This window comes from Larimichthys crocea, chromosome XXII (genome assembly GCF_000972845.2).
Source record: "Larimichthys crocea isolate SSNF chromosome XXII, L_crocea_2.0, whole genome shotgun sequence".
In the NCBI taxonomy this organism is placed as follows: domain Eukaryota; kingdom Metazoa; phylum Chordata; class Actinopteri; family Sciaenidae; genus Larimichthys; species Larimichthys crocea.
Genome location: NC_040032.1, coordinates 7,341,604 through 7,547,632, shown reverse-complemented (window position 1 = coordinate 7,547,632; position 206,029 = coordinate 7,341,604). Strand labels below are relative to the sequence as shown.

Here is a 206,029-nt window from a genome sequence, read left to right as displayed (position 1 = left end):
AGCTAAATCATAACACTCTATTTCACATGTTGGGATAGTATCCGCTTTATGAAAACCTTTATGTCCTATTAGAACCCTACGTATGTTATAAAAAGTGAACTTTTTCATGAGTTCTGTTTTGTTTCCCTTTGTAGGATTTGGGAGGTTGCAGATGTGATTCAGCAGAACGAAGAGGATGCTGCATTAAAGATGAGTTTTCTGTGAACAGCAAGAAGATAAAGTATTATCCTGACAATAATATTTACATGGTATATGCATATAAGAGTAACATGGCAGGGAGCAAAGCACTGAGCACTGGTGGGGCAGACATTCAGATGTCTACACCTAGACATCAATTTTTCAAATCTCCAAATCCAAATCAATTTTATTTGCATAGCCAAAGTCACAAAGTACATTTGCCTCAGAGGGCTTTACAATCTGTACCAGGGAGTGACACCCTCTGTCCTTAGACCCTCGGGTTCGACGTGAGGAAAAACTGCCCCACAAAAAACCTTTAACAGGGAAAAAATGTGGAAGAAAAAGAAACCTCAGGAAGAGCCACAGAGGAGGGATCCCTCTCCCAGTACGGACGACGTGCAATGATTGTCACATTGTACAGGACAATTATACATAACATATAACATATTGTACAAATTACAATGACTGACCAATGGACGATGAATCCCGATTGAATCACAAGTGCAATGATACAAAATGATTACAGTAAACAAACAGATATGGTAGTAATAATGATAAGTAAAAAAATGTAGTGCGGGTGTCGTGCAGGATCACAGCAGCAGCCACGATCCACAGACCCTGCTGGGACGACAGAGCATAGGAAACTCCGGGGAAGTTTGGTTAGTTAACATGCATTAAGCGACATGTCCATAGATGGAGAGATGCGAGAGCGTGGACTGAGAGGTTAGAGAGAGAGAGAGAGTAGAGAGACAGACGGAGAGAGAGAGAGAGAGAGAGAGGAGAGAGAGAGGAGGGTTTTCGGTAAGGGGATGTGTGCATCTTCAACCAATACCGTGCCTGGCTAGGCATAACCCTGGGTGGGGGGTGGGAGTCCCCCGGCAGTCTAATCCTATGGCAGCATAACTAAGGGATGACCTGAGCCAGCCCTAACTATAGGCTTTATCAAAAAGGAAAGTCTTAAGTCTATTCTTAAAGGTGTTGACCGTGTCTGCCTCCCGAACCAGAAAGGTAGTTTGTTCCACAGAAGAGGAGCTGATAGCTGAAAGCTCTGGCTCCCAATCTATTTTTGGAAACTATAGGAACCACAAGGAACCCAGCGCCTGAGAGCGCAGTGTTCTAGAGGGGTAGTAAGGTATTATGAGCTCTTTTAGATATGATGGTGCCTGACCATGAAGAGCTTTGTAAGTAAGGAGAAGAATTTTAAATTCTATTCTAGATTTAATAGGTAGCCAATGCAAGGAAGCCAAAATGGGGAGATGTGATCTCTGATCTTGGTTCCTGTCAGAACACGTGCAGCAGCATTCTGATAACTGCAAAGTCCTAAGAGACTTATTAGAGCAGCCTGATAACAAAGAGTTACAATAGTCCAGCCTTGAAGTAACAAATGCGTGGACTAGTTTTTTCTGCACCCCTGAGAGCAATGCGTCTGATTTTAGCGATGTTACGTAAGTGGAAGAATGCAGTCCTCGAAATTTGTTTTATGTGGACGTAAAGGACAAATCCTGATCAAAAAACTCCAAGATTCTTTACAGTGGAGCTGGAGGCCATGTGATCCCATCTAAGTAACTAAGTCTCTAGAAAGAGAGTTTCTGAGGTGTTTGGGTCCAATTACAAGAACTTCAGTTTTGTCTGAATTTAACATAAAAAAATTGTAGTCATCCAACTTTTTTATATCCTTAAGGCATGCTTGGAGTTTAGTTAACTGATTGGTTGCATCAGGCTTGATCGATAATATAATTGGGTGTCGTCAGCATAACAATGAAAATTGATAGAGTGATCCTAAAAGGTTCCCTAAAGGAAGCATATATAAACTGAATAGAAGGGGTCCCAGTACAGAACTTGTGGGACTCCATGACAAACTTTTGGTCGGCATGGAGGATTCATCTTGACGGAAACAAACTGAGATCGATCTAAAAAATACGATTTAACCGCTTAGGGGGTTCCTTTGATGCCAATTTGATGTTCCAGTCTCTGTAAAAGAATTTGATGGTCAATGGTGTCAAATGCAGCACTAGATCTAACGGACAAGTTACAGAGAGGAGTCCTTTGTCTGATGGCCATTAGGAGGTCATTTAACTTTGACTATGCAGTCCTCTGTCTATATGCACTCAAATCCTGACTGGAAATCTCAAATAGACTATTGTTATGGAGAAAGTCACACAGCTGAATTAGCTACAGCTTTCTCAGTATCTTAGACAGAAAGGGAGTTTGATATCGGTTCTGTAGTTGGCTAAGACCTCGGGTCTAGAGTGGGCTTTTTAAGAAGAGGTTTGTAATTACAGCTACCTTAAAGGACTGTGGTACATCCTGATAATAAAGACAGATTAATCATATCCAATAACGATTACTAACTACAGGTAAAACATCCTTGAGCAGCCTGGGTTGGGATGGAGTCTAAGAGGACAGGTTGCCGCTTAGCTGCAGAAATGATTAAAGTTATTTGATGAAGGTCGATGGGAGAAAAACAGTCTAAATACATAACGGGTTTTACAGCTGTTTCAAAACTTGCTGTATCAGAATGCAGATCAATGCCTGTTGAGGGTGATGGATTTTGTCTCTAATAGTTAAATCTTATCATTAAAGAAGCTCATGAAGTCATTGCTAACTTGACCTAAAGGAATAGAGGCTCAGTAGAGCTTGTGATCTTCTGTTAGCCTGCTACAGTGCTGAAGAGAAACCTGGGGTTGTTCTATTCTCCTCAATTAAAAGAAGAGTAATAGGCCTGCTCTGGCATTACGGAGAGCCTTCCTGTATGTTTTGAGATTATCTTGCCAGACTAGATGAATTCTTCCAGTTTATGGCACGCCATTTGCGTTCAGATTTACGTGCCTCTTGCTTTAATTTACGAGTCTGCTGGCTATACCATGGTGCTAGCCTTCTTTGTTTAATTATCTTCTTTTTCAGAGGTGCAATAGACATATATACATAGACACCGCATGTGACGGGTGGTCGCTATGGTCGCGATAACGTCAACGGTCCGCCATATTGGATCGGCAGATCTGCCCGTAACTAATACAGGAAATGACTGAACTTCATAAAGTGCCGTCTACAATGTTCTTAAGTTAATGGTCTCGTAACACCCTTCAGCAACTACACTAATATATCGGGAAACAAACAGGCACCAAAACAACGTATGTAATTTTAAGTGGAGATTATAAATGTTTACGTCTTATGTAAGCACCAAACCAACGTATGTATTGTTCTAATGCGGATGTGTTTACAGCTACTAATGTGTGTACACTGTTACTGTGATGATAAATATGGAAATATTTATATGTTAACATTTAATGCTGTGTCTATAACGCAGTCCTAAAATGTAGATGTGACATAGGGTTGTTCTGAAAAAGAGCCTTACGTGGACATACACGTGAAATATATACAACATAAGTACACACACACACCAGAAAAACACTATATATACACTATATGTATTTTTGTTTTACATCTTTACATAACATTTAAAAATTCTTTAGAAGTAAAAATGTATACAGCATTTTGAAACAGGAGCAGTAATTATTGATTAATCACAGCGACGAGCTCAAATGGTAATCCAACCTGCTGAGAGAAGACCATGTGTACAGCTGAAAGTTCAGTTGTGGAAGTCGTTAAAGGTTCAAAAAAAGTGTATTAGCAACAATATTAGATGAAGCTGGGATAAAGAGCAGATAAACAGATTGATACGTTTTTTAAGCTTGTGGCAGAGCTTGGTCCTGGTGTCTACTAAGTCCTGTCATTGATTGTGGGCCTGAAAGCGACACTAATATGTGTATCCCCACGCTTTTCCGCTATTATCTACGCCGTTTGTTTTGGCTGCTGCTCCTCCAGAGTTTTTTGTCACACACACAACAAAACAGTATCAAAAACGTGTGGCTAGCACTGGGATCGGCGTGGCTAATGATTTTTCTAAGAGGTGTCGCAAAACGGTTGCCAAAAATCGCCAAAAACCACGCCGAAAAAAATGTAGTGTGTTATGGCGAGAATTGTTTTCGAGAGGATGTGAAACGAACATGAAAAGAAGAAGGGAGAACATATATATCATACACAAAGAAATGAGAGGAACATAAAATGTAAAATAATAAGGTCTGCGATTGTAGCCGCAATGTCAAGCTACAGAAATCTTTATGCTTAATCATTTATCCCCCCTTTGTTTTTTCTTTCAAGTCTTCTGAGCAGGAGTGTTCTGAGTGAAGCCCCATCAGCGAGGACGAGGTCAGAGGTACAGAGGGAGGCTGCAACTTATCTAAGTCCTCGGTGTAAAATGACCGAACTGAGTGAAACAAAATAGAGTGAATTGCCTCGTGTTAATGTTACAGTGACGGAGTTGTCGCGCCTGTGCCTGCTCACAGTGTCGACAAGATCAGTAATCGGGACTGCCCTGCCTTAGTTGTCCCAAGTTTTCAGGGGGATCTGTACCCGGCATACTTGACACTTCGATATTTAGAGGCAATCACTGTTTTTTGTTTTTTGTCAGTTTAACATCTATTGGTTTCTCTGTCTGTGTACTCCCGTCACAACATTGCTGTGTACTGCACGGTACGAGTGTCGCACACTGTGCCTGCTCACAGTGTCGACAAGGTTCGAAGTAAATCGGGCTGTGCCCTGCCTTAGTGTGTCCCAAAGTTTTCAGGGGATCTTACCTGTCATTGGTGAATCAGCCTTCCAACTTGACCCTTTAATAATCAAGAGTAAGTTGTGGGAGCTTGGAGAGTTTAGAACAATGTTCCGTTTGCTGGTAGTCGTGTAACTTAATGTTTTGGATGGCAGTAATACATGTTTGGATTGAATTAATGTATGTACAAGATTACCTGGTAAAAACAGAAACAGTTTAAAATGTGAAATACATTCAGCTGAAACTCCTATCAGAACCTCACCCTTCTGGGTACTAAGAAACAACCAATGAAGCTGCCTTAATGGCAATAACTGGATATCAGCATACTGGTAGATTGTTTGACTGCATAAAAAGATATGCCATATGGTTACTTATTAACTAATTAATGGAAAAAAGCACTATATAGCTTCTTATAGAGTTTCCATCAGTTCTGCAGGGAAAGAATATGTCAACAGTAAGCGTGCTACAGTGCTTGCAGTATGTAACAATATTGCTTGAAATCGTAAAAGTCAGCCTAGCAATTGTAAATGTGTTGTTTTTCCTGTTCATTGTTGCTTATAAGAACATCGCTTGATCGTCTTCTTTGGTTTGAAGTTTTCCCACTCAAAAATTCCTGATGAGGAAACTCAGAACACTACAGTCACAAAGTTTGTAGATAATCACAGGCATAGAAGATGAAGATATAACAGGCACAGAAGGGACATTGACATCTTGATAAAAAGACTGCAAATCCAATTGGGGCCAAGCTATTTTAATTGGGATTTTGATAGTGTCCATCTCTCCATCTCTCCATCTATGGACATGTCTCATTAATGCATGTTACTAACCAAACTTCCCCGGAGTTTCTATGCTCTGTCGTCCAGCAGGTTCTCGTGGATCGTGGCTGCTGCTGTGATCCTGCACGACACCCACTACATATTTTATTACTATCATTATTACTACCATATCTGTTACTGTAATCATTTTTATCATTCATTGTGATTCATCGTCCATTTGTCAGTCATTGTAATTGTACAATATGTTTGTGTTAATTTGTCCTGTACATGTGACATCCATTGCACGTCTGTCCGTCCTGGGAGAGGGATCCCTCCTCTGTGGCTCTTCCTGAGGTTTCTTCCACATTTTTTCCCTGTTAAAGGTTTTTTGTGGGCAAGTTTTTCCTCACTCGAACCGAGGGTCTAAGGACAGAGGGTGTCACTCCCTGTACAGATTGTAAAGCCCTCTGAGGCAAATGTACTTTGTGACTTTGGGCTATACAAATAAAATTGATTTGATTTGATTTGAAAATTGATGTCTATGTGTAAGACAGCTGAATGTCTGCCCACCAGTGACATCAGTGCTTTGCTCCTGCCATGTTACTCTTATATTGCATATACCATGTAAATATTATTGTCAGGATAATAAGCTTTATCTTCTGCTGTTCACAGAAAAACTCATCTTTATGCAGCATCCTCTTCTTCTGCTGAATCACATCTGCACCTCCCAAATCCTACAAAGGGAAACAAAACAGAACTCATGAAAATTTCACTTTTTATACATACGTGGTTCTAATAGGACATAAAGGTTTCATAGAAGATGATACTATCCAACAGTGAATAGAGTAGTTAAGATTAGCTTAACAACTACAACTGTAAAATGCAACATGCACATCAGTGCAGCAATAATATTAATCTAAAAACATCAGATCACAGACAGAGATGATTTTTCTTTGCATAAGTGATGCATATACAGTATTTTGATAATTATACTTACTGACTTTTCCTTAAAGGTCCAGTGTGTAGGATTTAGGGGGCTCAATTGGAATATGGCAGAAATGGAATATAATATTGATAAGTATGTTTTTATTAATGTATAATCACCAGAAAATAAGAATCACTATGTTTTTGTTACTTAGAATAATGTTTCTACGGTAGCCCATAATAGACAAACCAAAGGCTGGCTCTGCATAGGGCTTTCACATGTTCCACACATTTTACAGCGTACTTTCTCCTTCATTCTAGAATAGACAGAGTGAGGCGATAGTGAAGTTTGCAACCACCTGAATACCGCCCTTTCTTTAAAACGTGAAGGAGAACCGTGGAAGTTGCGAAAAACACAAAAGGCTCTATCTCGAGCTATTGCTTGGTTTGTCCATTCCAATGACAGAATAAACTGGAAAGTGCATGAGTGACGTCATCGAAGCTCAAAATATACAGCTGGCCACCGCCATGCTGTTCTGCCTCCTGGCTAAAATTGGCAAAAGACGTGGATCACTGGCGTACCTAACGACGCCTGGGAGCTTAAATAAGCCATCTGTAATGGCACTCACTTGTCAAGCAAAGCAGCCACACTGTTAATTCTGCATAACTTTAAGCCAGGAGTGTCCAAAGTACGCCCCAGGGGCCAATCAGATTTCATGCGGCCCTAAGCTTTATTTTTAGAATTTAATATTTATGGCCTGCTAGGATTGTCAGATACTGTATGGCTGGAAGATTTGGCTTTTTTGGTTGACATTTAAGGACATAACTGCTGCTGTTATATATCTGTAGATGTGACACAAAATATTACTTTGTAAATGATTTAAAAGACAATAGCAAGAGTGATACTTTTTTAACTTAGATGTTAACAGACTTTGCATTACTCATAATAAGTCATGTTTAAAATGAACATGAGGATCAGATTTGTATCAACTTCATGCAAGTTTAACATGTTCCATACAATTTATTCTTTGTTATCTGACTCCAGAGGTGAAAGAAAGGAAGAACTGGTTCTTAGATTTGTTCACATCTGATTGGCTTAGATTTGGTGACATTGGCATTAAAAAAAGATAATTGTGACAATGAAAACATTACTTACATTAGTGCATTTGTATGTTAGTATTGGCCCTCAGGCTGTAAACATGTTTATTTCTGCTGTGAAGTTGGACATTTTAATATGCACTTTAGGTGCTTTGTGTGATTTTGTATGTGTGTCTTACAAGAACTTATTAACTTTATATGTCAGACACGATGAATGTACAGTGAATTGCCTTGGCTGCATTGATGCAGAAAATTGCATCACAGCACATACTGAAATAGAGGGCAACAGGAAATAATAAAAAGCAATTAAAATATATAATAAGATGCATGCATTACAGTACAATACATTCTGCATTCAATGTGCATTCAAGCAACAATTGTAATAAGGCCACATCAGTTCAACAGCCAGGAGTACGTGGTGGTCAACTGAACAGAACTGACATCTCTAAAATTAATTATGAGCATGACCGCAATGTGGAAATAATTTCTAAAGCTAATGAGTGGCAGAAAAACAGGTGCCTATATGGTTCTGAGTGTGTGTGAATGTGAGTCTATTGGTGTGTGTCAGACAGGACACTGGCCATCTGCTGGCTAGAGACTGGCTGGTGTTTATATGGCAGTGAATGGAGACATTAGTGCCAGACAGATTAGGGCTAAACCAGAGCTTTCAGCTATCAGGCTCCTCTTCTGTGGAACAAACTACCATTCTGGGTTCGGGAGGCAGACACGGTCAACACCTTTAAGAATAGACTTAAGACTTTCCTTTTTGATAAAGCCTATAGTTAGGGCTGGCTCAGGTCATCCCTTAGTTATGCTGCCATAGGATTAGACTGCCGGGGGACTCCACCCCCCACCCAGGGTTATGCCTAGCCAGGCACGGTATTGGGTTTGAAAGAATCACACATCTCCGTACCCGAAAACCCTCTCTCTCTCTCTCTCTCTCCTCTCTCCTCATCTCCTCTCTCTCCCTCGCTCTCTCTCTGTCTCTCTCTCTCTCTCTCCATCTCTCCATCTGAGGACATGTCTCATTAATGCATGTTACTAACCAAACTTCCCCGGAGTTTCTGTGCTCTGTCGTCCAGCAGGTTCTCGTGGATCGTGGCTGCTGCTGTGATCCTGCACGACATCCACTACATATATTATTACTGTCATTATTACTACCATATCTGTTACTGTAATCATTTTTATCATTCATTGTGATTCATTGTCATTTTGTCAGTCATTGTAATTGTACAATATGTTTGTGTTAATTTGTCCTGTACACGTGACACCCATTGCACGTCTGCAAATGTACTTTGTGACTTTGGGCTATATAAATAAAATTGATTTGATTTGATACATGTTGAATACATGTTTTGGAAACACTTTATTGCTATGTATAATTCTAATTTATGACTATGACACAGTTTTGAATGCATTTTGCATTCATTTTTACATCCGACATGGTGTACTAAATGCACATTTACCTGCTTGCATACATTTCTGTATATATTTTCTTCAAAGTTTCAAAGTTAAGTTCTTTATAGGTGAGGATAAATGATTTTGCATGTTTGCTTTGTAAATGCAAAGTAGACACGAATGCGCCACTGACAGAATGGACACCGTATGTGTCCATAGGTTTCTGCCGCCTTCTTATTCTTATTCCGGCTTTTTCCAACACCCAGCTAATCTAAATATTGGCAGAGACGTGAATCATACGTGGACCTGAGGCAGGCTGAATAATACTTGGGTGCTCAAACAAGCCAATCCTGTAATGGCATCCACCTGTCAATCAAAGCGACCACATTGTTAGTTATACATAACTTTAAGCCTTAATATGATTTGAACAGGTGAGTTGTATATAAATTCACTCTCAGTACAGTTGTCATGAACGGGGAAATTAGCTACAGAGACCAAAACTGTTTTTGTACCAGACTGTAAACATGTTTATTTCTGCTGTGAAGTTGGACATTTGAACCTGGGGACTTATGGAGAGATCAACTTGTTCTGTAACCAGCCTCAAGTGGCAACTCAAGGTATTACAGTTTTCAGTTTTTGGCACTTCTGCATTGGCTTCATTTCCCAGACAAAGAGTTCACTGCTTGGAATGCACACACATTCTGAATTCGTACTTCTCTTTACAGTCAGTATGAGTTACTAACTGCAAGATATGTGTGAAACCAACAGGATTTTGTCACTACTGTATACAACACTGTATACCTGTCCACTTCTTGTGTTGTAGACCATTCTTCAAGTTTTTCATCCAAGCTAAAGTAATGGTCAGGCATGACATTTGATCTTACATTGGAGCTCACATAATAATATGCATTAAATGTGCATGCTGCAGGTTCATTAAGTCAATCTGTTTTCTTGTAGTATCCAAACTAAGAATACACAACACCAAAGATTTTAAATGGGCACAATGTGTCAGGAATTAAAAACTAGATTTCTTTTCTGTTTTCTGGTTCATTTTGGTGCTGTTTTGTTTTGCTAATTGGAGGCCCTACCCAAACCCTCTAGCTCAGTTCATCAGCAAGATGAAGTATGGATGACTGAAGTGCCCAGGCAAGTTGAAAAAGGGAGATTTATTATAAAAGCGAAGCTGTTAATCATTAAATTTTAACTTTAAAATGCCACTGACATCCTGCAGAGGAGACTGCCCTTTGCTTCTACTTCTAAAGTTAGTCGCAGAATTAAAGGTTACATTTTGTAGAGCATGCTTGGCAGGTTTTGTCACATTTATATCTGTGGCTGTTTAAACCATGCAGAACAAAACACAAAACTTAAAAAGTTCCTTGCAGCATGATAAATAATATCCACTAAGCAGGTTAGTATTGATTCAAGACGAGCCCTCTCAAATTAATCTGCTTCAGTGAGTCAGATAAGGACAAAAACGTTAGTGGTGCACGCATTGCGACACCTCATTTAACATGAACAGAATGATCTTCTGTGTAGGCGACATTTTGGGCTTATAGACACCTTTCAACCGCGCCCCCCCCCAAAAAAAAAATACCTTGTTAGAGATGCAAGTCATGCGCATCCCAGACTGATTGTGGTACAGTGTTTTCTGGCAGAAACACTGTTTTTCCTCCTCTAAATATAGTTGACTGTGAATGTGTGTATGTGTGTGCGCACATGTGATAGCAGAAGAAAGGGATTGAGCGGTAATCATAGTCACTCTAATTAGTGCTTTAGGCCTCATCTTCTGTAGTGTAGGCAGCTGAAGTGCAAATAGATGCACTGCTCGTGGTTACACACGCACATAGACACAGATGTATCTAAGCACTTTTTTTTTTTTGAGGATTAACTGTGAGGGGTGGGCAGCTGCAGAAAAGACTACTACTGGAGGGGTTTCTAGCTTAAAAGGTTGGTAATGATAATGATCAATTTGTGGGTTTCCACTGCTTCTCCAACCCTCTGAGAGCTGTCTGCCACATATAATAGTCTTATTTGTATCAATTCTATGATTGTCAGTGCTTTTGATTGCCCTTTGGAGAATTCAAGGAGGAGCAGGAAGCCACCAGTAAAGCCACGTTAATGCCATAGTGCTTGACTGCTATGGGAGGCTGCTTTAGCCTGCAGGAGCGCATTCGATACCAATATTTGAGGAAGGACAAGGGTGACAGAGAAGACGGCGAATGACAAATGGGACGCAGGATTGTGAAGATGAGTGGAGACAGGAGAGGAGAGTGCAGCTGCATACATCAGTGAGGAAACTTTCAAATAAGACACATGACAAATAGGAAGGAGAAGGAAAGGGAAAGGGAAGATGGTGTGGAATAAAGCAAGTCAAAACACTTCCAACATAAGATTCATATTTGTTCAACATTGTTTGTAACTTGTCTTATATGATTATGGACATTTTTGCACAATTAAATGAACAAGTACCACATGTACAGAATACTGTATGTATGGTACATTGTGCTACTAAACTGCTGTACTGTCTTCTCATGATAGTGTCTTTTTGGTATTATGATGTCTCATGATGATATAATATTTACTGTGTTATGGGAATTTTTAAAGAAGAACCCTTGAATAAAGAAGACTGGATTTAAAGTATCAAATTTTAAGTTGGATTTATTATTCTTGTACAAAAAGGAGCGTTTAACAGTGCAGTGCAACACACAGAAAAAGGCTCCCTGAGGAGCTCTAACAGTTGGTTCTTATACATTTTTAAAAGAATGGACTGTTTTAGACACCTCCCCACTGATACAGGTAATATCATATCATCCTCGTCCTTTTTTTGGTTTTCTGCTCAGTAATGAGCACTATGTTTCATATCCAAATGGTACTCCCCTAGCCTGTCTCTCCTGTCCTTGTCCTATTGATTTATAATTATCTCTCCCTGCCAGCCTCAGTAAATCACAGGCCAAATATGGGAAGTGCATGAGACATGCAAAAGACAGGATACACACACAGTACATGAATTAAAACAGCTGAACCCCAGTATAATCCTAATTTTTATAACATACTGTAATTATCCTGCCACAGGAGAAATGCTGTTACCGTCCAAACACACACAACACACATGCACAGTCTGACGGGCTATTTCCTTGCAAACTAGAAACTTGAATAGCAATGCATATTTATCTGAATATAATATAAATGTCCATAAAACGTACTGCAATCAAGCTGAAATCCAGGCTGATGGTAAGTATCTGTCTGACCTTTCCGCACATTCACCACCTTTCACGATGCCTGACTGCTGCCTCCTTCTTTCCTCTCACCTAACACTTATCTTCAGTTTACGCTGCACATGCTTCACGTTGTTCTCCATCAATCTTCTCATTACTTTTATGTATCCACGCGTTCCTTCCTCACCGACCAGGAGCTTCCTAGCAACATCCAATCCATCCTGAATGAAGCATGTAATTAAAACGGATGCTTGTCTGCCCTTGGCTGTAGCCTTTAAATGTGCTTCTGGCTTGACATCTCATTGACAGACCCTTTAGTTGCCTGCTACCTGCGCACCAGTCTGGCAGTAGGAATGATATGCCTTGACTGCAGATTTTAAATATGCACTGTGCATGAGAAGTATGCTGAAGATATATATTTTATACAGAAAGGAAATTGCCTGCCATCAAGAGAAATGCTGTATGTAATCACTGATGTAAAATGGCATTTCAACAGAAACATATAAAGTTATTTTCTCCATTTGATTTTCATCCTCCGTCCATACACCTAACTAAATGATTCTGTCATGCATCATTAGATTTTGGTAACTGTGTCTGTGTTTTAATATATATATAGTAAGTATAATGTATCTGTGGGCTCTCACTTGCATGTGTGATTCATTCTGTTTGGCTCACTGGAGCACCATGATAATGACTTGTCTCCTGAAGCATCAAGGGAACGTATTAACAACAGGAAGGTTAAATAGATCTATCAGTAATATTAATAGTGGTAAGAGACTGTGGAGCAGCGTGGTATATTCACTGTTGACAAATATCCTGCCTTGTAAGCGCGTCACTGCACAATGTTCCCCTGAATAATATGTGAAACATATTTCAGAAAAGCTGCTTTGCTTATCATGCCCTCTGCATGTTAACACAGCCCGGGCAAACGTAGTCCTGCACTGAAATTTAATTACACTTCAGTACACCGTGGATAATGCAGAGTAAACAAACAGATGAGTGACACAGAGAGGTTGTCTCATAGGGTCTGTTTGCAATAGTTTTTACAGATTCATATTTTCTGATAAATTTATCAAACACAGTTGCCTTTCCTGTATGGATGAGCATGGACTGAAAGTCTACCCCTGATCATCAGTGCTGACATCAGAGCCATACATACATAGTGTTTTTGTGTTCAGTTTGTAACTTTTAGGTTGATCTATTGCCAGAAATGGAATATAACATACATCACCATGTTTCCAGTATCATATAATCACCTTAACCTCAACTAAAATCGCCTTTTATATCTACATATAGATATATGTCTGAACTTTATCCTTAATCCTGTAAATGTTCTGCTTTATACCTGTGTAACCACAATGAGTGGTCCAATACTTCATCTTTACAGTAGTTACTGAAATATTTAATCACATGTAAAGGTCTAAGGTCTAAGGTCTAAAGCTTTTGTTTAGAAAATCTGCAATTGCACAGAAGTCAAATAAATAGTATTTACAATAATATTATTTAAAACATGGTTGTTTGTTTTCTAAATTATAATTATGACAATTACACATTTTTGTTTCTTATATTAACATTTGTCTGAACACTCCTTTTACACCATCCACATTTTAATGAAATGTCATCACCTGCAGACCAACAAGGAGGCCAAACATGAGATTTCAGTCTTAAAGTGGCTGTAATGTCTGGACCCTGACGCCTGTAACATCGTCATGTGGAGAACAGGTGCTTTTGAGACCGAGACAGGATATGTCTTAATTTTGACCTTCTGGACTTCTTTTGCATATTTGACAAAGGCCTTAACATGACAGAGCTGAGCAGCTGGCCATCCCTGTCCCACCTGAGGTCAACAGACCTTGTGCATGCAGACCTCAAACCCGATAATGTAGTGATTGTATGTATGATTGTTGAAATCAACAAACCCTTAAAATAAAACCTCTGGAGATGCTGCAGCACCTGTTCGTCCACTACGTCACAAATTCCTCTGCAGACCCCTCTGTCAATACAACAGACAATAAACCAGCTGATGTGGAGGACAATGGGAACATGTTGGAGGGCCTGCCTGTGGAAAACAGTGGCTATGGACAGACAGAATGGAGCTTCTTTAGGAGGATGAAGAACACCCTGCAAGGCTGCTTCAGATGGATGAGAAGGCCAGCCTCTCCAACGCCCCCATCTCTCTCTTTGTCTCTGTCTGAACCCAACCAGTCGCAGCAGATGGTTGTGCACCATGAGCCTGCCAGAGGTTTCTGCCTCCTAAAGTTTTTCTTCGCCACTGTCGCCAAGTGCTTGCTCATGGTGGGAATTAAATATCATTTTATAAGGAGTGCAATTTACAACTGCTCCATGTCCTGGGAACACGAGTGTCCTGAGATTACGTCCCTATTATGATTTGGCAGTATATATAAGTCACAAGGTTTCCTCCGGGTGGCTCCGGTTTGTCAACTATCTAAATGAATGTTATTTAGAAATAAATATAGCTGTGTGTCTTCAGCTTTTCTCACAGACTAACAGCTGATATGTTACGCAGTTGTATCACTGCAGTTGATGTTCATACCTGTATGTCAGAAGATAATCTCTTACAGCGCTTATTCATAACCTCTCATATGGACTCAAACATATTATAAAAAATATGTTCTCCACTCATTTTAAACCCTTCACACTTTTAGTCAGATTTTGTTCATATAAAAGCAACAACACAAACAGATTAGATTCATTTTCCTTCTGTTTATATTCAGTTTGCAGATAAACTGAGGGCCTATTATTTTTGTTAATCCACAAAGACATCACAAATCTCTATGTGTTATACATAGAGATCAGAAGGTGAGATTCCTCTTCAGTGTTATTTAGATCATTGGTTCTCAATATGTTGTCATATATATATATATATATATATTGTTTGTTTGTTTGTTTTGATTTTTCATCGCGAGTATGGATACATTAAGTCTCAATTCTGACGTGTTTTTTTAAAACAATCTACATGGCTCGTAGAGATTTAAAACACGCAGGAATATAAAAGCCCTGAATCAAAAACAGCATGCATAAATAAATAAAAAACTTGGAACTCAGAGGGATTGGTGAGGGGGTGTTGCAGCAACAAAATGTCCTCCATATAAATAGAGAACACTATGTGTTTGTAAGTCAAGAGTTTGCCAACAGTGGTTGTAGACACTGAATTTCATTCACTCATCCATAATACTGATGTTTTTTTTTACAGGATCACCATGGTGTCTATGCCTTTTTCCAGAGGGTGACAGTGCATGATTAAGTCAGTAATTCTGTTGATCCAGTGAACAGTAACACAAATGGATCATCAGTGACCTTTTCCAACAGTGAAAAGCTGACACACACAAGCGCATGCATCATGCATGTGCCATACACCTAAATGTGCATGTGTGTGTGTGTGGGCACATGCTTGCATAAGCATTAGTATTAGCATTGATTACTGTTCTTCTGCAGGTAATTGGCATTTCCTACCTCTACACATGGGACCTGCTTTTGGTATGTTAATAAGCGCTCTCAGTGGAGGCTGCTCGCTGAATGTAGTCGCATTTTGCATTCTGAATACACTCTCAGGTCTCCTCCAAGAGGATGACGGACAATCGTCAGATTTTTGGCGTATTCTTTCTACTTCAAAAGCAAATATTTCTGTTTTATCACAATGACGCATTCAGACATTTTTTGAAAAGTCTGTTTATGTATAGAATCCCTTCCTGGTTGTGTCGTTCTTTACGATCACGGAGAATATTATGAGATCGTTGCTGGACTAAGTCACACATTCCTTTTTTTTTTCATACGCCACCACCTCATATTCCTCTGCATTTGTACATCTTTCTGGGGAAGACCCACAACTGAAGTCACACAAATGTGTGCCTGAGTGTGTGCACTGTAACTCTGAGTCATCATAATAAGTCTTCTCCAAACTCTTTGCTGGTTGTCATTCCCCTGCCTACACTGCATTCTCTCTTTCTTGCTCTCAGTTTATGGCACAGCCCAAAGAGCTGCACTCACATGCACAGTATCACTTATATATTGAAATCTGCAAGTGTGATTTATCATATTGTTTTGTTAATTGAATTTGCAAATTTTCTGAATGTAACAAAACAATGTACACTTTAAGGTTTACTTACAAGTTTTCAGAGAATTTAACTGCATCTCATGGTCTTCTTCAGGCTCAGGTGTCACATAGATCATCACGTGATCTATGTGTCAATCACAATATCTTCCTTGAGCATTCTCTGGCTGGCCTCCAATAACTTTAATGTCTTCCAGTCAGTGCTGTGACTCTTGCTAGATGTTCTAACAGCGCAGCCACACAAAGGAGGCCCACTGAGATGCTCTTGATGGTGCCTATGGATTTAGCTGTGTCTGTCCAGATCTTGGGATTTTACATCTTCTCCTTAAAACAATAAATGAAATATATCCTGACTGTCTGTGTTTCCATCATTCCTTATACTGTGAATAGTAAAAAAAAAACTCAAAAAAACCCTCCTATGTCCTTCCTTGACCTCGATGGAAAACATGAGGTCATGAGGATAGCAGCCAATGCTATCAGTGTATGAATGTGTGTGACTAGGTGAATGAGATAAGTAGTGTAAAAGCGCTTTCAGTGTTTGGAAGGCTCGAAAGATGCTATATAAGTACAGTCCATTAGTATTTACTATTTACCATGCAAGAAATATGAACGTGGACAACCTGGTGAGAAATATGACTTGCTCCTCCTACAGTCACCTCCATGATGATCTCCAGGACACTGTCACAGTTGGAGAAGGTTTGACCATCAAACCAATATATTAATTTAAATGGACAGGGCATCTTAAGCTTTTCTAGTTATTAGCATTTGTTTTCTATGTCTGGTTGTGAAGGAGAAAAAAAGGTGTGTTGTTGCTGCCGCATGGAATTGTGGGATGGCATCATCTCCTTCCTTTTGTAAAGGATGGTGCAGTGTATCCTATGCTAAAGGAGAAAAGAAAGGAAGCATTGGAGCTCCTTTCCTTAACATTTAGTGAATTCTAACAGCTATCACAGCTGCTACATTAATACTTCCAGTTAATTTCTCTCAGTCAGCTCTTTCCATAAAGTTCACACATGCCCATCCATCACCACTATTGAATGTGCAATCATTCAAAGGCAGAATAGAAAGTCAGTGGCCTGGTTCATGCGCTCTGTTTGGATTGATGAACAGTGAACGGCACGACGTGGCTGACCTTGATATTCAGGATTTTCACACTTTGAAGAAACAGAAACTTCTGATGAAACTGCTACTGTGGCCGGACAATTCAACCATAATTACACAATTTGACACATTCACTGATTACTAGTTCATATATACACATATTTAAGTCATGTTTGCCTTGTTGCACACAATTTCTGTGAACATAAACATGGTAAGTTTTTCAGCTGCAATGTCATTTTGCATTCTGCTGTGTACAGTTCAAATCATAGAAGACCACGTTTTAGTGCCTTAACTCATTTGCTGCAAATCATATATAGACCAAACAACATGCCTGTCAGCTCAAAAGGCTAACTTTCTGTTATGGAAAAATAAAACGGTTATTCAAGCTGTACAGTATGTGTGAGGGGAGTGTCATTTTTATGGCTCTGCTACATGCTGTGACTGTGACTTTAATTCATCTGTTTACAGCCTAATTTAATTGTACACAGTCCTTTATCCCCATTTGTAGTTCTTTCTCATATTTTTATAAAAGATTTTTATCTCTACGGTCACTTTATATTTTTTATATAGTTTTCTATAAAACATTTTTATTTCTACGGTCACTTCCTATGTTTTATATATGTTTTGTATAGATGTTTAGCGCAGGTTAACTTCTTAACAGTTGTATATTTGTCTTCTATGCAAATGTTTAATCCCTCTGCACATTTTGAATCCCTCTGTACATATTTAAATCCTATGCAAATGTTTCATTTCTCTGCCAGTCACCCCAAGAAATTCTAGTGCGCCTCATGGACATGTGCGCCTTTTGTTGTCATTTACGGCAAACGATAGTCGTTTCGTGTGAATGCCTGACAGTTATTAGCACAAATTATGCCTTTATTTTTTATACGATAATACACTATCTTCATCACTAATTAACTATTTCGTAATAATGCTGGTATACTCGTGAAAAACATAATCTGGCATGTATGGAAAATAGAGCAGGAGAGATGACGTGTACGTAAGGGTCCTTCGGTCTTCCGGGTGTGCGTAAACAGACGGCTAACGGAGTTACCGCTGTAAAAATGTGAGTTTCTGTCATTGTTTGTGTCATTTCTCCATCAATTCATTATTTATTAATTAGCCAGAATCCAGCTGCTAATAACGTCCATGTCATGCTCTTCATTAGGTCTAAAGTAACGTTTAAAATCACCCTGACGTCGGACCCCCGGCTGCCGTACAAAGTGTGAGTACACTGACAGCTCAGCGTTCACAGCTGTGACGTTTTTTAAACATTTCTTTGACGTTTTATCCTGGTTTGTCGGTGTTTTCTTACGGTTTAAGTAACACGTGCTGACGTTTTTAACGTGAACTACGTGAAAACGTGTCCGTGAGAGAACATATGTCAGTGCACAGCTGGATTCACATGCTCAGACTCAACAGAGATGACAGACAGTAATGTTCACCGTAAAGTTACACTCACAGAAATACTTTTCCCGGTGACAGTAACTAAATGATGGCTGTGACGTCAGACGCAGACAGTAGATCAGTGCAGATTTCTCCTCTGTGTGAAGGAGCTGTGATTTCTGTGTCACGGTGTGATCCACGTCTGCTCTGTTCTGTCACACTCAAGCACAGACACGTTTTAAGACAAAAAATAAAATATAAAAACATTTTTAAGTTTACATCTACTCCTGTTTTTCTTCACTGAAAAATCCTAAATCTATGAACATGCAGCTATGAAATGACTCTCAGTGCATGTGCTCTTTGATTTCTACATCATGTTTGTGGAAGTTACACTCAGCTTCCAGACTAGTTATGACATCACAGAGTCATGTTTGTACCAATCACAGTAAAAGGACAAAGAGTGACATATGCATGACATCACCCATATGTTTCTGAAGCGCTGTTTTAAAGCCCTAGATACAAATGACGCCTGGGAGCTTAAATAAGCCATCAGTAATGGCACAAAGTGGCCATGGTGTTAATTCTGCATAACCTTAAGCCTTAATATAATTTAGTGCGAGCTGATAGTATATTATATTAATAATTATATTATATTATTATATTTATATATATTATTTTTATATTATACACACATACATACATGTTCATAGTGTTCCTAGTTAGGATTATATAATATATATATATATATATATTATATATATATATAATAATATATATATATTATATATTGTTTGTTTGTTTGTTTGTTTGTTTGTTTGTTTGTTTGTTTCGATTTTTCAGTCGCGAGTATGGATACATTAAGTCCCATTCAAATCTCCCATGCCTTAAACTCAGAACGCAGAACACTTTTTTTCGTTGAATATGAGTTTGAAAACTGCACATTGTTGCAGAAGACAACATGTCTTCCTAACATGTCCTTTATGTTGAGAGGGTGAGGTGATGGGCTTGCAATCAGCAGTTACACAGCTAAATTATACTACACACACTCTTTCTTTAGAAAGACACCACAGATTAATATAGTAAAAATATAACTAATATATATAAAGATTGGGCTGTTTCCTTTCAAACAAAATCAAAATATATTTTATTTTTTAGATTTTTTGCTTTGATGACAGCTTTGTACACTCTTGGCATTCTCTCAGTCAGCTTCATCAGGTCAACACCTAGATTGATTTTCCTTGTTCCCATATATGCTGAGCACTTGTTGGCTGCTTTCCCTTCACTCTGTGGTCCAGCTCATCCTCAAACATCTCAGTTGGGTTTAGGTTGGGTGATTGTGGAGACCGGGTTATGTAATGTAGCACGTATCACTCTCTTCTTGGTCAAATAGCCTTTACATTGCCTGGAGGTATGTTTTAGTCCTTAGTCTAATGTCCATTCTTAGTTTTTCTTCGCTCAAACAATTCTTTTCTTCTTCTTGGTTCTCCTCAGTTGTGGTTTCTTTGCAGCAATTCGACCATGAAGGTCTGATTTACACAGTCTCCCTGAACAGATGATGCTGAGATGTGTCTGCTTGTTGCACTCTAATCTGAGGTGCTGTCAGTCGTTGATTTCTGAGTCTGGTAACTGTGATGAACTTCTCTGCAGCAGAGCTAACTTTTTGTAGGGATTCTTGGATTTCTTTTTATTACTTTATAAATCAGAGAAAATAAACAAATAAATCAGTTTTGTAGAAATACAAAATGTTTGACAGATATATGAACACACCCCTCTGTAAATCCATCAGAATATATAGACCGGGATAAAGCTGGAGAGTGTGGTGTATGTCATTTCCTGTACAGAGCAGTTTAATTATTGTTAATTAAAAAAGGGACGTTTTTCAAATTGTATTTTCGAAAGGACATTATGTTAAGATTTGGTATTGGTTGCAGTTTGACAGCCCCAGTGTCAGAGTGCAGTACCACTTTCAGAAATATGGACACCTATGCACAAACATTTTTTTATGATTACTTTACTCATGATCAAAAACTATTGAGTTGACATCTTTGCTAACAGCCAAACATCAACAAGGTCAACAGCACAAGACATAGCAGCGGCTAATATTACTGACTAGTCCAACAGTCCTCCGTCATCCTCTTACACCTCTTTGTCTCTCTCTGCCTCTAGTCAGTTATCGTAGTTAGTTAGCTCTGCCTTTAGATGTCTTTAAAAGCTGCTAAGCCCAGGTACATTGCCCCATTACCCAGGTCTGGTTCTGGCATGTCACCAGTGCTGATCTCTGTCAGCATTCCCCTCTATCCCAGGCCTGAAAAAGTTCCTCTGCACGGCAGTCTGATACTCTGCTACAAGACAGCAGCATTCCCCAGTTTACTAGCTAACGGCAGCTACAGTTCACAGCATTTTACTTTGCTGTCCATCAGGAAGCTCAAACATTTTTTCCTACAAACTATGATCCAATTTCACCAAAATCAGGAAAATAGTTCACTGTACTTTTCCTAACCCGGAACCCAAAGTTGCATACGGTGGCTGCAAAGCAGGAATGACAGAGGCATGATCGAGTGACACTGTTATTTTAGATTTTAGATTTTAATTAATGTGATTCAATTATGTAATTCATTTCTATATTGTTGCTTTAAATATGCAAATTATGCATTGTCTAATGTTTGTTTGTTTTATGAATTTGGAGGACTTTACAGACACAAATAGACAACAGAAGCGTAGTTAAAAAAAAAAAACATAACTAAAACTCACTAAATATGTATTTTGGGCGTTTTCTTTGGACTGCTCACAAAGACTCAAAATCTCAAAAAGGACTGGAGGATGATAAAAGCTGTTTTGACACATAGTGTCTGACTTTAAGCCAAAGCAAATGAACTGAGGGCTTGCAGACTTTCCTAGCCGTGAGTGTTGACAGGCAGTGGATCCTCTAATGAAGTCAGACATGTCCTCACTGCAGCTGTTAATGTCTTAACATGGAATGAGACTGTAATAACAGTAAATTCTGAACTTAAGCACAACATCAGTGTATGCGGCTTATTTTTTTATATCCAGCCACGTTCAAACAAGTTGTCCCTCTCTGTCAGTTAGGACAGTAAATTGGTCTTTAGATTCTGACAGGCTTTCACTCACACTCATATTGCTGAAGGCTTCTCTCTCTGACTCGCTGCTCTCCACCACCTCAGCTCCTTCTGTATTACCTTACTTGGCGATTGCACCTCTAACTTCCATGATTTATAATTATTCTTTCTTTAATGCCACATCTCAGCAAAATATGTGTGTTGGTTTCTGTTTTGTATAGCCGGTCATCACTTCCCACTGAATACTGCACTTTGGGATTCATTAGAGAAGAATCCAAACGTGTCACTATTCATGCCATGAATAGTCTTACATCCTCTGATAAAAATGATCTTAACTGAAGTAATGTTTCTGGCAAACCCGTATGCAGCCTTTTGTTCTCTTCTTCATGGAAGTCTAAATGAACGTTCAGCAACAGATTTTGCTTTTCTGGAGCTGTCAAGCAGTGAAGGACTTGCTCTGTAACAGTAAAAGGTCATTCAGTCCAGGTACTTGTCGTTCCAAGCTCAGGTCGATAGGTTGAGAGATGATATTTAATCATTTATGGTGTGTTTCTAAAATCCTGTAATGAATTGTTTTATTACAGACTAAGTGTCCCAGACAGCACGCCGTTCACAGCAGTTTTAAAGTTTGCAGCTGAGGAGGTAAGCTTTCTGTTTGTGTTATACTATAATTATGTAGTTTCCAACAGTAAGTGAGGCTCAGGGGAACTAACCAGAGTCAGTGTTTGATTATGTCCTCATGTGGGACTACTCTGGCACATGTGAAAATATGTTGTGAGATCTCACCCTCTGTTTCCTAAGCCAGGGCCCTATGGACTGAGCTACTACTGTCCCAATTTTTATATGTTTTTATATGTGTGTGTGTATGTATGTATGTGTTTACTTCCGGTGGCGGCCGCCATTTTGGATGTGGCAAAGTAGAGCTTTGTTTTCCAGATATATTAGTGTGTGTGTGTGAATGGGTGTATAAGAGGCATTAACTTAAAGCCCTCACGGAGACTGCGCCCTGGGCGGTCACCCACATTGCCCACAGCTAAAACCGGCCCTGCTTGTATTAGTTTACGGGCAGATCTGCCACATCCAATATGGCGGACACGGTAACGTATCGCAGCAACGGACCAACCTGCTCAGTGAGGCGTCTGTGTATATATGTCTATGATCTATCCTAACTAAAGGAGAGTCTGTGTATATATGTCTATGATCTATCCTAACTAAAGGAGAGTCTGTTGCATATTATGTCTATATTACTCTCTAACTAAGAGAGGTCTGTGCATAATGTCTATGATCTATCCTAACTAAAGGAGAGTCTATGTATATGTCTATGATCTTCCTAACTAAAGGAGAGTCTATGTATATAGTCTATGCTCTATCCTAACTAAAGGAGAGTCTGTTTATGTCTATGATCTATCCTAACTAAAGGAACGTCGTTGTATATATGTCTATGATCTATCCTAACTAAAGGAAGAGTCTGTGTATATATGTCTATGTATACTATCCTAACTAAAGGAGAGTCTATGTATATGTCTATGATCTTCCTAACTAAAGGAGAGTCTGTGCCTATATGCTCTGATCCATCCTAACTAAAGGAAAGTCTATGGCGGAAAGATGGATAAGGACTTTTAGGGGGAACATTCATTTTAAAAAGTTGCCCGACGGCTTGTTGGACAAAAACAAGGTAATTTGCACAGTTTGCAAAGCCGAATTTAAATTCCACAGAAGTAACACGACTTTAACATATCACCTCAAACAAAACACCCAGTCTCCACACAGGAGTGTGGCACTCGTCAGTATATTTCCTCATTCTGGCTTTTTTCTGTTTGCACTGTGCATATGTGCACCTTAAGCCCATAACATATGAATTTAAATATGCTTTCTCTGTGTTTATTCTACATTAATTTGATTATTTTACCTACATAATATTCATTATAAGCTTCAGTCTCAGAAAATGCATTTAATTTATTGAACATTTATGTAGATTATCGATTAATCGCGATTAATTACGAATTTTTTGCGATTAATTAGTTAATTTTTTTTAATCGATTGACAGCTCTATTTATAATATATATATATATTATATATATATATTCTATATATATATATATATATATATATATATATATATATATATATATATATATATAATATATTATCTATATATCTATATCATGTATATGTATTGTGCTGTGCTGTAATGTTTACGGACACTGTATGGCTAGACAGGCCACACATGACCCTGTGATCCAAAGCTTCTTTATTTTTTATCAGGCTTTGGGTCTATTTACCCGCTGAGTTGGGTAGTGTTTATCATTTATTAAAAAAGGAAAACAGTTTGAAAAGAGGCTGTGTTACACAAAACCAATGTGGGAATACTGTTTATCTAAGACTCACATGCCAAAGTGGTTTGAGAAATAAGTGTGATTAGATGGAGCCAAGTTTTACCTCGAATTAGCAGGGGTGTATTTTACGCCTCATCATAATGTGACTGATGTGTTGGACTGAGAGAAATCACGTGATGAATATATAACGAACAGATTCAGACTCCACAGGGTGGATTCACCATAATTCTTCATAAACTACATTTTATCCACCAATTTTCTACTACATAAAACAAAGATCTTTCATTTCTGTTTAACTGTATTTCATGCTCACTTTCTTGTGCTACCCGCCAGTAGTTTGGTGAGTAGCACTTTGCTAACCTTATCTCGCTGGCGACAGACTGCTCCCTCCATCCTTTCAGCGCAAATCTCAGCAGCCCACATCGTCTCCTGTCCAACCCTGAAGTAGGACTTGTATTGTGACCATACTGAGTGATTTTCTTCCAGAAATTCAAGCGTGGCTATCTTTACCTCAGGCTCTCACCTAAGTGTGTGTGTGTGTGTGTCTGTGTGTGTCTTTGTGTATGTGGTTGTCTGAATTTGAGTGAAAACACAAACCCATGTGTGTCTGTCGAGCGTGAAAGTGAGAAGACAAAAGACCGGGAACAAAACACAAGACGTAGCTTTTCTGTTGCCTTGTTTCTGAAGTCATCATAACTGCAGCTCCTGTTTTGAAGTTGTCACCTGACAGAGTCAGTGAATCTCAGCGCGCTGGCTCAGTGGATGAAGATTTATTTTCTTGATGATTTATTCATGGCATGACTTCAGGCCAAGTGGAATTGGGTTGCAGCATGTCGCTGATTATTTAACCATAATATTGTAGTGCTGTTGAAAATTTTTGAAATGTCAAACGGTAGCTTCAGTTTCTTCAACTTCACTAATGGGAGTTTGAGTGTGATCATTTTTCTCTGCTTCATTTTCTTTTACAGTTCAAAGTGCCATCAGCAACCAGTGCAATTATAACAAATGGTGAGTTTGGGGGGCGTCTTTCATCAGATGATAGCTTGACAGCTATTCTCTCATTCTCACTCCCTTAGAATCCATGAGTTCTTACAGAGAAGATTTGAGGGCGCCCTGATAGATGATGTATTATAACTGATGAATGAAATACTGTCCGGTCAGATGGATCATTCTGAGTAATGAAAGCTCAACCAGCAAACCTACAAATTTCTAAATATTATCATGTTCCTTTTTGTCCAGTTGTGCTGTATTAAAACTGAAAATAATTTTCCGTGAAACACATGGCAACTGCCAGATCCAATTAAATCATTTGGTTGATTTTTAAGATATATTCAACCAGGAGGCAAATTATTGTTGCCTCACTATTTTGCCTGTTCTCACATATCCTGCCAGGCTTTAAAAGATTTGCTTATGAAGATATTATCACCAATAAAAGTTTTGATTTTCTTTTGTTCTGAAGGAAATTACATAGACTTTTCTGCTATACATTTATCATATGTGAGGTTCCTTTAATATAATCCCAAAGCTGGGACAGGAAGTATTATCTGTAACATTATACAACCACCGTGTGGAATACATGTCAGATCTTTTTTGTCCACTTCTTGCTTCTTGAGGTTTCAAAGGAGAAGACTGCTGTGTTCCTTCACATGAAACTTTCAGAGGGTACAAACAGTACTCTGCTTCAAGTAATCTGTGGACTTTTATTGATCTGATGGAATAGCACACACACTTCCAAAATATAACTAACACACACTGTTCTATAATCCTCACAAAAGTTTTATTATCACATTAGAAATGACAAAGATGGTTAATTCGAGCCTTCATACTGCAGTAATTGTTATTACACCGTGATTCAGTTGAAAGGTTATTATCTGACTTCCAACGTGAAGTATTAATAATTAAAACAATGGCCTATCAGGTGTATGAGCAGAATGTGTAAAATTAGCTGAGCCTTGTAATATATATATATATATATATATATTCAGCTGGATTCATCCAGAATGTTTGTACCCCCAGTTACAGTAATCACCATCTTTGTGGCTGTTAGTAGGACAATTGTCAGCTCATTTGTTGTTTCCCAACAATTAAATCGTGCAGAGCCACATGATAACTGATGATTTTGTTTACCCTCTGCTCTGCACTGACAGGGTTGGGAGAAACGTTTAGAGAATGTTCACAAAGATGACATTTTTAGGGTGCTGCAGAAAAGTGTTTCCAAATAACACTGCAATGAAATCTGTTCTAAAATGGCTGAGATATGACAGCCATGTCAAACATGAGTTTTAGTTTTATAAGCAGAATTAATGGCTTATCTGTTATTATTCCAGATGGAATTGCCTGCTGCAGAGGCACACTTTCTTTTTTGTTGCCTAGTGCAACATCATTATGGATAAATTGGTGATATTGTAAATGATCTTTTTCCATTTCTGTGCTATCCATTTGCATGACAATCTGTTCTGTTTACATTGTATTGTTTTCTTCTTCCATGTTTGCCTCGCAGACGGAATAGGAATCAACCCTGCGCAGACAGCAGGTATGTTGTTTTGAAAATCGACCTTCTTCCACAGAAGGAAAGAAGACGTTTTAGTTCTTCTTCTACAGAAAGCCATGCGTCTTGTTTTGCTCAAAAGCTTAATCAACCTCTGGGCTTTATTGTAAGCACTTTCCCACTTGTCAATGCGCATTCATCAAAGCATTAATAATGAAGGCATTAATACAGAAGTTGAATAAATCATGTTTCATAATGCACTTTGGTAATGCGGGTGGTATTGTGTTAAAAGTCATTCATTTGTCAAAGCACCCAGGAGCAGAAACTCTGTGGGTGGTTCCGCAAGTCAAGCAAAAAAATATGAAACTTAATATGCAAAATATTTGAGGTAATGTGACAAATGGATCTGGGATCAAGCAGTTCCAGCTAATCAACATTATTTAAGTTAGGTTTGAACTAAATTAGCATCCTAAAGTCAAGCAGGGACCAATGATGAACTGTAAAGGTGAGAAATGCATGATAAATACATAAGACCAGTTTGACAACATATTGCAGATCATTCATTTGCACAGACTCTGAGGGCAGTAGAGTTTTCACTTGTGTGCTGAGGCCACATTGTCACCTTGCCTCTCATCTTTTCTCTCTCCACCATGCATCCACACTTATGATGCTGCCTTTGGATGGAAGTTTTGAAAATCCTGATTTGGGGCGTAACTGCACCCACATGTGATGTAATGTTACCATACCACAATGCAAGCTTGCGTCAGCATTGGGCATGCTCATAAAGCCACGTTCTTTTTTTGTCAAAAGTGGAACTAATTTAAATTTCATCCCACAGAGGTCACTACATCAGTCCTTGAAAACATAAAAGTGAATCATTAAATAACAATTAAAAACAGCAGTGGTTAAAGTAAAGTTAATAACCTAACTGACATGTCTTTATTGGAGCAGGCCTCGCACTTGTTTGCATGGAAATGGCGTTCACTGATTCGTGAATATAAAGCTCCCAGAGGCAGGAGTTTAATGTCAAGTGAAATGAAATTAAAAAGTGACCTCTGACTGGAGGCGAACCAGATGAACCGAGCTGTTAAGTCAGAATTCACTTAACTTCCCACATTATTGCCTTTCTCTCTGTGTCAGCCTCTTCAGTGTTTCCCTGAGCTTAACGTGTAGCCCACCTCTCAGTATATAAGTCATCATCTTTAACAAAGACGGTATCGAATCACTGGGTTTTCTGCATAGAGCACATTATGGTAATGTCATATTTGACCGAAGGCAAGATTGGCTCTTTTCTGCTAAGAAAGGAAAGTGTGGTGGGCATTCACACCAGCTTTTTATCTGCGTAACATTCATGCTGTGTGCTGCCAAGAATAGCCTCAGTTCAGACACCTCTGTCAGACTGCCTTTTTTCATCCACTGCAGCCACTCTGCTACCTCGTGTTCACAGCTTTGAGCATACCACGGTGAAAATTGATCCGATGTCAGTCAGATGACAATCTTTCTCTTCACACGTCTTTGAGCACGTCTTTCCTGTGGCAAATGGACAGTGCGCTTACACTGATGATAGCGGGAGTGGGTTCTACGCGATCTCAAATTAATGAATGGAATTGATATCTGTGGTTCAATGATGTACTATTATGAATTATTCAAATGAACCTTCTGTGTGTGTGTGCTCACTAAAATGTACCTGATGAATGAGAGGCTGTAGATGGATCCTAATTGGCTGAAAATGAGGCGTCAGGAAATGATTCTATCAGTCATCTCTCTCATTTTGAACCCCTTACAATTAAGCCAAACATCTTTGTAACCTCCCAACTTGTGCAGAACTTTGTAAACCACTCTATGAATTTTAATTAGTGAATTTCTTTTATCTTTATATATTCAAGCTAATCAACTAAAGTTATGCTAACAAAATCAAATGTATTCAAATGTTCTTATTCTGGGAGTAGAAATTGTATCCTTTGAGAAGAAAGCTCAAACTTCTCTCTCAGCTGATTAGTTGTTTGCAGTATATCTGTTTTATTGACAGTGAAACTCTTATTAAAGAGCACAGATTATAAACTGTGATCTTTTATACGCCACTCTGTCCTGTCTGTTGCAGGGAACGTGTTTCTAAAACACGGCTCCGAGCTTCGTATCATTCCCAGAGACAGAGTGGGAGGACAAGGAGACTGATGCGGCTTTTCCTCGTTGACGGCATAATGACTCACCCAGCAGAAGCACCGAACACTTGAGACCCAGGAAACACCTCGCTGCGTGTCATATTTATTTTCTGGCCCACATCTGACAGTGACTCACATGAGAATATATATATTTAAACTGGATGATGACTTGTGCATGCTCAGTGCTTCTTCATTCTCAGTCAGAGTGTTGTTTTCTTCTGTAAATGTAGTCGCATCACACGATTGGAGTGACATGAAGATTACCCAGAGGTAGTGAGTAATTAATATACACAAACACAGCAGTTGCATCATGGGAAATGATTCATTTAAGATAACAAACACCTGAGTCAACAAGTATAGCTTTTGTATCTTTTTAATGACAATAAACTATCAGTATGACTAACAACAACATGCCTATTTTGCAATGTTTGCTTTTGTCTTTATTAGCATTGTGGATATGTCAAAGTGAGAGGTGAGCCTTTTTTTTTTATAAAAAGTAAATGTCCAACAAGCTGTCAAGGATCATTGTTGTTTGATTAAGTGGCTGTGGATATGCAGGCAAACATATCCTCACCTGAACTTGCATAATGGATATGTACTGAAGTTGCGTGGACCAGCTCTTTCCATAACTATAAAAACATGTTTATAGATTATAATATTTCAGCTAATGTAAGGGAATGTGATTGTTCATCTGTTCACATGGATCTTTGCTGCCCTCTGTCAGGTCCCATTTTAACATCAGTTTGTACTCGCCTCGCGTCTGTACATCGACCCATGCATTACAGTATGCCCCATCTCCACACAATAAATGTAGAAGAATCACATTGAGTCATCAACTTTTTAATATTCACCACTATCTTAATAAGCAGCAGAGGAGCAGGTGGTGAGAAAACATGGCAGCCATTCAAAAAGCTTAGGCTGAGATGCAGATGTCCCAGAATGTGTCACAATCGAGGCAACCAAAAAATAAATAAATATGGTTTTGAACTGGGAAATAAATGTTTGATTGCAGCAGTTTGTCTTTTGTTTTCTGTGGAACATGCCAGTAACTTGAAATATCCATGGATAGAGAATATACCTTCATTTTAGGTCTCTAGATTATTCTCATCCAAAGCAAAACTGAATCATGACAAATAGGTCGAGCACTAGTTTCTTGAGTAATGTGCTTTATTGTTTCTCTGACTGATTAATGAGGGGAAGCAGTTTACAATCCCTGCCACATTAATCATTATAATCCGAGAAGGTCTGAATCATTTGTTTGTGAATTGGTTCTCTTTCACCTCCCTGGAAAAACAAGAATGCCAAAAAACAAAATATGATGGAGAGAATAATGGAGCGTGCATGCTGTAATATACAAGAGAAAGCACATGGTTGTGTCTCACCATCCATTAGGATGCAGACTCGGTGCAGAGTGAGGGGTTTTGGGATGGGTTAACTCTAAAATAGTGCAGAGCAGATGAGTTACATTCTTGGCCTTAAACCATATGTGTACCTGGTTAAAATGGACGTTCTTCATCTTAAAAATCTTTGTACTGTTCATTTTTCCTGAAGGCCAGCATAAATATTTGACATTTTAAACGCTGACTAAGTAGAAACGACTAGATACCATGAATTCATTAAGAACCAGGAAATCAGCTCACATCATGTCCTCCGATTTTGAGCTCTTTTAGGCGTGAAATTAAAATTTCACACTTAAACACGAACGGGTGCTGCAGTTTAATGTCTGTGATTGTTGAGGTAGAAAGATGTTTTATGATCACAGTTCAGGTTGAGCTCCCAGTCCTGGGCCCCGCTGAGGATGAACAGGCTGAGCAGTTAGACCTGTCTGTGGCTCACAGTGTCGTCTGGATGAAGTCCAGACTGAGACTCATGCACAAGCAGAATTTCTTCTGATTCACCATCATATCGGCAGCAGCATCATTCCAAGCTTCAGCACGTCCATCACAGGAAAACATCTTTGCAGTCAGTCTGCTGTCTGTTGGCTCCTCTGCGATCCTTATGGTTTGGCCGAGGGGGAGAGATTGACGAGGGAATATTTGTGTAGCTGTGAGTTGATTGAACATTTGTGAGGAGAAAAATAGGAAAAAATATGTTTTAGTCGATGGTCAGTAGGGTTGCATTAGTCTACATAATCAGACGCCAGTTTTTCCTCAAAGTGCAGCAGTGTGGGGGCCTCTTGCCCATGCACTTGTGTGAATTTAGGCAGACACATGAAAAAGTATGAACTACAGAATCAACATACCAGAGTTGTGAAGTTACTGGAGTGTCATCCATTGGGCCACACGTTCCAAAGATGAGGGGTCTTATCAGCAAAAGCATGGTCACCTTTAAATTTAAGCCTACCTGAGGACCTATCGATTCAAACTGGTGTCAACATGTCTGTTATGTAGCATGGAGACAGACCCTGGCCTGCCTTAAAGGTGATCATTTATTAATTCTAAAACAAACAGGAAGCCAGTGAGAGAAGCTGAAGTTCGTTTGATGCAATGTCGTCTTCAGTAAGAAGCCTAGCTGCTGCATTTTGGACCAGTTGGAGGCGAGAAAGTGACTTCTGTCTTATATCACAGAGAATTAAGTTACAGTACTTGAAACATGGATGACCTTTTCCAAATCAGGGTGTAAGAGGAAAGGTTTAATTCTGGAGATGGTTCTAAAAGGAAAGATGACTGAACAACTTTTGTGTTATTATGTGTGTTTCAAAGCTGAGGCAGTGAACAATTTGAATGGACCTGGTGTGGTTAGGGGCATTGAACAGCATGGCTTTGGATTTTGAGTTGTTGAGTTGCAGGAAATTCTGCACCACCCAACAGTTCACGTCATTAAGACAGTTTAGGGCAAGGCTTCTTAGGTCACCAGGTCTCTGTGAGGTATATCTGTGTTTCATCTGCAGAGCTATGAAACGAGATATTGTGGCGTTGAATAATATGGCCAAGTTGGAGCATGTAAATAGAAAGCAAAATAGGACCTAAAATTGAACCTTGAGGTACACCACAGGTAATGTGAGCTATAGAGGATAAGTAATTACTTATGGTGACTGAGAAGGTTCTTCCTAAATGGTAAGAATAGTGCAGTGTCCTCGATGTCCACCCAGGTTTATCGATTTGTGGCTCTATTGAAATGGATTGTTTCAAGTTTGATTTAGTTTCAAGGAAATTTTGCACTGATATAAAACAAATAAAAGAAGTTTGTGGTTTATTAATATTACATTTGCTAATCCACAGTTACTGTAGTTAATGAAGACTATACATAATACACAAAGTTGTCACACTGATTGATTTGTTTTGGAAACAACTAACAAACAGCCCATGATCTGAGTTAGAGAATGGTTTCCAGTTATGTTAAAGATCATCTGAGAGACAGACATGCAGAGAAACAGGATTCTGATATGAAAATGACAGAGTGGTATTGCCTGATCACAGCGGGTATGTATGAAGCTGTGTGTGTGTGTGCGGAAAAGATAGAGGAATCAAGGCTCACTTGCTATAAAATGGATTTTCGCATTGGACTCCTCCATCTTCCTTGTGCCCCCACTGCTTTATAAATGACAGGTTGAGCGTGCTCTTTGGCCTCCCATTAAAGCGAGGCAATCTAAAATGAGATCTGGTGGTCCTTCACAGACACAGCCTGGATAAGAACAGCGCCACAGGTCAGTGAGCCAGATAAAGAAATAGGGAACCAGGGAATGGAAACATCCCCCCTCTGACAGAACATCCAACTAATTTTCACTTCATTTTGTCACATCTGTCACTCAAAACATTTGCAGGTGTGTGTGTGTGCGTGCATGTGTAGGTGTGTGTAGGTCACAAATGAGCTGAACCTAAATCACCACGTGCACACAGCCAGGTGGTATCACACCTTCAAGAAATTGATAAACGTGCAGAAGCCATCTGAGGCTCCACATTAGGATTATTCAATTATATGAATGACCTAATCCTGCCCCCTTCTGTCTTGAAATTGGAATGGCAGCTGGAGGAAAACCCCCATGGAAGAGGCACATGCATCGTTGGACTTCTCTGATTCATGTTTTTGCATCTCTTCCTCTGCAGAGCATCAACTCATTAATCACGGTAGAGTACAGAGCTCTAGGCACGCAGCAGATTTGGACAGGAAACACTCCATACATCTCTGCTAAGAGGAAGATTCTTCTTTCTCATAGATCTGAACAACTGCTATTCTTCAGGCTAAAGTGACGTAGATGATGTGGCTTTAAAGCACTGTTGCTCTTTCGAATGTTAGAATACACCCAACACATGTCACAGGGTGTCATTTGGCTCGGTTGGTGGAGCGTCCGCCCCGTCTGCGGGGGCTCAGTCCTTGCCGTGGTGGCCTAGGGTTCGAATCAGACCTGTGGCTCAGGTCTCACCCACATATTTTATCTTGGTCAGAACATATTTTTATTCAAACATTATTCATTGTTCCCCATGTCCTGTCTTTTGAAGTTAAAGTTGCTTAACCATTGATACTTAGACATACCTAGACATTTTTCTACTATTCACCCTTTATATCCAAAAGGTGACTCATCAACCTACTATATGATGAGTTCAAGGAACATATCTTCCCATTGCTGTTCGTCTGATATCCTATGTAAGTTCCATGTAAGCTGAACATTAACTTTATGTGGAATGAATCAATTATTTATGCATCTGAAGAGGCTCCTGTGTCTAGACTTCCTTTCTGCAAATCACCTCGTTCACCTTGATTCAGCTCATGCTCTTCTCGGTAAGCCTGGATTCAAAAGTGCAAACCTTTTCACATTTATATCTCATCACACTTCTGCAGTTCTGTAGTGTGCTGCTCCAGCTGTGTGCTTTGATATAGGGTTATGTAACATTATGAACTTCAGTAAACAGCATTGACGTATTATGTGACAATAACTTTAACCAGTATGCAGCCTAAGCTTACTGCATTCTTCATGTTAAAGTTAGAGGCATTAGAATTCACTACAATCAACTGAAATGATTGTGCTACTGTGATGAATGTTACAGCATCTGTATGTTTTTTAGCTGCAAAAAGAAGAAGAAACTTTTCAAGCATTAGAAAGTCGCCTCACAAACAGTTTTTCTTCTTTGAGTTAAGTGGTCTCCTAAATCTGTTGAGACAGTCCTAAAGCTAATCTTTTATAATCCTCTCATTCTTTGTATCTCTTCTCTCCCTGCTCCAACTTTCTCTACCAATGTGTTTAAAGGGCTTGTGGGAGCATTAATAAACCGCTTGGAGAGTGTATTTTAAGGACACAACAGCCGTGGGCTGAGTTTAGCTTGTTTGGCTATATCCATGCAGCCTGGTCAACACAGAAAGAGAAAAGTCTCAGTCTGCTTTTCCAGCAGCAGCTCATTTTGTCTCAGTGTTAGCGTACTGAGTGTGTGCACAGAGAAACAGCTTGACAACTGCTGGAGTGATTGGACATTCATGATCCCCAGACAATGAATCTTACTGATCCCCTGACTGTTCTCCTAGAACAACCACGAGGCTGTCATTTGTGTTGACAACAGTGGTTATATTGAAGTCGAAGCAACTATTGGATGGATTGTCATAAATTGGATACACATTCATGTTTCCCTCAGGACGACTTATAAAAACGTTGGCTTGACTTTTCATGTAGTGCCACAATCAGTGGCAAATATCTGCAAACCTATAGTGACATTCCCAGCTCTTGACCAACTTTGTATTTTGTGCTAATTATTCAATGTTGCAAAACTTGAAACATTACACACATTACAGTGTGGTAGAATTGTCATTGTTCGGTCACTCTCTCCTTTTCTCTTTCTAGCTTCTTCCATCCACATCACCTTTGGTCTCTGTCATTATATCCATAGAAGCTGCACTTATATTCCCCAGATTGCCCAGCTCCGGTTCTGGCATAACACTAGTCTGCTTACCATCGCCATTCCACCGCACCCCAACCCTGCTGAAAACCTCCTCTTCCCAGTGGTCCAAAAGGCCTGGCTAACAAACTGCTCTACATTAGCTAACAGCTGCTTTGCAAAGGTTTACTTTACTGTTCATCGTGGAACTCTGTAAATTAGAGAGTTGAGGACATCAGAAGGAAAACCAGAAACTTTTTCTGCGGAAAATGCGATCTAGTTTGATGAAACTCAGTGAAATAGTTGTTGGTGTGTGATCTAGCACCATAAAAAGAAACTTTTTAGTGGGTGATCATGCAAGAACAGGCGCAAGAGTCGTACAGGGCTCAGAGTAAGAATGACAGACCATCATGACTAGTCAACTAATTACAAGTCAGTGTGGCATCAACATGATTAAAAAATCAAAGTGAGTTATTTTATGCTAGAAATGTTGCACAATGTTGCTTGTCATATGGGGCACAGAATGGGAATGACAGACACCAAACAAATCTGTTTTTTTATGGAAAAGTTGCATTGTGTTGCTTTAGCATCAAAATAAGTTGGTTGGAATTTATCCAAAGCAATACTAGAAAATGTACTTTCGCAAATGTTTCAGCTAAATCATTTTCCTCAAACTTTGATCATCGCTAGCATTCATCAATAAACCTGACAGGGTCAGTTAAAGTAGCACTGCACTGATTTTACACATGAAGTTCAATTTGTTTATGGGCACAGAGGAGATGCAACAGGTAGTAAATGTGCGGAAGAGAATTATTTAATCTGTGAAAACAGAACAATGTATTCTGCTGTTCCCACGGGAGTTCACTTAAGTCAGAACACAACCTGATGGTGTCATCAGGGTTCTGTCGGCCTGGGTTTGAGAGTTCTTAACAGAACGTCTGTATTACAAAATGACAAACAGAAATGGGTACTTAGGAGGCAAGGAGGCTCTAATTAAAGACATTAATCAGCTCTTATAGACACAATGCGATTTACCCTGCACTCTGTGAAAGTGCACTGGCAGCGGGTTAAGAGTGCAGTGCTGCTGCTGTTGTGTATGAAAGGGCCATTCTGGGAATTGAAGGATTTAGCTTTTCTGCAGCTTGACCCGTACAGTATAAAAGTCAGGATGTCTCAGCTTCTGCTGCTCTGTCTGTCTCTCATGAGTTCCCCCAACTTGTGTCTTGTTCTTTGTATTCTTTAAATGTAGACAGGTTTGAGCTGTCAACATCAAATTATAACACATTTTTAGAGCAGCTTTTTAAGCAGGATTGCACTGTGTACACGTTTCATTCTAGAAGTCCTTGACCATCTTTCACAGTCCATCCTCAAGTGGTACAACCTTCGCACAGGTGAGTCCATTTGTCGCACAGTGAACTCTAATGTAGCTGCTGATAAGATAAAAGCACTGAGGTTACTGCCCTAAGCAATCTCCCTTCAATACCAGAGATTCCACTGGTGATATTAAAGGTGAGTGTGTGTGTTGTGTATGGGGGTGAGGTGGGTGGGTGAGGGGGTGGAAAGAACAGAGCAGGACTAAAGGGAAAGGGTATCTTACACACGGTTGTTAACCTTCAAACCAGCTGTACTTTTTGTTCTGTCTGCGCCTGTCTTTAACTAGTGACCCTTTCACACAGGTTTTGTGTATGATTTATCCCCGCAGGGTGGACAAAATACAGAGAATAGAAAGAAGGATGCCCGTGATGTCAAAAGTCAGTGTGAAAATCCTCACGAACCCACAGGTTGAACATGGATTTTGAGGAGAAAAGCTAGTTACTGTCTAATTTTGTTTTCCACCATTAGTCTTGAGCAAAAACTTGCCGTGTCATGGTCAGTGGAAGTAAATCACTGCACTGGCACACCTGGCAGGCCCAGAAATGAGTGAAGCAGATGTTTGGTTCTGATGCTGAAGCCTCTCATTGAGCTGCTGTGCATTTTGACATTACTACACCTTTATAACCTTTAGCACTTGACTCTTGAGCTCACTCCTGGAATGCTGCTGCTGCTCTTCACCACCAGAGAGCAGTAGCCTATTAAAAAATAATAACACCTTTTCTTTGCCCTGAACATTTAGATGGAAATCATGGCTGCATTTATGTGATTGATCTGCCTTATTCAAATTCAGATTTGTTGCTGTTTTCTTTTTCTCACATTACTGAAACCCTTTGGTTACACTGTAAAACAACAAATAATCTGTAAAATACTCTGATGAGGCTTATACAGCCTTAATCGCAAGTAATTGTGTAGTAAGCCTCTTCTTTTTTCCTCAGGAATATTTAATCTTAGAAACATAAACAGCTTAATTTGTTCTTCTCTGTGGGCCTTCTATTCTTATCTGTATTACGCACCAAAAGGTGTTTGTAAAAAATAGAAAACAATTAAAGTGGAAAGCCTTGAAAATAAATCAAGAAGCATAGAATGTGTCATTGTCTCCTCTCCTCTCCTCTTCTCTTCTCTTCTCTTCTCTTCTCTTCCCTTCTCTTCTCTTCCCTTCTCTTCTCCTTCAAGCTCACAGTAACAAAAAAAGAATGCTGTAAAAGTACTGTAACAAAATGTTCGTCTCCAACAAGCCACAAAAGCTGACAACAACCATTGCAAATTGACACTGCCTGCAGGGCTGAGTGCTCTGTCTGATGTGTGATGGAGTGTGGCAGGCTTGTCCCTTATTAGACTCATCACCTCTGTGAAATCACATGAAATAGAGAGAATAGGCTCTGTAAGGGGCATATCACAAAGCCAACCAGCTGGAAGACGTTTCACACACAAGCTGTAAACAAGTCATTAATTCTCAGCCCTCTTCTGAATTTAAGGTAAAAGTTCCACCTCGACCTGGAAAACACAGGATTTATCAAAAAGTACAGTTGCAGTTACAGTTTTATTCCTGGAAGAAATGTTTCAAAAACCAGAAAGGAAAAACGTCTCCTTCCTCGCAATTAATCAGGAAACAGATCCAACAGATATTTACTTAATTCCTCTCTAATTCATAATGATAACCTTGTTCCTCGAAACTGAAAGGTAAAAGCCACCAGGAGCATTGTCATCTGTAATGTAAATTAGTGTGTGAGACACAGGAACAAACTAGCAGTTTCACCAGACAGTAAACGTTTACCAGAACAGCACTTTGTGTAAACTCACATGGTCATTGTATTGATGATTACAGAGCAGCGTCTGCACTGAGATGTCTGTTTGGAGAAAAGGGTTCCTAGTGTGTCCTCTGAATGCCTGCTTTTTCAAGACTGTAATATGGGAACAAAGACGGACCAGATGTGAATCTGTACGGTTCGTATGTCCTTGTGGGATGTGTGTGTGTGTGTGTGTGTGTGTGTGTGTGTGTGTGCAGTGAGGGGGGTTTCCCATTACACCGCTGACCCAGACAAAAAGTAATTGCAGGTTGGTTCAGCAGTGAGGTAAAATCAGTGGTTTTGCATGTCGAGCTGTTGCTTTTTATGCGTCGGTTTCCTCAAGAAGCAACAGGTTCTGAGCGGTTGTGGAGACAGTGAGGACAGAGTGGAGAGTGACAGGAGGAAGGCTCCTTTTATAGATGTTGAGTGTTGAAAGCTTGGCAGCAACAGCTGTGTGATGGATATTCAGGAGGAAGAGGTGGAAGAATTATTCAGATCCTTCACTTAAGTAAAAGTTCTGATATTAAATGTTCAAATTCAAATAAAGCCCCTGCATTCAAATTTGAACTTCAGATTTATCAGCAAACTGCTGAAAAAATATTAAAAGTAAATACATACACACTGCAGAATTTCAGAGTCATTACTATGCTGATTATTCATCTTACATTAATATGTAAACTGTATTTTAATGTTGTAGCTGGTCAAGTAGAAAATAATTATTACTACTTTATATGCTGAGGAGTTTAAATGCATCTTATTTTAGAATGATCAAATGTTTTCTGTGTGAAATATTAATGTGCAAAGTAATTTTTGAAAATGATTAAAGGTACAGTGTGTAAGATTTAATGACATCTGCTGATGCAGATTGCAATTAATTCAACCACTACCATTCCAAGTGTGTAGGAGAAGCTACGGAGCAGTTATATATGACCTAAAATATAGTTATGCTTGTCTGTCAGTAGATTATTTCTGTCTGAAATATACGGTGAAGCAGAATTATAAAGTAACATAAAATGATAATACTCATAGTACAAGTAACCCCAAATTTCTCTGTGCCTCAAATGTATTTGTTGTATGAATAAATTAACTAAATGTGCAATATTCATTGAGGTTATGGGTCATTCATTTTAAAAAAAAAGTGTCCAGGAGAGATGTTCCCCCAAAGCAATACAAGCAGCCTGATCAAGATGCAAAACATGGAGCTCCTCCTCAGACGCTGAACTGTGCTGGACTCAAACCCTGCTGGACATCCGCCAAAGCATAAAGAGACAAATCAGAAGCATAAAATGCCCCCAGAATAAAATAACAAGTATACTTCCATGCTCACACTCGGGCTCAGCTGTGTCACAGCGTCACAGATTAAAAACTCCTACCTCTTGAATCTGGTGGGAGTCACAAAGGTGTGTGGGTGGTGAGAAACACATTTTTCAGTCACAGACTTTCACTGAAAATCTCTATTGTTAACAGTTATTTTGGGAATATTTGATAGTTACACCTCCTGATCACAAGACAAAACCATTTGACCAAACACTGCACAACCTGTTTCATACATTCACAGGACGAACAACATTAACACTGGGGAACAATTTGATAAAAAAAATTCAGTTGAGTTAGATTGAATTGGCATGCTGGTTCCAAAATTGCAGTCAGTTTTTTTTTCTAGCACGTCAAGTTCTTTCTCCACAGCTTATTCTCCAGATCAGCAAAACTCCACTGATTAGCTGTAGTAAGACTTGCCAGCTGATTACGATTGGACTCATCTACAGATACGTGGCAACTTGTTTGTGCAGTCACAATTGAGACAGGGTGGTGAGGTGTGTGCAGCTCCCAATAGGTCAGTACTATCAGTATCTGCAAACAGAAAGCCAGCATAGTAGAATGAAGAGGATTTGTGCTGGCTTTTCTCTTCACCTTGTAACCATGGGCATACCGTTGTAAGTTCTATTTGCAAAAAGATCATTGGACTGTTACTTTTGTTTAGTGAAAACATCAGGATTTAACAAGAGAAATAAAAGTAAATTAGTATATCCTAATCTACCATCAGCTAAAAGACCAATGCCTCATTCAGCTGAAATTCCAGTACCAGTTTTCGAATAACTACCTCCTCTAGAAGATCTGAGTGATGTTGAAGAACGCAGTGACAGCAATGATGCAGATTTTGAAATTCACGAGGATTCAACAAACAAGCACATATCTGTTAAGTACAGTATTTTTCATAAAAACTGAAATCAGTTTTGGATTCCGCACCCAAAAATTAGTTAAAAACAGCTGTCAGACCTAACTCAACAAAAATCGTGTTCCCCAGTGTAATCTTAATCCATTTTTATATTGACAATAAGACTGACAAAAACATGTGAAATTGATTTGGACTAATCTGCTCTGGTGTGCACCTGCAGCTGAATAACAATGTGTACAGCATTGGTCAATATTCATTTGGCTTTTAATGGTAAATGTGAGTCCAGCTCATCACAGACGGTCTATTCACATAAATTAGCTTTCATGACAATCAGGGAATGCTTCTATGGCACGCTCGCCAAGATGTTATGCAAATGCAACAATCTGATGGGTGCCTAACCCTCATAGTGTCTCATTACCTGACGCTTTTCAATCTTTCATCATCCCATATAGGCTCAAACCCCAGAATCTCCATGTGTGGCCTTATCACTGCCGAGCAGCTGCTGTTCAAAAGAAGCCCCATATCCCGCACTGTATGAATATGTCATAAATCCGAGGCTGGACTTTCCAAAAGTTTCGGTGTGCTTGGTGGGTGATAGAGACGGGCTGCAGGGATGAGCCAGAGTTTCAGTGCTAATTAGTCAGATGGGAACAGAAGAAAAGTTTGTGAAAGAGACATCCAGAGAGTGAAAATAATGGGAATCACGTGCAAACAGCTCATCATCATTTATGTTTTCCTAGGGAAAATCATTTTGTGGGAAACAAACAGAGTTCCAGGTGAAAATGTTCACTAGTCTCTAATTTTGGAGACATAATAATGATCTTTACATCCCTCCTTTGTTCTTCATCACTCCCTCTGTCTCCCATCACTTTAAGCTTTCAATAGAATCTGTCTGAATGTACTCGCCTCTCACAGCGCAGACATACTGTGACACACATGTATCTGAATGCTTTCTCTCATGTAAAGTCACAAGAGGAATGTTACAGCACATATAAAGAGTATGACGGCTGGGAAAGACGGGGTGCCATGTAATTTGAAATAACAAGGCACAAGAAGCCTCTAATCACCTGGTATTTTAAAGGTGGGTGGTAGTGAGTCAAGAACGAAAAGTCTTCACCAGCAGTGCTTCGTCTCGCCATGCTTTGTAAAAGTAGAGTGTTTCAAACATTTATGTTTGGTCGGTTTCCTGAAAAGTGCACCATGTTGTTCAGTAATTGCACAAAATGTTTGTGACTAATGGCAGCCATGCTTTTTTCTAACCGCAACAGTTGCCGAAGCCGCTGCAGAGATCTTTCCACAAATTCTAAAACTCAAATAAATAAAAAAAAAAAAAATCAGCAAAAATGTTTGAATGGCAGAGAACTGATCACATCAAAAAGCCTGTTTGCAGAGCAGGGAGAGCAAAGCGGGTTTATTCTCTCATGACTTAGCTTTGACAGATGTTCCAACATGCTGCACAGATTTTTAGTCTCAAGAAACAATTTGCAGCATTTTTTGCTCTCAGACAGCTGAATGACTGTTTCACATCCCAGTCTTCCTGCATATGGCAACATTTGGATTTGATTTTGCTTTGTGGGTTGTAGTTTATTGATCTAAGACCAACAAGGACAGGTTTAACTAGTCCTCCAGCCTGCTGGAAAATGGCAGGCATTTTTTCTTGCTTGAAGGAAGGTCATCACATTCAACTGCATATTCTCCACACAATAAACTGAAAAATGAATAAATGGATGACTGCATATATGAATAACTGACCCAGTCTTTTACCTCTATGAAGGTATTCAAACTTAAGCCTTCTGCAGGAAGTGTGCAATTAAAGCAAATGAAAAGGGACATTATGGAGCCAGCCTCTTTATATATCTCTGATAAATATTGAAGGTAACTGTTTCCAGTTTTACTTACGTATAGATTCCCCAACAAGAGCTTTATTTTCTAAAGGTCTAAATGAATAATCATAATAATGATAAATGAATGTTGGACTGACGTGCCAGTGCATAAATCACCTGTATTAGAGTGAAAGAAACAAATTGTTTCATTTGTTAAAAATGATTAACACAAGATTTATTGTCTTTTGAAAGGTTGATTACAATTAGCAGAATGAATTTTCAGATATTGCATGGAAAATATTGACAATCTCTGCAGCCCTCTGGGTTAAAATCTTAACATTTCTCACAGTTTCATCAGAGCCCGTGTCCATAGATGACATGATTATGATCTGTGTAATACAGAGTGCTCATGAGCAACACTTCAATAGGCTGTTTTTCTTCGGGCCAATAATATCTGTAAAAATCCTTTGTTCTGTCTCACAAAGAAAGAAGTCCTGACACAAGAAACTCACTAATTGCACCAAATGTAACGAATCACATTTGTGTAACTCAGCTCATCTTCCATTGCCCGCCTCCCCCTGTGACTGTCAGCTGATGTGCCCACTCGCTGTAAGGCTGAGGTAACAAACCCTCAAAATCCTCCAATATGTGGGGAGATGGGCGGCGGCGCCTTTACGCAGGCTCTCAAGTGTCTCAAGTTAAAACTCCTGCGCGCTATTCTCGCTGAGTATGTCGAGGCTCTGGACGGATAGATGCGCGGGAGCCACGGTGTAGCCATCCAGCGGACTCCCAACACTTTGGGGATTTTTACCTCTTCGTTTCTCCAACCTCACCTCGGCACAGTGACTGTTTTCGGATGTTTTTTTTAATCACGTCCGTTTCCAAGATGTTCCACAGACTTCTCCTGTGCTTTTCACTAACAGGTCTTGTTTTCGCGCAGCCTGACAGCACTGGATTATTTTACGCACTCAGATCCGAACTGTCAGAAGATGCAATCTTGGTGGCCAACAACGGAATACGCGTGCCTTTCGGGAGATCGGTCTTCATCGATCCCATCAATGATTTGGTGATTCAGACGCAGCCGGGAGACCGATGCAGCATCACAGTCCTGGATAATGACCCGCTCTCACAGAGACCGGGGCACCTCTCTCCCAAAAAGTTTCCGTGTGATTTCGGTCCCAACGATGTGACATACTCCCACTACGGGTCCAGAAGCCCGGCTAAAGATAGAGTGAGGCTGCAGCTCAGGTATGACGCGCAAACCGAAACCGTTATCATCCCGTTTATGATGGAGGTTGAAGTAGTTTTTACGCAGCTAGAGTTACTCACCAAAAACATGCCACTCACTGTCGATAATCTGAAAGGGACCAGTAACCCTATCGATAAGAAGATTTTAGAGTTTACTTATGACAGAGACTCTCATAAATGTGAGGTGACAGCCCTGTCCAGCGGCAGCGCGCTGCCTAGATACGGAAGACTCCTTGATGGGGGGAAACTTTCCAAAATGATGGACTGTGATGAATTCACGCAGGCTGACATCCGCTATGAGCACACGTTTGAGCGCAAGTCTCCCAACAGGGACTATGTTCCCATGGTGGTGGAGCTGCATGATAAGGAAGGCAACCTGGTGAAACAGGAGTATTTCCATCTTATGATTCGCATTAAAGAGGGGGAAGAAAACACTCCCCCCAAACCAAGCTTTGTGTCCATGATGATGATGGAGATCAGCCAGTTTGTCATGACTGCTCTCACCCCTGATATGCTCGCTGCTGAAGATGCAGAGTCAGACCCAGATGAGCTTATTTTCAACATCACATCTCCCTTATCATACGAGGAGGGCTACATAGTCAGCACTGATGACAGAAACCTTCCCATCACGTCTTTCTACCAGAGAGACCTGCGTGATCTGAAAATAGCTTACAAGCCCCCCTCCCTGGATTCTGACACTGAGAGGATTTTCCAGCTTGAGTTTGAGGTGGTAGACACAGACGGGGCCGTCTCAGACCCCTTCGCTTTTATGATAGTGGTGAAGCCGATGAACTCTTTGGCCCCTGTTGTGACACGTAACACTGGTCAGCTACTGTATGAGGGCCAGTCTCGGCCCCTCTTCAGCGCCCACAACTTGGAGATCAGCGATGAAGACAACCTGGACAGTGTCACCATCACAGTGGTGGATGGGTTGCGCCACGGTGACCTCATGGTTCTGGGCTCTCATAGGAAATTCTTCACACCTGCTGACCTTACAACAGGGGTTGTTGTGTACATGCATGACGGCAGCGACACATACAGTGACAACATTGTCTTCAAGATGTCCGATGGAAAAAATGAAGTAGAATTTCTTTTTCCTATCACTATCGTTCCCACTGATGACGAGCCGCCGATTATAAATGCCAACACTGGCCTGGTGCTGTTCAAAAACCAGATGATGCCGATATCTCCCCTCATGCTCAGCGCTGCCGACATTGACTCTGAGGACTCAACTATTAAATTCACCATTGTACCTCCCTTTTCTAATATTGGCACAGTGTTCCTGAGGCAGTCTGATGCCCCAGAGGACCCCTCCTCCTGGAAGTTTAACGCCGAGGATGAAGTGTATGAAAAGGAAGTGACAGAGTGGCTTCAAAAAGATATCACTGATGGGAAGCTGTTTTACAAGCACACAGGGCCTCACAACACAGAGACCATCATGGATCAGTTTGTGTTCACGGCTCAGGATGACAATGATCCTCCTAATGAGTCAGGAGAGAACGTATTTATAATCCGGGTTTTACCCATAGATGACGTACCTCCCGAGCTGTTCCCTGGCACCACCCTGCAGCTGACTGTTCAGGAGTACAAGCTCACTCAATTTAGCAAAGAAGTTCTGCGCTACACTGATTTGGACTCTGAGGACCGTGACCTCAAATACACAGTCATCCAGCCTCCGACAGATACAGATGAAAATAACCCAGTTGTGTTCGGTTCTTTGGTTCTGACAGACAGCCCAGACACCGAAGTCACTGAGTTCACACAGGCTCAGATTAACCATCATAAGATCTCCTACGGCCCCCCGGATGTTGAACTCGGCATTACAGCCCACGTTGTGCAGTTTCGGTACACTGTTGAAGACACAGCTGGGAACAGTGTTGAAGGGGCTTTCACTATCTACCTCCAGCCTGTCAACAACAAACCCCCACAGATTACAAACACTGGCTTCACTGTGTTAGAACGTGGCATGCACATCATCAGTATCGCCGAGCTAGACACCACAGACGTGGACACAGCCAGTGAACAGATTACCTTTACTCTAAGCCAGCTCCCTAAACACGGCCAGCTTCAGGTTGCATTAACTGACCTAGAGAAAAAAGGGGTTTTCAGACTTGAGGAGATCTCAGAGGGGAAGATATCATACATTCACGACGGGGAGGAGACGGTGAGTGATGAGTTTCAGTTGGATGTCAGTGATGGGATTCATGTTGTAAGCGTGACGGTCAAAGTTAATGTAAAGCCCGTCGATGATGAAACTCCGACTGTCAGCCTGCCTGCGGGAACAATCGGCTCTCATATGGATGTGCTGGAAAACGGAGCCACAGAAATCACAACTAATGTCATTCAAGGCCATGATGATGACACAGATGACCTCCAGCTAACCTTTATCGTGGAAGATCCTCCTGCTATGGGTGAAATATTGGTTAAAGGAGTGCCTGCAACTAGGTTTACCCAGGCTGATATCATTAATGGTGTGGTTGTGTATGCACACACGGGTGGGGAGATAGGTCTCCCCTCTCAGCAGGACGGTTTCAATTTGACTCTCACAGACATGTCCGATGATTGGACAGTAGGTGGCAATAAGGTCAACGGAGTGCATGTTCGAGTTACCATCCTTCCTGTTGACAGCCAGGCCCCTGAGGTCGGAGTCGGGATTCAATTCAGTGTCATTGAAGGGGAGAAATACGCCATCGGTCCACAGCACTTGAACGCTGATGATAATGACACCCCAACGGATGATATCCTTTGCACTATCATCGTCCAGCCCACTGCTGGCTATGTGGAAAATATATCACCCGCCCCAGGCTCAGAAAAGTCCAGATCAGGAACAGCTATCAGTGCTTTTACCATCAGAGACATCAGGGAGGGGAATATCTACTATGTGCAGAGCATTCACAAAGGAGTAGAGCCAGTGGAGGACAGGTTCACATTTAGGTGTTCTGATGGCATCAATTTCTCTGAGAACCATTTCTTCCCAATTGTTATCATTCCAGCAAATGACGAAAAGCCAGAGATTTATTTGAGGGAGATAGTCGTGATGGAGGGGATGAACATTGTCATCGACACTCCGATTCTGAACGGAGACGATGCCGATATCCCACCTGAGGAGCTGATGTTCATCATTTCCAAACCTCCCAAACACGGTGCCATTTTAAACCAGCTATCCACAGGCTCAGTTTTGGTGACTAATTTCACTTTAGAGCAGATTAGAGAAGCATCAAGTATTATTTATGAGCACGATGACTCAGAGACAACAGAGGACAGCTTTGATGTCACTCTGACTGATGGAAAGTACTCTGTGCAGAAAACAGCCATGGTTTTGATCATTTCTGTTGACGACGAGACCCCCAGAATGCTAATCAATGATGGGTTGGAGGTGGAAATTGGAGAGACCAAAGAGATAAACAACAAAGTGCTTAAAGCAACAGATTTAGATTCAGACGACAGCATGCTCACATTTATCATCCGGTACGGGCCTGGTCAAGGTCTTCTGCAGAGAAAAACCTCATCCGGGTCTCTGGAGAATATCACGACAGGCATGAATTTCACACAAGCTGAAATCGATGCCGGTGTTATACTTTACACGCACAACGGTCAGGAGGGCATCCGAGATTTGATCAAATTTGACATCACAGATGGAATGAACCCGCTAATTGATCGTTACTTCTACATCACCGTGGGCAGTATTGACATGGTGTTCCCTGATGTGGTCAGTAAAGGCGTGTCTCTGAGGGAAGGTGGCAGAGTGACTTTGACCACAGATCTTCTCAGCACCACTGACCTCAACAGCCCTGATGAGAACTTAGCCTTCACCATAACAAGGGCCCCTGTCAGAGGCCACTTAGAGTGCACAGATACTCCCGGGATGCCCATTGTGTCTTTCACTCAGCTTCAGCTGGCTGGCAGCAAGATTTACTACATCCACACCTCAGATGATGAAGTCAAAATGGACAGTTTTGAGTTTGAAGTCACTGACGGCTACAATCCTATATTCAGAACATTCAGAGTCTCCATCGTAGATGTTGATAATAAGAAACCTGTTGTTACTGTAAATAGTTTAGTTGTCACAGAAGGGCAGATGAAACTGATTACACCATTTGAGCTTACCGCCGAGGACCAGGATACCACTGAGAAGCAGCTGAAATTCACCATTACCCAGCTGCCTGTTCATGGCAAAGTCCTCTACAACCAGTCAACGCCCGTCACCAGCTTCACCAAACAAGACCTCAATGAAAACCTCATCAGCTACAAACACGACGGAACCGAATCCTCAGAGGACTCCTTCTCCTTTACTGTCACTGACGGCACACACACTGACTTTTACGTTTTTCCCGACACCGTGTTCGAGACCCGTCACCCTCAAACCATGAAGATCACCATCGTGGGGATCGACAACGGCGTCCCCCAGATTGTGGTGAATAAAGGCGCCCCAACTTTGAAGATTTTGACCACAGGTCACCTGGGGTTCCCCATCACCACCAAAGTGCTGAGGGTGGAGGACAGAGACAGCATCCCGGCCTCCCTGGTGTACCACATCACCACCGAGCCCAGACATGGTTACATCGTCAACCTGGGGAAAGGAAATGACTCCATCAGCATGTTTAGTCAAGGTAAGCCCTGAAAAAGAAAAACACACACCTGTATTATGGCGCATAAGCTTTGCATGAAATATAAATGGTGTAATCAAATGATAATGATCCAGAGTCCAGAAAAAAAAGGATTTTAAAATGTGATCTGTCATATCTGGTAAACAGAATTACCTGAAAGGTTATTCCTCTCTCTAATATGATCAGAATTATTACAAATTCTTATTAGTAAACAAAATTGCATTATTGTCAGTCTGACATGAAAAAATGCCTTCCCCACTCAAACATCTTTAATTATAGAACCAAATGGAAGTACTTTTAATTATCATTTAATTCAATAATTACAGTCCCCTACTGTGTGATGTGATACCCTGTGACCTGAGAGAAGAATGTTAAAATGTTTTAAAAATCTCTGCTTTTGATTAATTTTTCACACTGCCTACTAAAGATTTTAATTTATGGAGTAGTAATTATTCACATGTGTGACAAGTGCAGGCTTGGGAATTTCAATAGTTAATTTGTGGGCCTGATTTAGATGTGCCTTCCTCATCAAATCATAATTAGCAAAGCAAAGTTAGAGGCTGATGTTTTGCACAAATGTCTTGTAGACAGTTAGAAATGAATAATTTATTATTTCCCTGCATCTCCGGGGAAATGTTCACATCTGATGTTCTCTACAGCGGTTTGTTAAATGAAGCAGGACAGAAGTAGAGGATCATGTGAAAAGGTCAGCGCAGACCTTTTTAGTGACAGGATGGCATTTGAGTTGCAGCACATTAAAATGCTTTGACCAGGTCGGTTCAATTGGAAAAAAGTTTATCGCTATTTGTGCCACTTTAAAATTCATATAGACAGCCAAAACTTCTCAGTAATACACATTTTAATAAATCCCCAGCACACGCGGTGATACGCCGGCTGAACTACGATTTTTTTTTGCATGTTTGCATGTCTGCTTAATGATAATGCAGAATCAAGAGAACAATGCCGCTGATTGAGGTTTAAAGTGACGCAATCAATGCAGCATTTCATATCACGCTGGGGCAATTATGTGAACAAGTAAGAAAATTCACCTGCTCATGCCACAATTTGGCACAAGCACAAAGAATACGTGAGCGTAAACAGGGCTCTTCAGTCTGCAGGAGACGGACACTTCCAAGAAATGCTGTGCCGCTGTTGTCTCCCGGAAAAAAAAAGAAGAAGTGTGTGGAGGCACAGATGAGACAATAGTGTGGCGTGAAAGGGGCAGAAGAGGGGGCAGAGAGAGCAAGTAAAGTGGAAGAGACTGCAAATGAAGCACGCGGTGGGGGGTGATGGGGGTTGAGGGGTGCAGTTTGGCATGAGAGAAATAAAGAATGAGGGAAGGGGCGTGAGAGAGAGAGAGAGCAAACAGGCTCGTCAGAAGAATCAGTCAGGTGAAAGAGACAATCCTGCGCTCTTTATTTACTCATCCTATTTCCAGGGCACATCCCACGAGGCATTCTCTTTTAATATTTGATGAACATTGTGGCCCCGGTTCACAGTGTTGACTTTATATTTGCAAGGTCCTCGGGTTCAAGGCTGCGTCAAACCACTCCAGAGAACACCCTTTTCTTGTTGCCTCTCCTGTACCATCAGATTGATACTCACTAATGTAAAAAGATGAACACTAATCTGAATCTCACTAAAATCATTGTGTAATGTATACATGTAAAATGAATATACTGGTACATTTTTGTGTGTGTCCATGTTAAAAGGGGAGGAGGATAGGCAGCTTTCCTCTCTTCTTTGACAGGAAGCCACCTAAGAGGTTTAAGATGCGTCCCTGCCAGGAGTCAAGGGTTTATACTTTTATGAACCTTCTTCCTCTGCCATCTATTATTGAAGGATGTGGTTTGCAGGGGCCAAGCCCTTTCACAGTCTCGATGATTTTTCTGCACTGCAATAGATGTTTCTGGAGAATGGTGGAAAAAATGCAGGCAGAGCCCTGTAATTCACACAGGTTAGGAAAACAGCTGTGGAAGTGTAGGTACGCACGCCGCTATCCTGTTTTTAACATTCTTACCTTCGCCTGTCATTAAAAGATCCACTGTCACCTGGTTTTCTGTTGACACAGAAAGCTGGCCGGTCCGGGATTTAAACGCTTTCTGTTGGTTTAGCTCAAGATCTCTTGGATTTGAGGTTATGGCCTTATCATGCCGGATTACGGATTCATGATTTTCAGAATGCTCTCTCTGGTAGAAAATTGTTCATGCTGAGTGCTGATAAGGAACTGAATCAGTGTGATACTAGAGACCTGCTGTTACTGCAGCTGATATGGTGCTGAAGCAGGACAGCTTCCATCTTTGAACAATTATTTGACAGAAAGAGAGTGTTTGAACAAGCCATAAAACCATAATACAGCTTCAAAGTGCGTCTCAGGCTATTTCTGTCATCAGCATGAATATTATTTTCTCTATCTTAAAATGCAAATAGATTCATAAATATATATCTTTAATCTCGACAAGGGCACATTTCTTTGATAAACACTTTAGCCACCAGTTGGGGCAAGGAGATTGTTTTATTTTAATCATGCATCATTTCACATTGGCATGACAGCGTGACCTTTGTGTTTAAAATGCAGAGTGGCCCTCATTTGCATTCTGTCATTAATTACATCAAAACCTTTGCTGTTGTTTACTTGTTTTCCTTTGTTGGATTGGAGGTGACAGGGTTTTGCCATATTTGACATTCCCCAGCCGTGATTTTCAGACCTGTTCTCCAAAACACTGAAGTTACTTTCCTCCTTACAGCTGATATTGATGACCTGAATGTCTGCTACGTGCTACGGAATGATGAAAACGCTACTTCTGATGTCTTCCACTTCTCCGTTGAGGATAGAGGTAAGATTTCACCACTTTACCTTCACATTTGTGAGATTTCAGACACTTTTTCTTTTAGACTTTACAAGAAAAGATCCTGAATAAGTTGCCAAATGATATTTCAACAAAATGTGGGTACAAAAGGTAAAGATCAAACCTGTCACCATTTGGATATAGTATGATCTCTTTAACATTTCTGTAGCTGTCCTCTGCGGTAGATGTCAGGGTTCAGAGAAACACTTATCACTCGTGCCTGTGATGAACCTGCGACCAGCTGTCGAGCATCATATTCCTGATAGATTTTCAGAGTAAAGAATGTTTTTGATGTTTCTGTTGTTTCATTCATAATCACTGGGCTAAATTGACGCCGTCCCTCTGTCAGCTTCAGGCGGTTGATATTTGCTCTGACTTCACTGAATCCGCCACTTGTGTATAAACTGATCTGCCATTCATAGCAGCGGTGCTGCTGTGGGCCAGAATATGACTTTCTGACAGAAATGTGCGTAGGCTGACAGACACTTTTTTTTTTCATATATGTTTATATAACAAATGATGCCACACTATATTTGCTTACTGGTGAAGTGATGAGCCTTCCAGGTTCAGCAAAGATAGAAAACTTATTTTTGTAGTGCTGAGATGAATGCGCATCATTTTCACAGTTCACTGATTTAATGAGAATGCCTGTATAATTTGTGAATATGACTCCAGGTTGTGTCAAATAGTATTACTGTGTATTCTGTCTTGATTTCCATGGGCTTTTTCTTGGCAGCATAGAGAAGAAGATCTAAATAAATAAACACTGAGGCGTTCAGGCTAAACTCTAGGACAACATTCGCTTATAGGGCAAAGAGCACTTTGAGTTTGAAGTTTAAAAAAATACACTTTCGTTTCATGTTTTATGACCAGCTTTAGATTCATTATAACTGTCACTCACTTGCTGATTTATGCACATGAAACGGCCTCTTTAAATTCTGTACATTTAGCTCTATGTGAGTGAAATCAGCATCTATTTACCGACGCAGAAGCCAATTAAACAATCAGCGACCGGGAGTCTGCTATAGGATGTTTCAGCGAGTGAAGAAGAGAACTTGAGAGGCAGTCGCCGCAAGCTTTAAAAAGAAATCTAAATGCCGGATCACCTTAACAGGGGACGATCATTAATGTAGTAAGAATCTGAAACTGAGAAAATTCTTTATGCCCCGAGAACAAAACACATACACGATTTGAAGCACAAACAAGTGGGACATGCTGCGAATAACAAGTCATACACTCTTAGTCTTTCTAGAAGCACATTTTGTTTCCTTATAGTTTATGACCCTGCGGCTCTTTGTCACCAATAAAATGAATGAATATATGTTAATAGAAAGGTTTATAAAAGACTGCAGTGTAAGTTTTGCACATGGAGTGATTAGATGTCTTAGATTTCTTATTACAGAAATAAAGCATCCAGAATGAATGCTTTCATAAAACCTTCACTTTGTGGCTTAAGTGTCACGACCACGGAGCCACAGCTCCCAGTCCACATCCGATGATGATGTTTTAATGTTAACAGTGGGATAAGAATTTAGTTCTGCCTGTTATGGGAATTTTTTATAGAAAAACCCTTGAATAAGGAAGACTGGATTCAAAGTATCAAAGTTTAAGTTGAATTTATTATTCTTGTACAAGAAGGAACCTTTAACAGTGCAACACACAAAAGGGGTTACAGAGAAAAGGCTCCTCGTGGAGCTCTAACAGTTGGTTCTTATAGATTTTTTCAAATGACACCTCCCACCTGATACAGATAATATCATAAGGTCCTTTTTTGGTTTTCTGCTCAGTAATGAGCACTATGTTTCATATACAAACACATCCAAACACTCCCCTAGCCCGTCTCTCCTGACCTTGTACTACTGATTTATAATTATCTCTCCCTGCCAGCCTCAGTAAATCACAGGCCAAATAACGGAAGTGCACGAGACATGAAAAAGACAGGATACACACACACTATATGAATTCAAACACCTGAACCCCAGTATAATTCTGATTTTTATAACACTGCCCTCCTCTCCCTTCTTCTTCTTGATCTAATCGAGTGGCACTGTGTGCTGTCACTGAGACACCCCATACAGGTTGACTCAATTCCATCAACTCCAACCAAATTCTCGGTGTACGTTTGCAAATGTGTACTTATTTTTTATGAAAATGATTGCATCCAGCCGTTTGCGCAGTCACACTTATTGCACATACATCATCCTCAAATGACAGTAAAAGGCAGAGGTGCGCTTCTTTTATGATATCCATCAAGTTGGAAAAGGCTCTCTTTCTGGTCATTTTCCTCCTGTATGATCAGATACAATGAGACTGTATAAAAGACTAAGCACTTACAGAACAATTGATGTAGAGCCTCGTAAGCCTCCCGTCATTGAGGTTTTGAAATTTAATGGACTTTGCAGAGAAATTCTTAGACTCATTTTCAGAAACTAAATGACACATCCACAGGACTAGACGACCATGTATCATAAAGTGTGAAGATCATGGGTCACTTTTCAAGGTTATTTTACACATCTCTAGGGCTGCATGTATTCTTTAGTCACAATGGGTTATAAGTGTCCTCCAGTTTTAAAGCTGCTTTGTGCCTTAACCACTGACATCCAAAAACGAATCATGCCCCCCACATAACATAAGAAGAAAGCCCGGTATTGCATATTTCCTGTCTGAAAAATGAACTAATGGTGTTGTGAATTATCCCTAGACCCATTTTTCATACTGTGGGGCTAATGCACTTAGAAGAAAGTGCTAATGCGTAGAAGAATAACAGTTCCTTTATGCACCTGAAAGGAGAAACATTGACTAATTGATTGCCCGTGCTCCTGTTAAGTTTTTTCCTTTCTTTTTCTCTGCTCTTGGCAACAATCTGGCTCAAAGCTTTTAAAAGGAGTTTACGTATATTACCAGTCAAGTTTATTGGATCCACTTGGGCTTCCTCTCCTCTCAGGAGGATTGGTGTTGCTGCAAACTGATTCCGGATATAGAACTTACAAAAGAAGGACAAAATTATTTAAAAAAGACATTCATACACTCTGTTTAAAGGAGGCACTACAGTGAATCACAGCAGCAGGTACAACAAAGTGTGAAGCGTCCTTCTCAGTGTCTTCCTGCACAAAAATCCCCCAAATGAATTCCTCCTGCCTGCAAGACTATATTTTACAGGAGGTGAGCATTATGATCTTGTAAAATAATAATGTGGGATAGGTAGACACATGTATTTGCCCACATATATATGAGAAAGATGTGTTAAAACACTTATCCAGATGTGCACTGATGCACACCCACACGAACAATCCCACACATGCACGCACAGCAGAACACAGAGGGCTAGCCGTGGGCTAAGGAGCAGTCAGGCCTCCAGCACAAAGAGCTGTTTGATATTTAAGAGCCCAGGCAGCATTGTGGGTAATGAGAGCCCTGGGCGTTTGAGCTGGGCAGAGCTCCGAGGCAGCCACTGGTAATTATGTGGCCCTATTACAGGCTCATCTACACGGGGAGAGTGTCAGGAAGCACCCATTGTCTCACACTGAGAGCACCTGGGATCACTATAGTTAACTGTAATGGGCTGGAACTCAGTTTGTTTCCCAGGCTGTGGGATGTTCAGGTAGTTATAATCAAACTGCAGGAAACAAGACTAAGATAGCAGTAAAGCAGATTTGAGGATCATGGAAACATGATGGACTGAAGATCAAATGTGAAATGCTGGAACAAGAGAATGTTTGGCACTTTAACTTGGAACTACTTAAACTTGGAAAACTACTTAAACGATCTATTCCACTTATAGATTAATGAACTAATTGTTCAGCTCTACTTGAAATTGTTTGTTCATTGAGGTGAGGTTCATTGGTGCAGGTAGCTTGGTTTTGCTTATCCAGGTTTTGAGATATCCACCTCTAAGATCTCTACCTCTGATATAATATGTTATAGTTGAACTGTGGTGGTCTATCAATAAGACAGGTCGCAGTTACTATTTCTGAAAGTTTCTCCTCCCACTGCCAACGATATTGATTGCCACAATAGAATCATTTGATCCCATCATCACCTCTCAGTACCCATGAGCAGCTCCAACACGCCTCTGCTCCAACATAGCGCCGCTTGTCAGATGCAATGACGGTACATACCTTCAAAGAAAGTGCAGCTTCTGCAGTGCCATCTTTCACCGCTTCACAAATGTCTCTTGAATACAATGAAACACTTTGCACTGTAACTTTTTTAGTCCAGTCAACACCGCAGACTATTCTGCAAGGGCACCACTTCTTCATCCTCAGTGTGTGCATGATGCGTGATTGGTTGTCGGTCTGCCGTGGACTTCTGATGAAATGACCTCTTCTCTTTTATTTAATGATACGTGGAGCAAATTACTATGCACATGCAGCCTTCTAATGGATGAAAGAAATCAGTCCCTGAAAAAGAAATGGATGAAATCCATTTTACACTGCTTCTATAATCACTTTCAAACTTTTAAACTCGACAGTAAAACTAACAGAGGCTGAGAAATTTGAAGACAGCCATGAACACACTGAATGTAAATGGAATAATCCAGTCTGTATTTGATCGAATTTGTGGAATTGAAAAAGCTTTAATTTGTTTCTAAAAGTTGAAACACTTTTCAAACTTTTCCAGATCCTCTTTTAATATATCTCACTGGCTTTGGAAGCAGAGTTTAGATCTAAACCTTGAAAAAAAAAAAAACTATTACTGAAGCTTAAACTGGCTTTCAGCATGGCCATGAATGGAGCAGGTTAATCCCTTGACCCCCTTTTGTTGTTGGTAACCTGTCCAGCAGGTTTACTGATCAGTGCAGAATTGCATCAGCATTCAGCATTGCACAGACTGACACACACACTAACACGTCCCCTGGCTTTAGGAGAGGATTCTCTTTATCTGTCAGCGTTCAGGAATTTACTGTCACTCACTTCTTCCAGGGCCCAACTCTCCTATCTTTATCCTCTTCATCTCTCCCTTCTCACACTGTCACTCTCAGATCTTATTGGACGTGTTTTATTCATTTTCCATTCTTGTACTCCGCTCAGCATCCATGTTCTTTATATATTTTGTTCTTTCGGGTTATTTTTACTCTGTCTCGCCACCTATCAATGTCCCCTTTTCCTCTCGAGGTACAGTCTTAATATCTTGTCCTCCTGTCTTGCTGAGTTTTAATCTTAAAGCATGCTGTGATTTATTGTGTCGACTGTGTCTTAGGCATCAGTATTTGGGTTTTACTGTCACACCCTCGCTGTCTTTTCCTGCTGTCTGTCCCTGCCTGCCTGCTGTGTTTGTCTGTCAGCGTCAGTGCTGATGGATCTCTGTGTTACAGGATTACAGCTCATTCCACAGCCGCGAATGTCACTCGAGATGATCTGCATCTCATTAGAGCGTCGAGATGAGAGTGCGAGACTTGTTCAGAGATGTGAAGGGATTTTTTTTTCATCATGTTAATCATCTTTGATTCTGTATCTCTCTGTGCTTGACAGCCGACGCTTCGCATGTAAACACATAAGCATGACCAAACAGCCTCTAATCTCAAGAACAAACAACAAACTGAATCTTTTCAACATTTATTTTGCCACTAAAGTCTTCTGATTTACATACAATGCTCTCAATTATCGATACTGGATTTTTTCCTTTTTTTCCCTCACATACTTTACTCTTTTTTTCTGGAGTTTGTTTTTTCATCTAATTTTCACCCTTTCTCCTTCTTACATTTTCTAATCAAAATGAAGCTGTAGCAAAGTGACAATTCCATCTCGCATAAAATCTCTTTGCACACCATCCCCACCAGCTCTGTCTGCGGCTATTTCATTTTGAATGGATCTTAATGTGCCTTTAATTTATATTTAAATCATTTAAGCATTACATACAGCGATGCTTTATTTGCATTCCTCTGCTCATGTTGCAATATAGAAGTACGCAGCACTGGGGAACTGTTGTGGCTCTGCTTTATTATTTGTATTTAGGAACCCTCTAATAAAAACCATACATCTAAAAGTAAACATTAAAGCCACTGAAGCAAAAACCAACATTTTCCGGCGAAAATAAAATTTTGTTTTGAGGAGATAATGGAGGGAAATGAGAGCGGTGGGACAAAAGTGGGAAGGAGAAAAGATTTCAGTAGCTAGTTTATCATCTCCGCGCTCAGACACAGTTTGCTCTCATGAGTGCCCGTATCCACCCTGAGACACATTTAACTCCAGCCCTTTTAAATATTATAGTGGTGACATGGGGAGACTAATGCTGCAGTGATCAGCGTGCTGCCTCTTTGATGAGCATACTGTTACTTTGAGATGTTATCATTCACACACGCACACACACACACACACACACACCAACGCTTAGGCCTGATTTAGACCAACTTCGGCAGAATGCATGTTTTCCAATTAGTGTGTTTTGGCTGCGGCAGTGCAGGTTGCATGGGGTGCCGAAAAGAAAAGCAGCATCCTGCGGTGAAGTTGAGCCAGATTGAACTTTTGGAGAAACGCCAACCTGACATCACGCTGCGGCGGCCATTCGGACGATCACATCAGGCAAGCAGCTTCACAGTCAGCCTCAATTGTCACTGAACTCCACCTGAACTGCCATCCAGGCGGAGTTCATCTACTGAACCTGTTCTGTTTATGGCTTGGTTTATTTCCGGTACCCAGTTTCTCTGTCTGTGTCTAGGTTTCAGTCTGGCTCGAGAAAACCGATGAATCAGAAAAAAAGTTACTTTCTGATTGTTTCATAGTGGTTACGTTCATCACAAATCTGCAGCAATTCGCTGCAACAACTGATTTTGGTCTGAATCTGCCTTACACATAGATACACTCATACAACTGCAGACACACACATGCACCTCAGGGAAGGTTTTTTGTCCTCAAGCCTTCTCCCTTTGAGCTATGCTCAGGGTCATGTATGGCAGTCTTTGTAGACATCAGTGAAGAACCTCACAGTTATTAGGTGTACCACAGGAACTTCAAAGGAGTTGAGGATTCTCTGTCCCAGATGTCAGTTTTCTTGTGGTTTTTTCATGTGCAAGGTCGCTTAAGGTGTTTCTCCAGCACAGTCATGCCTGATGGCGGTTGAATTTCGAGAGGAAACAATGCATTATTCTGTCGCACGCAACTTTTATCTCCTTAGGCTGGGTGGGGAGGGGTAATGTATGTGTTCTTCACTTCCTTTGTTGCCCACAGGCACGCACAGACACAAACGCACATCACAAATAGAGCAGAATAGAACATAAACAGCAGCACCTGATCCGTCCTGGCATTTTGGTTTGGTTTGACCTCCTGTGAAGTGGCTGATCAAACGCAGCGAGTCAATAAATAATCCCTACGTGCACGTAAAGCAGCAGCAGTCCTGGCAGTCAAAATGTACTTGATCCAGGTATATTAACAACAAAGAAAGCTAACCCACGTTGGCTTCAACTTGCCCTCGAATTGAGCAGCATTTTAAATGCTTGAGTTTGCCCAGGGCCATGAATTCCTGGTCAGCCTACTGATATCTAACAACACCTCAGGAGATACTGTATCCGATATCATGCCGATTGCCTTGGGCGAAGTGTAAATGTAGTGACACACACACACACACACACACACACACACACTCACACACATAAACACACATATAATACACACAGAGAGACACAGGACATTCTGGTGCTGCTACCTGTTAAATAACCAGCTTTCAGTCTGATATATGCGCGGCCACACACACGCGCACACTCCTCGGAGAAGAAAGAAACAGCTGAGTGCTGAACCCATTATAATCTTTGTGATCCGCTTTGCCACTATTTGCACACATGCCAAGCCTCACAATGTTAGTGAAGTGACTGCCACACATCTGTCGGGATAAACTACAAAAGGCACTGAAACATCCTGAGGGGGTGTGAGATATTTGTATTTTGTCAACCATCAAAATTTCTGTAGACAGGCACTCCTGTCAGGACGATGGCGCGTGGGCTGCTATTACTACTGAAATATTACTGGTGATCTATTTTAGCAGCCTGTCTCAGAGCATCACACACATGCTTTGTAAAAAGGAACACACTGCCAGCTGAATGAACAGCAGATTTAGCGATTACTTCCTAATTCAGTGTTTCTCCAGTTTTCCACGGTGAGACAGATCACTGGGTTTGTTGGTCGCATAGAGCTGTCGGTTGCCAGTTGCACTGGGGAGTTTGGGACTCGTATACAAAAGAGTACAGAAGGCAGATGGAGACGTAAGAGTGAGGGAAGGGCCACGCCGCAAGCAGCAGAGAAGATGTACTGAGCAGCAGACGGCATCGTCTTGCTGTGAAAAATTTCCTTTGATTTTGGTGTGTGAAGCCACAGACGTGCACTGCACACACATAAACACACACAGTTGAAAGTGAAGATAGCCGTGATTTATTTATTTTTTTAAGACTGGAACTAAGAGCTTAATCTCACGTTTGATTTGATTGAAAAAATAACGTCAGTAAAAAACATTTATTTATCTGCGTGATGTTTCAGGTCTAATGTTGGCAGGACATGCTCCATCTGTCTCTGCTATCAAAAACACAGCAGGGCAGCGTATAGGTGACTTTATATAAGATAGACACCCACACACACACACACACACACACACACACACACACACACACTTCAAACAACCCAAAACCTGTGAATGATAGTTTCACCTTTATGTGTGTGTGTGTGTGTGTGCCCATGCGTGCTCCACATAAATGTGAGTTATGTTTATTGGACGAGCAGGAGTCTGTTTTGGAAAAGCATTTTCAGGGAATCTGATCTGAAGATTTAATGTAGCAACTTTAAAATCAGGTTTTGGGATGAGAGCTCTCCTATATTAGCTGTGTATGGTGGCCATTGCCAGATCCGGAGCATGTATTTATCGCCTGACCATTTAAGTCAGATTTTGTTATTTTTCCACGAAGGAGTTTCATCGTGTGGCTCTGTGACATGTAACACGAAGCATTAAAGAAGCAGTGTTGGAAGAAATATTCAGATAAAGTAATATTACCATGCTGTGAAAATGTTTTTAAAACCTTACTCAAATATGTAAGAACTATCAGCAACATGTAGTTTAAGTATCAAATGTATCAGTGCTGCATTATATGTTATTATAGGTGTATACTGTATGTTGCATTTTACTGCTGTAGATTTTAACGGTTCAGCTAATCTACTTTATCTACTATCTAACTACTTTATATACTCTTTGGTAGTTTTATCTACCGCAATGCATCAGGTCTATAAGATATATATATATATATATATATTGTATATCTAACAGCCATTTTCAACTTTGTGACATTTTACAGCTCATCCAAGAGTTTCAAATAATTTATGTATCTTATTGTTATAGGTTTATTTAGTATAACACTTTTTACAGAACAAGGTTATAAGTTGCTCCATGAGAGCAGTATAAATAAAATAAAATAAAAACAATAAAACATGAGCAATAACGAATAGTTATATATATTGATCGGTGGGGAAATTCTCCATGCTTTGGTCCATGCTGGACGTGAAAAGGCCACCCTCCAGTTCCCAAGCAGATACCACCCACAATAACAGAATATGAAGACAACATACAGCATTATACAGTAGGCGAGAACAAGGACAGTTTGAATAAACAGGTTAAGTCTACAGGAAGAGCATTCCAAAGTGTTGGTGCCACAGCTTCAAAGTCACAGTCACCTTTTTGCTCATGTACGAGGGACAACCAGTAAGCCCTGGTCAGAAGAAGTGACCTGTTTGTGATGTAAGGGTGGAGCATATTGGAGATGTATTCTGGAGCCTGACCGTGCAGAGCTTTATATGTGAAAAGAGGCAATTTAAAATAAATCCTGAACTTGTCAGCAGTCTTACTGCAGTAATTTATAAAGAAACAATTAGCTGTATTTAGAAAGTACAATAGTTGATGTAACTTGTGAGTAAAGGTTACTTTGACAATATCAAATAAAAATGTGGATACTCTTCTTAGTGACCAAACAGTAAGCAACAATCATAGCAGAGCTAGAAACACCAGTAAAGTGGTCGTAATGGTGCTTTGGTTGATGTAATAGCAGCAATTATTGCTACGTGCTAAGAAAAGCCTGAAGTGGTGCTGGCTGAGCTTTTCTACAGTGGACTATCATTATATATAAAAACAAACAATGTCTGGCTATGTACAGTTTATTTTAAGTTCAATCAAAGAAACGTTGTAGCCACGGATGTTGCCGGTGTGCATGGATGATCTCTTGCTGTTTGTTATCTAATAGCTCATTTTCATTAAACTCAACACAGTTTGCTCTGTGAGCTGAGTATCTGATAGCAGATCCTGCTCCACAGAATAAAAAAAAAACATTCTCAACTCCACTTTGACTTTAACACTAATATCTCTTGACTTTACATAGCCATAGGTTTCGTGACTTGAAAGACTCGATCCTCTCCCTGAGCCCAAAGTGTGAAAATCTGAGCAGCATATTCAGAAACCGAGCAGATACCCGTGTGAAGGTCAGAAGCACTTGTTTTGATGTACTTCTGAACGAATCATTGTACCTTCATGGAAGGTTTCTTTTATGGGTCGAAGATCTACTGTATATATAGCCACAGAAAGAGAAGCTCAGAGGGCAAAGAGAGGTGTCGGTTACTGTCTGATGAGAGCTTGCGCTGATACGAATGTATGAAAAGACATTTTATTAACAAGAAATACAAATGGCAGGATTTCATTATGGGAGCTAAGAGTCTGTATTGTATCAGACCATTGGATTTGATTTGAAAAAGGGAAACAAGTGTGACAAGGACGTGTTAGTGCAGCAAAAAGAGCTACTCACAGAGAATAAAGTGATTTGCATGATGACATGCAGCAAACTGTACACTTACAGTACTGAACCAAACATCAGGGTAAAATCAGCAGCTGTAACAAAGCTACAGACCAACTACAAAAACATGCCTTTTGATTTTTTGATTGTAAAAAAAGACATCTCTTCTGACGGGACAGCTGTCAAATTACTCTCCTACAAAACCAGCCAGCATCAAAACTGAGGATCAGAGTTTTCTCTGCAGTTCATAGTGTCCTGATCCTTGAAAGCTAATTGTTTTTTAAAAAAAAAACCCATGTGGTGAGTTTTTGTCAGGAAAGCCTTTGAAAGAGCGCATAAAGTAAGTTTTGCTGTATTGAGGATGATTTCAAAGCTGCTTTTTTGTATGGTCAGCACATGTATGAGGCCTTTTATCCTCTTGAAAGGCTTGAGGAATGAGGCAGTGTGAAGCCCACTTACTCAGATGCCTATTGTTTGTGCACAGATCCCCAACTTCAGTGAGAGGTCACACAGCAGGACCGGTGCACACATACACACACACACACACACACAAACACAGATACGATAAGATTTCCGGCAGCTTGTGCTGTATTCACTATCAGGGAGCTGGGATAAAAGTCAAGGTTGCTGTGGAGCTGGGATTGAAGACTGGGGGTGGGTGTATGTGTGCGATTCTGTATCTTCATCCTCAAATTGGCCTACAGGCTTCTTGGAGGATACATGAGCTCTGATTATATTAGCTGTCTCTTCACCTCGGCATGTTGTAGCTATGTCTGCCGAGCCAGGATGTGCTGAACTTTTCACCTCTGCTGCGTTTTAACACCATGTTAAAGTTTGATTTTAACAGAGAGCTGAAGCTGTACATGTACTTAGTTTTGGAGAGTGAGGGTAGCATCTCCGCTCTTCTAGAATATAGTGATATTTTATTGATCGGCATTAGGACATGCTCTTATTTTGTCAGAATACAGCATTTTTTTCCAAAAGGCTTTAACAGCGCACCACCCTGCCATTTATGACCTCTGCGATGATGGAGGTGAAGTGCGATACTGTGTGCTTTTAACAGCTTTACTGCTCCACCATTTAAGAGGCATAAATGACTTGGTTGAACAAACAGCTTTGAAATTGTTCTCAATAGGGCTAAATGAGATATCCTTTCTGACAGCCTACACATAACGTTTGCACAAACAGCCCACCACCTCTGCACTTCCCTCTTGCCAGCAAATCACACACAGACATTTTGTTTAACGATCACAGGAATGCCAGACATAGTTAGGCATTGTTCATCACTACACAGAGGCAGGAAAAAAGAAAAGAAAATCCCCCCTTTGCTTCTTTTATTTCAGTTTTACAACGTTTCATTATTGACGAACTCCATCTTTTACCCCCACAGGTGGGTAAATTAGCCGCACAAAGCATCATCCTTCCTGTCCGCTTGTTGAAGTGGCAGCTGTTGAGTAGTTCTATTAGCCTAGCACTAACAAGACCCATTTACACTGCAAACCTTTCCTTAATAACAGTGATTGGCTGGTGTTCTTGGGATTATGTGCTATTCTGGAGGAAAAGAAAACACAGTTCAACAAAGAAAGATTTGATTATAGAGTACATGACACAAGCACAAGACTGACTGTTATATAGGAAGGTTATATGTATGTGGGCGTCTTGAGAATAATTAAAACACTTTTTCTTCATATATTTTATTCTTTGCACTCTTCTGTCGCAGAATTCATCCTCATGCTTTCCTTTTCAGTTTTTATAGAATATTGAACCTGCACTGCATTTGATTAAATCAGAGAAAAAGTGCCCTTCTGTGCGGAGTTTACATGTTCTATTCATGTCTGTGTGGGTTCTTTCCTGAGTACTCCAGCTTCCTCCCACAGAAGGCGTGCAGATGAATTGCCCATTGGTCTGAATATGAGCATGGATATGAATATGAATATGAGCGTGTCAGCCCTGTGATGAACTGGATGAACTTGTCCAGGGTGTACCCCGCCTCTCGCCCAGTGTCAGCTGGGATAGGCTCAATGTTTCTTTTTTTTTTTTTTTTTTTTGCCTTTTTATGCCTTTTTTTTTTATTGATAGTACAGCTGAAGATAGACAGGAAGCAGGGGGCAGAGAGAGGGGGAATGACACGCAGTAAATGGCCGTCCGATGCGGGATTCGAACCGGGGCCAGCTGCAGCGAGGACTGTAGCCTCTACACACGAGGCGGCCGCTTAACCCACTACGCCACCGACCGCCCCGGGATAGGCTCAATGTTAACTTGTCCATAGAGTTTATTTAAAAAGCAACAAATTCAGTCAAATTAGGTCAACAATATTATGCATCCATCCATCCATCCATCCATCCATCCATCCATCCATTCAGAATGGAAATACACCCTGAACAAGTCACCAGTTCATCACAGGGCACATAGAGACAAACAACCATTCACACACATTCACACCTATGGACAATTTAGAGTCACCACTTCACCTGTTAAGATTCATGTCTTTGGACTGTGGGAGGAAGCCAAAGTACCTGGAGAGAATCAACGCAGACACAGGGAGAACACACCTATAAACAAGCAAAAGAAAAACACACCAGAAAAACAGTAAAGAGTAACAATGTATTATGTATTTTGTCTAGGTGGGAACAAACTCAAGGATCAGCAGTTCCGTCTAGACTGGGCCTGGATCTCTCTGGAGAAAGAATACTACGTGGTGGACGAGGAGGACAAGTTCCTGGAGGTGGTACTGAGGCGGAGAGGCTACCTGGGGGAGACGTCTTTCATTGGTTAGTCTGTTTGTCTTACTGCATCTTTTCCTTTCTCATCCAATGACATGCTTTGTGGTTTTAGTCACACATAGTAGAGGGGCTCTATGGAGGGTAATATTGGTCTGCCAGAGGGTTCTTTTCAGTTCACATCCTCTTCAGTCCAGACTGAAATATCACAACTGCTGGATGGATTGCTGCAATTAGGTACAAACATTCATGGTTTGAATTTTAACTTGACAATCCATATAAGCTTAGCGTATTAACCTTTTGTTTATGAGCATGCTGACATGATTGACATGGATGATCATTCTGTGTAACAAGCAGAAAAAACAGAAAACAACCTTAAATGCTCAGGAATTCATGTAATAACTTGCTTTACTGCAGAGCTTTACGTGCCTCCCATTCATTTGGAATATACAGCCTAGACATTATCTCCAAACAGTGAAGCCAGAAAGAAATTGAAATTTCCTTTCATCACACACTGTAAGCATATTTATCCTCTGAGCCAATAATTGTGTTTGGCCTTGAGCCATTTCAGAGTTTGCAAAAAAAAAAAGAAGAAGTTGTTACTAGTTTGAGGAGGCTAGATGGGATGTCAGCGTGATGCCCTGTGCACTGTGACTCTGCTCACAGTGCAGCAAGCACATGCAGCAAAACAATGTCAAGAAAAGTGTCTACTTGTGAAGCAGCACAACATTTTCCTTGATGTGAGTTCAGCTTTATCTTTTCCCAGATGGACAAGTGATTTGTCACAGTGAGGGAATGAAACAGGCATCCACAAGTGTGTGTCAAAAAGCAATAAAAATGCATTGCACTGACCAGGCGGATACAACAAAATCCCCAAAGAGAACACTGAGAGTGCAAATATTGGTGGGATTACTGAGGTTAGATCACTGATAAAATAACATTATTGACATCGTTATCTGCACAATTAATATACTTGTCACTGTGTCATCTACTTGTCTGCAAGTAAAGTAAACCTGTAGATATGAATGAATATTGATCTGTTTATATCTGTTTGACTCTCGGTCCCTCAGGGCTCTGACACAAAGCTGACACTCAGTTTGCCATTTATCTTTCTTCACTTTCTCTCTTGCATGCCAACTAGGTGTTGGTGGTTTTCAGTAAGCAGTATAGGCGAAGCAAGCTGATACGTCAGTTGATCTTTGTCAAGTGGTTTACTGTAGGTGGGTTTGATGCGTCAGGACTCTAAACTGCAGTGCAAAAGAAAGAAAGAAAGAAAAAAGCTATATGTTCAATTGTACTGCAGACTTCAAAATCTTGTTCTTGGGAAAAATAGTGCTTTTTTTCCCTTCTTTTTTTTTCACACCCGGGGTTGTGTCGTGGTAGTAGTAAGTTTAGCAGGGCAATCCAGACGTTCCTCTCCCCAGCAAGACATTCCTGACTCCTTTGTACGTCAAGGAGCAGCAGCTCTGCTCTGAGCTCCCTCTGGATGTCTGAGCTCCTTACTCTATCTCTAAAGCTGAGCCCAGCCACCCAGCAGAGGAAGCTAATTTTTGCTGCTTGTGTACACGATCTCATTCTTTCAGTCACTACTCAAGTACCGCAGTGCTGGAGATGCCGCACCAACCTGCCGGTCCATTTCACGTTCCTTTTTTCCAACATTCCACTATTTTCCGGCAGAGAACCATGGCTTCAGACTTGGAGGTGTTGACTCTTATCCTGGTCACTCTCGCTCGCCTACAAATTTCTCCAGTGTGTGCTGAAGGTCAAGGTCAGATAAAGCCAACAGAACCGCATCATCTGCAAAAAGCAGAGATGCAATCCTGAGGTCACCAAATCCGACACCCTCCTCGCCCTGGCTGCACCTTGAGATCCGGTCCATGAGTGTCATGAACAGAATCAGGGACTGGGGGCAACGTTGGTCTAACACCGACTGAGGACATATTTAACTTTATGCCGAGAATACAAACTACAAATTGTATTTGAAGGACCATATGGCTTGTAGTTATGGTCCTGGTACCCCATACTCCCCAGTGCTCCCCACAGGAGCCCCCGGGGGACACAGTCGTAGGCCTTTTCCGAATCCACAAAGCATCCACAAATGTATGTCAAACTCTCATAACCCCACCCAGCACCCCTGCAAGGGTAAAGAGCTGGTCTGTTGTTGCAAGGCTAGGATGGAATCTGCATTGCTCCTGCTAAATCTGAGGTTCCGCTTTTCTAGCACCCTGCAATAATCTTCAGTCAATTAGTCGAGAAGCAAAAAGCTGCTGTCACATTTATAGATGTTGAAATTCTGCTTATTGACGATCTGAAGTAGTTGTTCACATTTTCCATATTAGGCTGTAAAATGTCTCTTCATAGCAGTTGACAATGGCACACAAACATGTCTGACAATAAGTGAATCATCAGCAAACTTAAAAATAGCAGCACTCACCAGTGTACAAAACACAGAGTGGGCAGAGAACACACTGCTGTCTCAGTTCTGCTCAAATCTCAAATCCAGCCAGCTACACTATCTTTTAATCAGGTGATTTTGTGTTGGAAACAATGGCCACAGCATGTTTTTGTGCTTATGTCTGAGTATTTGTGCAAGATCAAAGATTTAAAGGGATATAGATGATGTTGTCCCTGAACGATCCTCAGCCTTCTATTTGTCATGCTTCAGCTCGTTCGCTCAATGAGAAGCAGCAGCTGTAAGCAGCTTTTACCCAATCCAACCTCTCATCATCATTCTGATCCTTGTTACTTTCGGGTCAGGTGTTAGCATCACAGTGAGCAGTTGATGTAAGCTTTAGGACTTATCTACCTGTGTACACGTGTGTGTGTGTGTGTGTGTGTGTGTGTGTGTGTGTGTGTGTGTGTGTGTTTTGAGTGCATCGTTCATGAAAGCTTGCGTTTTGACTCTCATCTCTTTGCACAGTTGCCGTGCAAGCGCCTGGTTATCTCCCACCGCACATACAGCACACACACGAACATTCACTTTCAAGCTCTCTTTTTTTGAATGAACGTCTAACAAGATATGTGGACGTGGTGCTTTAATGCATCAGTGTGAAAGTGCTTTCCATCTCTGAGGCTGAGGTGGCAACAACATGTTGAGCCCAGGCGTTTTCATGCAAAAGTGCACTGTTTGAAGTAAGATTAAAGAGAAGGAACATTTTCTTGTAACCTCTCCAGTGAGCCAAACCTAAGTCACTCTGACAACAGTATTTTGTCTCAGAACCCAAATAAAACGTGCGTATATGCTTGTATGTACACAGTTCTATGTATTTGTGCCTGTGTATGCCCGGTGTGTTTCTGCTCAGGCAATGATGATGAAATATGGACTAGTTCAGGGCAACACAGAGTGAAAAATTGAAACTGATAAAAGTTGTCTAATAAGTTTCATAGATTTCAATTTGCTGGACTGGTGAACAGAAGAATGGAGCGAATGAACCAATAACAGAGCTGCGGCGTACTTGAGGTGGACAAAATAGAAGGAACACCACACAATACGATGTAATACAATCCAGTCCAATCCTGCCACAGTAATGGTACCTTTGACTGATGGCTCTATTTGTGCTCCTCTCGGCTCATTTAGCTCAAGTCTGGATGATATTTGGGATTTTTTCCTCTTTGCCATCGTGCATTGCATTGTGCTTGAAGGATGCCGCCTTCGTAGGTGTGCAATTAGCTTTGACATCAGGGATTGTTAGCTGTACCTGCTAAGTGTTGGAACTGCTGATGGGACTCTAGTTGTAAGTTGACTCACTCTTTTTTGATTTATAGTGGATGGACAGAATAACAGAAACACAGGATCTTCAAAACTCCCAAAAATCATACACCATACAGATACCTGCTTTTTTATTTCAACATGACTCTTTAATGTTTAAAACTATTTAAAATGGGTTTTAATACATGCACATGATGATGTTAATACAAGTGCAGTCAGTAATTATTATGACAGACATATTTTTCCAGCACTTTGGGGGTAAAGGTGTCAACACTTAAATAAAGCTTATTTAAAGCTTTTATAGAACAGTGTAAGAACATCAGATGAACAGTGTAAGAACTGCAACCCTGTTTACACATACAAGACAAAAATAGTTTAACAATCATAATGTTTTAATATTAACAAGGGATGGCTACAAATCATTTGCAGTGACAGTCTAAAGTCTAAAACACAGATATCAGCAGATGCGTTTTGTGATGAGGTTTCTGTCTTCAGTTTGGTCTGAAACATCATCATTCATTCATCAGTCGTTAATCATTTGAATCATTCATTTTCTTTAAATTTGTCCTACTGGTCTAAATTCCAAAGACATTTAACACTACTATACATTCAAATCCTCACATATGAGACTCAGGAACCAACAAATGTTTGTCATTTTTGCTTAAAAATTAAATTAATGATTTATTCATTATCATAATTGCCATTTAATTTTCTGTCAGTTGACTAATTGATTAATCAACTAATTATTTCAGCTTTAAAAAGGGCTGCGGATTTGTTCAGATCCTCTAATCACTTCTTAAAGCTTCAACGTTATTGAAAATTCAACATCCAACCAAAAATATTGATAACAATAATAATAACTAATGCTTTCTCACTATTGCAAGTGTGTGTGTGTATGTATGTGTGAGGTGTGCTAATGGAGGAGTGAAAGGGTACTACAATAATGACAGCAGAACCAGAGCTGTAAATAAAAAGATAACTGACGACACCTGGCGATGTTGCTGGAAACTGGCTGCCATGTAAGGGCCAGCTGATGAAAGCCGCCGTGGCTCGTGTCATCGGAGGAGAGCCGTTCCACATGCTCCATCACAACAGGACGTGCAGGTGGAGAGGATCAGTGGAAGGGGGGGGGGCGCAGAGATAAGATCAAGGTTCAAAGATGCTCCTGCAAAGCAGAGCTTAGGCAGGCGGAGCTGGAGAACGCAATGATCACACCGGATTCTTCTACCACTGTTCTCAACATTATATGTAAAAAACATGACTAACATATAAATATTCAGCTTAATTATTCATGGCTGTGTGGCCTCTTCTTCACCTTCTTTTTCATGCTCGAATTGAGTTCTGTCACTTCATGCCGTGTCCTGTGACACTGTCCCACGGACTTAGCAGCCCACTTAACCCGTCTCACCTTCTCCCTTCTTCTTTTCATCTGTAATCTGTCCTCCCCTCACCTCATCTCACTGTGCACAGCGTTTAGGCCTTTTGCTCCTAACCTGCTTTTCCTCATCAAAGACTCCATCTCTCTTCCTCCTGCTCCCTGACTTACCTTATAGCCCACAGTCTGTGCCATAGGCTGTGTCTTATATCCTTCCCCCACCCACTCTCCATTTGTCATCCGTCTTAAATCTCCCTGCTCCTCTCTGTTTCACGTCAGTGCAGTAGGTTTGGCTGTTTGTACTTGCTCTGTCTTCTATTTTCTCACTGTGCATCCTCGATTTGGTTGTCACCTATTGTGATGTCTCTGCTGGTTCTTCTCCATCTTTGTCTACGTCTTGTCACATTGCTTTGCTCTGTTTTCTGCCATGAAACCATCCACTACAAGTCCTCATCCTCTCCACATCATTTCCTTTCCTTTCCTTTCCTTTCCTTTCCTTTCCTTTCATTTCCTTTCCTCTCTTCTTTCTATATTCGTAGGTGTATGAAGAATATCAGGACTTCCTGTATATGTCAAAGTTTCCCCTTTCCTTGAAGACTTTTTCCACACATGTCCTTTACTGTTCTGTCCTTTCTCTGAGAGATAAATTAAGCGTTGCTAACAAGATGTACATTTGCCAGGTTAATCATCTCCTGTGGGAAATATCCCAGCATCATTATTGTTGCCATGCAGGGCAGGTGGAGAGATCATTTCATTTCACAAGGAGAGAAAAGAAACTTTTGCCCCCCTGGAACGTCTCCTCTACAGCTCTCCACCTCAGCTGCCTTGATGTAAAATGACCTTTATGGTATAATGAGCACGGATGTACCTGTGATCATTATGAATTATATATTTCACATTCAGTCAAACTCAGTTCATGTGAAAAAAATGACGGTAAGGAAAGGAAAGTTTGCAACTATAACAGAATTGGTGTGTGATTGTGAGCAGTTTTTGTGTGTGTGTGTGTGTGTGTGTGTGTGTGTGTGTGTGTGTGTGTGTGTACATGTGTGTTATGGATAAACACAAGGGACTGTAGCTCTGAGGAACAGTACCATACAGATCAAAAGCCTTCTGGGTGGATATATCTCCACCTGCTGTGAAGGAACCCCAGTGTGACCCCAGGCGAGGCGTGTCTCTCCCTCCAGGGAGTCCAGCAGAGGTGGCGAAATGAGGCGTCGCCCTTTTAAGATCAACACTTTTGAGTGTGTCTTTGTGTGTGTGTGTGTGTGTGTGTGTGTGTGTGTGCATGTGCGTGTGTGTTTTGTTTGTTGTCAATCAACTGATCTTCAGGATAGAAGGATAAGAAAGAAAAGATCGATATCCGTCTGCTAGGAGGACACTTTTCTAGTTCAAGTTTAAATCTTTCATTACATTAAATCCTATTTTTTAAGTCAGTGTACGTCAATGTGCATTTTGATTTTATTTTCTGGGATCTGTGTATGCGTTTGTCATTGTCAGATGTCTCTGAATCAACCACAACTGAAATCATAAAGATGATATCTGGCTTACAAAGTTTAACTTGCGGCTCATAGGTTAAAGAAATAGGAATTTGGACTATTGGACTATGAGAATCGTCAGCATACCTGTGTTTATATAAGCCATCTAACAAGTCCTGCACAAATTGCCTTGAAATGTGCTGTCGATAGTCTTGGCCTTGATGTATTTATTTTATAGGTGACTGTGCTGACCTTTTCTCCAGCACCACAGTAAAGCTGAAATTTAAACGTCTACAAGAGAAACATAAAACCTCAGTGGCAGACTGCCATGGAGGTTACTCAGCACATTTATGTTTCCCAGAGGATGAATCCTTTGAATCAGACCTGGAAGTGTGACAAAACTTCTTCAACTTTATTTCAGTTTAAGGTCAAGGTGCCAAACAGGACTCAGGGTTTAAGCTTGCTCATGCATAATATTGGTGGCGTTTTACTGTGCTGTCCTGTGCTCTATACTGTATATTACAATCAAGGATATGGCTATTGCCTGATGCTGCTGTTAACTACCAATCATAAGTTTGAAATCAGCTGTCACAAAAGCTTGATTCAGTACAGTTAGAGGACTGATTAATGATCTCGATTGGTTACAGAAAGTCCTTTTTACAAATAGATGTTATTTTGTACTTGGAGAACAAATCGCTGTGCACCGATTCAACCAGACTGATAATTGAAAGGGCAGAAAGAGACAAAGATGCCTCTGAGCAGCAGTTAAATAAGAATGTGAGAAATCATCAATCATTAGTAAAAGTAATTGGAAACCTAGTTTTACTAAATGCGAACAGGTTCTTGTTTCAGTGTCAAGTGCACGGTAATGTCTATAAAAAGCTGCAATGAACAGCTTCAGCTTCTAACCTTGAAACTGCAGAATAGAAAAAGAAAATTTGTCAAGGGGTAGCATTATTGGAATTGACCGCAACCCTAGCTAACACTGTGGAGACATAGACGTTTTAATCAATTAAATTTTTTGTACCCCAAACTAGTTCAAACTCGAAAAATTGACATATCCACCTTGATGCCAACCAGCTTTGTACAACCCTCATCCAAGTGCACTTGACTCAGGTTAATCTCAACAAGTGGACCATGACTAAACTGTCATCTTGTCATAGATTTCTCAGAAAGACCTTCAAGATGTTTTTGTGTTGTGTTATCGCAGCTGCGGTGAGTAATAGCAGCATCATTAACTTTTTTCCTAAGAGAACGCCGACAAGCTGAAAAGTTGAGTTAACAATGCCTCGGTGTACCATGTGTGCTTGTTGATAGGAATGAACTGAATGAGGGTTATATGTTATTTACTGCAGGTCAAATGTGAGATAGTGTAGCATTGCATTATGGTCAGCAGTGGACTAAAACAGTGTGTCCAGAAAGAAGTATTTGCTAGATGTTTTGGGTTATGGCTGAAAGTTTGCCACTGTACAACCCCCATGTCTATATACTCATTTTACTCTGCAGTATATATGGTCACTCAGAAAATCCAAGATTTAACACCAAACAACATCTTGAGGCCTCATTTGTCTGCACTCGAGTTGGGCTTTGTGAATAAACAGTCTCTGAGGGCTCTCACGGGCACAGTTTGTATCCATGCCTGTATTATTCTCAGCTTAAATTTCGCAAACAATACTCACCTCGCAGATCTCTCAGATGGTGTATCATCTAATGTATCCAGTCTCATCTGCATGTGTTTGCCACCTTCTTGTTTGAGCAGGCTTCTGAATGAAGAAAACAAATCATCCTTTATTTACAGGCACATGCGTCAGATTGGCATTGACTCTGCCCAGCTTGTTCTCATGCTGCGTTTATGAATGTATACAAAGGAATATGAGCAGCGTATTTCCAAATGTAATACATCATTGTATGGCTTATGTCACCTGGGACTCTTGATGTGTGTTTGATGTGAATCCCAGTGGCAACAGTGATATGTCCTACTTTGAAGGAGGTGTATCGATGAGCATGAACGTTAGATGGATTGTCGTAAAGTGGATTCACATGAAAGACCTACTATTAATGAAAGAGACAGCTGAAGAGAAAAGAGGGTGGCACACACACACACACACACACACACACACAAACACACATGCATACCTAACCCTCGGGAAATAATCATGGTAGCTAATCCGTCTCAGTAACATGGAATGTGCGTACTTAAATGCTTCAGTCATAAATTCATTTCACACATTCCTGAGGCTCCGCGAGTGAAAAAAATAGAAGTGACGCTCTTTTTTCTCACAACTCTCTGAACAGCATTAAAGGGTGTGAATATCTAATCTGTTTTTCATCTGTTTTTCACTCCTGCCTGTCACTCTTTCATGGTCGAATTCTTTGCTTTGTACGCACTTCTATTTCTCTGTCGTATTTTTTCTAATCATCAGGCCTCTTCTCTCCCTTCCTTTTCCTTTTTTTTTGTCTCACTGTCCTATATCTCTCAGGTATTGGCACAGAGGATGGTACTGCAAAGAAGGAGGAGGATTTCAAGGGTAGGTCCCAGAGGCAGGTTCAGTTCAACCCCGGGCAGACCACAGCCACGTGGCGGGTTCGGATACTGACTGATGGGAAGTATGAGCAGGCGGAGACCTTCCAGATTTTGCTGTCGGAGCCAGTGATGGGCGTAATGGAGTTCCCTGCCACAGCAACAGTTGAGATCCTGGATCCGAGTGACGGTCAGTACTGCTCACACACACTATCCTGTACACAGCACATAAGATTAGATAAGTCATGCTGGTGTTAAAGAGTGTGACAGCTGTTGGAATGAAGGACCTGTGGTAGATCTCCTTCTTGCAGTCTGTTGCTGAAGGAGCTGTTTAAGGCCTCCACAGTCTCATCCATCCATGGATACTTTTAAGGTTGGATCATCAAATAGTCTTTGGTCTCAGAAAATAACAAAATATATTTTCTTCAGTACAATTTTAAGGTTCTTGTTCTTGAGTATTTCCATTTCACTACTTGGTATTTCTACTCCACTTCAGTTTTGTTCATTCATCTATCAATAGTGAAGCTGTCCTCCATGTTTCCACAGAGTACATTGGCTATATTAGTATTTTAGATTGAAATCAACATAATCCATCTGATGTGCAAAACGTCCTTGAATCAAATGTAATTTATATAAAGATGTTTTCCTTCAATGTTTAATACAAACATGATGGAACAAAACATTTTTTCATCTGTCAATAGGATTTCTAAATGCTCCATATATGGAGAGAATATGCACATTGAAAATAAGAGATTTAAGTACTTCTTGTTCTGGTGAAAATATGTTGGAGGTATTTTTGCCCATAATTACTTCAGTGTCCAAAAGCTGAAATATATTTGTTCCTTTGTGCGCATTTACTATGAATTCTCTCCGAGGACTTTCTCTCCTGAATACAGATGCGGAATATTAGGTATTGGCCTGTGTATTGGCTTTCTGTGCAAGCTTCATATATGAAACTTGATTGGTGCCTGTGTGCCCACTCAAACAAACAGGTTATAAAGAATTATATTGCATAAAGAAATAATTTTTTATCCCGTATTTCTATCAGAAATATGTTTTTATGCAGTTGGCTGTCTCCATTCGATTTAATATCCATTCTTAGAAATGAAATTCAAACACAGCGTCTATGGGTAGGCAGGATGTGGAGGACTGAAAACACAAGTTTATAGAATACATCCAAAAGAGAGGTGTTTGCTCTGCCCACATGACAGGTAAACATGACTGCAGCTCCGGCAGCTGAAGTTTTATAATGCACAGCGCACAAAAATCCCAAGTGCCACTCTGTTACAAAGCAATGAAAATACTCAAGCCTTTACTGCATATCATATTTGTTATGTGAAGCATCACTCAACCTGGCACACAAAGAATAAAGAATTGTCAATATAAACATTGCCTACTGTAGATCCAGAGTCATGTCGGATCTGCCCTCAGGCACGGAGAAGGAATACAGTTTTGACATGACAGCCAATAGAGATGATGGCTGTGTTGTGGTTTTACTGAGCAGGATCCTTATGACCGTAATCTAAAAATAAAACAGCACAATTAGAGATAGACGTTTATTTATTTGTCCATTCATCAAGCTAAATTGAAGCTTCTCAGAGGGCCGATTAAGGTGATTAGTGATGGTGGACACTGGTCACTGGACTTTAATGATTAGAAGTAGTGAAAGTATGTCCAGTACACACACACACACACACACACACACACACACACACAAATCTTTTGCCTTTTCTCTTAAATAGTTTGCAATCTGCCATTTTCACTCCCCCTGTTCTTTGTGTCTTCGCCTACAAATTGAAATGTTAATGGAATATTGAGTGAGCTGCTCTGATGCAGCTTTTACATTCACTTTTTTCGTATGCATTATTCCTCTCCTCCGTGCAACTTTTATGTAATTATAGGCGTGCGGCAAAGATGGAAACACTGAAGCCTCTATCACAGTAACACACAACAGCTGCTCCCATCACTCTCTCGCCTGCTTATGTGTCTTTTATTCCTTCTCTCTCCTTCTGGGTCTTGATCTCTCTCTCTCTCACATTCTCACTCCTCAGTCTATCCTCCCCCGTGGGTTAATTATGGAGTGTGTGCGGAGGGCAGGGGCTGTTTTGCTTTCTGGGATTGTCTAATGTGACAGAGATGTGCCACTCTGTTCTCTAATGGGCTCTGGCCATGATTGTGGCGTTAGCTGTACTCCAGCTTCTTTCTTTTAATGATGAAAACTGGCTTTGTCTGGTCTTCTGGTTACCCTGGAGATCCCCTCCCCAGAGGACATGTCAGATAGGCTAATAGCTTTAGAGGTGAGAGGACCTCTAAGCCACAAGTGTTCTGAAATTAAGGACAGCATAATGAGCTGATATTGTTTTAACGGCACAGGCAGTCTCTGTTTGCCTGCAGCTCTTCTCTATTGTTCTCTATTTCTTTAGTTTGTTTGTTTTGTGAGAATGTGTACCCAAATACCATCATTCTGTGTTAGCATGGTGCCACTTTGATTAATAACGAGGAGTGGGCTTTCTCCTGTGGTGCGTTTGCCCGTAGTCCACCCACTGTCAGTGCTTTAGCAGACAAACTTTGTTTAATTGCAGGGCGTAGCTTTCCTCCTGCAAAACTTTGCGCCTTTCTTTCATATATAATACATGCACACTGCTGACTAAAGATGAAGGTGGCAGCCCGCTGTTTGACTGTTCGCTGCAAGCAATACCAGCATCTTGCTACGCTCAGTGATATCTCTCTCGCTTCCTCTACAGCGGGGACGCTTTGTGTCAGTGGAGCTAAGAGGACTCCGCTGCACTTTCGCACCAAGGTCGTTCCGCTAAATGATGAAGAGCTGTTTTCGGTCTCGTCATTTTCTTTTTTTTTTTGTTTTGAAGTCGCAAGGCCGGCTTCTGTCAAGCACGTCCACGCTTAATTATGAGAGCTTTGTCTCAGTTAGGATGTGCAGTCTCTTGACTGATGTAGGCCACCGTAAAGCCGTGGTTCGTTTTACATTTTAGGCATTCAGCTGATGACCACATAACTGCTGATAGTAAAAATGTGCAACTATCAGAACAACAAGCAGAAAGTAGAAGCCACATCGATAGAATATTCATGAAATGATCAATAATGGAGAAGTTCTAGGCAAGAACATAAAAGTCAACCGGCTTGTTTTTTTCTGTTTGTTTGTTTGTTTGTTTTATTGTTCATGGCAAGACAATAACGAGATCACACCTTCAGCACCTTCTATAAAAGTGTGTGGGTTTTTCTCCCGACCCTATGAATGTTTTAAAATGAACGCAGGGTTTCCTCCAGGAGGATGAGCTTGACCCACTTGGATTTAGAGGGGCTAGAAGAGCGGAGAAGTGTGAGGTGAAATGTAAAGGTACTGTGAGGAGAGGAGGTGTATGTGTGGAGAGAGAGAGAGAGAGGAGAAAATCAGGGTATAGCAGTGTGCATGTGTGTGTGTGCGTGTGTGTAATAGGTAAGCATTGGACCCTAATCCTCTGCTATGAGTCCCTGTAGCCCCCTGGGGAGTGACAGATTGTGGGCAGTGACAGAAAGGAGAAATGGAAGAGAGGGAAGAAGATTGAGAGGAGAGAGCACAATTTAGGAAAGAGTTACGTGAGGGAAGAGAAATGTTTGACCCCCCGTGGTGCGTGAGATTGTCTCACGTCGATGACTTCATCCCGGAGAATCATCTCAGGTGGTGATGCCTTTTTTTTTTTTACGTTCGGTGTTGAATCAGACGCCCAGATCTGTTTGTTTTTTCATGCTCCGGCAATCAGAAAGTTCTTGTGGCACAAGCACAGCTACACGTGTCTTGAAGTTCACATCATTCATTCACTCAAAAAGAGAGTGGGAGAGTGGTAAGGGGTGGGGGTGATGGGGGACATAGTCATAAGAAGATCTGGGACGAGCCTCAGCTCAGTCCACTCTGTTAGTATTTTTATTGGTCCCCGTGCGTCTGTGGAAAATAGCTCCAACGTTTATTGTTTCTGTAATGCCAGTAAGTTCTGCGCTTTGATAGATGATGCTCTCACTGGCTCTCAGGCTCTCTCTCAATCACAAACTCCTCTCAGAGTCGTGGAGAGGAGCGAGGAGAAGAAAGAAAGAATAATAAGAGGGATGGTCTGGCTGACCCCTCTGTGTATGGAGGAGTCGATGTGTGAAACTCCCAGCTGATTCACTCTGAGAGGCTTGCATGTGTAATTGTCTGCGACACACCAGGCAGTAAGAAAAACTTCCAGAGGGGTCCCTTTGAAGAGTACCTCTGGTTGCATCCAACCAAAAACTGTGATGGAGAGTTATTTTTGAATATGAATAGGCACACCACAGGACCACCACTTCAATAGAAGCGAGTGGAAAAATGTCAAGCTGCAGCTTGCTAATGCAGAGCCAGAACAAAAGCGTGTATCACTCCTTGATGGCATAATGTTCAGTGGATTTTTGCAGATTGTTATACATATCATGACCCTTTTCTTTTTTTTCCCTCTGACTCCCTCCAACTCTCTCTCTCTTTCTCTCAAAACAGAGTCAACGGTGTTCTTCCCCGAACAGATCCACTCGGTAGAGGAAGACGTGGGAGAGCTTTTCATCCCGGTGCACCGCAGTGGAGACATCAGCCAGGAGCTCATGGTGGTCTGCTACACACAGCATGGTACGGACTTGCCTTTTTTCACCCCATCTAACCTGTTTACATCCAGTGTACCCTGCATGCTGATCAGGGGGAACGTTATTATTTAAGGCTTAATGAATAATTTCTGACTGTATATTCTTGTAATGGGGAGAAGAATATTGATGGTGTGATGGTGTCTCCCAAAGTGCAGTTAGAATATTTCCAAACCAAAAATATACCGTATATAACAAAATAATACATACAAGTCCACAAACTTATTTACACTCATGTTAACTTATTTGTAACCACCTGCAGTAAGGCCCAGGGAGCCCCTCTTAAACCTGCTTTCCACTCTGACTTATTTTTCTATTAAAAAAATGATGAACACCTTTTTTTCTTTTTTTCCCCTCTAACCAAAACATGTTAGTTACAGGACAAATTAACAGTACAAACATAAATATTGTTTAGTTTCTTCATGTGACTATGAAAGCGAGCAAGATTTAACAGCGGAAAGCAGTTACACGCCTGTTTTATTGCCTGAACCCCTGATGGGAGATGGCAGGACGAATTTGGAACACACGAACAGTAAGTTACAGTAACCTTTATTAATGCATGCATACATAAAAATAGCACTGCCAGGTGTGCACCCTTGGTCGCATTACTGAAACAGTGAAGGAAAGAGGGATGAGAGTGAGAGTTATTAAGTACTTAGCGAGAACAGAAGGGAGCGGGAAGTGGTATGTGTGTGTGTTTGTGTAGGTGTGTGTGTTTGTGTATGTGTGTGTGTGTCTGCTTTGGCTGCAGTCAATGACAGAACTGTTCTGTCACTTTTCTGTGTTCATATGGATAATTCAGTGTTTGAGGTATAGATGAAAAAATATTTACATTCTTTTATGTTTATCAGATTAGACAAGCAAAGCAGAACAGCAACATCGCTTATAAGTCATAATTACAATTGTGTTGTTTAAATGTAATATTAATGTATCCATATGCATGATGGATGTGTTAGATGCACCTGTCACACCTTTCCTGTTTGACAGTTCCGCTGTAGTCTATTTAAATCGTTGCCAACATACTGATCCGCAGAGAGCGATCCACACCACGTTTTCACATGTAAGAAGTGGCAGCATAAGCTCAGCGGCATCACAATTAGCTGTCAGACGGTGCCTTTTTTACAGCAGTGATGGGCATATAGTTCCTTTGAAAAAAATCTATTCCTTCGAGATTTAATACATGTGAATGTATCAAATCTTTCAAACCTTTCGAGTTTTGATATTTTTTTGCAAAAACGACCCTCACGACGTTATAGCAGCTAGTGCTGTCTGCCTCATAAAACCTCTCTTCAAATGCATTACCATTCATCATGTATACGTTTACACCAGAAAAAGATGAAATATTCACTAATGTATTAATTCAACATCCTATTTGTATGTAGGTAGGCTATGTAGGTAACAGTGTTACAGAAATGTGATTTGACTGCGTTGATTTGTCATTCTTTCTGGGCAAGTAGCAGACATCCCACTTCCAGCTCAAGTGAACCATTCATTCATCGTGAGTGTGAGTGTCGCCCATTGAGGTTCTCATTCGAGACAATGACTCCCGCTTGTCCCGAATGCACAACTGTAGCAGGCAGTGTGAGCAGAACCCATAGACTGTATACAATAAAAAGTATCCATGACATCACCCAAACATGTGAGATTACATGACTCGATGCCATCTTGACAGTCTTGACTCTGGTGGCTGCTGGATAATCCCGAAAAATGGGCAAAGATGTAGGTTATGGGCAGAGCTGAGGCAGACTGAATGTAGTCCAAGCTGCAAGCCATGCAGAAGTGCAAAAAACTGTAATTCTTTACTAGGCCACTTGAGGCTGGCTACAGAACATTTCAACCTCGATAAGCGCCTGTATTACAATTTTTATAGAACTCACCTGTTACGCATAACTTTAAGCCTTAATATCATTTGAAGCGGTTAATGACATAAAAATGAATTGTTAGAATGGGGAAGCTGTCATGAACAGGGAAATTCACTTTAGAGACCAAAACAGTACCAGGCTGTAAACATGTTTATATCTGCCGTGTAGTTGGGACATTTTAACATGGGGACTTATGGAGACTCATTTTGTAGCCAAGTGGCCCTTTTGATGAATTGCAGTTTTTGGCAGTGGTGAGTCAGCTTCATTTTACAGCCACAGTACAATTACAGGAGTGGTCACAGGAAAAGAGTCTTTCAAAAAGATGTATTTGTTTATTTTCATCGTTTTATGACAATCAATAACATGCTTTTATACACCCTACACAACAGCTCCAGTCTGTCCTATTCAAATGACTTTTAATGACTTTTTTCCAGCTGCTCAGAGTCACATTGTGTATACTATCATCACAAAGTTAAATGCCATGAAACAGATTTAGACAAACATGAACAGACTGATTAGCCTAATGAAGGCGCTATTGTTAAATGTCAAAGGCTGCGGTGGCTAGCAGACCTGTGGGGGTGGTCTGTTCTTATTGTGTTCTGACATTAACGCTAATTCCCTGACTCACGTGATGGTCTCGCTGTAAATAAAGGTCAAATTTTAACACATCATAATTGCTGAATTTTATCCATGATAGTAAAAAATGGTGCCTTGAGCTCATCACTTCAAATATAAGAAATGCTGTCTGGAAATCTGCTCAAGCACACTGATGCCTTCTACAGATACAGTTTAAACTTTAAATGTGTACTTTCAGTGATTTAGGTGTTTTAAATGTGCGATATCTTCTATTTTTTATCTCTCCTGAAGGTTCGGCCTCAGGGACGATTCCCACTACCGTCCTGTCTTACTCAGACTACATCTCCCGCCCGGAGGAGCACAGCAGCATCCTTCGCTTCGACACAGGTGAAAGGGAAAAGCAGTGCCGCGTAATGATCATCGATGACTCTCTGTACGAGGGAGAAGAGAGCTTCAACGTCACTCTGTCACTGCCTGTTGGAGGACGTCTGGGAATGCACTACCCCACCACCAAAGTCAACATCTTGGAAGATATAGACGACGGTAAGACTTGAGTTGATGCTGTGCTGCTTATATGTATGTAGACAGTTTGTGTGTTTGTCTCTCAGTCAACAGGTAATTAGTCTCTGTGCTTGCTGAGTTTCTATTTTTAAGTGATTGTTTTGCAGAAGTTGGAGTATGTTTCATCATGCAGATGAGAGAACTTTTGTCTCCAAAGAGAGGCTGAGAAAATTTCATTTCATTCTGCTTGGTGGAGGGCTTCCAGGTTAATCAACACGTGCATAATGGACACATATAGGTGCATGTGAACACTGTGTGAATTATCCAAGCCTTTATATCGCAGAAGATTCCATAATTAAGCTTGTTTACAAACTAGGTGTTGACTCCTGTGGTATAAAAGTGTTGCAAACACGCTGATTTAGACACCTGCAGCAGACAGATGGAATCAAACCCCCATTTCACTGTCATTCTGACAGCCTTTAATTACAATTCAGACTCAGACAAGAGTCCAGTGGGACTACATTATCATACATGTCCCTGGTCTGCTTTCATCTAGTTAGAGCATCGTATGGGCAAAGTAGATTACATCTTCAGAAAGGCAGAGAAATGCATAAAGGGTTTGTCTGGGGAGGGGACAAACCTGCTGGGAAATACCCATTCCAATCCACAGGCTCACTCTCACATCTCACTATCCTGCATTGATTTACTTTATAGACTTGGAGAGATTGAATGTCTCCACTCAAGCTTTTTTTTTTTTTGTTAAATGCCATGCTGTAGATCGTTACAGTAAAAGTCACACTTTTTTTCCTACGAGAAGAAGCAGCACTTGTATAATTTCTGTGAATTTCCCCGGTGTGGGATCATTAAAGTCTGTCTTATCTTATAATATATTTGAGTCAAATACAATATAACTTTACATCATTGAGGCCATAAAGAAAGAGGCTTATTCCTGTCCTTATTTGCCCTGTGGCTCTCACTGTACAGGCTTACAAGCTCACACTGGCATCTAACTAGAGGAATGCAAACTGTAAAATATGTCCTGTTTTTCTGTTAGTAAAGTCACAATAAGACTTTAAGCACCACCACAGGGCTTGCCAATATTTCAAGATAAGTTTTGAGGAAAAATATCAACAAATAAATATGATTAAATTGATGGTCCAACCAAGTTTTCACTGGCTACAATGCTACAGATGGATTTTTCATTCTTTCTGTTTCTGCTTACCAAGTAGAATTTTACTTCTTTATCCATCAGATTCTGTGGCTGGAAATGAGCCTCTACATTTGGCTTTATTCAGTCAGACAAAACCTTCAATGGTTTTAATCAATGTTAACCAAAGTAAAATAGAAATAGGTCAAATTCTGAGTTGCACCATTTTCTGTTACATTATACCTCTACTTCACTTTTCATTCCACTTAATTAAATTGAATAATCAACAGTCCAGTGTGTAACATTTTAGAGGACCTATTGGCAGGAATTTAATGTAATTTTCATTAGTATGTTTCCATTAGTGAATATAAGAATAATTATGTTTTTGTTGCCTTAAAATGAGCCCTCTATATCTTCAGAGAGAGTGGGTCCCCTTCCATGAAGTCCGTCAGTTTAAGTTACCGAGCAACTAGCTCCACCTATGAACAATATATATATATATATTGTTCTAAAATAGGCCATTTGCATGATCACTACCTACTTGTAACAGAGTATTTCCACAGCTGGCATTTTTTGACTTGAGTTAAACATATGAGTACTTATTTCTGCTCTGGTTTTACCCCACAGTGTCAGTGCCATCAGTGCGCAAAGAGTAAAAGACGTTTGACTGCACTTGGCACTGTTTATTCAGCCTTAAAACACTTTTTTGTGGGATGTGGATCGGAGTATATCTCAATATATTTCAAAATGTCTCTCTCAGAGGACTCTTAGTCTTCATTTTTAGTAGCTCTTTTATTTAACCATAAATTGTTTGTATCAGAAAGAAACAGCCTGAGAGAGGACATGTAATGCTATTGTCAAACTGCAAGCTGGGATAAATAAAACAATGAGGACTTACAACTGAGAGCTCATTTAGGCATACAAACTATTGTGCCAAATCGAATGTGTGTGTATGGAGGCATCTGGGGGCTAGTTAACAAGAAACATGACACACGATGTTTGATTGTTAGGAAATTGTCAGTTGTGGTGCTCGGTTCAAAGCAATGGAAATGTGTTTGTGAAAGCTGAATTCCAGGGAGAGTCCATGTGTCATATTTAGCCTCCCGGAGGATAATACACCATCTGTCATTGCTCTAATACCTGCACCCTCCTTCACTTTACTACAAACTCAACTCGCCAAGGAGAATAGTGAAACAAGAGTTACAACACCCTTTGTGTACTCGTGCACGCTGACTTACGCTAAAGTTAGACTGCAAACTCTGCATCAAAAGTAAATGGTGTAAAAAGCACTGCTCACTCTGGCCACATTTTTTTTTATTCCACCGAGGTCAAAGTCAAGTTCAGTCCACCGTTCACCTTCCATCTATTTCTACACTATCACCACTCTCTCTCTCTCCCTCTCTCTCATGCACACACACAGCAAACACTTTCTCTCACTTTAGCTGAAAAAAGACCCAGGGGTGTCTGCTAGATTTAGTGCTTTATCAGATTAAACTCTACAGTACCTGTCTCCCAGAGTGTCGCGCTCCGCATGGCTGCACAGTCTGACTCAAAGTGAATGTTGTCATCTCCTTGTACTCTTCCAAGGATAGAGGACACTCAGGCTCTCTCAGCCGGTTGCATATGGCCACGGCTGAGTTTGTAGAATTGTAGAGTAGCTCAGAGTATTTCTTGGAAACCCGCTGCCTTATTTCAATATCAGGGCAGCAAATTGCTTGCTTATTGCTCATTCGCACATTATGCCCTGGCTGTAGATAAAAGGTGGAGTTTTCGCCCTCTCTGCAAGATTGGAGTGGACTCAGAACTGGAGGGACTTTGTTTCACTGGTTGTCATTATGTGGCAACACATTCCGTTCTCAAACCAAATGATTTTAATTAGAAATGTTTCTATTATATATCCCCGCCATCTTCCACCACACATCCTCAGTTAGCATGCAAGCAGCAAACTGTGTTCCTTCTCTTGTAATTTCTTTATTGTTTTCTTGTTTATTGCACACTGCACCAACCGAATTTAAAAAATCATAAGAAAAATGAAAATAGTGAATCATTTTTCATCACATCATTAGGATCGCTAATATCACAGCATCTGTGCTTCCAAATCTTATGGGTATCTGAGAAAAGGTGGACTAGTGTCTATGGGTAAACTGTGGTTCACATGCCAGTGATAACTATTATGTTTTCTAGTCTTCTGTGGGGGTCACTGAGGGAGTATGGAGTACCGGGGCCGTTGCTACCAACAGGTCCTTGTATTACCCAAGTGAGAGTTGTGTTCGTATTCTTAGCATAAAGTCAAATATGTTCTCACTCAGTGTTGGACTCCACCAAGGCTGCCCCTTGTCCTGATTCTGTTCGTGACATTCATGGATGGGATCTCAAGGTGCAGGGTGAGGAGGGTGTCTGGTTGGGGAACCTCAGGATTGCATCTCTGCTTTTTGCAGATGATGTGGTTCTGTTGGCTTTATCAGACCATGTCCTTGAGACTGCACTGGGCAGTGGCACCCCTAAGTCTGAGGCCATGGTTGTCTGCTGGAAAACTGTGGAATGCTTCCTTCGGTTTGGGAGAGAGCCTGACCTATGGTCATAAGCTTTGGGTAGTGACCAAAAGAATAAAATTGTGGATACATGCGGCTGAAATGAGCCTTCTCTACTGGGTGGCCGGTCTCAGCCTTAGAGATAGGGTAAGACATCCAGAGGAAGCTCAGAGAAGAGCCACTGCTCCTTTGTGTGGAAAGGAGCCAGCTAAGGTGGTTTGAGCACCTGATTAGGATGCCTCCCTCACCTTCCTTTGGAGGTGTTCCCGGCACATCCATCTGGAAGAAGCCCCCGGGGCAGACCCAGCCTGGGATCCCCCAGGAGGACCTGGAATGTGTTGCTGGTGAGACGGACGTCTGGAAAATGGTGCTAAACCTGCTGCTACTGGGAACCAACCCCTTAAATTTAAATAAAAGGGCCTCACTAGGTAAAATCATCCGGTATTTCCTATTAAAAGCAAGGATTAGAGAAAAGTCTGAAAAAATAACCATGACTTTTTTTAAATGAATCCTTTATATGTGTGAATTTGAACCCAAAGCACCAATAGGAAGTTTTTAACATAGACAAACACACCTCCAGGGTAATACTTACTGACAAGATCACCTCCTTCCAAAAGCAGGGGCCCTTCTTCAGAGGACAGCTGAGAATGCTCTATAAACTGTATTTAAAGGTGCAGTGACACACACATGGCTACAGACACCCACACATAGTCATTACTGCAATTTGGTTTTACACCTTCCCCAGACCTCACACACACTTCAGAGTAAGCCACAGGCGTGGCCACAGTGGGGAGAGACAAAGGCGTTCTCACTCATCAGTCATCACTCAACTGCCTCTCGTGGTGTCAAGAATTTGTCGTCCCTGGGCGCAGTCGGGACATGCGTGAATGCAGACATGCATATTTGTTTCCTCTCTGTGCATAAAAGGAATGCCAGATGTTTACAGATGTGCTACATGGTTATGTTACTATTGTTGAGGCCATTAATTCAAAAACGCACTTAACAGCTCCCGCTATGTGTGTATTTTACTACACAATCTGTAATTTTCCTTTTACTGTTTTACTATTCTGCAAATATACAAAAATCTGTTTGCATTTACAAACCGGTGCCACATCTGTTGAGGGAAGATGAGTGTGTAGGAGGAAAATATATGCGAGGAAAACAGATAAATGCATTGAGAAAACAAGTGCACTTGATCTGTGATCCTCTGATATCGTTGCTCTTGGCAGTCACTTACTCTGTCAAGTCGAGAGTCAAAATGTAATGGCAGTAATTGTTGGTTATGTATATATACTATTCTTAGCTAATGTTATCTGGCCTGGTTAAAGTCTATAAATAAAATATGAAAGTATATATATCAGCAAAGTCATATTAAAGAAGAAAAGATATCTCTGGACTGCATAAGTGTTTGATCATGACACAAAAAAATTATAATGTGTTATTTTTGGATTATATGCCAGAATTTAAGACAGGAGCTGTGTGAGAGAGTGCGGGATCTTAAAACAGAGTGAGAACTTTTATTCTGTCAGGTTTTTTTTGGACTTGACAGGAGAGTTTGTGAGAGATGAAGCTGTCAAATACACATTGGACTCCCTCCACTTTGCTGCCTCAGGAAACAATGCCAGTTCAAACAAGCCTTTGAGCAGTCTAGGGGGCCTCTTTCTCTCTATGTCACATTCAGAGAAAGACACACACTCACACACACACATACAGGCCTTGTTTTTCAGAGCTAACTGCTTCCTTTTCTGTTGAAAGTACTTAGTGGTTCCTGCCAGAAGAATGGTAACAATGAGGTGGGATGAAAGGCCAGGAAAGGTTGAGGGGTCACCCTTCCCCGCGGTTTAACTTCAGACTAATGGGCTGTCGCTGTTTGACCTCGGTGTCCGGCTGCTGGCTTTACAAATGAATCATGTCAGCAGCGGGTGGCTGCTGACAGGTCTAATGTTACCGCAGGTGCACACATAATCAGAGAAGACAAGTCACATTAACACTAAATAAAAAGTAGAGCAACAAAGTTGCAAACATGAACTCTGCTACAAAGGCGGGTCATATGAGGCTGAAGGACACTAAACAGGATTTGTCACTCACAGAAATGTCAAGTTTGAAAAGCCACTGATCAATAAAAAAATATTTACTGGCACGTTAAACAGTCTGGAAGTTTATGGCAGGATGTCAAACACAGAAAAAAACAAGCACAGGGACCACAAGTTGAAAACACAGATGATTGAATTCTTTACTTTTTCTCTCTTTGCTCTCCAGCACCAGTGTTTTACTTTGGAGAGGCAGAGTATCGCGTGGATGAGAGTGATGGATATGTGGAGGTTAAAGTGTGGAGGACAGGAACCGATCTGTCCAAGACTGGCACCATCACCGTCCGCTCCCGCAAGGCTGAGCCTGTCTCTGCGGAAGGTGAGCTCACAGTCGTACAGTCCTGTGATTGATACAAAACTATTTAATCTGCCTACATTCTGTTCCCTTATCATACTACCTCGCTCTCTGTTCTCTCTCCTTCCTCCAGCTGGTATTGACTATGTGGGCATCAGTCGGAACCTGGACTTCGCCCCGGGCGTCAGCATGCAGACATTCAGGGTCACCATTCTTGATGACCTGGGACAGCCAGAGCTGGAGGGGACAGAGAGCTTTGAGCTTGTCCTGCGTATGCCAGTGGACGGCGTTCTGGGAGAACCTGGGAAGGCTACAGTCTTCATTAATGACTCGATATCTGACTGTAAGTGACTGCCTTTTACTCAAATTATATTTTCTCTCAACTTCAGTAATACTTCATAATCCATCATTTTCTCTACGGATGTCAGTCTGTCTCAGTCCTTTCCTCTAGCTACAGCAGCAGGTTCACATTTTATACATTTAGCTAAATGTCTTGACCATTATTAGATCATTATTAGTAATATTTTATATAATATATATTATAATTGCCATGTAATTTGGTATATATATCCACAGTCCCCAGGAGATGACTCCTAATGAGTTTAATAATCCTCCGTTTCTTTTTTACATTTTTTCACTTATCCTGTGAATTTTATCTATTTAATGGATTGGTACAAAATTCTGTTCACATATTAATGTCCTCCTCAGGATGAATTCTAATAACTTTGCTCCTCTTTGACTTTATATCTAGCACCATCATCAGGTCAAAATTTCAATTTGTGCAACACTCGAGTGTTTTATAGTTTATGATTTCCCAACTGAGGCAGTTGTTCATTCTGTCCGGTGCTTGTAGCAAATGTTTGAAACTCAGCTCTTTAAACTAAAGAGCTGAACAATGGGCCAATATACAGCCTCTTATTGAAAGTTTATTTTCATTAATAAATAAAAGTGAACAAAATACGAAGAAAAGAAAGACTGGATAAAAGCATTGAGGACTTGAAGGACATAGAAACATGTTTTTCTAGCTTGTCCACAAAAAATCTTTTCACATGAAATAAAGCTGAACAATTCATTTTATATTTTTCTTTTACTGTGTGTTCTTATTCTTATTCTTGTTGTGACATTTTCTTTTTAAAATCAGCCCAGGCAGCTTGAGAAACATTATTAACTCTCTTTGTCGCACTGTGTGTGATAAATTGAACTGTCCTGTTGACTGACAGTGCCAAAGGTTCAATTCCGCGAGCCGGTGTACACTGGAGAGGAGAGTGACGGTCAGATCACAGCAACAGTGTACCGCAGCGGCGACATCAGGCACAAATCCACCATCCGCTGTTACACCCGTCAGGGCTCCGCAGAGGTCGCCTCTGACTTTGATGAGCGACCCAACACGGATTCATCTATCATCACTTTCCTGCCAGGTGCTTCAGTAATCACACATCACACGTTTTTGCTTATTGTCTTAAAAATTCATCTTTCTCTAGAAAGTTGACACCTTTTTAATTAAAGAAGCGGCTCTAAGCAATAAACAGTTTTGTTGTCACACGTTTTTTGCTAAATCAACAGTGCCTTGCAGACATGGCGGGGTTTGCAACTTTAACTATATTCCACTGTCATTTTTAGTATTTTTTTTTTTTTTGACACTAAATGTGCAAACACCTCTGCTCCAATACCTCTGGAAGAACTGAACAAAGAGAGAGTGGGTTACATACCCTGAATGAGATGTTATATGCTGTGAGAAGTAAAATTGTAAAATGTATTCTATCATCTCTTTTTTGGGTATTTTTGACACGTCCCGTCATCACCATATCGCTGTGTGCTCTAGGTGAGGCGGAGAAGCCGTGTATTCTGTCACTTGTTGATGACACGCTGTACGAGGAAGGAGAAGAGCTTCGGTTGGTTTTAGGCTACCCGAAGAGCGACTCACAGTTTGGAGCATCAGTTGGAGCTCTGAATGAGACCCTGGTGAAAATCAAGGACACGGCTGACAGTAAGTGAGACGAAGATGGAGGAGTAAGTCTTAGTTGTTTTGTTTTTTTTCTGGTTCGTTTAGCAGATTTGGTTTGAATTTATAATATCATCAGCTGTGATAATTAAGAGAGTGATATTTAAAGGTTGTGTTAATTAGTCTCTCTTTCTGTGCACCTTTAGAACCCATCATCCGTTTTCTTGGAACCAAGTTCAGTGTTAGTGAACCGAAGGAATCTGGTGCCGTGGCAATTGTGAGCATCCCTGTGGTACGAGTGGGCGACACGTCCAAGGTGTCAGTGGTCCGTGTTCACACCAAGGATGGGTCGGCTATCTCAGGAGAGGACTACAACCCCGTCTCTCAAGGTACACAATCCATTCTCGTGTGGCTCTCTGAGCAAAAAAAGACTAAAATATGCAAAACCACTGTTGCAATTCTTTAACACGTTAAGTATGTCCTTCTACATATCAAATCAAATCAAATCAAATCAAATTTTATTTGTATAGCCCAAAGTCACAAAGTACATTTGCCTCAGAGGGCTTTACAATCTGTACAGGGAGTGACACCCTCTGTCCTTAGACCCTCGGTTCCAGTGAGGAAAAACTTGCCCACAAAAAACCTTTAACAGGGAAAAAATGTGGAAGAAACCTCAGGAAGAGCCACAGAGGAGGGATCCCTCTCCCAGGACGGACAGACGTGCAATGGATGTCACGTGTACAGGACAAATCAACACAAACATATTGTACAATTACAATGAATGACAAAATGACAATGAATCACAATGAATGATAAAATGACAATGAATCACAATGAATGATAAAATGATTACAGTTGCAGTGGAACCTGTGATAGAGATAGAGAGACACAGATGCACAGCAGCAGAAAATCATAAACTAACTATAAACTGTAATGGAGATATGGTAGCAATAATGACAGTAGTAATATGTCTAGTGGACGTTGTGCACAGCAGCAGCCACGATCCATGAGAACCTCCGGGGAAGAAGTTTAGTTAGAAATTAGTATATTAGCAGGTCAAATGCTCCACATGATTGCCTTTATTCACACTGGCCTTGAGATGTCCTTCTGATAGATTTCTGTTAAACAGTAGAAGTTAATAAGAAAAGCTTTGAAACAAGGCTTCCCATGGGAGTGTTGGATTAATCAAAGTGGGCATAGGGATTTATTTGGGTGATTTCTAATTTCATCCCAAATGGTTGAAAGGTAATTTCTGCAATAGTCCAATGGAGGGTCATGTAATTTCAGTATTTTTCATGCTTTGTCAGCAGGGTGAAATCTCTCTCTTTATCCACTCAGCTTTTAGCACAGTGAACCTTTCTCTGCCTAATCAAGGCCTGAAATATTTATATGAATACTTTGAGTCTACTCAAATCATACCTACATACTACACCATTCAAATAGCAGCGATTTCCCCACAGTTTTGAATCATGCAGCGTTAAATTTCTCATTTTGCTCAATATTTTCTCAGTGAAACACATTTCCAATGCAAAGCTACTTGTCTCACAAGGAGATTGGCTACCTTTAACACTATGCGAATAGAAAGCTGCAATGCTTTTTAGCAAAGTGATATATTCCACTGAAGCAATAAGACATGATTTGGGTTAACCTGTGAGGCTTTTCATCTTTTTTGGGAAACTAAATTCAGCAAAAACAAAAACGGGTGATGTCATGGCAACACAATTCACTGTTGCCAGAATCATCTATGTGTTACACACTTTCCAGTTCTAGTGTTCATGATGATCTGTTCTTGCTGCACTGTGTATACACTTAATCAGCTCTTTCTGTTGTGTGTATGTCTTTGTGTGTGTGTGTCCAGACATCGAGTTCAAACAGGGCGATAAGGAACATGTGGTGGAGGTGGAGGTGCTGTTTGATGGAGTCAGAGAGATGAGGGAAGCCTTCACTCTCCACCTGAAGCCCGATGAGAACATGGTGGCTGAAACTCAGGTCAGAAATGTGTTCATTTCCATCCATCACACAACACACATCACACCAAATCCAGGTTGATGAAAAAGTATAGAGATGGAAAACTTTCTGATTTGACCCATATTTATCCAGGTCAGTCCCACTGAGACCAGGGATCTCTTTTACATGGGGTGTTCTGGTCCCAGACAACAGTAGCACTTTACTTGTAGCACCAGCCAAAAGCGCGATGAAAACATTTCACAATAAATAATAGATCATCTACAATAGCAGGCAGAAGAAAAGGAGGCAGCGTGAGAGAAATGAGAGAGGGGAGTAAAAGCCAAGAATCAGCCATGACTGTGAGACTGCAAACACATCCAGCTCTGATGACTTTAATCATTTCCCTGATAGTGGCTATGAGCGTGGTGTCTGGATTCACAAACAGTGCTGTGTCAGTACTTCTCATTAGTCTCTTTTTCCTGGAACAGGTAACAAAAGTGATAGTTTACATCGAGGAGACCAACAGCATGGCCGATGTCACTTTCCCCTCCTTGCCTCACGTGGTGTCACTGCTCCACTACGACGACGTCGCAAGGACACCGGAAAACCTCCAACCACCGGCTGGCTACCCCGTCGTCTGTGTCACAGTGAGGCAAACCTAAATCGATATTCAGATATCTTGGAACTGATTTGCTGTATGAAAACAGTACGCTTGACAGACTGTGGTTAAATTTGTGGGTTTTTCTGTAATGAGGTTGTAGAACCTAATCAGGGCCCCTGCATCCTGTGGGAGCCGAGGGCATATTGTTATCCCTCAGAGGTCATACTTTTCTTCAGACAAAGTTAAACTGTCCTTCTGGAGTTGGCCAGTCTGTCCTTAAAAGACACATTACACAGTTTAGTAGGCCACAGTCCTCGTGCTTTCATACACAGGAGATTCACCTCCCCTCTTGAACACAGGCTCAGTGAGACACTTAAATGGATTTCTGTGATGTGTTGGAACATTTGTTCCTCGGGTGATTGCTGTTTTTCTCCGTGTGTGTGCGTGTGTTTGTTTCTCTTGTTTTCCCATGGTCAGGGAAACAAAATGAAGTAGTCTTGTCAAAATTGAAATGTTGAGTGGAGGCACAGTGTCAACAAGTTTAAAAGGACACTTCAAAAATGTATCCTTCCATCTCATATCTCTATTTTTCTGTGTGTAAAAAAAGATTTTCTCAGAGCTTAAATATGGAACAAACATCTGGATTTCCTTTGCAACAGCAGCTAACTCATTTGTATTCTGCACTTCTCCTTCCTTTTGTCCTCTGGCATCTGCTGTATCTTTCCCACCTCTCTGCTGTCCCTGCCCACCCACCCACTCTTGCTATATCCCTTATCCATCCTCCAGGCTTGCAACACAAAATACCCAGACTATGACAAGACAGGCTCTATCTGTGTCAGCGAGCACATCAACAACACCTTGACCCGCTACCGCTGGCTCATCAGTGCTCCAGCTGGCCCCGATGGCGTCACCAGTCCCATGAGGGAGGTGGACTTTGACACCTTCTTTACATCCTCCAAGATGATCACATTGGACTCAGTCTACTTCCAGGCAGGCTCCAGGGTCCAGTGTGCTGCAAGGGCCGTGAATTCTAACGGGGATGAGGGTTTAGAGCTCAGCAGCCCCATTGTCACTATCAACAAGGAGGAAGGTGAGGACAGAACAATAAGCAGCCATTTCTATGTCTGATGTTGCCAATATTCTAGAGGAGGAATTAAACAGAGCTTTGGTCCCTTACTGCAATGAGAAACAAAGGAGCTTTGTTCTCTGAGCATCATGAATGTTCAGGAATAGTTCTTTTGAAAGAACAGTACGGTCTACAGAACAGACGCATCGAAAGAAAAGCACACCTAAACCACCAGAGGACGAGTATTGACAATGCAGCTTTTTAATTACTTTGTTTTTCTCAGACCTCTGAATGAAATGATCAAAAATGATACTCTGTTACAACTAAAAGTACCCGTACCTGTACTCCTGATGTTACCGGACTAAAGTACAAAAGCAAAATGTACTTCAAGTACATTCATTGATGTGTATTGATATATATGCATTAATATACACAACGTGTGTATGTTAATAATTAAGTTAAGACAAGATAAGATAGACAGCTGCTATCAAACGTAGCCAACAAAACTGTACAGTGGTACACCAAAGAAAGAAGATAGATATGTGTAATATAGCACATGCCTTAAAGAACATATAAATAAAAAACATGTAAATAAATAGAAACATATAAAAAATAGATACATTATAAATTAGGAATAACATCATAAGAACCATGAAACTATAATGAATAATGCACAGAGATGCTATACAGGTAAGGCCTGAGCTGGTTGTTTGTTGAGTTTTGCTGGCTCTGTTATGTATACGTACCTGGTTATAGTTCATATTCAGAGAATAGAATGTTTGACGGGTCCTTCAGGATTTAGTTTTTCTCAGATAGTATGAAGGGATGATGATGATTTTACTAATTGTAATTAGTGTAATTTTACTGTTGTAGTTGGTCAGGATGATGTCTGATGATGACTTTAATGAGATTGTATATCATTAGTTTATTCTGTAACTTTGTATCCTATCTTATATATTTTATGTTCTTTATATTTCATATTTAGAACATTATTCATGTAAAGAAATCATTTCTAGGCCATTTAGCATATTATAAGATTGGAAAAACATTATAGAAGAGCAGATTTTCGTTGCTTACAACAGCCATAATAAACCACGATCAAAGGCCGCTGCTGCTTAGAAAAAGGGTCAGAGAACTCACTCTTTTCTGAAATGAAAAATTAAAAGCTCATTCTTTTGCTGTTTCTATGTTATTACTTATTCTGCACTCACTCCACCTACACATCATGAACCCAGGCACTCAGGGTGGTCACACGATATTCTTAGAAATGTGGAATTCATTGCCTGACTCAGTAATAGTTCAGGCAGGTTATTGTATTCAACAGAATATTACTGTATATATAGCTGTAAAAATAACATGAGGTGGATTTATCTCATATCGATAATCATCTGTAGACACTATCGTAGCCGTAGATTTTGTCTTCTTTCCTCCAAAGTGTTGTGGTCTGTCCCTGTATTCAGCATCTGTCTGTCTTATAAAGGTATGTGTCAACCACGGAAGATGGGGACTGTTGGCGCCGAGCCTTTCTCTGCCAAGCTACGCTACACTGGAGCAGACGACCCGAAACACCCCAACCTCATCAAAGTGACTGTCACCATGCCTCACATAGATGGTAGGTTGGAGGCTCGTACCACAGATGAAGTGAAGTGTAATGTAGTGTGTGTAATATTCACGTCTGGGGATCCTCGGGAGCATGACAGTCAGAATATAGATCTTGCCAGGTTATGTCGAACCCCACTGTAGAAAACCTCCAGCACATCCACTGCTTAACATCACCTTCTTGATTTTTAATCAGTTTCCTTCTGCTTCGTCTCCTCCAGGTTTCCATCTTGCTTTCTTCTCTTGCTCCCATGCTTTTCTTTTCATCACTTCTCCCCTCTTCGCTCAAATATTTCTTTCCTCTAAGTTTTTGAAATAATCATTTCTCTCAGTATCAAAGGTATCTGCACGCAGTCAGACTCACATCTTCTTCTTTTTTTCTCGCAGGTATGCTTCCAGTAATCTCCACCCGCCCTCTCATGAACTTTGAGCTGACTCTCAGCCCAGACGGAACCCGGGTCGGAAACCACCGCTGCTCCAACCTACTCGACTACCAGGAGGTCACCACCGGTCACGGCTTCATCACCGCCTCCACACGCAACCCCGAAAGCATGGGAGACATGGCGCCCTATCAATTCAGCAGCCCTCTGCGGGGGAACAGCACATTGCGCTTCTACAGGAACCTGAACCTGGAGGCATGTCTTTGGGAGTTCACCAGCTATTACCACATGTCTGAGCTGCTCACCGACTGCGGAGGCACCATAGGGACTGATGGACAGGTGTGTGTGTGTTTATGTATTTCTGTGTACATTTGTCCAAAACATAAATTCCAATCTAGGCTTTGTATGTACATCTGTCTGACTGTTGGCCATCCTGTGTGTGTTCACCTGTGTGCTTCTCTGTCTGTATGTTCAGTCTATTTGCTGCCTTCTGAATTAGAGGCTCGCTCAGACAGAACGGCACCGTATCTGTTTGCCTGCGATTTACGTCTCATTCACTGCATGTTTGTGTGTGTGTGTGTGTGTGTGTTTGCTGACTCCATGCCCCACCATGTGATTGACAGGTTTTAGTGCGCAAGCACACATATGCACACAGAAATATACACACCCAAACAAAGTATTGCCAACTTGTCAGTCATTCCACTAATGCTCGCAACTGCTATCAACATGGCACATTAATCATTAATCCTGAAAGGAAAGTCACTTCATTCTTTGATATCTTGACTACATGTCAATCCTGTCAAAGTTTAAAGCAGCAATTTTAGTTTCCTATCAGGCAGCTTTGCTCAGTTTGTCTTATACTGGCATGGTTTGACAGTTGAGTTCAGCAGAAAAGTCAGACACTGCTGTAGGATTTTGGCATAGATGCTAACAAACTTCCTGTAGCTGTTTGCTGTTGTTGCATCATTGCAGCTGATGTTGCGATTGTTATTTGTGTTGTACACTGTACAGAGTTGCACTATTCTCATGGTTCTTGTTGTTATTGTGGATTAGGAGACAGACCCTTGCTCCTCCGCTCATGTCCTGCTGCTCTTTTGTGTTCCCCCTGCCTTTGATCTGTGAGCTTCTTGTTGCTGATCCGACCGCTGAGTGTGTGCGACAGGTCTGTGTGTGTGTGTGTGTGTGTGTGTGTGTGTGTGTGTGTGTAAGAGAGAGAGAGAAGGAGATGGAAAAGAAGTAAAAAAAATTAATTTACTTGTCCCCGGTCACAGCAAGTGCCGCTTGCACACATGACGCCCGTCATCCACAAGACTTCAAGTCCACTTCGTTAAGGGAGATCACTGTCATACTGCCAATTGGTTTATGTTTTTTTTTATTCACACAAGGAGTGCCAAAGAAAAAAGAAAGAAACAGCTGGAATCTTGCAGCCGCATTCAGAGTGCTCGAACCACAGTGCACAGGAAGAATTAAATAATTCAGCTACCTCCGAAGAAGAACAAAAGGCCAACTTATGTTGAAAACATTAATTTGATTTAGGCTGTAATGTCATGATCAGTGTTTTGTTCTTGTTTTTTATCTACATAACTGCTATTCTTTCCATGAGGAGTGGATGCCATGTTGAACACACAAGAAACGGAAAAGGATGATATTTCAAAATGCTAATTATCAGTTTGAATCTGTGGATATCTGCTATCTTTATTCAGTTCCGGTCCTTCATTTTAGGGTGATAAAATTATGGTTTTGTAAAACACTCTGGCTGAATTTGTCCCTCAGCTAGCAGTCTTTTAATTTCTCATTTGGATCCTGATTCAGCAATTTCAAATGTTACTCTACTGAGACCTCATAGGAGGATTGGATAGATTTCAGCTGCGTGTGCAGTGAATATCTCTTTGGTGGAGATTCTCTCTGATTGCAAAGATATTATATCGGACTATTAATGTAGTGTCACATCCTTATTTTAGAACTAGGAGTAAATGTTATATTATATTTATTCGAGTGATGAAAATTGATCATCAGGGAAATACAAAAACATCTTCTGTCAGATTGATTTTCTTCCCAGTTAATCTCCTGTCCAGTATTCAGTCTAGTCATGCACTCTGCATGTCAGCAGACACAAACAAAGATAACACGGTGCATTTCATTTCTCTATTTTAAGACAATCTCTGGCATTATCAGGCTTGTGTGGGCGCACAGTTCAAATCTTTCAAGTCACACTAAATGTTTCATGTAATGTTGGTGAGGAGAGACACCTAGTGTCTACTTAATGGAACTACATCCAAGAATACAGTACATGTTCCAGTATTCCACTTTACCGACTCTTCATCTCACATCCAAAATGCACTTAATACAACCAAAACACACACAACGAATCAGCTCTTGTACCACGACACTAACAACAGTCACTCATATATAGTGACCATAAAAATCACTAATACTTCACTATTATTACAATTACTGTAGTATCATTCATGTATTTATTCATTTATTATCACAAATGATGATCAATGATTCACAATGGAACAGATGGATAGATGGATGGATGGATGGATGCATGGTGCTACTTTACAGTATGTCTCAAAAATGAATCAGAAATGCTACAATTAGCTTCAGTGTATTTTTCTAGTAATATAATATAAAACTATACATATTCATTATACATACCTGTATAACATAGGTACATAAATATATATCCAAATATATAAAAGTAGTGCTAGTCAGCCTTTTCTTTTGTTGTTTTCCCAAGGTGTGTGATTCCGATTATATTTTGATATACTTTATTTATGGTCAAGTAATCAAGTTTTTAAATAGCATGAAAGAAAACAACAATACAAGCCCACATGATTGTTCATCGTGTGCTACACGAGAAGATTTCTCTGCATCTTTGACAACGCTGAGTAGGAGTGAAAGAGTTCAAGCACCTTGTGGAGGAGAACAATGTGTTCATGTGTTATATCTTTTCAGTACTTATTATAGCTGTCGACCTACAATCACCACTTAATCTAAAAGGATGGTACAGTTGTTGCATTACATACTGAGGATTTCTTGCTCACAGATTCAACTATCAAGTAATAAAACAGTGTGCCTTCTCAATGATACATCATACTCTTTGAGAACATTATGAGTTATAAATTGGAATTGTTTCCTTCCTTACAGGTGCTGAACCTGGTCCAGTCCTATGTGACCCTGCGTGTGCCTCTTTATGTGTCGTATGTGTTCCACTCCCCCGTGGGAACTGGTGGCTGGCAGCACTTCGACCTGCAGTCAGAGTTGCGCCTCACTTTCGTGTACGACACGGCCATTCTCTGGAAGGATGGCATCGGCAGCCCCCCACAGGCTGAGCTACAGGGTAAGTTACCAAGTTACCGGGACAATATTACAGTTTGTGATGATGGAAGAACAGTTCTTGTAGAATCTGGTGTGTTTTTATGTGTTTTTGTCAGGTGCGTTGTATCCAACTAGCATGCGCATCAATGAGCAGGGACGTTTGGTGGTTAACTTCCGTACCAAGGCTCGTTTCAGGGGGCTGTTTGTGGAGTCTCATTCTGGAGGCAGAATAAAAAGAGCTGGTGAGATTATCATTCATGTGTTTTACTATTCCTTAGCATCACCATCAATGAAGATACAGATACATGGCTGAAGTAATTGATTCAATTCAATTTTGTCAACTTCTCCCCTTCTCAACATCTATTACCAAGCAACCTCCATGTCATCCATGGTGATGAGCGTGGACCACCCTGGCCTGACCTTCAACCTCACCTTAGTGAGGAGTGAGCCCACCTACAACCAGCCAGTCCAGCAGTGGACCTTCACCTCTGATTTTGCTGTACGTATGACCTCAATAAGTTTGTTTGTGCACAGCATGAAACATCTGCTGTGTAAATTAGTGTGGTCAAGTAGCTGGAAGCACAGATACAGACTGACCCTTGAGTATGTGTCCTCTTTGATACGTACAGGTGAGAGACTACTCTGGGACTTACACAGTGAAGCTGATCCCCTGTACAACAGCCCAGAATATGGAATACACTCTTCCACCTGTCTGCAGTCCCAGAGAACCAATCACCTTCGATCTAGACATCAGATTCCAGCAAGTAAGTAACAATTCAAAAGTGTTTTTCTGTCATGGAATGTTGTGGAGAAAACCTTCCAGAACGCAATGAAATAACAACACGGAGACAGCTGCTTGCGAATCCGAACGAACCTTTACTTTTACTTTTCACAACCTTTTATACCCATCTTTACATCATTCTTACATCACTGTTACATAGTACAATCACCAGATCTGGACCCAAATGTCCTGTACTTTCTTATAATCATATGTCTGTGTTCACATGAGTGTCACATGAACATAATATTGTCTGTGTTTCCCATGAGCCTGCATGGTGTGTGTGTGTGTGCTCGACTCCTTAATCTTGGTCAAGGCCAATCTGAAAACAGACTGGCTGAATGTTATCTGGTGGCAGAGAAACATTCAATACTGTCCTAGCTGTGTAATCTGTGTGTTTGTGTATTTTGTATGTCTATGTGTGCCTTTATGTGTCTATGTGTTTGTGCATAATGTGTGTGTATGTGTGTGCCTTTATCATGTTCTATTCAAAAGTCCATATGTGTCACGCAAAACACCACAGGAACAACTTTCTTTCTCTGTCTTCTCCCTTCTTCATTATGCTGTCCTTCATTATGCATATTTCTGTAGGTCAGTGACCCAGTTGCAGTGGAGTTCAGTCTGAACACTCAGATGTTCTTGCTGTCCAAGAGGAGCTTATGGCTCTCTGATGGCTCCATGGGCTTCGGTCAGGAGAGTGATGTAGCCTTTTCAGAGGGTAAGTGGCCCTTCAATAGACAGCGAAGACTATATTACTACTACTGGAAATTGCTTTACATTCCTTCTGTTAATAACTCAAAAAGTTCCAAGTGTTTAAATGAATTGAGTTTTAATGGCAGCAAAATAAGTGAAATCAACTTGTGAAAAGTTCAGTTTGACTTACTGAAGCTAATCCACGGTCAACATTACATACAAGTCTCAACAAGTTTTATTGTTACATGGTATAGAAACTGACATCTGAGATGTGATCCTGAAAGCATCAATTCCCAGTGTGAAATCAAACATTTCTGTTTCAACTTGGAAGATGGAAAATACATTTAAAATCAATGGTGTGTGTTATGGGAATTTTTAAAGAAAAACCCTTGAATAAGGAAGACTGGATTCAAAGTATGAAAGTTTAAGTTGAATTTATTATTCTTGTACAAGAAGGAGCATTTAACAGTTCAACACACAAAAGGGGTACAGAGAAAAGGCTCCCTGAGGAGCTCTAACAGTAAGTTCTTATAGAAGAGAAAAGGCTCCCTGAGGAGCTCTAACAGTAAGTTCTTATAGATTTTTTTTAAATGTGCTGTCTCGGACACCTCCCCACTGATACAGATAATATCATAACGTATTTTTTTGGTTTTCTGCTCAGTAATGAGCACTATGTTTTATATCCAAATGACACTCCCCTAGCCTGTCTCTCCTGTCCTTGTATTACTGATTTATAATTATCTCTCCCTGCCAGCCTCAGTAAATCACAGGCCAACTAAGGGAAGTGCATGAGACATGCAAAAGACAGGATACACACACACTATCTATATGAGTTAAAACATCTGCACCCCAGTATAATCCTATTTTTTATAACAGTGTGCATTTGTTGACAGTGAAGTACATGGATTTGTAGTCCTAAAACACATAAAACCATGTTAAATTAATTTCCATTTTTCTTATTAAATATTCTGTTCAACTTGGGTTAATATTAATAACTGCAGGCTTTACAGTTCATGTTTTATTTCTTCTTTATTTATTCCAGGTGATACAGTTTATGGCCGTGTGATGGTGGATCCTGTGCAGAACTTGGGAGACTCTTTCTATTGTAGCATTGAAAAGGTGTTCCTCTGCACTGGTGCCGATGGCTATGTACCAAAGTATAACCCCACCAAGTTTGAATTTGGCTGCCTGGCCGACTCCCCGTCGTTGCTGTATAGATTCAAGATTATTGTGAGTGTATTCAAATTTATAATGCCGCAATTTCAGTATGCAGAGTGATGCAATTGTAGTCAACGCCAACAATAATTTCCTTTCTTCCTTTTCCCTCGCCAGGACAAGGCACAGCCAGAAACTCAGGCACACGCGTTTGGTGATGTCGGTTTTAAAGCATTGCTGGCTGTGGATGATCCATCAGCCCTGTCCCTCGTCAGACAGCCGGGGTCTGACGGCTTTAGTTTGGACTCTAGAGCCATGTTCCAGGTATTCTATGCTTCAACTGGTGTTCAGTGTTGTATTGTGATGTTTGTTGTATGTTTGAGGACCACATCAGACGTGAATGTTACTACTGCTGTGCAGAGTCAGTGTGTTTCTAATCATCAAATAAATTCAATCAGTTCAAGGTTGGTAAACTGAGCTCTTGTCTTTTGGAATCCAAAGTCTAATAATAAGTCAGTTTAGCGCCTGCAGGTTCTGTCTTATCAAAACTTAATATGGATAATTATATTTGCAACAGGGCTCATTTTAGACTCCAAACCAATTCTGTTTGCTTTCCTATGTGCTAAATTTCAGTCATTTGTAAAGTGAACATAATTCTAAGATATAAATAATTTTGTGTTTGACTCAGGTTGCTGCAGGCCGTGAGTGGTACATTCACACCATTTACACAGTCCGCTCCAAAGAGAATGCAAACAGAGGCATTGGAAAGCGCAGCCTAGAGTACCACTCCTTGGTTACCACAAGCAACGACCTCGCCCTGAGCCCATCGGGTGGCAAAGCTCATCGCTCTAGGAGGTCTGCACCCGATGAAATCCCAGAGGTTGCTGAGGATATCGGAGCAGACAACAACCGTGGCACCAATATAATGCACATTGCTCTGGACCGTGGCAAGCGTCGGGCAGGGGGGTCGAATGAGTTGTTAACCGACGGGCTGGAACCTAGTGAGCTGAACGCAGTGGAGGAAGAGGAGGGTCTGGTGACTGTTGTGGGGGCACTGGTGGGGCTGCTGCTGACTGTTCTCATTATCGTCACCATCATTCTGGTGCTGAGATCTAGACAGAAGGATGGGAAGGTGGGATGGAGGGAGGGGGTGCAGGAGGTGGTGAAAGGGTCTGTCAGCACAGAGCCCATGTTGGTGGTGAGGATGCAAGACTGCCACAACAGCTCAGAGGTCTGAGCAATGGATGCATGGATGTGGAGATGGACAAAGGGATGAAGATGTGGGGGCTTTTGTAAAATTTTTGATTTTCCTTTTTTTTCTAAACTGGTATTAAATTACTTTCATAACACCAAAAATTTGTCACATGCGTAACTGAATGTGTGCGTGCTTGTTAGTGGGGGGATTTCTACAGGATGGAATCCATTATGTACCTTGATCACTGCAACAGAAAACAACACGACAGTCCTACACACTGTCTTCACTTAACATTCCAACCTGTGCTGCTCGTAGCATGGTGTTTCCTTTCTCTCTTACTTTATGGTGTTAAAGTGCCTGAAGCAGCTATACCCCTTCAGGACAGTCCCAGTCACAGAGAGCACTTTTCTCATATAGCTAGTGTCATGCGGGCCAAGTCAGAGATTGAGTGCTGATAGGTGTATCTTGGGTAAAGGGGGGTTAGATTATGTCAATGTTCATATTGAAAGGTGTAGTTCACTTAAGAAAAAAAGAACAATCAGATGTTAGTGACCTGCCTGTCAGTTAAAACCTTTTCTGTATCACAAAACATTAATGTAACAAGACAACAAGTCTTTCCTGCAGCTTGCAAAGGATGAAATAGATTCCCATAGTTAGTATCATTAGTATCTTAATGAATTCATTGATTCAAATGGATACAAAAGTTCACCTCAAACACCTACTGTCCATCCACTGTCAGGATAATATCATCTAGGAAAATTTGGGGGATTGAAAGGTAAACATTGGACCCATACATTTAGGTTTGAGATTTAAGACTACGCTGCATTAGGTAGATTATTACTGATTCTGGGGTGAACTGTGCCTTTAGGCGTACAATTTTGTCCTGAAATATTTGCTCATTCTCAATGATACACTGTATGAGAGAAAAACCTAAAACACAGGATGCCACCACTTGTTCCTTATCTGTGAATTAAGCCTGCTGAGCTGAGTACTGAATACTGCTGTCAGAATTTGTTTATTAACCAGCTAATCATTGTATTCTTTCATGGTGTCTCCTTTTATTTTATTTTTATGAACATATGATGAGGAATGTTTCCCTTGATGTATTAAGCATGTCTGTGCTGCTGATTGGTTTTTTCTTTGTATTTTTGTACACATAGTTTTTCTTTTAAATTGACTTTGTCACATGTCACCACAATGTTTACTGCTATCCATCCTCAGTGTTGTCCCACTGTGTTTTTGTGAAATCAAAAGTCATATTTATACATTTTATTAATACTTAATGCATAATGTTGCATACTTTTTTAAAATAACACTGGATAAGGTACGTATGTATAAAGACACTCATCTCAGGAGTTTTTTCTTTTACAGAGAATGGGCCGTGCGTCTTTTCACTTATGTGTTACACTGCTGTGTGTAGTGCTGTGAACATGCAAATATCCATATCTAATGATTTGACCCCTGCTCCTCTGAAATCATGTTCCTGTAAGCTTTACTTGTCACTAGTGCTGTGTGGGATGTCAGTGTTCTGAGTCATGTTTTCGAACAAAGGATGCAAACAAAACAGCTGCTTACGGATCAGTATGTCCCTGAGAAAAATGTTACGTTTGAAACCTTTGATATAATCTGCTGTCTCATTACTTTGTTGATATCACTGGTGAAATTTCTCATGTGTTGTCAAACCTGTGTCTTACTCTGTTATGGATATACAACACGCTGAGTGTTCCTAAGTATTTGTCTTATTATGGTGTTGTCAGTCATCATTGTATAATTATTTCCATTTATTTATCAGGGCTAGCTAATGTGATGAACATGAGCCGGAATTCAGCTGAAGTGTGATTCAGCGAGGGATGTGATGTTTTTTTTTCTTCTAATTCTTCTTTTCTTTTTTTTTTTTTGGCCCTGATAAATTTGGAAATAACACCATATCAGACATCAAATGCACTTTTTGAGTCACATCCCTCACATGCCAATCCAAGCTATGCAATGTAATGTATAACCCACAACCAGTTATCCCCATGTGTATGACAATTCTAGCACAAACAATCAAACTTGATATTCAGTTTGTGTCTTTTTATGAATGGGTTTTTATGTATATGTATTTAAGAATAAATGTTGTTGCTTACTGCTTGTTGTTGATTTACTCAAAATTTATGGACTCAGAAATGAGGAAATAAGACTCCAACGTTTTGAGACAGGGGCACGCTCGAAACTTAACGCCCTAAAAACTTGACTTGATTTCAGACCGGAGAGCAAAAACATTCACGTCTCATATTTTGAGCAGGTATTCTTGGACAAATTAAAAATAAATAATGCAGGAAAAAGGCTTTGTAAATCAAACACCTTGCATATTGGATTATTTTGGCTGTTGACAGCACTTGTCTCAGCTACAGAGAAAAGAGTTTGTGCCCTAGGTGTGTTTCACACTATCAGTGTTGTAGTGTTGGCATACAGTAAATAGCTCTATTCAACTACTGTAGTAATTCATATTATGGCAAAAACTCCTCGACTAAATAAAGAGAAACAGCAGTCCATCATTACTTCAAAACGGACGATCTTTGAATGTGTCTTCAAGTGCCGTCACAAAGACATGACTGTCAAGCAGTGAGGGAATTTTCTATTCTAGCATGCGACATTACAGGGTCAAGCTCATGTCTCAAGGTCACTGTAGTCACAGAGTTAATTCTTAGATTGTTATGAGGACACTGACTTCTCTCCTTGAGATACAGAGATGATGTGTTTAGGACAGCAGGCGCCATCGGTGATCATTGCTATGGTAACCGAGGTCAAATGATAGGGCTGTCTCACTCATTAGACACAGCAGATAGATACATAACATAGAAGCCTCTACAGAGTCAGATAACAATGTCAGACCTCTAAGAGTAAACACATAGTGTGATTATCCTGAGGGCATATAGACTGTCCAGAGAGGATAGCATAAGCCAGCATAAGACATCTTGGACATCCTGTGTAATTTCTCTCCACTGACTGACTTGACCTTGATGAATAAGATTCTCCACAACAATGATGAAACTGGCTCTCATGAGGACCACCCCAAGAAAGGAAGACCAAGAGTTACCTCTGCTGCATAGGAGAAGTTATTACAGTTATTAACCTCAAAAAACACCAATTAATGGGACCTTAGTTGAGAGCACACATAAATGTTTCAGAAAGTACAGGTAGGAAACTGTGTGAATCATGCATTTATGGTCATTAAGATTAGTGATTAAGATCATTGATTCTAACCTGCATGTTTTTGTGGAGAAGTGAATAGTAAGTGGGTAGTATCTACATGTGTGGTTCCCACCGTGAAGCACAGAGAAGGTGTGATTGTACGGGGTGGACGTGCTTTCACTGTTTGCAATTTATTCAAAACTGAAGGCCAGCATGGCTACCATAACATTCTGCAGCAACATGCCATCCAATCTGGTTTAAGCTTAATGGGGTGAGCATTTGTTTTTCAACAGGGCAATGACCCAAAACACACCTCCTGGCTACAGTATGTAAAGGCTATTTGACCAAGGCCGCAGAGTGCTCTCAGCATATATGGGAACTGCTTCAAGACAGTTGGAAAATCATTCCAGGTGTCGACCTCATGAAGCTGATTGAGAGAATGTCAAGAGTGTGTTTGATGGAATTTTCCAATGTATGACTTTTTAATGCTTTGACCTAAAGACTGTCTAGACAGCAGTAAGAAACATATACCACACAATCACATGTTCCGTAGGTGTTTGCAGAAGTGTTTGTTCGAAAGTGTCCTTATTACGGTAGAGAATAACTTTCTGACAGGGGAATTTTGCCTAATGTGACCTTGCAGTGCACTTTTGAGCAAGAGTATTAGTACCCTCGTTGTTTGGTGTAGTCTAACTGCAGAGACTTCCTCTTTCATAGCCTGCTTCTCTTCCTATGCCTGTATAAGTATCACCTGCGCACACTGACAGGCTGCATGTACACTGCGTTCCTGATTGCTTCTTTGCAACTGAAATCTAAATACATCACATAAACACACATAAATTACATTCACAGGTAAATCAAAGGTGAAAGAAGGTGAAATAAAGAGGGCTGTAAATAATAAAATAACGATGGGATTATTTCACTGCCCTTACCAAACGTTGGCCTTGTGTTGTTTTTGTTTTTTTACCTGATTAGTCAGGTACAGCAGAGAGCGGGTGAGAGAGAGAGACGGAGGGATGTGATTGGTTAGGACGGGACGTGACGCACCACAAATGAGCCCCCCTCCCTCCCCTCCCCTCTCCCCTTCACTTCCTGCAGCGGCAGTGTTGTGCTGCCGTCGGCTTGTAAACATGGCGACCGCTGGAGCAGCTGGAGACAACCTGAGGAAGGACCTGACATGTGCCATCTGTCTGGACATCTTCAAGGACCCCGTCATCCTCAAGTGCGGACATAATTTCTGCCGCTTCTGCATCTGCATGCACTGGGATGAAAATGGCGGAGACTATGGCTATCAGTGCCCTCAGTGCCGAACGGTAAGTTTCTGTTGTCTCTGTTTTCTGTCGTGTTTGTTTGTTATAAAATATATTTGGCGAGCTTACTTATCAGCCAAACATAGTTTCTTACTTTATCAGTGTATTTAAAGCAGTTACATTACATTGCATTTAGCAGACGCTTTTATCCAAAGCGACTTACAGAGGAGGAGCAACCGTCAGTTAGCTGACGGTTGCTCTCTGAGAAATAAGCTACGCAGTGTTATTTTGTGGCTGCCGTTGCGTTGACTACAGCTAGCTTTAGCTCGTTAAATTCTCAGCAGCCAGCTGACATTAATGTACAAACTTCGTGTTTTTATCTTTTAACTAATGCAATACTATTTTGCAGAGTAATTCATAACACTTGTCAGCAACGTATTGCAGACTCTGGGCTCGGTTCCGGGCCACATTTCTGCGTCTGTCTCAGTGTCTTTTTTTTCTTTGTTCTCTCAGGTGTTCACCAAGAGGAGCTTCACTAAAAACTACCTGGTGCAGAACCTGGTGGAGAAACTGGACGATCTGGAGTGTCTGGGCTCTTGTCCTGCACAGTCTAAGCCCGTCAAAGTGGACGGGAAGTGTGAACAACATGGAGAAGAGCTGAAGTTGTACTGTCAGACTGATAAGAGGCTCATCTGTGTAGTCTGCAGGGAATCTAGAGCGCACAGGTTGGTCACCGAGGACAATTATAGTCTTGTTCTTTTAGGTTAGCTGTTTGTCTGCTCTGAAGGGAAAAAAAAAAAAAAGGCATTCTGTTCTGCAAGTTCATCGCTGTCCGCTTCTTATGAGTCAGGACAGTTTGAAACACGTATTGCTCATGTCCGGTTTTTAATTTAGACTGTGCCTGTTTTTAATTCATCACTACAAGTATGAGACTTAACGTCCATGCAGGAGAGCCCAGCCCCATAACAAACCACATCTTAGCTGCTTGTCCATGCATTATGAAGTGCAGATATACCCAGCGTCAGACAGTGTGAAACCTTACCATTGTCAGATTGTTGTGAGAATTCTGTCGAGACGATGTATTTTTGTTACATTAATGAGATAACCGAGTCAAATCACCCTGTCGCAGTATTTTGTCCTCAAACAAGTCATCACCACTTTGGTAAGTTACCAGAGTTTAGCAGCTCTATACCATTCCATCATTTTGTCTTGCAAACCTAACGTGTCTCATCCCATTTAAAGATCAGCAACCCATGACGAGCCGCTGTTGCACATATTGGATTTTGTGAAGGTTGAATGTGCTTCTTTACACCTCCCCATAAAATCAAGTGTGTGCAGTGTGTTCATTCAGACAACTATGATATACTCAACAGCCGTGGGTACAGAAGTCATAGTAATGGTACAATCCACCGGAACAGTCACTGTTGTCTCCAAAGGAAAAAATATCCACATGGGTTGTTATGTCCCAGCTCGAAAAGAGAAAGGAAGGAATATAAAGGCAGCTGTTAGTTTTGTTTTTTTTTTGTTTTGTTTTTGTTTTTTTTAATACGGATCAGTGGTCAACAACAAAAGGAGGCGATATCTACAAGGACAAAACAAAGGGCAAGTGGCTGCTGTCTAACCATAATTAAGACAAAAACAAGAAACCCCATTATCTAAACTATTTCCTAAGAACTAAAAAACATAGCTAAACTAGTGCTTCTAACAAAAATATCAAATGAATTGATTTAATTTAAAATTAAATTAATTTAATCAAAAGTTTGAGTTCAAAGACGGGCTCCACACACAACCACAGGCTGCCCTGACTGTCAGGCAGTTCTAATCATCAGTTTAGAGACTGGGATTGGGGCATTGGGTCGTGGCAGGTGCATGTCTCCAAGAAACGGGGTCTAAGGTTGCCCACCTCGTCAGCTGGGGCAGGGCAACACACCTACATTTACCACTACAAGGCTAGTCATACAGTGGTGCATCAGCAGCAACAAGGGAAAAGTAATGTACCAGTTGTAGTGCAGGGGAGTTGGCTGTTACCGCTACAGTGAACTCACAAGTAGACAGAGTAATGTCTTATTAGGCCATAGCTTTAAATCCACAACCGCTTTTACACTAATATAATTTAGCATCTCGTGTACATAAAAAGTATTGGAAACTATCAGGAATTGGTTTCAGTCAGAATTCAAAATACTTCCATTTACATTTTGGTAAACTTTCCTGATTGGCTGGCAGAATTAATTCAAACCTATCATAGAAAAAAAATCCAGTGCCCGTCCCCACCTGTCACAAAACACTCAATCTGCCCCAACCGGAGAAAGAACTCTGACGCTGTTACAGCTAGTATACTATAAACTGTGGAGAGAAATATTCTTACACTTCTTGTTCTTAAGAAAAAGAAAACCAAACATCTTCCAAACTAAGATTAGCTTAAGCTGTGTATTGCTCAGCTTTGTATTAATGTGCTATCAAACTGTTTGTGTGCATGTTTAAAGTGGGTTAAAGTCCAAACTGAAATGAGCTGCATTTTTACTTAAATTGCATGGTTTGTCTGCTGCAGCATACATATCTATATCTGCTCTGCATATATTTTCACACCTTTTCAACATGAATGAAAGTAAAAGACTAAAAAATATCCACCCACATTTCTCACACAGTTAGACCTCATGGACGCACACAGTTGTTTTAAAAAGTGTAATGTTGGTTTACAGCAAAACTCCACAGGGCACCTTCAGTGTTGTTCCTGTGAAAACCGCTAAGTGCCTGGTCGTTTGTTTTCTTGTCGTTTCAGACACCATGAGGTAGCACCAGTGCCAGAAGTTGTGAACGACATGAAGGTAAGTAACATATGGCTTTACTAAAATGTATTATATGATGTGTTTTAGTTAGTCTGTGAACCCATGATCCATTATTTCCGGTTTCCTGTGTGCATGTGTCCTGATGTACATGATTGTTCCAGATGGAGTTGAAGCTGAGGCTAATGGAGCTCAACTGGCAGAAGTCTCAGTGTGTAAAAGTTATGACATCTGATGAGCGCACCAAAAGTGAAGTCAGGGTATGGAATGAAGTTTTTATTTGATTCTATTTCTTTTCTTGGTGCTGTCATCTACATGTTTGCAGGCAAAGCTTCAAATCTGTTTGTTTTAAGTGGTCTTTGAAGACCAGGCTGTGGGCTTAATTTAAGCGATATTACATGAGAGTGTGTGTTAAAGCTCCCTCTCAAAGGAATATCGCAGTTATATAACAGTAACCAACTTTAATAAAATATATGATTGAAAGAGATTCATATTTTAGGGCAAATTGCTCTCATTTTTTTTCCTGTTTTGAGCTCAGTTTCCATAGAGACAGAGTCTAACTAATACCTGGGAAAACAATCAGTCATAGCAGTAGACTCTAGTATGTAATGGATCCCAGTTTACTGCTCCAGCAAATAGTCCAAGCCTTAGTAACAACCTAGCAACAGACACGATGACCAAACTGAGTAAATACCACACATGTAAACACTGAACAGTCTTGTAGTGACTAAGGTATCGGCTGAAAAAGATCACACTTTCATGGACAGATTTAGCTCATAACTTGAACGTCATAATTGTTTTTAAGCTCATCGCACAGTGTTTGCGACTCACCGCACAGCTGATGGAGACTGTGATCCAAACATTTCCAATAAGTCCACAGCGTTGTTCACAATGTTTTATCGAATGAAATATTCAGCTTTAGTCTAACATTTTCTCTGTGCTCATTAAACTGCTCTCTGATGTGCTGCACACAAACAAGGTACACGCCTGAATTAACAAGGTGGTCTAACAGCTCCATAAAATACAGAATATTTATTAAAGGAAGATGAAATTCAGATTTATGGAAGTCAACTTTTAATATTTATGTATGTGTAGATGGTTAGATATAAAAAACAATCAGATTGCTTGGTCAGAACTATTTGTTTTAGAATAGTATTCATTAAGCACCGCACTGAAATGTTATCATCTATCATCAAATCCTTCATCCTGATCCTCTGAACCTCTTGGTCTCTGTCAGTTGAAGAAACAGAGACTCAAGGAGAAGATCGAGGCCGATGTCGGGGCCTTGGTCCAGTTCTTGCTAGATGAGAGGGACTCCTTGCTTGAGAGCCTGGATGCAGAAGAAGTGGCCACCATGGCTGTCATCGACGACAACTTGAAGATTGTGCAGACGGCGGCGGAAGCTGTGGACAAAGCTATAACTAATATCCACAGCCACATCAGTGGGAAAACCAGCTTTGAGGTCAGTCGCACACATCAGCTGATCAACATGACTTTGCAAGTCTCACAGGAGAGACGGATAATCCCTATGATTGTGTAAAAATACTATTGATTTATTCTATTCCTTTATTTGAAACCACAATTTACAGCACTACCTTTTAATCACACCTTAAAACAACCACCAGGGTGTGTTCAGTAATATGAAATATGTTTTTGTCCAACAGAGCCTTGCTGAGACATGCAATGAGTAAGTAACTTACACTTCCTTGTCTGATATGGATCTATATATTGGATAAGATGGACTTATTACTACTATACTAATTATCTTTTTTTTCTTTCTCCAGAGTCCTTCACTGCAAGCTGCTCACACCTCTTGAGACGGTGAATTGTCAGTCTGAAATGACAGACTTCTCAGGACCCTACCAGCTCATCATGTGGAAGAAGATGATGCATGTGCTGCATACCAGTGAGTTGACTCTGCACTGAGCAGTCAAAATGATTGCTGCTTTAAGTCTAAAGGAACATTCATGCCATCCTTGTTTATTCCAGTTAAACCGATTCCTGAATATCTACCCCACATGAATGAAGTTGGTTTGGTGTGACCTGGACAGCTCGAACTCTGGCAACTAAAATGGTTTACTGTAGATCTTAATGAGTGCTTATCATATGAAAATGATGTGGGAGAGCTGGGAACAGAGGCCGCTATTTGAGCTGTCCAGACAGCGATGTGTGTGTGTGTATGTAGCACCAATTATGGGAGACTTTGCAGAGATGGTTCAGACAGCTGTGCACATTAAAATAAGCTTTACAGATGTGTTGAACTTTCATTAAAGGACCTAAAGTGTAAAGAATTTCTCTACAACATGTGATTTAACTTTACTTATCTTTATTAAATGTATTGTGGGCAGCATGGTGGTGCAGTGCTCCTGGAAAGACATGCAGTTTAAATAGGCATGGATAATAGATATCTTATCATACACTCAGAACTACTGTTGATTAAGCTCTTATGAGCAAAGGCATATGTACTCTCTGTTGTTTTGTGAGCAGACAAAATGTGAAAGTTTCTCTTGGAAAAACTTAAATTGGCTGCAACTTAATTTTTCTAATTTTATTTTGATTCATGAAATAAACAAAGCCAGAAGACAACAAGTATTAGAGTTTAGATAGTAACGTTTACATTACTCGTCCTGCACTAGTGAAGGTTCAGCAGCGTCAACCTGGCACCCTGCGTGAGCGTCGTTAGGGGAAGGGGGCGACTTGCTCCACTGTTTGGAATTCGAGCTAGGAATTCAAACCTTGCATATTGTACTAGAAAATGAAATGAAATTCTAATGCGTTTTATCTGCCAGATAATTCAACACAAGTTGGAAGCGTTGTACTTGGAGACAGTGTAAAATGTTAGCTGCAGCGCAAAGTGAACAAGTTGAACTTATCTCTTGTTGTTTCTGTGCAGTGCCTCAGAACCTCACCTTAGACCCAGACACTGCTCATCCAAACCTGCTCATCTCGGACTTTGACACAAAAGTGGAGGAGGGCCGTGTTCGTAACCAGGAGCCAGACCTGCCAGCCCGCTTCAACCGGTTCTGCGGGGTCCTCGCCACGGCCCAGTACGCCAGTGGGCAGCACTACTGGGAGGTGGATGTGAAGGACAAAGGTGTGTGGTACCTGGGCGTCACCACTGAGTGTAGCAACAGGAAGGGCTTTGTCAGCCTCACTCCCTCTGCGGGGTACTGGAGCCTGTGTCTGCAGGACCGGCTGTATGCCAATGGAGAGGACGGGCGCATCCCTGTCGCTGACTACTGGAACTCTCCTCGAGTCGGCGTGTACCTGGACTACGACAACGGGCGTCTCTGTTTCTATGACGCCGTCACAATGAAGAGACTGTACATGTTTGACACCTGCTTTGAAGAGCCCGTCTACCCTTTCTTCAGCCCAGGGAAGAATGATCCAGGCAGCAGGTTGCAGATATGCCACTATTACTGAAAGAGCTGTATTGAGTCTAAACTCAGCCAGGCTGGAGAACCAGGGTGACCCTTGGAGTCATGTACTGTATGCATTTGAGCTGTTACTTGTTGGTCTTACTGGTGTGTTTATCTAAAAAAGAGGGGAAAAAAAAGGTTACACTGAAGAGTTGCAGCTCTGTGTCTCGTCACACTGCAGCTGCAGTGCAGAGCTTCATTTTCTCGTTCGAATGTTTTCAAAATCCTTCATCTTAGACACACACTGTAGGCTTATACCCCTGACTACTGTGGCTGGGGCTTAGGAGAGGTGCTTCGCTGTCTGTGTCACTGTCTGCTGGGATGCAGATGCCTCAAATGCTCCCATTGATCAGAGAATCTACAGTCCCATTAGTAACTGTCATGCCATACCGCTGTACATTACTCACGTTGTTGCCATGCGGGGTCTGTGTTTCCTTTTGTTAGGTGGAACATGAAGGACATAAGACATAGTTATCACATTGATAGCTGTTGACAGTATACAAAAAAAAAACCTTCATTAATGTAAGCAGTGCTGAGAGTCTGACTGAAATTGAAATATTGACTCATTGGCCAGCTTGTGCTGAGATTTCAGGTTCGACTTCCAGGTTGTACAGTCACATTTTGCAGCTTATTTTAGTAAAGACACTGAAGGTGTGAATTCAGGTCATTGTTTTTTTGTGTTTCTTTTTTATTTTTATTTTTAAAATTTGGAATATTTTATCAGTGTGCTTGATAAAGTCAAAGTAAACATTCTAACAGCAAATTGTGACGCTTTCCAGCCAGGTCCATACATGTTTACAATTTGATTCACTCAGCATGTTTTAATGTAAGACATTCCATCAGAGCAGCTGCATTTCCTTTAGTTTGTAATAATTCTGCTGTTTAAATGCTAGCTGTGAAGTTCAGCTGCAAGTTGGTCCTGACACTTTTAGGTTTATTCTCCAGCTCGTCCAATGTGATTTATTTATTTTTTTAATTCGATTTTTGAGGATAAAAAAAGCGTCTCTATGGGAAATTTTATATAAATTTTTTCCCTTTTTATAAACCTGAGACCTCAACATTTTATTTGAGATGATCTTCAAGGGGTTTTATTTTTGCTCATGCAGTTTCCAACAGTGTGGTTATGGACTACAAGTGGGATGTTGTCACTTTACAGGGACATGCAGTGTTTTTCTTTCTTTCTTGATTGAGGAGCATAGTAGATCCACAACAGTCCTGATCATATTTGAGATTTGGCTGTAGTTATCTATCTATGTCCGGTTGCTTCTTTTCACGTGTTTAGACGGGAAACGCTGTGCTCTTTAAAGGTGGAGTCAGTCATTCAGGAGAACGATTCCCCACCTTTTTAACTTTTCAGTGTTTGCTGATACATGTTTTGTGTGAGAACATTTCATTGAACACCTACATAATGTTCACTGCTGTGTTTCGTTCAGATCTTCCGTCTAGCAGTTTTTGCGCTGTGTCTTGATAAATGTGACATAAAAATCTTCTTGTAGTCCCTGTTTGTGGCCCTTTGACCTACTCTGAATGTGCTCAGTGTTCTCAGACTTTACAATGAGATTAAAAAGGGAACAAGATTTGTGTTTGTATTTCCCTAAAGGACTCTACTCTCTGTTTCTTCTTTCCTGCTGCTTTTTTTTTTGGGGGGGGGGGGTCAACAATTAACACTGAAATGCCATCAGGGAATTTGTCTTTCACAGTGTTAAAAAGAACATCAGTCACACATGACAGCACATAATATCACCATAAAACCTGAGTATGTATGCTACAACTTGACTGTGAAAGCTAGTATAGTTTCCTCTAAAAGTGAAGACGATGCTGAGCAGCTTGTTCACACACTTACACCTGAATGACCACATTTTTGACTGACGTGAGTTCCTGGTAAGGGCGCCTTCATCCAAACCTGTCAAACAGCACAGGACCAAATGACCACGTTCCTACCTGGAGTAATTTGTTCTCATGAGGGCAGTTGCTCCCTGTTTGCTATTCTGGTCCAGCATCCTTATTTTAACCATCTGAGACAGTTTGGTGTTGCTGATTCAGTTTTCATACAGGCCAGAACATTTAAGGAGGAGGTGAGAAAACCGAGCTCCTCTCCATCTCCTGTTTTGGTTATGACTCAGTGTCATGGAAATTCTCAGTAACAGAGATGGATTTCACAGAGAGAGAATCATCTTCAGTATTTGAAATATTCAGTCAGTCATTTGCAAATATACGTCTGAGCTTCCTGTGCTGAGAGATGCTGTATGAAGTTATACAGTCTTTTCATTAATACATTGCTTCTGTCCATTCATAGCTCTGTCTGGCTTTCTCTCTTTGCCTCTATCTGCTTAGACAGTTGAAGGCTGAATCCCACAGCTGCACTTCTGGTAACTTTTCACACCTGTTGGGGAAACAACACACTCACTGTGGGCTCAGCCATAAGGCAGAGGATGCATCAGTTCCACTGTTTTAATGTGGTTGTAACGAAGGGCCATACGAATACATGAACAATGTGTTCTCATTCCACCAATTAAAATTTCTAAGTAGTACCACTGGGGGCTTGGCACTACATACTGCAGAGGACATCTTGGTATCCATGGCAACACCTAGAATCTTCCTCAACACACGGACACAAAAACAGTTCAGCACAACTTGTAACGGCTTCTCATGTGACCTTATGCAACACATAAAGATAGATACTGAGTTTACTAAGTCAAGATGCTTATACCTGATTTTTTCAGTAATATTCAGGATCTTTGAAATAAGTGTCACTGTTAATTAGGGCATTAATTATGGAGTTTGCATGTTCTCCCCATGTCTGTGTGGGTTCTTCAGGGTACTCTGGCTTCCTCCCACAGTCCAAAGACACTTACAGATACACTAATTGGTGACTTGTGAGTGTGAATGCTTGTTTGTCTCTATGTGCCCTGTGATGAGCTGGCAGCTTGTCCACGGTGTACCCCACCTCTTGCCATAAGTCAGCTGGGATAGGCTCCAGCCCCACCGTGACTCTGATGAGGATGAGTTAAGATACTATAATAAGTTATAGATGGATGGATGTTAAGTTCTAGGAAGAATTCCTGGTTTTAATAAAATATTGTTTTCATCAAGAAAATGACCAAAGTAATTTGTTAAAAATCCTTTTATTATTAATAAAGATAAAGGTGAAATGGCTGCTCATCCTTGAGTTTTTAGGAGTTAGATATATTTTAAATGACAGCAATAACAAGCTGGTCAAATTCTCATTACTTTTCCCATTTCCACATGCGACCATGTTTGCAGCTGATTTGACAGTTTTTCAAATAGCCACGAGAGAGCAGGGGCATTTAACAAAAGCAGCGTGTTGGGATGGGACTCAGAAAAGCTAATCCCCTTCATGAGGCAGCGGAATAATTCCTTCTTATCTCAGCAGAAAGGACTCGGACACGCTGATTTCTAATATGCCGGAAAAGAAAATATGCATACAAATGCTCATCTCATTTCATAAAAGCTGTATCACTGGACAAGGTATTGAAGAAACCATGTTATACAAAACAGACCATTTGCACAGCAGTTCATAGTTTCATTCTTTAATATTTACAATCATACCTTTGCCATGATTACATAAATGTGATTACTTCTTGTAAGACTGGCCTCTGTTGTTTACAGCAGGCTTCACAAGATGGTTGATGTAGTGTTTCATTTAAATGTGCTTCCTTTATTTCACACAGACATGAGTAGGTCAGTTACAGGTGAGAGACGGACATAAAGAAAAATCACACAGGGTCTGATTAATGGAGGTGGAAAGTCAATTAAACCTGTTGTTGGTACAGAGTTTTCTAATAAACAGGAAATGCAGATGGAAGAGAGGGTTTATTCATAAAACACAGGGGAAAAACTTCACTGCATGTTAGCTGGTGTTGTGTTCCTCAACGCAGAAAACCCTCGAAACACTGATCTACCGAGCGAATGATACAAAAGTCCATGATAAAGGTGCTTGTCAGCTACAACAAGAATATGATTGTAATATACAGTACACTTTCTGATTATGTTAAATGATAACTATACACAGAGGCATATATTACTCTTGCAAACTATATAACTCTTATAATATTTGTATTTGTGCAATGTTCAACGACAACTTACAACAATACGTTTTGGCAGAAGGAAAAGTTTGAACTGTTTCGTGGGAGCTCTGGGAGGAGGCGAACGAGAGAGAGAGAGAGAGAGAGAGAGAGCGGCTTTCAGTGCTACGAGATACAAGGCCTATGTACAACGATGTTTGGCAAAGAGGAGACAGGTCAAATGCACCAATTAGAAAAATAATTTGTAGAACAAATTATGTAGAAAATAAAATAAAAAATAAATTAAGTCCTTTGAAAAAATAAAACACAGCAAATAAATGTGTATACAACTTTGTTCCACTGATGCCTGTGAGTCATTTGGCTACTACCTTGGCATGACCTTCTACTGTCTACGTGTTCCAGTGTTAAGATTCTTGATTCATGAAGTGCTGGAGTAAATAGGCTATATAGTGAAATACCATGGACACAAAATCCATATATACACCTAAATATGCATATGTACAACTATGTTAGGTTGTAGATATGAATAGACAAAAGTGCAAGAACTAGTGGGGTTAGATATAAGAAGTCTGTTTTGGTTAATAGAAGAGAAAGACTAGCTGGAAGGGACTGAACCTATTATTGAAGAGCTGGTTATGAACACATGTTCAAAAACATTGTTTTATTAACTGTTGTGCTTCTTGATGCTTGTCTTTGGGAACCAAAACAAAAAAACGTTCATACCACTTGATATGACAGAAATAAAAAGAATCTATATATGTGCAGGGATCTTGATAAGAAAGAGGATAATAACAGCCTGCCTGCATGTGTTCTGCTGCGTTTAGTCATGAGAAATTAAAGGCAGTGACGACGGGGATGTTTTTTTTTGTTTTGTTTTTTGGAGCACACTGACATGCGACAGTGTTCAAGGAAAGGCCTGAGCATTGTTCAATCACAAAGCATCATCTTCTCACTGGGAAACAGCTTCTGTTTCTTGCTTTTTTTTCTGCTGGTGTTGCCCAAAAGAAGAAAACACAGTCTATCACCAACTTCAGACTTGCATGATATCTACTAGCGAGAAATAGAGCACTTCCAGATTTGGTTAAAAACACAGAGTTTAGAGAGTTTAAGGTAGACAGATCAGGGAAAAATCAAATTACAGTTTTTATTCACTTGTAGCTTGTGTTTAATTTCTTTTTTAAGCTGTATTTCAGCAGGATAGTCTCTTTATAGATTTATTTTCTCTCTAGAAATTGTTTTTGTAATCATTTTTTGGGATAACTAGCTTATTTTGTCTAGTAATTACACTTTGGGGGGCATTTTGGGGAGGTTGGATTGTTTTTCATGTAAACATTTTTTTCTCAGATTTCTTCTGTCTTAAGCTCTGAATATTCCAAAGTACAGACAGACTCTACAGACTGTAAAGTGTGCATTGCAGCTCTTTGTCCACAAGTAGTAGGCGAAGTCTAAGCAGGAGCTGTGTCTGCGATGTCTCCCATCGCCTACTGCAGATATCTGTAAACCTTAAAGCAGTGGTTGCCGGAGTCGGCAACGGCCACATGTCCATCTGAGGTGAGGGCAAGGCCCTGCGGGCCGTACAGTGGGTCTGCTGAGGTGTTAATGTAAGACAAGAAGGAGCCTGTGCTGTCAAACACCTGAAGTAGAAAAAGCACAAAAGTTCATGTTTAAGAACAATTGATACCATTAACAAAATGGACAACACTCAGTTATGTAACCCTTTCCTTCAAGAACTTAAATATGGCAAAAACTATATTGGTAAAAATAAGTTCATAGTAGTGAACATAACCTATCTCACCTGTATTCTACTGTTACCCCAGTCAGCTACAATGATGTTTCCATTGGCGTCCACAGCCACACCAGTGGGAGCATTAAACTGGCCGTTGCCTTCACCATGAGAGCCAAATTTGAACAAGAACTCTCCATCTGCACTGTACACCTGGCCAGTCAAACACACATTATGTCTACATCTAGAACATATACATACAGAGATAATTCAGCATTTGAACGCAGGACAAATCATAGCTCACCTTTACAGAGTGATTGTGAAAATCGGTCACAATGATTTCATTCTTGTTGTTCACTGCAACAAAGTGTGGACCTACATATGGAGAGAGAGAGAGAGAGAGAGAGAGAGAGAGAGAGAGAGAGAGGCAGGTTATTGAGGAACTTATACTTTGGGTGGTTCCTGTAGTTTCCCTTCACTGTTAGTAGGCTGTTTAAAACACAAATTCCAGCTAGTCGTGTTTGAAGCTGCAATCAGATGGTTAGCTTCTCTGGTTTGCCTCGAGTATTCCCATGCACTCAATGCTTCAGCTAGAGTTACATAATCGGTTTCCTGTTTCTCCAGAATGATAAAGCGGCATTAAAAATGAATATTCTAGAATATTTGGTTGTCTCAGATCTGATGATTTGGGTAGCTATTAATGTGAAAAAATAACGTAACAAAGTTCATTAATTCTTTCATCACACTGATTGTCTTGGTTAGTATCATGGAACGAAGCTGGCACCGTGAAAATCATTCACACTGATCATTTTCACTTCAACCATTTATACAAAAAACATGATGCATGTGACAAAATGTTCATAATTGTAATAGCAAGTGATTATTACAACGTCCGTGTACTTGTAGATCTCTGATCATCGTTATACAAGCACGGCGTGAACCAACAACTTGAGTTCTCAGGAGGTCAGACACATAATCAGGGAGTCGGGTTAGACACAGGGCACTGCACTGTGGGATTAGGGTTGCAGCAAGGCCACACTTAGTACTTACTGAAAACTGAGCCAGATTTATTTAAGTTTGGGCCAAGTTTTTCTGGATTGAAAAACAGGAGGAAGAACAGAAAGAAAAAAAAAAGTTTGTCAGAGATGAAGGATAAGCAAAGAAGAAAATAGAGTAAGGGTGGTCAGCACAGGCGCAGTTTGCAAGGGGGGTGGGTGGGAAGTCACTGCATCGCCTGGGGCTATATACAGGCTTATATTTTAGAACACAATGTAACGTGTGATGTAATGCACTGATCTGTGTTCAGAAATAGAACAAGAACACAAGCAATAGGTTATTGTCTTCTCAAAGACTGGCAGTAAAAGTGCCAACAACAAAAAATGAGTGGAGGAACACGACAGGCTTAATGTGGTGACCACTGCTGGGTTGCCTACTCTCATGGCATATTGAGTGCGATTATTAAAGTGTTGCTGAGTGTTATTTTTATTCCTCGCTGTAAGTATCAGACAGTGTTTGGAGAATATATGTGAATTATGAATCATGTTATCATGTAGAGCAGTAACATTTGTTATTGACTGTCCTGAACACTGGAGAAATGAATGAAAGCTGCAAAACATGTTGCAGAACACAGGATACATACAGTATTTTCTATTGTCACATATGATGCTAAATATGTGAAATATCATGAGGGGTTTAATTTAAAATCTGAAAGACGTCACTGACAGATGGGCTGTTGGTTGAGGATTGTTAACAGCTCCCTATCAGTGCTTACAACACGCCTCCTGTCACGTATAAAGGCCTCCTTCTCACCTGCAAACTGTCTGTCAGACGTCCCCCTGCCTCCGAACTTAGTCACCAACTTCCCATTGGACTGAAAGATGAAGACACAGCAGGCCTTGTTGTCCACAGTGATGATATGTCCGTTCTTATCCACAGCCACACCTTTAGGACCCATGAGCCGGCCTGCACCGATCTTATTCTGGGAGGGAGGAAAACGTAGAGGATTTTATCAGACTTACTTAAGAAATGGAAAGACATCATACCTGTCTTCATCACTGTTGCTAATAACAAGCATCGAGCTCTCACCTTGAACTTTCCATCAGAGGAGAAGATGCTAACCCATCGATTGTCATAGTCGGCGACCACAATGTCACCGTTCATGTCCACAGTGACGCCCGTTGGTCTCTGTAGTTGCCCCGGAGACCGACCTCTGACCCCAAAGCGCATCTTGAACTGGCCGTCGTTGGAGAATACCTGCAATCAGTGCTTTTTGAGTGAAATGTGTCGCGAACCTACGTGAGCACACATGGTTGCACTGAAATGCAGTTTCCTCTCTGTGTCTGTCTCACCTGTATGCACTGGTTGTTGCTGTCAGCCACCACCACTCTGCCGTTACAAGAGGCTGAGATTCCCTGCAGATTTGTGAACTCTCCTTTTTCTCTGCCCCGGGTACCTGACAAAGACGTAGTCACACACTCGTTAATATGCCGTTTGATGTCTTCACCTTTCTCACAGTGTGTAATGCTTCATCGTACGTTATCCCACCTCCCAGGCAAATGCAGCGTTAGGTTCATGTCATGAATGAACTTGCAAAGACTTGAAAGATCTGCTTGAGATAGATAATTCTCCATGGTGAGAATGTTGCACCTTTATTTACTTATGGAAGTCTAACTATCTTGGCTTGGCAGAGACATTGCAAATAGGCAACCACCAAATTAATTACATGGCATCTATATTGGTTTTCTGCTTTTCATCATATGACAGCATGCTGCAGGCTGTGAGCGCAGTGGAAGTCACTCCTTCTATCAGGTCACCGCACGTTGGTTTTTCGTTCTACTGGCATGAAATTAAAACAGTAACTGGGTCGAGAATATTTTCTGAGGTCACCGAAGGGACAGTGTTAAATCTTAGTTTGTTGTCTTATCGTTACCATGGTAACCAGAGTCAGAGGATAAGTCTCTCTCCCTGAGCACAACAGATAAGCCTTTACGTAGTCAGATAAGAATGTCAGACCACTAAGGGTAAACACATTTCCTTTTGTTTGTAGATCAGTGACTAACTGTCACATACCGTATACTGTAGATGCATTAAATATGACCGTTTATGGACATAGAGTAGTTGTGGCACTATTTATGGACGAGCCAGAGAGGGGAGCTTCTTAAGATTAAGCTGAAAAGATAAATCTTCCATTCTCTGTGATCTCCTGTGCACTGACTGAACTGACCATGATCAGTAAAATTCTCCACAATCTAAATTCATAGTTAATGGAATAAAACATGTAAATAACTAATAGGCTGTCTTGACAAAGGGCCGTTTTTGGTTTTCCTGCTATGATGTAGTGATGTAGGTTTGTATCTCTTTCTTACCCACTCTGTAGATGAGCTCATCTTCAATGGGGTTCTCCTTTTTCTTGGTGGTGCTGTACATGCTGGAAGGCCGTCGCACTGCCTTCTGCCGTATGTGTCCCCCCGTTCCGCTGGGAGACTTCACCCTCCTCTTCACGTCGTCGGGGGATTGGGGGACATCTGATGGCTTGACCACCCGCAGGCGGAACGGGCTGCCACGTATCGGCTGGCCGTACAGCAACAGAGAGAACGAGTACTCTCCCTCAGAGCGTATCGTGTAGCCCACCTCATACGTCCCGTTCTTATTGTCTGCTATCTCTGTCTCTGCAGCACGGCTCCCGTCAGCAGACGTTATCTCTGCTTTTAAAATAGCATTTCCTGTCCGCACCAACTCCCCATCCTGCAAAGAGAGGTCACTGATTAAACTTCAGACAAAAATAAATCTGTTGTTCAAGCAGTGTGTGCAGGGATGCAGCCTCTAGGGCAGCACTTTGTACAGATTTGTTTTTGATCATGACAGTGCCTGTTAATGGACTTCTTGAAATAGTGTGACATGAATTTGAAAGGCTACAAGCTTCACTCTATACATTTTGCAAACAGCAGTGAGGCTAATTGATTTAAAGGCAGTACTTTGTCTTTTGTTGTCACAGTAATAGTGTGGTGCTGCCCGGTCGCTGCATGCCGGAGGCCCTCTCCTGTGGCGACGGAGGTGTGAGCCACAGCTGCTGTGGTGAGGAGAACACCCAGATTCTGGATGGAGCGTCGCAGACCTTCAGTCTCCACCTGGAGCAGATAGCACACAAAGAAAAAGGACATATTTTATATACGTATCTGAGACCGAGGGCTGGTTCCACAGGAGAGGAGGTGAAGGCTCTGACTCCCATTCTACTTTTGGAAACTGCAAGTAACCCTGCACTTTGAGAGCATGGTGTTCTAGTGTGGTAATAGAGTACTAGGAGTTCTTTAACATTTGATGGTGTCTGACCATGAAGGACTGAGTTGGTGGAGAGCAAACTGGAGTGAATATTGAACTCAAAGTTGTTAGGTGGCCAGAAATACAAGAGCAATGAGATAACAACTAACACAGAGGCTGTTTGTGAGTGTCTTTTGGAATAGGACAACAACTAAACACACACATATTTATAAAAACAAATTTCAACTTGAGATTATTGGTGACATAAATCATTTGAATCAGAATAAACAATAAACAGGCCATACCTGACAATCCAGATGTGCATTCTGATGTGGTCTCTCTGGGAAGTCATGTCTGGCCAGTGCTGTCACCCGCTCACTCATCTGCTTCTGAACTAGCAGCACCTACACTTGCGAGGCAAACATATTGTACCCTAAGTCATCATTTTCCCATTATCAGTTATGTTGCGAGAGTTCACATCCCGCCACGCTACTGCAACACATTCATTTTGACAGCTGTCTCCCACATGCAGTGTAACCTGTTTGTTAGCTCGCTTCTACAAATTACAATCTGCCAGCCCACCTCGGTAGCGCTCCCATGGCTGAGAGCCTGCTCCGTAAAGCTGCAACTGCTCTGAATGTGTTCCTTCCCCTGGAGAAGAGATGAAAGCTGAGCCTGCAGGACCTGCACTCAGGTTAAGTGGAAGATAAGGAAAAAAGGGGACACGGAAAAAAAGAGCAAGAGGAGAAAGAGAGGAAGATAGAGTGGAAAAGTCAAAATCATTAGGTCAGCAGTGAGACATACAGCAGGTCTTGTAAAAATGCATGTGCATGTTTGAGCACCTTACATGTGCACCTGTATTAGTGCATGTACTGCACACGTGTGTGAAGGTGTGAAACAAAACTAACCTTCTGCTTCGTGCTGCAGATGTTCTCCAGGTCTGTAATGAGGGCCGTCTTGCGCTGATGCAGCGCCCGTTCCAACTCTTCAAACGTACTGGCGATCTCTGCCACCGCCTCAGTCTTCCTCTCGTTCAGCTGGCGAGAGATCTCGGTCACCAGCTCGATGGCTGCTGTTAGCTGAGGGAGCCTGCAAGATGAAAAAATATACACCAGCATGTTTTGACATGGCAGGTACAGCACAAACATAGGTGATCTTTGAAAGCAGATGCCAAATCTGGGCCAAACGCTTTTAAGCTTCCGAACCCCTGATGTGAAGGCAATATTCTGAAAGCTTTATCAAAGCATCACCTGCTGTGTATGGCATCCAGCTGTGTCTTCAGCACAGCCTTGTGCTGCTCTACGACGTCCCGCAGAGGAACGGTCACATGTTCCCGGTGCTCGCCCTCTGTGCAGTCCAGACACATGGCTGTCTCACACGACTCGCAGTAGAACTCCATCACCTGCAGAGGGAGACAAACTGAGTTGACAAAAAAGCTCACTCACTCTTGCTGGGCGTTAGGAATTTAAGATTGTGTTTGTTTGTTTTTTTTTACATGAATTATTGCTAAAAGCTGATGATTTTGGTGAGGTGTGAGCTGAGGCTTCTCACCTTTCCCTCGTGGTTTGGGCAGCTGAGGGGCTTCCCTGCAGCTGCAGCACTGACTGACTCCAGAACACTGCAGGCCTCCGGCCGTGAGCACTCGGGGTCTCGTTGAAGGACCTGGTCGAAAACATTTTTTCATTCAGTTGTTTTTCAGTGATCGCAACTTTGTCCTGTTTCAATCTCTTGTACATTCTTGTACTTCTATCCTTTTGTGCACACTCCCTTCAATGCATTCATCCCCTGTACCCCAGTGCTAACCTTAATCATCCCCTACATGCCTTGACGGAAGCCATACAGCCTTGAATTGAAACTCTAAAAAGAGACCCTCTAAGAAGAAAGGACTGTCCAGAGTTACCTCATTCTACAAAAATGTCCTCCCTCAACACCAAGAGCAGCACTACAGAAGCACACACCCTCCGTCCCATTTCAAGTACTGTTTGTAATTGTTTCAAACAATCTTTGCTGTCGTTGAGCTCGTAATTGGTTTCATCTGTGTTTTGTTCCATGTAATTCACGTCTAACCTGAAGTAATAAAGAGATTAAGAGTCAAACCTCCATAAGATTAGTGATGAAGAAGTTGTTCTGCAGAGCACAAACTCCTTTCTCTGGCAAGATGGACGTCTGTCGACACACTGGGCACGAGAGTGTCAGAGACTCCGGGGGAATGTAGTTCTGGAGACAGCTGTGGGGAGGGAGTCATCAAATGAATTAGAGAATAAAAATCTACCTGAGCTTTTCCACTTTTCTGCGTATAATCGTTAGTCACATTCAATTTAGCAGCACAGTGGAGAGAGAAGAAGAGAGAGACACTAAAGAGAGCTGTCACCTCACCTACGTAATTAAGAGACAGTGCTTAAATAGTGTCCCTGTCACAACAAATAGGGGAAAAGTGTGAATCCGAGTCAATCTGAAGGACCTGCAGCCTCAGGAGGAAACATGCACACTCTCTCCTTGAGTAGGTTCATTTATGGCAAACTAATCTGCCTACGAGTAGAGACCAGAGACCCTTGTCTCATCCTGAGAGCAGTCACACATCCATATCACTAAACCCTTAAAGGCTGAAAATTATATTGAAATTGAATTGAGGTTGTTGTCCAGCCTCGGTTGCCCTTAGGACTGCCCTTAGGTCTATTTAACATCAGACACCTTCAAGCCAAAACTAAACCCACAGTCAGCAAAGTTCAGCTGCAATATGCAGATTACACTGCACTCCTGGCCTGCAGCCCAGCTGCCACCCAGCATGTGCTGTACCAACTAAAGTGACTGTTAAAGCAACATTGTGTAACGTTTTTTTTTAACATAAAATAACAGATTTGAAGTCATTTTGATGTTACAATGAATTATAATCAGGTGAATTATGTCTCTGTCATTCCTACTCTGTGTCTGTATGCTGTTTTGTGCTGCTAGTACAAAGTACATAACTTAACATAAGTATTACTAAATATTAGTGCCAACTATTTGACTGATTTTGGTGAAACTGGATCATATTTTATGGAGAAATCGTTTTCTGGTTTTCCCTCTGATGTCCTACGGGTGCTGCTCATCAACTTTTTGTGATTTATTGACTTTCCTGATGGACAATACAGTAAAAAAAGCTGCTGTTAGTTAATGTCTGCTCAGTTTGTTAGCAAGAATACCCAAAGTGTGAGCTCAGAGCAGTGTCCCGTAAGGAAGTGGAGGTTTTTAGGCCTGCAGCACGGGCACAACATGGGTGCCGGCGGGGATTGGAGCCAGTGTCATGCCAGAATCAGAGCTGGGCGAGCAGGCAGAGTAACCAGATTCAACAACCTTTATGTATGTAATAACAGACTCTATAGAGGACTTTGACGGAGGAAGCTAAGGTGAGAAAAGGAGAGAGTGACCAAGCAAGAAGTTACCAGACTAGAGTAAATCTAGGACTGACTTTCAGTGGTTGGTGAGAGCTTGGTGAAATAAAAGACTGAAAGACAGACGCCTTGCTTGAAGTTTTTGATGATAAGTAACCTAATAACAACAAATACACACACAGCTGTCCATATTTACCACAGTGGGATTACAATAAAGAAAAATTTCTGTGTAATGTTGCTTTAATGTTGCAAGAGACCTGATGAGGATAAGTCTCTGTTGTTGTAGTACACAAGGATGTCGGGCAGCTGCCTGGGCTGCATGCTAACACTGTTCTGTTTTATTTATGACACCACACAAGCTTGTATCAACCGAGCCTCGGTAAACTGCAGCCGTGAGCTTTTGAGAACAACTGAGGGCTTTAACAAAAGTCTCTGTCTACCTACCACTGTGTCAACATCACTGAAACGCTCTGAGGCCTGGGTAAATTACTGTTGCTTTGTCAGACACACAAGCAGCTGGGGACCACAGGCTCAGTCAGTTATGTGGTGAAAGAGGCTGTGATGAAGCCTCGACTAATGATTATTTTCATTGTTGTTCGATTTATCTGTCAATCTACACTTCATACATGCTTCGATTAGAAAACAGTGATTATTTTGAAAGAAAACATGATGATTCATTTTCTGTCAGCTGCCTTTAATCGATTAATTCATGATTATTAAACAGTAGTATAACCCAGAGCAAACTCATGATCCTAAATAGTAAAAAAAAACAAAAAACACTGACATACCCAATGACAGATTATGACAGGAAAATTAAAAGAGACCCGATTCCAGGCCAGTGTGGGTTTGCCAGCCCTGCCCTAAGATCCCTAAAACTACATCAAGCAATCTGGTATTAAAACATCTGTCTGGCAACCTCATGTATAGCTCCAGACAAAAAATCTGTTCACCTCAGCAGGGCTCCAGATCACATGCCATCCAGTTAAACCGGGGATTAAACTTGCCCTCCAGTGGGTAAATGCCTCACACACTGCATGGAAAAAGGGTATTTATTGCATACTCTACGTAACTATTCAAAACTATTCCATAATTTTTGGTTTGATCACAGGTTTACAGGAGTTAACCTGCCTGAAATCCCAGTTATCCTCTGTACCTCCTAACATGCCTCCCTCGTCATTCTCCATCCTCCCACCCTGACCTGTGACAAGCTTTCCAAATGCCACCTCTGCTTGGCTCGGCACGGAAAGGCCCCGGTAAGTACTGCCTGAGGGGGTGTCATCTTTCTGCGGAACTGTAGATTGAAGCATTGTAATTGTGTCTCCCAACAATGGGCCTTTTCTTAGACTGCAGTCCCTGATGCTGAGGAATGCACTTATCCCAATGGAGTTGGTGAGCAGTGCTCTAATTGTGGGTAGGGGTTTGCAGTAGATGAGGTTCCTCTATTAGGGAACATGTACAGTAAATATGACAAGAATTATCTGGGAGGATAAGTACTGGCAGGGAAGGAGTTACAGTAAAAAGTGTGCTGTCCTACCATCTTTTCATGGCCAGAAAAAGCTACAGGTAACAGGTGGCGTGCAGACACTTTGTGTCAGGTTTAGCTTCAGGGAAGTGTAGGTAATTAGGACTTTTGCCAGTTATCATTGAAGTACAGAGCACAAATGTTAGTTACCTTTCACAGAAGGTGTGCAGACACGGCAGAACCTTGGGGTTGCGGTAGTGATCCAGACAGATGCTGCAGACCAGGAACTGCTTGTCTATCTGACGCACCACAGGGCTGGTGCTCCCAGCCTCACGCTTTGCCATGGCAGAGGACATTTAAAGCCACGGACAATGACAGCAGTTAACCTGTAGAGAGACAAAGATAAATATGAATATTTTGTCTAGAAAAACCCTGCAGCTAATGCTCAGCAGACCTACAACAGGAGGTACCAGGATCCAAAGTTAACAAAGCTGTTTAATTCCTTGATTTGCACAAAAACAGTCCATTGTTATGGTGTTAATACCAGACAAAGGCCAGCTGAAAGAGAACTGTGTGAAAAAGAAGCATGAAACAGTCTTGATTGTACAGCCAGGATCAGATGTAGACAAACCAGTATGTCCATATGTCTGGCTTTTGATCAATATCTCACCAAACACCAAAGCAGGGAAATAAAAGAAACCAGAGATGACTGTTATTACTGATCCACAATAATACATTCTGGACTCACAGGTCCACAAAAACATTCTAAAAATAGTCCACACTCATGATGCACGGGACCTGTTGTGGTAGTTACATACACACATGAACTTTACACACACACGCGCACACATACGGTATGTGCCTGAAAGCAGAATGTGCTGAGTAGCATCTTTGTTGCCTTCTATTTGTGTTTGTCACTCTCTTTCTAAGTCACTAGTGAAGTTTCACTCCTGCTGAACTTTGTTTAGGTTCATACTGTCATCTACCAAAGCCATGACCGTGATGCTGTTCTGTCAGTGTATGAAAGTGTTTAATCATGTTCAACTTCTACAGTAGCCCAGAACAGACAAACTAAACACTGACTCTAGATGAGACCTTTTGTGTTTTTTGTGTGTTTCAAGCAATAAGAGTATAAAGAATGGACAGAGCATGAGTGCGTCACTCACAGGTTTACGAAGAGCCATTTTAAAGCTGCTGAAAATATGCAGTTCTGGCCTCCGCCATGTTGGCTGTACTGCCTCTTCTGCCTTTCAGCTAATGTGGACCTGAGGCGGGCCAAATGATGCCTAGGTGCTGTAATAAGCTATCTTTAATAACACCTACCTGTCAATCAAATCAGTAACGCTCTTAATTCTGCATGACTTTAAGCCTTAATATAATCTGAACATGTGAGTTGTATATAAATTCACCCTCAGTACAGTTGTCATGAACGGGGAAATTAGCTATAGAGACCAAAACAGTTTTTTGTACCAGGCTGTAAACATGTGAAGTTGGACATTTTAACATGGGTGCTTATGGAGGTTGAAATGTTCTGTAACCAGCCTCAAGTGGCTGCTCATGGAATGAAAGGCACTGGCTTTATTTCCTAACCATGAAGGTTGCCGGTTGGTTTCAAGGCCACCGTAGTTTCTCCTTCATGGGAAGAAGAAGGTGAAACAAGAGGGTTGCAATCAGCAATTACACCGCACGATGCCACTAAATTCTGGTTCATTAAATAACATACTAAATAAACGGTCACACATACATTCCTGGAACAGCAGAGAAACTACACATTATATAATCTCATCCGTTCTGGCAGTGCGGCTGCAAGGTATGCATGTTCGGCCTGGCAACACAAACTAGTGCCGTTTCCAGGGTGGCCCACTTTCACATTCATCAGCACAAGTCCAAACACATATGGCATAATAATTACAGTGGTATGTAAAAAAAAATGCTACCGCAGCATGTTCTTGTTGCTATGCACCAAGTGTGTATATGAAGTTTGAATGAAGATCAGGAGAGCAACGCGTGAATCTCAGTTACAAAACGCAGACATGCCACATGCCATGTGATGAGAGTGAAAAGGCCACAACAACATGTCATGTCATCCGGTGGAGAACAGCTTCATCTAACCTGACCTACACCTTCAAATTGGCACCTTTGATACATACCCTATATGCCATTTTTATCTCTGTGTTGCTAACCGACTTCCACAATGTAGTTCAACCACATTTCCTCAGTAGGTCAACACATGTATTAATTATATATCAGACACGGACGTGCGCTCGTACAAATTGTAGGGATGAGTGAAGCGCAGCGTGTCTCAAACAAACATGAGACGTGCAGTAGTTATGAACATTACACAATCAATGACAAACACACTGATAATCATCATCATCCCCCCACCAGACACTCTCCTCATCTGCACATCTGTCACTGGTGGATCTAACACACAACACTCAAATCCTCTGTGCCCCATCTCTGCTCATGTTCTCATGTCCTATTGTCAGTCGTCGCCAATTGCATGCACACAAACACACACACACACGATCTAATGACACACACGTCACAGTAGACTGGGAGAGGACAGGTCACTTCTTAAGCTACCAACCATGGGAACCACATGTCACACACACACACACACACACACACACACACTGGTTGGGGATCAGGCAGGGTGTCACCGAAATGATTACTCGTAAATAGCTTTGTCGAATTTTTGTCTAAATCTAAATATGCTTTGTTCTCTAAACACTGCGCTTAAAACTGGCACTTCAAGAGTATCCAGTTGTGTCTGAAAGGAAGCTTGAATGTCTCTCGACAGAACTAAAGAAGGATCAACTACACTGTGTGTTGCATACTTCAGTACAGTTCTCACACTTCTCTGTCATTCTCTTTCTGTCCTAGAACACACTGATACTAATATCATCTGTAGTGACGTCTGTCTAAATTTAGACGCGTGTATTAGTGGGTAGGCGAGGAAGCAATGACAGTAGAACTAAAATAAGACCAGAGGTCTTAGGACTGCTCCAGAGTGAAGAGCCCGGTGTCCATTTGTTTACTGGTGGTTATATCTGAACAGAAATTAGAATTCTTTCTCACTGAGATGCACGAGGGGACGGTGCTCGTGTGCATGTTTAAAGTTCTAAGCATTCAACAGACTTTGTTTTAACACACTCCTAAATTCATGTCAAATACTTAGTTTTGATGCTCCGGTCTAAAACCACCACGATCAGTTAACTTGGCAAGTTAAAAAGTGAGTGCAGATTTTCAGAATTGAGGCTCTGCATTTTAAAGGCAGCGTGGTGAGATGAAGCCAAAACCAGGCAGGACTGCAGGAAGCTTAAAAAAAAAATGATTTATGACATGACACATCCTGCAGAGAGCTGTCAGCTCATGCCATCAAAATGAAATGTGTTAGAATTCCCCTCGGCCATTATATGTGCAGCACTAACAGCGGTGATGTCGCCGGTGACCTTACCCTGACTAATTCCTCAAACTCTCAGGATTACAGTGTTTGCATGTGTAACTAATTGTTTTCGTGTCTCTGTGTGTTTAAGTGCATGCATGCAGAGTGTCTGTGTGTGACAACAGGCTAACACCCGTGGAGTTCACTCACAATGAGTCCATTCAGCGCTGCTTTCACTGGAAACAAAAGTAACAGTTTTCTTTGTCTCATTCAGCACTGAGACCTCTGCTGTAAAACAGGATCCTCGCAGCTCATGCGGATCTCACACGTGGGAACAAAGTGTGGAGAAAATTAAAAGTCTTTTTTTCCAGTTCAACGGGAGGGTAGGTTTTTTTAAAGTGAGCCCTCTGCTCACTGTCACACACCTGTACAGCACCAATGAATATGTGCTGACAGCTTGGACAAACATACAGACTCACACACTCTTCTCTGGTAACAGCTGTAAAGTCATGCACACACACACACACACACACACACACACACATGTACCATGAGGACAAACACACAGAGAGTTGACAGAAAGACTACCTACTGTCAGAAAAGTAGAGTAGATCAGACCATCTAGAAGGCTCCATGGCAGCTCTGTGTTAGAGAATCAGCACACGCCCTGACTCACACATGCACGCCCACTTTCCCCCCCACAAGCCCTGCTGACCACTCTCTTCCTTTTTCCCCTTCCCTTCTCTCGCTTTTCCCTTTCCCATGCAGCACACTGAAAAAAAGGCTGGACGGGGATGACAACAGAGAGTGGGACTGTAAATGTAAAGTCCCTCCTACTGTCAGTGCTGTTTACAAGCATGAGCTGACTGGGTAACCTCCTACTGCCACGCTCCGATTGGCTGGGAAACTTAAACTACCGGGGACGAGGCATTGCATCATGGGCCAACAATTTGTGCTGGCCAGAGGGAGTAAGAGGTAAAGGCTGAAACACACACACACACACACACACACACACACACACACGCACACACACACACACACAGAAGAAGAAGAGAAGCCCAACTGTCAACAGTCTTGAATCCAGGAACATATTGCTCATAGGGCCTTAATCTGCTGCATGATTATTTAATCTGTGTAATGTGTGTGCATACACAGTACTGTGATGATTAGCTCCTAGTGACAGGAAGCAGCTGATGGGTGAGGATCATCTGGCCTCCAGTTATAGATATGAAAAAAATACATCATTACTTAACTAGCCAAGTACACACACACACACACACACACACACACACACACACACACACACACACACACACACACACACACACATCCAGGGCAGCCAAACAAAACATAGTTATATAATTCATGATGTCACCTTTAAAAAAACTTGAATTTGGAACATATGCCTCTCCGCCTTGCACCATAGTATCAAATTACACATGTGCAAAGAGTAAGGCACACTCTTAATGCTGGAAAGGGGATTAGCATTTTAAATTTTAAGTAAAACATCCTCTCACAGGATGTTTTTGCACCCGATCCCTTAAACACAGGGTCCATTTGAAGCGGTCAGAGTTTAATCTGGAGCCAGAGGTGACGACTTAATGACAAAACCATCAATCCACAGTTAATCTGTGTGGATTCGGTCGAGCTGTGTCTCCTCCCTCCTTCCCTCGCATCCAGCTCAGCTTTCCCACCCTTGCCGATGCACACCTTTCCAAAAACCCCATCATCCTGAACTCACTCAGGTCAGACTGCTGGTGTGGGTGTAACAGGAAGTAGAGGATAAGAGGATGAAAATGCCACCGAGGCAATCAGCATCTGCAGCAAATTCACTCCCGCATGCAGACTACTGTGGCACTGTTCTGCATGCTTTTATATTGCTGCAGCCTATTAATATTTTCATAGGAACTACTGTGGTTATGAAACTTTTCTACTTACACCTGTTCAACAAAAGGTCACGCTTCACACCCATTCTTCCCAAACCCCCACAAACACAGAACAATCTAATAGGAAGTGTTGTTTTGGTGCTCCGCAGTAAGTAATTAGAGAGAGGCTCTGACATGACCAATAAACCAAATGCAGCAGTCCGGTGTGGGCAGCCCTTTGAAGTAGACTGTTGTCATCCCTGCAGTGAGCGCTCCACAGCATTATTGGTTTACTGCTGCGCTTTCTGCTGAAACAACAGTTTTATCAGAATCTACGACTCCTGCAGTTATTAAAGGAGAGGAAGATGAACCACCGGTGGATCCCGTGATGAGTCTCTAGAAACTAGAGCACATAATATAATGATGGTAGTGTACGCAGCAAAAGATTATAATCAGAAAATAAAAAAAGTAATTGTGTCAGATATTTTCAGATACATTATGGTTCGTTCCGCTACTACACAGTTTGTCCTTTGATAGTAAATAAAAAGACTGCAGCTGCATATGATTCAGAGTCCATATAAATCTTGGAGAGGAACTTTGGTGTGAGCTAAACGCACTGCAGCAGTTAACTCTGCAGCTTGTGCAACATAAACAACCGAAAAGAAACCGTTGTGCCCCAGGGTTGGCGTGAGGTGGAACAGTAACAATGATGACAGTAATCATAGTGATGTCCTCCAAGAAATCCAAACAGAAGCTCCACACCCACCTCTGGCTGGTGTTACATTTTGTACTTTGTGGAAGTCGCACGGCAGAGAACGTGACAGGAAAGGTTCTGTAAAGAGCAAACGTGAGTAACAGGGGTAAAGGGGGCTGCTGTGCTTGTTTGCAGTCAATAATGCACCTGCACTCTGTGCACACACCTGATGCCTTGGGTTTTGTTTTTTTTTGCTTGATCTTGCATTTTTTCTTTGCTTCCCCCTTCACGATGGAGCATCCTCATGCTTCTGCCTGCTGTGCTCTGAAACCTCGTGATTGGCACGGATAGACAAAGTAAACTCGGAGGGGGAAGAGGTGAAGGAGAAAAGGATTCAAGTGCTGATGAGGTGGAAGAAGAAGAAGAGGGGATTCACTGCATATACAATCACACACACTGAATAGAGGCTCCTGTAACAGAGCATGATCCTGATATCTCGGAGCCACCATGATTGTGTTGTGAGAGTCACTCACACACATGTACACGCTCACACACACAGTCAGCTATTACAATCTGTGTTTTACTATAGCCCATCTCCCCCTTTCCTCCTTAGCTGCTCAAGTTGCACCAATCATAGACAAAAACACATGGCCATACCTCACTGTGAGGGTCTGAACCTTCATCAAACGTGTGCGCAGTAGAATGCGCAGCCAGAGCTCAGAGAAGGCATGTATGGAGCAGCCTGCGTAAGCCTCGTTAGTATGCTCTGCAGGCCTCCATTCTCCTGCACGGCTCAGTCTTAAGCCTCCACATACATATAGTTCTATATATAGAGCTATCACTTCTCATCCCCTTCACACCACTGGCAAAGGCACGTGCACTGTGCTGCACACACACTGCAAAAAAAGTGCAGGGATCCTCAGATGACCAGCATAGTAATGACTCAGAAAAAAACATTTACTCCTTGTTCCTCCCTGTGCTGCATGTAATGCACATATTACACATCTGACCTCTATGTGCACATTAGCATTAGCATCCCAAATCATTCCCATGGTATCCTCAGGGTTACAGCGTGTTTTGATGTGTGATTATATGCAATAAGAGAACGGAAGGGCAGGATTGACGTGCATCACTTTGTGTTTTATGAGGCAATCATAATAACTACAACATAAAGACATCAGACAGACACACCAGGGCTTTACACACATTTCAAACTATGCACTTGTAAGCAGCTCATAGTAAACACTCAGATCTACTGTGCATGCAAATCACTGATTGATTGATGGGCTGAAAAAAAAAAAAGAAATACTGAAGCTTCCTTCCAAATGGCAGCTACCCAGCTGGCCCCAGGGAAAGCAGGTGTGTGAGCGCGAATTGTGTGCTGAGTGCTCAGCTTTACACAAATATTCCTATCTGCTCTACAGCCCCACAAAACAAATCAGTTAGTCTTTAGGAGCACAACAATAAAAATCAGTGTGGCAGTGTAAAGATAAGTGAAACTAAGGAGTAAAAGTGTCTCTGAAATTAATAAGTCATGTCTTAATATTTCATTTTGTCACAGTAATAAAATAAACCACAAATAAAATGTGTGTTTTGTGCCCGCTGCAGTCATAGAAACATTTTAGCTCCCAGCTCTCATTTACACAAACAGAAGTTCATCAAGAGATTTGTGAGTAACATCAAGGCGGACATCATAACAACTCCGCTGAGCCTTGAGAGAGAGATGCACGAGCAGCTCAGATGGAAAAGATACAAGCTTCTACACATCTCTTACGCAGAGGTACTGTGTGCAGCACGCTGTCAAAACCTTGATATTGGTCCAAACTTTTTCTGCTTTGGATATGAACGTGGTAAATGGACTTGTATTTATGTAGTGCCTTTCTGATCTTTCTGATCTGCTGTCCAATCAAAGCACTTTCTCAACACATGTCACATTCACCCATTCAACACTGACGACAGAGGCTGCCACGCGAGGTGCCAAGTGCTCGTCAGGAGCGGCACAGTTCAAATATCAAACACTTTGTCTCGGCATTCGTTATTCTTGCATGTGTTCTTTGCATTGGCAGTTATGAACAAACATAAGCGTATTACATAATCCACGTTTTGAAATGTATATTCAAAAATCTGGGAGTGAAATACATTCAAATATTACATGACGCACAGATTCATCACCCTCTTTCTTATCCTTCCCGACCCTCTCCTTCCCCTAGCACAGAGAAATATTTTAGTGAAAGAGGAGCATGTGCCACAGGGTAGAGGAGCTGATCCTGAAATAATTTGTTTCTTTAAATAACTGTGGGAATAGACGCCTTGAGCTAAACATACGTATATTAATATAAACACCATGTCACATAGCGAAATAGAACTCTGGCCACAGTGATGTTTCAGTTAGGCTGGAGTTCAGACCTTCCATGTCTTTGAGTGCTTATTTATCAGGTACGTGTGAAGTTAAGTCAGATGAGAGACAAATATCTGGAAAACAAACACAGCAATCACAACAGAGGAATAAAAGCACTTAGCTGTGGGCGTATTGAAACACACGGGCTAAAATCAAACATGATGAAGCATGTCTGAGATTAAATATTTTTTTTATGTAACTGACCTGGAGTTTTGATTTCTCTTCTCTGGTTGTACGGAACAGAATAATCTGCCTCACTGTGGAAGTCTGGAGTCTTTTTACATGCTGCTCATTTTAATCAGAAATCATGAAAAAAAACATCATCGAATTGTAAATATGCATTAGGGCTCTGAAATTCATTTACTTAAGGGGATTAGAAATTCCATGGTTTGTCCGTCATGCTGATAGGTCAGCAGATTTATGATTCTATGAGTCTGGTAACCTCTGCATTTGAACCAGGAGGGCTAGAAACCACATTCTTGGCGGGCAAAATAACAGAAACGCCTTCCAACATAATGAAATCCAGCCTGGCAAGGCCTCGAAAAGTCCACAGGGTTGAATCAGCACCTTTCTGAGGCCACATCAACACTGAAATGCTTCACAATGGTAACGATTTTTGCAGACTGATTGCCAGAAATTCTATAAACGCAAATCATGCACTGACCATACACTTGTGATGCCATATTCAGCCTAGTTGAAACATCAGATTGCTCCCATGATGGCAGAGAAAAAAGCACAGAGGCCTGTCTGCTGACTAACATGTTACGACACACACACATTTATTACGCACAGTCCGCTAGCAAGGATGATGAAGTGGATTACAAACATCGAGGAGTGGTACTGTGTCTTCGCACAGCGGGACTGACTGACATAAGCGCAGCTAAAATTATCAGCTTGGCCCGATCTGAGGCGAGCTGGGCAGGAATGTGTCACAGGAACCCGCCTGTATCAACATATTAACACACGGCTCACACGCAAGCACCCATGACCACACACACAGACACGCAGGTGCACACAGGAGTGTCGCTGAAGCATGTCAATGTGAAAGAAAATGCACAGCGAATCAGGATTAGCCCGTACACAGGCACAGAGTTCAGTCAGACGGCCGCACGTGTCAGATCTGTTTCTTCTCTGCACTCACCGCCTGATGATGGCGGTTTATTTTTTATTTACTGAGATTTGATTAAAGCTGATTACAAGTGGTTTTACAGTTTTAATTTGATCCCAGAATAGCTAAGCGCTCCAATGCATCCTCATTAATCCACAGTAAGTGGCTAAATTACAAGTTGTCTGCTCATCTAACCTTCTTCCCCCTAAATACATCGCTTCATGTTGTGCCTTAAACACTGACTACACTATGTTTGCTGGGGATAGTGTAACCAAATTTTGACCAACTCCCATCAGCAAGCTATTTGTTTTATTAGCACAGACTGGTCGCAGCATTGATTCTCTTACATCGAAACTCTACAGAGAGCTCTACAGTGAAGAGAATTCAGTTTTATGGTGCCAACAGAAACATTCAGTGCAAATGCTTCACATATAGTACACGCATGCCTATATAAGGGGAGACTGTGCGTCCTTGAAGAAGTAATGAACCAACACATGGCTGGTTCAAGGATTACTGTCAGGACAGTGAACTCAGGAGCGTCATAGTGTGTTGTTTAAACAGAGTGTAACTAATCTATCCTTCAGATATATTTACATAGAACAATGGCCATACCTCACCCAAAGGGGAATGCCGGTGCTACTGTATATGATGTCAGTTGGTATGCTGGACAGCTTCGTGTTTGTGTCTCTAGATCATAGCTCATGATGAACTGAGGCATCAATACACAAATCACCATGAAGGTCAGATTCGCAAACATCCCTGATCAGGCAATGTGCAGCGTCCACATGACCACAGACGATCAGTTTTTGTAACTGTCTGCCAAATATGTAACGCTGATGTGAGAAATGACACGAGAAGAGCACAGTGGTTAAAATAAGAAAGAAAAGAGCCTTTCATCTAAGAATAACCAGGCCATGAGTTTGCACGTGATAGTATCTTCTGAGATTTGTGAATTTAGCCCTTTTTCATCATCACTGTAGAGATTTTAAGTTTTTGTTAGTGGTACACCAGTCAGCAAATCAATTGATAAAATGTTTAATGGAATTTGGAAATGGACCATACTGGGTAAAACTAGAGTGTTTTATTGCTGATATCACATAAAGTGCTGGAGAAATAGCACAATATGGTCAGTGCTATTACTGAGCCCCCCCTGAGGGATGGATCTAAATATATCCAACATGACATGACTGCATCCCTCAGCTCAGTCTCTAAGCTTTCACCACATGCTTCTTCCCACCCCCCACAATACAAAGTAAACATAGTTGAGAATACGTGCACTTGTATATTTAGTCCACACATAAGGCTCCATGAGACTCCTGTCTGACAGCATCTGCCTGCAGAATCTATTATGATCAGCCAGCAGATGAAGTTTAAATCTTCAGCCTAATTATATACTGTCAGCGTCCTCGACTTAATGTCATCATGTTGTCCCCTGAGGGAAAAATGGGAACATTTAAGTGGAAAAAACATGACATTAAATACAATACATGTAGAAACTGACACCATGAGCCAGTACTTCTACGTGATCGTTCACTTCAGACAGTTAAAAACAATGAGAAGTTGGAATTGGGTGTTAATTTAGACTACCATCATGATGGTAATAAAAATCAACCCGACCAGACTCGAATTCCCAGCTGAAGCTGTTACATCTCTCAGAGGAACTCGTCCAGACTTCACTCAGGCTTTCTCTTCTTCTGACTTCAGAAAGTTCAAACTTAATGAGTGTGAGCCGCACATGTTTGATACTGTGCCAAAGTACGACTTAGTCCAGAAGACGTCCCACTCCTCCTTGATGAGCTCATATCAAAGCAGCATAAAAAAAAACATTTACATATACTTAGACTTGCACAAATATTTGCTTGACCATGCAGAGAGGAGGAGGAATTCTGTTGCTGTTACCCATGGCAACACGATCACCTCAGAGCTGATCAAGTCTGCAAGGAGGACGAAGAGAGCGGCACACCTTCACACACACACATAGACACACACACACACACACACACACACACACAGGTTACAACTGTCACAACACAGCCTATTGCTGCTGGTGTCATGTAATTTGTCACATTGCTGGATGCCACAATTATCTCTTCTTCATTTACAGACATGTAATAAAGATGATGTGTATGTGCAACATTTAAAATTGCACCAATACATTCAAGGAACACACAAATGGCAATGTGCACCAGTGAGCTGCAATCCAAGCACAACTCCCTGACAACATGGACACCTTCACAGAAACCAGCCGGAGAGGTGTATGTGACAGTTATGACACAAACGGGGCAGAGAATCCAGTAGTTATGATATCGACGACCACTCAGTTAATCATTCAGTGTGCAGTCAAGTTGGCCTGACTCTCACTCCTCCCATGCAGCTGTGGTGACATTCCTCCCATGCCAGCAGGACATTCCAGTCTCCACTCCCCCCCTGCCAGCAACCAGAGGTGCCCCTGGATGACTATGTCAACCTTTTTTCACATACATGCACATACATGCGTGTCTACATTTGTTGTGTTTAGAACTGAAAACATACGTCTGAGGACAAAGTGGCGTTCTGTATGTTGGTAGAACAGGAGTGTGGAACTGATGGAAGATGAGGCTTCAAACTCCTAAAGCCCGTTTTACTGGCTGAAGAAAGGTCTTGCTTTAAGCTTGGCGTTAACGCATTATTATTGCCAGCAAAGGAGTTTTGAAGGGTTACTCTGGGACTGACAGGTTGTAGAGATTGCTCTGAGAGAGACATCGATTTTTGTTTCATGTTTCAATAGAATTAAACCAGCTATCATCACAGTTATTACACCCTAACTGCAAAGAATATGCCAAAAGAAAAACAAACATGCTGCCATCAAGCCACAAATTCATTAATCTGAGTGTCTTCCAGTGTCCCCATCATCACACCATCTATCCAGAGGAACTGCAGCCTATCTCTCCACTCATCTAATAACACATTACAGTCTCACTTGACAAAGGGTGTCTCACATATTCAGGCAGGAAACATTTCCAGATTATGCTGCACGGTATGAACACATCACGGGGCAGCAAATGGCCTGCAGCATTAGTTTGCATACAGAACACACAGGGTGTACATGTCCACCAGTGGATGGGAGGGGGAAACAGAAGAGAGAGAGAGAGAGAGATGGAGAGATGGAGTTGAGGGAGGGAGACGTGAGAGGCTTGCACCCTCTGCCAAGGGGAGAAGGGTGTGTGTGTGATGGAAATAGTGAAGGATGAAGGAATGAGAGCTGGCACGCAGTGGGGATGACATGAAAGGGCAAGGATGTGAGGAAGTCTCGGAGAGAAAGATTGACTTACAGCAGGTTCCTGACAGATGAAGGAGAGGTATGAGGAAGTTTCAGCGTGCTCTCCTCCGCAGGGAGCGATATCCGTCCACAAAAGCCGACATCACCAAAGCAAAAAGCACCTCACACCGAGAGTCAGGCAGGAACAGGGTGTGTGTGTGTGTCTGTGTGTGCGTGTGTGTATGAGTGCGATAAGGATCTGGCTTTAACGCATGAATGTGTGTGCTAGAGGGAGGGAAAGCTACTGAGAGCGAGAGAGAGAGAGAGAGAGATGCTGTTAGGAGGCAAAAGATACAGAGAGATTGTACAAGCTGACTGGCTGGTGTGTAAATGGGAGGGGGCTGGATTGACCAATGGTGTGAGAGATGAGCAGAATGAAGGGGAGATGGCAACAAAGAGAGAGAACGTTATTTTTTTAATTCCTTCCCTCACTCTCTCTTACCTCTCCTGTTTCTCTGCTCATTTTTTTTTTTTTGATTGCATGTGTAAGGCGAATGAGAAAATCTCAACCATCAAAAGAGAAAACTGCCGATGCTCCACGAGAGTAGTGTGATAAACAGAGAAGGAAAACCTAGTCTGTCACTCTTTCTCTCTCCTCCCCACACACAGAGTGTAGGTGCAGGGTAACTGATGGCAGGGACAAGAGAGATAAATGACCAGAGCCTGCTGGGAACTCTAATAATTTATGGCAGGAGTGACAAATGCTCAGCTTAAAGGGGGGAGATGCAAAGGTTGATGGAGTGGTATAAAGAAGGGAGACAGAGGAAGTGAGTGTCAGAGAATTAACTGAGGAAGTAAATGGGTGTTTAAGGGTTCCTCACAAGGATGAATTACATGTTGTCATGGCTTCATTTTAAAGTTTGCGTGTATCTTTTAGAGCTGGGCTGAAATGTATAGACAGGAAAATAGTGTGTTCGTAAAGATCTGTGTGTGTGCGGTGTGAGCTTGTGTGCATGCGCATGGGGGTAGGGACCAAACCGTCTTCCCAGGATTTTGCTGCGGGAGCAGCATGTTGCCATGGAGACTGCATCCAGTGCAGCAGAACACGCAGATGGCTTCTCTCTCTCTCTATATCTCTCTGTCTCTCTCTGAAACAGTCCAGTTTGCTTCTCATCCCTGACCAGCAAATCATAAAAGCTCGTCTCTGTGCAGGTTTTAGAGAGCCCTCCAGGTACAGACGAGCTCTTGACTCAGCATGCAGACAAGTATAAGGTAAAAGGCAGATTTATCACCCTGTGTTTTCAAGACACGGCGCAAGAAACACTGCAAGATGATTATTCACAAAGAAGTTGTCTAATTTAGACATACTGTCTGTAGATAACACACCAACTGTATCATTGTCCTTCAGGTAAAAAACATCATTGTGATTACAGCCCTTGTAAAGTGTACACGGTCTGCATTTGAATGTGGACGATGTTTTAATGTGGCAGCTGAAGCAGTAAAGGTGACACGCTGTGGTTTAATCAATCTCTCCAAACTACACTGATGATACTGCACTGTTCTCACATTACCTGTCCAACTTTCTGTGTATGTCTGAGAAACAAAAACTAAACTATAAATCTGATTTGTTATTTTGTCAATTAAACAACACATAAAACTGCCGGGAATCCACATGGAATGTCATTATAAAATATAATAATAAATAATAATAATATATATATATATATATATATATATATATATAGTTAGTAAGGGGCAAAGACATCGCCGCTTACTGAGGAGACTGAGGTCGTTTGGAGTGTGATGGCATCTGCATTATTCTATACAGTCCACTGCTGAGAGAGGGACAGGAAAAGACTCAAACTGGTCAAGAGGTCCAGCTCTGTCCTGGACTGCCTCTTAAACTCCACAGAGGAAGTGGAAGAGATGAGGATGTTCGCAAAGCTGACCTCCATCATGAACAAGTACTTTAGATTAGAATGAGTGTTTTATATCTAGATGTGGAGCGGGTTCTCTTACACAGAGTCTGCGTTTGTTACAGTAGCCTAGAAGGGTCAAAGGGCTCCACAGAACGTGTAGCAGTAAAAGAAGATGTAGAAGAAAAAGAAATGTTTGCTTGTTGCTAACAGCTAATTGTTTTGTTTTTTGCTAGAAGTTTGAGAAGTTAAACTGAGTTGAATGGAAGCTCACTTTAGCACAAGAAAGGCCAAGGGAGAAGATATATTTGCATGAAACGTAAGGAAGCAAAAGTTTTTTTTTTAATCCTTATGTCACTATTTTTAGCTTGTATTAGCATGAAGAACAGCTAGCTAAAATAAATATAAATACACCAACACAGTGCAGAACAAGGAACAATGAATGTATCTAAAGGAACCTCAACAGGTCAAAAGGTCACCAGATCTTCTACTACACACTTGGAATGGGAGCGGTAACCAGCGCTGCCAGCTCCTCAGTAAGGAAAGTAGCTATTGGCTGTCCTAAAAATTGCTAAATGACGGCATCACCTAATTTACATAATTGTATTTGTAATGGACACTGTAGGAGAAAGAAATAATGTCGTGGGAGAGACAAAACTGAGTAAAAAGCACCCTAACTGTGTTTAGAACTACAAAATGAGCGAGCAGTTCCGCACATACGCGATTCATTTGCAGTCTGGATGTGGAGGGGTGAACATCTCCTGCTCTGAGTGCAGCCGGGAGGGGCTGCTGCGCGAGGACCGGGCCCCCTGTGAGTGCTTTGGGATGGAGGAGGGGCCCACGATAACACCCACTGCTCGCTGAGAAGACGATACATTCTTTCACGCTGGTCTCCAATAACAGCAGAAAAGAGTCGCTAGATTTGTCGCTAATCGCTTTAAAAATAAAAATAAAGAAAGGTTGCTAGAGGGATGTTCTGAAAAGTTGCTAAATTGGCAACACTGAATCTCACCACTAGATGACACTAAATCTTACACAGTGTACCTTTAATGACTTTTTTTCTATACATTTATATATTTCTTACTTGTGAGCAATTTCTTATCAGCTTTGTGTATACAAGCTGCTGTGACAAGTGAATTTCCCCAGTGTGGGATCTATCCATCAAAGTCTTATCTAATTTGATCTTTTCCTAAAGATATATTATAGCTACACTATTTATAAATTTGATCCCTCCTCATTCTTGACAATTTTCCTTTGAAAATGTCTAATCTATGTATGCCATTGTAAATCACTGACAGTATTAATAAGTCACGGTAATGAATGGTTCACAGTTTGATGGTCTATAGACAAAAGTGATACTCTGTGAAAGCACCACATCAGCGCTTTCCACTGGTCTTCTTGGCTTGTCTTTACATGACATATAAATCAAATGATGTCACTATAAATAGAACATGCTCTGTCTATTCACCAATGAAGAGACTCCACCGTTCATCATAGTGAACATTTGGGACAGGATTTGAGAGTAAGTTCTGCATTTGCTTTATTATTATTAATCTGTGTGGCCAACATAGTCTAATAAAAAGTTTGAATGTACAAATAAAAATTCAAATAAAGATCCAGCAGCCTGTACAAATGAAGTCATTTACAGGCAACAATGCAAAACAACTGGCACATTACTTTATTTCATGCATTGTTCTAACATACAAAGGTTTGACGTCATGCCACCACTCAATAGTGGCAGCAAATATAGGCCTGTGCTTCCTGTCTCAAAATCTGCTCTCCAAAATCTTTCATTAGCTGTACTACTTATGAGAGGGCCAACCGGTAGATCATGTCTTAGATGGATTTGGGGCTAAACCCCTTGTGAATTTGATCAGATTGGTATTATAGCAGTTGCTGGGGAGGCTGGGTGTATTCCAGACAGCAACAATAGGAACAGTGACTCAATTTTGAGAGGCAGATTTACTTTACAGGCTTTGGGTGTGACGTGTTTGACCCCATTTACAGGAGGAATAACAGGAGGGAGATAGATTTACCAAGGTCCTGATTTTTCTGACTGTTGTTTAACTGAAACCAAGGTTTGTTTGTATTGTTAAGAAAATTAAGTGTGTGTTTAGCTGCATTTGACTATGTAGTGTGTGTAACTTCTGTATATTTTATAATGGAGGTCTTCATTGCTAGTATTTTAGTAGTACTAATAGAATAAGAATATAAGACATGGGGCTCAAACCAGAGGGATGAAGGTTTTATTGAGTGTTGTGTGTGTTAACAAAGTGTTTGCAGAGCTTGTGCTGCCTCTCAGCAGGGAGTGATTGAAGCTGGCACTGTAAAGACCAACATGCAGTTTGACTTCATCATGAGGTGCTCATTGTGGTCGCTTTAAAATGATCTGTGGTTTGATTATTCATTATTATTAAGTGACCTGTTTGTGTGTCTCTTTTGTGCCTCTCCTCCAGGGTGTTGGGGTTAAAAGAGTTCCCAGTTTACCTGCGCACCAATTTAAAGGTTCCAGAAAATAGCATGAATTGTAGCGGGGAGTGTAATTTAAGCGTGTAACATAAAGTAAGATCATGCAGATTAGTTGCCAGTAGATTTTTAGAAATATATTTTAGGGTATTTGTTGTGTTTTGTGATGTCTTGACGTCAGGCGAGAGGCAGATTCCTCTGTACTGTGGAAGGGTCCAGGTCATCACCAGCTGAAGGCTATATAGGGCTGCCAGTTTCCAACAAAAGCTGCTTCTGTGAGGAGCACTAATTTCATTGCAAATTAAATATGCTAAAGATGATAATACCATCATTTTGTGAGTAATATTTTGGGTTGTAGTAACAGTTGGCCATAGTAGTTTTTCTTTTCTGAGCTTAGTGTTCCTGCTGTCTATGAGCTCTCCTTCTTTAGCAGAGTGCATCTGCAGCTACAGGAGCTGACTGCGCGATGAGCTGCTGTTTTAGGAAATCAGACGCTGAACACGCGCAGATTGTGATCTCAAACTCAGTGAAAACTGCAGCGCACGTGGAGCCGAGGCCTTCTTTTGTTGTCCGGTGACAAAACAAATGCACATTGTCAGGCACACACACATCTTCCTGCTTAGTTAGACTGTGACTGTTGAGCTCCTATGACCTCAAACAACTGACTTAAACCAAACCAAGCACAGATGATAAATCTTATATTACAGTCTGTAAGGCTGTGGGTGTTTTCCTGCAGGAGAGAGTCTAGAAGGACATGCAAAACTCAAAGACAGTGTTCCCACCTCTCTGTCCTGTTTTGATTGAAATCTGGCTTTAGTGTCAGAAAAGCATTCAATGGATGGAGGAGATGTTGACGGCATCACCATCCGTTCACCTTGCTGACAACACGGTGACATTTTCCAGCTAATCAATGTTCCCTGTGCTGCGTCGACTCCCTGACGTTAAAACCCATCTCATCATTGTAGACAGAAAACAGCATGAATCCTAATCAGAGCGGCTACAGCTGGAGCAGCAGGGACATTTACATTAGCACCGAGCAACGCTATTTTAAAGGTGACAAAATATAAAAAGTTTTATGTTACCTCGATGACAAGACACTAATTAATCGTGAGAGAAGTGTGAGAGTTATGGCAGGGACTCACTTCCAGCTTTTATATGATCAGGATCAAACAACAGACAAAACAAAAATGTGTGCCAACAAAAAAACACACTTTTCTGTGCACTTACGGATCCATTTTACTCCCAATAGGTTGGTCACTGATGAAGGTTAGAAAGTGTCCTGGACTCTCCGGATGCTCCTCTTCATTCCTATGCAGGAAACAGTTGGGATTAACAGGGAGAACTGCAAACCTCAAAGCATCTAAAGGCCAAAATGAATTGTTTCCCCACATTACCACAGACTGATTTAGTCTAAATGTTTCTTAGATTGTGCAGAAGGACCATGAACATGAGCAATTATCCTTCTACAAATCACCGTATTTATTCCAAACTGAATAACTTTAGCTCTGTTAATGAGTGCTTACATCTGTTTTTTTGTGGCCCAGGAGAATCCAGCAAACCTCTGTTAAACTGCACCATCTAGTGACAGACTGCGGCTAAAACACCTACAGCATCCTCACGTTCAATGGATGCAATTAAAGGGACCCCTTCACTTTCCTGCCATGCGTATTAAACGTAGACACTGTGATCTCACCTATGTTATCAGATCATTGAGTTCAATAAAGACGCGCGTAAAATCCAAAATCAGATCATGGGGGACAAAAACACTTTGGACCCGAAAATATCAAACAAACAGAAATATTTATGATTTCCTGACGTTGTATGTGAGAAGCGCGCAGAGGAGTGTGTTTTCTTCTGTGTTCTGACAAAGAAAGGTTTGGCGTGCGTAAAAAAAAAGCTGACGATGCGTAAATGTCCAAATGGAAAGAATCAGAGTGGACAGCAAGAGGGACGGATAGACGCCCAATTACGAGCGGTCCCCACGGTCTGATAACTGACCTCGTGGCGCAACGGTAGCGCGTCTGACTCCAGATCAGAAGGTTGCGTGTTCAAATCACGTCGGGGTCATTTATTTGATTATAAAACTACATGAAGAATGGAGACCGATGGAGTAAAAGAAAATAAATAAACACATCATGAAATACAACAAATGTCCTGTGGAAGCTGAATGTGCTGCTGCACAGGTAGATAACAAACTGGAGGAGGAGTGATACCTTAAATATCATGGTATTATTAATTCAGATGTCTATTTATGTAGAAATGAGACTATATTTTATGTACAGGTGTCACGTTTTCCCATGTTTAATTGGTCCCTGTCCATGCATGAAAAGTAGCTGCCATTTTCTACCACAGAGCAGTCCCCAGGTTCAACAGAGAAAGAGAGCAGGTCATTTAAAAAGCAGCTTTGGAAACACATCTCAGTCATCACAAGTGGATTCATTCCATGGTTTTCTTTTACAGCCTCAAATGTGATTACAGCACAGTCGGAGGCCCGGAGCTGACATGGTGGATTAAGTTTACAGCACAAAGCGCAGCACAGTGTGATATTCTGCTGTGATACTAAAGAGCAGGGAATTGAATTTCAGCAGGCCCTTTAGGCTCACAATTTAAGAACACCGAGTTAGTTTACATGACAACATATTTCACAGCTCATCTGTTATGCATTCTTGAAACAACATGAGACTACCTTTTTCAGTCCAGCTGCCAGTTCCCACATTAAAAAATATCCAAGTTTGCCAGTGTGAGTCTGAAGTCCTACTGACCTCACTTCTTGTTCCTGTGTTCTCTCTGCCTTCCTCTCTCCTCTCACATGCTATTCTCTGCTCTCTGCTCAACTGCTTCCTCACAAAACAACTTCAAACTCTCTCTCTCTCTCTCTTACTGGGTCCAAGTTTCCCCCACTCCACCTCCTTTCTCTTCTCTATTCATGCCTTGTTTCTCATCTTTCACTGAGACATAAACTCACACATAGTCTGAACACACACAGTTCATTAGCATAGCTCTGGTGAGAGACAGCAGGTCACCTCAAGTCCTCAGGAGTTGACTCACATGAGATGGTCCTTAGCAGCACTCAATGTTCCGTAACAATAGGCAGTTTGTACTCTGGAGCTCTCATTTTACATCAAACAGGTCATTCGCTGCTGACGTAGCACTCTGCTCCAAGTACAAGACTGTTATCTGTGCTTCTGTCCAAGACCATGTTCTGAGCTTTTGTTCAACTCCCACAAAATACAGTCTGCATGCTTATAGCTGAGAGAAAAGACATTTTTTATTGTCCCAGTGCAGTCCAATTTCTTTAAAAAAAAAAAAAAAAAAGAACTGCCCATAATTTTTTCCAAATTCCCTCTTTTATTCTGTTCATTGTGTCCCTTCATTTGAAATGCCAGGCTACTGAAAATGCCCCCATTGAGCGTTCGCCAGTAGGAGGGATGAATGTAGGAGGACAACAGAACAGTCAGAAAGGAGACACTGCGAAAGCTCAAATGAAGTAGCTGTTCCAAAAGGAAAAAAAAAAAAAAAAAAAAAAACTGTTGCCCAAGTAACAGCTGAATGTTTCTTCTCTTTTTTTGCCCCAAATCTCAGCAGAGACATCAGGGTGGTGGGACAGATCATCTGGAAGTCAACACTAGATTCACCAACAACAAGCAATGTTTGAATCGTCTTGAGGAGCTTTAGAGTTTAAGAAGTTTAAACGGAAATAACTCACCAACGTGCTTGCTTTGGTCTTTGAAGCTGTCTCAGTGCACATATCCTAAAGCTACCTGAACAACTGCGCTCAAGTCAGGCTGACAGAGACAAGAAATAATAGATGAAGTGAAAGGCAAGTACTGGAAACTGAGCAGGCGTAACTAAGGAGAGCAGACTTGGAAAGGGGTGGAAAGGCGGAGGCGTATAGACCTGAGAGTCGCAATCATTAAAATCTATTTATTAAAATGTATTTATTAAAATAAATATCAAGTGCATAATCCACATACAAGCAACATTAAAAAGGTAGAATATCACCCTTTATTATTACACACAAAAAAAGACAAAAGAAAAGAGAAAGATCTTGTGATTTTGGATGGTTTGACTTCTACAAAATCAAAACCTTCACAGTTCAAAGCAAGTCCCTGTTTGCCTTGGGTTCCACTGAAGGCTAAAACCACAACAATTAAAAACACAGACAGATTTTAAGAATGTAAACCACATAAAAAAAAAAAAACATGACGAAGCTTGGTCTCTGTCTCTACATAAAATATTTAAAATATAGTATTAGATTCTCTGTAGATTTGTTCTTCCACATCACCAGGCTTACTTCTGCCTCCAATGCGTCTGAAGAAAGAGATCAACCCAAAGGTGCTCACTTGACCCTCCGCATGATTCTCCAGCTTTCTGTCAAGCACTGAACAGGCTCCCGTTCTTTCTTCTCTCATACTTTCTGTCACTGTCCCAGATGAAAACGCCCGCCGAGACGCGCTCCTTTGAAACAAACCTCCCAGCCGGGAACGCGGTGATGCCGGAGACTTCCTGGTTTCATCCATGGAAGCAGACCTGAGAATTGGACCCTGTGACATAGCTCTCTGACTGGGGCACTCAGGAAGAGACACAGAACCATGAGATGGAGATGTTACATTGTCCTGGTTGGGGGAACTGGGCAGAAGAGCACTTTTGTCACTCTCCCAGACTCCGTCATCAAGGTCATTTTGACCGGATGGTGAGGATCGTGCACGTTGGAGTAGTTTTTTGTTTCGCTTGGGTTGGTTTCTTTGGGAGCAAGTAAAAGGGCTCAGGATAGTCCACGGGGAGCCCACATCCCCATTGTTGGCAAAAAAGAAGTCTCTGGTTCTAGGTTGAGGAGTGCTTGGTGTAGCTGGTGTGTCTTGCGTGCTCTCCGACCGACGAGGACTCCCTGAAACTCTGTCCCCTTCAAGGCTGCCTCTGCTGTTTTGGTAGCGGAGCACCTTCCGAGTTTTCTCACACAGTTTCTCAGCTTCTTTACTTTGCATTTCCTCTCTCTGCAGTTTGGATTGTTTCTTCTCAGGTGTCTTCTGTCTGGTACAGGGCTTCAACGCAGATTTTTCTACTGATGGAACGGTCTGAAAACTGCACTCTGAGATGGATCCTTCAATCGGGGGCAGCAAATTCCTTCTGCATCTAGTTAATCTCTTTGGAACGGTGGAGAGAAAGCTATGCAAGGTCGACTCCAAGCTGGACGACTCCTGATCAGGTCCAGGACCTGGGCAAGACATTGTGGAGCGGTGTTTGGTTGTAAAACGCATCGTCTCTTTCCGCTTGCGCCTTTGCTCTGCTGCTTCTCGCTCTCGGTTCTCCTACAAGAGATGATATTCAAATAAGACAGAATTCAGTACCCCTTAATTACGAAGCAACAGAATCATTCTATATTTTCTTACTTGTATAGCCGTGTTAAACCGCTTGCAAAATGAATCAAAGATGGAGCAGCACTCCTCCAATTTGAAGGTAGCCGGGTCTTCACAGAAGTACTCGGCGACGGCGTCGCTCAGAGCCTTCAGCTCCTGGAGAGAAGACTCCACGTTGGCCAGCTTGGCATCGGCACGCTGAGAAATGACAACATAAAAAAAAACTGCACAAAGTATTCACGAGCTCAGCTTGTGCATTTGCACAATTAAAGTCAAATGACAAGAAGGAAACTTTACCAGGAGGAAAGTCTCAATCTGCTGTAAGACACCGGGATGTCTGCTGGTGTACATTTTGACTTCTTTGATCTTCTTAACTTCCCTCTTAAAGTCTGTGATCACCTCCTCTTTACAAATTCTGTTAGCAAGCAACACATTGACATGACATAGAACCGTGATCATCATATTCAAGATTTAAGCTACCGTTAGTGAACAAGCCACGTGTTAAATTACCAACTAAACTGTTAGTGTTACCACCTTGATGCCATCTCAATGTGTTTAAGCTGGCTGGGAAAGGTCAGCAAATCAGCACCGATATCCTCTGCTTGCTGTGGGTGGAAGATAAAAGAAAGAGCAACAGTGAATAAAGAGAAGGCAGGAGAATAAATCAGTTACATAACCGGTTAAAGACCTGGCATGATAGCAGCTTTTTTTTTTTTTTAATGTTTCCACATATATTTTATTCAGTGAGGATATGCACATGCCAGGGCTCCTTCTCACCTTGGCAACATAGTGCATGAGGTTCATGCCAGGCTTGTTGGCCTTGGTGTCTGCCAACTTGAGCAGAGATGCCATCCTGAAGCCAATGGCATCGTCACTGTAGCCACCCTGAATAATACATTTGAATTCAGCTTAAATGCATCAGGTAATATATGTTGGAATGCTGCAGTGAATAAATATGTCATTCCTAAACTAAAAATACCAACATTCATGTAATTCCCAGCTTTTAATACCAGCCGAATGACGGAGTGGAGGTCATCACAGTCCAACAGCTCTAAGAGGAGAGAAGCAAAGCAGATGGAGACAAAGAACAGGTGGTGTAAAAGAGCTGAGAGTTAGGATTGTTGGCAGCTTTGCTTCACGTGTGTGACAGGTTACCATTAGCTCCTTTGGTCATGACAGCAACAGAATTCTTCACCTCTTCCATAAGAGGAAAGAATTCCTCCCTTAGCACCATCACCTTCAGGCGTTCCTCATAGCTAATGGCAGAACATCAGATCATCAACAAAACTGCACCACCTGCTGTCATTTTATCAGTTTTATATGAAGCCAAATGTTCAAATTCAACATCAAATGGAACAGACTTTGATATGTTGTATGTAAAGTTGTATGAGGTGCAAGGTAACAGATGCACACAACATATTAACCCATCCTAGAAATATTTTCAGCATTACAGAAAATAATGAGTTGGCTTGAGACTGCAACATTTCTTTGACTAATAATAAAAACCACCACCACTTACCCTGGAACTTTGACCAGCTGCACCATGAACTGGTCAGCCTCAGGTAACACAGAGAGGTTCCCACTGAATGACAGCAGCTGCTTCACCTGTGGATTCACACGTTTGTTATAAGAATAAACTGGAGGAAAAAAATGGAACTGGAGCGTTCATCTGTCAGGTAGTTCTCAGGGCAGGAAGCATGGTTGATCAACCTGTATTTGCAGTAATGAACATACTCTTCCAAAACGATTGCAAACAGCTTCAGGTCAACATTCCCCCTTTCAGACAGAGATGCATAGTATCTAAATATAGCCCAGCAGAATACCTGGCCTTTAACGTACTGACCAAAGCAGAAACATGAGAAGAGTAGAGCTTTCATTACCTCACCCTCTTCTGGCAGCAGTTTACAAAGCTCTTTTAGTTTGCCTGTTCCAAATCTGAGCCAGTTCCCTTGACAAATGTCCTGCACAATTTCTGCCACGGGCCTGCAGATGGAGACAAAAGACAACAGGAGTAAAAAGACACTTGTGCTGCCTCAAATCCTGCCAGCATGACTTATCAAACATGATTAGTTCTGCTAAGTCATGCCTTCCAGGGTGCTTATACTGGTTTTCATTCATCTGACAAGACAGTGCAAAACTTAAAACCTGCTTGAGGCAGGTTATCCACATTGCTGTTGCAGACCATTGGCTCCAATAGGGGTTGCATTGATGGTGCACCCTAGACTAGTGGAGGTGGATGTTAAAACAAGTCAACAAAGTCAAACCCTGAAGACAAACAACAACCAAAATAAAAAATTATGTCATTAAAATAATGTTAATTTGGTCGCTCATTGCACTCAAGAGGTTGCTGGTCAGCTGCTGACTTTCAGATACTGGGTGTTGTGGGTTGCTGTTGACCTTTGCAGCAAAGGATGATATATGGTAATTTACGGTAATCATATGCAAATTAGTGCAGTAAGGTGCTGAACGGACATCACCTACTACATGAAAGGGAGAGATTAACTTTCTATATTTTACTGTTGTATGAATCTTCTCCAGTCACAGACACAGACATGACAACATCTATGATGCCTGTTGAGACACGTCACACGTGAATAAACTTAAAGCTGGTATTTGTACAATGTCCAGTAAACATCAAGAGGTCTTATAATGGCAGCTGACGCAATTTAAATTTGACTAACATGCTAAAGCATACGTCGTTACAGTACTTGGCTGTTGACACACAGAGTGCATTTGGTATTCAAAGTGTGAGATGAGTGAACATTGAACTCAGCGTGACATCATCTTGATAAAGTTCACACACAGAAACCCCAGAGTACAGCACCATGAACTTTAGAGGGTAGAACACCCTGAGTAACTTAGAGGCGTTGATCTGTTTTTTGCTCAGGTTTGGTCTCCACCCCATTTTATCTATAAAGGATGTTGGAGCTGTATGCAGCCTGAGAGGAATATTTACATATGAGTGTCAGGTCAAGTATCAGGTCTCTTACAGGGTAACTTAAGAAGATTTTGTTGGGTTTGTATATTAATTATATACAGCATTTTACCATTTTACAGCCATTTGATTTTTCTGTGTACTATTCTTACCATGAAATCACAATTACAACTTTTACTTTTGCTGAATATATATAAATGTAAGAAAGAGCATTTACTTTTTTTCCTCCCCTGACTTCATTGTGTCTCCCACATTTCTGAAACTAATCCTACACACTCACGTACAACACATAGCACAAGCAACTGCATAAACGCGTCATACGTGAATTCACCCATCACAGTCTTATCACATCTGTCTGCATTTTCCACGTTAAAACAAGCAGCAATCTACATGGCTGGGAAATGAAGCAAGAGTACCAAAAACTGTAATGCCTCCAACGGCCACTTGAAACTGGCTACAAAACATTTCAACCTCCATAAGTCCCCATGTTCAAATGTCCAACTTCACAGCAGAAATAAACATGTTTACAGCCTGGTACAAAAACTGTTTTGGTCTCTATAGCTAATTTCCTGAGGGTGAATTTATATACAACTCACCAGTTCAAATGATATTAAGGCTTAAATTTACTACCAGTACTCTGTTGCTTTAAATGATTCGGCTATAATTTAAGAGCCTAAACTCACTGCCCAGAGAGCCACAGTGAAGTTCGGGGCTGGCTCTGTTGCTACACTAGAAACTGCATTTTATATGAAAGACTGGCTCTGTTGCTACACTAGAAACTGCATTTTATATGAAAGATCTGACTCAACCATACAGAGAGAATTTAAATAACAGTAATAATCCAACATGGCTTCAAAGCTGCAGGGTATATCCTCCCTTTCCCTCCTCTCTGCTCAGCCTCAGCTATTCGGTCACGTTGTCCTATCATTTAATATATGGAGTCATAATTGTTTAAACAAACGTGTTGTTCTCCAACGTTGCTAATGAACGCTCTCAAACGATGTTTAAAAAGGCATTTCCATTTATTTGAATATGGTCTGCTGATAAACAGGCTGCAGGCTGGGTAATGGTTAGCAGAGTGGAAGTGAGTCAAGATCCGTATTTCTGCCTGTGTGTGTGACGTGAGAGAAAAGTCCTTTAGTTCCCATTGTTTCCTGTGTTTCTTTATCTGGAAGTCTGATGTGTCCTTTCACTGAGTCACACTTTTTTTTTTTATAAAGATACTCACATTGAACATCAGCAGTTCTTACCTCTTGAAATGTCTGAGGAAGATTGCAATATTCATGCTCTTTTTAAACTCAAGGATTGTGACCTGAAGAGAGAATGAACAAAAATCATGAATACCAATCAGAAAGAAGGGTTTGTCTCTGTAGACGATACTCAAGATTCAAATTTGACATCACGTTTGAGGAAGCAAAACCACACAAACACAATTTTACTTCAGCAGTTCCTCATTGATTACATGATTAGTGTGAAACTTTTGAATAGAAGTTCCTATTTGTGTGTTTATTACTTCCCTAGCTTGTGCATTCTGTGAGTTACTGGAAATTTGGTGCAACCCCTGGCTATGTACCTGAGGCTCCTGCGGAATGGGCTCCATGCTATCACAGTTCAGACCCATGACTCTTGAATGGCGTAGTGAGGCCCGTTTGTCTATGTGACTGAACAACTCCTCCATGCTCTGAATATCCAGCACGATGTCCTTCTGAGGCCGCTTAGACGTCCAGACGTTCAGTTTTCCCAGGACACGTTGACTGGGAATGGTGTCCCAGTTCAGCTTTTTCATGGAACGCCGGTGGCTGTTATTACGAGAACCAAAAGGAGCAGGGGGAAGCATTGGAGGTGGAGGTGGAGGTGGAGGTGGAGGAGGCAGTGGTGGTGGTGGTGGTGGCGGCGCATGAGTGGTAACACACATGATGGGAGGTTCAGGAGAAGATGAGTGGAGATGTGACTCTCCCTGAGCATCCGGCGAAAAAGGTTGAGAAGAGTTTTGAGAGGAACAGTTGGGAGGAGAAGCGGACTTTAAAATCAGCACTCCCTCCATCTGGATCTCTCAAATCCAAAAGATGATGGGAGGAAGTATCCTGCTGTCGGCCACTCAGACCTGAGGACACACAGAAATATAAATCCTTTAAAAAAAAATTTGCCACAAAAGATAATTAGTGTACAGCTGTAGATTAATGTTCATCCAAGTAATTATGCAACTTCTGCTTTGCTGGTAGCCCTGCCCAAATCCTTTTATAGGCTTAGTGACCTAGTGAATTTATTGGTGAGAAATCCAACAAATTAAATATTTAATCAGAATTAGAAATGACAAACTAAACAACATAAATTTATGTACAATATGATTTAAAATGAAACAAGCTGCACAGTTTTGTGCGGGAATATACAAAGTATTTACCAGGTAATGTGCAAAAGTTCACAGTAAGCACAATATTTTAAATGTTCAAGATATTTGACAAATCGAGGAACACGTTCCATAAAATGCGTTGATGTAACACAAAGGGAGTAGATCCTACGTCAACATTGAATTATTTTAATTATTTTGAGTTATGCTACTTGTTAAATGACATACTTAAAAAAAGCAGACACTGCAGCTGATACTTCCTGACTCACACAAAGACTTTATCACTGTTTGACCTGATGGTTCTCTTTATTTAACTTTACAGTAACGTCCAAAAATCAAATCTAATTCTGGTTACTCCATCTGTGGATAGAAAATTGAAAACATCTTGGTTTTTAGTGCTTCTTTCTTCACATCAGAGGTAAACGCCTAACATAACTTACATCCAGCAGCACATCCACAGATAAACTTTCTATTCAAATCTGGTTCCACGTCGTTTCCTGCTAATATTTACTGTTATTCTGGAGAAGGAAAGCTCAGGTGAACTAACTGGAATTCAATGTGATGCTGAATCATAATCAAATATCAACGTGTTTGTATTTCAAGTTGTTTAAACATGAACAAGGCATCAATACTCTGACATGACTTTAAACGGAGTTTGGCTGTGCCTGTGCAGAAACATGTTCATGCAGCATACACAATAAACAGCAATAATCGTTGCAGATGAACTTCACTCACCGTGCTGAAAAATATTTGAATGTGTCAAACAATCCTCGCTCCGTCCTGGCCTCGTGCTCCTGCACACACCGCTACAGTCTGTCTGTCTGTGTCTGTGTGTCTCACAGGTGAAGGACGCGCCTCCACCAATCACATCTAAATCAGCCTCAGGCAGGGACGGCCTTAAAGACGGGTGACGGTTCCCATTTGATGAGGTCTAAACCGCCTCTAATGTTAGATATTAATATATGAGGGCTTAATATTTTTATTTATACAACTAGTAATCATAAGGGAACTTATCTCATGACACTTTCTAGACCTTCTAGACTGTACTTGTAATCATTTCATGTAATATTTAGAGACTCAATTCAGAAACAATTCCCACCATGAGCAAGCACTTAGCAACATTGGCAAGGAAAAATTTCCTTTACAGAGGCAAAAACCTGGAGCAGAACCAATGACAGTATACAGCATGGACAGTGTATGTGTGACGTCACCCATATGTTTCTGCCTGAAGCCATCTGTCAATCTACCTGTCAGTAAAAGCAGCTACACTGTTAATTCTGCATCATTTTGAACCTTAACATCATTTGAACATGTGAGTTGTATATAAATTCACCCTCAGTACAGTCACCCTCAGAGACCAAAACTGTTTTTTGTACCAGGCTGTAAACATGTTAAACATTTGAATACGAGTGCTTATGGAGGTTGAAATGTTCTGTAGCCAGCCTCAAGTTTGAACTTTTTTTTGGTACTTCCACATTGGCTTCATTTCCTAGCCATAGAGGTTTGCATTTAAGCAGAACCCAGTAATAATTATTGGCTTAATGTGATTAACAGGCCTGTATATTTACTGTGGCACATATGAAGCCTAACTTTTAAAAAGTGTTAATGATATGAGTGTATAATATGAACATAGGATGTAATTTATCTCTATTGCTAATACAAGGCACAGACATTTTTTTTATATAGATGTACAAACCAGTTGCACTCTAAAATTAAAAACTAAAACATGACACCAATATGCACAAAACTTAAAGGTGCAGCATGTAACATTTGGGGCCTTTATTTTCAAAAAAAGGCAGACTTGGAATATAATATTCATAACTATGTTTTCATGCATGTATAATCACCTGAAAATAAGAATTTATTTTTTTTTGTTACTTAATGGGCCCTTAAAGTGTTGTATCTCCTTTATACTAAGAAGGTGAGGGTGCTACATGCAACTAAATTCTACACACTGGACCTTTAATATATTAGTGATACTGAAGGATAGACTTCTCTTATGGATCCCGTTATCGGAACAATGAATCAGGAGAATTTAATAACATGAGAATTTTGATAATGGTCATAATGATCAAAATTTTTAAATTCCTGTGTATGACTAATCACGTTTTATTTGACTGAACCCAGATGGTTGCTTCTCTGTCCACACGTAACAGAGAGCACACTGTGCGTGCAGTGCGATGTGATGAATGGGATTAAAGAGCAAACAAAAAACAGCCAGGGAATTTCAAAATGTGTACTTTTAATTTTGTTCCCTCAGGGTGGGGTAGGACTTTTCAGGTCTGAGTGAGGAATGAGTATCACATCAATCCATGACACGACTTCATTTATCATCTTTAAATACCATTATGTGCAATCATTCATACAGTACAACACACCAGCTCAGCCTAGAAAACATTGATTGTACACAAATAAAATATCTCATTTTTATAAATCTCGGTTAAGAGTGACTTTTTCGCAATTTACGGGAGGTTTCACAACTACGGAAGAGAGAAAGAAAATCCTATTGCCATTGGTTTTTGAGTTGGGGTTAGGAATTTCAAAGGGCAGGTTTGGAAAAGAGGAGTCACATTTAGTTCATATTGCTGTGTAGTGGTCAAACAGACCAGAAGCTGGCCAGTGAAACTACAATTTTAGGTCTTAGTGAGAAACTTTTTTCAGTCAGAATAAAATACACCCATTTCACACACTGACACATACAAATTCTGAAAACACCAATAACTCATAGAATCTACATTTGATATCTTCTTTTCAGAACTGTCCTAAAGAGTGCAGCATTAAAAGTCGATCCAGATTTTGGATTCTGCTTCAGATCGTTTCAACATTTAAAATCGTGAGCGTGGTTGTTATGCCAGTCCATGCGAGCTGGCACGCAGAAGGCCAAGAGTAGCGCATCAGTGCATTCACACATATCTGCATGTATACTTTGGAACGCTGCCCGCCATGCAAATACAGAAGAGACAAAAAGCTGGAGGACTATTAACTGATCGAGCTCTCCCTTCTGTTACCGGACGCTCTCATGAGTTCAATTCATCGTGGTGAAACATTCAAGAGACCGGATTATCTTCATATGACTTCAGAGGGTTGACACTGGGAAAGATAAACACTAACTATCAGTTTAAAAACTTTTTTTTTTTTTTTGCTGTAGATCAATTACAGATTTGGTCATCCTGAGGCATGTCTTATGTTAGTGTGTCATCTGAAAGAAATCATAAATTGTCATACTCATAAACTGAGTAATTCGCACAAACCAGAAGTTTTAGTTTACAATATGTTGATCCAACAGATTAACACATACCATAAACATAATAAATACAGTGATGAAGAACAATTCAACATTACATATGTAGTACCATGCCGATATTTTGTGGTAACACCTTCTCTTATTGTCAACAGTGGATGATTGTTTTCTATTATATTAAGACGATGTTTCAGTTAGTGTTATCCCATTCCTCAACGACTAATTTACAGGACTTTGTCAAAATATTAGGATTAGTAACATTAGACAGCTACAGTAATCTTCAGTGTGAAGAAAGGTAACAAAAGACAAACATTTTGTTTAAGGAAGGACTGAAAGATATGACCCTTGATGTCAATGACAAGTCCTTGTTAACTTTAAAAAGACAAACAACAAAAATAGTTAAAATACAGTCTGTTAATTAAATAATGGAGTGAATCCATTCAAGTTTGTTGGATCTTAACTGAAAGCATAACCCATGCCCATCAAGTGTCTCTGAATCCTCCTCAGTCCACAGTGACACTGAACCCATCAATGTTGCTTAACCAACCCATGAAAACATGGCAAGGGTCGCCGTCAGTTAAAAACCTCTTAATTCTCTTTGGATGAAATCAAATATAATTAAAACAAGCATAACTTTGAGAAGCTGTGGCAGTGTTCCTTAAATGATGGTTGCATATAAAGAATTTTCAGGTTATGGCTGAAATCTGTTGAATTTCTGAGTTACAGACCGAGCAATGCGGGTACCTTCAGTACAAACGGTATACTGTCCCGTACTCTGATGTGTAGGACATGCAGCTGACTCTGACTGAAATCATTACAAAGTAAAAGAGATTCAAATTAAGTAAAAACTAAACTAAACACAACATTGTGTTTTTTAAAAACTACCAACAATCATAATATAGATTTCAAAAGTACTTAATCTGAAATGTACATTGATTTGAAGCATCAGGACATTCCTTTCCAATGTACCAAACAAATCCCCTTCATGTTTGTAGTTTGTAGTTTCTGAACTTATCTTTCTTCCCTCGAGGCCACATGTTCATGTAGTACGTTAGCTCATACAGGAGGAGGCACACTAGGAGATTGATAAGGTCTAGTAGTTTGAAAGTAGTGGTTGGTCACATCTGGTGTATGTTTCAATGTTTTTTTCCGTTTCTCATCTGTCTGTGTTAATAAGACGGTGCAAAGTTGAACTCAGAGCACTGGGAGCACTTGAGGAGTACAATAATGGCCATGAACACGACTAACACAAGCTCACACAGCAACATAGTGGTGAGATAGAAGGTTAGGTCAAATAGGAGAGAGGAAGGAAGGGAGAGATGAACAGTTTCTCTGGGAACAAAGCACAAAGAGAAGGATAGAGTGAGGGGGGAAAAAAGGAAATCAGGACGAGGCACTCAAAGCCCCCAGACTGTTCATGAAACTGGCCACTTGGTTTCCGGCTGCATTTTTGCTCACTCATCAATAATACCCTGCAATCCATCTGTCCAATCATCCAGCCACACGCTCTTCTCATATCTTCATCCATCCAATTATCTGTATGCGTTTCCTTCGGTAGTGGTCCTCTGTAAATAGGGGGTTTCAACAGGTAACAGGTGGAGGTGATTGAAAAGGAGGCTGCAGGAGGTCCAGGAGATCCTCTCACTGCTCCTCCAACCAGGAGGGCTTGTCAGCCCCTGGAGGCCTCAACTTTATGTTGAACTGCTTCAGCGTCTGCTCCAGCTGCTGCTGGTTGCCGGCAAAGTACGCTGAGATGGCATTATGGAAAAGGAGGAGCTGCTTATGCATCACCTTCACCTGAGAGAGAGAGGAACAAACAAAGGAGCTTAAAAACCACACCGAGTCAAACCTGGATGTGCACTGATGATGCAGGCCCACCCTGCCAACTGACCTTATTCTCCTCCAGGAACTTGAGTTTGATGATAACGTCTGAACGGAGACGTTCATACTTGTCTTTTTGGACTTGGTACTGTTGCTGGGCAGCTTCTATGCGGGCCATGGCTACGGCATCCCTCGGACCCAAGCTCAGTTCCTCCAGGTCTGACCGGTAGGCATCAAACTCCAGTCTGTTCACAGGAGGAGGAGAGAAAACAGAGCTTTAAAAAGGCCCTAAAACCCCCCAGAGTCCAATGATAGTTTTAGTCAAAAATACAGACATCATAGTGATAATATCAAAATGTGGAGTGGGGCTGGTGTTCAGCTGAGGGACGGCTCAGGAGAGCCACACCAGGTCAGCTGATCGGCACAGCTGGAGCTCACCGAGAGAGGATCAACGGATCTGACAGCCCATAATATATGACTGCTTTGTTGATGAACTGCCTACTCCATAATAGTTTTGTCTACATCTCATTTTATCATCCTCATTTAGAGAATCGATCCAGACTGTTTGATGAAAAGAATGATAAATGTACGACATGTGCTTACCTGGCATTTTCATACATCTTGATCGTCATCAGGGTGTCCTCCATGGTCTTGTTGACCAGTGTGTTGATGCTGGACACAAAGAAGTTGACGGCACCAAGTAAAGTCTCCCCATTCTTACACAGCAACTTCTGAGTTTCTGCGTTGTAGCCAAACTCATCCTATGAAGGCAAACACAACAGAACATCAGAGATATTGGTGCATCCATAGTAGCTGCAGATCAATAAATATAAGGCTACATAAAAGCTACATGAACACATGCTGAGGCCTCACCCGTAGCTCTGGAGATTTCTGACTGAGGTCAGCAAAGGTGTCACCCAGGGCATGCTGCGTCTGTACCATGTTGTAGAAGTGGTTGGTCAGGGCTCTGGCCAATCGCAGCACGTTCTCATATTTCCTTTTAGTGTCTCTCAGCACCTCAATCTGGGCCTCCAGCTCCAGGTCCACAGTCCGGGAACCTCGGCCGAAACGCTCCGAGATCATTTGTTTTGTACACTAAAACAACAGAGGGAGACGCACAGAGACATTAGCAACACAATCACCTCCTTTCTGGGATTGTGTGACACGTCTAAAGACATCGATAGTGTTTACTCGTTAGTCAACGTTACAGAACCTCACATACCTTGTAAGTGTTGAGACCCCACTTTTTCACTGTTTCTAGCTTCTCCACAGCCACGCCACGGGTCGTTTCCTCTGCTGTTATTGACGAGCTGCTGCTGCTGTGGTGCATGTTGGAACCTGAGAGGTCATAGGACCAAAATGTAGAAACACAAGAACATGGTTAAAAAGAAACACGAGCAAAAAAGCAGCAAGATTTATCCGAGCAAAGAGTAGACCAAACCCATAACTACTTAAAGTGCTGCAGTCAATGAAGGTGACCTCTGAACTCTGTTATCTTCTGTCACCACTAGCCCCTAAAACCACTGTGACACATGCAAAGAGGTGAGATCGAGTTCATGAGTGAGTAAGCAGCAGAAGAATGCGGAGAATTAAACATTAAAAGACCTCAAATGTTTGATGTTGAGCTGTGATGTGCGGAGATATTTTGGGGCACTTCTAAACCTGATGAAGACTGTAGGGTCCGTTTGAAAGTTCAACTTCACCCTTGTTCCCTCCCCAGTACCTTTGTATTCATTTGATTGGCTTGCTATGTGGCAGAAGAAAGAAGAGCTTGGGGAAACGGCACTTCGCCCGGCTTTCGCACGCAGGTCTGTGACACCGGACGGGTGGTTGGGTATGGGTAACAAAATGGTTCAGGGTGTGGATGAATCAGAGCAGGGTGTGGGAGCGGGATTTACGTTTGGGGGGATCCAGGTCCAGGTTTTAAAATTAAATGGATATTTAAGGTTTAAACATAAAGTTTGGACATGCCAAAAATGGAATGATAATGGAGAATCATGGAGAGAGGGAGACGCAGATAAGAAGACATGACAAAAGGGAGAAGGGGAGCATGAGGAGGATGTGGGAGGGAATGGTGAAATGGAAGTGGAGAACAAAGAGATGAAAAGACAACATTTAGTGCATGACACTCAGTGAATAATGCAGACAAATGACTGATGAGAAAGACGGGGGCACTTTGAATTGCAGCACTACTAAATAGTGTGAACTGAAATAAAGTGGATCAGCCTTTCATTAAACAATGGAAATGATTAACATGCGAGAACCGAGGGCTTCTAAAATATTTACAGAGGTTTTCCCAATAATACATTACTTTTACCATCAATATGCAAGGTTTTGATACAAATGCACCATGATAGACATGAAGATGGTTTCTGTTCAAAGGTCAGTTTGGTGAGGTATCCTGGGAAAAAACACAGACTCCTGCAAGGATGAGCTTAAAACTGCAAGATAACCCAACCAGAGAGTAGAGGAATAATATGTGATAGAAAGAGAAGCCACAAGACGACCAAGAAGAAGCACAGCAGGACTTTAAAATCTGATGAAGATAAAAGAGACAGAAAAGATGGTTCCCAGCCATCTACAAAAGACACAGAGTGTAAAAAGTGTCTTTCCAAAATGAGATATCATCATGTGACAAATACACCTCTTTAACAGAAGTTCTCACTAACTGAGTCTGTAAATAGAACTGTATATACAGACCGGATGTTCTACAAAAACCAGCCCCAAAACGGACTGTATCACATTTTGGAAACAGACTCTCTATAATCAGTAAAAATAGGTCTAAGGAGCCACCTAATCCTGTGACTGGAATCCTTTTGTTAAACTCTGCATTGTAGTGAACAGCAGGTCCTGAGAGAGAGAATGGGACAGAGATGCAGAAATATTAACATCATGAGTTAGTGTGATAGTATTTCCCTTTGACACTGCATATAGAGCTACACTGAAGTCAATGCCTTGAACTAGAAAGGTCAGCTAATCCCTCAGTGGACCTTCAGTGTCACACGACATGTGTAGGGACCACAACGCACACAGAACGGATCTATTACTGAGCACAAAGCTATTTCTGTAAATTCAACGGCAAAATCTGAGCTAGAAGTAACATTACAATGATTAATCATTTTATCTTTGGTTGAGGCGGCTGCTGACTGAACATTACACATGCATTGAGAAATGTAATCTATAAAGAATTAGTGCTTCTACATATCTGATTGGCCCATGCAGCACCGTGCTGAGATCACACAGTGCTGCAGAAAAAGTTGAGCCTTTGTTTCCTGACTGTGTCATCACCTAACTCCTTTGAAAAGAATGATGGGACTGTGTTTTCTCACAGCCTCATGCAGTGGCAGATGATTACTGTCGTACATGTGGTTGCAAAAATTAGTCAATAATAAATTCCACTAAACACTGTGGTGCTAAAACATGCTTTTGTCCATCTGCTGGTCTGCTTTCTCCGACATCTGTACAGAGAACCATCTAAACGGAATAATACAGAGCACCAAGGCATGTTTTCAGATACAGTTGAGGTCTGAGGATGAATCAGCACAGAGATTGACCACCAGTTACAGCCTATTAATTGCAACATGATCTAATGGGACGAGTGATCTGAGGCTCCAGAATAACTCAGAAGTTCAGCACAGAATCAATAGAAGAAGTCAAAATGAGACAGTGATGGAAAGATGTCAGAAATGAGTGAGCAGTAAGACTCTACCTTTGATTGAGCTGGTGGGGATGATACCCTCTGCTGTTCCTCCATAACCCCCGGATACGATGCTAGTCTCGTTGAGATTGGGACCGGATACCATAACCTGCTGTAGGTCCTGCAATGTGGGGAAATGGAAAAAAAAAAAAAAAAAAAAAAAAGAACAAGAACAAAAAAGGGAAGGATAGAGGGTTTTGGGGAGGGTCATGTACAGCAGACAGGAGAATATGACTTGAGTGTTAAATTCAGACACTGTAGGTTAAAAAGCTCAGTCACTAGAGGGGGACAAACACTACTGTGTTAGGAAGGTTAGTCAGTCTAGCTCACTTATCTGGAAGCCAACATGGAACACTACAAATGTGTGAAAGACAGGAAACACAGCAGTCCCAGACAAACCAAGTCCCAGTCAATAATCAACCTAACTAATGACTTGAACGAGCGCCACAGCTGTGATAGACCTTAAGTCCAACCCGGGGAGCGACTCCAATGATCTATGCCACAGGAAGTGCTCGAGCAAACTACTTTCTCCTTCAGTGGAAAATGATCATGAGGGGAAACTGTGTTACGAGACACACAATCCATCTTGTGTGCGTTTTCCGTAATTGAACTCGCTTGTTTGCTTTTGTTTGGCTTCGTGCTCGAGTTTCAGCTAAAATTGTGAGGAATTTATAGAAAAGAAAAATCTGGCCTAAGCAGGCTTCTTGCTTTGACAGACCAGATGTGAGCCTCGCCTCCTCCAATGAACAGGTTTTAAAACTGACCTCCTGCCTGTGCCGTGAGCACTCCTCTTATTTCATTTGCCACCAACGCTGCAGAGTTGCTGAGCTGTGGGCAGAGACCCATATCGTCCATCGTAAAATGTCAGCGGGAACGTAATGTATGGGACACTTCCTGAAACTCTGCGCTCCAGTAAGATCGTGATAGGGGATCTCTGAGCTCTGGGTGGGAGGCTGCCGTTTCCTTTTTGTAAACACAAAGAGAATGTTTGATGCTACGAGGAGGAAGTACAAATACTACTGCTGTGTGGAAAAATCTGGATGAACAGAGTGTGTCTATTCCAAACACATCTAGGCTTTATTTTCATGGTCAGTGCTCCCTTTCTCTCACTCTCTTGCCAAAACTACATTTAATCATGACTGAGACGTCAAAACCGAACCAGCAGTATGATACAGTATGTATGATAATCATTAGTATGACACCGTTTGTTTTGTCAACCAACACCCACTAAAATGAAGAAATTGCACTCACACGTCACCCACAGAATCTAGGTTCTAATAATCTAATGGGAATGGTTTGGAATGTGAGATGTTTTCACTGTCAGCTAGTTTGTTAGCACTACATGATTTGAGGGTTCTCTTGTATCTAGAGTTAGTAGAAGCCGACAGGGAGCACAATTCAAGCTGCACAGTGGTTTGCCATGAAAATGAAATATCTGACATTTTCTGCAATAAACCAACGCACTGACGCGAGGCAATCAAAGTCAAACCACTGGGCAGTACTACACACTAACTTAAAACACACACACACACACGCACGCGCACACACACACACACACACACACACACACACACATACACAAATGCACAAATGGCCTGCTCACCCTGGTGCCTCTGGAGCTCCCTACCTTCTCATCTAAGCTCCACTGCAGTTTTGCAGCCTGCACAGAGATGGAGGAGGAAGGAGGGGGGATCGACAAACACAACAACGACAACAACAACAAAAAGAAACAAACAGAAAAGAAAAGGAGACAAAAAGAAACAAATCCATGACTGAAATCATGAAACAAGATAAGAAATGATGTGAAAGAAATCTCAGAAAAAAAATCATTGGAGTGTCCGCAGACAGCAGGGGTGTAGGATGGAGGGCAGCGATGACTGATATCACAGCAGGTCAGGATTCATCATGTTAAAGTTAAAGTGGATCATCTAGTCTCTGCTGTTTTCATCTAGAACTGCCGTGATATTATTCCATCACTGTCTGGACAAAGAAAATACGGATTCTAGTACAACACTGCAAAAATGAAGGTAATCATTTAAAAGACATGTACACACAATCAAAGTGACATTAACATTGAGGGAAATAACTAAGAAAGAATCGTGAGCACACACAAACATCCACACAGACACAACATTTCAGTGTTTTTAAGAAGGCTGTCAGGAGGAACATGGAACAGCTTTCGTCATAGCAACGGTGCTAATTTCTGCAGCCTTCAATGACAGTTTCAACTTAACCTCTTGCAATGATGGATGGTTTAACCGCACCCAGTCCTACACTAGGCGATTAATTATTTTTTATTCTCACAATAGTGCTCTTGTTTTGTCTTGTGAAATAAACCCAGTGAACCCTTTTTCCTCTTACAGTGGTGCACTTTTGCACCCCGTAAAGCCCGAACTCACTCCCAGTCAGCCTGTGGCATGTTCAGTTCAGCTCGAACCGAAGTGACAGAAAGAAAGCCTCTGGTCAACAAGAGAGGTAAAACTAATTTAGCTGTTAGACACGAAGATGTCACATGGTGAGAGGGTACACATACACACACACACTAAAGGAGAAGCCTGTTTAACTGCATTCGCTCATCCTTTTTCAGTCTAGTGTGTTGCCTCTCTCTCTCTCAGAGATCTTCCTTGTGTTGTGGCACTCAATGTGGAACACAATATGGGAGAAAACTGACGCAGACACTGATGCTTTGTTGACACAGTTCCTTGTTCCTGTTGACTGAGATGAAGTAAATTACAGCACTTTCAAGTCGTCATAAAACAATCCAGTCATTATATCTTAACAGTGAGGTTTGGGAGGATTATGAAAATCAATCAATCAATCAATCAATCAATCAATCAATCAATTCTAACGATACAATTATGATCTCTAGATAAATAGCACCAGTAATCACCTCTGAGAACTTGTGTATAACAATTAGAATGCCGTTTGTCTTGAGTAGACAGCAGAGAGCCACTGTGACGCTTCTCCTGCTTCTGCCAAGATTCTGCTGGCAGTCAATCCCATCTCAGTCACTGTCAGGCTGCCAGTCACCGTCCCTTTTCTGACACGATCGCAATGCTAGAACATCTGAAAGCAGACATCTGCTCTTCCTTAACCTGCCAATCTCCATCTCTATCTGCACGAACAACGCAGACTGCTGCAGCTTTAACCAAAAGTGTTGCACACTAGTTATCAGTCTGATCTCAGAGGGTTTTCGCCCAAGGACAAAGCAAACAGCTGGTTTCAGATTAATTACAGAGTTGCCATGACAACTGGTTAATATCCAGCACTAAACAGTGCAGCTAAACACTTCTCATACATGAACATGCGAGGTGGGCTGAGGTCGGCACAGCGAGTAGTTGAATACTTGTTTCACTGGCCTAGCTTAGAGGGAAGGTAAGATGGAGCCAGACGTAGTTTGGTGAGCAAATAACACGATTAACTGCCAGTGCTTCCTCCAGGATCTTCAGTCTGTTTGCTCAACAAGGTGTGCCTTTTGTCGAACAACCTGTTACTTACTAACTTACAATGCCACTGGTAATTATTCAACTCAATATCACACACTGGAAGTTTAAATTAAATGTTGGTGTTCAGCTCCTGTGTGGCCCACAAAAATGAACTGTCCCCACCTGCGGATCAACCAAATACACCAGAGAGGTTTCTTTCAAACCTGAACATGAGGCCACATGAGCTGTTAATGGGAACAACTGGTTCCCAAGGAGACAGCTGGCCTCCAACACCTGATTTCCCAGTAGGGTTTCTTTCCACAGCTGTAACTAAGCAGAACCGAGGACATCTAACAGTGTGTGACAGGCAGTACATGATACCTATGACTGTAGAGTGGTGCTGTGGTGTGAATGGCTTTTAAAGAGTCAGCACACTCAGCAAATCGCGTGATAGCTGAGAACAAAACCCTTAACCACAAAGTCAACTTCAAACAAGTGAAGCACACATTCATCCATTATGAGTAATACCACGTAATGACCTCAGCTGGCTTAAGCAGGTTTGACTTTCTTCATGAGAAGAACGAGATAACCTTGATGGATAGTACTGTATCGGTGAATACGTAAGGTGAAGGCTATTGTTAGAATTTCTTTAAAGAAAAACTAAGGCAGGAAAAAATATATATATATCCAAGTCTGAATAAAGAATCTGTAGGCAAGTGACCAAGAGTTTGGCACCAGAAGCATTCTAGTTTCAATCTGTAGTCCAAGTAGTATTGACCAATCACGTTTGAGCAGCCTTTGGGTGCAGCAGTTCATTTGAAGAGCAACAGAGGTGAAACGTATTGGTTGAAGTGTGATCTTAGAACCTATTGGCTAACGCCTGTAGCCTTATGTTTTGTGTGGTAGTGCTAAAATTGTAAAACTAGAATTCCTCGAACAGCCACTTGAAGCTGGCTTTAGAACAAAAAAACTGTTTCAAACATCGGCCATGCGCCCAGAAGCTAAATCATCGTCAGATGATAGCTGATGGGATCTGAGACTGGTCTCATCATGAAGCTAAACATACAAAAACGGGTACATGTAAACTAACACTAAAACTAATGCTTAAAACAAACTGTAACATGTTTCAGACTTTAATACACACGTCCTTTAAAAAGGACAACAATGTTCAACTGTATTACAGCTTTTCTTTTATATGGGAAGAAATAAAATGACTGACAAGTAAATCAACAAGAAAGCAAACAGCTCTGTACTCTCTTCTGTTTGATGGCATAAACATAAAGGATGTAAATTATCTCCTGTTGTCTTCGGCTTGGGTAAACAACACCAACAGTTCACACATTTGTCTCCATGTGTTTGAAATAGGTAAATAACAACTGGACACGGTGGTCTAGTTGTTAGAATAAAAACAGTAAGATGTCAACTAAGACAGTAGCTGTGACCCACCTGTTCAAGGCTGTCATCCTCTGGTAGTGTCCCCGTGTCACCGTTACTGTTGATAGGAATCTCCATTGTGGCGGCTTTACTCATAATGCTGTCTGTCATAATGCACTATGTCTGAGAGAGAAAAGGAGAGGGGGACACATTGTGGGTACAACAAGTAAATAAACAGAAAAAGGCAGAGATGGACAAACAGTCAAGGCCTAAATGCTGCTTTGAAGAGAAGAGACCAGAGCGTGGTCCAAACAGACGAATCTTTAGGCAGATGGGAATAGAACTGGCCACAAACAGCAAGGAGGAGGGTGGTTTTCAAAGAGCGAGGCTACCACTTGGCATAAAGACAGCACACCTATTGAAAGCCCTGTGCACAAGAGCGGCTTTTACAGTGAGCAGTCCCGCTCAAGTGGACACTCTTCTGCACGGCTCGATTACAGGACAGTGTTTTAGCAGAGCTCGCTCCATACAAACCCAGAGCTAACAGTTTACATCAACACTATCTGCTCATTTGAATAGCTCAAACTGATCTGATCTGCTCCGCATGTTGAAGTCACAGTCACGTTTGCAATAAATGAATGCTGAAAAAGCAGAAACACATCAGCTATTTTTAGCCTGGAGGGGACTAATGAATCCACAGCTTAATGCATTCACTCCTACAAACACTAATGAGAGGTCTGTGTCTGTGTGTGTGTGTGTGGGTGTGGGTGTGTGTGTGTGTGTGTGTGTGTGTGTGTGTGCTGACAGTGCAAAATTACAGCCAATCTGATGGCCTTTAGATGTGGAAGACGCTTCTCATTTCTAGGGTGTGGGTCAAACAGGTAAACGTCATACCTGAAAGATATACAGAAGCCAATAACACAGTGGGTGATTCATTGTGCACTTGTGGGTGTTTTGTGTGTGGAAAGTGTTCTGGTAGTGACATATGTTGATTTTCTTCAGATGGAGAACAGTCGGTTGCTACGGAGAGAAATGAAGGATAAAATCGAACATGCTTGTGGCTGCTGAAAGATAAAAACAACTGGTTACAAAAAGTTTAGATTTCATTTATCACCAACTGCCTCACAAGGTCATTCTTAAGATTGTTAATAACAAGTTTTATATTATGATTTTAGGGTGGTGCAGGGGTTAGCAGCACTGTCTCCCCATGTCTGCGTGGGTTCTCTCTGGGTACTCTGGCTTCCTCCCACAGTCCAAAGACACTTAATGTGTGTAATGGGTTAATTGGTGACTCTAAATTGCCAATAGGATGTGATGAACTGGTGTCCTCTGACTCTCAGCTGGGCCAGCCCAGTGTCTGATGAGGATAAGCGGTTCCAGAACATGGATGGAGATTATGATTGTCAACTCATTTTATAATATAAAACAAACAAAAGCTTTGTGTCCTTGTGAGGTCTGACTGGCTTCAACATACCTCCAGTATGTGGCAGGTTTAAGGCCGATCACTTACGAGCACAAATATCACAGGCGTTGTTTGAACGGTGGATGTTTACATTTGCTTTGACCTCGCCTAAGTGGGCTTTGCCATTATAAATGCAAACTTGGCCCTGCCCTGTCCATTTCCCTGAGGAATGACACATCTCTCGCTGGCACGAGAGCTCCTCGTGCTTCACACAGCATCCTCTGACACGGCTTACTGCGCCTGCCTGCCAGAGCTTGGAATCAAAGAAAACTGGCTGAACATCTTCTGTATATGAACTCATAGTAAACCCTTCAGCTGCACTGCTGTGCTGGCAATAACAGAGACTGTACACTTCACAATATGAGACAGTCATAAGCTGTTTATGAGAGAGAAAGCTGTTTTGCATATATGTATGCATGTAGCAGCTCACTGTGCTTTGAGGGACTTGGACCAGGCTGAGTCAATGTAAGACTGGAGGAGCCGCCTATTCTATTATTAGGAACAGGCAGCTTCCAAAATGTGCTGTACAACAGAGACAGTACACTTTATTATCTGCCATTATTAACAGTTCAGTTTCCGTGGGAGCCGGAACAGGTGTCTCCGGCAGGTAACGCTGATGCAGGCCCCCTCCCCGGTGACAGAGCGGCGGCTTTATTCACGCCATAAAATAAATGTAAATAATATTTAAACCGTGGTTCAGGCTGGAAATGAATAAAGGCCTGCTTCTGGTTCACACATGCAGCTGTTAACAGGAGGCTGGTTAAGGTGGTAAACAACCCGGCGAGCGCACCGTGTGAAGCCGGCTGCTTACCACTGCTACAAACGTAAAACAAACACACCCGGACAACGTGAAATATTTTTGTTATATAATATATATGTTGGACTTACGGTGTGCTTGGTCCCGTCGTCAAAAAAAAAAAAAAAAACCGGAGCTGTTCGGGAAGCTAGCGAGCGAGCTAATGAGAGGCTAACGGCAGAGCATCCCCGTTCACGCGCGGCTCACGGCGGACTGATGCGTCTTTTGTCAGTCCGAGGGAAAAAACGCCGGCGGGAAACAAAGCAGTGCTCTTATGTAAGAATGCTTTAATAACACAGACAGATACAGTCTTGTTCTGACTGCGTTTGTCATCTAAATCTACGTAAATAACCCTCTATCTCCTTTTTTAATGAAGCCTGGAGGAACGCTTCACGGAACTGACGACACAGCGGAGCTCATTTTGCAGACCCGCTCCGCTCCGAAGATCGTCTATGAACAGGAGGATGGATCACCTGTTTGAAAAACTGCCATGGTGCTACGCTACGGAAGGCCTAAGCGGTCATATATATGTATATTATTATGTTATTATCTTAAAGTAATACATGTTATTTCGGGATAATTTTCTTGAGATCTCAAAGTAAGAAAGCTTTGTTCTCCTGAGATAAGTTTCAAAGTTTCATTACCTTGAGATGTCGAGAACATTATCCCGTTATAACAACATTTGTTCATTTGATATAGTGATCATTTACATATTATCATAAAAAAGGACAATGGAAGAAAGAAAATGTATAAATGCATGACCGCTTAGGACCTCTGTACTACCCTGTGACCAGTCATTTGTTAATACTTAAAAAATATATTTATAAACTATATATAAAATATATTTATACCACATATATTTATAGTATACCTACTTAACTGAGCAAATAAACAATCTCACCTTCAATTAACCTAATTTTAGAGAGTGCAACTTTCCAGCTTTCTGTGAGCATTCCTCCTTTAGAGGTTTCACAGAGTGCTCTGTGTATAATGGTGATTTGATTTGTACCCGGAATTTGTAACAGAGTGAGAGTTCTTCATATTTTCTTCTTTTCAGCCCATCTTTGAGAGCATCCATCCAGCAGCTGGTGTGTGCAGGACTGACTGAACATTAACTCAGGTGAGTGTTAGTGAGTTCCACGTGTTCTTTAACTGTGCCTCAGGAATGGCCAAAGGACGTATTTTCAGTATGAATCCAAAGGTTACGTGCAAACTGCTTTATTCCAAGAAACGCTGCCCCCTGTGGCTGCAACTACATATTCACAAGTGTTGAACACGTCACCATTTCTCTCAGTAAACATAGGTGCTATTGACATGAAATTTTCTTTTTTTTTTTCTTTTTTCACAACTTTTTTTTATTGAATTTTCGAACACATAACTGACAGCTATAAGAAAGCAAGTATCAAGTTTGTCATTATTATTATAACAAAACTCAAATATAGACAAATAATGTACAAGACACTTGTGTATAAATAAATAAACAAACAACAATAATAAAAACAAGCAAACAAAACAATGAAAGAGGGAAAAAAAGGGGAAAAAAGGGCAGGTCACTTATACAGAATGAAGAGTTAGCCAGTGACATGAAATTTTGACCAAATATTGGTAACACCCCAAGTAATCCATACATACAAAGAAAGCAAATCAAATAAGTTCAGAAATTAGGTTGTGTGTAAGAAATAAGAAATGACAGAGAAAGAATTAAACACATAAAAAAGGGGGGTACAAAAAGCTATGGAAAGCCAAGACATCAGCTGAATGTCTATCAGTAAGTAGAAAGCTATTCTGTCCCAGTCAGTTAAAATCAACGTGTTCAGTCCAACTGTTGGCTTATAAAAAGGCATCTTATTACTAAGGTGTCACATAAGGAAGAACTTCACAACCTTATTATTGCAAAACACACTGATGGCGTTGGTTGCAGAAGAATTTCTAAACATCCGGATTATGGCCCCACCAGTGAACACTGTTTCGCCATAAAGATCTAGAATTAGCAGGTACAAATAATAATGCACTAAACCTCCATGGCCTGTATGCACGCTCACCACTCAAGACTCCATTGATGAAGAAAACACATGTTGAAGCTTGTTTAAAGTTTGGTGCACCACATTTGGACAAGAATATAGTCTGGTCAGATGAGAGCAAAACTGAACTCTTTGGATGCCATAATACACACTGTGTTTGGAGCACAAATGGCACTGCACATCGCCCTAAAAATAACACACCACCAGTGAAGTTTAGAGGTGGAAACCTCATGGTGTGGGACTGTTTCAAGGTACTGACAAACTTCATATAATTGACAGAGGGATAAATGGAAAAATGTACTGGAACATTCTTGATAAAAATCTGCTAACATTTCAGCAAGACAGTGATCCCAAACACACAGCCAAGAAAACTTTCAATTGGGGAAAAATTCAATAGCACCTTTAGAAATACAGTGGTGGCCAAAATTATTAGAACACCTGGTAGATCTGTTTTGTAGCCTCCAAAACATGATTGCATTTCATAATGTTTATGGAACATGCAGATGGTTGCTCTGAGCACAACAAATATCAGATGAAGTGAGTCCTGCTGGTTTTAACTAATATTTAGCATGTCCATCTTTTGCAGCAGTTAAAGCAGCACATCTCTCTGGCATTGTGCCAATATGTTTTCTGAGAACTAAAACACTAATGTTATCCCATGTCTTCTGCAACTCAAGCCAAAGGCTTTCCTTTGAATGTACAATACATCTATCCAGTTTATCTTCCAACTCGCCACAAATTTGCTCTGTGGGGTTGAGGTCCGGGCTTTGAGGAGCCCATCATTTTCAATATTTCAGCAGATTTCTTTCTGTCACAGCTAGTTCTGACAATAGTTAGACAAATGTTAATGCTTATTGTCGTCTTGGAAAATAAATCCAGGCCCAGTAAGATTACTCCCAGATGCTATTCTGTGTCTCACCAGAATGTTATGGTATACTTTCTTATCCATGATGCATCAATTTTCACTAAGTCACCTGTTCCTGAGGCTGAAATGGCCCCACACCATAATACTACCCCCTGGCAGGAGACACTCATTTTTATACCTCTCCCCCTCCCTTCGTCCAACATACAGTCTTTGCCTGTTGCCAAACTGTTCAAACAAACTTAAAACAACACTTCATACCAATCTTCCTTTGACCATTTCTTGTGTTCTTTTGCTAATTTCAGGTGTTTCACTCTATGTTTCTCTTTCAGTAATGCTTTCTTTGCTGCTATTCTGCCAAGAAGTCCTTCTTCACCCAGTTTCTGACACACACTTCTTGAAGACACTGTTGCACCATTAATCATTGTGGCATTGATTTCGTCATGCAGTTCTCGTGAGGTCTTTCTTCAGTCCTTAAGACTGAGAATTTTGACATGCTTCACTTGTCTGAAAGTTTCTCTCTTTCTACCTCTTCCCTTTTGGTTCTGGTGTGAATTGGTGGCATCATGACGGTCTGAAGTGTACTTTACAGTGCTTGGACTGCATCTCAAGGCCTAGCTTGTTTGTTTTTAATTAAAATGACCTAAATCTCCCTATGATGGCTGTATTTATAGAGCATAATGATGGCATTGATATTTCATTTGTTTTATATGTATTTTAATGACCAATTGAACAAAAACAACTGAAACCTCTTAAATATGCCAAGTGTTCTAATAATTTTGGCCAGCACTGTATGTTTACTGGGAAAAATTGTGACATGTTCAATACTTATTTTACAAGTATATTCAGAGATTTCCTGTGAAGGCTTAATCCATGCTACAGCAGCAGAGTCAGCCTGTACTGTATCCTTCTCACACAGGATGATTAGTTGTGTGAAGAAGAGAATCCCTATTGTGTAGGAGCAAACATGTATACGCCCCATCCCCCTTCAAAGAGTCAGCCAGTCATTAACATACAGTAACTGAAAACAATGGGACAACCAGTGCAGTGGGGGTCTGCAAACGAAACATGTGCTCATATTCTAAAGGCCTGGACATATTATTTTCACATATTGTAATTTTTAGACATATTAATGAAGCTTCGTTGAAACAAGGGATGATTCCCACAAGTATCATAAAACTTGTTTCTTATTCGTACTTGTCTTTAGTGGGTTTTTGGATTGTTTACCTGCCATCTCCATACTCTTCCTCACCCTGCCTTTAACTTCCAAACCAAATGCTGTGGCAAGAGGACAACATAACTACAACACTGCCATCTGTGGGTACATTTGAGTATGTCTCATCAGGATAGAGGGGGAAAAGTTGCTGGGCTACGACCATCTTTTTCATTCAATTAATATCCTGCATGATCCTAATTTCTGTTCTCACAGTGTCTCAAAAACAAACAATAATACAGATCTGGTGCCAGAGAACAATGCATTAAAACAAAGTGCTGCAGTTATGTGTGCCCAATAATCCATTTTTATCTCTTTGGTAAAACAGTTCACGCCTAGGTGAGCGTCACCACAGTTTGATTCAGGCTGCGTGATGACAGAAATACAATGACTGTTTGAGCATAACAGGGACACACAAAGCACGTACCGTACTTCCTGTACTCAAGAATGAATGAACCACTATGAACAACATTAAGTGCTGGACGAGGTCCTACAAACACTGACGAGCTGAGGGGATTCAAACAACCTCTGCAGCCAGTCAGAGTCTGAGGAAGGAGGTGGGAAATGAAAGCAAAGGAAAGAGTGAACGTTTTATTAATGAACAGATTGGACACTGAAAGACGTGTGGAGCCAAAAGAAACTCTCATGGTATTTTTTGGAGAGGGCGTGAAATGCCGTATGGGAATGTTTTGCTAATGGAAGTGAGCTTGAATACAGTATGAACTTTCCAGCTGTGTTTCTTGGTGCCAGTCTCTGTCACTACCTGTTCCAGTGAACACGGCGTTTCGTGCAATTTCTTCTCCATCCTAAATAGCCTAAAAACAACAAAAAGTCTTTCACAGCTGCATACATGTTAATAATATAATTCACATGCAGCATAATTAGCCACAGCTGCTGCTACTACTGCAGATGTGTGTGTACAGTGCTGTCCACCCAGATTATATCTTACAGCAGTCACACACCCGCTCCAGATCGGCCAGTTACCATCAGTTTCTTCTACAGTAACTACGATTGTGATTCATTTTTATTGTGTAGTGAACCTTAATTCATTGGATTGACTGGTTTTATTGAGTCTGCAGTTAGACATGCTCCATGTGTTTAACACGCAAGAAGAGAGATGACAATATCTGAGAGGACAGCAGGGAGAAAAAAACATATTCATACTTTTTTTTTATAGTACAAGAAATAGAAAAACAAAAGGCACATATCATCTTCTGCCATTGCGCTCTAAGTAGCATCAAGTGAAACTAAAATAAATCTGTAGATCTACCCCCAAAATTAGAGAACACACAATCACAGATCTTTTGGTTAAGTAAGTTAACCTGAAATTCATTCATACATTTTATTTCCTCCGTTTTCTTGTGATAACGAGTTAATTCCATTTGTTTTCTCGAGATCTCAAGTTATTTTTGTCATTACCTTGAATTGTTTTCCCATAATGGGATCATTAACATAAAACAGAGGAAATATAATGTATGAATGCATGACCGCTGATGACTTCTGTACTTCCCTCCAAAAGGATAGTAAGAAGAAAAAAGCAGACATGCCATGAAACAGCTGCATTTTTAATAAAGGTATCAAAGCATGAGCTCTAGAATTGCTTCCGAGTTGCTTCCGCAGAGACTTGTGGCTAAAATTATTCTTTTTACCAGCAACTCCACCACTGTAACTTCAAATCAAGGGCCATAATTCATAGCTGCTTTTTACTGTCTGTGCTTTTATGCTCATGTGGAGGCGTTTTATTGCTTATTCACGTAGAATAACACATCAGTTAAATTCTCACTTGCTCTAAAACCACAGGACTTTGTGCCCGTTTGTCAAAAACATTATGCAAATCTTCAAAACACTTGAACATGCAGTATTGATAGGGAACTACACTCGTGTAGCCAGTTGTGTGTGACCGCTCATTGCCACGACAGAAAAGGCAGAGCCAGCAGTGTGAAGCACAGAGGAAGTTGGTGCATATGTTTCTGTTAAACGTCATGGTTGTAGAAAGTGGAGGAGAAAGTGTTTGATCTCCGGGTTAGTCAGTGACCACAGGATGCGTGAGTTTGGCTGAACAACGGCTAGTTACTGGAATCAGGGGATGTTATTCCGTACTCAGTCATTAGTGTGCAGACTCACCTGTTGAATCATGTGAACAGTCACGGAAATGTAGTCTCATGCAGACAAAATAACAACCCACGCAGATACATTCTCATAGATAGATAGACACTTTATTGTCCTTACAAGAAACTTTGGAGGATAGACAGTAGAGGATAATAGGTTGGACTATGCTTTTGTTCAGTAATAACAGAAGTTGGGGGGAGGACAACAGGAAGTGCTTTGAGTTTACGGACGGCAGAGTCTTTGTTGGGAGCGTTTGTGGATGTCAGTGGTGTGATGATCAAAGTTCATTTTATTGTCCAGGGTGAGTCCGAGGTATTTGATGGATTCAGGGATTCATCATTGATCATTGTGGGGTTATGGATGAGGTCGTGAGCTGAGCTGTGAATGCTGGAACCCTGTACATCACCAGAAATGCTTGCATTTTTACATCCCTGCTTCGAATCCTGAATAAAATGCAACATATACCCGATACGCCCTCATGATGGCACCAGATCCCAAACATAAATACAGGCGAGTAAGAGTTACGTCCTCGCTATATAAATACACAGAGAACAAACTTCATGTGAGCTGCTGCAGACTAACAAGATCCTTAAACTCTCATCATCAAAGAGACAACTCAGTTCAAAAGCTGATGAAGCAAATCCGCCTGTATGTCGTCTCTGAAAGGAAAAATGATGTGGCCACACGATGATGACCGCAGCAGCTTTTACAATCATCCTCATGATCTACTAGATGACTAACAGCCTCTCAGAGCCGCCTTGAATCATCTGCTGACTTCACATGTGGGCTTCTCAGCCTTATTGTAAACAGGACACTTAATGAACATGCCAATCACTGCCAGGCCCTGAGCAAATAACACTGCTACATATTCTCTGAGAGACCACACCAGCCTTGATTGCTTTTGTTCATCAGCTAATCAGAAATGCTGCTAATAGACTGATGTTCTCTATGAAGTGTTTACACTGTGGGGAGACACCCCACCCCTCTTTTCAAACAAAGCGCCTTTGACCTCACAGCGGTTGTTTAACACCGAAGCTGTGCGTACAAGATACTGCATCCAAGCACACACACACACGGATAACATAAGATTCATGTGATTTTTAAAGGACAGGATATTTTAAAGGACATATCACTTTTTAAATGTTTTGACTGACCGTGAAGCTACCGAATGCAGAGGGTGTGTTCCAATCTTCAATAGCAACCAAAAAGTTCTTCTCATCTGTTCTGCATCAGGAGCAACAAAAACACCAGCCTCTGCCCTGAGGTTTGCGGGGCCTGCCTTAACTGTGAGCGAGCCATACAGGAGTCACCCTGGGTAAATATTACAGGTCATTGCTGTTCAGGGTTTTTCTTTTTCCTTGCAGGATGTCACGCTGCTGTTTTTGCAAAGCGTGTGTCTTGTTGAGCTATAATATTAGCACAGGAGCTTTCAGAGCCCAGTAGTGTAAAACCTTTCCTTCCGTTTCCATTGATAAGTGACTGAATTTTTATTCAAACGGTTAGAAAGACATTTCCAGCAGATTCATTCTCCATATGTTCTGGAATTATATTCCTGGCTATGTTTAAATATGGTTTGACAAGATTTTTTATGTTTGGAAAAAAATCTTTACTCAAGGCTCACTTCCTAGCTACTTCTGGAGATTTCAACAGAATCCCACTTTGTCTTTCTCAACAGTTTCCTCAGTTGTCGTGTAGATACAGTAGCTCAGCCGTCATCGAATGATCTACTTTGAGCTATCTCCATGACAATCTAAGCAAACTTCTTTCATTGAGGAATGCCACGAAATGCAGTTGAAAAATGTGGTAAGTGGACCTTGAATTGATATTGTGTGTCAGATTTAGGGAGCTCTATTTACAGGATATGGCAGTAATGGAATATAATATAAATAACTGTTTTCATTAGTGTATAATTGCATGAAAATAAGAAGTTAACTCATTGACAGTATGAAGAATGGATGTTGGAACCATGATGTGACCCACAGGTTTCTGAAGAGTAGTTTGGAAGCTCAGTGTGAAGGCTCTGGCTGTTGCCACGTTGGCAGTCCTGCCTCTTCCGCCTCCCATCTGATCTGAAAGTTGGCAAAGACGTTGAGCTGAGATGGGCTGAATGTCACCTGTGTGCTCAAACAAGCCACCAATTGGCACCCACCAATTAATTAAATTCAAGTCAATTAAAGTGGCCATGCTGTAATTTATGTTATGCATGTCTTAATATCATTTGAACAGGTGAGTTATATAAAAATTCACCCTCAGTACAGTTGTCATGAACAGGGAAATTAGCTATAGAGACCAAAACAGCTTTTAGTACCAGGCTGTAAACATGTTTATTTCTGCCGTGAAGTTGGACATTTGAACATGAGGACTTATGGAGACTGACTCATTCTGTAGCCGGCCTCAAGTGGATGCGTTAAGAACTGCAGTTTTGGGCACTAACACATAAGTTTCACTTCACAGCCACTGGGGTTTCTGTTTGGTTAAACCACCATGTTTCTACAGTAGCCCACAATGGAGAAACCTAAACAGCAGTTCTAGATAGGGGCTTTTCGCAAGGGTGAGGCAAGGTGGCTGCGATCAGCAACTGCACTGCTGGATGGCACACTGGTCCTTTAAACCAGTGTTTCTAAGGTAAATAACAAACTTTCATGCTAAGAATATTTGTACAGCAAAACATTTTAATAACTTACTATTCACAAACAAATTGTTAAGAGAATATCAGTGCTGAACTTTAATTAGTTTATAGTTAACTTTAATTGATTGTCTAATGCTGAGACTTGTTACTCTTAGGTCTTAACCTAGGGGACCCTTTTGCCTTTAAAGCCTCTGGAAATATGGCTTTTAATAATACTTTTTGAAAAACTAGTTCAAAAACAGCTCATTTGCTGTTCAGACAATTTCAAGACCGTGTAGGCGTGGCAGGTTCTGTTTTTACTGACAGCTCCCTCGCGTACTGGCACTAAAACTGAAGTCGACATCTATGCAAAGCCTCCTTTGACAATAACAGTAATTTTACCAAAATGTTTACAGTGAATTGAGGATTTATTTAGACCAAACCAGAGTTGGTAATTGTTGGAACAGCAGAAACACTAACCAGGATGTTTAGATGAGTTTTTGTGAGTTAACATCGCAATTAAGCTCATCTTAGTTCGGTCAAAGAGAGAAACTTGAATTCAGAAGGTGTTAGGTTGTATGTTTCTGTTTAATAAGGAAAACAGGTGTGAGAATATTTCCTTTCTGGACAGTTTATGAATTTATTTTGGACAGCAAACGTAGTGAAGTTATGAGTCAGCTGAGTTCTTTTCGACTTTGGTTGACTGATTCCCCAAATTAATTGCATAATAAATGTCCAAGCATAACCACACCCAGTCCAAACCAAATATAAGAAAGGTTTACAAGAACTTAAATGACATTATTTCGTATCTGGACAGAAGCTAATTCCTCATATTTTTAGATGCTTACAATGTTCACGAGACCCTAAATTACATAGTCGGAAGGCTTTTTGTGGATTTGGCTTTCCGGTAGCTTTAAACCTCAACTGACAGTCTGTTAATAATGTTCTTATCAACATTGATAAATATTATTGACGCATGATATTGCTGTAGTTTGTTTCTCCCGCTGAAAAATTAGTACACTAATTCATACGGAGGCGTTTGCAATGTTGGAAGCGTTCAGTGTTCCCGTGTGTGCCAGAGATGTTATTAATGCTTCCTGAGTTTATTTTGTTTTTGAAATAAGCTACCTGTACTTGGCAGAACACAACAGAGCTTGTTAAAACACCGCACACATGAATATTATACATTGGTATAATGGAACACACACACACACACACACACACACATGGATAAATGAGAAAGCTGTGATCAGAAGTGTTTGCATTAGTTTCCAAGACTGGTGTTTTACAGCTGTATTTGTTCCTGAAGCTGCTGGTTTATGGCGCCCTCTCGGTCACGCACTACATCTAAACACTACCAGAGGAAAGAAGGGGCTCGCCTGTACCCCTTCACCTCAACCCTGCCACACACACACACACACACACACACACACACACACACACACACACACACACACACAGGAGCAAGAGGCCTGCCCACACACACTAAGCGGGGCACAGCCCACATCAAAGCAAACACACTAATCCCAGCAGGAAACAGGATTCATAGGCCTGGTCATGAAAGGGGAAAGAAAATGCATATGAAATAAAAATAAATAAGCGCTATCTGTTGTTTATGCCAGCTGTAGTTAATCAGTAGTTAATGAGAGTCAAGATTCTTTTGCCAAACTTTTGTTTTTCCTGCAGTGACATCTTAAAAGACTGTTAAGGTGATTTGTCTTCAAACATATTTGTGCAGTAGTCATACTTATGGGATTAGTGAGCTCATGTTGGCATCACGTCCAGTGATAGTAAAAACAAAAGCAGAGTTTATTTAATTAAAATAGATTGAAGAAGCATTCCTTCATGTCACATAAAAAGTGCTGGCAATGATTTAACAAAAACTAAATTGGCAGAAATCAACCAAGCCTCTAAAAATAAGAATATCCTGCCGTGATTAATTTTCACACGAGCACAGCACGACACAAACTGTGACTTTTGAGAGAAAAACTAGATTTCTGTGAATGTTTGCATGCAATTTATGTGCAGAGTTAAGTAAAATGACGTGACCAACAAAGCCAGTTGACCAGGATCATTGAAAAAAAAGCTGGTGGTTTCTTTTCAAACCAGTATTTCAATGAAATGTTTAGGAGCCTCAAGGACCTCCAACATATTGTGTATTCTGAGGAATCCTTTTTCAAATCAAGGAGCTTAAAGGCACCTCTTTGATCCTTCTCTATGTCACAGTGTTCTTTGAAAACAGTTCTAACGGACCCATAATTTTCGCAGCGAGCCCTCCGAAAGCCCCTAAACTAACCTCAGAGCATTCAGGACAGTGTTTGAGCGCTGCGGGACCACGGTGGGTTTGGCACACATAGCCAGGAGAGCTGGGCAGCCACCTGGTGGGGCTGTGGGAGAGGGGAAATGGACTGTAATCAAACAAGCCGCCACAGAAACACCAAGTGTTCACTTGGTTTATGAGGCAGTCACATGCAGTCAAGCATTAACAATGAAAGAGGAAACACCTTTTTTTTTTACACAGACATTCCACGCTGTTCTTTGTCCTAAATATGTTTTACCCATTGTGCCTGTTGTGAATCCACAATGAAATCAGGATAATATGATAAACCTATCGTTATAAATTATAAAAATTCAATTGCATTTTTGTGGTGGAGGCATCAAACACTGTCACATGTCTCATATCTCAATATTTATATGAGCACAGCATCAAGCAGCTCTGTTCTAATCCTTTCACACGGACACACTCAGACAACAGCACCCTTGGTTTTGTCTGTGGTCTCTGTCTGAGCTCCGTGGTGACATTTACATTATTCAGCCTTATGAGAGCCATTAGTCTGACTGCACTGTGCCTTCTGTCCAGTCTGCTTTGGTGCGGAGCTTTCCATTACACCGGTCAGCTGGAACTGTTGGGAAATGCTTGTGGAGGAAAAAAAAGGAATAGAAAGTAGGACAGATGAACAATGGTTAAGATAGGCGCTTTAGTACTTGTGCTATAAAAGCTTCAAGCTATGTGTGAATATTTTTCACTGTTTACAGTCTTGGAGGCATCACCATCAAGGAAAACATGACCTCAACAACAGTAGAAGTAGCTCTGTTGCTGTATCACAAAGATGAATAATTCAAACTGTAGGGAACAATTTGTCAAGGACAAAGAGTGGCAACTAAACTTGTAAAGTCAACATTTACTTCTGTACACGCAGTCAGAAGATATACTCCTTTGTGCGCTGTAGCCACATTTAATGTCAGAACCAAACTTGCATTAAATAATGTACCCGGGATGCCAGGAATGTGTCTGTTTACCAGGCAACGGCACAACAAGAGCCTCATCGGAGTATTTTTCCTAAAGGAGAATGTCCAAAGTTGTGTCAACTAAACCACTGACAGGCCAAATGTGATTACAGGCACTACAACTACTAACAAGCAGGGAAACAAATGCATATATATACACATATGACAAAGAATCCTTCTTTTCCTCAGACAGATAAATGAACCACTTATTATACGCTTGCTTAATCTTTACATAGTTATTAAGTCTTTAGAAAATCTGCACAGAAAAAAACCCCAAGACCACAGAACAGCTGCACGGCTCTGTAATCTCCTGCCCCCAAGAATACACCACTATTAGCCTCCCACCCTCACCTCTATCACCCCCTCTGTACCTCCAGCCTTAACAGCAGTGCAGCAGGCCAGATGTTTGGGACATGGAGGTGAAGAAAGATCCTATCCAGCCCCCAAGAGATTCCTAGGTCTACTTGGCCCTCATGTTTCAGACTGGGGCTGTCAACCCCAGTACCAGGCTCCATGTGATGGACGGGCAGACAGGCTGCTGTCACTGGTCACGCTCAGTGGGATTTTTGTGCATGTGCATTCTGTTATTTTGATTATCTATCGCTATATACAATGTATGCACATTAACATTCCTTTGGGGTATATAGTATGTTGCTCTAGAGACACATTGGACTTTTTTGGTAATGGAATTATACCGTAAACATACAAAATCACAAGATGGATGTAACGTATCAAACTAAGTAGTTAATACACTCACAGTCTGCTTACTTGCAACACTGTTCCACGGTGCGATGAAAAGAATACCATTTATCTGCAAGTATTCCTGAAGACAGAGTACCAAATTGTGTTTTGTTAAGTTTTATAAAAACACAAAATCCCACACTGCTGAACTTATGATGAGTGCATTAAAATGTAAACTGGTTTCATGGGATTTTATTAATATGGTCTATATCCCCTCTTGATGTCAGTGTAATGGAAATTCCATTGTGATATTTACATTAATAATGGTATTTTTCCATGTGTGCTGGGGCATATCTGTTGGACTTTGTGCAATCAGTCACAGGGCAGAATAGGTCCAGTCCTCCTGGGCTTTCGCCCCCTGAAATGTGCCGAGAGAAAGATAGATGCCTCCAGTCCTTTTAAGCCATTAAGAGGGTGAGCAAACATCCTCTTGAAACCCTTTAAAATGACAAGACCATCTCCCGCCCCCAGCAAAAAAAAAGCAAATAAGCGCTCCCGCTCTTCCTTATTTTCCTCATCTTTCGTCCTCCGCTGTTCCCTCTCCTAATTTGAGGTACCACATCTTGAGGATGATCACACATAAAGTAAAAGCCAGTTGTTGACCTCTGCCTTCTGGCTGCTGTTGAAGTGATTGCTAAGAGAGAACCTCACTGCACTGACATCCATCTGCAGACACAGGATGTTGTGTTAATGGTTTTGAAATCATTCAGTCCAAGAGAATCAACAACAAACCTAAAGCAGAAAAATCAATCACTATCCCTTTGCAGGCCAAAAACTACAAATATAGAGGACACTGGCAGCTTCATTTAGAAACTGACAGAGTTCATTCGGTTACCTGTTGATGGCGGACAGCAGGACTTCAAATAGAAGCACGCCTGGAAGCAAATTCCTCAAGAGGGTTAATTTATGGAGAGCTTATGAGGATTTAGGTATGCAGGGGGCCACAGCCACCCAAACAGCCACTTCCTAATCCTCCACTGTGGATAAGACCACTCATCAAAATGAACTTACCTGACAAATCTATTAAAACAGGAGGCCAACATTGGGGCAGACTCACTGCAGAGATCCTCCACCTCCAAAAGGTTGGCTTCTGTATGTATGTCACTGTGTCTGCCTCTTTCTGTCTGTCTGTCTGTCTGTCTCACTTGCATGCATTTCTGGGTGAGCACATTTGTGAGCCTCCCCGCCCTCAGCACGGAGTAAAAGCAAGTCAGATTTGGCACAGTAGGCCGCTATTATCCTGAAGTGAGTTTTACAGGTCAGACGTGAGCACTCAGCCCACCTGCTTTCTCTCCCTCATGCAGATTTTGCACTTTCTCGATTTCCCCTCGTCTCATACTTGTATTCCCTCCAAGCCTGCTCCACGTTTTATCCCCAGACTCCTTTAAGAAACTGTGCGCGCGGAGGATCCAGAAAAGCTTCTAGTGGATGAGAAATTGTTGCAATTTTGGCACGTTACAGCGTGTTTCTGCCATGTTTGGATAGACAGCACCACATGTGACATTGTAAAATGGAGAAATTGAGAAATTGTATCACGCTGAGGGTTTGATTCTTTTTTGGGCACTCGGGAAGACACTGAGGATTTAACCAAATCTTTTATTCGGGAAAGCAACACAAGCAAACAAGCAACAAGTTTATATTTCATTGTTAAATTATATTTCTTAGATGTTATAATTGAAAATTTGAGAAATGCACAGCAGCAACTTTCACAAATATCTTGTGTTATATACTGTATAGCACAGTACATACTATGCTCTCCTTCTCCCTTTATCACAGAATATTTACTACTTGCGAACACAGCACACACAAAATAACATTACAAAAACATTTCTAAGGACATACATTGCCCCAAACCCTAACCTGGACCAGCACAAACCTAACCCTAACCTTTACTTAACCTATAGTGAAACATAATCCTAACTCTAACCGTAACTATAAAAGTTTGACCCTAAACAGCTTATTGAAAAAATATTAATGTCAGGCAAAAAATGTTCCAAAAATATCCTGACTCTCAAGGTCTTAAACTCAAATTACTGCATACAGAGTACGAGAGCACACACACACACACACACACACACACACACACACACACACACACACACACACACACAGCTGCATTTGAGATTGCAGATCAGGAGACATAATGTCCTTATATGGTGGTGGTGTAATTTCTCTCTGTGTGCTGCTGGCTGGACTAAATCTCAGTGTGTTTAGAGAGTTTATGAAAAACCTGTGAACTCGGGTTAGCAGAGGACTTAGAAGAACAAAAGACACAAGGGTAACTCCTCCAAGTGCATTTTTCTGTAGCTACTGTGATGATTGTGCAACCGTCGCGTGTCATCCGAGTTCAGAGTAATACTCGATTCAAAACCTGTGGTGAATTCTCGTGAGCTCTCCTCTTTTTAAAAAGAGATTACTCAACGAACAAACTCACAGTCAGCGTGACTCATTTCTATTAGTTTGTTTGCACAGATAGACAGAATCAGCAAACTACACATGAGCTTTATGTTACACTTTTCTGTCGAGGTCTTGCGATAAGCAAGTCCTTTTTTTTTTTACGATCTTCTCTGCAGAGATTAAACCACTCAAAAATAGCCGTAAAAGCCAGAGTGATCCCCACATTCTCTTGCAAATCCTCATCCTACTAAAAAAAAAAAAAGTTAAAGAAAACAGCCTCAACTTTACTCTGGGCGAGTGGAGCTTATAACACTGTTCATCATGGTGTCTCTTTGCTTGTGGCTTACTGTGAAAGCTGCTCATCTTAGCCCTGCTGATGTTCCTGAGACATGTGTCCTTCACAGTTAATCCATATATTCAGCTGAGTGTTTTCTGTACCCCCCAGCCACTTCCACTTCATCTCTTACTGTATATCTTAGCAGAAAGGGGTCTTAGCCACCGTACATCCAACTGTGGAAGCTTAAGAACCAGTTTAATACCTCGGACTGTGTGAGGCTCAGTTAGGTGTTAGGTTTAGACTGTGCAGTGCTGAGATACAGCAGTGTTTTTTGAAATCCTGAATTGTAACCAGGGTGTACAAAATAAACTTCAATGTCCCCTTTTCAAACCTCCTCTTTGAACCCTCTCATTCTAGCTCTCAGAAATAGGTTAAATGGCCAGAAGGGAAAAAACACAAAGTGAAGAAAGGTTTTATCAGTTGACAAGATTGTCAACTGTGAATGTCTCTTCGTAAATCAAAGGATCCATGATTCTCGGGGCTTTCCACTTGTTCTTGCATATCATCATCCATCAGTGGATATTCTGAGTTGGAAACTTTGGGCTCATCCTTCATCCATTTCCCTTCCTCTGTGTCCTGTTTTTGGAGTTTGATAGATGCATCATGGGAGACGCAAACACACACACAGATGTATTTGTTAGTGACAGACTCAACACTTGTGATGCGCAAGTAACAGCCAATGCAAGTTTTCCTTTCCCAACTGGCCGAGCGTCGTAAATATGAAAAACAGGTTGTGGTTTGTTGAATCTTTTGAGTCACACTTGGCAAAAATATTTTGCACTCAAAATAGTTGCACATGTTGCCTGATGAGTCGTCTCTTTGCTATGAATGGTGCTAGGATGGGCAGATTTGTGTCCAGCTTGCATTTGTGTTCTCACACGGACATACACGTGCACACACACACACACACACACACACACACACACACACACATTCCAGAAGCTCAATGTTTTACTATACCCCTGATTTACTACCTCCTGTCTCTGTGCATTTTACTGTATATTCCACTCTCGTCTCTTCCTGCCAAGCTAATATTTTTTTTGCTTGTTCAAAAATAATTTTTTAGATAAAAATTGCGTTTCGTTGCTTGCCTGTTATATGCAGAATTTGATCTGTTGAACGAGTGGAAAGCAGCAAATGTTTAGACCAATAAAATCACATAGCAAGAAAGCATGACATGACAAAAAAAAGGCTTGTGAAATGGATACAATTCTGACTTTTCTCTCTATTGTACATCAAGTTTTGACATTGTCTTAGATAATTTATGTCGGATTTCTCATGCTAACCGAAGACCCTATAAAGGGTTACAAACCCAACAGTCAATTGTTGATGTCTTATATGTGGAAACCACTCAGTGAAGGATCTGGATTCAGGTTGTCAAGTGAATGTGCATCTGTTTTATGTTTGACAAATAGCTTCAAGGATGTCACAGACGTGTCCAAGTCAAGCAAACTCTCTGTAGTCACTCATCATGTCCTGATATTTTCACTCTGTTTGCACAGATTACTGTGCAGCAGAGTGAAAGAAGCAAATGTGATAGGAAACGTCAGGTGCATGAGGCCTTTCCTGGTATGTGACGTACAAATAAAGACTTTCTGCACATTCTATACCTAAATTAGTTCCAAGGAGCATCAGGATAAGATTTTGGTTTGTTTTCTTTCCTCTCATAGTCAATCATCCTTGAAGCCTTTCTCACCCCTCTTAAGCACTTTGTATTTTGGCCTTTGACCTCATCGTGCAGACCTTGTTCTCTGGGGAATGGCCAAGACGCAGACTGAAATATAAAACACAGAATGACAAACTGGGTTAACAGTGCCCTCATAAACAAATGGAATACAAAGTGACAAACACGGCATGAATCTCCCACCTTTTTCTTCATCTCTTGTAATTATTGATTCCCGCTCATCATTTGTCACTCCATTCTACATGTCTCTGTGCTTTTCCAAGGGGACCAACATTCGATCTGACTTGGTCGACCAGACCTGGGCTCACTGAAGCCAACCAAGAACCCCACAGAGAAATCTTCCTCCCCCACATGGGGCTAACGCACACACAAGTAAATCAATAGATGAATAAATTGCCCTCTTCACCACAAGAGTACCCAAAGGACAAAAGGAGGAGAGGCAAGGAGAAGGACAAGTATGCATCTCTTAGCAGAAACCTGGTCCAACCATATACCGGCTAGTTTTGCTTTAATGAACAGCGGCTTTCTTTCTGAATTTAAATAAGCGAGCGGGTAGCAATCAGAAAGAAGAGCATCACCTCAAAAGATTGCTTCATGACTTATTCATAGACCCCGTATGGCTGGTTAGAGTCCCAGGGGAAGAATTAGATGGAAGGCAGTGAACTCTGTCTTCCAGCACCACGAGGTCACATGTGACCCAGCTAGTAGGCAGAAGCTTGCTGAGTGCGGGTCGCCCTCCACTGACCTGAAACGTCAGGCCCGAGACAGCCAGTTAGGTTGCACATCAGTAAACTGAATTACCTCCATATAAATATACAGTAAATGTCTCATTGGGACATGCAGTCAGCCACAAATATATCATCATCCCTTTGTTCAGCAGAAGACTCTCCAGATCCATGTGGACTTAAGAAGCGTCTCATTCATTTTATGAATTATTTGTATGGATGGAAAAGTCTTTGTTCGACGCCCAACATCTCCCCATCCCACCCTCTGTCTGTTATTCGAAACTAAAAGAAATTTAACATCAAAAATGGACAGTGTTTGCTTAGACAAACAAAAACATGGCCTCCGTTGGCCAGGGGCTGCAGTGCATGTCTGGAAGTCAGCCCAGTGATTGCATTGGCTGCAGAGTGTGACAATCCAAACCATACCATGCAGGGTGAGGCAGAGAAAGGCAGCATGCTGGAATGACATTAGCAGATGGATATAATTCACAGTGTAGCAGCTCCCCCGGTTGACGTTGAACACACAGACACTTTAACATGGATTCAAACAGCTCTTGGTCTACCTCCTCGCTTTTTATCCCTGTGAGAATTTAATGGGACTCAAAATTGTGGTGTTGACTCAGTCGGATTGTCCTGGTTTAGTGTGGTAACTATTCATTATGGTGGGACAGACTGCACTCAACAATCCGGTTTGTCCAATTGATTGGAATATTTAATTATATTATTTACTCTGTGGTTGTTTGCGCTGCTGGGAAGTGCACAAAAGTTGAAAAACAAATATGTCTTGGCCTCAGAGACGAGCATTTATATGACGCAACCTCAGACAACAGAATAATACTTCGCTTAATCAAATTATAATCTTCAAGGGACTTAAATGAAGGGACGGTAAATCGTGCCTTTGTCCCAGAAAACATGCTTTCTTTGTTGCCTCTGCCTCAGGATTCAAAGACAAAAAAAAAAAAGAAGTATTCAGATGTTTTTTTGTCATCTGTCTTTTAGTGCATCCCTTTATTGCTCCCCTTTTTCCCATATGACATTTATCAATGAGTGTTTAGTATAGGAAGAGAGACCAAGTGGCCAGAACTACTGATGTAAAAGACACACGCATGAGTACTGACTGTATAAACACATGAATGTAAAAAATAAATAATATTGCCTGCCACTGATTAATTGAATTATTTAATGAGCAGGATGCACCTTCTATCAGACATATAAAAATGATCAAAGTTTAACAAAAGAAATGAAATGTAACAACATTTTAGAATAAAATCACATTTACAAATCTTTCTTTCAACCCAAGTTTCCTCTTGTGAAAATCTAACTATCTGTACCTCATAATTTAGTTCACATTAGACAGAAAACAGTCAGTTATATTCAATTCAAGATGAGAAAAACTCACAGACATTTTAGATGGGGAGAAGGTCAAAATTATTTCAGTACACAAAGATAAAACAAATAAACCAAAGAGTTGCATTTGAAAAGGATCATGCCTTCACTGAGGACATTTTAACTCATAACACCACAAGACAGTTTTATTTGCAACTAGAGAGTAAGAGGGGTGGTGGAATAAACATAGTACAACTCGCTCACATTCAAGTCAACTCTCTGAAGCTCCCACAAAGTGACAATAAAGAGAATCTGTGCTATAGGAGATACAGAGAAAAGCCTCGGACGAGAGGGAAGGATGGATAGAAAGAGAAGGGCAATAAAAGTGTTCAGGAGGGATCTTTATTTAGTTTAGGACTCAGACTAAAGTGAAAGCAGATGGGACTGTAGTCTGGAATAGTTTCCACTTGAAGTCTTGGACTCGTGTTTGCTCTGCTCGCTGTTTCTGAGCCCGTTCCAGTTTTCTTCAACCTGTGTTTCTGGGCCTTCAACACGAGGTTTTCAAACCACACGTAGAAACATACACACAAAATCCCGCCTGCGCTCGCAAGAACGTTAGATACATGCACTTGTACACAGACATTTCAGCGTTCCCTGCGATGTGTACAAAGATGTGCAGAGAGCGTAGTGCCTCATAACAAAGCCAGAGTTCGCCGTGTGAGGTCAGCCGAGCGGTATTGGACAGGACCCTCCGCAGTGACAGGGTGAGCGTGAGAGAAACCCCAAAAACAAAAACAATAAGATGTCTGGCTTCAACACTGCAGCTAAACAATGCTGAGCGAGGTTCACGAGAGGTCAAAAACAGTCAGTGTTGCTGGACGGACAACACAATAACTTACAGTAACAACTTACAATGCTGAGGCAGTTTATTTTTTTTCCCCCCTTTAGAAGACAAGAATGATGTTTGCGAAATGCACATCTGCAATGTGACCCAGAGAAGAAAAGTCAGGGAAATAACCAACCCGAGTATTTATCTCTGTATCTCGTGTAAATGCACAATGCACTTCATCGGCATCGAGTGTGCGAGCCAGTTGCATGATCGCAGCTGAGAGAGTTCCCAAAAAACAAGAATCTATGATATGTCCTCCATCTGCATCCTCTATCTGAGAGGCGAGCCAGACTCTCATTCATTTGACAGGTCTCTGAGTGAAGAGTGTGGAAGCCCACCTTGACTGTAAAATGATCCATATATGTATTTATAGTTGACTGTAAATAAAGTACAATCAGTGGCTGTTGGGTTCTCCAAACACACACATGCTGGCCCATGAGTAATAGTTTCGCTTTATAGTTTGACTCTTTGAAACTGGCTATACAATGCACACAGGCACACACACACACACACACACACATGCAGCGTAGGGAATGATTAAGCTGTTTTCAACGTCTCTGGCTGCACTCTCTAGAGAGTCACTGTTTTGGTCACCTTCTCCATCACTTAGAGTTGCGCTTGTGTAAGTTTTATTTTTAGCTTGTGATTAATTGCACAAGCTACGTCTTTTGTGAGCAGCCTCCTCCTATGCCCATTATTCAGTGGAAAACAAGAGCACAAAAAGAATGAAGTCGTTCTGCCTCTGTTTGTCCGAATTCATGCTGAATACCTCTTTTGCACACACCGTACTGTTCATAAGCTTTTCACAAATCCAAGAGTCTGCTGCCCCGAGGAGGATTATTGTCCTCCACCCTCAATCTTTTTTCCATTTCAAGGGCCAGAGTTTGTGTGATGCCAACCTCTTTGGCTGTGTTTCTGCACTTCTGCCATTTTAAAAGATGCAGTTGTTAAGTAGTTTAGTAAAACAGATGGTTCTGAAGATCTGGAGCAATAATTCATCTATATAAAGCCAAACTAAGAATTTAAACATTTAAGGTTATACCAATGCTTACATGTTTGGCTGAAATATTAGAAGATTTTGTCTTTCTTTTAAACTTATACTGAACTCAACTTATATTATCTCCAATTCATGCTATTCATGTATTTTAACAGGAGGCTTACAGTGCCTACCTCTAATCGTGTGATGTTTTCATCATATCTTATCTTAAACCTTAAATTATTAAATCCAGGACATACCAGCACATTGCATGTATTCTGATATGTAGTTAAAATATACATTTTAAACATTTGAACACGCTGTATATATACTTAATTTTCACTGTGAAAACTGAAATACACAGTTTAATATCAAAATGACCCAAACAAGACACAGATCACGAAGAGGGAGTAACACTGAAAACTAACATTAATGACTGATGTCTGTCTGTATCAGATTAGAAAATAGTTAGTTACTCTTTGTCATTTGTCTTTGACATTTTGGCTATTTCAGTTATTTTGGTTGTGTATTTGTACAAGTGTTGTGTTTGTATCTGTGATGACTAACTGCTGTCTTCTGCAATACCAAAGCTAAGCTGTCATGGATCCAAATGTCGAAATACTCTGTACTCCTACTGCAGAGTGAGGTATGTCACAATCAAAGGTGTGTTTGTACAAAATGGTTTATACACAGATACAGAGATACAGAGATATTTGTGCAGTGAGGTTATTGTTTGTAATTATTTATTATGTGTCAAAAGAGTGGTGTAATGCATTCCTTCGTATTCAAAGAGGAGTACTGGCTACAAAGACATCAGTTCTGTTCACAGTTCCGGTTCTATGCAGCTAAACAAGCTTAATGTTAAAGTTAGTATGACATTTTGGAACATATGCTTATTTACCTGATACGCTTTTAGATTAATGTCCACCATTTACAAGATACACGCTACCAATTTACAGTGTATGTTTTTGTATGCTATATATGAGGAAGTACAAGAGAACAGATGTGAAGTTAAAGAACAATGGGTAGAAAACGACCTCCTGAGCAACAAACCGTGAAGTTTGGGGGAAGGTGAGGTAATGAGTTCTGTAGCATGTGATTTGTTTCAAAATGATCATGTAGAACAACACTGGGGTGGTGCAGACAATAACACAAGGGATGGACAAACTACAGTTTTTTCACTTTGGGGTGCTTACCAAATATCTGTGAGGTACATTTAAGGTCCAGGGCATTGTGTTTGGACAAACAACCATGATCCATCCATCTTTCTATAATCTCTATGAGCTGGTGACTTGTACAGGGTGTACCCTGTCTCTTACCCTAAGTCAGCTGGGCTCCAGCCACACAGGGCATATAGAGACGAGCAATCATATTCACACCTACGGACAATGTAAAATCACCAATTAAGGTCATGTCTTTGGGCTGTGAGAGGAAGCCAGAGGACCTGGTGAGAACCCACGCAAACACCGGGAGAACATACAAACTCGAACCTTGACAAACCAGGAACCTTCTTGCTGTGAGCCGACGGTGCTGACCACTACACCAAAGAAGATCTAACATCTTAATTAGTGTGCTTCATAGCTGATCATACAGGTGAACTTTGTTTTCTTTCAGCTCTTTCTCCCTGTTTTCAGTCTCTATCCTAAGTCAAGCTAAATGGCTGTTAGCACTAGCCTCATATTTAACACACACGTCAGGACAACAGTACATCTTAAAATATCAGAATGTAATCTAAAAGCTTATCAGGTAAATAAGTGTATGTCAGAAAGTGGGTCATCCAATAACCCCAAGGGGTTGTTGTGGGCTGCTCTGGTCCAAAATGCCAGGGCCGATTTTTTGTCCCAGTCCGCCCATGCATGTGCATGTGTGTGTTCCAACAGGTGCCAGCCTGGATGGGTTAAATACAGAGAAGTAATTTCACGTTCAACGTGAGTAATTAAGTCTCTTAAATTGAATTAAATTAAATTAATGACCTGATATTGAGACACAGCTGCTGATTTAGACGTTCACTACCTGCAGAATGTGAGAAATAATTCATAGCAAGCAGAAAAGTCTTTATGTAGAAAAAAAACCCTAAAGTGTCTCGCTCTGACCGGCTGCTGTAATGAAACGGAATTCTCACCTCATCCATCTTATTCCAACACACAATCTCTGGGGCAAATTTCTCTCCCTCTCTCTCTCCCTCCTTCATTCATGCTTCGCTGGCCTTGACGTCTTACTGTTCCTCCGAGTGACATGCCACGCTGCCAGGAATTCAGTTCATCTGAGCTATGTACAACCACAAACCGTATCCTTTACAACCTGGACGGCTCGCACAGCGGGGGCCCGCAGAAGTGAGAGAAAGTGGCAGATTGAGGTTCAGCAAGAGGGAGGGTGAAAGGGAGAGAGCCAAAACAAAACTTGCCTCCTGTCAAAAGCAAAAACAAAAATCCCCCCTGTAGTTCCTCTGAAATGTGAGGGGAAATAGTGTTTTGTATTTACTTGTGTGTCTAAATAGCAACCGCAAGTGCTGAGTGTTGGTGTTCTGACCGCTGCTCAGTGGAGAGGTGGAAAGAATGTCACACGGCTGACAGAGAAAACTTGGATGTTGCTCTAACGTTGGGAACACTGGACGACACAACGGTGCCCTGACTTGGCTGTAACAATGGATTTTCAAGATCATACTGTTTTTCCTGAGGGCAGATCACCATGGAGGGTCAGTAAATGTTATCCTGTAACGCAAGCCTCAGATTCAAATTTAAGATTTTTCCTAGAGTTGACAACCAAATTCTGACGATTTGAATTTGCAAGTTATTTGTGCATTCATGCAGTTTTACCATTTAACAAAGCCAACTTTTCATCTGTCTTGAGGCCAGGACTGTAACCATAACTCTTTAAATAAATATAATTTGAGGTCTTACGGGGAAGAAAAGGGATTCACAAGAGTGATGTTTTTCCATGTCAGAAAGAATATGGTTTGTCAGCTGAGTAAATGAACTTTCCTCCAGCTTTCTCCAACTAGAAAATGGTTTAATCAAGTATAAAATAGGTACACGGACCTCTGTGCACTGTGTGTCCACTCCCCTGGCACTAAGTCATCTTTATGCTTTACTATTAATGATTTAGCCATGAACTCTGCTTCCAAATCTCCCCTGTCTTTCTAGGGGAAAGAGTTACTGTGCAGCCATCTTTCACACTGACACTGCTGGAAAATAAACCTTGAAGCAGTGACCAGCACCATGCTTCACCGTGAAAAAACTTAAAAATAAGATATGGGTGAGAAGAAACCAACCAGTGTCGAGTGACTGTGGTGACTCAGAATGAGATAAGAATAGATCGAAACATTGCCAGCAGGAAAAAATACCTTCACTTTCCTTCAGTTTTCCTTCCCGGATTCAGCCGGCGCTTGTTTTTCCTCAATCAGCTTCAGTTTCAGCCTGTGTTTTCCCCACAGATATAACTCAAAATGACAGTGCATAGTAAGTATAATGGAAAGGGTCTTTGGAAAGGTGCAACACCCAGATGCATCTATCTAAATCTCTATGTGAGTTTGGAGAGAGGGGAGGTGAAGGGAGTTAGCAGTAGAGGACACAGTAGGAGATGTGGCAGTGAGGAGGGTGAACTCTCAGGCTGAGGCTATGGAGGGAGCCTCCTTTCTGGACATGACAGGAAATGTGCGAGCCGCGGGGGACACCTCCAAGATATCCACGACGCCCCCATAAATCTTCATCATTCACAGCTCACTATGCCTGATATCTCTATTATGCGGTCTGCGGCTGTCATTGGTAAAGAAGCCAAGCCAATTATTCCAGAGATCGCCCATTCATTATAAGGCTAAAACAAAAAAGGAACAACCCCGTTCATATGTGACTCATTTTATTTGCAGCTATACGCCACCCACTATGACTGGGACACAGCGATCGGATAGTTTGACCTTTTCGAACACGTTAATAGGCTCAGCATAAGCCTCATGCAAAGTTTAACATTGTCATAAATCCATGAAAGTTATTTTTTATCAGCCAGAAAATAACATATTTGGAAGTCGCAAACCCCAAACCTTGTTAATTTATATGATTTCTCTCTTTTTCTCTGCTCCCTCTCTCCTTTCCGTGCAAGCGTGAAGAAATGTGGTTTCATTACTCATGCGGGCCAAAACAGATTGTCTTTTTTTTTCTTTCTTATTTTATTCACAGAAACAGCCCATGAGAGACACCCTGGGAGACATGTGAGGCCTTTAGACACCGGGTTATAATCAAACACAGGAGCCACAGGATCCTGACTCAGCTACTACTACTACTGACAGCTGCAGTGACTCAGCCCTTTCAAAGAAACACTTAGCTGCCATTTACGGTAATGATTTATTATACAATGAGCACCTTGGATCGCTCATTTTTCCCCTGCTGATTTTCTTAAAGGTCGTGCCACATTTCGGTGTATCATCGGTCTTACCTTCATACAAAATAGACACATCAACAAGATCTGTCTGCAGCCCTAGCTTGGTTTCAGTGTCTATGACTCATGACCACACCTACTGACTGGATGAGGACCAGCCTTCCAATTGGCTCCCAAATAGTTGATCGAATATTTTATTTCTGCTGATGCTGCCAACCCGAATAAGCAGCCAACAAAATGGCAGATCTGATGAAATGTTGTGATTTTACCAATAGAAAGCCAAAATCATGTCCTGCTAAACGAAAAGAAAGCAGCAAATCATTTACAAATGATCAATTAGCCAGTTAAAACATTTTCTTTAATAATAGAGATGTCTACACACTTCCAATGTTTGTTGTGATTTCTGCCTTGCTGTAGTTGGCTGACCGATATACTACAGCAGTCAAATGGGACAAGCTCCGATTGTGCTAAATGCTAAATGTGATTCCTATGAAGGAAACAGTCTCATTTTTATTTGTGTTGCATGCTCTGTGTTTGGGAGACAAATCATTGCTGTCAGTGTCGTTTTGAAGTGAGCGATATTGTCAGTTTGTCTCACTCTCCCTTCTGTCCAGCCAAAACTCCCTTTGCCTATTTCAATACCTTTTTCCCTGCATGCACCACGTCCCTGTGGACTTTCCCTCCTTCCCCCATCTATCATCTGAATGCCTTTACCCATTTTCACACCTGTTTCCACTCTCCTTATCTGCTCTGCAATTACGTTATGTGCTGTGTCTCGATTTGCATACTTCCATGCTTACGCTTGCTATTTTGAGGACGTGGGTGCATTTACACTGTCAGTTATGTCAAAATGCAGTGTAATGCAGTGTATTGTGAGTGATGGTGCACTCATAATGGTCCAAATGTGTGAGTGTGGAATCAGTGGTTACTTTTGGCTATGTAGTGGAAGGGGGGGGCATTGTGAAAATGGTGGCAGAGGTAGCTGCTGGAGCTGAAGCAGTTTTGGTGAACACTTCAATACAAATATCGATGTGCATTCATTTTTAATAACTGTTTATCCTTATCAGCCAGGTCATAACATGGCTGACACAGAGTTACCTAACAGCAAGAAGGTTCCTGGTTCAAACCTCGGCTGGGGTCTTTCTGTATGGAGTTTGCATGTTTCCCCCATGTTTGCGTGCTTCTGCTTACAAAGCCATGCACTTAACAGGTTAACTGGTCACTCTAAATTGTCCGTAGATGTGAATGTGTGTGAATGGTTAGCTGGGATAGGCTAACCCTGCAACCCTGATGAGGATAAGCGGTTGCAGAAAATGGATGTTGCAAATTGATGAAGAAGAAACGCTAAAAATGTTGCCATTTTCATTTCTGGCAAGTGCGTAATGGCCGTACTCAAATAGAACAGGTGTTTCCAATGACACTAATTAAGGTTCAGTTCCATTTATTGCAGTAATTAAGGTTCAGTTCCATTTATTGCAGCAGAGACTTTCCAGTGAGCCAGCATGCACCACAGCAGCACCCTGTCTCTGTTTAACCTGAATGGAACTGAACCTTCATTAGTATCATTGGTAACACCTGGGTTTACTATTTAATGTGCGTAGTGCACTACGCCGGAGAATATACAGTGTACTACATAAAGTACTAACAATAGTATCCAAATTGAGACGCTTTCCCTGCACACCTGCACACCTGCACCTTATTTTTTAACCAGCCTGTCACTATTTATACCAGCCTAGATCCTTTGTTCCTTTGCTAGTTCATCCTAGTTATGTTCTCCCCTTTTGGTTTTGCTCTCAACCTTCTGTTACCCAAACCCTGCCTGCCTGTAAGCTCATCACTGACCTGTCCCGTCTGCCGCACCTGTCTGCATTTGGGTCCTCCTGCTGCTTCATTCACACCACCCCACGACAAAACAAACTGACCAACCATGGACTCAGCAGATGGAGTTGAGAGCACCCAGAGACTCAACACCACAAGCAGCGCCTAGCCAAGCCGCCAGCCAGACCCTGATTCGGCAGTTTTCAACAAAGTTCTGCTCGTTCCCAGCTCGGGGGGTCTCCGCTGATGTCTCGTTTCATCAACATTTTGCTCAACAGATTAAAATGAAAATGTAATGTAATGTATTTTGTCATGCCAAGCATCAGTCTCTATCTTCTCAGCTGTCAGCTCAGTCATTCTGCAAAAGTGCATGATACTGCTGCTTTTAAGTGTTCCTGTCATAAAAACACACCAGACTAGAGTCAATTTATTTAAGTGCAACTAATGTGGATATAAGTCATGTTGCTTAGCACTACTTTTTCCCTCCAACTTAATCTAAACAAAGTGTTGAGCAAATTTTTCATGCCTACAGTACTTAAGCAGCCCAACGCTTTAAGCTGAAACGACAAGCAGTTGGCTTGTCTCAGTGATAAGCCTGATCCACGTCTCGTCTTAGCCAAAACCCTCCATATAAGTGATCTCCCTTTTACTGTAAATGCTCCCTAATTCCCTGTTTTCTCTCTCCACTTTGGGCAGCCTCATCTGAAGCTGTAACACTTGCTCGTATTGAAGACAGAAAGATGGAGAAGTTCTTTTCCAAACAGCCACGGGAGATTTTTCTGTTCAGAAGACAAGTGGAGTTGGCGAGAAAAAGTTGGAAATGCATCCTGATGTGTAAAATGTTTCGAAATAACAGTTTTTCATTTTATTGCACTGGAAATATGGCGGGTTTCTACATGTTACGTAAAGGCTAGCCTGCTATAGAAAACAAAACTCATAGTATACAATATTTTTTAAATGTTTTGTTTCATGTACAAGACTTTAGTTATATTGAGATCACTTTATAGAGTCTACATTCATGCATGGTAGCTGGACTATGGTTAATGTACAGACTTTGGTGCTGCACTTCCAAATTTTAATGTGTCCCCCCAGCTCGCCAACCCTCTCACTCCTGCTCTTAGTTGTATGAATATCACACTACTTCCTGTACTGGCAACGGACACTGCCATAGACCGTAAATCACTGCTGCAGAATAGCTGCATATGAATGTAATTCACATGAGATATGGTTTGGAGAAGGAGGCAAAAATCATGAATAAAGTACAAAAAAATGAAGAGAGTGAGAAATAACATCTGCTCCAACAGCGGCCTGACCAACTTCGCTGCAATTTTAAAGTAAATCTGAATGCAAATCATCATAAAAATGAGTCCGTTTCAGAGTTAAGCTTCATGATGCTTGATGTGAAGCGGCAGCTCTGTGGTTTACACTGACTCTGATTTTGAAGGACTGGAAATTCAAAGTTAATAAAAGTAAAGAACAGTATTAAAGGGGTCCCTCTGACTTTGCCCATCACGGTCTGCCTTAAAAGAATTTAGATTACAGGGTGAACTAGGGTCATCTAACCTTGTGTATTCACCATATGATATATTAACAGCTGTATTTCTCACTCAGAGATTCTGGCGGGCACATGCCGGAAAATTTACAAGTTCAGGAAGACAGAAGCTGTTTACAAATGCAGGCATATAAATCAAATAATTAAAGAATCGTAAAAGAATAGAATGAACAGAAGTCTCCAAAGACTGTAAGCTGATTCAGTGCTGGAAAGAAATTATGCATGGCTTGAGTTCTTTGTCTCTGAATACATTCTTGTCAGATAACAGTCACGGGAGATTAGAATAAAATGGAAGAATAATTAAAAATGAACTTACAGAAAACACTATAACTTTGGAGAGAAACTACTTTCTGCTATTATTTTCACTGTGTATGGCCAAAATGTAAAACAATAAGTGAATGTACTGAGACCAGCCGTCTCCACTGATTTGCTCTGCTCTTATTGAATCCATTATGAGGGTTTACATGCGTGAGATTTTGTTCAGGAGTAAGTAGCTGACCAATAATCTGGATGGAATGCCGGTTATAACCCCACAAGTAAATCTTGCAGTTATTGTTTTTATTTGAAAAATCTGCAGAGGATAATACCTGATGTTTCCTTGACAGTGAGAGGTTGTTGACCTACACCTCCTTGCAGTGCTTTGGGATACGCTCCACACACACTGTGGAAAAACATCAGGTGTACACGTGATACGCAGAGCCACAGGGAAAGAAATGTATCAACCGTGGTGCTTTAAAATGCTGAAAATGCTCGCTGCAGAATATAGAATTTTTCCACCCAAGAAAAAGCTTGACTCGTCTATCAATCTATCAATCAGCGTAATGGCCTGTAATGTGAAACATACTTTGCTTCCACCACAACACTTTTCGACTCTTAAAGGCTTGGTGGAGCCTCTTTTTTTGTTTTCAGCACTGGAAAGAAGTGGCCCTGTTGCTTTTCCTCACTGTTGTTGGTTTAACCTCCGTGATTGAGGTCCAAGAGTGTTTTCTTAAGTTCGGTATCTCTGTCAGACCTTTGGCTCACATCTTGGACACAAATAAAAAGGGCAAAGAAGAGCTGAGGCTGGGAGAGAACAGGAGAGGGGGGTGGTTTTGTGACATTACGCTGGAGAGAGGAGAAATGGCAACTGACACATGGACACAGAAGCATGAATACAATGATGACAAAAAGGCAATTCAGGACTCCAAACCTTATTGTGAACTCAAGAGTAAGCTGCTGCTGACATTCTGACAATCCTCGCTGACTAACAGGCTGACAGGCAGTCGGACCAGAACCAGCTCTCCTGCTGCAGTCGCCTACTGTAGAAACACAGATCTAGAGAGAAAACAGAAGAAAGTGAACAGAGGGAGGGGATGAGGGAGAGAAAGAGGTATGGAGTCCATTAGGACTTTTGCAAAACAGGGAAGATCGAATAATGTTGGCTTGCTCAGCTTCCCTCCCTTTCCTCTGTACCTTCCAACTGGGTGCCATCCACATGACCTCTGAACTCCACCTACTGTAATTCATGCAAATAAAGAATTACTAACTAGAAAAGCCACCCCACCCTATAAAGTGTTGGCTGGCGACACTACAACCTGCAGGGCCTGAATGGACCATTCAGCCTCGGAGCATGAGCTCACGAATAAATGGGTTACTGCTCTTCATTCTTCACAATCAGTAAAGGGAGTGGATTGCTGCAGGATTGTGATGTCAAAAGTTTAATCTGTTCAGGGCTCTGCAGTCGATGGTGATTTTACCTGGTTTAATCACTGAGCAAACTACTTAACGCTTGGTGTGAACCTTTGGAAATTCCACCAATAAAATGAGTAAAACTTTGCTCAAGAAGCAGCAGTAGGAAAAGATTATTTAAAAAGGACTACCCTCAGTCAACAATGGCTAATGTTAGCAAATAGGAAATCAGTATTGGAAGTAACGTTATGAATGACTCTTCTCTACTTGTGCGACTAATACTCAAAAGAATATTGAGAAGTGAGGGGGAACTCAGTGTGCCTCATCCACTTGTGGTCCTAAAGTTGCATTATGTGTCTTTAAAGGTCCAGTGTGTAGAATTTAGTTGCATCCAGTGGTGTAATCGCTGCATTGTAATCTCCTCACATCACCCTCATCGTCCTAGTGTAAAGAAGAAACAACACTTGAAAAGGCGAGTCGAGAGTCAATATTTAGTTTGTCTGTTCTGGACGACTGTAAACATGGTATTTCAACATGGCAGCCTCTGTGAAAGAGGACCCGCTCCCACTGTAGATATGAAAGGCATTTTTAATTCTTATTTTCAGATGATTATACATGCATGAAAACATTGTAATGAATATTATATTCCATGTCTTCCTTATTCTGAAAATAAAGGCCTCAAATCTCACACACTGAACCTTTAAAATGTGCAGAACATAATCCATTCGTTGCTAATATGTTTTTCACTTCAGAATAGGTGTGTAAATGCTTTTCTGAAAGTCTTTCAACAACAATAAAATTCTGTGAGTTGGTTGTGTAGCAAAGGAAGACAAAGTGGCCAAACTTTGAGCGGGTCTGTCATAGTTGTTAAGTTTATTAGCTGAGATTTTTAAGCTCTTACCAGTCTCAACGTAGCTGTAACATTTGAACATTTGTTAAAGAGTTCTTGGAACAATTTGTATGTGGTTCATATTTCATGTCTTGCCTGAGGTCCTTTCAGACTTCTGAAAGCCAACAGATTGATTGACTGTCCATAAACTGAAATGTTTGGGCGCTCACCAGAGCATTTGACACCTGCTCACACTCTCACACGGAAACATGCAGGGGCTGTGGGGAAATGAGCATTTTTTCAGAAGGATTGATTTTTTATAAATCCATACTTTGGTGACTGATGAGTCTGTGCTGCAATCCACAGAATCTTTCTTTTTTTTTTACATTTAAAAACTTGATTAATGCGGCTATTTTTAAACTATGTGCAAACAACGTGCATTAAAGACTTAGAATGGCAATTACAAAGACTAAAACTGCACCAACCTCTCAGTGGAACTATTCCCTTCAATTCTTCAAATATCTTGCTAATTAACAGTGTAGCTGAGGTCAAACACTGCTCTGTACTTTTGGCTCTATATCACATAGTCTGATGATTGTGTTTCTAAATCCAAACAAGCACTGTGGTGCTACGTTTTGTTTTCTCCTTTCCAGTCTCACCCTCCTCCCACCTGCAGTGTGAAGTGTGAGTGACACTAGTGAGGGAGTCCTGTAATGCAAGGTCAGCACAAATGAGAACCAGGCTCATACTGACTCAGCCGGCTCCTTTCTCCTGTCATTTTTTCTCCGCTTGACACCACAGAAAAAATTTAAAACTCACTAAAAATAGCAATTCAGAGGCCAAGAGCCAAAGAGCCACAGTGACTGCTTTTCCTCCACGAATCCTCTTGGTCACGCAAGTGGTACAGCACAAATGGAAAGCAGAATTGAACTCAGTACTTGCTTCATTTTTCATCAATTTTCAGTTTACCTTTGGGCTGTGTGGTAATTTGAGAGAGTTCTGCAGCTCTTTGGGTTCAAGAGACTCTTTGAAAAGCAGCTGATCAATGTAATTGAAGGCCACGTACAGGAAGGCACACAAGTCGTGCAGAAACATCACACCCTCTGAGCACACACAAAATACACATCTCGCAGTGAGAAGCTTTTCCTTCGCCAGCAGAGATAACAACTGACAAACAGCATGAAACTGGATCTTGGCACCAGAGTTACTGCTGAGAGCCTTTGAATGTCAGTGTGCAGGGATGTATGCGTTCATGGTAATTTCCAAGGGTGGGGGATGCCAGAGAGGGGGAACAGATTCACTGGGGCCCGCCTGACCTTGAAGTAGAAGTTGTCTTAGCCAACTTCCACAGGTCCTGTTTGTAGTTCTGGGAATGTCTTCAAAGAGATCGCTGGTTGAAAAGGACACTAGGAACAGATTTTTGAATTGAGATGCTCTTATCTAACCCTGACATGGAAACTGAACTGTGTTGACTCAAATATAGCGAAATGCAAAATGATGGACAATTTCCTGATTGTGAATCCAGTCAGTCTGTATATGTCTGTACAAATGTATTAACCTTTCAAACTTTTTTTCCATGGAAAAGTGTTTTGAAGGGCCGCTTCACTGATTTAATAATGCACTTCAAGGTAGTGGACTCACAAGAGACGTATTTAAAAAAAGAACTGCAGAATAAGCAGAGATATCCTGACTTTTATTTTTCAAGCAACTATAACGCCGATCGTACATTTCCCATAATGCTTTGAAACGCCCACGAGTTTCTGTTGTTATTTTTTTCAGACCTTGGAAAGCTACCTTTAGAGTGACTCTTATACCAGAATTAATTCAACTGGAACATTAAGAAGGAGATCCTTCCGGCAAAATTATTCACATCCTTCAGATGTTTTCAGTCTTATTTCCCCATGTTTGTTTTTCATTAATATGTCTTAATGGGATTTTTACTCTGTCTCTGACAAACAGCAGATCTAAAAGTCCCTGCAGGATCTCAAACTTTTCTTTTTTTGTGTGCACTGACCTACATTCATGAATACTGTATCTGGTGTGGGGCATCAATATTTGCCTCAAATACAGCGTGCACAATACTTCATGCTTAACAGCTGCATGCCTATTTGTGTTTTAGTAGCTGCACTCTAATGCGCATGCACTTCATCATTTAATTTTAAGTTGAACTGATCAAAGTCAGAAGAGCACCTGGAGTCTGACCACAGCGTGGGCCAAGTTTAATATGATGTTTACAGGCTTGATTCCCAAAGAGTGCAGCTGCGGATTATTCAGACTCGCTGGAAAGAAAACACGGTCTTTAAAAGAGCTCGCTTTTTTGGAATGTTTTTTTTAGGACTGTCATTGGTGAAGAATAAGATTTATCAACATGCATAACCGTGTTCCTCTAGAGCCTTCACTTCTGCTCCAAACACTTGGGATGACTTTTCTGGCAATTACACTTAAACAAATTGGAACAGCTGTCAGTGAAAGTGATGTTTGAAGTTCCTGTACTTGTGTTCCACTGCGAAAGTAGAAGAGCATCACTTAAAGTGATAAATTATGTTTTAATAATGCTTGTTTGTCATTTAAAGTCAAATGAGTGTCTTTCAATGACCAATCCACCATTGAAATGCTTGTGATAGAATCCTGCTGATCCTAAATGATCAGCAAACTATAAACGCTGATATTTCAGATATCTGATGGAAGATTTTAAGGCTATTAAAGCTCCTCCTGTTTAGTATTTAACTGTAACTTTATATATTTTTGACTAGATGAGAATCTCTAAAAGAAAGAGTCAGAAACTTCCTTTGTTATTAATTATGACAGTTTATGAGTCACAAATTCAGCTAATGTGCTTTATCGTGACCGTGTGGGTGCGGCTTGATCAGATTTGCCCGAGTAACTGTCATCGCATTTTGTTTAAAATGTCGCTAAACTCTGATCGGGACACAAAAGTACGTGACATCACACTTTTCCATTTCAAACCAGTGGATGAAGCACGGAGCAAAACACAAACACAACTTTGGCAGAACATTGTGTTTTCATTTAGGAACCTGTCACAGAGAGTTAGCAAAGTATTGAAAATGTAATCCTTAAAAGGAACTTTTCTCTATTCAAATGAATCTTTTCATTGATAAAACATTCATTTAAGGGTTCCAGTATCATGATTACTGATTATCACCAGATGAACAGGATGTATGGCACTGTATTGTGTCTGTGGCTCACAGGCAGAGCGGGTCGTCCACTAATCAGATGATCGGCGGTTCGCTCCCCGGTCTGCATGCCGAAGTGTCCTTGGGCAAGATACTGAACCCCAAGTTGCTCCCGAAGGCTTTGCCATCGTTGTATGAATGCTTAAATCCTTAAACTGATGAGCAGTTGGCACCTTGCACGGTAGCCAATGCCATCAGTGTGTGAATGGGGTGAATAAGATATGTAGTGTAGAGCGCTTTCAGTGGTCGGAAGACTAGAAAGGCGCTATATAAGTACAGTCCATTTACCAGTGACAAACATCACAAACACGCACATACACGCAATTATTTGAGTGTACCAGCTACGTTTCATATTTGGCTGACATCTTCTCCGGGGAACAGACTTCTGCTTCAGACAGATTTCTCCCAGATTTTGCAGTTAAAGAACCTTCCAAGTATGTGCCTGTAGGAGCTGGACCTGAGCCAGTATCAGCTGGGGAGATTGTTGTGGGGCCATGTGTGTCATTGTGTAGTAGCCTCTAAGTATGTGTGTGCAGATGCATGTGTGTGTGTGTGTGTGCTTGGGATTATTTGAAGTTGTGTGAGGTTAGTGAAGGGGTAAGCTGCACAAGCAGTCGGGACAGCAGGCTGTAAACACAGCTGTGTGTTGAGGTGAGTGTGTAACTGAGGGCAGCAAGGTTTTAGGCAAGACTATAGTTATGTTCTTAAACCAGCCAGATGAGCAACGATTGTACAATCCTCAGCTGACTACAAATGCACCGTTCACTATAAATAACACAATCAATATTCATATTCATTGAGTTTCCTTTCATTTCACAAGAAGTATGTTGCACTGGGACCATGGGAGCTTCCGTCTCTTTCTCTTGCGCTGTGTCAGACTCCAGCTCTTTCTCTACATGACAATAACAGAAACACTGCATGGCTGTGTGTGATGACCAAATGAGGCAGAAATCCCCAGCAGCTATGCAAACATGTCTGTGCTCCACATGAAATAAATATGCAATTATTCAGCTACACCAACATCATATGCCTTTATATGAGCTGGAATATGTGAATCCACCGTTTG

General features: G+C 41.2%; 6 protein-coding genes, 1 long non-coding RNA gene and 1 other non-coding gene across 17 annotated transcripts; 5 read left to right on the top strand and 3 right to left on the bottom strand.

Annotated features, from left to right (window-relative positions):
• Positions 1 to 18,293: 18,293 nt before the first annotated feature.
• ufm1 (ubiquitin-fold modifier 1) lies at positions 18,294 to 29,809 on the top strand. The gene is made up of 6 exons (XM_010738754.3): positions 18,294 to 18,415; positions 18,518 to 18,574; positions 22,397 to 22,454; positions 25,117 to 25,156; positions 26,649 to 26,681; positions 28,738 to 29,809. Coding segments are annotated over exons 1-6 (264 nt in total). The 5' UTR covers positions 18,294 to 18,413; the 3' UTR covers positions 28,812 to 29,809.
• Positions 29,810 to 42,501: 12,692 nt separating this feature from the next.
• On the top strand, positions 42,502 to 102,686 carry LOC104925192 (FRAS1-related extracellular matrix protein 2). Its single transcript, XM_019270412.2, has 24 exons — positions 42,502 to 47,620; positions 50,365 to 50,454; positions 63,844 to 63,990; positions 72,979 to 73,209; positions 77,524 to 77,649; positions 80,390 to 80,641; positions 86,537 to 86,686; positions 86,796 to 87,005; positions 87,883 to 88,080; positions 88,485 to 88,649; positions 88,811 to 88,993; positions 90,463 to 90,593; positions 91,040 to 91,198; positions 91,939 to 92,242; positions 93,699 to 93,830; positions 94,205 to 94,536; positions 97,351 to 97,543; positions 97,638 to 97,763; positions 97,893 to 98,020; positions 98,151 to 98,285; positions 98,891 to 99,017; positions 100,035 to 100,222; positions 100,325 to 100,471; positions 100,836 to 102,686. The coding sequence occupies exons 1-24, from the start codon at positions 42,619 to 42,621 to the stop codon at positions 101,382 to 101,384; spliced, it is 9,405 nt and encodes a 3,134-aa protein (XP_019125957.2). The 5' UTR covers positions 42,502 to 42,618; the 3' UTR covers positions 101,385 to 102,686.
• Positions 102,687 to 105,573: 2,887 nt separating this feature from the next.
• trim47 (tripartite motif containing 47) lies at positions 105,574 to 113,545 on the top strand. Its single transcript, XM_019270438.2, has 8 exons — positions 105,574 to 105,829; positions 106,280 to 106,491; positions 108,546 to 108,591; positions 108,714 to 108,809; positions 109,787 to 110,011; positions 110,214 to 110,236; positions 110,334 to 110,455; positions 111,443 to 113,545. Exons 1-8 carry the CDS (start codon positions 105,647 to 105,649, stop codon positions 111,970 to 111,972), a joined length of 1,437 nt encoding a protein of 478 aa, XP_019125983.1. The 5' UTR covers positions 105,574 to 105,646; the 3' UTR covers positions 111,973 to 113,545.
• A 1,958-nt stretch (positions 113,546 to 115,503) lies between these two features.
• trim3b (tripartite motif containing 3b) lies at positions 115,504 to 146,712 on the bottom strand. 4 transcript variants are annotated; one of them, XM_019270437.2, is made up of 18 exons: positions 146,587 to 146,712; positions 145,128 to 145,208; positions 127,038 to 127,213; positions 124,092 to 124,221; positions 123,546 to 123,656; positions 123,245 to 123,396; positions 122,903 to 123,083; positions 122,577 to 122,678; positions 122,300 to 122,398; positions 121,712 to 121,864; positions 121,103 to 121,481; positions 120,086 to 120,189; positions 119,823 to 119,990; positions 119,547 to 119,715; positions 118,788 to 118,829; positions 118,042 to 118,112; positions 117,810 to 117,950; positions 115,504 to 117,648 (listed from the first exon to the last, which is right to left on the bottom strand). In XM_019270437.2, exons 3-18 carry the CDS (start codon positions 127,181 to 127,183, stop codon positions 117,496 to 117,498), a joined length of 2,301 nt encoding a protein of 766 aa, XP_019125982.1. In that variant the 5' UTR covers positions 127,184 to 127,213; positions 145,128 to 145,208; positions 146,587 to 146,712; the 3' UTR covers positions 115,504 to 117,495. The 4 variants fall into 4 exon arrangements, with proteins under 4 accessions (XP_019125982.1, XP_019125980.1, XP_019125981.1 ...); XM_019270435.2 differs by lacking the exons at positions 145,128 to 145,208; positions 146,587 to 146,712 and adding an exon at positions 139,592 to 139,931; XM_019270436.2 differs by lacking the exons at positions 145,128 to 145,208; positions 146,587 to 146,712 and adding an exon at positions 130,808 to 131,003.
• On the top strand, positions 145,896 to 145,967 carry trnaw-cca (transfer RNA tryptophan (anticodon CCA)). Its single transcript has one exon. It is a non-coding gene; the product is annotated as a tRNA-Trp (tRNA).
• Positions 146,713 to 147,602: 890 nt separating the features above from the next.
• On the bottom strand, positions 147,603 to 155,405 carry fhdc3 (FH2 domain containing 3). The gene is made up of 12 exons (XM_019270421.2): positions 155,275 to 155,405; positions 153,766 to 154,296; positions 153,443 to 153,504; positions 151,138 to 151,240; positions 150,777 to 150,862; positions 150,413 to 150,513; positions 150,241 to 150,308; positions 150,035 to 150,142; positions 149,792 to 149,862; positions 149,555 to 149,672; positions 149,291 to 149,455; positions 147,603 to 149,209 (listed from the first exon to the last, which is right to left on the bottom strand). The coding sequence occupies exons 2-12, from the start codon at positions 154,234 to 154,236 to the stop codon at positions 148,139 to 148,141; spliced, it is 2,424 nt and encodes an 807-aa protein (XP_019125966.1). The 5' UTR covers positions 154,237 to 154,296; positions 155,275 to 155,405; the 3' UTR covers positions 147,603 to 148,138.
• A 1,356-nt stretch (positions 155,406 to 156,761) lies between these two features.
• arfip2b (ADP-ribosylation factor interacting protein 2b) lies at positions 156,762 to 170,800 on the bottom strand. 7 transcript variants are annotated; one of them, XM_027273461.1, is made up of 10 exons: positions 170,448 to 170,800; positions 168,170 to 168,280; positions 164,902 to 164,958; positions 163,311 to 163,419; positions 162,395 to 162,451; positions 160,824 to 160,939; positions 160,475 to 160,696; positions 160,205 to 160,362; positions 159,672 to 159,846; positions 156,762 to 159,577 (listed from the first exon to the last, which is right to left on the bottom strand). In XM_027273461.1, exons 2-10 carry the CDS (start codon positions 168,266 to 168,268, stop codon positions 159,422 to 159,424), a joined length of 1,149 nt encoding a protein of 382 aa, XP_027129262.1. In that variant the 5' UTR covers positions 168,269 to 168,280; positions 170,448 to 170,800; the 3' UTR covers positions 156,762 to 159,421. The 7 variants fall into 7 exon arrangements, with proteins under 7 accessions (XP_027129262.1, XP_027129263.1, XP_010737049.1 ...); XM_027273462.1 differs by having other exon boundaries at positions 164,926 to 164,958; XM_010738747.3 differs by lacking the exon at positions 162,395 to 162,451.
• Positions 170,801 to 171,428: 628 nt separating this feature from the next.
• Positions 171,429 to 178,697, top strand: LOC113744402 (uncharacterized). Its single transcript, XR_003461493.1, has 4 exons — positions 171,429 to 171,475; positions 177,794 to 177,875; positions 178,236 to 178,363; positions 178,543 to 178,697. It is a non-coding gene; the product is annotated as an uncharacterized LOC113744402 (long non-coding RNA).
• The last annotated feature ends 27,332 nt before the right edge of the window (positions 178,698 to 206,029 follow it).

Bases quoted from the DNA above. Each gene is read 5' to 3' on its own strand.
- ufm1 (XM_010738754.3), top strand. The intron at 22,455-25,116 runs GTAAGCTTTCTG...TTTCTTTTACAG, and splicing joins TAAAGTTTGCAGCTGAGGAG to TTCAAAGTGCCATCAGCAAC. The intron at 26,682-28,737 runs GTATGTTGTTTT...TGTCTGTTGCAG, and splicing joins CAACCCTGCGCAGACAGCAG to GGAACGTGTTTCTAAAACAC.
- LOC104925192 (XM_019270412.2), top strand. From the start codon at position 42,619: ATGTTTTTTTTAATCACGTCCGTTTCCAAGATGTTCCACAGACTTCTC. The intron at 88,650-88,810 runs GTAAGTGAGACG...GTGCACCTTTAG, and splicing joins AATCAAGGACACGGCTGACA to AACCCATCATCCGTTTTCTT. The intron at 98,286-98,890 runs GTAAGTAACAAT...ATATTTCTGTAG, and splicing joins TAGACATCAGATTCCAGCAA to GTCAGTGACCCAGTTGCAGT.
- trim47 (XM_019270438.2), top strand. From the start codon at position 105,647: ATGGCGACCGCTGGAGCAGCTGGAGACAACCTGAGGAAGGACCTGACA. The intron at 105,830-106,279 runs GTAAGTTTCTGT...TTGTTCTCTCAG, and splicing joins AGTGCCCTCAGTGCCGAACG to GTGTTCACCAAGAGGAGCTT. The intron at 110,456-111,442 runs GTGAGTTGACTC...GTTTCTGTGCAG, and splicing joins GATGCATGTGCTGCATACCA to TGCCTCAGAACCTCACCTTA.
- trim3b (XM_019270437.2), bottom strand. From the start codon at position 127,183: ATGTCCTCTGCCATGGCAAAGCGTGAGGCTGGGAGCACCAGCCCTGTG. The intron at 124,222-127,037 runs GTAACTAACATT...CCCTCCCCACAG, and splicing joins CTGCACACCTTCTGTGAAAG to CTGTCTCCAGAACTACATTC. The intron at 123,397-123,545 runs GTGAGAAGCCTC...CTCCCTCTGCAG, and splicing joins GCCCAAACCACGAGGGAAAG to GTGATGGAGTTCTACTGCGA.
- fhdc3 (XM_019270421.2), bottom strand. From the start codon at position 154,236: ATGGAGGGAGTGCTGATTTTAAAGTCCGCTTCTCCTCCCAACTGTTCC. The intron at 150,143-150,240 runs GTTGGTATTTTT...TGTATTATTCAG, and splicing joins AAGCTGGGAATTACATGAAT to GGTGGCTACAGTGACGATGC. The intron at 149,673-149,791 runs GTGGTAACACTA...GCTTGCTAACAG, and splicing joins CACATTGAGATGGCATCAAG to AATTTGTAAAGAGGAGGTGA.
- arfip2b (XM_027273461.1), bottom strand. From the start codon at position 168,268: ATGACAGACAGCATTATGAGTAAAGCCGCCACAATGGAGATTCCTATC. The intron at 160,940-162,394 runs GTGGCTCCTTAG...ATGACCTCTCAG, and splicing joins GATTCCAGTCACAGGATTAG to GTTCCAACATGCACCACAGC. The intron at 160,697-160,823 runs GTATGTGAGGTT...CTGTTGTTTTAG, and splicing joins GGGGTCTCAACACTTACAAG to TGTACAAAACAAATGATCTC.